Source organism: Fistularia commersonii, chromosome 1 (genome assembly GCF_037954325.1).
Source record: "Fistularia commersonii isolate RoL2024-O1a breed Wild chromosome 1, RoL_Fcom_v1.0, whole genome shotgun sequence".
NCBI classification, from domain to species: Eukaryota; Metazoa; Chordata; class Actinopteri; order Syngnathiformes; family Fistulariidae; genus Fistularia; species Fistularia commersonii.
In genome coordinates this window covers 8,020,178-8,268,541 of record NC_141284.1, presented here as the reverse complement: position 1 = coordinate 8,268,541, position 248,364 = coordinate 8,020,178, and the positions used below count along the sequence as shown (strand labels likewise).

The 248,364-nt window shown below is 42.0% G+C and overlaps 3 protein-coding genes and 1 pseudogene across 13 annotated transcripts; 3 read left to right on the top strand and 1 right to left on the bottom strand.

The window, feature by feature from the left end:
• Positions 1-14,197: 14,197 nt before the first annotated feature.
• Positions 14,198-214,493, bottom strand: mcf2l2 (MCF.2 cell line derived transforming sequence-like 2). Of its 9 annotated transcripts, none has more exons than XM_086146490.1 (34): positions 214,378-214,493; positions 176,208-176,291; positions 162,851-162,965; positions 162,661-162,751; positions 153,868-153,987; positions 150,441-150,557; positions 150,190-150,339; positions 147,960-148,084; positions 147,758-147,872; positions 147,350-147,469; positions 146,717-146,908; positions 136,273-136,464; positions 136,008-136,194; positions 135,778-135,881; positions 134,338-134,426; positions 98,070-98,136; positions 95,614-95,729; positions 84,921-84,990; positions 83,562-83,654; positions 83,052-83,144; positions 81,541-81,663; positions 81,046-81,126; positions 80,005-80,145; positions 78,988-79,080; positions 77,996-78,074; positions 64,014-64,068; positions 63,807-63,904; positions 47,379-47,474; positions 44,718-44,819; positions 39,744-39,815; positions 38,814-38,921; positions 37,448-37,557; positions 36,393-36,508; positions 14,198-18,567 (listed from the first exon to the last, which is right to left on the bottom strand). In XM_086146490.1, coding segments are annotated over exons 1-34 (3,594 nt in total). In that variant the 5' UTR covers positions 214,457-214,493; the 3' UTR covers positions 14,198-18,566. The 9 variants fall into 9 exon arrangements, with proteins under 9 accessions (XP_086002616.1, XP_086002625.1, XP_086002586.1 ...); XM_086146499.1 differs by lacking the exon at positions 214,378-214,493 and adding an exon at positions 196,371-196,491; XM_086146460.1 differs by lacking the exon at positions 214,378-214,493 and adding an exon at positions 192,930-193,116.
• On the top strand, positions 86,766-88,994 carry LOC147237287 (uncharacterized; annotated as a pseudogene).
• b3gnt5a (UDP-GlcNAc:betaGal beta-1,3-N-acetylglucosaminyltransferase 5a) lies at positions 105,765-122,547 on the top strand. 2 transcript variants are annotated; one of them, XM_086146547.1, is made up of 4 exons: positions 105,765-105,930; positions 110,300-110,368; positions 111,085-111,168; positions 120,279-122,547. In XM_086146547.1, exon 4 carries the CDS (start codon positions 120,635-120,637, stop codon positions 121,826-121,828), a length of 1,194 nt encoding a protein of 397 aa, XP_086002673.1. In that variant the 5' UTR covers positions 105,765-105,930; positions 110,300-110,368; positions 111,085-111,168; positions 120,279-120,634; the 3' UTR covers positions 121,829-122,547. The 2 variants fall into 2 exon arrangements, with proteins under 2 accessions (XP_086002673.1, XP_086002684.1); XM_086146558.1 differs by lacking the exon at positions 110,300-110,368.
• A 2,416-nt stretch (positions 214,494-216,909) lies between the features above and the next one.
• Positions 216,910-226,978, top strand: rfc4 (replication factor C (activator 1) 4). Of its 2 annotated transcripts, XM_086146431.1 has the most exons (11): positions 216,910-217,059; positions 217,787-217,923; positions 218,050-218,128; positions 218,975-219,054; positions 219,131-219,250; positions 219,404-219,547; positions 219,636-219,756; positions 224,365-224,490; positions 225,871-225,951; positions 226,039-226,152; positions 226,693-226,978. In XM_086146431.1, the coding sequence occupies exons 2-11, from the start codon at positions 217,808-217,810 to the stop codon at positions 226,786-226,788; spliced, it is 1,077 nt and encodes a 358-aa protein (XP_086002557.1). In that variant the 5' UTR covers positions 216,910-217,059; positions 217,787-217,807; the 3' UTR covers positions 226,789-226,978. The 2 variants fall into 2 exon arrangements, with proteins under 2 accessions (XP_086002557.1, XP_086002564.1); XM_086146438.1 differs by lacking the exon at positions 224,365-224,490.
• Positions 226,979-248,364: the final 21,386 nt, after the last annotated feature.

The window sequence follows — 248,364 nt, the reverse complement described above, 5'->3', positions numbered from 1 at the left end:
ATTTAAACAATTACATAAAGTTGGAGGACATAAAGTCACTATTGATTCTTTGCCTAACCACTTATCAAAACCGGGTTGTGGTGGTAGACTGAAGAGGTCAACCCAGAGATTCATGCTCTACTGTAGTAAGGTGAGCCATGATATACAGTAAGTGGGATCCTTCCAGCATGTATTGGGTTGACCAATAGGTGGACATAGAGGGAATCCTCTAGCAAGGGGCTAAACCATCAAGCAAGGGGGTCATCACTACCAGTTTTGTGAACAAACTCAACTGAATCCTTTCAACACAGAGGAGCATTGGCTATACTTTGAGCTTTCCTCAGATGTCTGTGCTCCTCACCCTATCTCTAGTGATAAGCCATGCCTGCCCACGGAGAAAAGTCTTTCAGCGGCTTGTGTCTGGGACCTTGTTCTTCGGTCATGACTCAGAGTTCATATCCAGCGGTAACGGTTGGGATGTAGATAAACTGGTGAATTGAGAGCTTTGCTTTCTGGCTCAGCTCCTTTATCCCCAAAAACAACGAATGCAGGTCTTGGCATACTGTAGTAACAAAAATAATAGTAATACTAATAATTGTAATAATACATTTTATTTACTGCACCTTATTAAGAACTTAAGGACATCATCGAGACACATACACAAAATACGGATCCAAAGAAATAATAAAAACAATACAAGACAAAAAAATTAATGAGACGATACAGTTAAAAAAAACACATGTACAAACAAATATTAATCCCTGTGGAAATTAATTCTCTCCAATTACCCCATCACAGATGAACCATGAGCAGTAGGCATGCCGCCCATCAGCGCCAGGAGAGCAGATAGGGGTTCAGTGTCTTGCTCAACAGCCCTTCGACACTCTAGGAGGATCCAGGAATCAAACCAGGAATGTTCGGTTTCAAAGGCAATTGCTCTCCCTCCTGCACCACGTCACCCCCAAATACAATATAGATACATATATATCTAAAAGTGACAGCAGCTGGCATTAGGTGGAAAAGGCAGCTTTAAAACGATGGGTTTTGAGTAGTCATTAGAAGGGGGGAAATGAATGGGTGTTCCGAAGTATGGGCGGTACTAAATTCCAGAAACGGGGAGCAGAGTGGCTGAATGGAGGAGGTCGGACAGATATGGGAGGGGCAAGGTTGTGGATGGCCTTGAACGTTAGCAAGAGATTTTTGAATTGAATATGGAACTGAACCAGGAGCCAGCAGAGCTGTTGGAGGACAGGAGTAATGTGGTGGAGGGAGGGTGTTGGAATAATGATACGGGCAGCTAAGTTCTGGATTAGCTGAAGTTTATGGGGGGATTTGTGAGAGAGGCCAAAGAGGAGAGCATTGCAGTAGTCCAGATGACAAGGTTTTGGTTAAGGATCGCAGTAGTGTGGGGGGTGAGAGAGGGGCGGAGACGATTAATTTTTCGTAGCTGGAAGTCAGCAGACTGGTTGATGTTATTGATGTGGAACTGAAAGGATAGTGTACTGTCAAGAATGGGGGATTGTTAGACAGAGGAGTTGTCAGTGGTCAGAGAGAAGCTGTTGGTTTTGGATAAGGTGAATTAAGTGCCAATTAGGAGAAGCTTGGTTTTATTACTGTTTTGTGGTGAGACAGAGTTGAGTGTCATTTGCGTAGCAGTGGAATTGAATGTTGAATTTGTGGAAGATGTTGATGACAGGAAGGAGGTAGATGATGAAGAGGATGGGCCCCAGGACAGAGCCTGGGGAACACATGTAGTGCTGAGGGAAGGGATGAATTTGAAGGACATAAGTTGAGTCTGTGTTCTGAAGAATCCTTTCTTCAGTTCTGAAGAAGCCTCTCGGATGAGGGGTGAAACATCTTCAAGTGAAGAAACTCAAGTACAGCTGTCAAGACAAGAAGATTTTGAGAAGAATTCATCATGCCCTGGATGACTGAGACCTTTACAGACGATATGAGGCGTGGTGTCTTAGAAATGGAGTGAGTTTCACTGAAAATGAGAGGAGGAAGTGATCTGTTATGGGGAGTTCATCTGCTGTAAGGTCGAGAGTTGAGCAGTATATCAAGTCCAGAATGTGTCCTTTGGAGTGTATGGGAATGGTTGTGTGCTTTCGACATCCACAGCTCTCCTGACAGGACATGAAGTCTTTGTTGAGAGGCAGGGTGATGTTATCCATGTTGATACTGAAATTGCCCAGCATTATTATGTGTGGTGAGAGAGAGGATAGTTGGGTGAGAAAAGCAGCAAAGCAATTTAAAAAAATCAGTTAGGAGTTAGGTGGTTGATGGTTGGAATGGGTCCAGACAGCTTGCAGACAGTGGATTTGAAGGAGCTGGAGATGGGCACAGATGGGTGATGGGTGAGACTTTCTACTTGTCTCAGCAGATTATCGTGAGACCACTTCTTCATCCGGAGCCGAGGGCTATGTAAATAAACCCAGGAGGTAAGGTTGCATTAGGGATACCCGGTCACCAGGGAGGTGTCCAGGAGCCATCTTAACCAGATGCCTGAGCCTCCTCAACTGACTCCTCTCCACTTGGAGGAGCAGCGACTATTATCATGGAAATTTCCAATAGGCTGGAAATTCTTAGAAATACAAGAGTCAGGACCCCCGGGTTCACTTAAGAGAAATTTAATTTTGTACACAAGAGGGGAGAAGCATGATACAGGGTCTCAAAACGCCTGTACCCTTGTCCTGTCAGTGGGACAAGTCGGGTGATGCATGAAGAAGTTCTTTTCCAACCAGTCAGATGTATTTTGTCCAAGTATGGTGTTGTTTTCTATTGCCAGACACGGTTGGTCTTGTGTTAGCAAACAAAGGGGGTACTGAAACCTGGATGCAACCTGAGAGGGGTAGATGTTGCTCCTCTTCAAGTTGTGCCCCCCCCCCCCCCCCCCCCCCGTGACCTCTTGTTTTTTTAGGACTGACCCCGCTCATCATGTACAGCATCGTAATTTTCTCATAACTCCCATAACTAGATAGAATGCGGCACTAATGGATCGGCAAGGGTCGCCACCAGGGACTGCACCAAGTTTTTTAGCGTCAGGATCAATGGATTGGGATTGCCGTCTCCTGAAACTCCCTCCCTGACCTTGAGACCTTGTCTTTTACACATATCACATTACGTTTACATTGTTTCAGTTCCCACCTGTTCCCGGAACATATGAAAATCCAGTTCCATGTTGGGCACCACCTGTGCGCATTCATACTCACACACAGATACACATCATGACCTCGCCAACCTGCTTAATAGTTACCAAAGGTCAAACTGGAAACTGGTGCTCAATCCTTTGGTATAGCTCAGCTGCACTCCATATTTTCTCAGGCAACTGTCAGTCCATGACTTTGAGATTGTGGGTGTGGCTGACGCAGCCCTTCTCAGTCTGTTTTCTTCTCGCAGTCCTTGTCAGGTGTTGTTCAGCTGGGATTTGGTATTTGGCGTCTTTGGAACGAGTGTTTGTGCTGTTGTTATTTTTAGAATTACTGCCCAGTTCTTCGAGATGTGGGTCTGGACAGGTGACAAAGATTATCCATACTACTAAAGTGCTTACTACGGTAATGAAGAGGGTCGTCCCTCACAGTTCACACAGTCCTGGAAGGTGATACGGATGCCATGGTTATATTACATTACATTGCAGTCATTTGGCAGATGCTTTTATCTAAAAGTGACTTACAAAAGTGCAATTCGGTCACCAAAGATCCAAAGTACCAGGAGTCGGAAGTCAGAAGTGACCAGTCAACCAAGTAGCCATCTCAGAACCATATATATATATATATATATATATATATATATATATATATATATATATATATATATATATATATATATATATACACATTATATATATATATATACATATATACATATATATACATTTCATCTTTATCTTTTTTTTTTTTTTTTCCAGGGGGGTTGGGGGCTAAGTGCAATTAGTAGGTTAGTGCTTGGTGAAGAGGTGTGTTTTCATCTCACGGCGAAAGATGGGTAGTGACCCCGCTGTTCTGACCTTTTTGGGAGTTCATTCCACCAGTGAGGAGCCGAGAAGACCGAGAAGACTGAGAAGATTGAGAAGAGCCAATACTGGTTTGATCAGCAGCCAGGGGCTCTGAGTGATGGAGTGGACAGTCACTCAGAGTTGGCAGATCGGAGGGGACGGGTAGGGACATGTGGCTTGACCATATCCTGGAGATAAGACGGGGCTGTCCCATTCACTGCCTGGTTGACAAGCACCAGGGTCTTGAACTTGATGCGGGCAGCTACCGGGAGCCAGTGTAGGGACATGAGAAGGGAAGTTGTGTGGGAGAATTTGGGACGGTGGAACGCCAGGCGGGCTGCCGCTTTCTGAATAAGCTCCAGAGGCCTAATGGTCACCGCTGGGGCAACGGCAAGGAGGGAGTTGCAGTAGTTCAAACAAGGAATCTCGTTTGAATCTGCAGGAATCTGCAGGAACGTGCGACTGCTGTGATGTTCGCTGAGAATGACAGTTGGTTGTCTAGGACCACACCCAGCTTTCTTGCAGTTGTGCTTGCTGTGGATGGTGATGGCCAGGTCTTTGTGCGGACAACCATTCTCCCGTAGAAAGAGCACCTCAGTCTTTTCTGGTTGAGCTTCAGGTGGTTAGTTGCCATCCAATCTGAGATGTCGGACAGGCAAACTGTAACTCGGGTTTCCAACTGTGTGTCTGACAGAGGGAAAGACAGGATCAGCTGTGTGGTGTCGGCATAGCAGTGGTAAGAGAAGCCATGTGAGCGAATGACAGATCCAAGAGATGTTGTGTACAGGGAGAAGAGGACCCCTGAAGGGAAAAGCCGAAAGAAGAAGAAGAAGAAGAAGAAGAAGAAGAAGAAGAAGAAGAAGAAGAAGAAGAAGAAGAAAAAGAAGCTGTCCTTATGTTCAGCCTGTTATGTCTTTCCCTTTGAAATGAGCTCAGGTTTTATCTCGATAGGGCCTTTTGATTTGTGTGCATTTCAACTTACAAGCACACCACAGGTAAGTAAGGTAGGTTGTCCGTCACTCACCCTCTGGCTGGGCAAATAGGTTCAAGATTCAAGATTCAAGATTCAAGATTCAAGATTCAAGATTCAAGATTCAAGATTCAAGATTCAAGATTAACAATGTAGAAACATGTTTCCCTGTACGGTTTAATTCTTACTTTGTTGTCCTCAGTGCATTTGGATATATATTGATGAGAAATAATGAAAGCAAATTTTTTTTATAAATATTATAAATATGAACAGTGTGGCAGTACAAGAAGACATTTGAGTGCCTCCGGCCGGAGGGTAAGACTGTGAACAGTTCAGGTTGAGGGTGGGTGTAATCCTTGGCAATGGAGGAAGTCCTTTGTAGTTCTTTATGGTAACTATACCTATATAGTTAGTCCTTTGGACTATGCGGTGTTAGGTGCTCTGCAGAGAAGGCAGTGTGGTTCTGGTGATTCTCTCTGCAGTCTTTACCACTCACTGCAGGCGGTCCAGAGCAGTGTTGCTGCCGAACCAGACAGTGCTGCAGCTGGTCAGGATGCTCTCAACAACGCAGCTGTAGAAGTTGCTGAGGATCTAAGGTCACATACCAACCTGTTAAGCCAGTTCCTTGAATCTCTGGAATGGGCCAGCACCACTCTCTTGAAGCACAATGATTGGAGTAAGTGCGACTGGTTTGTAATCATTCAGGCAGATGGGTGGGCTCTTTTTGGGGAGGGGGAAGATGGTCATGTTCTTGGACAAGGTGGGGACAGAGCTTCTTTGGCAGAGGGAGAGGTTGAAGATGGCAGTGAGAACATCAGCCAGCTCACTGGCACAAGCTCTGAGGTCAGGTACAGCTGCCTAGCAGGGGTTGATCCTTCTTAGTTCTCAGGGTACCTTGTCTGATGATATTGATGGGATGGAGGAGGAGTGTGTGTGTGTGTGTGGGGGGGGGGGGGGGGGGGGGAGATTGGAGGTCCAATTGTGTGTGTAACTCACCTATCTGTTGTGGCTAGGGTTCTCAAAGTGGGTGCAGAAGATGTTGAGGTCATCTGGCAGGCTGTCTGCAAGTGATGCTGTTGCTGGTGGTGGACTTGTAATCCATGATGTGGATGTGCAGGCCTTGCTACATCTGCCCAGGGTAAGCAGGGGAGTAGAAGAAGTAGAAGGGGAGTAGAAGCCATTCAGCTCCTCTTAGAACTTCCTCTTGGCTGTTCTGATGGCCTTCTTCAGTCTGTACTTAGCAGCTTTGCACTCCGTCTCATTCTCCATCAAATGGTTCACTGGATTCGCCATCAGGAACCTGCCCTTTGGCTGTCCGCTGATGGTCTCCTCTCTTCCCTGGTGTCGATGTCCTCTCCAAGCATAAATACCACCGACTCATTTCCAGCAAAACGGACTTTAATGAAGATAAGTTTGTCCTTTGCAGATACTACAAAGGAAGCGCTATATTAACTATCAGCTTATCAACTTTGCATCAAGACAAATGCAGCTTTTACTCTGCACCTTTTATTACACCTTTTATCTAAAAAACACACAACGCAATGCTGAGCAGAAATTGATAATTCAACACTTTGCAATTCGGCAACTCAGCCGACCTAATGTCCTCTTGCTTTTCTTTAAAATAAGATAAGATAAGATAAGATAAGATAAGATAAGATAAGATAAGATAAGATAAGATAAGATAAGATAAGATAAGATAAGATAAGATAAGATAAGATAAGATAAGATAAGATAACATAACATAACATAACATAACATAACATAACATAACATAACATACCATAACATACCATAACATAAGAACAACTTTATTCATCCCGAAGGAAATTGTTGTGCCAGAGTTTCAAGTAAAACATAACAATAATAGATAATAGTAGGGAGGAGGGGGAATAAGAAATACAATAAAATATAAAGTGTCAACGTTAAGGCTATCAAGTGTTTTAAGGTCTTAAAAAGTACAAAGATTTGAATATTCCCTTCGGCTGAAGGAAGAGGAATTAAAAAGTCTGATAGCCTCAGGTAGGAAAGACCTCCTGTGGCGTTCAGTGGAGCTCCTCGGTGGTATCAATCTACGACTGAAAGAGCTCAGACAGGATGTCAGTGTGGCGTGCAGGGGGTGATGGACGTTGTCTATGATGCTGAGGAGTTTCCTCAGCATCCTCCTCTCTGACACCTGCACAACAGACTCAAGCTCCACTACCAGGACAGATCCAGCTCTCCTGATGAGCTTGTTGAGTCTGTTGGTGTCAGCTGTCTTGAGTCTGCTGCCCCAGCACACAACAGCGTAGAAGATGACGCTGGATACCATCAAGTGGTAAAAAATCTGCAGCATGGTCCCCAAAGATGTTGAAAGATCTGAGCCTCCTGTGGAAGAACAGGTGGGTCTGACCCTTCTTGAAGATGGCATTGGTAGTCAACCTCTGAACGACTCTCTATGCAGTGTAATCCCTCTTGGCGCACAGCCAGTCTGTGTGGCCCCTCCTTGTTGGAACTCTCGAATTTGCTCGGCTATTGGGAAAGGTCCCGACACCAAGATGCAGATAACCACTTGTCCTTTCTACTCTTTTAGTTAACTCCATAATTGCCAGCTAAGAAGCCTGGGCAACATGTCCTCTATTTGATTTGCTCTACATGTCATCTGCAAATACAGAGCATTATACATAAGCAAGTAATGCTGATGTATTTGTTTTCTTATGTTGGGCTTACACCATACAATTTTACAGTCGCAGACGTAAAAGGGCAGACGTAAGAAAATTGCAAGGAAACCTTAAGAGTTGTTGGGCCATCTCAGTGGAGTTGCAGCTCAGTTGTTTAGTGTGAGCTGGTAGTCTTAAATCGTAGATCAAGTCTAAGGGCTTGGGACAATGTCAAACATGTTTGATATTATCAAAAGTCTCTGTGTTATGTTACCATAAAGAACTACAAAGGACGTCTCGTCTTTTCAAAATCTTTTCATGTGAGACCCACAATAAATATTTTGGAAAGTTTTCATCATATTCAGAAAATAATTAAATAAGACATTGTTTTCTGTTGGAGGGCACACTGCTTTCTGGTTCATGCTTTAACAGCATCAGTGAAAGTGCATTTGGCTGACACCACTGTATTCTGTGGGGAATACAGGACTGTTTCAGAAAATTAGAATATTGTGATACAGTTCTTTATCTTCTGTAATGCAATTAAAAAAACAAAAATGTCATACATTCTGGATTCATAAAAAATCAGCTGAAATATTGCAAGCCTTTTATTATTTTAATATTGCTAATCTTGGATTACATCTTAAGAAAACTCAAAAATCCTATCTCAAAATATTAGAATATCTTGAAAAAGTAGAGAATCACCAGAACCCCACTGCCTTCTCTGCAGAGCATCTACCACCACAGAGTCCACAGGAGAGCTGCCTCCATCAACAAGGACCATGCCCACCCCAAACATGGACTGTTCACACTCCTACCCTCCAGCTGGAGGTATAGGAGTGTGAACTGTAGAACCATACAATTAAAGAACTTGTTCTACCCGCAGGCCATCAGATTCCTAAACAGCTGACACTCATTTTTCTTGCACAAGTAAGGTCTACTGTCCTCTTAAATTGCACTCATCCTTGCATCTGCACTTTGTGAGTTTTACACCAAGCTGCCCTCAAATGTTTTATTGCACTACTACTGTTCTAGTGCATGGTCAATATTCATATCTATAATCATATATATATACATATATATATGTTTCTCTTCCTATTACCACATATCCAAATGCACTGCACACGCCACAGGGAAACACATGTCTGCACTGTACATGTGACGATAAACACTTTGAATCTTGAATCCTGGATTAGACCAATGATAGTGGTAATATGTCCTCACCACAAACTTAGAGGTTTTTAATTTCTGCCTCTATGCGGAGATGAGATGAAGCAGACAGTGATCAGTAACACCCAAAGCTGTGTGGGGTGAGTGTGGTAAGTGTCCTTTGAGGTTGTGTAGCAGTGGTTCAGATATGTTGGCTGTTTTTGTGGAATTTGTAGGTTATCTGTGATCTGGTTGGCCAGTTGGTGTAACGATTAAGTTACACAACACTGGGGTGGGATGTAAACTCTGACCAGAACAAACGAGGAAATGAAGAGTGCCTTTCGGTGAGTACTGCACAACATTTTCAACCCTGTGACATCTGTCCACCAACGTTCATGAAGAAGCAGATTCCACTTCATTTTTTTTCCCCAGCAGCTCTGGGATGCGGTCTGCTTGGAACAGTTGGAGAACCGGCAGCCATAGTGTGCTATTTGGATGTGTCCACTGAGCCATCTTTCAGTGAACCACAGGTTGGCAGATCAGCTAAGGTCCCCGTTTTTGGAGCTGAAAAGTAGCAACTTGTTCTGATTTTATTGATAAGATATCAAAAATATACAGTTATAGTGTTTAAAAAAAAACAAGTTTGTAGAATTGCAAAATTCTCAGATGCAGTCCCTCATGTTGGGATCTTGACATGAGTAGAGATACTATATTGAACCCAAAAGAAATTGAGGTGTCTAGCAGCATACATATAATATACAATGCACATTTCAAACATATTGTACACATCTGCATACATAGAACCGGTCCCTTAGCATGAAAAAAAAATAATACTAATAATCCAATGAGGTAGGAAAAGTGTCCTGATAAGGTGCCTTGCAATAATCCAAGAAGGGAGAAGGGGGTGTTTCATGCAGTCCAGTCCATTAGGCTTAACTTCTTCTGTGTCATTGAACAACTGTATGCCTCTGGGGACAAAGGACCTCAGCAGCCTGTTTTTTCTGCAGGAAGGGGAGTCTGTAGCTGTACAAACTCCTCTGATTTGTGAAGATGGTGTCATTGTCCAGTATAGAAAGCAGCCTGCTCAGGGTCCTCCTCTCGGCTATTGTAGTGAGTCTCCAGGTCTATGCCCGCCACGGACCATGCCTATCACACCAGTCTGTCAAGACGTCCAGTGTCTCCCTTCCTAGTGCTACCACCCCAGCATACCATGGCATAGAAGAGCACACTGGCCATAACAAACTGGTAGAACATCAGCAGGAGTTTGTTGCAGACATTGAAGGACCTCAGCCTCTGGAGGAAGTAGAGCCTGCTCTGCCCTCTCTAAAGATAAGATAAGATAAATTTTATTGAACCCCATTGGGGAAATAATAATTTATATTGATAAAAAAAAGGAAATAGATATGAAAATAAATATAAGTAGAAAGGCAGAGGCCAGAAGATAGCAAGACAAAAAAAAAAAAAACACGAATAGACAGACAGCAGATAAATAGATAGCAGCAGACAACAACAATAACATCAGGGATGACAATGGGCAACAATAAGGAACAGTGAGGGTGAAAAATACACAACTGAAGCTAAACAACAATATCAATAGAGTGACAACAATAAATAGCAATTAATAGAATAAATAAACAAGAGAGACAGCAGAGTTAGGACATGACATGAATGGGTGAGGTAGTGAATGGGGTAGGGTAGTGAGATTGTGTAATTGTTGAAGCAGTGCAGGTGCACTCAAGCTGGTCACAGTTGTGTGCTGTCCAGTTGTTGGACAGTCTGATGGTAGTGGGAACAAAGGACCTTGTAGAGCAGTTCTGAATTAGCAGACATGCCCAGCTTATTGTTAAGGTGTACACCCAGGTACTTGTAAGTGCATGCTGTCTCCACATTCTCCCCATCAATAGTGACAAGCAACAGTGGTGGTGAGGTCCTCCAAAAGTCCACTACCATTTCCTTGGTTTTCTTGGTGTTTAGCTGCAGCTGGATGGCCCAGCACCACCCAATAAAGTCCTCCACAAGGCACCTGTACCCCCCCCCCCCCCCCCCCCCCCCCCGTCCATCCTTGATACACCACACAACTGCAGTGTCGTCAGAGAACTTCTGCATGTGGCAAGTTGTTTATTCAAGGTGAAATTCGTGATATACAGGGTAAACAGTACTAGGGAGAGCACAGCTCTTTGTGGTGCACCTGTGCTGCTGACCACAGCATATGATGTAAGGTTCTGCAGTCTGACAAACTGGGGCTGTTCAGTGAGGTAGTCCATGATCAAGGCCACTATCAACTCCTATCCACAGCAATTTGTCTCTCAACAGGAGTGGCTGGATGGTGCTGAAAACACTGGACAAATCAAAAAACATGGGTCTCACAGCACTGCCTCCTTTGTCCAAGAGAATGCCCCCTGTGTAGAAGATACATAATAGCATCCTCAACTCCTACATTGTCTTGGTAGGCAAACTGCAGGGGGTCCAGTGCATGGCGAACCTGGGTTTTGAGTAGGTTAAGTAACAGCACACATTAAAAGGTCTTCATTAAGTGAGAGGTGAGAGCAACCGGTCTAAAATCAGTGAGTTCTTTTGGGTATGCCTTCTTGGGGGATGGTATCATACATGAGGTTTTCCACAGTGGTGGGACCTTGCATATCTGCAGACTCCTGTTGAAGAAGTGTTGAAGAGGATCAGCTAATTCCACTGCACAGGTCTTTAGCAGACTAGCACAGACGCCGTCAGGGCCTGCCGCCTTGGACTTCAGTCTTTTCAGGACTCCTCTCACCTGGTTAGAAGTGACTGTGGGTGGTGGGTACAGGGGTTTGTAGGCAGAGGTGGGAATGATGTTGCGTGGGGGATCCGTAAGCAGAGGTGTGATGTGGGGAGGTGTGATGACACATGTTGTGCAGTCAATGTCAGGGTCGTTGTCAGAGACAGGTAGGGGAGGTGCTCTGGAGGTGACAGTGGGAGTATCAATGGCTCAATATATAATAACTTATTACATAATGCGGCAAAATTTACTACAAAATGCGCTGGGGCAGTTTATTTCAAAATGTGGCAGTTTATTACAAAATGCTGCTTTATTACAAAATGAAATGAAAAAGTTATTGCATTTTGGACGTTTATTACAAAATGCACTGTTATTACAAAATGCGGCTCAACATGGCATCAAAGGGTTAAAAATCGCTGGAAAAAAAATTTACATTTACCGTTCAAATTGGAAGAAGAGACGTGCGGTGACACAGCAACCAGGTGAGTCCACTGTGGATTGCTCGATGATTATGCTAACTGTGCTGGCATGCTATGCACTGAGACACTGTGTGTGTCACTATTAAAAAACAATTTTAATATATGAACTCAATTTTCATTGTTTAGCTGATGTGTATAATGTTTTTCGTCAACAACTGTTACGTGTTTCTTGTGCTGAGCGATCATAAAACGACTGCAAAGGGACATTAAGTGAGGCACGCAGTAAAGGTGCCTCATGGTAGAGGGCATTGGTGATCCCAGGGATCCTTCTTACAACTCGGCTACAGAATAATAGAATTAGCAATAGCAAGCTACAGTAAACAGTTAGCAAGTCAAGTGCAGCCATCCAGTTATTTTTTCACAAACGGTGAGGGATTGAATGTAAGTCTCCTGGGCAGCTTGACAACTTTTTGGCCCAGAAGGATCTCATTCAAACTGTTCCTGAGGCGACAAAGTTGCTCTGGCTGGTGGTCACTGTGGTCACACGACAGCATCGGTGGAGCGCTTATTCTCACAGTGAAAAAACTCAAAACATACAGTTGGAACAGGACTGATCAACAACAACTGTCTTCACTGGCAGCGATTTCCATGGAGACAGAGAGACTTTTAAAACTGAAGAAAGATAAGGAAGACTTTATAAGCAAGTTATCAATGCTTTTCTTCAGAAGGAGCGGCACATGGACTTCATTTATAAGTAAAGGTAAGAGATAAGTTATTTTTTTTAAATGTGCTTTTTTCTATGCATATGTATATGTAAAGAATGCTGATATGATATTTTAAACAAAACATGTTAGCTGCTGCCACTAAAATGGTGAATAAGCTACTCTGTAGAGTTCATATGTTTGTAAATCTGACTGTGATGATGTCAGTGCCTCACCAGCCATGAACCTCACCGCACGTCACTGCTCCTTATAGATAGGGCGAAAAGTTCAGTCATCCGGGAGGAGTTCAGAGTAAAGTGGCTAGTCCTACGCATAGAGAGGAGTCGGATGAGGTGGCTCAGGCATCTGGTCAGGATGCTTCCTGGATGCCTCCCAGGGGAGGTATCCCAGGCTTGTCCATCTGTGAGGATACCGCGGGGAAGACCCGGGAAGACACGTTGGAGAGACTATCTCTCCAGGCTGGATTGGGAATGCCTTGGGCTCCCCCCACAGGAGCTGGACCATGGAGCGGGGGAGAAGGAGGTCTGGACCTCACAGCTCTGGCTGCTGCCCCTGCAACCTGACTCTGGATAAGTGGGGGAAGATGGATGGATGGATGGTTAAAGGTTTCTCAAACTTAATTTACATGGAATTTATTTGTTTGAATTATAATAATGTGCATCTACTGTACCCATCCATTTTGCATCCCCAGAAGGCCATTTAAACTTAACTTTTGGTACTCACCTGATCACCTTATTGTTTGCGTGGGACATGAACTTCTTTGATGGAGCACAGGTTGGCATGACAAAAAAGTGGAAAGACATGAGCTGATTGTCCTGGCTGTTTATATCTTATTTTTATGAATTAGCATAGCTGTCTCACAGAAATACATGTAGAAATACATGTTCAATATATGTTCACTCGGCCAGGTAGAGCTCTGGAAGAAAACTGACGTTTCATCACTTTGGATTTCTGGGCAGGCATTGAAGTAACTCGCTGAGGAAGAGTAATGTTCATATTGCAAATCTAATATCAGTTTGCCTGAGCATGTGCAGTTTCACTCGTTTTTAATGAATAGAACAATGGCGTGGCTTCTGAGACTCTATATGTACAAATATCTGCACATTTCATGGAGTATTAAATGAACTGATCATTCTATTCAGTTTTATTTTGTTGAGCTCCATAACAGTTTCAGTTTTTTTATTGTGACCTCATAACATTAACTGCAACTCCTTGCCAATTAAGTACTGTCTTTGTTTACAGCGTATTTAATTTACTTTGGCCTTGACAAATATTTACAACACAAATAAAGTATACAAGTAGTGGTATTGAGTGCTGCAGATCCTTAAAAAGTTTTATATTCAGTTTTATGAGATCTTAGAAAATGTGTTTGGTGGAGCTGCTAAAGATTAAAGTGCCAGAAATATATGACCTCCCTAAGTCGAGCCAAACACAAAAGTTTACCTATAGGCTGTTGCAAAGTAGTGGCAACATCCCCTTCCCTGTCCCCCTTCTCATCTTAAGAAATCAGAAATTATTACTGCAATGACACATCAATATATATATATATATATATATATAATAAGAACACAAAGCAGGGCATTTCTTTATACAGATACATTTTGCATAAACACATTCCAATACATTGTTTTAATGTAATCCAACCATCGAAATGCAGCAGGAAACAATTAGATACAAATAATCTCTTTTCAAAGATACAATATCATTCTCATATGAAACACAGAGTTGTACAGTACGTCCAGACAGGTGTTTTTCATTTTTTTAGGCGGCCACATATCAAGATGTTAGTTATTTCTGCATTACAAGGCCCATCAATACATGGACTGAATGTATGGGTATTTTGTTCTTCATGTTCCATGAAAATATTAAGTCTTTCTAATAAGTATTGGAGAAAGTGTAAATCAAAGGATCTGCAAAATTGGAGATCTCCTTCATATCCTAATAATCTGGCATCCTTCTGTAAATATAGTGATGCACTTATGTGACAGTACAGAGAATTCAATCTGACAGTAGAAATGTATTAAAATGCCAAAAAATAAGCCTTTCAGGGAAAACTGTTTGTAGCAACATAGCACTCATAAAGAAAATCCATGAAATTTTCAAGACACTGCAATATTAGAATGCCACAGGTACTTATAAATCCTAAATCCTCTGCCAGAAGCATGGCTCATGGCTTTCCACTCTCGAAGGGTCAAACCTATAGCGCTGAGATTGGTTCTGCACTGTTTGATAAATAAAACAAGGAAGGAAAACTTTAGCTTTAAAAGCTTTAAAAGTGCAATTTGTCAAGGAAGTACTTCATGGCGTGTCTGACATGTGCCAGTGAGGCTCACAAACTGGAAACATTTAGAAAATACTAGTACAGGGGCTTTGGCCTGGATTTCAGGAGACTCTCAAGAACTAGATAACAGATAAAACCACTTGGTTTTGTGATCTATATGGATGATGCAGATGAATCATGACACAGAGTAGGATCTTTGAGCGAGAATCAATGAAATATTGATTTAGCTTCTTTCTTCCTAAATGTTTATATTTTTATGTTTCTTTTCATGAACAAAGATTTGACACGGTGTTGGAATATCTCCTGTCCTACACTGACAGCTGGTGAGTTGCAAGTGAAAAATGGTCTCAGAAATCTTACTGTAGAAAATCCTGTCATGTAGAGCTGGATCCAAGTAGCAGACAGAAAAAACACATCTCCTGAAACCTAATTTACTTCCCTGTTCATCTAAAGAGATCCCCCATTTCCATCATAATCCATTTTGGCTGACTGTCTGCTCTTCCCTCTGCAAGGTGAGAAAATGATAATCTGCTGCAAAGTCATTAAATAGGAATCAGCTGGAATAAGGGGTTGCAGCCCTGACTAGGAACCTTAATTTTGTGATTATGACCACTTAAAGTCTAGGCTCAGTCCAGACTAATACAATGCCCCTTCTTTCCACTTTGCATGCAAAAGGTTGAGTTGATTAAAAATGTTTTAAGTTTCTGAAAGGTTTTGAACACTGAAGGTTTAAAGGTTTTTTTCTTTTTTTTTAAAAAAAAGGCAATTCTTTGTAAACCAAGTTTGCATACTTTACAGATTTGTTGTTACAGTATATTTGATGATGATTACTACTGATTGACCTTTTCCCAGTGATTTTGTGTCCTAAGCATTACTAATCAGTGTCTCATTAATTGGTGATTTAGCACCGGATTAACTGTCTTGCAATAAATTTCTATGGAAAGGATTACTATGCTTATAAAAATGTTGTCCTTGTCTTAATCACTTAGTGCCCCTGGACATAACTTGAAGATAACTTGAAGGATAGTTTGACCACGGTTGTGTATTTCCTATGTTTCTGACTGTAGATTATTTGTTTGCAACAATCAGGTAAGCAAAAAATATTTTTAAATAATTTTTACTTTGGTCAATCTTCATAAAATGCAACCATTCTGTATATTTTTGAAATAATTTTTACTGTCGTCAATCTTCATAAAAGGCAAACATTCTGTATATTTTTATGGTAAAAACACAATTTTTCAGACTGAACCTCAATAAGGAACCAATATTTTTCAAAACATATTGCTGAACATTTTTTGCCAGCTCAGATTCATTTTTAGTAATGCCAGGGTACATGGCATTACATGGCATTAAATTTTACATGTTCCTGTAATTATGCTCCTATTGAATGACAATTACTTTGTAATGGGTAATCTTAAGACCACTGTAATGTAAAAAATATCTTGCTGCATGTGACTCATCTCATCTTGTAGCTGCATATTTGTCCAAGTTTTGTAATTTGTAAAAAAAGACATAAGTGTGAACTTAAAATCCAGCCGCTATAAAAGTCCCTATGATTCATTCAAAGGAAGCCCCTGAAGTCTCCTGAAAAACTGGAGTGATTGGGATCTGAGATGACAGTTTCCACGTAGGACAAGAGGAGTGCCATTTCTTTTGGTGCAGCTTAGGTTGAAAGGTGTCTAGTCATTGGATATTACTGGTTGCAATTGATTTTGAGTCAGACCCATGGCATCTTGACACTTGGGGATATACGGATTCCTAAAAGTTATATTCAACCACATTTAATGTTTCAGACTTAAAATTTTTGACACCTCATCCAATTTTTAAATTAAACTGCCATGGAATATACAGGATTCCTTTATAAACGCAGCATTGAGAGTTTTTTGTATCCTTGAATGCATTTGACTGTATTTCTGTCTATGAACCAGGTTCAGATTTGATATCATTAGTCAAGGAACACCTTCAAATCTGAGTGAAAGTTTGATTGCATTTTTGTCGAAATTACTGGGCCATTAGTGTTTAAAAGCCTTTCAAAATCCTCTCCACCTATAAAATCTGAAACAGCATCAAAGCTGGTAAAATATATTTATTTTTTGGAATAAGTCTTTTGTATTTTTCCATCTTTTAGAAAGTTTTTGTACATCTATAATTTCAATAAACTCTCCAAAAAAAGATATGAAAAATATGAAAAGAAAACAATATAAAAAAATAATAATATAAAAAATATTAAACCAAGTCTTTCAGATAAGTAAAGAAAAGTACAATGACAAGTTGTATTAGTAATCTAGTGACTGGCATATTTTCAAAGGTCAGATCAGAGATAGAGGCTCAGATTTCATTCATGTTGGTCAAAAACAACACTGATCAAAAATAACAGGGTCAACGCTCAGCAATACCCTTCAAGGGTAAGGTTGAGCTGTGGTTTCAAAACCTTAAAAGTAATCCCAACTGGTTGATTAACAAAGATTCAGCTAACAGATCAATCATTATATGAGCTAGTTTCTAGTGAAAACAATGAAACAAAACAAAACTAAAACAAATTAAAAGAGGACAAAATACAGCTTTAAAACAAATATTCTAAGACAATTTTTCCATATCCGACTCCCAACAAAAGAAATAAACAGCTTTTAGTGATATTCCTGCGATTAAGGGGTTGCATCACCACCTTGGAAAACAAAAAAAGAATCAGTTACCCATATTATTCCATATTCTATGATTAAATCTAACAGATGTTGCTTTTTCAGTACATCTGTCAGATTTATGGAAAACAGACTTTTACTATCAGGTCAGGTGACTGCCTTTGTACAACTCACAGTGAACAATTATCAAGGCCTTACTAACAAGTAATAAGTGATAAACATTTTCAGCAACTTTTGTTCACCCATCATTTCCGCACTTAGAGCATATTCTCAAAGTCATTTGTTCTCTTCCAGAGCACAGGTTTACAAAATCCAATACATTGGTGATATATTTATCAGTCTTTTGGAGTTATTTATACAGATCCTTTGCAAGTGCGCAGGTTGTGTGAACAGGTACTCTCTGTATATTATGTGATGTTGTAATTAGAAAGGTCCTCTACCAGAGCTCAGAAGGCAAGCAAGAAAGCTTTCTAGTCAAAACTACAAAGAGCCAACGGCTGCAGAAGTCTTGCACAAGCATGGCGTAGCAGCAAAAACAGAGCAACTTGCAAGGCCTGTTTCACAGCTAGCACATAACTTTTCCCTAAGGTTGTCCAAGCTTTCAGGAATCCACGGTTGCATTTGTGGCTCCGCACAAAGAGAAGGAGATGACAGCTGCTACTTCCTTGAACTTATCAGTAAGTCTCATATGGCTTTCCTGCTGTGATTTCTAGGCATACTGAAGTTTCAGATTTTTTTCTGAGGCTCTACTGATCATGTTCAGTCAGTCAGATGTAAAAAATTACAGTTGAAAAAAAAAGTAGTCTGATATGTGTAAGTACATTTAGAAAAATCAAAATAATCAATGTCTTTCCAAAGGTAAAATTGCCTGCCATGCATGAACTCAGACAAAGGGTAAAAAAGGTTTGTCCCATGAGATAATTTGCTTTTGGATTTCGGTGCTTCCAATAGACACACGTCCCCAGGTACTGCTATCATTTTTATCCAGGTTTGAGAGTGCTGAAGTGCACATATCACTGAAGATATCTGTGGGGGAGGGGAAGGGGGGTAGAAAAAGAAAGAAAAAAGATTCCAGTCAGATTGGATCAATACAGTTTGACCTCAGAGTATAAAACAAGTCTTCAATTTATCTATATCGGGGGATGCACAGCCTGTGAAATTCTAACAAAACAGTATGCGCAGCAAACTGCAAAGAGTAACATAAAGGGAAATGATAGTGAGGCATTCATTTTCTGCAACAATATCCACCAGGAGCGTAAACCAGTAGCACTAGAGAAGGCAGGGAATGGATATCAAGATAGGTTTAAGGGATCCCATCCAGATGGGATACACTAGAAATTCAGTAGAAATACTCAAGGTCAATTGCTAAAGTGGAGGGTCCTCTTGTTTTTAAGTGTATTTGAAAAAAAATCCTAATTGAAGGGAAGAATGAGATAACAATGAGAAAGAAAAGAAGTGAGAAAAGTTGCAAAACAATAGGAGCGAGAAGGGATATTTTGCTGAGGGGAAGAAGATAGAGCTCTGTGGCAAATCAAACAAGGATCAAGGATCACCCTTCAAGCCAGTGTGAAAGGGAGGGAATGGTGGAGGGAAGGATTATGGACAGAGGGAGCATTCAAGGATGACATGGGTAATATGGAGAGGAAATGTCTGGAGTGTGGGAGGGGCCTGGTTTATAGGGAAAAAAAGTAAACTTTTTGGTGTCAGACCATGTATGGAATTATGATTCAACTGATACAAAATCTTTTTTGTATCAGCTTTTTTTGGCTTATGATACAATGTTTTCATTTGTATATTGATTTAAATGCTTGTTTAAGCTGCTGACATGGAATATATTTCTTGAGACTACAAGTACCTGGGTGTCCACTTGGACAATAAACTGAACTGGACTTTGAACACCAACGGCATCTTTCAGAAGGGTCAGAGCTGCCTGTTCTTCAGAAGCTCAGATCTATCAACGTCTGCAGGACCATGCTGCAGATGTTTTACCACTTGGTTGTGTCCAGCATCATATTCTACGCTGCTGTGTGCTGGGGCAGCAGACTCAAGACAGCTGACACCAACAGACTCAACATGCTCATCAGGAGAGCTGGATCTGTCCTGGGGGTGGAGCTGGAGTCTGTTGTGCAGGTGTCAGAGAGGAGGATGCTGAGGAAACTCCTCAGCATCATGGCCAATGTCCATCACCCCTTGTATACCACACTGACATCCTGTCAGAGCTCTTTCAGTCATAGATTGATACCACCAAGGAGCTCCACTGAACGCCACAGGAGGTCTTTCCTACCTGAGGCTATCAGACTTTTTAATTCCTCTTCCTTCAGCCGCAGGGAATCTCAAAATCTTTGTACTTAAGATCATAAAACACTTTATAGCCTTGACTTTGACACTATAGTTTTATTTGTATTTCTTATTCTCCCCCCTTTTTTTACTGTTTATACAATTTCCTACTATTATTTATCATTGTTATGTTTTACTTGAAACTCTGGCACAGCAATTCCCTCGGGATAAATAAAGTTGTTCTTATTCTTATTCTTATTCTTATTCTTATTCTTATTCTTATTCTTATTCTTATTCTTATTCTTATTCTTATTCTTATTCTTATTCTTAGATACTCTCTCTAGAAATTGATCAAAAATCATTATTTCTTTCAGTTTGGACACAAGACAAGAAATGAAGATTCCAACAAATGTCAACTGTCCATCCATCCATCCATCCATCCATCCATCCATCCATCCATCCATCCATCCATCCATCCATCCACCCATCCATCCATCCATTTTCTACTGCTTATTCTGTATATGAATTCTCTCAAGATCTGCGTGCAGATTTATCTAATGTGGAACTGTGCTTATGCTTTATAAGTAGGACAATATATGATGTTTCCTTGAACATAGAAGAACAGATCTCACATCAACATATCAGAATATGGTGGTGATGTAATGACGTAGAACGAACACATGCACACACGGACTATAGTGCAATCTCTGTGACTCACGTTCCTTAACTGGGTTTGACAAGGAAAACGATATTGGTGCTCTTATGACATCAAGACAAAAAAGGCAGAAAAACACATAATTCTTTTACTGTCACTCTTGTTGTAAGTGCGGATGAGAAACAGGATCTGAAAATAGCATAGCCAGACATACTGAATAACATCACGAGCTGAGGTGGAGAGACACCTTTTTGTGAGGTGCATGATGCAGAAAAACACGGTTGAACTGGGAGATGTGTCATTTAAAAGACAGGCTAGAATTCTTGCAGGGAAACATCAGCAGCTGACAGTCTAACATTATTTTTAAAGTTGTTTGAAGTCATTAAACGTGCACAGATATTGATTTACGAGGATGTCTTTAACTATCAAAGATGAAAGGAAATACTTTGGATACGTAAAATTAAACCAGGTTTAAAAAAAATGGAGCTTAACTTTCTGATCATACCTAAAAAAGTATGATCCAAAGAGCAAAAGTGCTTTAGAGGGAAGCTGAAGGGTCGGGAGTTAGCCGAAAGTCACCAAAAAATGATACAGTATTTGCTGCAGCTCTTCAACCTGAATTAAGTAATTAATGAATGACTGAATGAATGAATAAGTTCATAAATTAATAAGGAAAACAATTAGATATCAGTCATTGTGATAGCATAAATAATTAATTACACCTGATGGAAAAGCAGCCATTGAGTCTATAAAAGTGCCCTAAGTTTCGCTAACATGATTAACAAGAAAAAAAAAGAAAGAAAAACATCAAAATCCCTTGTAAGCTTCCAAGTATCAAACATTTTGATATGAACTGCACCAACAAAGACATACTCAGTTTATTTACATTTGTATGTTCTGGTTTAAGCTACAAAATCAATACCAACAAAAAAATCCAAATATCAAATTAATAAATGCATTGATTAGAACAAACAAAATAAAATGAATGTAAATAATGGTTTGACAAAGACAGAAAAATAATAATGGGTTGACAAACATTGAAAAATGATCTTCACAGTGACTGAAAATCATTGTTATTCACATTGATACTGCAAACAACAGTCTCACATGTTGGTGCTTCAATCAATAATTGTATATATGTATAATGTGTTGTACTGCAAAAAGTAAATAAAAGACAGAACAGACTGGAATAATTCAAGATCTTATTTACTGTTTTTGACATTACAAGCCTAACACTTGTTAAACATTTACTGCAGATGGAACTAAGCCTGACAACCTTTTTTTTAATCAAAAGTAGCTCCCAGATCAACATTTTCCCAAGTTGCAGCACAAGTTTCCAAATGGCAATTCACATTTGTTTTGGTTTGTTCTCTATGTACAGTATATGGAAGCAAATTCATAATTTTCTAAGCACTGCCGAAATTTACCTAAACCCAATCCCGGCTTTGCTCAATGATGCAGAAACAGGAGGTATCTAACCATTTTCTGAAGTCCCTGATGCAAGCTGTTGGATATCGAGAAATGGAAACCCTTTTTTACTCATACTGGTTTACTGGTTCTCCTGCAGGTGTTACTCCTTAACATGAGCTTTCAAGATGTAGCACTGACCTATTACCACAATTCACACACCCAGTACTAAGACTCATTAAGTTCAGCCAAACTGAAGGAGATTAAACACATTTTGTTGTTTTGAAACAGTTTTAATGACTTTGATGGTACAAAACAAGAAACGAGCATTAAGAATGAATATTAACAAAAATAAACAATCAATGTTAAACTGTTGCGTTGAAACTTAAGAAATTATATTTCTGTGACACTGTCATGCCAATATTGTCATTATGTGTCTTGATTGGACTGAAAGAAATAGATCAGAAATTGAAATGAAAAAAAAATAAAAATAACTATCTCTACCTCTAGTCTGATATTTGGTTTCTCTTATTCTAACTATGCTTTTGACCTTACAATGTACCATGTAAATGTACCATTAAAACCATGTATTAATTAGTTTGTATTAGTCTGCATACATTTAAAACCACATTTACATATTTTTAGTCAATACATTATTATGTTTCCAAAAGGCTCAGGCCCATTGTGGTCAGAGATGATATACTTCCCTGCGGTATTTCCTCTCCTTTCCGTGAATTAATTTCACCATTAAAATTCACTGTATGTTTTCTTGTCCATAAATGAGGGTAAGTGATCAGCCTAAGGAGTTTCAAATTATGACCATCGTCCCTATATTGGACTACACTATAAGAAAAAACGGGTTAAATAAATAGATGCTATCTGTGCCACTTCTCAAGGTATACCCACAGTTTACTGAATCCTTTGATGCTAACGTGGGATTTAGGTGTCATTAAGAAAAATCAGTAACTGTGGCTGACACTAGGGTTGGTGCCTCTCACCTGAAAGGACATTTAACTGGGGGATGTGGTCTATGTCCCTGGTTTTTACTGGTATAATGTGCTCCTTTGTCAGTCTGGTTAAGGAGTTGAGGAATAAGTTCAAACCCACCTTCATCTCCGTTATCTTTCCTCATCCTGCCACATAGGTGATCCCGAATTGAAAATGTCAGACTCAGAAGATGTGTCTGACCTCACTTTGGCCACATTGCCCCAACTCCCACAGCCAGCTATTCTCACCTTGGTTGTGAAGCTTCCTGAGTTCTGGCAGAGCAAACCAGCCTCATGGTTCCAGCATGTTGAAGCACTTTTTCACCTGTGTGGAATTGTCACGGACACTTTTTGGTCATTGCAGCACTGGACTAGCGGCCCACATGGTGCATCATGCAGCCGTTGCGCGACCTCCTCCAACACCGTACATACATTGCCCTCAAACAACTCCCTCTCCAAGGTTCAGTCCATCTACCACAGAGAAGGCACATAGACTCCTCTACCTGCCCGATTTGGCTGACAGGACAGCCATGAACCTCATGGATGACACACTATTGCTGCTAGGATTGGCTGAGGGTGGTTTCCTTTTCCCATGTCCTTCACTAGGTCCGCCTCCAGACTGGCCTCTGCTATTTCAAGCAGTGGTTTGGTGGTGAGGCAAGGCGCTGCATCGCTCCAGGCTTGTTTGAAGCACAAGAAACTCCAAGGCCAGTGTTTGAGTAGCAGCTGTGGACAGTAGCTGATAAACAGAGCTGCTCTTCATTAAAGACTTAAGATCAGAATGTTGCAGAAGCTTGCTCCCTCTGAGTAGCATGGACATACAGGCCGGCTGCGGCAGCCCTCAACCAAGCACAGCTAACAGTTTGTCCAGTGCCACATTTGGCACAAAATCCGTGTCTGTTCGTTTCCACAGAGGCCCATATCGAGTAGGAATTTGTAATTGCTTCCAATAATGTTCCTATTATTGACGCAGATATTCTGTCTGCTCGTGGTTTGCTCATGACTGTCATGAATTGCTGTTTAATTGATGCTGCGTCTTTCACCACCTTCCTGTGTTGAATCTTCAACTTTTTTCTCTCCATCTCTCATCCTGGAGTTTGGGCATCAGTAAAGTTGGTTGGTTCCAAGTTTTTCTGGCCAGGCCTCCGCATGCAACATGTGTGGGTGCCAGCATGGTAAGGTTCACCAGCAAACTAGGTCGCCCCTCAAACCATTTCCAATTTCTACCATGTGCATGTTGACCTGGTGTGCGCTCTACCTCCTTTGCAGGGTTTTACACACCTACTCACAATGTTGGATTGCATCCCCAGGTGGTCAGAGGCTATCCCATCATCCTCCAGGACATCCCCAGACATTGCAGATGCATTTCTTTCTACCTGGGTTGCTTGTTTTGAAACCCTGTTGGATATCACCTTGGCAGGGGTCCGCAGTTTGTGTCAGAGCTCTGGTTGGCACTTGCAAGATTGTTGGATGAGAAGGTGCAGTGTAATACTGCATACTACCCGCAAGCTAATGGCTTGTGTGAGCAATTCCCCTGATCACTCAAGGCAGAACCACATGCTGCGTTCTCGGATGGTGACTGGATGAACTGTTTACCTTTGGTAGTATTCGTCTCCGAAGGAGGACCATGACAAGCTGTTTTTTTCTTTCTTGAGAGAAGGGGACCAGAGCACAAGGTCATGCCTCTGAGTTGGGATGTCAATTTTGGGAGGAAATAATAGCTAGGGACCAATGTCTTACCTCAATTCCCAACCACAGGCCTGGCCCAACTGGCCTTGTTTGGTTGGATTAGAGCCGATGACAGTCAACTTGGTTCCTTTACGTACGAAGGTTATATAGTTTTAGATGTAGCTTGGGAAGGGATTTGATGGTTGCTTGCTTCTCTTCCAGGGTGGCTGTCAAAGACCTTGAGGACTTGTTTGTGATGCCACATGTAGCATCCTTGGGTGAGGCTGGTTTTGCACCCTTGGAGAATATGCCTGAGGGAGACTGCCATGGAGCAAAGGGAACACATTGGATGTTCAACAAAACACTGAGGAGATGAAGATGGGAGAGCGCTGTATGTGGACCTGGTGGTAATGTGTAGTTGTGTCATTTCCATGGTCCAGAGGTCCTTCAAGCTGATCCGCCTCTTCTCTATACTGTCCCGTCGTATCAAATTTTCCCGTTTATCAAGGGACACTGCCTTGGCCCACCGTGCAGACTCCTCCTGAAGGCAAAGTCCTCCGTGAGACTCGACAGTGGCAACTTGAGGACCCCATCTCCATGGAAGCCTATGGTAGTAAGGCATCGTGGCACTCAGAGGCACTTCTTGATGTAAAATGTGACTCACCAGGGACCTGGTAAACTGCAATAGGCCACAATATCCCATGTAGGAGGCCAAACTGCAGGCACCGTACGTTCAGCTTTCCAAGATGCTGAGTTTTGTCAATGTTCTGCAAGCCCCTTGTGATGTAACGGTGCAGCTGGTGTATCTGGTCTTTGTACTTCAGGTTTGCATGGTACCATCTCCCAAGACTTTTTACTGACTGGTCATACACTGTTGGAATTGGAACCAATGGAGAATCTCTGGTCACTGACCATCCCTTTCACAACTGAGATGCAGCATGATTTTGATGGCTTGATTCTCATTGGGGCCCAGCTGATGTTTTCCAGTTTTCTGAGCAGTCTCCTGGTACATGTGACAGTGATGGACAGAGTTGTATTATCATCCGTGTACGCACTAAGTAGAGGGAGACACAGACTAGAGTTGTCTCTGTCCACCAACAACCCACTTTGAGTCTTGGATAATGACCTCCATAGCCATGGTAAAGGCTAGTGATGAAATAGTGCATCCCCCCATAATCCCTACTTCCTGACTCTGCCAGAAGGTGGAGAACTCAGGGAGTTGGGACGTAAGAGTTCATGTGGCATCAAACCAAATACATTACTGAGGTGGAGGGGGACTACATGGAGATCCCTTTCTCCACCTTTGCCATTTGGATCTGGTGCCAGATCATACTGGAATGTTCCAGGCACCCTGAAAACCCTAGTATTCCTGTTTACTGTGCAGGGGTATCGATATACTAATTATTTTTTTTTTGCCAGTATTCAGCCATCCCAATGCAGCCTCAGGGCGGCACTGGTCCGTGTCTCTCCAAGCCTGCCTTGGGGGGGCACGGAGCAGTGTCTCCCTGTGCTGGTCCCAAGCCCGGATAAATGCAGAGGGTTGCGTCAGGAAGGGCATCCAGCGTAAAACTTTTGCCAAAACCAAATATGCGAGTCAACCAAAACTATACCATACCGGATTGGTCGTGGACCGGGTTAACAACGACCGCCATTGGTACTGATGACCTACAGGGTACTAATGGAAATTGGGCTACTGTGGGTCGAAGAACAAGCACAAGAAGAAGAGGAGGAGTGCGTGTTCAGAAGCAGAGAGAGAGGAGGAAAGGAAAGAGTCTTGGACTGAGAGTAGGGACTTTGAATATTGGGACTATGACAGGAAAAGGTAGAGAGTTGGTCGACATGATGCAGAGAAGGAAGGTGGATATACTGTGTGTCCAGGAGACCAGGTGGAAAGGTAGTAAGGCTAGAAGCTTAGGAGCAGGCTTCAAGTTGTACTATTATGGTACCGACAAGAAGAGAAATGGAGTAGGAGTTATCTTGAAGGAGGAGTTTGTTAGGAACGTCCTAGAGGTGAAAAGAATGTCAGATAGACTTATGAGTCTGAAACTGGAAATTGAAGGTGTGATGCTCAATGTTGTTAGCGGCTATGCCCCACAGGTGGGATGCGAATCTGAAGAGAAGGAGAAGTTCTGGAATGAGTTAGATGAAGTGATGCAGAATATTCCCAGAAATGAGAGAGTGGTCATTGGTGCAGACTTCAATGGACATGTTAGTGAAGGTAATAGAGGGGATGAAGAAGTAATGGGCAGATTTGACATCCAGGATAGGAATGCAGAGGGACAGATGGTGGTAGATTTTGCAAAAAGGATGGAAATGGCTGTAGTGAACACCTTTTTCCAGAAAAAAACAGGAACATAGGGTAACTTATAAGAGCGGAGGTAGGAGCACGCAGGTAGACTACATCTTGTATAGACTAGGTAACCTGAAAGAGATCAGTGACTGCAAAGTAGTTGTAGGTGAGAGTGTAGCCAGACAGCATAGGATGGTGGTTTGTAGGATGACTCTGGTGACAAGGAAGAAGAAGAAGACAAAGGCAGAGCAGAGGACAAAATGATGGAAGCTGAAAAGGGAGGAGTGTTGCATGGTTTTCAGGGAGGAGTTGAGAAAGGGTCTGGGTGGTCAGGGTGAGCTTCCAGATGATTGGACAACAACAGCTAGTGTTATCAGGGAGACAGGTAGAAGAGTACTTGGTGTGTCATCTGGAAGGAAAGTAGATAAGGAGACTTGGTGGTGGAATGAGGAAGTGCAGGAGTGTATGCTTAGAAAGCGGTTAGCGAAGAAGAAGTGGGATACTGAGAGGACTGAAGAGAACAGACAGGAGTTCAGGGAGATGCGGCGAAAGGTAAAGATAGAGGTAGCAAAGGCAAAACAAAGGGCTTATGATGACTTGTATGCTCATTGGATAGTAAGGAGGGTGAGAATGATCTATACAGGTTGGCGAAACAGAGAGATAAAGATGGAGAGGATGTACAACAGGTCCGGGTGATTAAGGACAGAGAGGGGAATGTATTGACAGATGCTAGAAGAGTGATGGGAAGATGGAAAGAGTACTTTGAAGAGCTGATGAATGTGGAAAATGAAAGAGAGGCAAGGGTAGAAGAGGTGACTATTGTAGACCACAAAGTAGCACAAATTAGTAAAAGTGAAGTGTGGAAGGCATTGAAGAGGATGAAGAGTGGAAAAGCAGTTGGTCCTGATGATATACCTGTGGAGGTGTGGAAGTGTCTAGGAGAGGCAGCGGTAGATTTTCTGACTAGATTATTCAACAGGATCTTAGAGAGTGAGAAGATGCCTGAAGAATGGAGACAAAGTGTGATGGTGCCTATTTTTAAGAATAAAGGGGATGTGCAGAATTGTGGCAACTATAGAGGGATTAAGTTGATGAGCCATACAATGAAGTTATGGGAAAGAGTAGTGGAAACTCGACTGAGAGCAGAAGTCAACATTTGTGAACAGCAGTATGGCTTCATGCCTAGGAAGAGTACTACAGATGCAGTATTTGCGTTGAGAATGCTAATAGAAAAGTACAGAGAAGGCCAGAGGGTGCTGCATTGGGTTTTTGTAGACCTAGAAAAAGTATATGACAGGGTGCCTTGAGAGGAGCTCTGGTATTGTATGAGGAAGTCTGGAGTGGCAGAGAAGTATGTTAGACTGGTGCAGGACATGTATGCGAGCTGTGAGACACTGGTACGGTGTGCTGTAGGGGTAACCGAGAAGTTCAAGGTGGAGGTGGGACTCCATCAGGGATCAGCTCTGAGCCCCTTCTTGTTCGCAATGGTGATGGATAGGCTGACAGATGAGGTTAGACAGGAATCCCCATGGACCATGATGTTTGCGGATGAAATTGTGATCTGTAGTGAGAGCAGAAAACAGGTGAAGGAAAATCTAGAGAGGTGGAGGTATGCTCTGGAAAGGAGAGGAATGAAAGTTAGTCGCAGCAAGACAGAATATATGTGTGTGAACGAGAGGAACTTGGTTGGAGCATTGAGGCTACAGGGAGTGGAGATCAAGAAGCTGGAGGATTTCAGGTACTTCGGGTCAACAGTCCAGAGCAATGGAGAGTGCGGAAAAGAGGTGAAGAGACGGGTCCAAGCAGGTTGGAATGGGTGGAGAAAAGTGTCAGGGGTACTATGTGATAGAAGACTTTCAGCCAGAATAAAAGGAAAGGTGTACAAGACAGTGGTGAGACCAGCAATGATGTATGGACTAGAAACTGTTACAATGACCAAAAGACAGCAGGCAGAACTGGAGGTTGCAGAGATGAAGATGTTGAGGTTCTCTTTGGGAGTGACCAGGATGGATAGGATCAGGAATGAGTCTTTCAGAGGGAAGGCACATGTTTGATGTTTTGGAGAGAAGGTCAGAGAAGCCAGACTGAGATATTTCGGTCATGTACAGAGAAGAGATAGTGAATGTATTGGTAGACGGATGCTGGAATTGGAGCTGCCAGGCAAGAGGTCTCGAGGAAGACCAAAGAGAAGATTTATGGATGTAGTGAGAGAGGATATGAAGGTAGTTGGTGTGAGAGAGGAAGATACAGAGAATAGGGTTAGATGGAGAAAGTTGACTCGCTGTGGCGACCCCTGACGGGAAAAGCCGAAAGAAGACGAAGAAGAAGTATTCAGCCATTCCACATTCAGTAGGGAGATTAGGCATAATTTAGTGATGTTGACTACATCCTTTTCCTTTGGTATAAGCCCCTGTCCTGCCCTACGCCACACTTTAGGCACAATCTCTACCATGCGGTTCTCATAAGACTCCATAGGATCTTTAGGACACCTGGTGCGTACTTGTAGATCTTGTACAGGACTCAATTTGGTCTTGGAGCCAATGCTTTCCTTGCTTGCTGGACAGTCTTTGTACCCTCCTTCCATGTTGGAGCACTGAATTCCATATTACGTTCTTGGCGTGCTGTCAGGGTATCACACCTGATCCTAATTTGTAATCGGCGCCAGCTGCAGCAGATGCCGCTAATCGAGATCCCTATAAAGGGCAGCGGCACGCTCCCCCTGGTGCTGGGGGATTGTGGACCACAGACCACTGCGGAGCCCTGCCATGACCGGACCTGGCCGGTGTAACGTTGGACCCTGACGTGACCCTTCCTTACCCCGTTACGACCGGACCCAGCCGGCCGGTGTAACATTGGACCCTGCTGTAACCCTTCCTTACCCCGTTACGACCGGACCCAGCTGGCTGGTGTAACATTGGACCCTGACCCTGCCGTGACCCTTCCTGAGATCCTGCTGTGACCCTTCTTGCCTTCACCCCCCCTGCCTGGGGGCCCGTCCTGCTTTCACCCTGCCTGGGGCCCGTCCTGCCTGCAACCCGTCCTGCCACCCTGCCTGGGGCCTGTCCTGCCTGCAACCAGTCCTGGTGAGACCCAGCCCTGTGCAACTCTGTCTAGGGGCCAGGGACTTACCAGCGACACCCTACCTGCCGTTCCACAAAATAAAGCGCTTTAAACCCAGATTCTGCTCTGAGGTGTGGTTCCCTGCCCGAGTCCGCCCCCTGTGACCTGTGACACATGCAATTGGTAGAATGTCTGACAGGATGGCTTAGGGTTATAGGTATAAAAAACAAACCGACAATAAATGATAAGCATATTACTGCATAAAAATGTAAACCGTGCAGAGGAATGCAAACATTGCAAGGGAATGTAAACAGTATTAACAAGATGTGCAAGTTAAAACAGGGCATGCAAATTGAAATTTAAACAGTTGTGTTCATTCGGTTGTGCAAGTTAAGATGATGCAGATTGACACCTTAAAATTTGACTGTAGCTTAAGTGTGCAAACTCACAAAGTGCAGGCTGGATGCAGACATAAATAAACATAAGTTAAATGAACAGTTGAGTACAGCATCTACGCTGGATGTAAAGTGCAGAGAATCATGTGAATTTGCAAGAAGTTTCAAAACTGTTATTATCCAAGGAGCTCCCCCCAGTTCAGTTTATTCCGATGCCGACTGCCCTACTACATCATATATGCCCCCCTGATCTTCCTCATATGGAAACAAGCAAACTATGAAAATTTAAAAGCTGTAACAACATGATGCAATTTCAGCTGGAACACTGAGAGGCCTATTTTTCTCTTAACTTAGTTGAAGCCACAGTAGCAGAAAATGACCTGACTTTGACTGTCTGATCACTTCTGGTCCCCAGTCACAAGTATAATGTGGGACTAAGTATCTGAGCCACTGGCCTCCAAGTACATCAAAGCTCAATATGAAGACTTACAGGTTGCTAAAAGCTTCTGGCATTAGAAATTGGTGTGAAGTAATTCTTGCTTTATTCTACTCAAACACTGACAGTCTTGGCAGTATGTTTGGAGATGCCAATGTGCTCTCAGTTCTCACACATACAATGCCAACAACAAGCCCAGAGGGTCTGGGACAAGAACATTGTGTGTGCATGCCTTTTCAGTTTGAAGCCATCACCCAAATCTGGAATGGTCCAACAGGCTCTTGGGAGGTACATTTGTAGGTGTTTGTGTTCAAAAAAAGTGACTGTTTGCACATGCTTGTCCCTAAAGTTGGTCTTACAAACAGCCCATTTTCTCCTACAGAAACACAAATGGATGTACATACACTCCTGCATAAATGAAAATGGGACCCTATAGCTCATCCTGACCATTGGTTTGATTGTGTAATATCCTATACTGTTTCATGTTGACTTTGATCCAACAAAAAGACAATGGAAAAAAAAGAAGCCCTATGAATTCTTAATTTTTCCTGAAGTGAGGAGGCCGGAGATCAATGACATATTTTAAGGTCTGAAATATGCATGAGATGATTAAAAATGAGCATATTCCAAGGGAGCATTGCTTTTTTAACAGATTATTAGTCACATTTAAATGCAGAGAGCCAAAAACACTCCTTTGAAATTAGCTGCCAGAGGCGCTTTCACAGATAGACAGTAGCTGCAGTTTTGTGATCAAGCTAAAATGATAGATGCATCAAAAAAATGCGGTGGTGAAAGTTATTCATTACTCATCTGAAGCCATTGTGTTTGGCAATTGGCCATGAGTTACACATTTTGTTTTTTGTTATAGTATTTCCTAGTGCTTAGGATAATGTTACAGTGGATGAAACTTTAATTTATGACCAGCTGCACAGAGGCTTTAATTGTCGCAGAAAGAGACAACAGGCCGACAGAGCACCATTTATTGCACAAGTCACATATCTATTCTTTGGTGGAGTTGATTAAGGCAGATAAAGCAGATAATGCAGGTAAAATGCAAAAAACATTTCGTGCACTTAAAGGTATACTAAACAGTAAATGATCACACACATTTTTGATTATGCTCCGATATTGACAAAAGTAAATACTCTGTTTAGCAGCACATTGAAAGATTGTTCAATGTTAAAAAAAAGTTTTATTTCTGATATTGGGTTTCTGCCATGGAATGTGTAGCACTAATTCACTTGCCTGGCTGTCACTGACTTTCTCAAGATGTATCACATTTGTCAAACATTTGTTTAACTGACTGGTGTCATGTGAGATGATCAGGATGTACAGCAGCCCTGTGAAGTTTCTTAGCTGTCATACCAGATCACCAGCACAACAGGAAAATGGTATGGGTCAAAAATGAACACAAATTAAACCAAGTTATGCCAAGAAATTGAACTATTACCCAAATTTCCTGGCAGTACAATAGAATCTAATATCTGTGATTACATGTTGGCCTTAATTATTCAATGGTCTGAGACAAGTCACGATTTATAGATATAGTTTATACTGTTGGTGTGTTCCCATGCATTAAGCTAGAATGTTGTCATCAATCTTCTGTTTCTATGTGTCCTATTCAGGCTCATAAAATGGATACTAACATGTATTAAGCCAAGGCAGGTTAAACCTATGCACATATGGGGCAATCATGCATCTCCACAAAGAAGGGCTCCCAGTCTGAGTCGAACCAGTAATGATAATTGTTACACAACCCACAAATAAAAAAGAACACAGTATAATGGATGCTATGATAAATTATCCTCTGCCAGTTGTCTAGTATTTAGAGATGTCGAGGTGGGATGAAGGCAGGACCTGGCATCACATGTGCAGGCACTGCCGGGAGGTTTAACATTCATGGAAATCATTTAAAATGTGTTTTAAGAAAAACATGCTTTCACATTCAACGGGGGAAGCTCGTATTCATACAGTTCATACTCCCCAGTGTGTCAGCAAAATCCTTGAAGTCAACATAACTTTAGCAAAGGATGAACAGATGAAAAATCAGCGACTGAAATGGAGATCTTACTGATTTTTGAAGATGCTCTGATCAAAACAAAGGCCTGAATATTTCCATAGATGGACAGTGAGCAAAAATGGATTTAATTACTATCCCAGTCTAAGATGAAGTTATAGAAACCCATCAATTGAGATTTTGTAATTCATGTTGTCTGCAAGCGGTTGGTTAGAAAGAATGGATTTTAAGGACATGAATGATTTGTAAGTCTCTCAAAGTTTTACTTTGCCAACAGTTATTCAAAATATAATATATTTGGTTGGAGGAGGGGAATGAACATGCTGAGTACAAATCGCATATTTCAGACTTCAACTCAGCACACGTGCCCCTGTCAACAGCACACCTTAGGCTACAGTTCGATGATAGGCTTTGTGGTTGTATCACTGGACTTGAGATTGTATGTTCTGGACACTTGGGTGAGGAGCGGGGCAGAGCTATCAGCTGATCACCACCTGGTGATGGCTCTGATGGTGGGGGAGGACGGTAATCAGACCTGGCAGACCCAACCGCATTTTAAGGGTCTGTTCGGAACGTCTGACAGAGTCCCCTGACAGAAAGAGCTTTAACTCCCACCTCCAGCAGAGCTTCAACCACATCCTGGGGGAGGGGGAGACATTGAGTCTGGGTCATGTTCTGTGTCTCCTTTGTCGAGGCGGGCAGACCAGAGCTGTGGCTGTTAGTTGATCTTTGCCCCAAACCCAAACCCATTGGTGGACCAAAGCAGTGAGGGATGCCGTCAAGCCAAGGAAGGAGTACTACCAAGCCTTTTTGGCTTGTGGGGCTCTGGAGGCAGCTGACAGATACCAGGAGGCCACGCAGCATGCAGCTGTGTTGATTTCTGAGGCATGGGGTTTGGTGAGGCCATGGAGAATGACTTTCAGAAGGCGGTAAGATAATTCTGGTCTGCCATCTGGCAGCTCGGGAGGGGGAAGCAGTATGCCGTAAACAATGTACAGTGGAGATGATGTGTTGCTGTCCTCGACTTGTGAAGCTGTGGATCAGTGGATGGAATACTTCCAACGTCACTTTAATCACGGCAACATGCCTTCCAATGGGGAAGTAGAGTTGAAGGACTCTGGTGTGGAATCTCCTATTTAGGGGCCTGGAGTTGCCAAGATAGTCATAAAGCTCCTTGATGGTGGGGCCCTGAGGATGGATGAGATCTGCCCTGGGTTCCTTAAGATTCTGGATGTTGTAGGGCTGTCTTGGCTGACACACCTATGTAGCATTGTGTGGAAGGCGGGGGCAGTGTTGCTAGATTAGCAGACTGCGGTAGTAATCCCCCACTTTAAAAAGGGGTATTGGAGGGGGTGCTCCAAGTGTAGGAGATCACACTCCTCAGTCTGCTTGGAAAAGTCTACTCAGAGGTGCTGGAAAGGAGGGTCCAAAGGGGTATTGAACCTCGGATCCAGCAGGAGCATTGTGGTTTTTGTCCTGGTCTTGGAACAGTGGAGCAGCTCTATACTCTCAGAATGGTCCTTCAGGGCACATGGTATTTTACCCAAACCATTCCACATGTGTTTGTGGACCTGGAGAAAACATTTGACCGTGTTCTGCGGAGAAACCTGTGGCAGTGCTCCGGCAGAATGGACTACCGAACTCTGTAACACCGACTGTTCTTTGTATGATGAGCGCCAGAGCATTGTCCAATTGGCCGGTTTCACTCTCCCAGGGCTGTCCTTTGTCATCGTTTCTGTTCATAGCTTTTACAGAAAGAATTTCTTGATGCAGCCAGGGTGTTAAGGGTATCCAATTTGGTTGCCTCAGGACAAGGTTTTTGCGGATGATGTGGTTCTGCTGGTTTCATTAGACCGTGATCGCACCATGATCGAAGCCAAATGTGAAGCAGTCAGGATGACAATCAGCACCTCCAAACCCAAGACCTTGGTTCTTTTGGTGCAGTGCCTGATCCAGGTCGGGGGGAGGAGGTCCTGCTTCAAATGGAGAAGTTCAGTTATCTCACAGTCTTGTTCACCAGTGAGGGAAGGATGGCACAGGAGATTGACAGGTGGATCAGTACAGCATTAGCAGTGATGCAGACGCTCTACTGGTCTGTCCTGGTGAAGAAGGAGCTGAGCCAAAAGATGAAGCTCTAAATTAACCAGTCAATCTACATTCCTACCCTCATCAATGGTCACGAGCTGTTGGCCACTGACAGAACAAGGGTGCAGATCAAAATGGCTGAATTGGGTGACTCAGCTCTCCCTTTGAGATATGCCGAGGAGCTCAGCCATCTGGGAGGGGTTCAGCGTAGAGTCTCTGCACTGATATTGTGGTTCGGGCATCTGGTTAGGATGCTCTTTGATGCCTTCTTTGTGAGAAGTTAAGGGTATGTCTGACTGGGAGAGGGCCTCGTGGAAGACTCAGGACATGCTGGAACTATATCTCTAGTCTGGCCTGGGAATGCTGAGAAATTCCCTTGGAAGATCTTGATCAAGTGACCAGGGAGAGGGAAGTCTGGGCCTGTCTCCTTTGGCTGCCACCCCAGTGACCAGATCCTGGCTAAGCAGAAGAAGATGGATGGACAGATCATTGGATCTTATGATACAGATAAGAATTATTGAAGGTGATATTTTGGCTCTTTCCATGAAAAGCCAATGGATTCTCTTGGGCATACATGTCCTATGTTGTGTCAGTGGTGGATGAAAAATACTGCTGAGTATGGGAAGGGCCTCCATGTCCCTTTGTGTTGTGTTCATCGATTGTTGCTGTAACCTTTTCAATTAAATCTTGGCTCTGTGGGAGACTGTTGATGCACTGTTGTAATCTAGCTGCTCAAGTGGTTGCAAATGATGAATGAATGATAGAAGGGCCACAAGGGTGCAATTTCTCAATGAGCTGAAAGAGGGATGATAAGTGCATTCTAATTAGAAGAATAAGTACTGCTCCATACATTTGAGCAGGTTTGTGGTGAAAGATTGAGACCAAAATTGCTCACTGAACTCTCCCAGAGAACGATAAGGTGGCAACACAGCCACAGGTGGTTAACAGAATGTTGATAAATGCCCTTGAAACAATGACCTGCCCTCTGGTTTTCTTATAGATTTTGGTGAAGACTTTGGAGTAACAGCTCAACCACCAGCAGGTTGCCTTCCCAACATGCAAATAGCCATTTAACACTGTTGCTTTAGCAGACTATCTACTGAATTAGTGGCTCAACAAAAGATTATTATGCTGCAAGCTAGGGACAAGCAAGCGCCCCCATTTATAACATCTTTTCTTCACACATGGAGGTGCAACTGTTTCAGAGTGCTAAGAGATGCAACATGATGAGCTGCAAACTGTTTTGGCTTTGGTTGATGAACATTTAAACACATCCAGCTCTGCGCTTGCTGTTCTAATTCTAACACAGCAACTCTGCATCTGTTTCTCAACCTTCTAATTCAACTTTTGCAAACCCAACTCACCAAAACTCTAATCCATCCAGAGGTAGGTAGTAAGATAGTAGTGACATTAGAAATTAATGTCTGGTCATACAGGACTTATTCGCAGCGCTCTAAGAATATTAAAACTAGGTTACAAAACATGCAAGACTCTTTGTAGACAGAGCCCCCAAAGAACCATTAATTAGACCCTGTTCTAGTGAAACTGGTTCCTATAGTAAAAAATTGAACTTACCAGTATCCATTTTCAGCTTCCTCTAAAAACTGGCCCAGGTCACCTGTCTCCAGAGACAGACGCCTTGCTTCAGGGGTCTCGTAGGTCAGTTGCACCCGGAAAGGTCTAGTATCACCCTACAGAGATGAAAGCCAGAGTATAACTGACTAGTCCCAATATGAAGAAAATTCAATGGTAACTGACAAACAAACTATAGGTCAGTCATGTTCGTTAACTTGCAAGAAAGCCATTGTGAATGGCGATTTAATTTTTTTGGTCCTTACACAGGTCCTTAACCTGTTTTACACTATTTCTGAGAAAAACAAATCACTCTATATCAACTCACCAATTGGTATGCAATAACACACCCCTAATATGAAGCAGTTACTTAGGATACCTGCCTTGTAAAATCTTGTACACAACTGTAGGATGAAAGTTGTGGCTATTGTTATGGTGAAATACTTTTTCTTTATTATATAAACCAGATATATTTATCTGTTATCCTTGATTGTTTGTACGGGAAAATCAAACAGGTAACAAGCATTTACGCCTTATTTATCTTGTTTCGTAAACCACATATCTATACTGTATTTGGAGTGACAAAGCAGTTAATTTTCTCATTCTCCACTGTCTTCTGTTGTTTCTTAAATGTCAAGTTGTCAGTGAACTGCATCTAACAAGACATGAGAAGTAATAAGGCAGGTATGTTCAAAACTAAGGGGAGGTGAAAGACGTGCTCATTTGAAAGCTGCAGGACAAGGAGCAGGCCAGATCTCATGATTAATGCCAAAAGCTTATGGGAACCAGCATGTTCGGACCAGACCAGGTCAAGGAATATTTTTTACTTGGGCCAACGTCTGACTGAGTTGAGTGGGACTTAATGCATGTCTATTATAAAGTCATGACTAAATTATTCAAAACTCTGGCTTTTATTGGGTTTCACTATTTAAAATTTCCTGTTCACTCTCACAGGATAAAAATACTGGAAATATCCTTCAGATAGGTCAATATCTTAACCAGTACTCATCGATATGATATGTCACAGATCACTTTGCTACATTATGATTATTACCAACATTTTTATTGCTACCCTCCTCTTCGGAGGAGTTGGAGGAATCCTCTGCGCTTGAAGGAATTGTCTCAAAATCCTCTGTGTCCATTGAAGGGAGATGCCGCTGGGTCCAGCCTGCAATGAATCAAAAAAGATAATTACACATTGAAGTGCTACTTACAGAAAATGAGAATGTTTTTCGTTCATTGGAAAAGTGATTGTTTCTGACAAATAAATTAATTTTCTTTAAAGTAAAGTAATGTTTCTAACACAATCATGGAAGTCTGTATGTTTGTGAGTTGGTCGGTATTAATCAGTTTATAAGTACTTTTAATGTAATTTTATTTTAAAGCATTGTCCATACTTTGGTCAGAGGTAGCCTGTTTTTCAGGCTAAGTTGACTTTTAACTCAATCTTCCAGTCTTGTGTTTTATTGTGTTCATATACTGTAGCTCTCTAAGCCATATGTTAACAAAGTACAGTACTGATGAAGCACTCAAGCAGTGATATGATCTTCGACTGTAAGCAGTCAATGAATACATTCTAGGGGTTATTCTTTCATTAATAGTGCGCAGAACTGGTAAGAATAGTAAACAGCATTTCAATCTTACCTGCAAACTTTTTGTAAGTGTCAAATACTGAGCTTGTCTCTTATTCTTAGCTTTTAACTTGTCATTAGTAATAGTTTCAGAATATGTATGCCTGTTATTATGCAGGCCAAACAGTTTGGGAGATTAACTGTTAACATGCTGACCACCAAAGGAAGTACAATGAATATCTAATACAGTGAGCTGAATCCAAAGAGATAAACACAAAGCCAAAACAAAGAAATACTCAACTACAATGGAATTCCCAAGCATGCAATGAGAGATGTTACATATCAAAAAAGTTCTATCGAATCAGGTCATCTTAATGAGAAGAAGGTAAGCGTTTTGGTGGAAAATGTTCTCTGACTTTAGAGAGGTCTGAGACTTTTGGACCCTTTTTCATCCATTAAGATTTCCACTGTATGCCAACAAATGCAACTTGCTGTGATTTATCTACCTTGACCACAGGGGTACATTGATGTTAACAAACTGGAGTCATTATAGCATTACTACGTTTCAGGTCTAATGACTTTTAAACAATTTATCTGGATGTTGCTATGGTAAAAATCTACCTTTTTATGACTGTAAGGCTGGACATTGTTTTCCTACTGAATTCAACATGCTCTGTATAAATCGAAGAAATTAACACCAGAAATCCTGCTTTGGCAGAATATAAAGGTGACACATATAAAAAAAGACCCAACACCTCAAGCCAAATATAAAAAAGAAAGAAAAACATCAGCTAGGGAGTGTCAAATTAGGCACAATAGTGTTTCCAAAACAGTTTTTCTCTACAGTTGTTACCTTGTTGTGAGGTGGACCTCGGGACAGCTGAGGTGACCCCAGCAGCAGTAGCATTGCTGCATGTCATACTTTGATTCCCAACAGTAGCCATTGCACCACGCAAAGTATCTAAAGGAGAGCCAGAATTTTTATACCAATATATATTCATATATAATCAGGATGATAGACACATAAAAGTGACCATCCTCCATATTCAAAAAGCATATGTCCAGTGTAGTTCAAATAACACAAAACAGCAGTGCAGCTGGTTTACTCATGCAAAATTAAAATTCATGCCAAGTAGAACCAACAAAGCCTAAAGAACAGCAAAATACTTTACTTGCTAAAAATGTATTCATCCCAATACATTTTCACTCAAAACTCATCAAACACATTGGCACTGTGATGCAAGGTTTACAGCTTGGTTCTTGGTGCTCCATTAATCAATCATAGTGAATATTTTTATTGTAAGTATGATACCTGTCACTTTCCATAGACTGCTATGTGATCTTTAAGGTGTTAATCAAGACATCCCTTAGAGGCCACATCAGAGTTTCCAAAATACTTCCACAGTAGAGAACTCGACTATACAAAATGTCAAAATCTGAAACACTTGCAGACAGGATTTTTGTAAGGCCATGAAATACAGGTTACATTCTCTGTTTTAGCCAGTGTAAACTTCCAGACAAAGTCCATGGAAATGGACAGAATAAAGCATACAAATGACGAGGTCCCTAAATCACCATAGTCCTATCTCAGCTTCAGTGTTTGATGAGTTCTGGTGAGAGTGGATCACATTTCAAATGCCACACCTCTTTGTTAATCCCAGCCAAAATGACAGAGGATGGAATGACAAATTCCATCAAGTGTCCACAGCATTGAATGACTCATTAATATGCTAAAAGGCTCAGCATGCTTGGAGATTTTAAATCAAATATATCTCCTATGTACCTTCATAGCCAAATGGAGTTGGATCGCTTTTAATCTCATGTCTCTTGCTCTTTATGCTAGCAGAGAGGGTACCTGGCCAGGGGAATACATTCAAAAAAGTTCAGGATACTGACATTAGTAAAACAGCTTTTATCCACCCCCCACCCCCTAATGGTGCTATTTAAGCTAAAGGCTCCTCAAACCCATTATTCATAAATAAGAGTGACTGATGATGCTTACCTTTGGAGTTTAAGCACATTTTTTTTTTTTTTTACAAGAAGGGTCAAATATTGATCCATTTAAAATTTTTAAGCAATTCGAGAATACAACAGAGAAAATTAGACATGATAAAACTGAGGTTCCACAGAACAGATTGAGTTGGATGGATCTATTTGACTTACCCTTCAAAATTTTTCCTGACAATAGGAAAGATTGAGATCTTGTCGGTTATAAGCTATGTCCTTAGCTATTTGAAAATTGTATTTTTGATGTCAATCAGTGCACCATGGGATTACAGAGATGGATCTTATGGTACAGCAAAGAGACCTGAACTTTATTCTCATACTTTTTTTCTTTTTCGAGTACTTGTACAAAATTTGGGACAAATTGCCTGCCAATAAGGTATAGCACCTTCACTAATGCCATTTATGCTCTTCATTTGCAATCATTTTCCTGTAAAAAGAGACTGCATGTCATTTGTATTCATTATGCCATGTCTGCAGATATGGATGTAACTCATGACAAGATGGAAAACTTGGATTATGAAAGGTAATAAAGAGCCAGCAGAAAAACAATCCAGTTCTATTTGACTTTGACCTATGATCCAAAAGTGACAAAATTCTGTATGTGCCAAATATCAGCTTTCTGCTTGATATACAATCACAAGTTGATTTACACCAAAAGCTGCATCCAAAACTCCCAGCACTTTAAAACCCTGCAGCAATTTAAAACTGACATGTCCTGCTATGCTCCCACCCATTGTACATTATTCAAATAATTTGGACTGCTGACGGGGAAAAAAAAAGCAAAATAAAGGCAAAAAAACAAACTGAGTAGAGATAAAACTTGTGGTGGTTTTGATGTGTCTACCTGACTCTGCCAGGCTGTAATGAACTTCCCATTTGTATTCCACCAGCAAATTGCACTTGTATGGACACTTTGAATGTCACCCTATGTTCCAAATGTCACCTTATCAAAATTCTTATTTCCTTACTCCGGTAGCTTTTTAGAAAGAATATGTATTTTCACTTGTTGCCGCTTTTTCTCCTCTCACATTGTTTTGATTCCAAGCCACAGCTTGACTTTTTCCATGCATCTCATAAATTTAAAGAGAGAAGTGAACAGGGGAAGGGTAATAAGAACACAGTCACTCTATGAATTCAGTCACAGACAAACCTTTTCACCACAAATTCAAATCCAGTGTGTACTTTAGTCAATATGTATACTGTTGAAAGTAGTGAAATAGCATGTTGGGAAGGGTATGAAATGAAAGTGGCTGTGCTGACAGCATGAAACCTGAATGTGTCCAACTTAATATTCAAGTCACCCTGCAGTTTTAGTTGATGGTTCTTTATAGAAAGATAAGGGGACAGAAAATATGCTACCCTTATTCAAGAGTAAATCTGATGGGATCACCAGGCTCAACCATTTATAAGCAGACCTTAATTTTCCCGGATGACATTTAGAGTGTGGCTTATCAGAGTGTTATTACTCAGAAGCCAGCACAATGGTGATACAGAAAGAGATAAAATTGGCAGAACCTTTAAACACTGTGTTATTTGGTGGTGGTGCAACATCTGTTTAAAGCAGTGGCGGGTCGTGCATTTTACACCTAGGCCTTCACTAGTGCTCTGAATCAATCCACCCCCCAATAATTAGTTTATGGCTATAAAAAAACATCTTATTATAGAGAAATGCAGTATAAAGAGAGGTGCATTGTGAATATATAACTCGTGTAGTGTTACAATTCGCCCGCGGGAACGCATCACGTGATGACAAAAGGATGCCATACTCTGAACTCTTCCACTGACACCCCCCGCGCTTAATCGATCAAGCACCTCACAGCTTTGTCCGGGGTGCGGCCCTACACAAGTGCCCAAATTCCAAGAGTGTGTAAAACAAATCCTTATTAGGAAGTAAACCCGACTGTTGAGCCGATGGAATAAAATGACCGTGCCCCCTTGGCTCGGGGACAGAACTTCCTCATCTGCACATCTGCTGGGCGCATCTCAGCGGATGTCCAGAGAGGGTGAACAATCTGCTGTCATTCTCAGCGAACGTCGCAGCAGTCGCACGTTCCTGCAGATCCCTCCTCTACGACACCAGGAAGATCTGCAGATTCCTCAAGGAGGATACAGCGCAGATACTCATCCAGGCCCTAGTCATATCTTGTTTGGACTAGTGCAACTCCCTCCTTGCCGGTGCCCCAGTGGTGACCATCAGGCCTCTGAAGCTTATTCAGAAAGCGGCAGCCCACCTGGTGTTCAACTGTCCCAACTGTCTTCCACACAACTCCCCTTCTTATGTCCCTACACTGGCTCCCGATAGCCGCCCACATCAAGTTTAAGTCCCTGGTGCTTGCCTACCGGGCAGTGAATGGGACAGCCCTGTCTTATCTCCAGGTTATGGTCAAGCCACATGTCCCTACCCGTCCCCTCCGATCTGCCACCTCTAGGTGACTGTCCACCCCATCACTCAGAGCCCCTGGCTGCCAATCAAACCGGTCACGGCTCTTGTCAGTCTTTGCTCCTCAGTGGTGGAACAAACTCCCGAAAAAGGTCAGAACAGTGGTGTCGCTGCCCATCTTTCGCCGTGAGCTGAAAACATACCTCTTCACCAAGCACTACCCTAATAATCGCACTTAGCCCCCAACCCCCCCACAAAATAAATTAAAAAAAAGGTTGAAATGAATGTATGTGTGTATATAGTGCTGTGATGGCTATTTGGTTGACTGGTCACTTCTGACTTCCGACTCCTGGTACTTTGGATCTTCAGTGACTGAATTGCACTTCTTTTAAGTCGCTTTGGATAGAAGCATCTTCCAATGTAATGCAACGATCCTCTCAGGGAGACATTAATTTCTGGCCCAGGATATCTCTGGCCCGGGATATCTCGTAAGTTTATTTCCAGGTTTGAATAAACCATTCTTGCTTGCTCAGTTCCTGACCATTGTGAGGTTTTTCCCTGAATGACATCTGAACACACCGGGACAACAAAGTCAAGTCCCGTGGCCGCAAAAACGGACAGTTGCCACAATTATTGCCTTTATAGCTAACAGCTGCGACACATGAAACGCACCAATAATAACTTTATAAACTTGCAGTATTATTTAGGAAAATAGCAGCATTTTACTTACCAAAAATTCTGATCATTTGTGGACAAAATCCATCCTCCTTTCTTCCCTCAAAAAGAGTTCAATTATTCTGTCGCACAGATCATCTGTGCACTTTAGCTCCAAGCACTTCCAGCAATACAATTTGCAGTGTACCTGTGCAGTACCCCTGTGAACCAGGGGTACCGGTCATAGTTCGTAGCTTGAAAATGTCAGACAAATCCTTTTCCTGGTTGTGATAGGTTTGTTAGCTTAGAAGTTGCCTGACCTTTCTCTACTATGTCCAGCTGTTCTTCGAAACCCCATCTAGAAAATGGCTTTAACAATATATTAGTAACTGAATCCGTTTCTTCTCCTCCTGCAGCCATTGTGGATTGACAAAACCAATATTAAACAAACACAACTATATTTTTGTTTGTAGCTCACTAGTACGCTTATCCTCGCTAATACACTAGTCCACTCTCTGACTCTCCAATCAGAAGGTGTGAATAGACTGTACACTGTGAGTACACATTGGATTCACGTTTATTATTATAGTCGCAATATAAAAAATCTACGTGTACCCCCCAGTCCGCGGAAAATTTGTCAAGTGTTGACCAGTCGGTGGTGATAAAAAGGTTGGGGACCACTGCAATAATAGTATTCAAAGCATTACTCTTTTCTCTTTCCAAGCATCTTAAACAATGGTTGCCCTAACCAATCATGACGTTTGCTAAAACTCATGAGTAGATTGCAGTAATTTGTATTTTTGCACTTACCACCTGTCAATCTGGGGCTAGATGAATTCAAGCATCACCCATGTGTCACAGGTATGGCTGAATTCCTCTTTGTGTCAAAAGCTATATATTGTAAAACATTTGAGGGGAGAAAAAGGCGACACAGAATTACAAATTTGGAGAAAAAAAACTGTCTTGGAAAATGGTCTATTTCCCCTTTCTAAGTTACCAAAATGAGAAAAGAGAACAGCCGATACGCAGGAAGTTGTTACACTATGGAATTGGTTTCACCAACTTGAGCCAATGGAATGACACTTGCTTTGTTTCCATGAGGCTATCTTGTAATTCTGACACATTTGCAACCACCACATAAAAGGGCTAAACCATTGGTACGAATTTCCCACCTGTCACTGTTGGACAAACAACCCATAATTTCTGTTACACGTAGATTGTTTGTATTGCGACTACAATAATAATAATCACAATTATAATCGTGAATCCACTGTGTATTCGTATGCAACTTTATTAGCAGCATCCTCTTAACATTGCGCCAACAACATAACATGAGTATAATGCTGCATATTATGCAGAGTGGCTTGGTCTGTGGGGATCACTTGTTACAATAAATCCATATTTCAAGTAGAACTCCTGGCATTGTCTTTCAAAATCTTTCTTTTTCTTGGAAGTTGTAGGCTCGTCTTCTGTCTCTTCTCTAGACCTTTTCCCCTTAGACAGATTAATCTTGGGCAGACCAGTACCGGTACTGGTCTACGACCTGGGGGTTGGGAACCACTGCTGTAAGTGAAAAACATGTTGATAGCATTTGGGTACAACCTGTCTCTGTAGATCAGTTCCCCTCAAGGAAATGAGAAATGCCAAAAAATTCTATAAATATATAAAAAAAACAGAAAATAGCAGAGAAGAGACCCCTGAGAGCTAGCAGTGTACCTTTTGTTCGTCGAATGGCAAAGGTGGAGGAGCAGGAGGAGGAAGCAAGAGAAGAGGTGAGAGAGAAGCGGCGGGGGACCTCTGCCTCCTTAGCAGAAGGTTCTTTAGCCAGGCAGGGGTCGGGGGGAACAGAGAGATTGGGGAGGCAGTGGGCAAAGAGACAAAAGGTTGTGGGTTCCGGACAGAGTGAGACAAACAAAAAAAGGAGGATATAGGTTAGACTGATTGGATCTGCTGAACTTAGAAAATCTGAGACACTTGAGAATGCAGCTGAAAAAAAACACATTATAAAACACTACAACATTACTAGAAGGATGGCTGGAGATGAATGAAAATAATACTTTGAAAAGAAAAAGTTTTGTTATACAACCCCTGTATGGGTTAGGAACATGAGAATAGTTTGTTTCAATTATAAAGGAAACAAATCTGTTCCCGAAAAGGGAAATGGATCAGCACTACATTGTAACACAAACATTTCTTACTTTAACATTTAGTCCTATGCTTTAACTAGAGATAATTGTGTAATTGAAAAATTAAAACACTTGATATTTTCAAATTGACCAAAACATGAAGTTATGAATTGTCATAATGTGTCTTGTTAAATATTTTACTCAAACTTTCTTTTGTTCAGTATTTTACATTTTAAGTATTTTCTGATTGAAAAAAGGCAAGACTGTTCAAATTCCCTAAAAGTCATAGTATTTCATTTTCACTATAAGCTTTAACTTTGTTGTGTTTATAAGGTCAAATCATTGTGTATCAAGAAAGAACCACACAACATTTTTACTTAAAAAAAAGAAATATATATATATATATATATATATATATATATATATATTCATATATACATATATAAATAATAAATATGAGAAAATAATAATATCAAAATTAAATTATTCAGTAGTCAGATGAGATTAAGACAGCACAGTCACGAAATAGAAGGCTCCAGATTTGTCAGCTATCGCTCATTGAAGGACCTTTTATCTTGTATAACTTATTCACCATGATGCAACAGAGCTACAACACAACAGGGGAGTAAAAAGACCTTCCCCCCCAGTGGACCTGCCTGCTACTTGGAGTTAAACAACCTTGAAACTCTGCAGGTCTAACTGATACTTCTTGAAGATTCACCATAAAGACACAATTGTGGTATGTCAAGAGTGAAAAGACAAAAAAGCCTTGTGTCCTGATTTTACCCTGGGACCGTAATTTGTATGACTTTTAAATCCAAGTTTAGATGACAACATTTTAGAACAATGAAATATTTCCAAGCCACCACAGCAGTGATGTTTGTTTGTGCTTACTTGCACTGCCACTCCTATTGAAGTTCTGCTCCACCAATTTCCCGTCTTGAAGTTGATAGCTAATCTGATCTGGTCATAAGTTTAAGCGATCCAAACACATACAAATGGTATTTACTAATTTGTAATACACTCACAATCATTTTAAACCTGGACCTGGGATCACAGAGGTTTAAAATGGTATGGTCTCCAGTATATTGCAGGATCACATATCGAGATATTTAAGATCATATATTTAAAAATTCCCTCATTCATTCCTACACCCTAAATTAGGAGACTACTTTTAACTGACTGCGTATACTTGAACTGTAGGAGGAAACCTGAGAATCAATGCAGGTTCAGGGGAAAAATGCAGACTCCTCACCAAAAGACCCCAGTTACCGAATTTTCATGCTGAGAGGTAGGAATGCTAATGACTGCATCGCTGTTCTTGAAAAACACTACGATAACATAATTTCTTCTTTCTGGTCCTAATGATCCAAGATGTGCAGGGGCCCAACAGGTTGTGTTTAAATTGACTAATGGAACCCACTAAGACCTTCCTCCCTCAGCCGCAGGGAATCTTCATATCTTTGTACTTAAGACCTTAAAAACACTTGATAGCCTTAACCTTGGCAATTCATATTTTATTGTATTTCTTATTCTCCTTCCTTCCTACTATTATCTATTATTGTTATGTTTTTGCTTGAAACTCTGGCACAACAATTTCCTTCAGGATAAATAAAGTTGTTCTCATCTCATCTCTCATCTCATCTTCTCAGGATCACCCAGGTCTTGTGTGAGTCAGAGAACTGGGAATATAGACCAGTCCTTCCCAAAAAATAAAAAAATAATATGCCTCCAAATGTCAAGAGGGCTAAGAAATTATTGTGTGACATTTAGTATGGAGCTTCACTGCAGAATTTAGCTTTGCTGCAGTGCACAATGCAGCTGAACTTCCTTGCTCTGTCTGTCTGTTTCCTTTGTGTGTCCCCTCTGTACTCCATCTCTATCTTTCCTAAATTATACTATCCCCATCACCATGTAAGACAATACTGATATGGATGGGTAGTACTGGAAAAGTGTAGGCTGTGGAAGATTTGGCCCTTATAATTCAGCATCATTTAAGGTGTTGGGAAATGAGATGGTGAAACATTGGAAGAGAAAGGCATGTATTTGAGGAGGCCATGTGACGTGTGTGAAAAAAAACATAACAGACTGATACCTTTATCAGAGAATGACGATGGAGATGGGGCAAAAACAAAACAATACAAATAAATAAATAAAGAAAGAATGTGGGCACACACACACCCACACACATGCACACAAATACACACACACTCAGGATAAGTTCATACAGGATCACACAGCAAGCCGTTACCTGCAGGAAGTGACCTCCTGTTCGAAAGTCCCTGCAGAGTGAAGCGTTTCCTAGCATTAGCAGCTGTGTGGCCTGTTTGTCCTGATGAAGCATCAGCTAAGTGTGGAGGCAAGATGGTATCAGTTAGTACAGCAGGGAGGGGCACGCGACAAGAGGAGTGTTAATATTGATGGGAGAACCAGAACACCTCAGGCAGAAGGAAAATTACAGCGTTGTCCCGAACCCCCCAAAAATTATCTTCATTGCTCTCCCGACACCGCTCTTAGAAGACTGGTATCTCTCCACTCTATAGATGCTACGCAGACATGATGCTTCCTCCCCCACTCACACCCCCACCCATCCCTCTCGTCCCGCAACCTTTGTCTCTGTATCAGATCTTTTTGAGGTTTTCTCCATGGCAACGGCTGTATCTTCATCATCAGAGACTATTGGGTGGGACTGAATGGAGATTGAGGTCCGCAGGCTCACACATACACACACGAAGACACATAATGCACACAACCGCTCAACTCAACTCTTTCTTGGCTCCCACCCCCTCTCCTTCCCTTCGTTCAAAGTGGCATACAGAGGCCAGTGCGAACGCCTCCGTTGGGCAGCATGCATGGCCTCCAGTGTCTGTACTGCGACATTTTCCCACCTCAACACCCTCCCACATGTGGAAGTCTTCAAGTACTGTTGTAATGTCTTTATCATGTAATGTCTTATCATGTTGCCTATGTGCTGAGGTGTTTTTTCCTAATCCCAAACTGTGCCCACCTACAGGAGCCTAGTTTGGAGTGGCTTTTTTCCCCTCTCTTACCCCTTGTTCTCCTGTTCTCCTTGTTTTTCTTCTTGAAATTACTCCACCGTGGGATGATTTAAGCTCAATTCAATTCTATTGAATATGGTGGACACAGTTCAGATACACAGACAAAAGAACCCTCATTTTGTGATGAGGTTTTTTTTCAGAAATATGTCCAAAATTGTACAACTTTGATCAGCTGATATGAGCTGTGTATTACAGACAGTAATAACAGCTAAATATCTTCTTTTCAGCAAGGAAAAGTAATCAACATTAGAAAGAAATCACCAAATGATCCCATTTAGCATGGCACAAGATTAAGGATTATATCCTCTCCACAGTGAAAATATTTTTTTAGTAGCTTATACCCTTTTAACCAGAAAAATAATTAATTATAATTGGATATACTAACAAAGAAAATGTATTCTATGGAATTTCCAGCATTTGGTCTCTTATATGAAATCACCCTAACATGATTTGTCTTGGACAAGAACCAATCTCAACCTTTAATTTTTCAAATAGTACAAAACCACTGTGTTGTTTAACTTAACATGTACTATTACTACGACCATTACTACTAATAACAGTTATAATATAATATAATAATAATAATAATAACAATAATAATAATGCTATAATTATAATAGTAATAATGTATAAATAAATATAATAGCAGTAATAATATGTTTATCTTAAAAATAAAAAAGGCTTGTATTATATTCACTTTTTGCAACAAAACAAAAATGTCCAGGATAAATCGATACCATGTCCTCATATCAATTAAAACAACAATGTGGAAAAATAGATAAAATAAAAATAAATAAAATAAGGTATGCGTAAAAATACGTGCTGAAAACATTTAAGTTAAAATAAATATACCATCAAAACAATTATATTTATATGTATATATATATATATACAATTTGGAGGTTAATATTTTTCTGTCTGATAAAAAAGATAAATGAGCACATTCAACATATACCAAAGTATAAACTATCTTCTTGACAATCTTATTTTAGCCTTTATAGTAGGATTCAGGTTTGAAAAATAAACTTAAAGCTAAAGTTGTAGCTCTAATGCAGGCCTGGCCAACCTGTGGCTCCCAAGCCACATGCGGCTGTTACGTTCATGTCGAATTTTGTGTTTGTGTGTTGTTTTTTCCTGTGTGCAAAGAGTGCCGGAGCGGCACGTGATTGCACAAGTAAAAAACACACAAACACAAAATTCAACATGAACTTAAGAGCCGCAGGCGGCTCAAGAGCCACAGGTTGGCCAGGCCTGCTCTAATGCTTCCTTGACTACAGTGCTTGTTTAATTCTAAATCAAGCATCTTCCCAGGAAAAATCGAGCTGTTAACTCAGGTTCCATATCTCAACTGTCAATTCATCATTTGATATAGCACAGTGGCATATCACATCCATCACAGCAAAAAAAAAAATATACAATTTATAAGCTGCAAGGGATGTTTGTTGACATTATTCCATCTCTGAACAAAGCAACTGCAACACCAGTTCCAGGAGTACAACGTATAGTTTAGTCATTAGTTCCTCTTCCAGGTGCAAATTCACAGAAATGGCAGTATTATGTTATAGTGCCAGAGCGGATTGAATCAGCTCAAACAAAGAGGAGAGAAAAGAGGGCTGGACCAGGGAAGCCAATGCCAATGCTACCAAACAAATTTCCTTCATGATGACTTTGATTGTGTCTGTATAAAGAGTAATTCCACCACTCCAGGGGAATTTGACAATTGTAGCTGAACTACCCTTCAACATGGCAGGCAGCATTAAGCTACTGAGTAAGTGGGAGAGAACAAGTCAGCATACACCTGTAAAAACACAAGACTTAAGCCAAAGAGAAAAAGTCCAAAGTTAACTTCAGTCACCTATCTATCAAGCCACATACAGAAAAATATAAAAAGGACTGGGCCACTCACTAGTGGTCAGGTATATAATTTCACCTCTAATGTATTAAAATGAGAAATATCAATTAAATGTTAATTAACAATGCTTTTTACTTTAATATGGTTAAAGTGAAAATAACAACATACATCACAACTTTCTATTAATGGATTTTCATTTATTTTGTTACCAAAAGGGTAAATGTAATCTGCAGTGAATTACAGTTACTCTGAAAATCAGCAGACTGGGAGACATGAAATCGCTCACAGCAACATCAATCTCTGCAATATTCAAAACAGAACATGAAAAATGTACAACATAATAATACATTGTAAAGAGATTAACAGCCAAAGTAAAACGGGCCATGTTTAATTTCTAACATTTCTATCTTCTTCTACTTTCGGCTTTTCACTTCAGGGGTCGCCACAGCGAATCGGCCTTCTCCTTCTAACCCTATTCTTTGTATCCTCCTCTCTCACACCAACTACCTTCATATCCTCTCTCACTATGTCCATAAATCTTCTCTTTGGTCTTCCTCGAGAACTACATCCTGGGACCTCGAATTCCAGCATCCTTCTACCAATACATTCACTATCCCTCCTCTGTACATGACCGAACAATCTCAGTCTGGCTTCTCTGACCTTCTCTCCAAAACACCTAACATGTGCTGTTTCTCTGATAGACTCATCCCTGATCCTATCCATCTTGGTCCTCCCAAAGAGAACCTCAACATCTTCATCTCTGTAACCTCTAGCTCTGCCTCCTGTCTTTTCATCACTGCTAACTATTTCTAGGCCATACAGCATCCCTAGTCTCACCACTATCTTGTACACCTTTCCTTTCATTCTGGGTGATTGTCTTCTTTTGCATAGTACCCCTGACATTTTTCTCCGCCCATTCCAACCTGCTTGGACCTGTCTTTTCCACTCTCCGTTGCTCCGGACTGTTGACCCCAAGTGCCTGAAATCCTCCAGCTTCTTGATCTCCACTCCCTGTCACCACACCATTCCACCCGAGTTCCTCTCATTCACACACATATATTCTGTCTTGCTGCAACTAACTTTCATTCCTCTCCTTTCCAGGGCATACCTCTACCACTCTAGATCTTCCTCTACCTGTTGTCTGCTCTCACTACAGATCACAATGCCATTCGCAAACATCATGGTCCATGGGTATTCCTGTCTAACCTCATCTGTCAGCCTGTCCATCACCATTGCGAACAAGAAGGGGCTCAGAGCTGATCCCTGATGGAGTCCCACCTCCACCTTGAACTTCTCTGTTACCCCTACAGCACACCGAACCAATGTCTCACAGCTAGCGTACATGTCCTGCACCAGTTTAACATACTTGTCTGCCACTCCAGACTTCCTCATACAATACCAGAGCTCCTCTCTTGGCACCCTGTCATATGCTTTTTCTAGGTCAACAAAAACACAATGCAGCTCCCTCTGGCCTTCTCTGTACTTTTCTATTAGCATTCTCAACGCAAATACTGCATCTGTGGTACTCTTCCTTGGCATGAAGCCATACTGCTGTTCACAAACGCTAACTTCTGCTCTCAGTCTAGTTTCCACTACTCTTTTCCATAACTTCATCATATGGCTCATCAACTTTATCCCTCTATAGTTGCCACAATTCTGCACATCCCCTTTATTCTTAAAAATAGGCACTACTACTGCATCACTTCATTTAACTCGTTCCAGAACTTCTCCTTCTCTTTAGATTCATATCCCACCTGCGGGGCATAGCCACTAACAACATTGAGCATCACACCTTCAATTTCCAGTTTCAGACTCATAAGTCTATCTGACATTCTTTTCACCTGTAGGACATTCCAAACAAACTCCTCCTTCAAGATAACTCCTACTCCGTTTCTCTTCTTGTCAGTACCATAATAGCACAATTAAAGCCTGCTCCTAAGCTTCTAGCCTTACTACCATTCCACCTAGTCACCTGGTCTCCTGGACACACAGTATACCTTCCTTCTCTGCATCATGTCGACCAACTCTCTACCTTTTCCTGTCATAGTCCCGATATTCAAAGTCCCTACTCTCAGTCCCAGGCTCTTTCCTTTCCTCCTCTCTCTCTGCTTCTGAAAATGCACTCCTCCTCTTCTTCTTGTTCTTGTTCTTCGACCCACAGTAGCTCAATTTCCATTAGCACCCTGTAGGTCATCAGTACCAATGGCGGTCGTTGTCAACCCATGACCGATCCGGTATGATATGGTTATGGTTGACTCACATGTTTGGTTTTTGCAAAAGTTTTACGCCGGATGCCCTTCCTGACGCAATCCTCTGCATCTATCCGGGCTTGGGACCGGCACAGGGAGACACTGCTCCGTGCCCCACCAAGGCAGGCTTGGGGAGACATGGGCCAGTGCCGCCCTGAGGCTGCATTTGCAGCCCTGAGGCTGCATTACCATCGGTAATAACTCAATATAGCTTTTCCATTGAAGTCCAATCTTGTCCACAGAAACTGACACAGCTTCAAAAATGTCCTTTCCAGTTGTGCCTTTTAGACTCCTGAGATCAAGCAGCTCCTCCGGAATGCAAAAATTACCATCAACTCCTCGCAAAAAAATTAACAGCTGTGCGCTGTCTGTGGCATCTGTGCGCTCATCACATGCGATCGAATGAAAATCAAAAGCACAAGCTTTGTCTGACACTTGAAATTTTATGTTGGCTGACAAGTCTTTGATGCGCCTCACAACTGTGTTTCTGGGCTTGCTAATGTTGTTGAAGTCCTGCAGTTTTTCCGGGCCCATTATTCTCACGACCTTAGTGAGACACTTTTATAAATTCACCATCTGAGAAAGTTTTTCTGTATTGGGCAATGACTTGAGCTACTTCATAACTTGCCTGTGTGGCATTTTCTTGTATTTTCTAAGCACAAAAAATACTGTTGTTGACTTTGCAGGCTTGCTGACATTTTCTTAACTTTATCTTCTCTTTCAGCACCAGTGTAAGAAGTGTAGATCGGATGTTTTGTTTCGTAGTGTCATCAGACATTATACTGTCATCACTGCAAAAGTTTTGTTCCAAATTAAACAAATAAACTCCCCATTGACTTCTGTAAAGAAAGATTCATTTTCCCATGTATCTGAAATTTCCTGCACTCGCAATTTTCAACTTCTTTTGTTCAGCCATCTTTGGTTGCCATTGATATTTTTTATTTGAATTCTCTTGGCAGGGAACTGCCTTGTTCAAGACAGTATTGCCACCCAGTACTGAAACTAAGAAGTGCAATGCAGTCAAGTGCAAGAGTCATGCGTGGGACATATGAAATCATATTTTTAGAATCTGCTGCGGGCCAATTAAAAATGGACCATGGGTCGCAGTTGGCCTGCGGGCCGTAATTTGGACACCCCTGATCTAAACTTTATCCATTTGAAGGTTATTTATAAGTGTGTTGAAAAAGACAAAACAAAAACAAAAAACTCCAAGTGTTCTTCTCCGTACATTAGAGCCACTTGTCTATTCCTGTTCCATTCTTCTATGTGTCTGTTCATATGGGTAGCTCCGACCTTGAAGTTGGAGAATCTGGCGGCTTGATCATGATTGTGGACAAAGCTAACAGAGGGAGTATAAGCTTTAATGTGCTCAGCCAATATAAACACACAGACAGCTATAGAAATATGCCAAGACATGTTGAATTGAAATGTATGGAGTGGAGATCAAGAAATTGGAGTATTTTCATTACTTAGGGTCAACAGTTCAGAGCAACGGAGAGTGTGGAAAAGAGGTAAAGAAACAGGTTTCAGACAGGTTGGAATGGTTGGAGAAAAATTTCAGGGGTACTATGCAATAGAAGACTATTAGCCAGAATGAAAGGAAAGGTGTACAAGACATTGGTGAGACCAGCTGTATGGCCTAGAAAAAGTGACAATGACAAAAAGACAGGAGGCAGAGCAAGAGGTCACAGAGATGAAGATGCTATGGTTATTTTTGGACGTGACAAGGAACAGCACAGATTTTTTTGACAGAAGGTTAGAGAAGCCAGACTGAGATGGTTCGGTAATGTACAGAGGATAGTCAATAGATTGGTAGACGGATGCTGCCAGGAGTTCTAGAGGAAAGAGAAGATTTCTGGAAATAGTATTCCTCTAGAATAGAGAGGATATGAAGTCAGTTGGTGTGAGAGAGGAGGATGCAAAGAATAGGGTTAGACGTATGAGGTTTATTCACTGTGGTGACCCCTGAAGGGAAAAGTTGAAATAAGAAGAAGATGAGGTTGAATTGAAATGTCCTTGTGAAGAGCCCTCCATATTCAGTCAAATTATTCTACATAACAATGAGTTTAATATAGACCTTGTCATAATGTCTATGATGGAATAGGATCAAAATGCTGAACGTTATAAAGAAGGCAGGCCAGTGGAGACATCTATCCATCTTCTACCACTTATCCTGCACTCTGGGTTATGGAGGCTGGAGCCTATTCCAGCTGTCATTGGGCAAGAGGCAGGGTACACATACAAAGACAGACAACATTCACAAACGGCAATTTGTCAGATTTTTTCAAATTAACCTGGTGAATGTTTTTGGACTGTGAGAGGAAACCCATGCAAACACAGGGAGAAAATGCAAACTCCACACAGAAAGGTCCCCTTGTCAGAATCCAACCAAAATCCTTCATGCTGTGAAGCACATAAGGTGGAGACTAAGGAGGTGCTAACCACTGCGCCACCATGCTGCCCAGTGGAGACATGTTACAGTAAATACAAACTGGGAATTCAGTCATTGCTTGTATATTTTTCCTTGCTGCTATTCAAATTCTCAACATTGAAGGGCAAAAAATATATAAAAGCTCTGTTTATACAACCCCTTGGCCAAAAACTGGTATAAACAATGATGTGGCTAATTTGTGGATTATTTCTGGCTAACGAGCTTCATGCCATCAAAACATTCTTCATTCTTATCATATCCCTCATATCCGCTGATTTCTCTTCTGGTGTCATCTTCTGGACAATGTGTAGGTGAGTTCAGTGAACGTAACACTGCTCAATATTTATCTGCTTCAACTCACAAACAATCAGCTTGGATATCTACCTATTACCCGCCAATTAGCCATTTCAATTAGCCTAATACAGATAAAGGCCTTGATCCTTTCACACTGTAATAAAACTAATCCTACATGAAATGAGTCACTGTACGGCTGTTATATTGTCATTTGGTAGAGACCACAGTGCCTAGTGTACTTGGCACATGGCTTCACAAATCACGCATACAATGTATGACTCCCAGTTGATATTCCTGCATACAGATGTTGATTCACTATTGAGCTGATCCAGAAAGCTGATAAGAATCATATTTTTAGTTAACAACTCATGTTGTGTCAGGAAGGACACAACACTCTGCATTTATCCGGGCTTGGGACTGGTTAAGGGAGACACTGGCCCATGTAAAAGTTGTGTTTATGAAAAATAAAGGTGATCTGTTGCATTAATATTGAAAATGCCAGTTGATCACTACGCCATATTCATAGACTGTTCATAAAACAGTCATTCAGATATATGGACAGTCTCCAATTAACCTACTGCATATTTCTGGTATGCTGGAGGAAAACCAATCATGTTATGGATTTATCGTAACAGGTGATTACTACAGACCAAGCCACTCTGCATAATATGCGCCAATGAGGCAATGACGCCTTCATTATACTTGTATTATGTTGTTGCCGCAATGTTACAAGGACGCTGCTAATAAAGTGCATACGAGTACACGCATATTATTATAGTAATATAGCAATATAGACAATGCACGTGTCAGGGATGTGCATGTACTCAGGGCATTGGTCTCTTAAGTTCTCCACCTGCTGAGGAAGATGATATGAACATATTTTCATCTCAATTTGATTTTTCTATGTAGCTAATATCAGAGCAGCAATGTGGCCCACATCAAGTTCCATAGTCAGCTCACACAATTGAAATTGGATTTCTTACTTCTTTACAACAAAGTCATAGATCTACTTTCTGGCCATGTGCTATAATCTCCAGTGATTTTTTCTCTGCAATTAATCCATTATGGATGAACCATAAGCAGTCGGCTGCTGTTCATCAGCGCCAGGGGAGCAGTTAGGAGTTCAGTGTCTTGCTCAACAACACTTCTACACACTAGGAGGACCCAGGAATTGAACCAAGAATGTTCAGTTCCAAAGATGATTGCTCTACCGATCTTTGATTTGTGGAAAAAAATACCCCAAATTGTAATATGTTGACTGGTTTCATGAAGAATATCACAACCAATTTTACTCCTAAGTGACAAAGATAAATGAAGTTCTCACCTCAAAAGGTCTTCTTCAGCATGCCTTTATTCATGTGAAGAGTTAAAAAACATGCACCACAAACAGCAACGTCTAAGTACGAAAAGGTACAGGGGACGAATAAAAATAAACTACTCCTGATGTCCTTTCTTGTCCTTTACTTGTGGTATGCTGTGCAGACCTGAGCAATGAAATACGTCTAGAAATGACAAAAAGGGCATTGTGATTCCCAGCTCCTCTTCACATGTTTTTTTATCGTAAGGAGCAGGATAGGGAAATGGAATAACATCCATGTAAAACGTCTATTTCTGGGGAAATCGAGATTCAAAACTTAAATACAAGCTACCATATAATCAAAAAGATTTTTGAACATTTATTTCAGGCCAAATATTACAAAGAAATTGAATTGAAGGCACAGTCTTAATTTGAATCATAATTTTTCTTGCGTCCATGTCTTAAGTCTATTCACTTTTAGATCAATCTCTTAAAGAGTTTGACACGACTAGAGTTGTTTACACAGTGCATAATCTTTTTCTTAGGGTATAATGAAAAGCATGCAGATGAATAACATGCTTTCTAAATTAGATATGCATACCTCTGTTATGATACAGGTAAATTATTTCCCCTTTCTCATTAGTTACTATCCCTCTGAGCTTTGTCCCCCTCCTGCCTTATTGCTCACTGTGGCACTGTGATAATGATGGCAGAAGTTAGGTGAGCTGATCAAGAGCTAAATCCGCCACAGGGCAGAGAACTATCCTTGAATTGCAAATCTTTCATAAAAATGCAGTACGTCATCCTGCCTAAACCAGAAACATTTTGGTGCATTATGCAGTTGCTATTTTGCTGAAGGGACAGGGTTTACGATGCCCTATGATGCCCATGATAAAACACCCCCGTAAGTTCCATGAGCTTCGTAAAGGAAGCGAGAACCGGCAAAAGAAAAACAGCTGTTTTTTCCACAGCTGTGTTTTTGAAGATAATAGCTGCAGTGTTATATTTGAGTCCTAACCATTCTGGGCATTAACTCATCACTGGTTTCTTTTATATGTTGGCTGGTTTGGATTGAATTGGACCTAGTTTTCCCCTGCCCGAACATGGGTCACTGGTGACCCCCTTGGAGCCAGGCTTGGAGGCCTGTGGCTCAGTGGCAACCGCCTGGTAGCCGAGTCTTCACCCACAGGGCTCAACTGCGCACAGGCAGAAGGAACAACATGGGTCCCTCCTCCTCTGGGCTCACCACCCACAGGAAGGGCCAAGGGAGTCAGGTGCAGTGTGAGGCGAGCGGTAGCCAAAGCGGGGTACTTTGGGACTTTGGTCCGATCCTTGGCTGCAGAAGCTGGCTCTTGGAACATGGAATGTCACCTCTCTAGCGGGGAAGGAGCCCAAGCTGGTGTGCAAAGCTGAGTGTGTTGAGGTCTGGAACCAGGCCTCTCGAGAGGGGCTGGACTCTTTTTTTATTTTGGAGTTGCCCCTAACGAGAGGCGCCGGGCAGGTGTGGGCATATTGATTGTCCCCCATCTCGGCGCCTGCACGTTGGAGTTCAACCTGGTGGATGAGAGGGTAGCCTCCGTCCACCTTGAGTTTGGGGGGATGGGTTCTGACTGTTGTTCGTGGCTCTGCACTCAACAACAGTTCAGTTTACCCACACTTCTTGGGGTCCCTAGAGGGGCTGCTAGAGAGCACTCCTACCAGGGACTCCCTTGTTCTACTGGGAGACTTCAATGCTCACATGGGCAACAACAGTGCGACTTGGAAGGGCAGGATTGGGAGGAACAGCCCCCCTGATCTGAACCTGAGCAGTTTGTTTTGTTATTGCACTTCTGTGCTTGTCACGGATTGTCCATTAAAAAAAACAAGTTCAGGCAAGGTGGCCATATGTGCAATTGGCACCAACACACCTCAGGCCACTGTTCTTTGATCGATCTTGTGGTCCTATCGTCGGACTTGTGGCCGCATGTTCTGGATACTCGGGTGAAGAGAGGGGTTGAGCCGGCACACACAAACATAAACATAACCCAAGGGTCTACTGGAATGTCTGGCAGAGTCCTCTGTCAGAGGGAGTTTCAATTCCCACCTCAGGCAGAACTACAACCACATTACAAGGGAGGTGGTGTACATTGAATCTGAATGGGCCATGTTCCGTGCTTCCATTGGTGAGGCGGCAGACTGGAACTATGGCCATATAGCAGTTGGCACCTGTTTGGTTTGCAACCCTCAAACCCGCTGGTGGACTCCAGTGGTGAGGGATGCCATCAAACAGCAGAAGGAGTCCTATCAGGCCTTTATGGCAAGTGGGGCTCTGGAGACAGCTAACAGGTACCGGCAGCCCAAGCAGAATGCGGTTGGTTTCCGAGGCAAAAACACGGGTGTGGGAGGAGTTCGGGCCATGGAGAATGACGGTGGGCTTTGAGGAGATTCTGGTCCACCATCAAGCGGCTCAAGAGGAGGAAGCAGTGCTCCATCAACACTGTCTACAGTGGGAGCTGGGCACTGCTGACCTCAACTCAAGAAATATAGATCAGTGGCAAGAATACTTCTGAGACCTCCTCAACCCAGTTGAAACGCCTTCCAATGAGGAAACAGAGCCGGGGGACTGTGGAGTAGACACACCTATTTCTGGGGCTGAAGTTGCTGAAGCAGTCAAAAAGCTCTTCAGTAGCAGGGGCCCGGGGGTCGATGAGGTCTGCCATGGGTTCCTCAAGGCTCTGGATGCTGTGGGGCTGTCCTGTTTGACATGCCTCTGCTGCATTGCGTGGATGTTGGGGACAGTATCACTGGATTGGCAGACCAGGGTGGTGATCCCCCATTTCAAAAAGAGATCACACTCCTCAGCCTCCCTCTTAAGGTCTATTCAGCTGTGCTGGAGAAGAGGGGCACCAGATAATGGAATCTCGGATCTGGGAATAGCAGTGTGGTTTTTGTCCTGGGTGTGGAACGGTGGACGAGCTATATACCCTCAGCAGGGTCCTTGAGGGGGCATGGGAGTTTGCCAAACAAGTCTACATTATTTTGTGGATTTTGAGAAGGCATTCGACAGTGTCCCACGGGCAATCTTCTGGGGTTTGCTCTGGGAGTATGGGGTACAGAACCTCGTCATACCGGCTGTTCAGTCCCTGTGCGATCAGTGTGGGAGCTTCGTCCACATTGTCGGTTGTAATTCAGACCTATTTTCAGTAAGAGTTGGACTCTGACAGGGCTGCCCTTTGTCTCTAATTCTGTTCATAAGTTTTATGGGCAGAATCTCTAGGCGCAGCCATGCGGTGGAATGGGTGGAATGCCCAATCCGGCTCGGGGAGGAGGTCCTGCCCCAAGTGAGGAGTTCAAGTATCTCGGGGTCTTGTTCAAAAGTGAGAGAAGCGGAAGATTGACAGGCAGGTCAGATACAAGCGGCCGAAATGAGTTTCCTCCAGAGGGTGGCTGGACTCTCCCTAAGAGATACGGTGAGAAATTTGGTCATCCGGGAGGAGCTCAGAGTAGAGCAGCTGCCATTGAGAGGAGTCAGATGAGGTGGCATCTGGTCAGGATGCCTCCTGCATGCCTCCCAGGGGAGGTATTCTGGGCATGTCCATCTGGGAGGATACCACAGGGAAGAACCAAGACATACTGGAGAGTCTATGTTTCCAGGTTGGTCTGTGTACGCCTTTGAGTTCCCTCCTGAGGAGCTGGAGCATGTGGTAGGGGAGGGGGAGGTCTCGGCCTCACTTCTTCGACTGCTGACCCCCCCCCACCCGACTCCGGATAAATGGGTGAAGATGGATAGATAGATGGTTTGGATTGCTGTTCCCCTGCAATGCTTTATTATTAAAATATCGTATCTCACAAAACATGCATGTTGGACAAAACAAGAATCTTATCTGGACATTGCAATGTCTTAGGATGATTTTATCATTTTTCTAACCAATTAAGGTACGTAGAAAACAAAGGTAATAAAAAAAATAATTTTACAGAAGGCTTTGAGTCTTGTCATAAGTGTAATTCACATTGGATTGCTCCGAATCTTAAAAGATCCCGTAATATATTTCAACCATGTCAGGCTTTGTACTTCTTTCTGTAAGATGTAAATCAGGGCAATCTTTTTTCTCATCATGATGTTTTGATGGTATCAACTTGGTTCAATATTGATGTATGATAATATTGGAGGGAACACTGACTAAAGAACAACCGATGAGTGCTTGCTCTAGACCAGGGGTGTCAAACTTATTTCTCATCGCAGGCCACATACAGCCTAGGTAGATGTCAAGTGGGCCAGACCATTAAAATAATAGCATACTCAGCAATAAATAACCAAAATATCATGTCTTTCCTCTGTTTTGGTGGAAAGAAGAACAAGGACATAAGGAAAATTTTGGAATTTAATGAACAATCCTTTTACAAAACATTTCATGAAACACCTCATATTTCCCTAGACAAAAGTGCAATTTACTTTTATCATTCACATGTTTGCATTGCAATCGTGTGATCATGCAATCCCACTGATCTTACAAAGGCACAAAACTTTAACAAGTAATTGGTATTGAAAAATATAGTAATGCACTTTAAGATTAAATGAGACATATAAAGAAAGGGATTTTTAAACTATTTACACATGTGCATATAAAATCTAAATTGAATCCCTGCCTACACCCTCCAAACTAAAAAGAGTGCCATTAAGTGTGTAAGGAAGAAAGTATTTACCTGTCCTGTAAATGTGTAAACTTCATTCATGAAACATAAATACACATAGAATACATACTGAAAACGCATGGAGTTGCATGAACAGTAGAATTCCACCATACTCTTTAGTAGTGAAGCTGGTGACTAAAATTAAATTGCACATTTTCGCTAGCAATTAGCTAGCTGGCTTTTACCGCTGCATCACTGATTTCTCGGCTATGGGTGAAAGTGGACCGCTGTGTCCTCAGACCCGACAGTAATTCGTTTATCTTATCTCTTCTCAGTTGTCTTTGCAAGCTGTCATATTTTTCACTGTGATGAGTCTCGTAGTGGCGCCGTATATTATATTCCTTAAATATCGAAAATTGTTGCAATTGTTGTCTTTGAAAATTCGACACTCTTTAACTACTTTTCTCTGTTTTGATAACGGCATTTTGGTTAATGAGGGCGTAGGGGGGAGGTAGAGAACAGGGTAGAAAAAACGTCATAACAAGCAGCAGGTGGTACATTGATAACGTCTGCTGATTGGTCCGTCTCAGTGATGCGGATTGTCGTCTACTCTGACCAAAATAGTGCGCCCCCTAGCGGAAAATTCTCGAATTGCATTTAATCAAAAAAATTAAATCCTTGTCTTTTATGCATTTTTTCACTTTCAAATTATCCTGCGGGCCTGGTCGAACCCCCTTGCGGGCCGGTTCCGGCCCACGGGCCATATGTTTGACACCCCTGCTCTAGACCCATCTAGAAAAATACAATTGTATATTTCAGTCTGATCTTGAGATGTACAGTATCCTCTATTGTTTTCTGACTTAGCAGTAGTATTTGTTGTTTTAGGTATTTGCTCCTTGAGTTGACCTTTCTGGATTGCTTACCATCCTCTGTTATATTCTACTGCACTGCATTTCGTTACTCTGTATCCTTACATGTGTAATGACAATAAAGTTGAATCTAATCTAGTCTGATCTAATATGGCTGTGGTAGTATGACATAATGCTATACTTCTATACCATATTTTTCCTCTTTACTTTTCATCTCCTCCCTTTTAGGAGTCACCATAACAAATCAGCTGCCTCCATCTAACCCAAATTTCTGCATCCTCTTCTCTTACACCAACTAACTTTATGGCAGTATTTCCATAAAACTAATTATTGGTCTTCCTCTGTGTCTCTTGCCTTGCAGTTAGAAATTGAGCATCCTTCTGGTGATATATTCACTATCCCTCCTCTGTATATGACCAAACAATCTCAATCAGCCTTGTCTAACTTTATCTCCAAAAGATCTTATATGTGCAGTCCCTCTGACATACTCATTAGGATCCCAACATAACATACAGCTAAGGGGTGGTGTAATTTTGGACCAATACAGCATCATCATGTGAGACAACAGTGAGAAGATGTGATGCACACAGTGGGCTGGGGCTGGGGGTGGAGGTGCGCTAAGGCAGGAGGAGGAGGACCAAAAAATTATATAGGACACAGTGGGCAGGGGAAAGAAAAATGGCAGGAGAGAGGTGAGATAAAAGTAAAAGACCGGAGAGGAACTGAACAACAAATGGCGGAAAATTCTGAACTACAGCTAAGTTAATTAGAACACATAACCCCCCCGCTGCCATCAGTGTTGTGAATCGGTATGATCTGATTATTAGGTTTGATTCACGTGTTTGGTTTTGGCAAAAGTTCAAGTTGAATGCCCTACCTGATGCAACCCTCTGCATTTATGCAGGTTTGGGACCGGCTCAGGGAGACGCCGGCTCCCCCGAGGCTGGCTCAGGGAGACACCTGGCCGTGCTGCCATGAGGCTGCATTTTCTGTGACCTTATGTCTCTTTGGTTTAAATTAAAAGTAGAAATCCTGAGATGGTTTCCATCTTGCATTGATAAAATATGAAATACACCTGCCCCTGCACATTCAGACACATATTAAGGCAGGGTAACACACACACACACTCACACACACACTGTATATATACACAGGCGTATGAAAACGTTTGGGCACCCGTGATCATTTTCAAGATTTTCCTGTATAAATCATTGGTTGTTCGGAGCAGCAATTCAGTTAAATATATCATAAAACAGACCAAAACAGTGATATTTGAGAAGTGAAATGAAGTTTATAAGATTTACAGAAAGTTTGCAATGATTCTACTTAGGCAGTCATGCAGAGGAACAAGTACAACATTCTGGAATGGCTATCTCAGTCCCCAGACCTGAATATTATTGAAAATATGTGGTGTGATTTAAAGCGGGCTGTCCATGCTCAGAAACCATCAAACCTGACTGAACTGAAGATGTTTTGTAAAGAAGAATGGTCAAAAATACCTTCAACCAGAATCCAGACCCTCATTGGAAGCTATAGGAAGTGTTTAGAGGCTGTTATTTCTTCAAAAGGAGCATCTACTAAATATTGATGTGATTTTTCTGTTGGGGTACCCAAATTTATGCACCTGCCTACTTTTGTTTAAGTAATTATTGCTCACTTTATGTAAATCCTATAACCTTCATATCACTTCTCAAATATCACTATGTTTGTCTGCTATATGATATATTTAACTGAAATTGCTGATCTGAACAACCAATGATTCATAAAGGAAAATCTTGAAAATGATCAGGGGTGCCCAAACTTTTTCATACTTTTTCCACACACACACATATATATATATATATATGTATATATATATATATATACACAGAGAGGGAGAGAGAGAGAGAGAGAGAGAGAGAGAGAGAGAGAGAGAGAGAGAGAGAGAGGGGAAGGGGGGGGGGAGAGGGAGAGAGAGAGATGTACGGTATGTGCATATATATAATAAGCGTGTATGTGTAAATCAGGAAACTTTCACCTCTCTTTTGCCTGATATTTGGGCTGGGGTTAGTCCTCCTGAAACCTGTCTCTGGACTGGATGAATCTGACTTTCTGAGTGCAATCTTGCGTACGTTCCTGTCAGAGTAGAGGGAAATCCGTGAGAGACCATAGTGAGAGAGCCTTTTTTTAATCATACTTTCTTTGATACCATAATTTCGTAAAACATATTCTCTTAATTCCGTACCTTATTGGGGCCCCGTAGATATGGTCAGGGATCTTTTGGTGGAGCTGGCTTGCTTCTGTAAAAACAAGAGAGATGCTGTGCCTTTTCAAGCAAAAATACATTTCTCTTTGAATACTGCGTGACTTGACAGTTACAATTTTTCATCAGATCTTAAGTTGCTGCTTCATATAAACAAAGGTCAGTAGGTATTAAGGAAGACAGTGCAGGACATGCATGTTGCAGCGCCTCTCGGCTTGTGTAATTGTTCAGTAGAACCCGAACGATAGAGTGTTGAAGTCAGGGTTCTCAAAAAGTGAGTTCAGTGTCGAAAAATTTTGAGTTTTCTTTTTCTTTCAAACCTGAGATCCTCAAACATTCCAGGTTGCAAACCCAAAATTAAATTAAGGTGTCTGACACTCTCGATCCCGAAACTATCAGGAAATAGTACATAAAAGACTCACATGCTTCTATGAACATGATTGCTGTCATTTTGTCAAAAATCTATATTCATGTTAATTAAAATTAAGGCAATGATTTCCAATAAAGTTCTGCTCAATGTCATTAAATCAATGGTGTTAACTAATTAACCATTTAATGGAAAAATATATAATTTTAATACTTAATAATTCATTTTAATATTTAATAAAATAAAGCAATACAAGGAAAACCTGTTATTTTTGCTATTAAATTGATGAATTAGATATAGAAATAACAATTTGCAAATCAGATAATTATAATAAATAAGCTAATTTTTGGCCAATATTTTGATTTGAATATAATCCCATGAATTTATTATCTTGCCAATTCTTTTTAATTTGTTTCCTGACGTGTATGATCTCTATCTTTGCTACTTTCTTCTCCCCATTTTTATATTGCTGTATTTGACTTTGTTTTGGAAAATGACAGAAGAATATGAAGTAACAATTGTTTTTCATTAGGTATGTGACAGTAAACCCCTGAGACATTCTAATCAGCTGACATCGGATCACATCTCAGTGTGTGACCTCCATGACAGTTATAGCATTGCATATTGTGCCAACATAATTCATTATCTTAATTTCACTGCCAAAAAGCTAGTGCTGCACTAACTCTCTGGATTGCTTTTTCTGTCCCGATTTCACTCTGTTGCTCCTCAAAGAGAATGAGACACATTGAAGGATTACAGTTAAAATATCTAAACAAGAGGCCTCATAAAAGCAGTGTTAGCAAATCTTGCCTGCTCCAGAACTCTGCTGCATGAGCCAAATTCTCTCAAAAAGAATCTAGCAAAATAATGGAAGACAGTGAGAAGCAGTCTTGGCCAAATGCATCCTGTAGCTCTCATATCTGGAACAGCGAGGTGTGTTAATGATCTGAGTTGTCACCACCTGTTCTGAGCGACCAATGAAACTGTCACAGAAATGCAGACTCAGCGGGGATCCATTCCATATGCTCCTGATATTGTAGACAGTGCTAGGAATGTCTGTTTCATCATGGATGGGGCAATGTTTTATTCATATAGGTTGATCACAACAAGGAGGCCATACTCCATCCTAGATACTCAGCATACACATAAGTCTCTTCCAAAATGATCAGAGCCACCCATTTTACAACCTTCTATAATTCCAAGAAATTTACATCCTGAATGATCATATGGTTATGCTATCTTGCTAGATACAATCCTTGCCTGCTTGTCTGCCTGCCTGCCTGCCTCCCCACCTGACCTATTAGGCCACTTGCATCAGGCTAAAAATAGAATCCTGACAGTTTTATTGTCTTTGGCATGAATCACTATGTGAGGTCATACTACTTTGCATTTCTTCCAAGATTTCTAGTTGACATCTACACTCACCAGTCACTTTATTAGGTACACCTGTCCAACTGCTTGTTAACACTTAATTTCTAATCAGCCAATCACATGGCGGGAACTCAGTGCATTTAGGCATGTAGACATGGTCAAGACAATCTCCTGCAGTTCAAACCGAGCATCAGTATGGGGAAGAAAGGTGATTTGAGTGACTTTGAACGTGGCATGGTTGTTGGTGCCAGAAGGGCTGGTCTGAGTATTTCAGAAACTGCTGATCTACTGGGATTTTCACGCACAACCATCTCTAGGGTTTACAGAGAATGGTCCAAAAAAGAAAAAATATCCAGTGAGCGGCAGTTCTGTGGGCAGAATTGCCTTGTCAATGCCAGAGGTCAGAGGAGAATGGCCAGACTGGTTCGAGCTGATAGAAAGGCAACAGTGACTCAAATAACCACCCGTTACAACCAAGGCAGGCAGAAGAGCATCTCTGAACGCACAGTACGTCGAACTTTGAGACAGATGGGCTACAGCAGCAGAAGACCACACCGGGTGCCACTCCTTTCAGCTAAGAACAGGAAACTGAGGCTACAATTTGCCCAAGCTCATCGAAATTGGACATTAGAAGATTGGAAAAACGTTGCCTGGTCTGATGAGTCTTGATTTCTGCTGTGACATTCAGATGGTAAGGTCAGAATTTGGCGTCAACAACATGAAAGCATGGATCCATCCTGCCTTGTATCAACGGTTCAGGCTGGTGGTGGTGGTGTAAGGGTGTGGGGAATATTTTCTTGGCACTCTTTGGGCCCCTTGGTACCAATGCAACGCCACAGCCTACTTGAGTATTGTTGCTGGCCATGTCCATCCTTTTATGACCACAATGTACCCAACTTCTGATGGCTACTTTCAGCAGGATAATGCACCATGTCATAAAGCTGGAATTATCTCAGACTGGTTTCTTGAACATGAAAATGAGTTCACTGTACTCAAATGGCCTCCACAGTCACCAGATCTCAATCCAATAGAGCATCTTTGGGATGTGGTGGAAAGGGAGATTCGCATCATGGATGTGCAGCCAACAAATCTGCGCCAACTGTGTGATGCCATCATGTCAATATGGACCAAACTCTCCGAGGAATGCTTCCAGCACCTTGTTGAATCTATGACACAAAGAATTGAGGCAGTTCTGAAGACAAAAGGGGGTCCAACCCGTTACTAGCATGATGTACCTAATAAAGTGGCCGGTGAGTGTAGTTGTTTACGTCCAGGGATCATTTTGGCTAATACCAACAGAAACAAAAAACATGGAGAAGGACAACCAAAAGCTTCATTTAGTTGTACTAAAAAAGGCATGTTACAGTCAAGGATTTTTAGCAGAATGAATAATCTCATAATTTGCAAGCAGCTGTATTCTGTCTTCAGATTAGGAAAATAACTCCTTCCCTTGGGAGCCAATTCTTCATCTTCAGCAGTTATCTGATTGAAATAAGTCTATTTGACATTAGAAACTGACAAATGTAGAAAAGGCCATAGTAGGATCTTGTGGGACAGCCTTTTTTGATATTTGTTGTTTGTTCTTTTTTTTATCTCCTCTGCTTGAAGAAAGCATAAGCAGGACCAGAACATTCTAATGTTTATTTTTTTTCTCTTTCCCCTCAACAACAATGGCAAGAATGATACTTAAAGAAATCATTGTCCCCATGATATTACCTCACTTATAAACATAATAATGTGGTTGAAACCACATGTACAGCAATGTCAGTGGTGCGTACAGAGCCCCGCACCACTGAATACAGTCAGACCACATCTCTCTGTTTCTGTACCCCGTGTACGGACAGAGACTGAAACAGAGCAAAGCCATGACCAGCGAAATCAAACTCTGGACTCTGGATACAGGGGGCATCCTGCAGGACTGTTTTGCTATAACCGACTGGGATGTGTTCAAGACCGCAGCCACACAGGAGGATAACTTGAGGATAACAGAACTTGTGCAAATGAGCTGGCTGATGTTCTCCCTGCCATCTTCAACCTCTCCCTCAGCCAGAGCCCTGTCCCCACCTGCTTCAGGAACACAACCAGCGTCTCCCTCCCCAAGAAGTGCACATCCACCTGCTTGAGTGACGACAGGCCAGTAGCATTCACTCCTGTCATCATGAAGTGCTTCGAGAGAGTGGCGCTGGCCCACATTCAGAACGACATTCTGTAATTTCTATACTAGCCAAACGGGTCAGCCTCAGACGCCATAGCCGACACCCACTACGACGCCCTCTCCCACCTAGAAAACAAAGACTACTACATCAGGTGGCTCTTTGTGGACTCCGCATTCAACACCGTTCTCTGTATTCCTCCCACTGTTCAAAAAATATAACAGGTTATTTAAATACTGATATGAATAGTAATGGATATGAATGCTATGAATACAGTACCTGTATTCATAGCATGTACTGTATGTACTGTGTTTGTATTAAAACCTATGATTGATGATAGGTAATCCAAATCAAGCCCTACCCTTTTTTCGGCCAAACTGTGACTCTTTAAGCAGGTTGCTGAATGAATACTAAACTGGGGTGAATTTGGTATTTAGAAATAGATTGTGGCACTGAAATGTTGAACAGGTTCAGTGAGCACATACACTTCTAAAACAAGTTGATTTTTCCTTCTTTTTTAAGAGCTGGTAGGTTTAAGTCATGTCACCATGGACCTGGCTGCTTGTTTGTCATACATGATATGAATGGCAATTATTTACCTATTAATTTATCCATTTACTTATACTTTCTATACCAAACTGTAAAATGAGAGTTATCCAAAACAAGGACTTTCACTGTAACACTGAATGTGATTCCTTTTTTGACAGTGTTTTCTCAGTCATGTTTGTTAATATTTATTCAAATGGGAAGATACAGGGTGCATCAACAATCATCATGCAGCTTTGAGTAAAGTGTATGTTTGCTGCAAGAATAAAAAGGATTTGTCGAAAATTGGCAAGTTTTAACTGTTCAGGAGAGTCGTTACAGGATTTTGCATCTTACTGTTAATACTTACCTGTGAGACAATTTCGAAATATAGGCAAATGCTAAGGGCACCATGGCCTCCAGAGGGAGCAACAAAAATTAGGGAAATATTCACCTTCAATATGATTATATAAAAACTGGATATTACTATTAACTCTTAAAATGGAATAGCTCACAATGATTCAAATGTAAACCAATCCCAATAAATGTTACCATAAACCAATCCCAATAAATGTCACCATAAACAATGATACCAAATAAGTCTCCCCACTTGCAATGATTACTGAATGCAGCCTCAGAGGTGCAAGCCAGTGTCTTTTTGAGCTGGTTCCAAGCTCAGATAATAACAGATGGTTGCATCACGAAGGGCATATAGCATAAAACCTGTTTCAAAACCAATATGCGAATCAAGCGTGCGGCTATCATTCCCAATCATTACAGGCCCGAGTTAATAACGATCACCATTGGTGCAAATAACCTGCAGGTACCAGAGGATATTGGGCTACTTTGGGTCAAAGAAGAAGGGCTGTTCAGAAGCAGAGAGAAGAGAAATCAAGAGTTTGGGACTGAGAGTAGGGACAACTGTCAAAAGTGTTGCTGACCAAGACCATGAACCCCTAACTGCTCCCCCTGGCACTGATGGACGGATGGCTACTGCTCATGGTTCATCCATGATGGGTTAATTGCAGAGAATGAATTTCCCCATGAGGGATTGATAAAGTATAAATGAGATTACGTGTCCAGGAGACCAGGTGGAAAGTTAGTTAGGCTAGAGGCTTAGGTGCAGATTTTAAGTTACAGCATCATGGTATTGACAAGAAGAGGAATGGAGTCGGACTTATCTTGGAGGAGGACTATGATAGGAAAGTTCAGGAGGTGAAGAGTGTCAGATAGACTGATGAGTCTAAAGCTTGAAAACTGAAGGTGAGATGCTCAATGCTGTTAGTGGCTATATCCCATAGGTGGGATATGAGTTAGAGGAGAAGGAAAAAATGAGGAGTAAGTGAAATTAAGTGCTGTAGAATATCCCCAGAGGGGAGACAATAATAATTGGTGCAGAGTTCAATGGACATGTGGGTGCGGGCAATCGAGGTAATGAAGAACTGATAGGTAGGTTTGGTATCCAGGATAGGAACACAGAGGGACTGTTGACGTTAAATCTTGCAAAAAGGATGGAAAGGGCTGTGGTGAATACTTTTTTTTCCCAGAAGAGGCAGGAACATAGGGTAACTTCTGAGAGTGGCAGTAGGAACACACAGGCAGACAGCATCTTGTACAGACAATTTAATCTGAAGGAGATCAGCAACTACAAAGTAGTGGTGTGGGAGAGAGTAGCCAAATAGCATTGGATGGTGTTTTGTAGGATGAATCTGGTGACAAAGAAGATGAAGGGTCAAAGGCATAACAGAGGAGGTGGAAGCTGAAAAGTTAGGAGTGTTGTATGACTTTCAGGGAGGAGTTGAGATAGGTTCTCGGTGGTCAGGGAGAGCTTCCAGATGATTGGACAATTACAGCTAACCAGGGAGACAGGCAGGAGAGTACTTAGTGTGTCTTTTAGATGAAAGTAGATAAGGGGACCTGGTTGAAAAATGTGAAGAAGTGCAGGAGTATATACAGATAAGTAGGTTAGGTTAGAGTGTCACGTTCATGCCTGGAAAGAGTATGACAGATACAGTATTTTCTTCAAGAATGTCGGTAGAGAAGTAAAGTAAGGGTCAGCAGGAACTGCATTGCACCTTTGTAGACCGAGAAATGAGCTGAGATACTGTATGAGAAAGTCTGGACTTACAGACAGGTATTTTAGACAATTGCAAGACATTTATGCAAGGTTTGAGACTCTGGTGAGGTGTGCTGTAGGTGTGACAGAGGAGTTCAAGGTGGAGGTGGTATTACATCAGGGGTCAGCTCTAAGCCTCTTTTTGTAGTGATCGACAAGCAGAGAGCAGGGAGCAGGTGGAGGAAAATCTGGCGAGGTTCAACAATGCCCTTGAAAGAACAGGAAGGAAGGTAAGACCAAAGCAATTGAGAGTGGGAAAAAGAGGTGATTAAATGAATCCAAGCAGGCTGGAATGGATGGAAAACATGTCAGTGTAAATGTGGGATAAAAGTATCAGCCAAAAGGAAAGGAAAGACGTAGTGGTGACACCAGCATTGAAGTGGCATTGAAGTAAAGACAGGACGAAGAGCTGGAGGTAGCAGAGATAAAGATGTTGAGATGTTCTTTGGGGATGACAAGGATGGATTAGATCAAGTATAAGTCTATCAGAGGGACAGCACATAAGATGATTTGGAGAGAAGGTCAGAGAGGCCAGACTGAGATGGTTCGGTCATGTATAGAAGAGGGATAGTGAATATTTTGGTAGAAGGATGCTGGAATTAGACCTCCTGGCAGGAGGTCTAGAGGAAGACCTAAAATAATATTTATGGATGTAGTGAAAGAGGACATTAAGTTAGTTGGCGTGAAAGAGGATACAGAGAGCTGGTGATTGGAGAAAGTTGATTCACTGTGGCGACCCCTGAAGAGAAAAGCGGAAAGGAAAAGAAGAGGTAGTCAGAGGGAGCCAGGGTGTGATGGTTTGGTCATGTGAAGAGGAGGCATAGTGAGTGTATTGATAGAAGGATGCTAAGGATGGAACTACCAGCCATAGGCCTTGAGTAAGACCAAAGACAAGATTTATGGCTGTAGTGTCAGAAGACATGAAATTAGTTGGTGTTACAGAAGAAGACACAGAGAATAGGGTTAGATGGAGGAGTTTGATTTGTTGTGGCGACCCCTGAAGGGAGTAGCCAAAAAGAAAAGAAGACTTGCATTGATCACCATTCAATCACAGGGATGTCGGAACATCCCAGCATTCGCTTTCTTACCAATATACCAATATAGACAATTTCTGAGTTATCAGTGAAGCTGACCCATGTTTTCTGACTATGGGAAGAAACTGGAGAACTAACCGACAACAAACACACACCACCAGAGAAAATGTAAACTTCATGCAAAAAAGCCCCAGTCAGCCATGTAATACAAACCAGGAGATTTGTTCTTGTAACATAGGAATGCTAAACACTGCATCAAGCTTCACATGAAATCGGAAGTGTAAATCACATGCACAAACACATCCACATTGCACCAGACCTTAAGAGGTTCCTACATCATCTTTCCTCCAAACTTCATGACAGGGCTGTTGCAGTGTCATTAGTCAGTCAGCTCACACCATACACATATACACACACACATGTTGTCAATCAAGGCGTGTGGGGCTCACGGAGGGTGGTTTTCCTGTCAATCAGGACCACAGAGTGGAACTGAAGACAGCTGATGCTCAGCAGCACAGAGGGAATGTGAAAGAGAGAAACAAACCAGGAGGAAGCAATGCATCTCACTGTGTATGTGTGTGTGCATTTAATTTGCGTAAGCCCATGAGCATGTGGTTTCATGTAGACCCTAGGTTTAAACTATTGACAATTACCTTATTTATAATTAATTAAAGTTTTGACCCTCAATTTATGAAGACATTGTGCTCTTAAATTATTACCAACCATACATTCAAATGTGATATAAGAGAATGACTTGGCTTGAAAAGCAATATTCTGTCATTTGGACAATTAGCCAGAACTAGAAAGATGTATAAGTAATTTAAGTAAAGAATAATTTTGCTTGGTTTTTCCCAAATTCTCAGTTATCTAGATGGGAGTAGCTTGACTTTTCATGCACTTTCTTTGTTCCTCATTTAATGTATTTCTCATAAGCCCACCATGAAAAATATCAAGTCTTTCTTTTTTTTGTACGTTCAAAATCTAATTTAACAATTCAGACAATTTTATCTGAATTGTAAGGTAATCTTGGATAGAGAGGAAAAAAGATAGCTGAACACACGGAAAATCTCTTTCAATCCTTTGATAAGAATATCATTAATGCAGAGTAAAAACGGTATAAGTGGTGACTATATTGTATCTCTGAACTTGTAGTGACCTCTGAGAAAAGAAAGAGGGATTATTGTCTCATTTAAATTGAAGAAATTAAAATTTTTCTTTGTTTTTAGGTCTTTCTGTTATGACTGTATGTGTCAGGCTACGAAATACAGAGCTGACAAAATGAGTAGGAGAAAGTTGACTCGCTGTGGCGACCCCTAACGGGAAAAGCCGAAAGAAGAAGAAGAAGAAGAAGAAGAAGTCCAGTTCTCATATAGAACCTGGCAGTAAAGCAACATTTTTTCTGATGTATAGAAAGTTGATCAGTGTAAGACCGGAAAAAGACCGGATGACAAAAATGAACTGAGTGTCGACACGTGGAGAGGCAGCACACAGCTAGAGAGACAGCAAATGGGAGGAGGGCTAGCACCCGAACTTGCAGCTCCCATGAGGGAGAACCGAAAAGCAACCTATGGAAACCAATAGTTATACCCCGGGTGCACGAGAGGGAAGAGGAGCGGAGGATGAGCGCAACAACAGGATGGATCTACAGACATTGACCCTACCAGCATGAGCGCAGTTTGTTTATTTGGCGATGTCTGCAACGACCCAGGAGGTCTCAAGATCCACCAGACAAAGATTGCTTAATTGGGGAGCCAAGTGGTGCAATGCATAGGACCATTGCTTGGTGAGACGTAGGTGGAGCCCGGCCCAGAGTCTGCCAAAAGGGCCCAGACCCTCCACACTCAACAAGCCCAACCCCAAGAACGGCATTTAGAAAACGATCAGGTGTAGTGGCCTTCAGCCAACAAGATAAGTGAGTGGTGCCAGTTTGACGAGGATCCTAAGGTTATCGAAGCCACAGCCAGAGGAATATCAGTCAGCTGTGGCAAGAGCTTCAACAGCTAGGACAACATTATAGGTAGGCAAGGGATGCTCCATCAAGTGGAATGTCACAGAAAGAGGGGAAGGGAGCGAGCCAAGAAGCATGCTTCATTGCAAGCCTTTTAAGCTCCACCAAGAAGATCCTTGGGCTGAAGGGAGGTGGGCCTGTGCTCAAGGAGAGGTTGATGAGTATCTCAGGGCAACTTACAGTGACAGCGCAAGGGAGCAGGATCTTGGTCCTCTGCAGTACTCTGATGACCCTGAACTCTCTGGGAGCCAACCCTGAGAGGGGTCTAGGAAATTGTCTGAGCAACTAGATTCAAGATAGCACCAGGTCCCAGTGGAGTATCATACTTGGTCTACAGGAGGTGCTCAAGGCTTTTGCAGCAACTGTGGAAGATCCTCAAGGTTATCTGGAAGAGGGGACAGCTGGAGGCATACAGAGGGCTATAGATTCAGAAGGAGGAGAACTCACGCACCATCGAACAGTTTAGAAACATCTCACTTCTGAGTGGGGAGGGCAAGATGTTCTTCAGCATTGTTGCTCAAACCATGATGCCGTTCTTCTTGAAGAATGCATACATCGAAACCTCGGTGCAGAAGGGGGATCCCAAAGGTGCCTGGATGCACTGAGCACACAGGAGAAGTCACCCAGCACACCAGAAAGGCCCGGAGAAGCAGGGGGACCTGGCAGTTTTGTGGCTCAACCTGTTCAATGCCTATGGATCAATTTACAAGCTGATAAGATACCCAGCTTGACCGGCACCATGTTCTAGGCAAAATCATACTGAGACCTCATACTGGACTATTACAGCTACTTAAAGGGTCAGTTAAAGGGTCACCTCTAGAACAGTAACATCAGCATCATATCAGCTGGAGAAGGGTATAATCACTGGATGCACCATGTCATTGATATTCTTTGCTTTAGCCATTAAAATGGTTAAGTCAAGTCTACTGAGGTGAGGTGCAGAGGACACAGGTGTATGGCAGCCTCTATGGAGGCCTCTATGGATGACCTGATGTATACCACAACATTGATGCCCGGCTGTAGATGGATTCAGCAAGGCCTTGAGCGGCTCATCAACTGGATGCATATGGGCTTTAAGCTTGCTAGGTCCCATTCCCTGGTGGTGAAGAAGGGGAGGGTGACAAGCAAATTCTTTGTCTCACTGGCAGAGTGTCCAGATTCCACCAGTCTTGGAGAAGCCAGTCACGAGCCTGGGAAAGATCTTTGATGGCACCCTGAGGGACACAGCAGTGCCCAAAGCAACCAGCAGAGATATAGGAACCTGGCTAGTGGCAGTAGACATGTCAAGGCTACCATTTAAGCTTAAAGCGTGAATATATCAGCATGGCATTCTCCTACGCCTCCTCAGGCCACTGTTGGTCTAGAGTAGATGGGAGCAGGCACTGGACTGGAAGATCTCTTAGTCTGAGCTTTGTGAAGGCGGAGCTAAAGGATGAAGTTTTTGATCCTGTCACTCTACAATATCCTTCCTAGCCCATTCAACCTCTTCTCTTGGGGTCTGGCAGAGACACCTGCTTGCCATCATTGCCAGAGGAGAGGATCACTGGAGCATATCCTAAGCTGTTGCCCAAAAGCCCTGGTTGAGGGGCACAATCAGTGGCACTGTGATCAGGTGCTGAAAGCAATGACAGATACAGTAGGCTCTGGGTTCTCATTCGGCATGAAGCAACATGCATGCATTTGCAATTGTTATAGGCCACAGGATTGCCCAAGCAAAGCAGGGGGGCTACTGAAAACAGCTAGGAACTGGCAGCTGAAAGCGGATAGGGGTAGGCAGCTTAGATTCCCAGATGCCATTGCAGTGACCACACTCAGGCTGGACATTGTTTTCATGGCAGAATCAACAGGGCAGGTGGTACTGTTGGAATTGACTATGCCCCCACTCTGAAGGGCTCTTAGGATGTTGGGAATAAGGGGACCAAACAAGAAGAAAGCCATCAGAAAACATCAGGGACACCGCTGAGAAGGCATCAAGATGACTGTTGATCAAGAGGCAGGGATCCATTGGCTGCACAAACTAAGTAGAAACAAGCTGAGGACTGAAACCCCCCAGCTGGGTCACCTGGGTAAGGGTGTCTGATGCAGAAAGACCCAAAACATCCGGCGACCCCAGGTTCAATCACTGATGATTTGTGTAGGTTGCATCGGTAGGTGAATATTGAACCAAATTTGAGGACTTTGCATAACTAATGATAGAACTTATAGAAATCTATAATTGCCAATGATAATTAGCAATAAGTACTAAAATTGTTCATCCAAACCAGAAAAGGAAAGAGGGAGCTGCATTGTGTTTTTCTAGACCTAGGAAAAGCATATGACAGGGTGCCAAGATAGGAATTCTGGTACTGTATGAGGAAATAAGGAGTGGCTGAGAAGTATGATTGACTGGTGCAGGACACGTATGCTCGCTGTGAGACAATGGTGAGGTGTGCAGTAGGGGTAATAGAGAAGTTCAAGGTGGAGGTAGGACTCCACTAGAGATCAGCTCTGAGCCCCTTCTTGTTTGCAGTAGCGATGGACAGATGGACCATGATGTTTGCAAATGACATCTGTAGTGATCTGTAGTGAGAGCAGAGAACAGGTTGAGGAAAATCTAGAGAAGTGGAGGTATGCTCTGGAGAGGAAAGGAATGACAGTTAGTCAAAGCGAAACAGAGTATGTGTGTAAATGAGAGGAACTGGGGTGGAACAATAAGGTTACAGGGAGTGGAGATCAAGAAGTTGGAGGATTTTAGGTACTTGGGGTTAACAGTCCAGAGCGACGGAGAATGTGGAAAAGAGGTGAAGAGACAGGTTCAAGCAGGTTAGAATGGGTGGAGAAAAGTGTCGGAGGTACTATGCGATATAAGACTATCAGCAAGAATGAAAGGAAAGGTGTACAAGGTAGTGGTGAGACCAGCGATGCTATATGGCCTAGAAACAGTTACAATGATGACAGGAGGCAGAGCTAGAGGTTTCAGAGATGAAGATGCTAATGTTCTCTTTGGAAGTGACCAGGATGGATAGGATCAGGAATGCGTCTATCAGCGGAGCACCACATGCTAGATGTTTTGGAGAGAAGGTCAGAGAAGCCAGACTGAGATGGTTCGGTCATGTGCAGAGGAGGGATAGTGAATATATTGGTAGGAGGATGCTGGAATTGGAGCTACCATGCAGGAGGTCTTGAGGAAGACCAAGAGAAGATTTAGGGACGTAGTGAGAGAGGATATGTAGGTAGTTGGTGTGAGAGAGGAGGATGCAGAGAACAGGGTTAGATGGAGAAGGTTAATCCGCCGTGGCGACCCCTGAGGGGAAAAGCCAAAAGGAGAAGAAGAAGAACTGATCAAATATGCAAACATAGGCTACATAGCCATTGTTGTTGCATTTATTAATGTATGATTCAATTAAGGCTTGCAGCAAAGAGACTTAACTTATAGCGAAAGCCCAACCTTATTACTATCAACATTGGACAGAACTGATGACAATCAAATATTTATTTTGACCTTTGTTGGACAACTTGTTTAGTAAATTTGCTCTCACCATATTTTCTAAAACTGCCATGTTTATTCTAAAGCAGCACAAATCTCATTTTTCCCCACCCTTTTTTGTGGTACCTGCTCTATTCGGCATTACTGATGGCCATGGCCAGAAAGTGCTTTGCTCTTATTCTCATAGCCCTGGGAGCGACCCAGGGCTTTGACTTCTCACGTAATATGAAGCGGCCTTTAACCATTTAACCATTAGAGTAACCCCCTGCTGGACTTGACAGAATGCAAGTCCCAATTTATTGAAAATTATTTTCATTTTTCCAACATGAGGCAACAAAAAAGCTTAACGATGCTTAACAGCTTCATATGCCGTTAAGTACATTTTCCTCTTGTGCCCACCACAGAATGTTAGAAAGAGGATATTACTCTGCAGGTGGTTTGGATTGCTGGAAAGGATGTCTCTAAGATGTGCTGATAGATAACAGTGCTCATGAAAGCATTTCCATGATAACAGAATGTGGGATGATGCAGCAGTAGATAATGCCAGAACATAACTAGGGAATTTTGAAAATCAAACTGAATTTGAGTAAGAATTTGAAAATTATACAATTCAGTGAGCACATGTTAAACACATGTTTAGAAAGATGTTTCCAGTGAAATACACAATATGGAGAACGGGCTGTATAGATTTGAGCAATAAGAAAAAAAATGTAGGATTAGAAATGTAAGGGATTGTTGTCAATACAATGAATGTGCAAGCAGCTGTGATATACCAAGCATAAAGATATGTGAATTGCAAACTAGAAATGGAGTTTGTTCCTATGAAAATATAGAAATAAACTGGAGTGTTGGTATTCTCAAGTGAATAGGTGTGTGCGTGTGTCTGTGTTGTGTTGGTGTGTGTGTGTGAGAGAGAGAACATACCTCTACAAGCTTCAAGCTGGCCTGTAAGAACTTTTCGAATTTCTGACACCCACATATTTTTCACATCCATTGAAGGAGCCTGAGGAAGAATGCAGATGCACACATGCACACACACAAAAACGTACAGACGCATGCATATTCAAACACACACAAACACGCACAGGCAAACACATGCATACACACACACACACAAACACACACACACACACACACACACACACACACACACACACACATACACATACACGCACACACACACACACACACACACACACACACACACATACACACACACACACCAGAATCAACCAACATATACAACAAAAAACTGAACAGTGTGCTATAGTTCAGAACCGCATTAGTGAAAACTGTGGTTCAACATTGCCACCAAGTGGATACATGAAAGACTTTTTTCATTACAAAATGTAGATTTTGAAAAAAAAAGAAAAAATATTTTTTTAAACAATTACATTACCAGTTTAAATATTCTAATTACTTCAATTAACGAAGTGCATGAAGTGAGTTACAATGGAAACGGGGAGAGGGACTGAGAATGTGTAGCCATGCCTGAACATGTGCACTTTCCCGCAGTTACATGTAACTACTCCCAAGCCCAGAAGCATTGGAAACCCCTTTCTCATCGTCTTTCGACACACCTGGAGCATTTTGTATCAACAAATCTGGGGAAGCAGCGTGTGCTGCAGTGTCAATGAATGAACGCAATTTCTCATCACATTTCTCATTTTGAGCAGAGAGATGTAGAAAAAACAAACTCTGCTTTGACTTTGGATAGATATAGATACCAATGTCGATGTAGACATCACGCTCCATGTTTCATCAAAAAACGACAAGAAAGGGGTTCTATTATGTCGGTAGGTGAATTTCATGGAAAACAGTGCAGTGGGATGGATCATGTACCCCACAGTCATATTCACCTGCAAAAAAATTACACAGTATCCTGGATAGATGAATAACATGCAAAATTGACATACCTGGATAATGTAGACCTCCTCTCTACCATTGTACCAAACTTCAAACTTCTTACTGTCCCCCTTGACATTCTCAGTTATTCCAACAGAGCTCATCTGTAAGACAGAGATTAGTGTGACAAAGAGCAGCACGGTAGCGCTGTTCCAGGAGAAAACATGTGAAATGTCTCCATAGAACTGTACAGCAGATATTTAAGTAACATTGAGTATTTTAATATACCATTTCCAAAACATTTCAGCTCAAAAATGAATCCAAAAACATGACTGAGACTTGTGACACCTGTAGCTTCATCAGTAATTAAAACTGTTGAATGCACATGCAATGATATGAGCAAACACACCAGAAACACCATCCAAGCATTTAAAAGGTATTTTGCATGTGACTGATGCTTACATCTTAGTTAACGGTTGATTGAAATATATTCTATTCTACTCTCTCTCTCTCTCTCTCTGTATATATATATTTGTGCATCCATACCTGCGCATCCATTCACACATGCACAAACACACAAACAATGTGTTTTTTTGTGTTTTATTAAACTTATTTTAATCAATACCATTCTGGTGTTTGTGTCAATCCAAAGGGCCCACACAAAATCTCAAAATTAAACTGAACTTTTATTTTTTAGCTTTTTCTGAATGTTATTCTACAGAAACGCAAGCTGCCTCATTCATTTTTCTTTTTCTTTTCTATTGCACTTTTTTACATTGTTTGGTCATAAAAATAAGGAAATTGCAACAACCTTATATAGATCTTGGATTTTTGTTCTAATTAATTGTCCTCAATGTCAGTACGGATCAGACATATGGGGTCTGTTATAGTAAAGAGACATCAAGAAGTCATATTAACATAGAAGGTCTAATTAAAAAAATGTCCACTTCATTTATGAAAACCTGCAAGAGAAGTTGCTATGAATTTAACTGAATTGAAAGGCAGTCTTTTGGCTAGAAAGAAGCTCCCCGTCTCATTGTCTGTCAGTCACTCACTCACTCATTGAAACACGCACACATGTTTTCGACCTTTAGGGAATGCTTGAAGCCGTAGGATGGGGTCTTCTCATGTCCATCTGTCATCTCTTCCCGCTTCTTGCAGAATAACAGCATCTTGTCATACAGGAACAGATGCCTTTGCATGGGCTTGAACCTGGCCAGGTCCTTTACCTAGAATCAATTGCAAAAAAATGGCAAAAAATTTGGTCCCATTTCCAGTACAGTAGATCATATCACATCCTGTTTGCTGTCATGTCTCTGTAACAGAAAACCAGAGGTTCTTGACATAACTGATTCTAGATTATGAGCTATCATATTCATCCTAGATCTTTTCTGATGTGTATTAGAAACTAAAAAAAAAAAATCAGTTTTGAGAGTGCCAGGTTCTAAATCAAGAGGAGTACCCCTCCACCCCTCCAGTTAAAATCCAGTCAAACGTTTTTTTTGAAAAAGCCCAGTACATGCTACCCTAGTGGCCATAGCCTTCAACAAATAAAGGATTTTTTTATCTTGTTTTTTTTTCTTAATTTTTTTAGATAAGTGAGGCATACGTAATCATATTACTTTGCAATGTGACATTATGTAGAAAGGTCAAACAAATTCAAGTTCAGATATCATCAATTTGCTGAAAATAAATACCGATAATATATATTCTTATATTGCAACATTAATTGTTCTTATTGGGGGTTATGGTCTGGTAGAGTCATATATTTGTAAACTTAAATTTCCAAAATTAATGCAACAACCACACACATACAGACATAAGCATGCACACATGTACACACACATGCATAGACACGAAAAGACATGAATCATTCGAGAACATACATCTTAATTGCAATTCAGAACTGGTAAGCTTGAGTCATACTACTAGGGTCATACTACTGGGAAATGTTTGGGATGCCTGGAAAGGCGGGTCAGCAAAAATTTTAGGCATACATGATTTGTATTAAAAGTGAAGGAACCAGTGCACAGGCCAGAGGACTTCTTTGAACTAATGTTACAATGGAGGACAGGACACCCTGAAGACTGGGCCTATTGTGCAGAGAAAAGAGCTGAAGAAAGCTGTACCTTGCTGTGTCCTTTTTTGTGGTCTGTCCACACATTGAAGGAACCCTGCATCAGCAACTTCCCCAGCTCACTCATGTTTCCCTGTTGATGTCAATACACAAGCACATTATAATGACACAATGTCTAACAACCAATACTAGTGTGCCAGCAGACTCATTGAAAAAAAATGTAATTTCAACATACTATAAATTAGATGGTGCATTTAAATTCTACTCACTTCACTCATTGGTTTACAGCAAACACTTTTCATTTTTCTACTTGACTCACAAAATGTTCATGACAGTCCATGACAAGCACAAGTGTCTAGTAACAAAACACTGTCAAATTCAAACCCAGCGACAAAAATGTTCATTCCAGACTGTGGAATATTGATAATGGTGAAATTCAGAAAAATACCAAGTCAAGATATAGTACAGATACACTTCTGTTCATTAAAATTACAAAGATGGGCAATATCACTGAAAATAGGCTACCAAACATCAAACACATTCTCACCTCAAAGCCTGTGATTGCTATCTGGTGCATGGAGTCATTGACAGACTTGATTATGTCCAGCATTGTGGCCAAAGCCTCTTCCAGCTCAGTTGTGCCCTCACCCTTACTGCACTTCAACATCTCCTGCAAAACAGAAGGGGGTTATGGGCCGTCAGAACTCATCATTACACCTGGCAGTCTGAGGGATGGGGACAAACATATATGTTGCAATTCCATAAAAGGTGAAATTTGGACAATGGCTTCCAAATCTATTGTAAGCGTTATTGCAGCTGTAAAAGTATTCATCAGGTACATGCAACTAAAAGATTCAAATGCTTAGAACAGACATTAATTGCCCGAGTAAGAACTATAGCTAAAGTGAACAGAATAGAAATCAGAAATATTTCATTGATCCAAGAAAAAAATGCGTGATTTCAGCAAAATTTGCAATTTTGAAGGCCGTGGTCATCCCGTTAGTGAATTGCCCCAAAAAAGGATGTTGTTGTACCAGGATGATTCTGATAACCTTTTGCACCGCTATGAAAAGGTATGAATGTTCCTTAATTTTGCTGTTGACAAATACAGAGTCCAAAAATAAAAATTTTGTTGCCATATAGCATGGGATACCACAGTCTGAACCTTCACAGTTGGTTCAACTGAATATGTTTGAATCTTAAGCTTGCTTGTTTGTGCTACTAAGAGCTCTTGGTTACCTATCAGCTCATTCAGTGTGTCCAGTAAATCACTTCCTTGCTTACAAACTATAAGTCCCACAAAGTGGCTTTGGTAATGCTATTTTGTTTTTTTTTTACAGCAAAATCCAATGGATTTCTCAAAGTCAATTTGTCACATTCTAACAAAGATAACTTCACTACACATCATGTAGTTGTAATTATAAATTCACATAGTTGATATCAGACGAGTGCATTAACTGAGATTAAGTTGTCATGCATATCTGATGCCGCATTCTGACAAGAAAGATTTTTTTTCCAACTAGTATCAGAACAACTTGACTTTCAATGTTAGCGATATGGACTGTGAATTTGAAGCAAAGGCAAGAAAGTAGTCTCTTGAACCCTTTTGAAGATAATTGTTAGCATGTTATCAACATAAAATCTGACACATTTCTTTACTTCTTTAACTTTAGTGGCTGATTCCAGATGTCTTTGTTTGAGACTAATGGTAATTCTTAAAACTCCTTATTTTTTCTCTATGAAAATTAAGTGGTTGAGATTTGTGAGCACTTAGGTCCTTACACTTTGTGTACAGACATCAAGTTGATTTTAAATCTACAGAAAGCTGTGATTCTTGGAGAGGAACAGAAACAGCTAAAAGGGACTGGGATTTTGACAGAAGCCCAGTGATGGAATGTTTAATATTTACACCAAATAATATCCTATTATGATAGGCCTACAAGTAAAATACAAAAGCCTCAAATCAAACTGAAAATTCTACCTTCCCCTTACCACCTGTATTTGAGTGTGTGTGCGTGTGTGCATGCATGCATGGGATGTAGCCTGCAAAGTAGTTGCCTTGAGCATGAGTTGATACTTGGTAATCCTTTGCACTGGCTTCAGTAGGTAGGCATCCAGGGACAGTTTGTGATCCAGTTTCTTCTGACATTCCTGTCAGTAATAAACATTCTCAGTCACTCAGATTCCAGATAAAAATAATACTTAGTGCTTTGTTAACATGTTGAGTAAAAGAGTTTTAAACATTTAATTTAATAAATAAAAACATTTGAATATATGTATCCAGATAGATATATCCAGCTGAAAAGGGGGCAGTAATGATTAAAGATCTTTTATAGATCTTTTATATTCAAAGTATAACTTTGAATTTGTGGTTTAATTTGTGGTTTTCATCAACATTGATAAGACAGGGGTCTCTTTAGATGGCATTGCTACAATGCAACACATTTTGTCTCCTAATTGTGCATAATAAAGCCTTTATTGATCTGGTTTGATTGGATGCTCATTTAATCAATATTAAGATCAAAATGTCAATCCATCCTTGCCATTCATCAACTGTGTGGATCTTACCTGGAAGAAAAGGCTATCTCCACATTGCCTCCACACGACTTCAGAGCGAGGTTTATTCTGGCAGTACTTCTCATACACCTGAAGCTCCTCTTTCTGTACGGAAAAGCCATTGGGCCATTTTATTTGTTTTTTTTCTTAATAATGCACTATTTTTTTAATATGCGTAACGAATGGAAAGAAATAAAACATTTGAAATTAAAAAAGCAAAGTTTACTTTTGTATGTATGTCTGTGTCACATATAATTTGTACACCTTTCAGTGAGGTGAAGTGTGATTTTGCAGTGTATTGTCCATACCCAACTTTAGTTGTATTTTTTTCAATGTTGGACATGACCCTAATCAATCACTTAAGAATCTCATAATTTTCTATATGCTAGTTTCACTGCAGACAAATTTAGAAAACATACTCTAGACTGGGAAGGTGGTATCCCTAGGTCAGATAAAAGGCTTTAAATGTGAAAGTATCTTCCTCTTTTCATTTTCGCTGTTTCCATCGTGAGCTGCCAAAGCGAATCAGCCTCCTCCATCTTACCCTATTCTTTGTATCCTCTTCTCTCACATCAACTAACTCCATCAATCTTCTCTTTGTTCTTCCTCTAAACCTCCTGCCTGACAGCTCCAACCCCAGCATCTTTCAATCAATAGATTCACTATCTCTCCTTTGTACATGAGGGAACCATCTCAGTCTGAAAAATATGTATAAAAAAACGGGGTCCCAATCAAAACTGCATATGACTGCATAGTTTTTAAAGTTGTCACCGTTCACAATTAAAGGACTGTTAAAGCCACACTGAGCTGTTTTTTTTTTTTTTTTTGTCATTTACAACCCAAAATGGTGGCATCATTTAAAAACTGAATTTATATAAATTATGCAATTAATTACTTATCGGTATTCTGAAGATTTCAATAACAGTATTTTTTTTTTTTTTTACAATGTAAGAAGATTTATGGACGTAGTGAGAGAGGATATGAAGGTATTTGGTGTGAGAGAGGAGGATACAGAGAATACGATTAGATGGAGAAGGTTGATACGCTGTGGTGACCCATAAAGGGAAAATCCGAAAGGAGAATAAGATTTTTTCTTTTTTTATAATGTAATGTAAATGAGTAAAAGCAACATCATTTCATTTACTGTAAAAAATGTTTTGTCACTACATTGCTTTGTTCAAATTACTGAAATTAGATTATTTTTATGATTCACTCGCAAATTAATTAATATTCAAAAGTAGAAGAATTATGTCACATGAGCTCTAGTTCATATAGTCTTTAAATTGGAGGACACAAAAAAATTGTAAGACTTTAATACAGACCCTGAGAAAGTCTGGTTTGCTTTTGGTGTGCAGGCTGTCAGTTACTTACCCTCTGCAGGAAACAGGTGCCGACAAGCTCAGGTTTCTCAGCACAGTTTTCCAGCTCTCTCAGGAATGTCCTGCAGATTAATTAAATGCAAACACAAGTCATTACCATTATAAGACTCAGGTTTCAACATCATTTCCTGGCATCAGCAGAATTGAAGTAGATAAAATAGGTGAGTGACTCCTTAAAAAACTATGTTGTCATGTATTTGAAAAACTTGGAAAAAAAGCCAACTGACTGATTGATTTTTTTCATAGTGACCTTGTTGAACAAGGGTCACAGTCTCAATAAAGAAACAGGTTACTAGAGGCGCTTTTAAAGACTCTTGATTACATCTCTGTACATTTTCTGGCTTTAAGTCAATGGGCCACATATGATTTTGATACTGTCTTCCTTGGAAAAACCTTATCAATAAGGTGGTAGATGATAGTTAGTCTGCATCAGCAGATCTAACTATTTTTGGTCATTAATTTATTTATTAATTTATTGAATTGTCCGTGTCCAGTGTCAGCCTGCTCTGGAAGCTACCACCTTTCCATGGTGGAGGGGTTTGCGCATCCCAGGGATGCTGGGAGCTATGTTGTCGGGGGCTTTATGCCCCTAGAAGGGTCACCCAAGGCAAACAGGTCCCAGGTGAGGGAACCAGACCAGACTTCTGTGTGGCTCAGAAGACACCCATGAAGAAGAAAATAATTGGACCCAGTTTTCCCTTCCCTGGAAGCGTGTCTCTAGCGTGTCAGTCTGGCTTCTCTGACCTTCTCACATCTAAAAATGTGTTGTTCCTCTGATAGACTCATTCCTGATGCTATCTATCCTCATCACTCCCAAAGAGAACCTCAGCATCTTCATCTCTGGGGGAAGATAGATGGATAGATTTATTTAATTGTATTCCCTGAAACTAAAATAGTCAGCAACATTGTTTGGTAAGCATTGGTATGCTGTGGTCAGTAATTTAAATCATGTGATTCAAGGGGTTTTGCCCTTTTTTTGTCATGCAAAGCAAATATTATGCATTGACTTTGTGCATTCATTAATTTTTTGAAGTCCGTCAAGATCTGCAACGCTTTCTATCTCTCCTGAGATATCAGTACTTAAGTGTGCAAATGTAGATTAAATTTATTCATTGCTGTGATATATGTATTATAACAGCTTGTAAACTAGAAAATTCAACTTCAATAAAGATAAATGAAAAACACCTTGAAGGCAAGCATGTCCAAGTTTGGGTTAGCTATTAGACCACCACATGACCGCTCAATTCCAAGCTGCCCCTGATGGTGATAGTGGTTGATAGTGATCCAGTTAAGAGGTTGAAATTTGCATGACCCGAATACACTTACTGACCATCATAACTTCAGAGAATGCTGCCCTATAGGCCCCTGAAAATGTATTGAATTTTATCATGTAGTCATCTGTGGTGTCAAAGGAGAGTATATGTTGGCATTTGGAGTTGTGATACCTCTTATGCAAGGTGGACATTAAAGGGGATGTGGATCAGTCATCCTCTAGGATACAGAAGTACTGTTGTTAAAAGCCTGTTTAGTTTAAGAGACCTGTAGGTAAATCCTCTTCAGTTACCACAAAGACTCTGCCTCAAAAAGAACCCTGCAAAGCCCTCTTGTAGTCACACATTATTATCTGCTAAAGTGGGGCAAAACAGTATTTAGTCAGCCATGAATTGTGCAAGTTCTCGCACTTAAAAAGATGAGAGAAGCCTGTAATTTTCATCAAAGGTACACCTCAACTATGAAAGGCAGAATGCGAAAAAAAATCCAGAAAATGATATGTCTGATTTTTAAAGAATTTATTTGCAAATTGTGGTGGAAAATAAATATTTGGTGACCGACAAACATGGAAGATTTCTGGCTCTCCCAGACCTGTAATGTTTTTTTTAAGAGGCTCCTTAGTCCTCCACAGGTTACCTGTTTTAATGGCACTTGTTTGAACTGGTTATCAGTATAAAAGTACACAACCTCAAACAGTCACACTCCAAACTCCACTATGGCCAGGGCCAAGGAGCTGTCAAAGGCAACCAGAAACAAAATTGTAGATCTGCACCAGGTTGGGAAGACTGAAACTACAATAGGTAGCAGCTTGGTGTAATGAAATCAACTGTGGGAGCAATTATTAGAAAATTGAAGACATACCAGACCACTGATAATCACCCTCGATCTGGGGCTCCATGCAAGATCTCACCCCGTGGGGGCAAAATTATCACAAGAATGGTGAGTAAAAATCCCTGAACCACACGGGGCGACCTAGTGAATGACCTGCAGAGAGCTGGGACCAAAGTAACAAAAGCTACCATCAGTAACACACTACGCCGCCAGGTACTCAAATTCTGCAGTGCCAGACGTGTCCCTGTGCTTAAGCTAGTACATGTCCACACCCGTCTGAAGTTTTCTAGAGAGCATTTGGACTATCCAGTGGAGGATTTGGAGAATTTCCTATGGTCAGATGAAACTAAACTAGAACTTTTTGGTATAAACTCAAATTGTCATGTTTGGAGAAGGAATGCTGAGTTGCATCCAAATAACACCATAACTACTGTGAAGCATCAAGGTGGAAACATCATGCTTTAGGGCTGTTTGTCTACTAAAGGGACCAAAACGACTGATCCATGTACAGGAAAGAATGAATGGGGCCATGTATTGTGAGATTTTGAGGGAAAACCTCCTTCCATCAGCAAGGACACTGAAGATGAAACGTGGCTGGGTCTTTCAGCATGACATTGATCCCAAACTCAACGCCTGGGCAACTTGAGGAAAAGGCTGAAAAGTTAAAAAGCTCCCGGAGCATACTTGTTAGAAAAAAGTAGAGCTTCACATCACCAAACCACAGGACCACAAGCTACACCCCACCCTGTTGATTGAATTGTGTAACCAAAAACATAGTGCTGTCAGTCGCAAACAAACTACCTTGTTTTAAGCCAGTTGCCACTCCTGACCTTTGTGGATGTAAGGCATGAAAGTGAGATCTCATCTATGACACAATAGGCTCAAAGATTTCTTGGTATATTGTGCGAGAGTATATTTGATTCAGGAGGACATTCCTGGATCAAGTTTTGTTGCAGAGAGGGTTGCAACAGATGACTGCATACATGGTATAGGATTTTCTTTGGAGGTTCTCACCATCCAAGTCATGGTAAATTCTTGTCAAAATCTTCTTGTTGTGGCAACTCGACTAACCTGAAGCTGAGAGGCTACTTCAGTTCTAATTCAGCTCTAAACTCTCCACTCTCTGTGGAGAGTTTCTGAATATAACTGCCAGGGTTGTGGCCGAGTCCAGGATACGGTAGCTGTTATGCAAATGAGAGAGTTGATCAGTAGAGAGTAGGCTAAACACATATGAACTAGGCTCAATCTGCACTCTCCAAACAACCCGGAAAGATCCACCACCAGAACCAGCCCCCGGTAACTTCCACCTGAGCCTCAGTCCATGTGATCCAGCAGGTTTCAATCCTTTCAATCCTTTGTCTTACATTCTGAGAAGTTTGGTATCACCTCCTTTTAGATCATAATCCAGGTAAATACCCAAAAGTTATACCTTTGTTCCCATCTTCAACCTCCTACAACCTAGTGCCGATCAACTCTGCCATTTGCATGATAAGCCATCATAACCTAGATCCACCCACAACCCTGGCAACTATATATGGACACTCCCCACAGGACATTAGAACTGAAGAAGCCTCTTGAATGAGGGGAGTAATGTCTTCAAGTTCAGTTCCCATGACAAGATTTTGACAAAAATTCACCATGACTACACAGACAGAATACACTAAACGGGACCCCGTCCAACACAACCCTTACATGGAACAGAAATGACAATACCTGCAACAGCGATAACAAGAACAGGGCTGGGAACTTATCCAGCCACCAACTAAGCCCTTCCAAGGTTGGCGTCCTGTCAAAAAGTCTTAACTTTGCAGTCACGCCAGATTGGATCCCAACAGTAGACCCCGTCAAGGCAACAAAAACGGCCATATGCAACAACCACATCTCCAATACAGAAGCTGAGCAATTCCGACTCAAGGTGTCTGCTGCACTCTTCAGGGCCAAACCACCCCTGTCCACCCAATGAGAAGACAACACTTTTCTCACTTCAGAAGGATGAGAACATCACCATCCTCCAAGCCAACAAACGTAGACACACAGTGGTTGTGAATAGAAAAGATTACCAAGTAAAGGTGATGACTATACAGGGTTGCAATTAGCATATAGCCTCTTCAAAGACATTGTCATTGCACTAAATGTCAAGGCTTATGGCTGGACTATATACATTTGGGGGCAGCTGGAAATCTAAAGGATTTGACAGCAACAGATGTCATTGTTTGGTTACTTGCTTGAAACTGTAGTGATCACTATTTGATTGTATCTAGAATTGTGCATCATCATTACTATTCACAAATGTAGTTGAAAGATACAAAACCTAAATAGAGCATAACAGGAACCCTGAGGAAGGGTATATCTTCTTAGTACTTAAACAGTTTGGAAAATGGCTAAAATGATCTGTATCTCATTAATTAATGTGAGTTATAGCAGATTTTGTAATTTTACCAAACTTCTCATGGAATCAAAAAGCATCTAAATCAGAAGTTCAAAGTAAATCATATTTTGGGGGGATAGTGAAATATATTTTCTAAATATTTATATCCATATCTATATCTATATCTATATCTATATCTATATCTATATCTATATCTATATCTGGTGGCACAGTGGTGCAGTGGTTAGCACTTCGGCCTCACAGCACAAAGGACCCTGGTTCCTGATACCAGTGCGCTTTGTGATACAAGGGGACCTTTCTGTGTGGAGTTTGCATGATTTCCCCATGTCTGCATGGGTTTTCTCCGGGCTCTCTGGTTTCCTCCCACAGTCCAAAAACATGCAGGTTAATTGGAAAAAATTGGGAAAAATTGCCCCGAATGAATGAGTGAGTGAATGGTTGTTTGACTATATGTGTGGCCCTGTGATTGACTGGCGACCTGTCCAGGGTGTACCCCGCCACTTGCCCGATGACAGCTGGGAGTGCAGGATAAGCGGAAGAAGATGAATAGATGGTTGGATATATCTATATCTACTGTATATCTGGATCATCTATATCTGGGTCTGTCTGGATCTAGATCTACATGTTTATTTTGTCCATTGTCATGCTTATATGTACATACTAATATGTGGGTACCTTTAGCAGTGACGAAAAGTTGTTCCTCTGTAGTTATAGGCTCTAGCCGAAATTTATCCTTAACACTATCAGCAGCTCCATAGTTTTAAATGACCTAGTTTTAAATCGAACTAGGTCATGCATAAATCTACCTTCCTATTGTGCATCAATACTGAGGTGTTAAAATAATGCCCATGTTCATATACAAATGCTTTATTTTAATCACGTGTAATGTACATTGAGTAGGGTGGCTGTGCCAGTGCTATTTATAAAAATAGATTCTCAAATTATACCAATGCCAATATCAACATTGGTGATGCTGATGATGATGATAATCACGCATGTAAGCTATCCAAATTTTTATCTTTTTAAAACATATGTTTTAAAAACATATGTGTTGTTGAACACCTGCATTTCTTACTGAAAGATCCAATTTTCTGCCTTCATTTATCCATCTGTTATAACATTTTGGATTTATGTTTATCTGTATTTGAAGACATCTTCATTTGTGAAGGAAAAAAAGAATCTGTGGAAAAAATGTAAAAAAAAAAGTTACAGTCAGCAGTATCTCTGCAGACCACCTCATGATCGTGGCCCCCCAGTTGAAGATCTCTGAAATTTGTTAAAGCCACATTTAAAACAAAGTCTGGGTCCTTTTAACTATAACTTACACCACATCTGATATGGAAAGTAAAATCCAAACTGTGGAGATTCCTTAACATCTTATTTTTGTATTCTGTTATATACTTTTTACACAGGGGGGACTAAATAGGACATAAATGAAAAAACAAATGAACCAGTTTTTACCGAAGTGAAGGTGCATTGATAGATAAAATGCATTCTAAGATAATGGAATGAACTTGTCAGCTGTTGATGAAACAGTCACTAACAGCTGACACATGCCACTTAGCTCCAGTGCCTCCCTTGCATGTTTTGTTCTATGAAAAAATAAATAAATGAAAAAAGGAAAAGAGTTATTGTCTAATTTACTATCAATTTACCATTTACCATCTGTTGACGTATGCTTAACTTTGACTGACATTCATTGTCTCACTGTTAAAACCTGACAATAATCAACTTGCCTTGCACAGGCAACTACTCTGAAACTGATTGCTGCTGAACCTACTGTGTATAGACCAGGTGGATATGTAAAGGGAGACAGAAAAGTTGAATGTCAGATTTGTAGGGGCAGACTGAAAATGTAGTAGAATAAAACTCTAAGATGTGATCGATTAAGCAAAGTTAACACATCAAAAAGGATGGGTTAAACAATGTGCAAGTAATGCACATGTGATGTAAATAATGTTGAGCAGACCATATCTGTGTAACACAATGTTATCAGAGTACTTGCTGAAGGTGTAGTTCCAAACTAAAATGGAATATCAAATTCAACAAATATTAAGTTACCTAACTGGTTTGCACGCTGGTCCTCCCCACTGTTCAAATATAATACATTAGTTCAAACATTTGATTTTAAGGAATCGAACAGTGGTTAAATACAGCAGATGGTGAATAATATTGTCTATGTACAGTATGACTGCTTTAAGCAAACAGAAGCAGGACTCAGGGTTTAAAACAGTTGGCCGCATGCAGCGACATAGGCTGCGATCACTCTCCTATTCATGCCTGTGGGACACTTTGATGTCATAGATTGACCTACAGGAGTTGTCTGAGTGCTTTTGTTTGTTATTTGTTTGGTTTTGTGTTTTTTTTTTTTTTTTGTTGCACTATGGAACACAACTAGAGAACCGAGTGAGAAACCCTAATAAGCCTGAGGAGAAGAGACAAATGGATCAACTTGTGTTAAGCCAGAGCGCAAAGCACTGAAGTAACATGCTGTATCGTATAGTGTCATATACAACTAAAAAATAAATTTGTGCTGGATTTTGCCTTTCTATATTGTATCTTGTCAATAAAAACTGAACAGAGATAGGGAGCAGAGGAAAATTGCTCACATTTGTTTACAATTATCAGACATGTGTTTCCAGGAGATCAGGTGGAAAGGTAGTAAGGCTAGAAGCTTAGGAAGAGGCTTTAAGTTGCACTATCATGGTACCGACAAGAAGTGAAAAGAGAAATGGAGTGTGATTCATCTTGAAGGAGGAGTTTGTTAGGAATGTTCTGGAGGTGAAAAGAATGTCAGATAGACTTATGAGTCTGAAACTGGAAATTGAAGGTGTGATGCTCAAAGTTGTTAATGGCTATGCCCCGCAGGTGGGATGTGAATTTGAAGAGAAGGAAAAGTTCTGAAATGAGTTAGATGACGTGATGCAGAATATTTCCAGAAATGAGACAGTGGTAATTGGTCCAGACTTTAATGGACATGTTGGTGAAGGCAATTGAGGGGATGAAGAAGTGATTTGATATACAGAATAGGAATGCAGAGGGACAGATGGTGGTAGATTTTGCAAAAAGGATGGAAATGGCTGTGGTGAACACCTTTTAACAGAAAAAAAAGGAACATAGGGTCACTTATAAGAAGGGAGGTAGGAGCACACAGGTAGACTACATCTTGTATAGGCGAGGTAACCTGAAAGACATCAGTGACCGCAAAGTTGTCGTAGATGAGAGTGTAGCCAGACAGTATAGCATGGTGGTTTGCAGGATGACAAGGAAGATCAAGAGGGCAAAGGCAGAGCAGAGGACAAAGTGGTTGAAGCTGAAAAGGGAGGAGTGTTATATGGTTTTCAGGGAGGAGTTGAGAAAGGGTCTAGGACCTAGACCTCCCTGACCACCTAGACTCTAGGTGGTCAGGGAGAGCTTCCAGATGCTTGACAACGACAGCTTTCCGTAGATGCAAGACCTCTTGTGGCTCAATATTGATCCATATATAAGGCGCACCAGGTTATAAGGCGCACTGTCGGTTTTTGAGAAGATTAAAGGCTTCTAGCTGCCCCTTATAGTGCGGTAAATACGGTAGTTGAGAAAGGCTTTGGGTGGTCAGGGTGAGCTTCTAGATGATTGGACAACTACAGCTAGTGTTATCAGGGAGACAGGTAGGAGAGTACTTGGTGTGTCATCTGGAAGGAAAGTAGATAAGGAGACCTAATGGTGGACTGAGGAAGTGCAGGACTATATACAGAGAAAGCGGTTAGCAAAGAAGAAGTGGGATACTGAGAGGACTGAAGAGAACAGACAGGAGTACAGGGAGATACAATGTAAGGTAAAGATAGAGGTAGCAAAAGCAAAACAAAGGGAATACAATTACTTGTAAGCTCGGTTGGATAGTAAGAAGGGAGATAATGATCTATACAGGTTGGCGAAACAGAGAAATATGGATTGAAAGGATGTACAACAGGTCCGGGTGATTAAGAAAAGAGAGGGAAATGTATTGACAGATGCTAGAAGAGTGATAGGAAGATGGAAAGAGTACTTTGAAGAGCTGATGAATGGTGAAAATGAAAGAGAGGCAAGGGTAGAAGAGGTGACTATTGTAGACCACAAGGTAGCAGAGATTAATAAAAGTGAAGTGAGGAAGGTATTGAAGAGGATGATGAGTGGAAAGGCAGTGGGCCCTGGTGATATACCTGTGGAGGTATGGAAGTGTCTAGGAGAGGCAGCAGTAGATTTTCTGACTCTATTATGCAACAGGATCTTAGAGAGTGAGAAGATGCCAGAAGAATGGAGATGAAGTGTGATGGTGCCTATTTTTAAGAATAAGGGGGATCTGCAGAAATGCGGCAACTATTGAGGGATAAAGTTGATGAGCCATACAATGAAATTATGGGAAAGAGTAGTGGAAACTAGACTGAGAGCAGAAGTCAGCATTTGTGAACAGCAGTATGGCTTCATGTCTAGAAAGAGTACTGCAGATGTAGTATTTGCTTTGAGAATGCTATACGGAAATACAGAGAAATACAGCCAGAGGGAGCTGCATTGTGTTTTTGTAGACCTAGAAAAAGCATTGACAGGGTGCCAAGGAGGAGCTCTGGTATTGTATGAGGAAGTATGGAGTGGCTGAGAAGTATATTAGACTGGGTTAGGACATTTCGCTAGCTGTGAGACAGTAGTGCTGTGTGCTGTCAGGGTCATGGAGAAGTTCAAGGTGGAGGTGGGACTCCATCAGGGATCAGCTCTGAGCCCCTTCTTGTTCGCAGTTGTGATGGACAGGCTGACAGATGAGGTTAGATAGGAATTGCCATGGACCATGATGTTTGCAGATGACATTGTGATCTGAGAGCAGAAAACACGTAGAGGAAAATCTAGAGAGGTGGAGGTATGCTCTGGAAAGTAGAGGAATGAAAGTTAGTCGTAGCAAGACAGAATATATGTGTGTGAATGAGAGGAGCCCAATTAGAACTGTAAGGCTACAGGGGGTGGAGATCAGGTTCATGCAGCTTGGAATAGGTGGAGAAAAGTCTCAGGGGGGACAATGTGATAAGACTATCAGCCAGAATGAAAGGAAATGTGTACATGACAGTGGTGAGACCAGCGATGCTGTATGGACCAATTACAATGACGAAAAGACAGGATTGCAGAGCCAGAGGTCGCAGAGATCATTCTGAAGATGTTGAGGTTCTCTTTGGGAGTGACCAGGATGGATAGGATCAGGAATGAGTCTATCAGAGGAACAGCACGTTACATGTTTTGGAGAGAAGGTCAGATGCCAGACTGAGATGGTTTGGTCATGTACAGAGGAGGGATAGTGAATATGTTGGTAGACTGGTGCTGGAATTGGAGCTGCCTGGCAAGAGGTCTTGAGGAAGACCAAAGAGAAGATTTATGGATGTAGTGAGAGAGGATATGAAGTCAGGTGCTGTGAGAGAGGAGGATACAGCGAATAGGGTTAGATGGAGAAGCTTGATTCGCTGACCCCTGGAGGGAAAGCTGAAAGGAGAGAAGGAAGATTTTTTTTTTGTTGTGCTGCTGTGACAAAAGAATTTCCCCTATGGGGATCAATAAAGCCATACTGTATATACCCCAAGTAGTGCACATGTAATGTACTCTAGACACATGCAGAAGCTTAAGGTTAAGGTTAAGGTTAAGGTTAAGGTTAAGGTTAAGGTTAACTAGAAAAAAATTGACGTGTGAATGAGAGAGTGAATGGCTGTTTCTTCCTACATGTGGCCCTGTAATCGATTGGCCAGTGGTCCAGGTATTTATATATACACATATATATGTATATATACACACACACACACACACACACACACATATATATAAATATGGATGGATGGATGGATGGATAGATAGATAGATAGATAGATAGATAGATAGATAGATAGATAGATAGATAGATAGATAGATAGATAGATAGATAGATAGATAGATAGATAGATAGATAGATAGATAGATAGAAATTGTATATACTGAATATACTATACATAAAATCAACATTTTGGACATTGTAAATCTGTGAAACATTATAAGCAAATTGAAAGTGTTTTTTAAACATAGCTAAGATTCTTACATCTTTGCTTTATGGAAATAAGAGGAATAATTTCCTGTGTGGGAAGGTTGTCCCTCATAAATCACATAGATTTGCAATCAGCCATGTTTGTTACTTGTCTTTTCCAGAGTGAAAATGTGTCCCGCCTACCTGTCGTGAAATTCAAATATCTCTGGCAGGTTTCCGAACAGCACATCCCTTTTGTTCTCAAGGGATGGGGGGATGAGGTGGCTTAGCTCTGAGTTATCCAGCTCTGCAAAGTAACCCTGGTGAGACAGAAGGGTGGTGGTAGTACCAAATTGGCTATGATTAAAATAAACAATGGATGAAACTACATGAACAGACAACTATCACTACTGACTACCAAACAATCTGGTGGCAAGTGATACATAATGTTAATTGTTATTGGTTTCTAGTAAAAACTCTAGCAACAAAATATGACCTACGCTTCATTTCTTTTGTCTCAGGGTGGGTTTGAAAGCAATAAAAGTCTAGAAGTAGTCAAAACCTGTCACTAAATGGACAGACATTTGACTAGAGCATGCAATGTGATTGTAAATGTAAAAGTATATAAATGCTAACAGGAAAGCAAAAATCTATGTGAATATCAACACATGTTCCTATATACAATTACACTCATTCATGGCATGTTTTGTTGATGATTGTGTTTTTTAAATGGCATTTTAATGCACCAAAAGAGTTCACACTGATTTTAACAATTCGATTTTACTATACAGCAGAGACACTCGAATAATCTCTTTGGCAAATCATTATGTTTACATGGAGGCGGCACGGTGGCACACTGGTTAGCGCTTCGGCCTGGGTCTGTGTCGGTTTTCTCCTCCCACAGTCCGAGAACAGGTTAATAGGTTAATTGGAAAAAAAAAAGGGGGAAAATTGCCCCGCATGAGCGAGTGAGTGAATGATTGCCTGTAAGTATATGTGTCCCTGTGATTGACTGTATCCCACCTCTCACCTGATGACAGCTGGGATAGGTTACAGTGACCCTGAGTACAGGATAAGCAGCAGAAGATGGATGGATGAATGTTAACATGGAATAAGGTGACCATAGTGAGATCTTATTGTCAAACTCCATTTCAGCATCTTCAAACAAATGATAGTGTGGTTCAGTTTTTTCTTTTTTTTCTTTAATTTATTTATTTATTTATTAAATCCTTTCTAGAATTAAAGAACTGTCCTATGCCATTTAGTTGTTTTTTTTTTTAGTTTTGTTTTGTTTTGTTCAAATTAGTAGCAGTTATAGTAAAATAAACCTGAGTGTGATCAGTATCATATTTAGCAGTATAGTGCAATCATACCATTTGGTGTTTTCTGTTTGTTTTTTAGCAAGTGCTGATTATATTTATGAAAGATTAAGAAGAAAGAAAAACCTTATTGTCACATTCAGTTATACATACAGCACAACATTAATGAAATTCAACCACTGCATTTTGCCCATTATGGATGAACCATGAGCAGCTACTGGGGTTTGGCGTCTTTTTCAACAACACTTCAGGAGGCTTGGAGGAACATGGGGAAACAAACCAGGAATGTTTGGTTCCAAGGATAACCGTTCTAACCCCCTAAGCCTGTCACCCTACTTTTTCTTTGTTTAATAAAAAAAGGACCTATAATGTCATGACTGAAGGCTGTATTGGTAATGTAAAATTTTGTGAAAAAACACCCTGGTAGAACTTGTTTCCCCATGCACCTCATTTGACATATGGGGTGTATTGGGCAACATCAATAAAATGGAAAATGTGATTCATGCAATAGAAAAAAAATTACATTTTCCTGAATGTGCCAGTTGTGCCATTATGCTTCCACCATGTAATTAAACATAAAAATTAAAATTAAGGGAAGAGTACAAGAGTCCACTTGGCATAACTTTTGCGTTTGTAGACATACCACCACATCACTCTACCTGACAAAGTTTTGAAACAGTGATGCAAAGCCCGTTTCCTTAAATAGGCTGTAATTGAATTACGTTTCATCACAAAATAAAATCAAAGGGAGCAAAGATCAAAGATCAAAGCTGTTCAGGTCCTTTACTATAGGCCCTGAAATATTTTCTATATTCCTTGAACCTTTTCATTCTGCTCTGGAAACAGTAGGGTAAGAAGTGGAGAAAAAAGTGGAGAATCAAACTGTTATGCGTTATGCTATAGAATTATTCTGTGATGAGACATGTAGGGTTTCATCAGCTATGTTTTGAGAAATCAGACCAATACATTTTCAACAGCAGTTTCCAGTTAGAAGCCATAACCTTTGACTTCGCTTTGTTTATCAATTCACCATCCAAATTTAGCTTTCTTACCTTTGATGTTAGCACTTATGACAAGCACTTGTATTATTAGTTTTTACAACTCTTGACTTCCATTCAGATATTGATAATATTTTAGTATTTGTGAAGTTTGGAAGTTTTTTTGTTTTGTTTTGTTTTGTTTTCAAGTTTCCTCAGTGTACCTCCAGAGGGAGATTATGCAGTTTGAGGAATAATACACATATAGCAATACATCAGTTAACAAAACTCTGTACCATTGTTATGCATACATGACACATTGGGAAATGGATGATGAAACCTGTTTAATGTGAATGTAAAATACCTCCATGATGCTTTGCAGTTCCTCCACATACAGCCTCTCGGTTTCAATCAGTTCTGTCATGATGTGTCTGCAGAGATGGGGGGTGTTAATGCTGAACAAATCAAAATAAAAGCCTTCTACCAAACTTTTCCATCGAACAATATTGTGTTCATCCATTTAGTCATGTCATTTAGTTTTTAGGTTGGTCATCTTTTAAGAAGAGATCCTCTAAAAAAACACCAATTGACGAAGATGTCATGACATTGCGCTCTTAGCCCATAAGACCAGTATTTTGCATAAAAACCCCCTTAAGAAAAGAAAAGATCATAATACTTTGTTGATCTTTGTTGAGCAGCGCAACCAAAATAATCTTCGTCTTCTTCTCCTTTCATCACTACGTCAATAAATCTTCTCTTTGGTCTGTCTGTCTGTCTGTCTGTCTGTCTGTCTGTCTGTCTGTCTGTCTGTCTGTCTATCTATCTATCTATCTATCTATCTATCTATCTATGCGTATATATATACACACAGACACACAGACACACACACATATATATATATATATATATATTTATATATATACTCATATATACTCATTCCATATATATATATATATATATGTGTGTGTGTCTGTATATATATGTGGGTGTATATATGTGTGTGTATATATATGTGTGTATATAAATACCGGGACCAGTGGCCAATTGATTACAGAGCCACATGTAAGAACAAACAGCCATTCACTCTCTCGTTCACACGTCCATTTTTTTCTAGTTAACCTTAACCTTAACCTTAACCTTAACCTTAACCTTAACCTTAACCTTCTACATGTGTCTAGAGTACATTACATGTGCACTACTTGGGGTATATACAATATGGCTTTATTGATCCCCATAGGGAAAATTCTTTTGTCACAGCAGCGCAACAAAAAAAAATCTTCTTCTTCTTCTTTCAGCTTTCCCTTCAGGAGTCATCGAATCAAGCTCCTCCATCCAACCCTATTCTCTGTATCCTCCTCTCTCACTACTTCTCATTACTTCATTGTATGGCTCTTCAACTTTATCCCTCTATAGTTGCTGCAATTCTGCCCCCCCCCCCCCCCATATTCTTAAGAATGGGTTACCCATTCTAACCCAACATCACACTTCGTCTCAAAATCTTCAGGCCTCTTCTCACTCTCTAAGATCCTGTTGAATAATCTAGTCAGACACTCTACTGCTGCCTCTCCTAGACACTTCCACACCTCCACAGGTATATCATCAGGACCAACTGCCTTTCCACTCTTCATCGTCTTCCCTCTCTCTTAATCACCCACACCTGTCGTACATCCTTTATGTCTGTTTCACCAACCTGTATAGATCATTCCCTCCCTTCTTACTGTCCAACCAAGCTTACAAGTAATTGTATGCCCTATGTTTTGCCTTTGCTACCTCTATCGTTACCTTACGTTGTATCTCCCTGAACTCCTGTCTGTTCTCTTCAGTCCTCTCAGTATCCGACTTCTTCTTTGCTACCCGCTTTCTCTATATATAGTCCTGCACTGCCTCATTCCACCACTTGGTCTCCTTATCTACTTTGCTTTCAGAGTACTCTCCTACCTGTTTCCCAGATAACACTAGCTGTAGTTGTCCAATCATCTGGAAGCTCTCCCTGACTACCCAACTCCTCCCTGAAAACCATACAACACTCCTCCCTTTCCAGCTTCCACCACTTTTTCCTCTGCTCCGCCTTTGTCTTCTTCTTCCTTGTCACCAGAGCCATCCTACAAACCAGCATGCTATACTGTCTGGCTACACTCTCACCTACAACGACTTTGCAATCACTGACGTCTTTCAGGTTACCTCGTCTATACAAGATGCAGTCTACCTGCGTGCTCATACCTCAGCTCTAATAAGGTACCCTATGTTCAATTTCTTTTCTATTAAAAGGTGTTCACTACAGCCATTTCCATCATTTTTGCAAAATCTACCACCATCTGTCCCTCTGCCTTCCTATCCAACCCAAATCACTTCTTCATCCCCTCTATTGCCTTCACCAACATGACCATTGAAGTCTGCACTAATTACCACTCTCTCATCACTGGGGATATTCTTCATCACTTCATCTAGTTCATTCCAGTACTTCTTCTCCTCAAACTCACATCCTACCTGCGGGGCATAGCCACTAACAACTTTGAGCATCACACCTTTCCTGTTTCAGACTCATAAGTCTATCTGACATTCTTTTCACCTCCAGAACATTCCTAACAAACTCCTCCTTCAAGATAACTCCTGCTCCATTTCTCTTTCCTCTTCTTGTCGGTACCATGAGAGTGCAACTTAAAGCCTGTTCCTAAGCTAGCCTTACTACCTTTCCACCTGGTCTCCTGGACACACAGTATATCAACCCTCCTTCTCTGCATCATGTTGACCAACTCTCTACCTTTTCCTGTCATAGTCCCGATATTCAAGGTCCCTACTCTCAGCCCCAGACTCTTGCCTTTCCTCTTCTCTCTATGCTTCCGAACACACCTTCTTCCTTTCCCTCGTTTACCATAAATGTAATATAAACAACAACAACAAGGATAGTGGGAGGGTAGAGGGATAGGTAGAGGGAGATGCACCTCCGGCCGGTCAGAGTTGTGTGCTGTGACAACATAAAAACACAAATAATGGACTTTCAGGCTGAGTGAGTCTATAATTGAGAAAAGTCATTAGGAAGAGTGTCCTCTTCTAGCCTCTAGAACAATGAGATCAGACTATCACAGTGTCCCAGTAGACAGACCATTACAGAGCAATGGAAACATGCTTACATTAAACAGATGTAGTTGTTAGAGTTTCCACTGCTCTGTGTTAGTCTGACTGTGTATTTGTGTGTGTGTTTCATGTATTTGTGTGTTCTAGACATCAACCAAAGCAATCCCCACAAACTGTTTTATGACTAAAAATGTGCATAAGACCAGACACACAAAGGACAAGCTTGTGAACCAACGCTACATTGCTGTTTCACACTATAAATGCTGGCGCCATTTTATACAATATTTCACACGTTTTTGTGGACCAACACACACTTATCCTACTAATAAGATCCACCATACATTTACTGCAAATCTATACAATGAGTCAAGGCGGGCTTGGTTTCTGAAATTGAAAACATTTCAGACAGAATGTCACTTTGTGGTCGAGTGTGTCTATATAGTTTTCTGTAGTTATCTATTTCTAATTCAATAACTTTACATTCAAACTAAACATACTTGAATCAAACCAGACAATGAATAAATTATACAAACTGAAACAACCTAAGCACCCTAAACAAACTAAAAGTGAGTACCAAATCCAACAAATACAAAGTGTCCTAACTGGTTTGTATGCTGGTCCTCCCAGTTGTCAAATATAATATATTAGTTCAAACATTTGATTTCAAGGAATAGGACAGTGGTTAAATACAGCGGTTGGTGATTAATATTGTCTATGTACAGTACAACTGCTTTAAGCAAACAAAAGCAGGACTCAGAATTTAAAACAGTTGATTAAATGGCCACATGAAGCGTAATATGCAGCGTTGACTCTCCTATTCACACCTGTGGGCACTATGATGTCAAGGGTTGACCTACGGAGTTGTCTTGGTGTTTTCTTTCGTTTTTGTTTTGTGATTGTTTTTTTGCACTGTGGAAGGCAACTAGACAACCCAGTGAGAAACCCCAATGAGCTTTAAAAGAGCACAGAAAAGGCTCAACTCGTGTTAAGCCAGAGTGCAAAGCCCTGAAGAAGCATGCTGTGTCAATCCATGCACTGGATTTTGCCTTTCTAGACTGTATCTTATCAATAAAAACTGAACAGTTAGATTATGGGGCAATAGGGAGCAGGGGGAAATTGCTCACATTTGTTGCAATTATTAGACAAATACACAAACATATTGTACTGTATCTACTCCAAGTAATGCATATGCAATGTACTTTAAACACATGCAGAAGGTTAAGGTTAACTAGAAAAAATGCCCAGATGTGTGAATGAGAGAGTGAATGGTTGTGCGATAGGCAATGAGTCCAGGATATACCCTGCCTCTCGCTCCTGACAGTTGAGATAGGCTCAATTGTGTCCATATAATTTACTGCAGTCATTGCTTTCTAATTCAATAAGTTTACATTCAAGCTAAACGTACTTGAGTCAAACCAGATGATGAAAAAATTATACAAACTGATTTTTTTCTTTATCTTTTTTAATGACACTTCAATCCTTCAGGATAAAGTCTGATGCAATGTGTTCAGAAGATCAGTGAAGAATCATGGAATAAAAATATTTCTGTGTTTTTCATGTACGGAATCATGACTTTAACTGAAGTAAGTTCCTCTCACAGTACCAAACTACATTATCATCTTGCAATCCTAATCTTTTTTTAATTTCGCTTTTATTGATCCCTTGCAGGAAATTATTTATCTGCATATAACCCATCATGGATGAACTATGAGCAGTTGAATGCCACTTAATAGCACTACAGAAGCAGTTAGGGGTTCAAAGTCTTGCTCAACAAGAAACCTGACAGTCACGGAGGACCACAGGAATCAAACCAGGAATATTTGGTTCAAAGGATAACAATCTAACCCGCTGAGCCACAATGTCTCCAACTTTTATCTAACTTCTCAAGACCATAATAAACAGCAGGGTATAAGTGCCAGGGCTGTGGGTGGGTCTAGGTTATGATGGCTTGTTATGCAAATGAACAGTTGATTGGCAGAAACTAGGTCAGCGGGGGTTGTTAATGTTAATGTTAATGTTAATGTTAATGTTAATGTTAATGTTAATGTTAATGGGTGTGTCCTTAGGTGGGGACAAAGGAGCAGCTTTTGGGCATCTTGAATGAGGGTTGGAACATCTTCAATTGCAAGAAATCACCATGAGCTGGATGCCTGAGACATACAGTATAATAAACATGCTCGTTCCAGCAAGTGAACAACATGTAACTCTGGGACGTAAGTTGACCTTAATGGTAAAATTGCACTGAGTAACAAATGCATGTCTGTCTGTGTGGTATAGCTGAAATTATTTCATTTTTGATTCAAAAAATACATTTATCAAACATAATTCCAATGCAATAATGTTTAACCAAAACACGTTTTTGGAGTGCACAAACAGGAGCACAAAAACCTTCCATAACCAGCACATTCCATTTTAAAGTTTTGACCTGGAGAGTGAAATCTGGTCTAAAGAATTTTGGTTTACTGTTATGATCAAGTACTAACTCTGTCTTTAGAGATGTCCTTTTCTATTCTGGAACATACTTAATGTTTTCCCCCTGTGTTTATCATTCCTAGTTTGTCTTTCCTGTTTCTTCTGTTTCAAAGTCAATTTGTTGTCTACTTGCTGACTATTTTTTTAACTGTAGTTTGCTTTTATGGATGTTTTTTTGATTATACAAATGGTCAAATAATTTCTTTTTCATCCTGTTTTTGTATCCTTTTTTGATCAAGGGTTTGAAATAAAAGTAATTTTATTTTATTATCAACACTTGTCACTGTACCATATCTTTCAAGATAAAAAAAAGAAGTGTATTTAGTTACTTTGTCAGATAATTATAAAAAATTAAATACATTAGCAGAGCCCTACCCTGTCGCTTTTACATTATGCATGAGTTCTTTAAATAACCTGAATAGAGGAACAACATGGTGATGATAGAAATGTTTGTCATGGAAACTTTTGGCACTTATAGTTGGGCCTGAACAGATTTATCCTCTTTGACTGACACTTTGAAAACAGTAACTGTAAAACAGTGGATTTTTGAATAGGATTTTTCGGGGTAGTATTTTTATTTATGTAGTTCCTTCCTGTTGTTTTTTTTTCGTTTTTTTGGACAACCTCAACATGAGCATACATTTCTCGGAAACATTCATTGTGAATTCTCAATGTAGCATAGTATACTTAGTAAGCCACACCTGATAAGTTACTCCTCACTGAAGTGAATCAGCAAAGTACCTGCTGAATAGCAGCAGGAAACTGTGTGCAGCAGAGCTGTAGTTGAAATAGGACTGTGAGCAGAGGAAACACAATTGTATTAGAACGGTAGCTGTGTGTACCAGTAATGTTGCCATCATTTGTGCTATCACACTAGTGATCCCAATAATTTTTTAGCTATAGGGTTTAACTCATGGCTTTCAAGAAACACAGTGGAATGATGGGTAAATCATAACATTTTCGGACAATTATATCAGAGGTAAATCAATAAAAATGACAATTAATACGATGTTGAATTTTCAATGTAAGCAATTTTCAGAAAAAAGTATGCAGAATATTTCCAACTCAACCTTGCAGTTAGAGCTTATAGAAGCTTTAAAACAAAATTCTATCACCTTCTCTTTATCAGGCATTTATTGGAATCGCAAGACCAAACAATTCTAATAATTTTCCATATTAACAACCATGGAAGCTTATTAAATTTAAATAATGCAGATTATTGGGTTGGAATGAAGCTGTTGCTTTTACTGAGGTTTCTATCTGTGACAGTGGGGGAAGGATTAAGTGAGTGTCTGAGTAGAAGTAACAGTATCTGTACTATGTTCGTGTGCCCAACCAGATTGGCAGGCAGTTAGAAATTTTGGGCATCTATTATTTATGCATGAGTATCTTGGTGTTCTGTTAGTGGCCTAAGATCAGAAAATCAGGAAAAACATCTTGGAAACATTACACTGTATTATTATTAATATTGAGTTACATTTTCATTCCCACAGGCCCTCATAAAAAAAAAGAAATGGGTGAGGGGTCACATCGAAAACAAAATCTTGTATCTAATTGTATCTTGTATCTAAAAAGTAAAATACATCAAAGTATAAAAGTATGTGTTTGGGGGTGCCTGTTTCTATTCTATTTATCATTTCTTACATTTGCTGACCGCTGTTAAAATGTATCGTTTTTTTTTGTTTCTGTTTCAAGTTCTTTTCTTACTGTCTTTGAGTAAATCACTAACCATTTATACAGGCTCAGTAATATGCATAATGTTGAATCGGTGGAGTGACTTTATGTGCCCATGACTGCTGTTTCCCTTTCCTGTATCAAACTGAAAACACAGCATTAAAAGAAAGCACAGTGCTTCAAGTTAAAATATTCCAAATTCAGTAGAAATGACTAAGGAAAAACTGTTCCTCTTAAAACTCATTTGAAATTCCTCAAATATTTCTAAGATATGGACTGAAATGTACTTTGGCGCTGGCTAAAAAATATACCTGAAATTACTTCCAAATTTTAAGTGACTTACCAAAGTTATACTATTGGTTCGGTGATCAATTATATAGTTATACTTTTGGTCAATCCAAATGAGATATGAAAATGGACTTTATGAATATCATGTCATGTTTTTCCCATTTACCCATGTCCTGACATCTAAAGAAAAAAATCATTAAAAAAAAAAACTAATTTGTGAAACTGAATAGAAAAAGGCAATACTTTCAAAATAATGCCAAAACCATCGAAGTCGTTTAATAATGAATCCCTGTTTTGTGACAAACACACACTACGTGAAGAAGAAAAGTCTTGAGAGTGATTTTGAGTGCAGGTACCAATTTTCTTAAAGATAATATATGCTGTTTGTTCACATGCGCATATTTACGCGGCTGTTTTTATCATTGTGCACAAGCAACTTGGAGCAGACCCAACAATACTTTCAGGAAGGAAGTTCATATTCAGGGAGATCAGTATGTTCCTCCCCCTTCTCAGAGCCTGCCCTCTCCACTCACATGCTCACAGTGTGACCTTGAGAGCGATCAAAAGCTATCTACTGCTCCAAGGTACTGAAGTCTCAAGGTACTGACAAGGAGGAGACGAGGGGAAATTCTTACAAAGTGACAAAGTGAAGCAGAGGATGAGGTAGAAAATCTAGAAGTGTTGACTTCACACATTACCTGGACTGACAAACTGCGGTAGGCTGGAAACAACATTTTTGTGTGTGTGCGTCTGTGTTTGTGTCAAATTAAGTACTTTATTAAGTACAACACTAAATACTTTGCAGCATTTAGTGTTGAAAGTGTCAAGCTTGCAGTCAGAGACCTCAAGGCTGCATGGTGAGCGTGTGTGTGTGTGTATGACTGTGTAAAGTAAAGACTGTGAAAGTTAGAATACTGCTGAGCAGGGGAAATTTAAGGGATGTTGCAATTTTGTCTGTGTGTATGCAGGGTAGTATGTCGTGTAATAAACGTCATTCAACCTGAGTGTGTGTGTTTGTGTGTGTGTGTGTCTGTATCTGTGTCTGTGTATGTTTATACACATACACATACACATACACATACACATACACATACACATACACATACACATACACATACACATACACATACACATAGATGCCACAAACAAACAGGAACACTTCTTTAAAAACAAAAAACATAAATATATTAATCTCCATGACAGTAATATAGATTACTTTGTTTCCTTTATACTGTATACACAGTTTTAGGGCGTCAAAACCCTAAATCACCGAGGCATGTGGATGCGAGGGTGAATAGCTGTACGTCTCTATATGTGAGCCCTATGTTAAACTAACAACCAACCCAGGGTGTAACCCGCCTCTCAGGCAGTGAAAGTTTGGATGGCTCAGGCCCCACAGTGAACCTGAGTGCAGGTTAAGTAGTACGGGCACTGCTTTAATAATATCTTATTTAATAATAGAAAAAAATCCCCTCTGATTATCTTACTTCAAGAATTCTCATGATACACATTTTCTTCACATTGGCAGTTTATTTTACTAATTATAAGCAAAGACCTAACTTTTTGTGATCAATTTGTGGATTGCCTTGTCAATTAATATAAATGTGTTATTAATTGAATTTAGCAATTGATAGCCTTATTTAAATATGTACAATTATCAATTAAAAACTTAAATTTCAAAAAGGAATAAAAGTTAAAAGTTTAACTGTTATGGCGAAAATATAATAACTTTAGCAATTAAGCATTCTTCTTCTTCTTTCGGCTTTTCCCGTCAGGGGTAGCCACTGTGAATCAACTTTCTCCATCTAACCCTATTCTCCGTATCCTCCTCTCTCACACCAACTACCTTCATATCCTCTCTTACTACGTCCATTAATCTTCTCTTTGGTCTTCCTCGAGACCTCTTGCCTGGCAGCTTCAATTCCAGCATCTGTCTACCAATATATTCTCTATCCCTCCTCCGTACATGACAGAACCATCTCAGTCTAGCTTCTCTGACCTTCTCTCCAAAACATCTAACATGTGCTGTTCCTCTGATAGACTCATTCCTGTTCCTATCCATCCTGGTCACTCCCAAAGAGAACCTCAACATCTTCATTTCTGCAACCTCTAGTTCTGCCTGCTGTCTTTTGGTCATTGTAACAGTTTCTAGTCCATACATCATCACTGGTCCCACCACTGTCTTGTACAGCTTTCCTTTTATTCTGGCCGATAGTCTTCTATCAGATAGTACCCCTGACACTTTTCTCCACCCATTCCAACCTGCTTGGACCCGTCTCTTCACCTCTTTTCCACACTCTCCGTTGCTCTGGACTGTTGACCCTAAGCACCTGAAATCCTCCGGCTTCTTGATCTCCACTCCCTGTAGCCTCACCGTTCCACCCGAGTTCCTTTCATTCACACACATATATTCTGTCTTGCTGCGACTAACTTTAATTCCTCTCCTTTCCAGAGCATACCTCCACCTCTCTAGATTTCCTCTAGATTTCCTCTCTACCTGTTGTCTGCTCTCACGACAGATCACAATGTCATCCGCAAACATCATGGTCCATGGGGATTCCTGTCTAACCTTATCTGTCAGCCTGTCCATCACCATTGCGAACAAGAAGGGGCTCAGAGCTGATCCCTGATGGAGTCCCACCTCCAACTTGAACTTCTCTGTTACCCCTACAGCACACCGTACCAGTGTCTCACAGCTAGCATACGTGTCCTGCACCAGTCTAACATACTTCTCTGCCACTCCAGACTTCCTCATACAATACCAGAGCTCCTCTCTTGGCACCCTGTCATATACTTTTTCTAGGTCTACAAAAACGCAATGCAACTCCCTCTGGCCTTCTCTGTACTTTTCTATTAGCATTCTCAATGCAAATACTGCATCTGTAGTACTCTTCCTAGGCATGAAGCCATACTGCTGTTCACAAATGCTGACTTCTGCTCTCAGTCTAGTTTCCACTACTCTTTCCCATAACTTCATTGTATAGCTCATCAACTTAATCCCTCTATAGTTGCCACAATTCTGCACATCCCCTTTATTCTTAAAAATAGGCACCATCACACTTTGTCTCCATTCTTCAGGCATCTTCTCACTCTCTAAGATCCTGTTGAATAATCTAGTCAGAAAATCTACCGCTGCCTCTCCTAGACACTTCCACACCTCCACAGGTATATCATCAGGACCAACTGCTTTTCCACTCTTCATCCTCTTCAATGCCTTCCTCACTTCACTTTGACTGATTTTTGCTACTTTATGGTCTACAAAAATCACCTCTTCTACCCTTGCCTCTCTTTCATTTTCCACATTCATCAGCTTTTCAAAGTACTCTTTCCATCTTCCCATCACTCTTCTAGCATCTGTCAATACATTCCCCTCTCTGTCCTTAATCACCCAGACCTGTTGTACATCCTTTCCATCTTTATCTCTCTGTTTCGCCAACCTGTATAGATCATTCTCACCCTCCTTACTATCCAACTGAGCATACAAGTCATCATAAGCCCTTTGTTTTGCCTTTGCTACCTCTATCTTTACCTTTCGCCGCATCTCCCTGAACTCCTGTCTGTTCTCTTCAGTCCTCTCAGTATCCCACTTCTTCTTCGCTAACCGCTTTCTCTGTATACACTCCTGCACTTCTTCATTCCACCACCAAGTCTCCTTATCTACTTTCCTTCCAGATGACACACCAAGTACTCTTCTACCTGTCTCCCTGATAACACTAGCTTCTTCTCTGCCACTCCAGACTTCCTCCTACAATACCAGAGCTCCTCTCTTGGCACCCTGTCATATGCTTTTTCTATGTCTATTATTTATTATTATAAATTTAGCAATTAAGCATTATATTTTTGAAATGTAATCTGATTTTGATTTACTGTGTGTTTTAATGAGGTTGAAATTACACTACTCTTTATTTCACTGGACTAGACAGCTATTTGTAATTCCAGTTCCAAGTCAAAGGTCTGTTGTGTATTTCCACTGTAACGGAATGTTTACTCACAAAAGGCCGATAAATAGAATCTGTTAAAGGAATAAATTCTGACCACTGTAAAGTCTTGACGTCAGCTATTAATATAGACAAGGCATTGTTATATATTACTCTAAATAGTAATTCAAGGAAAAAAATAAATAAAAGCTGAAATTTAAGTTCACATAATTTCTATTCAAACTTAATGGTAAAAATGCACCAAGCCCCCTTTTCTGATAAATAAGCCTACATTTTCACATCAAGCTATGTTAAGTCATTAGTCAATAGCACTTACAAAGGGACTTTTAGTATTTCTAATTTGCACTTATATCTATATATTTCATATGAACCTAAAATGGACAGATAAATTAATGTTTATTTAAATGGACGAGTTTTGTTCAACTAATCTCTTCAACTTAGGTAAATTGTCTTTTTTACAGAAATCAGAATCTAAAACACAATATTCAATAATCAATTTATCATTTATTATATATAAACTTCATGCATCACTTCATCTAGAGTTGCCTATTAATTATTTTGAGTTTGCAGGGCCACATAAAAATGAACAACAATTGTCATTACCGCGTCTCGGCAACATCAGATCTCCAATCAACCTACTGCAGGAGGGAACCAGTTAAACCGGAGGAAACCCATATCAACACAGGGAGAACATGCAAAACCCCATGCAGATAGAGCCCCAGTAAGAATCGATGGATCAACTGTGAGGCAGAGGAGCTTATTACTGCACTATCGCGCCACCCTGACTTAAACTTTCAGAAATTATTAGCTGCTAACAGATGTTGGATTAATGTCTAAAACGTAGTTTTCCTCATTTTGATTAATACACTGGTATAGATGAGAAGTAAGGGACAATTTATCAGATTTGTCAGAGAAGAGAAGGAACGTGTAATCACATCCTGAATATTGCAGATATTCTTGATTCCTATAATATAGACAGTAACCTATGATCATCAAGAGGCTAGTGCACACACATGAAAGCATGCATTCCCAAGTTCACCCACAGTTATCTTGGGAGCACTTTCACACCTGCGTCACACCTGAGTTTTTCAAGGAAATTCAAATATTCAAATATCAAAACCTGACACCAATGATTTGTCCTCCACAGGAACTCAGAATGCCACCAGTATGTACTGTATATGATCACCACCAGACAAGCAACTGCAAGGAATATGAAGTATATACATACCTCCATATAAATAACCGAATATTATGAAATAATGCCAAAAATTAAACATATTCTGTGAATGTGCAAAAACATGCATGAAAATTGGTCAAAGACATTAGTATCAGTAAGCATTACTTTAATCAGCTTAAATACTTTAAGAGATAGCTATTAAAGAAACATCTGGAAATAATCAAGAGCTATCTAACTGAAAGAAAAGAAAAGAAAAGAAAAGAAAAGAAAAGAAAAGAAAAGAAAAGAAAAGAAAAGAAAAGAAAAGAAAACTTTAGAAAGATAGAAAAAGCTCAGGGATTTCTACATTAACATACCTGTGAAAAGGGATACTTATGAAGACCTTCACAATACTATGCAAAAAAAAGTGAAATATGCTCATCAAGTAGGTGAAACATTCAGTCTTGAGTATGAGATTGATCTCAGCAGCAAAACTAAAGATATGAAATATATAAATACTGAACTGTCTTCCTGATACTGTGATTTTCAGTTTTTTTCATAATGCATACTTCTTGTTGAGGATCTATATGAAGAAAAAAATGGAGACATTACAGCTAACTTTTACAAAATTATAAATAATATACAGTCTCCCTGATGAAATTTGTGTTGCACATAATATTAATATGATCCATTATTGTCATAAATTTCTTTTCATCTTAACTTCATGTCTTATGTCTTGTCATTGTAACTTTCTATTTGTTTTTGCCGAATTTCAGGTACTATAACCGATGGACTGATGGTGGATTAAATAAAAACGATTCATTGTGGATTCCAAAGCGACATTGGAAGAAAAGCAGCAGGTGTGTGTCTAACATGCCATTTTAAACTATCTTTTTTATTTTTGTGTTTTATTTTGTTTGTTTGTTTATTTCTTTTTACTTTGTACTCTAACCCAGTACATCAGTCTGAAGTTTAATTATGTTTTTCTTCACTCCTGTGGAAAAAGTAGAAAATTAAAATCTCTTACTATTGTATTAAAACATTTATTAAATTACTGTCTTCTAATTTTTAGCCAAAATGTTTTATTTATGTAGTTATTTATTTATTCATTATAATTGTTTCCAGATACTTATATGTATAATTTAAAGTGGATACCTGGAGACTGAGAGAAGATTATGTTCCAGTCATTATTATTAATTCAAATTCTTTTACCGGATACTTAGCAGAGAAGAAAGAACAGAACAGATAATTTTTTGGTTGGTGCAAAAGTAAATAGAAGAGCAGAAACAATAGAGATTAGTTTTACAGATCATATCTCTAGTGTTTGAATGGAAATTTCCTCACAACTTGATCAGTGCCTTTTCAAACATGGTGTGGTGTCTTGAAAAAAGTTCCTGGTTCAGTTCCTGGCCTCCCTCCGAGTCTGTTGTTGAGCATAACACTGAACCTCACTGCTTGTCACCCGCTTCTCAAGTGGTTTCACACTACTCATGGTTCAACTTCTTCCTTACCGTTTGGCTTTTCACCTCAGAGGTTGCCACAGTGAAATCAACCTACTCCATCGTCTCTCACATCAACTAACTTGTCCTCTTTAATTACATCCATAAATCTTCTCTTTGGTCTTCCTCTACACCTCCTGCTCGGCAGCTCTGACCCTAGCATCCTTCTACCAATATATTCACTATCCTGCCACTATCACTATCCTGAACATGACTGAACGATCTCAGTCTTGCTTCTCTGATCTTATCTCCAAAACATCTAACATGCGCTGTCCCTCTGAAAGACTAATTTCTGATCCTATCCATCCTCATCACTCCCTAAGAGAACCTCAACATCTTCATCACTGCTACCTCCAGCTGTGCTTCCTGTCTTCTCTTCAATGTCACTGTCTCCAAACCATAAAGCATTGCTGGTCTCACAACTGTCTTTTACCCCTTTCCATTTCATTCTGGCTGATATTCTTCGACTGCATAGTACACCTGACACTTTTCTCCACCTATTCCAATTTGCTTGAACCTCTGTCTTCACCTCTTTCCACTCTCCATTGCTCTGGATTGTTGAGTACTTGAGGTGCTTCCTCCACCTTCTTTATCTACACTCCCTGCAACCTCATGTTTAAACTTGGGTACCTCTCATTCACACACACATATTCTATCTTGCTGCTACTAACCTTAGTTTCTTTACTTTCCAGAGCATATCTCCAACTCTCTAGATTTTCCTCAATCTGTTCCCTGCTCTCACTAAAGATCACCATGTCATCTGCAAACATGGTCCATGGAAATTCCTGTTTAACATCCATTACTGTCGATTACCACTGCAAACAAGAAGTGGCTAAGAGCTGATCCCTGATATTGTTCCGACTTGAACTTTTATGTCACACCTGCAAAACACCTCCCCACTGTCTCACAACTCACATAATGTCCTACAGATGTCCAACATACTTCTCTGCCACTCCAGACTTCCCAATACAATACCATAGTTCATCTCTCAGCACCCTGTCATATGCTTCTTTTAGATCTGTTCTACCAGCATTCTGAAAGAGCAATTGTAGTACTCCTTCGAGGCATGGAATTGTACTGCTGCTCAAAAAATTCTGCCTTCCATTCACATGTGAACGAGTGGAGGAGGTAAAGTGCACATGTGAATGAGTGGCGACTGTCCACCCCATCACTCAGAGCCCTGGCTGCCGATTGTACTGGTCTTGGCTCGTCTCGGTCTTGGCTCCTCAGTGGTGGAATGAATTTCAGGAAAAGGTCGGAACAGTGGGGTCGCTGCCCATCTTCTGCCGTGAGCTGAAAACATACCTGTTCACCAAGCGTTACCCCACTAATCGCACTTAGCCCCCCCCCCCCCAAAAAAAAACACAAAGAAACGAATGTATGTATTTATATGGTTTTGAGATGGCTATTTGGTAGAGTGGTGACTTCTGAATAACGACTACAGGTACTTTGGTTATTGAATTGCAATTTTTGTGAGTCGATTTGGATAAAAGCGTCTGCTAAATGACTGTAATGTAAGTAATGTAATGTAATGTGGCTGTCTCCTTGTCTTTCTTTCTGCTCTCATTCTAGTTTCCACTACTCTTCCGCCACTCTTTCCCATAACTGTATTATATGGCTCATCAACCTAATTTCTCTATAGCTACTGCAATTCTGCATATCTCCCTTATTCTTAAAAATGGGCACCATCACACTCCATTCCTTAGGCATCTTCTCACCAGAAACTCAACCGCTACTTCTCCTAGACACTGCCATACTTCCATAGGTATATCAGGACCATCTGCCTTTTCACTCTTCATGATCTTCAATGGCCTCCTCACTTCACCTTTACTAATCTCTACTACTTTTTGGTCCACAATAGTCACCTCTTCTACTCTTCCCTCTCTTTCATTGTTCTCATTCATCGCCTCCTCAAAGTACTCTTTCCATCTTCCATCACTCCTTTAGCATCTGTCAATACATTTCTCTCTATCTCTCCTCTCTATCCTCAACTACCCAAACCTGCTGTATATTATTTATATCTCTATCTCTCTGTTTTGCCAGCATGTATAAATCAGTTCCTCACTTCTTGCTGTCATACCGAGCATATGTGTCATCATATGCCCTTTGTTGGCCTTTGCCACTCCTTCCTAAATATATTCGACAGGTGCAGGACATGTGAGATGTGAGGCAGTGGTGAGGTGTGCTGTAGGTGAGTCAGGGAAGTTCATAGTAGAGGTGGGACTACATCAGGGATCTGCTCTGAGCCACTTCTTGCCTGCAGTGGAGATGGACAGGCTGACAAACAAGGTTAAACAGGAATCTCCATGAACCATAGTGTTTGCAGATGATGTGGAGGTCTTCAGTGAGAGAACAGGCTGAGCTGGAGGTATGCTTTTGAAAGGAGAGGAAATAAGGTAAGTCGCAGCAACACAGAACATATGTGTCCTTATGAGAAGGACCCAAGTGGAATGATGAGGCTATAGGGAGTGTCGATAAAGATGATGGAGGATTTTCTGTACTTTGGGTCAACAGACCAGAGAATGGAGAGTGTGGAAAAGAGGTGAAGAATGGGGTTCAAGCAGGTTGGAATGGATGGAGAAAAGTATCAGGGGAACTATCCAATAGAAGCATCTCAGCAAGAATAAAAGGGAAGGTGTACATGACAAATGTGAGACCAGCAATGCACTGGGGTTAGGAGACAGTAGCATTGAAGAGAAGTCAGGAAGCAGAATTGGTGGTTGCAGAGATGAAGATGTTGAGGTTCTCTTTGGGAGTGACGAGGATGGATAGGATCAGAAATGAGTTTATCAGACGAACAGGAAGTTAGATCAGAGAAGCAAGAACAAGATGGTTCGGTCATGTACAGAATACAATCAGCCTTTTTTTAGTGGTAGACACTTTTATCCAAAGCAACTTACAGTGGAGATGACAGGGATTGAACCCGGAACCTCATGTATGCGAAGCATACGCTCTACCATTGAGCTACACATACAGAGGACATAAAGATATAATGGTAGAGTGATATTGTGGGTGGAACTGCCAAGCAGCAGGTCTCAAGAAAGACACAGAAAAGATTTATGGATGTAGTGAAGGAGGACATGAAGTCAGTTGGTGTGAGGGAAGAGGATGGAGCTAGGTGAATGAGGTTGATCTGCTGTGGCGACCGCTAAAGGGAAAAGCTGAATGTAAAAGATGAAGGAACCTGAATTTCACATAAAGCTGTTATGTGTTTTGGGGCAGTAAGGTATATAGCAGCTGTTGGGGGAAGGACTGTGATGTCATACTGTCACCCGGTGAATGTCGATTTTAGCTAAGGAAAGGTAGGGTGAGGCACAGGGAAGGTTTTGTATAATACATTGGCAGAGTGGCTCCCCCTGTATTATTTGTAATGTCTGTGTGCAGGCTTGAAGGTGTGTGTACATGTTCAAGCGTGCTAAGAAAAAGACAAAAGAAAAGTATTGTAACCCCAAGTTGTGCAATAAAAGTGAATAAAAAGAACAAGACCAAGAACTAAACACAATAATCTCTGAAAATGAACAGCACATTTACAAAAACATCACAAGGCAATCACCAGGTAACTGGCATAAAAATTGAACATGTATTTAAAATGACAACACAACTTTTCTACTTCATTAACATCTGATCACAGGTTAGGACAGGGGTCGGCAACCTTTACCACTCAAAGAGCCATTTCGACCCGTTTCCCAACAGTAAAGAAAACACCGGGAACCACACAACCCCCTTTTTCTAACTAAATTTTTATTTCGTTTTTCTCAACATCAATATGACTGGTACATGTACAATATGTAAGGAGATGACATGGTAATAAATAAAATATTAGGAAATAGTAACAGATATATCGGGGGGGGGGGGGCTAAAAATCATAAAAATCCCCTCCACATAGGTACTCTAAAAGGTTAAGATGCATATGTCCGGTGCCAGTCCAAAACTCCTTGAATACAACTTCATTGTATTCGGAAAGACATGACAGGTGCCCAAATAAATATGTAATTTGCTCAATCTGGTATATGCCCCATATTTTTGGGATTCACATATTATGTGTAGGGGGGAACCAGTTTTAACCATCTGATAGTTATGCATTTTCATGGTGCTGTGAGCAGGTGAGCAATATGTTTATTTTGCAGTAGGAGTTGCCCCTGATAATGCAGTTGTAGAGCTTTGTGGAATGCCCTGTTTGAAAAACACCTTAAGGGCGTCAAAGACCTCCTTCCAAAATAGACTTAGTTTAGGACAAAGCCAGAAAATATGTGTGTGGTCGCCAGTATCTTTACCACAATCCCTCCAGCAAGAACTACTGAACAACGTGTCGGCCACATATTAGCTGTTATTTCTGATGTTCTGAAAAGCCTAGTTATTACTTTCCACTTGAATTCCCTCCAGGAGTTTGAGTTTGTGGTCCTGTGTGCCTTAATGCATATCTCCTCCCAAGAACCCATTGGTATGGCAATGATCCCATCTCTGTCTTATCTGTTGGGAGTTATCTGTATTTACAGATAAAATGATATTTTTGATATGATATTTTCTTTTCCCTATTACTTAATAGTGCTTATTAGAACCTTTCTATGTGAACAAGACAGCTGTAGTCTAAAAACAGTGACGATTACGAAAAGACAGGAGGCAGAGTTGGAGGTTGCAGAGATGAAGATGTTGAGGTTCTCTTTGGGAGTGACGAGGATGGACAGGATCAGGAATGAGTCCATCAGAGAGACAACCCATGTTACATGTTTTGGTCAGAGAAGCCAGACTGAGATGGTTCGGTCATGTACAGAGGAGGGATGGTGAATATAATGGTAGATGGATGCTGGAATTGCACCTGTCAGGAAGGAGGTCTACAGGAAGATCAAGGAGAAGATTTATAGACATAGTGAGAGAGGATATGAAGTTAGTTGGTGTGAGAGAGGAGGAAACTGAGTATAGGGTTAGATGGAGAAGGTTGATTCGCTGTGGCGACCCCTGAAGGGAAAAGCTGAAAGGAAAATAACACGAGGAACCTTTCTGTGGCGGTAGGGCTTCTAATTTTTTGCCACTCCTTGTGTGTTGTCTGGAAAGATCTTAACTGTAGGTGTCTAAAAAAAAAGGATGTTTTTGGTCAATCAAATTCATTTTTCAGCTGTTCAATTGTTTTAGGATTGTCATCCTTAGTCAGTGGATACAAATACATTAGACTATAATCTGACCATTTTCCAAAGCCAGTATTGTCTAAGTTGTTAGGGATAAAGGTCTTCATAAGAACACTGTTTGGTAATGATGAGAGAACTTTTGATAGCCGAAAGGCTGACTTCATTTTATTCCAAATTTTTAATCTGTCTCTTGTCCAGGCCATTTCTTTTACAGGGAGGTCAAGAAAGTGTAAAATTTCCAGGGGATCTCTGCACCTGCTTTTCTCAGTGTTAAGCCATTATTTGGATGCATCACTCTGAATCCATGCAATGCTTCATTTGTGCAGCCCAGAAATAATATTTCTGGTTTGGAAATTCAAGACCTTCGAGGCATCATCTGCATGCAATGACATTTTGTGTTCTTCTTTATGTAATAAAATTCATTTTAAGTCATTGTGGTAGGGGTGATAAAGAACAACCTTGTCTGCATCCTCGTTCTATGTAAATCTCTCTGAACTGTATCCATTAACCTAACAGCTGCTAGTGGGAATGAGTAAATGGTTTGAATCCAATTTATGGAATTAGGACCAAATCTAAATCGTTTTAATGTTTGAAGTCGATATTGTCATGATACCCGATCAAATGTTTTTTGTGTATCTATGGATACAATTATTGACTCGGAGTTCATATATTTTGATGAGATATTATATCTAATTGGCCTTTTTCATTATCTCTATGAGACCTTCCAGTGCTAACGCCCGTTTGGTCAGGGTGTATAATTTGGGTAATTACCTTATTGACCCTTCTAGCTAGAATTGCAGTTAGAATACTCAAGTCTGTTTAGGAATGATATTGGCCTACAAGACTGGCATTCAATATGGTCTTTACCCTCTTAATGAATTACCGTAATTTCCGGAGGACAAGCCGCAACTTTTTTCACTTAAACAATTATGCGGCTGATACATGGATTTTTTTGGGGGGGAGGGGGCTTACGAGCTTCACGCCGCTAAAACATTTATTCTCGTCACATCAGACCGATGAAATGACTGGGAAATTCGGAGTCCATTCAACTGTGACACCGAAGAAGTTAGCGCACAGGAGGAAGCCCAAGATAGCAATCAGCTAGCCAGTGCGGCTTATATTGAGGTGCGTTCAATAGTCCCGAAATTACGGTACAACTATTGTTGCCTCCGTCCAAGTCCATAGTTTTCGAATCTAGGTAATATTTGTATGCATTACGAAACAGGGGGGCTAGCAGGTCTTTGAAGATTTTATAAAATTGATTGATATATCCATCTGGACCTGGACTTATGAAGTTTCTATCAAATCAAAGAGCTCTTTACAGTCACAAAGCTTCCAGTGTGTTCGCAAAACTTAACTTTGAAAGACAATTATATCTCATCTCATAATATTTACTGCAAAAATGAGCATAACAAATAATAAGGGGGGTAATTATGGCGATGAGGGGTTTGCGGGGTTGCTGGGAATTGGGGGGTTGGAGGGCTCTGAGGACAGAGGTTGCCCTTCTCTGGGTTTTGAAGGCAACACTGGCGGTGTCGTCAAGGAATATGGCAATCGTGTGTCTGTTGTAGGTCAGTGGGGCTCTGTTCTTGGCTTTCCGCAGTATCTCCATCACATTGCAATTTCACAATGATCCCCGCAGTTTCCCCCAATCTCCTTGGTTCAGGGTAGCAAGCGTGCGGTGTGAACGATCCACCTGTACATCCCAGTCAAGCTGTAGGACTTCTCGGATAACTTTGGCGACCTCTTTAGAAGGGCTGGCGTCCAGTTGCTCTGCTATGCCAGCTATCCTGATTTGCTCCATCTCATCCTTCCCTCCATATCCTCACAGCGCTCTTTGAGGTTGACACCTGAATTTGAAGGCTGGTATCTGTAGCTCGAAGCAAGGTCACGTCATCGGACCATCGCTTTATTGGCGACTTCAAATCTAATCCCTTGCGGTTTCGTTTTAAGTGGCCTGAAGTCCTCAGACAGTGCACTTCTTAAATTCGTCTTATGATTTTAGAGATCTACCCTCTCAAGGAGAATAGGATCTCTGCTTTGATCTCTTCACTTGTCATACTATACCTGGGCTGACAGTCCCGGTAGGAGGGGGCTGGTCCAGACTGTCACATGAAGCGTTACGCTGCCTTGTTGTTCTTGTAGGCCCTGGAGTTTTAGCTTTACTGCTATACTAAGATTTTTGGAGCTTTTCCGCCATTCAAATCGACACTTTGCGCGCAATTTGTTCGTTCATCTCCTTGTATTATCTTTCATCAATTATCGGGCTGGTTTATATATATATATATATATATATATATATATATGCTCTGTATAAACAAAATATAAAATAAAAAATGACATTGCAGCATGTAACAAAACATTTTGAACTCTGAAAAAAAAGCCGTTGGGTTGAAGGTTACAAAATACTAAATGTCTATTTAAGTCCTTCTTGCATTTATGAAAAAAAAATAAATTTAAGTCAAACTTCAATCATCCACGAGCAGCAAACCAAAAATGCCGTGCTCTCTCAGTGTGCTGTCATCCTTTTACTGGTGTGTGCAGAAAGAGCAACAAAAATATTTTAACACATTTTATTTAGATTCTACAAGATCGCCATAATCGTCAAATTTAAAATTACATCTTAAAAATAAACAATGTAAAAAAAAATAATAATAATTAATACATTTTTATTATCAAAAGCCGCAGGGAGCCGCATCAAAGGGATCAAAGAGCCACATGCGGCTCTAGAGCTGCAGGTTGCCAACCCCCTGGGTTAAGATTAGTTATCCTCGTTTTTTATTTTCGTTTTGTTCTTCTTTTTTCCAACTAAGCTATTTCTCATCATTATGTGATTCTCGAGATTGAACAATTAATTAGTAAAAAATATTCTTGGCCCTGGAATTTATTCTACAGTTACAACTTTTTTAGTTAACAGGAAAAGATCAACCATGCCTTGAATTGTGTATTGTGAGATAAAATTACACAATTGACACCTTTAAGCCGAGTAATTTATTTACAGCTTATAAATCAAGCTGATATTTTATTATAGCATTCATGAATTGGAATTTTATGTGTTTTTCAAAGAAAGTTGAATTTAAGAAAGCGACAAATGCTGGGAATTTTTATAAAACTAGCATTGGTTAATCAATGATAACAATGGACCATGTAGATCTGGTTTGCATAGGTTGTTGCTTTGCTATGTGTGTGACAACATAATGCTAGACTGTATATTTTACCTGCAATATAGACAGGGGACAATGAGGAAAGCATCACATATGACAAGTTGCAAACTTTTTTTGTTTTATGTTTTTCTCTTTGTTTAACTATTCATTGTCAGTGAATCTGTCTCTTTAAAATCTTTTACAGGTGGAGAAGCGCCCTTTATTAATTAGTAACCAGAAGGGAGGGGTTTGAAAAAGATGGAACCACCAACCAGCAATCTATGAAGTTTTTTAATTTGATTTTTATTTTTTAAGCGTTACACTGTAATATTTGGCCACTTCATTTCGCTGGGTCATTATGAGGAAGCTCATGAAAGAAACACCTCAACTCTTGGAGAGCTTGACAAAGGCCTACTGGACTTAAAAACATCAGAAGTAATCATTTGGTAGAATAGAATATATGGGAGAGTGAGACATTGCACAAAATAAACAACCACAGGGAATAAGAATAAGAATAAGAATAAGAACACGGATCACAACTGCTCAGGACGTGTACCCAAGATGTTCGTGAACTTCCGCCGTATCCACAAGTGCCAGTGTGTTCAACTCTTGTCCACATGCCTGGTTATATGTGTCGTAATGATCTGCTGGGAGGAACTGGACCACCACATTGTCAGCCATGTGAGGTCCTATATGTACCGCTACTTGGTCAACAACTTCGACTTTGTCAATTCCTCCTTTGCCATAAAGCCAAACCATTATATCGGAAAGGACATATCAAGCAGTGGAGATGAGGGATTGCTGAGTCACTCATACCTCATCAACCATCCAGGGAAATGCAGACGTGGCGGCTGGACAGACTGGAGGGACATTCTGCTGCTCTTGTTCGTAAAATCATCCCCAGAAAACTACAAGCAACGTCAAGCAATCAGGGACACCTGGGGCAATGAGAGCTATATTTGGTTTGAACTTGGGGTGAATGTCAGGGTGGTGTTTGCCCTTGGTGTGCACAAAATTGTTGAGCAGAGAAATATGGTGCAGTGTGGGCTGCTACAGGAGGACCAGACTTATGGAGATCTTATCCAAAAGGACTTTGTGGATACATTCCACAACCTGACCACCAAATTAATCATGCAGTTCCAGTGGTGCCACCAGTTCTGCCCTCAGGCACGCTTTCTTATGTCCACAGATGATGACGTCTTCGTCCATATGCCAAATCTGGTTAAGTACCTGGTCTGGCTCCTAGGTAGCCAATCAGGGGCTAAAGACTTGTGGGTGGGGCATGTACACAAAGGAGCCCCTCCAGTTAGACTGAAGAGCAGTAAATACTATGTTCCCTATGAACTGTACCCTTGGGTCTCTTACCCAGACTACACAGCTGGATCAGGTTACATTGTATCAGCGGATGTGGCCAGTAAAATATTCCAGGCTACTCAGGTGCTGAACCCCTCCATATATATAGATGATGTTTTTATGGGTATTTGTGCCAAAGCCATGGGCATATCTCCCCAGGAGCATGCATACTTTTCCGGTGAAGGCAAGGCCATCTACCATCCATGTATCTATGGTCAAATTATCACATCTCATGGCCACCGCAAAGATGTCCGCTCACTATGGCATGCAGCAACAGACCCTACAGTACATAATTACTCCAGAGGATTTCTGAAAAATCTTTACTGCAGGGCAGTGAAAATTATGCTGATGTGTTGCCCATTTTACCCCAAAACCTACTCCTGTTTATCTGCTTTGTCATAGAAATTACTGTTACCACTGCTTATTTGTGTTGTGTGCCTGTATTGCATCTGTTTGATACTGTATGTGTAAATAAAGTTTGAAATTGTTCTGTCAAAAACACAAATGTACCGTATTTTCTGCACTATAAGTTACACCTAAAAGTCTTTAATCTTCTAAAAAACCGACAGTTCCCCTTATAATCTGGTGCGCCTTATATAGGGATCAATATTGAGCCGCAAGAGGTCTCGCAACCACGGGAAACAGCCGCCGACTCAATTTTCTCCCGTAGAAGAAGTAGCACACAGCGCATGCTGGGATATATGACTGCGCGAAGAGTGCATTTTCATTTCCATTTGTGTATCTTTGTGTGTAAAGACCCCAAAAACGTCTCCTTTCAAGAGACACACTTACGACAGGCTTAGTTTAAACCCAAGGCTATCAGTCATGTAGTAGAACATGGGAATAGAGCAGCAGCGAGAGAGTTCAATATTAACAAATCAATGGTGCGGAAGTGGAGAGAGCAACAAGATGACCTGGGCCAAGAAAAGACCAAACAGAGTTTCCGAGGGACCAAAGCAAGATGTCTACGGTTAGAGGACAAACACACAAACTTAACATCAATAAATTTAGAGGCAATCCTTCTTGGTGCTTTCGTTTTATTAAACACTTTGAACTGTGACAAATTGAGTTGGATATACAGTCTTTCCACGAAGGCGGCACAAATACCATTAAGAGCTACCGGTACATACGGTACCGTATTGTGAATGCCCTAACTTGTTTTGGGTGTGAACGGAGTTGTCAGAACGTTAATTTGTATTGTATTAATAAAGTTTGACTGACTTATCTGATTGTTTTGTTGACATTCCCTTTAGCGCAGCTCCATTTAGTGGATGCAAAACGAAACCCCAGCCATTACTGTAGCTTCTATTCTATGCGCCTTATAATGCGGCACAAATACCATTAAGAGCTACCGGTACATACGGTACCGTATTGTGAATGCCCTAACTTGTTTTGGGTGTGAACGGAGTTGTCAGAACGTTAATTTGTATTGTATTAATAAAGTTTGACTGACTTATCTGATTGTTTTGTTGACATTCCCTTTAGCGCAGCTCCATTTAGTGGATGCAAAACGAAACCCCAGCCATTACTGTAGCTTCTATTCTATGCGCCTTATAATGCGGTGCGCCTCATATATGAAAAAAAATTAAAATAGGCCATTCATTGAAGGTGCGCTTTATAACCCAGTGCGCCTTATAGTGTGGAAAATACAGTACTTCTCTTATCTGCAACGCTGTGTCGTTCAATCAACAGTTAACCTCTAATTGTTGAAAGCAAGTTGGATTTATAATGTTTAAATCTTTTACCCTTGTTTGCTGGGTTTTGAAGATATTAAGATATCATTTCAATTCCAGCTGTATTGGTATCAATGCCATAGGATACCTGATAGAATTATCCTTTTGCTTGTGAAAGTGCCAAAAAAAAAAAACTGCCCAGCTGAATTGCAATGTTCTTTTTTTTAGTAATTATGGCCTGATGTTTTGAGAAATTTACATTGTGACAAAGCAAGAGAAGAAACTCCACTGCTATTTTGCTTGTTGTTTTAAGGTAAACTGTGACTTAAAAGCAAAACCTGTTTAAAAGAGGCTTGTTAAATACATTGTTTTTATGTGAACACAAGTCTTTTTTTACAGTAGTGCAGCAGATAAAGCTAAATCTGATATCACCGAAGACACAGATAGATATTTCACACATTAAATATCAAACACTCAGGGTTTATTCCTAAAAATCAGATGAGAAATAAAGTAATCTTCTATCAGTCAACGTCTTTGGCTCTGTTAATATTGACTATTTTAAAAGCAGTATTTTTTTTCAAATTTAAGCCATTTAAATGCAAACCTTAAAGTACAAGTATCAATCCAAAATTGTGTTTTTGATGTTGCTGTTTTTCCCCAGTGGCAAACAGCCTTCAAGTAACACTTTAAATTAAATTAGCCCCAATAGGGGATACATCATATGTGAGATAGAATCCAGCTGAAGCTTCAGTCAAAAAAAGCGAACCAAAGTCTACAGCATTGCTTGTAAGAAAAAGCATTCAACCAATCAGCAAAGCATGTAAAGCAATGAACCATGCAGGTAGATATAAATCCCATTATAACATCTTCACATTTGGTTCAATTTCACTTTAAGAATCACTCGTCGGGCTCTGGCAGGCTGACCATGCCCACTTGCCAGCCGCAGCCCAGCTCATGGTCCTCAGCTCATTCAGACTCGCAGTTCAATTGCCCACACCTGTCCTGTGTTTTGCTAATCATGCTGACTTGTCATGCTCACTTTACAAGAACCCATTAGACCAGTGGTCCCCAAACTGTGGCCCGTGGGCCGGTTACGGCCCACCTACACATTTTGCCCAGCCCCTGAGCCCAGTTGTTGAACAATAGTAGAGATGCATTATGATTTTTTTTTTCATTCTGGGCACATAATCGTGATTTGTACATGCATAGAACCTAACATTCTATTCCACCCTTCTGCAGTCTGTGCCTTATCTGAAACCCCTCCCTCAAAAAAAGCATCCTGGGCACACCCTAGTGAAATAACACGGAATAATGGTGAAAAGATTAGGTAAGAGAAAAATAGATTCAGAATCACTGTTCCCTCTAAGTTGCGTGTTTGCGCAATCGCTCACTGCTCCAGCGTTCTATGCGCACAACAAAGCTGAACTGCAAATACATTAAACACATTTATTTCATTAACAGTTCAGCTTTTTCAAATTTTATTTTGTGCGCAGCATAGATTTGTCGTGCGTGGAGAATGCTGGAGCAGGAATTGCGCAAACACGCGGCTTAGAGGAAACAGTGCTCAGAATGTAGGGTATTTAACCTGCAGTGGACAAACGATTACTTTTTGTTCACTTCAAAGAAAAGGCTGTTTGTCTCATCTGTAAAGAGACGGTGGCTGTATTCAAAGAATACTGTCTGCGCCGACACTATGAATCCCGTTACAAAGACAAGTATGATAGCATGCAAGGCCAATTCCGAGCAGACAAACTCTCAAAGCTAAAAAGTGGACTGTTAGCTCAGCAGATCTGTTGTGTAGGACTAGGTCTTGATGTCCCTCGATAAAAGCATACCCAAGGCACCGATGAGACTCTGTGGGGTTCAAGTGAGCGATGGCTTCCTTTGGGTTGTCAAGTGGGTGCCCTCCTTCATGGATGTTTCGCTGATTGGCCCACAACATCTCCAGAGGGTTCAGCAGTGAATCCCAGCATCCCAGGTTCACTCCCTAGATGCCATCAGCTCACTTGAAGCCCCAAACTGGATCCTTTCTCTTCAACCACAACCACTGGCTCACGTTCTCACCTTCTTCCGTTCATAGGCCTCCTCCATGCACTCTCCCAGTGCAACATGCGCTCTATGATGTAGACGAGCCTGAGTGACGATGACCACAGAACGAGGTCTGATTGCAGGTTGGTGGATGCAATCTCAGCTGGAAAGCAGAGTTTCTTGTCCAGGTTCGCCAACAGCTTCCAGTCCGGTGCACTGCCCAGTTGCCCAAGGTCAGCTCTCATGGGGGAGAGGCTGGCTTACCCCTCCCACAGGAATGGAGTTGCATGACAACAGGATGACCGGGGAGGATGGGGATTCATGCCTGTCAGGCGAGTTTCCAGCACCGCTGCAAGACATTTTAGTACCTGGTTGTGCCGCCAGGTATATCGGCCTTGGGTGAGGCTGGTCTTGCATCCCACAAGGATGTGCTTCAGTGTTGCTAGACTTGAGCAAAGACAGCATGTAGAGTCTTCGCCATACCACTGGTTTACATTTGCAGGAGAAGGCAAGACATCATAGGCCGCCCTGATGGTAAAGCTCACCCTGAAGGCCTCCATCTCCCACAGATCTTTCCAAGAGATCTTCCGCTTCTCCACTCCTTTCCATGACATCCACTGCCCTTGCTTTGCCTGTGACACGGCTTGTGCGCACCTTCCTGCTTCCTCTTCCCCCCGAACTTCTTTCACAGCATACTGCATGCACCAGAGCTTTAGCTTGCCCGAAAGCAGGGTTCTGTCAATGTTTTCCAGGCCGCTGGCAACCCCCTCCCTGAGCTGCTCTATTTGCTCTTTATCCGTGAGGGAGGCATCATACCAACGACCTAGGCTCTTCACAGGCTTCTCAGAGACCATAGGAATGGGTACCTCACCAATGTAGAAGCGGTGGTCTGACAGTTTCCTCTTGACAATGGAAATGCTTCTGGACTTGCTCGGCTTGATCTTCATGCGAGTCAGCTCAATGTTATCTTGGAGCTTGCCGAGTAGCCGTACTGCACAAGCCTTGGTCGTGGTGAATGTTTCGAGGTCTTCCATGTAGGCTCTGACAGGTGGCAGCCTCAGTCCAGGTCTTATTCACTGTCCGCCAACCACCCACCGCAAGGCCTGTATGCTGACCTCCATGGCCAGGGTGAAGGCCAGGGGGGTGATGGTGCAGCCGGCCATGATTCCCACCTCTAGCTGTTCCCATGCTGGCACCATGCTGGTATACTCTGTTGAGTACATTTGTACCCCAAGCTCAGCTGAACCAGTCCTCTGCTCAGCTGATAGCAAGCAGAGATAAACCTTTCACTGATGGAGAATTTGTCAAGAAATGTTTGAATGCTGTCACTAAGGAGGCCTGTCCCAAGAAAACAGATGTCCTTTTAATGCCGTGAGTTTGTCGGCGACTACAACCACAAGGCGCATTGAAGAAATTGGGGGTAATTTACATGCCAACCTGCAGCAGAAGATGAAAGAATTTGACTTTTATTCATTAGCACTGGATGGGAGCACGGCTGTGCAGGACACAGCATGGCTGCTAATTTTTATTTGTGGACTTAGCGCAAATTTTGAGATGTCTCAAGGGGACTATGACGGGGAAGAATTTTTTTGGCAAGGTATGCCAAAACCATGGAAAAGTTGAACCTTGACTAGTCAAAGCTTGTTAACGTCATGACTGAATGGAGCTCCTGGAATGGTGGGCGCGTGTTGCCGTCTGATTGGCCTGAATTGGGCTGGTCTAATCAGGATGGACATATATTGGTAAGCTTACTTTTCTGACTTGAATGAGCCATTCTGAGTACCGTATTTTTTGGAAGTCGCAGTTTTTTTCATAGTCTGGCCTGGGGTGCGACTCATACTCTGGAGCGACTTATATGTGAAATTATTGAACTCTCTTGCTCTGATGTGTGTCTGTCTGTGTCTGCGTGTGTGTCTTTAACATAACAGCGATTGTTACACACACATGCCAACCAATCAAAATTCAGAGGGGGCGGATCATGGCAGAATTGCATTGTGAAAAAAAGATGCGACCAGCGACTTCTGTACCCATGAACATTGATCATTTCAACATTCGTGGTAACTTATAAAAACAACTGAGAAGGGCTGAACAAAAATGGCACTGAAAAGAAAATCCTATTCTGCGGGTTACAAGCCAGAAGTAGTGAAATATGCAGCCGAAAATGGCAATCGAGCAGCAGAAAGAAAGTTTGAAGTTAGTGAGAAACTTGTAGGAGACTGGCAAAAAGCAGAGGTTACTCTTACTGGAATGAAGAAAACTAAAAAAGCTAATCGCGGGCTAAAAGCTCGCTGGCCACAGCTAGAGGAACCAGTTCACACATGGGTGCTTGAACAACGTGCTGCCGGGAGAGGCTTGTCAACAGTACAGTTGCATCTGCCAAGGAGAAGAATAAAAATGACTTTGGGGGAGGACCTTCCTGGTGTTACCGCTTCATGCACCACAATCGCCTCACTAGGGCAAGGACACCATCCTGTCGGGATTCAGAAAGGCTGGAGTAATTGGAAATGCAAGTGGCGATGACTTTGACATAAGCGACGTACCAGTAGAAGAGGAAGCGGCGCATTGTCTACCTTCAGAGTTGGGGGAGTTGTTCAAAACTGACACTGAAGAAGAAGATTTCGTTGGATTTAGTGATCAAGAGTGACACCGATTGTTCGTTGTAACATGTGCTACATGCTATAGTTATTTGAATGACTCTTACCGTAATATGTTACGTTAACATAGCCTACCAGGTACGTTCTCAGTTCGTTATTTATGCTTCATATAGGCTATACTAGGCTATACTTATTCAGCCTGTTGTTCTCTATTCTATTTTTATTTTAAATTGCCTTTCAAGATGAAATGTCTTTTCTTGGTGTTGGATTTTATCATATAAATTTACCCCAAAATATGCAACTTATACTCCAGTGCGACTTATATATATGTTTTTTTCGTTCTTTATTATGCCTTTTTGGCTGGTGCGATTTATAATCCGGAGGGACGTATAGTCCGGAAAATAGGGTACAAACAAATATAATCATAATGACATCTACTGGGATAAAATCCGCTCTACAACCATACTGATGTGGAAATGTTCAGTTTCATAGCCTGCTTGCTTTCTGGTTTTCAGAGTGAATTTGATATGAGAGAGCTGCAAACAGTTGTGTCTAAAAGAAAGTTAATGTTCCTAGATCTTTATTTCTGTGAAAAACTTGAAAAGGGTTATTGGTTATTATTTATTTCATAAGTAGTGTTATTTATTTCATTAATCATTTTATTATTTATTTTCAGATTTTTCTTTTGTTGTCAAGATCCCAGAAAGGGTTCATTTTGGTTATGTGTGGCTTTCTGGAAAACAATAAATGTTTACGTTTAGACACCTCAGCGATTGTCACATTTTTTGTTACAAACTAGCCCGGCCCCCCGTCAGAGAAGGGAAAAGTTATTTGATCCTCGCAGGAAAAAGTTTGGGGACCCCTGCATTAGCCTATGCATATGTTTCTAGTCTCATTGACGAAGAGACTCCTGGAATCGCTGTTTTGTGCATCAAGGTACCACTTGCTGTTTAAGGCTCAAGAGGCTGATTTTGTAAAGCAGTCAATAAATGTGAAGAAAGGAACTACTCTAAGTGTCTGGAGGTCTGTAACAGAAGGCCAGACCACTAACAACAATGGCTAGGCATCAAGCTTCCAACCCACACCCAATCAATGAACTGGTGGTGGAACTTCGACGGGCCCAGCTGCAGTCTGCCCACTCTATGAGCCCTGGAAGTCAACCCTGGCCATATTCTGGGCCACCTTCTTCTTGCACTGGGTTACTACTACAGTCTTCTCTGGTGATTGGGATGTAGCATGCAAAGTTTTTGACAGAGCGAGCAAAGATAATGTACATCAGCTCTCTCCTCACAGGAGGGACAATTCAATGGGCAGAGAGCATTTGGCAAGACGGTGGCCCTGTCCTGAGGTCGATGGACTACTTCATCAAACACTTCAAAGAACTCTTTCGGTTTCCCATCGGTGACAACTCTATGCAAAACAAATGTATCATAGCCACCGGGGGTTGTCTAACATCACAGATTAATGATAAGAATAAGAATAAGAATGAGAACAACTTTATTTATCCCGAAGGAAATTGTTGTGCCAGAGTTTCAAGTAAAATATAATAATAATAGATAATAGTAGGAAGGAGGGAGAATAAGACATACAAATAAAATATAAAGTGTCAAAGTTAAAGCTATAAAGTGTTTTAAGGTCTTGAAAAGCACAAAGATTTGAATATTCCCTTCAGCTGAAGGAAGAGGAATTAAAAAGTCTGATAGCCTCAGGTAGGAAAGACCTCCTGTGGCGTTCAGTGGAGCTCCTTGGTGGTATCAATCTACGACTGAAAGAGCTCTGACAGGATGTCAGTGTGGCATGCAGGGGGGGATGGACGTTGTCCATGATGCTGAGGAGCTTCCTCAGCATCCTCCTCTCTGACACCTGCACAACAGACTCCAGCTCCACTCCCAGGACAGATCCAGCTCTCCTAATGAGCTTGTTGAGTCTGTTGGCGTCAGCTGTCTTGAGCCTGCTTCCCCAGCACAATCAAGTTCTGTACTCTTGTGGTTGGAATAAACACGCCCTCTTAACACATCACCAAGGTCTGAATAAGGTGCTTTGTCTGCAACTCAACCTATGAAGGACCCCTTTCCTGGAGAAATTCATCCAGTTTTCCATATGGGTTTTCCATATGGGTCGTCGAGTTATTTTAGCCAAGTGCTCCTCTCTAGCAATAGGTCAGGCTTCAGCCTGGATGACCAGTCCTGAGGCATCCATGCAAGTGAGCTCAAACTCTCACAACAGTGAAGAGGAAATGCTGCATAAGTTCACTGGGGTATGGGCGGTCTTCTCACAGGGCTACTCCAATGGACCCACTCTCCTTCAACCCCCTTGCATACTACTCACAGAAACTGAACAAGGCAAAGCAAAATTACAGTATGGGGACAGCAAGCTGCTGGCCATTAAATTGGCCTTGAGGGAATGATGCCACTGGCTTGAAGAAGCCACCCACCTTCCCGTTCTCATGGATCACAAGAATCTAGAATACCTCAGATCCGCCAAGTGTCTCAACACCCCGCCAAGCCCGGAGGGCATTGTTCTTTGACTTTACCATCCTCTATTGCACTGGGTCCAAGAAGAGCAAAACTGATGCCCTATCCAGCCTGTAAGGTAACCCTGAGAACCCTGCCTGTCCTGACACCATACTATCTCCACATGTGGTTGTTTGTCCCATACAGCAGGCCCTTACGGAAAAACTGATGCAAACTGCTATGGAGGACCCACTTAGGTGTATTCCACCCGAGACACACCGCGTCATTGCCACTGATGGCCAGGAATGCTCCATCGCATGTGGTTTGTGGCATCCTGTATGGATGTATTTCTAGAGCCTGTTGTAATTCTGTTGTTAGCATGCTTTAACACATTGAGTGATACAGATGTAATTCATACTAAATGCAGGGTTTTCAAACATAAGTGTAGTTTATTGGGAGAAATATGGTATAAACTAAAATGATACCCCTTAATAACAGCTCACTTGTGGAATTTTGTTTCGGTCCTATAAGTATAGGGCCAAATTGAGGTTGTCAAAAATGAAGGTGTGATGTAATATTGGTTAAACACATCAAAAGTTCCTGTTTTCCAGAAATTCATGAGATGAACATAAGCTGCGGTTAACAGGAACCCTGCCTGGGAGGACTAATGGCTTTCCACTGGTGTCTGCTCTCACTCAGTATGGTAAAAATGCAACATTGTGCTGCTTTTGGGCGCAATTTCCAGTCCAAGGGAAACAAATGGACTCATTCTAGTCTACACAGCTTTTCAAGGAAAGTAGTGGGAAATTATTTGTGGATGTACACAACTTGCTAAGGATTCATTGCTTTGATCTCACCCCTTCGCCAGCCTAAGCTGCTGAAAGAGCTGACGGGTGGTACTGGTTTTAAAGGGACACTAAAGCAAAAGGCCATGCCTACATTTTCTTTCACAAGCATCCAAAAGGCCTTGCAGAAAGAAGTGAAGCTCACTCTAAGAAATTCTACAGCCTGGAGATGTTGGTTGTTCTCCTGCAAGGATGTCAACAACATGCTCCTGCAGAAGTAGCATCTGATGGCGAAAGACTGGGCACTGGCACAATCAGAGGAAGTGGATGGCGAGTCACCAGGTCAGTCAGCACAGGTGTCTGTAAGTCTACCATGAACATCTGATCACAAAAAGTTGAGCCCCCTACAACAGACGCATTCTCTCTGTTTGCATAGTAATGCAGTGACCACACCCACACCAGCAACTTTTGCCAACTCTTGCCTCTTTTGCTTCTTTGACTCCTCTCGAGCGTCAAAGAAGCAATCTTTGTCAAAACATAAAAAACATCTCTGAGGGGGCGTCAGGCACAACCTTACACTACTGCAAAGTCCTGTCTGCGGATCTATACCAAGATAAACACACATGGACCAGGCCCATCTGGACCCTCCAAACAACCAAAATTAATTAATCATTTATTTTATATCATTATATTTCACTAATTCCTCGCAGGAAATTATTTCTCTGCATTTAACCCATCATTAATGATTCATGAGCAGTTAGCAGCCACATGGAAGCACCACGGGAGTGGTTCTGGGGTTTAGTGTCTTGCTCAAAAACCAGGAATCTTTGGTTCCAAGGACAACTACCATAACCCCCCGAGCAATGCCACCTCTTATTTTTATTATTATGATGATATAATTTATCATATTATATGCTTGTTTTTGGTTTAATCAGTTAACTAATTAATGCTATGAGTGCACTGGCAAGAAATATCAAGTTTAAGAGTCAGCCTGAAAGGACATGGAGCTGTGCAAAAAACACTCAGTGATTAGTAAAATAAACTAAACATTAAACTTGTTGTCCAATTAGCGGTTCATTATACATCAGAAAGAAACATATTTACAGTGGGGAGAACAAGTATTTGATACACTGCTGATTTTTCCGTTTTTCTCACTTACAAAGCATGAAGAGGTAGGCCATTTTATCATAGGTATTCTTCAACTGTGAGTGACGGAATCTGAAACAAAACCCCAGTAAATCATATTGTATGACTTTTCATTTTTATTAATTTGCATCTTATTGCATGATGTAATTATTTGATACATCAGAAAAACATAACTTACTATTTGGTACAGAAACGTTTGTTGGCAATTACAGAGATCAGACATTTCTTGCAGTTCTTGACCAGGTTTACACACACTGCAGCAGGGACTTTGGCCCACCATACAGATCTTCTCCACATCCTTCAGGTTTTGGGGCAGTCACTGGGCAAAATGGATTTTCAGCTCCCTACAAAGATTTTCCATTGGGTTCAGGTCTGGAGACTGGCTAGGCGACTCTAAGACCTTGAGATGCTTCTTACGGAGCCACTCCTTAGTTGCCCTGGCTGTGTGTTTCTGGTCGATGTCATGCAGGAAGACCCAGCCACATCCCATCTTCAAGGTTCTTACAGAAAGAAGGAGGTTGTTGGCCAAGATCTTGCAATGCATTACCAGTCATCCTGTCCCCTTTGCAGAAAAGCATCCCCAAATTATGTTTCCACCTCCATGCTTCACGGTTGGGATTCCTCCAAATAAATCTCTATTTTTGTCTCATCCGACTACATGACCTTCTTCCATTCCTCCTCTGGATCATCCATATGGTCATTGGCAAACTTCAGACGGGCCTGGGCATGTGCTGGCTTGAGCAGGGGAACCTTGCATGCACTGCAGGATTTTAATCGATGATGGCATAGTGTGTTACCAATGGTTTTCTTTGAGACTGTGGTCCCAGCTCGTTTCAGGTCATTGACCAGGTCCAGCCGTGTAGTTCTGGGCTGATCCCTCACCTTTCTCAAGATCATTGATGCACCCCGAGGTGAGAACTTGCATGGAGCCCCAGACCGAGGGAGATTGGCCGTCATCTTGAACTTCTTCCATTTTCTAACAATTGTGCCAACAGTTGTTGCCTTCTCACCAAGCTGCTTGTTTATGGTCCTATAGCACATCCCAGCCTTGACCAGATCTACAATTTTATCCCTGATGTCTTTATACAGCCCTCTGGTCATGGCCATTATGAAGAGGTTGGAGTTTGTTTGATTGAGTGTGTGGACAGGTGTCCTTTATACAGGTAAGGAGTTCAAACTGGTGCAGTTAATACAGGTAATGGGTGGAGAACAGGAGGGCTTCTTAAAGAAGAGCGAATAGGTTTGTGAGAGCTGAAATTCTTGCCCGTACAGTGGGATTTTCTGGATTTTTGTTTAAGATTCCATAAGCGACAGTTGAAGAGTACCCTAATAAAAAATTCAGACTTGTACATGCTTTGCAAGTGGGAAAAGCTGAAAAATCAGCAGTGAATCAAATACTTATTCTACTTATAAAGCTGAATATTGTGATAACATGGTGCATCAATATTTTTTCGCGTTTAACCAACCACCCAGTTTCCTGTTACTCAACTACTGCATCCTCTTTGTCTGTGGCTGCAATTCAAAAAGTCAGTGCAAACTAAATTACAACAGTTGTCTTATATCAGGACCTGTCAGGGAAATGGTCTTCATGCTGAAGAGGGCACGTTTAAGGCTGCACTGATGGAAAACATCAACCACTGAAATATCATCAGGAAACAAGTGAATCAGATGATCAGCAAGTCAAGCTGCTCTTTGTTGTGCTTTTCTTTCAAACTAAAACCAAAAGTTGTCCACATCTGATCACTTAAATGTCTTCTCTTAAATAAGGAAAAGTGCAGGTCATTTATTGTGATCATTATATTGCTACATATGGGTAGAGATGAAATTTGACTGTCAAGGCTGGTTGTTATTTTTTCATGTTCTTTTTTTCAACAGAACTGCTGTCAGAAAATACACACATAAATTTAGATCACTGTTTTTCCTAACACAGCACAAGATACAGAGACAGACCTCTGAATACACACAGATGATCTTCAAGCAAGGAGAGGTGAGGCCATGAGGACCAAATTGGTTACTTCTGACAAGGAGTGTGACACCACTGTTAATGGCTTAAATGATTTCATACGATGATCAAACATAGCGCAATTATTGTACAAGCCTGATAATCCTTGTTCCGTATGTCTGTAATGCTACTATTGTGTGGTATAAATTGATATTTTAACTACATGATCAGCTTGCTTTAGTGTAGTTATGTAAAAGAAAAGGAGTGTGATTCCAAATAGTCATTCTTACCTACGTCTGTTGGACAGACTCTCTTCTGTCTCATTGGAAATGACTACATGGCTGGAGCCCCCTTGGCTTCCTTCATGCATCACCTCAATCTATGAAAAAGACACATGCTGCATTTAGGTCAGTTGTATTTGTTCAAAACCTATAGAAAAATACCAGTGAAGCATGGTCAACCTTTTTTCTTTCAAGGTGTACCGGGTTAAAGGACTTTATTTTATTGGCTATGGTTAGCAGACATTGTGTGACCCTATTGTCTTTACCAAGTGTTTGCATTTGGGTTGTCAAATATTTGCTGTGCCCCCACAGCGAGATTGGACCACTAATCAGATATATATCTGATTTGTACCACAAGGGATGATAAAAAGAATTAGGTCAGTTGAATAATGTTATTCAAACGAAACCATATTTCCACATTCTTTAGTTTAGCAAGGAAACATTTCCAAATTCAAGCTTTCATACAACACTCTTGAATAACCTTCTCATTTTGGACTCTAAGGCCATGAATAACAACATTCAAGAAATGTGCAGATGATTAAACCTGAAACAGGTTAAGGCATGCATTAAGCTACATCTGCCCTGGTTTCACTTGCCCCAAGTTATACTTTCTCGTGCCGTCGCCATGCCATGACCAAGAAGTGTCAAGCCTTAGACTTCTGATGTCATTATATCTGGTTATTCTTCCAAATTGAATGAATGATTGATTCAATGATTTGAACTAAGAAGCAATATAGTTTTAAAATGTTTTATTATCATGATTTTTACCAATTCCAGTTTTAAATTGCTTTGGCTCTAGCTTAAACTTAGCTCAAGTGTGTAGCAAACTACATACCCCTTAAATGGGTGTCTGCATATGAGATAAGAGTTTCAAAAAAGCTGGAAATGCATGTGGTCGATCTGAGTGCAATGAGTAAATTGATATATACAACAGCCAACGTTGCAAGCTTTTGATTCAGACTACCACTTCAGACAGACGGGGGACAACACTGAAACCCGACACATTGCATTCCTTGTATAGTCTGCAACTAGTTTTGCTGCCTGGACCCAGACAAGTATTGAGTTTTTGCTCAAGCTTAACAAAAAACAAAACAGGTCAATAAAAAACATTAAACAAAGTTAGCGATAGATAACAAAAACAGTAAGTGATATGAACTCAGATTAGGAGCTACATTGTCTAATTAGGTTTAAAAAAAGCCTATTTTTTTGCCACAATGTAGTCAACTATTCTAGTTGGGCTCTTGAGATGTTGATTGATGCCTGTTTTCTTACATCATATGGTGCAGATTGGTTCAATGAACGGACAAGGTGGCTGAAAAAATCTCTTAGCAAATCTATACCAATGAATGTGAAGAGGACTAGGGAAATATGATGGCAAAATTGTTGGGAGACAGTGAAAGTAGTTGAACAGTGTTCTTGATTCAGTGAGGTTCTTTGACAGAATTGTACCTTGATGCCGCCTTTGGCTCTGCGTATGTTCTTCCTCTTGTTGGGATCAACCTCAGTTGCCTGCTTGCTGCTGTTGGAGTTATCCGAAGCTCTGTGGGCGAGGGCTGAGAAGAGGAGAGGGCACAGTGGGGATCTAATTGATTATTCGAGCTCCTTGGAACGGTCATAAGAGACAGCTTGAACCAGTAACAGCAGATTCACAATTTATGACATGAGTTGTGACAACTTACGTGGATGACTGCCAGCTGTCCTTGAGGGATTTTTCAATGACGGTCTTTTAGGGGAGGACTCAGGCCTCGGTGCAACAGGCTGAACGGGCCTTGTCTGTTTTGCTGAGAGCCTCTTCAAGCTAACATTACGCTTCTCAAACATCTCCTGGACATCCTCAAGTCTTTTCAGTGCTTTCAGGACACTGGCCTGCAGGCACACAGCTTATTGTCAATGTCTTCCATCAATAATGGCAAGAAAGTGTCAAAATGCTTTGCTGGCTCATACCTTGATATCATCTGACAGTACCACCTCATACTGATTATGAAGGTTCCTCAGCTCATTCAGTTGGTTGTTTTCTGCTGATTCAAGAAAGTGTTCTATGTCACTTAGCGCTGACTCTGCCCCTTCCTGCGACTGGCATTTATCCACAGCCTGGGAGGCCAGCAAGTAGATGCCAGACTCACACCATTTGTTCACCTGAAAACAAAAGAAAAAAATTCACATGAGATTTCACTGTAATAGCTACCTTCTCGTGAACACTGTATTGGGTGAATAAATTTGGATGCAAACAGGGGCCAATGAACGATTTTACCGTCTCCACGCTTTCACTTACAAATGCATTAGTATATTAGTTGCAATTTGGTGTTGATTTGCAAATCCACTGTCAAATAAAACTTAATCACCCCACATCACTGAAAACAGTGTTTCTCTTTTGGACATACCTCTGCCAGACTTTTGGACGATTGAACCATTGGGAGATGTGATTTGTTGCGCTTTACTCCCATTTGATTTTCCAGTATACAACTTCTTCTTTCGGCTTTTCCCCTCAGGGGTTGCCACAGCTAATCAACTTTCTCCATCTAACCCCATTCTCTGTATCCTCCTCTCTCACACCTACTACCTTCATATCATCTCTCACTATGTCCATAAATCTTCTCTTTGGTCTTCCTCGAGTCCTCATGCCTGGCAGCTCCAATTCCAGCATCCATCTACCAATATATTCACTGTCCCTCCTCTGTAAATGACCAAACCATCACTGTCTGGCTTCTCTGACCTTCTCTCCAAAACATGTAACATGTGCTGTTCCTCTAATAGACTCATTCCTGATCCTATCCATCCTGGTCACTCCCAAAGAGTGCCTTTAATGCCTTCCTCACTTCACTTTTACTAATATGTGCTACTTTGTGGTCTGCAATAGTCACATCTTCTACCCTTACCTCTCTTTCATTTTCCACATTCATCAGCTCTTCAAAGTACTTTTTCCATCTTCCTATCACTCTTCTAGCATCTGTCAATACATTTCCCTCTCGATCCTTGATCACCCGGACCTGTTGTACATCCTTTCCATCATTATCTTTCTGTTTCAACAACCTGTATAGATCATTTCCACCCTCCTTACTATCCAACCGAGCATACAGGTCATCATACGCCCTTTGTTTTGCCTTTGCTATCTCTATCTTTACCTTACATTGTATCTCCCTGTACTCCTGTCTGTTCTCTTCAGTCCTCTGAGTACCCCACTACTTCTTTGCTAACCGCTTTCTCTGTATACACTCCTGCGCTTCCTCATTCCACCACCAAGTCTCCTTATCTACTCCTTACGTTGCATCTCCCTGTACTCCTGTCTATTCTCTTTGCTAACCGCTCTCTCTGTATAAACTCCTGTACTTCCTCATTCCACCACAAAGACTCCTTATCTACTTTGCTTCCAGATGACACACCAAGAGTAAACAACTCTACTGTTTAATTATGGTAATTTTGTAAAGTTCCAAGAGACTAGGCTGCGCATTTAAAAACTTCAAATCAATATTTCAAAATCCTTGGTTAATACAAACATTTGTTGGATCATTTGGCTTATATATTAGTACAACAAAGTGGAAAGATTATAGATACGATTAGATACTGTGCGTGCACGTATTTTTTTAATCCTCATTGGGCCTTCAATGTACATAAAAGTAATTATCAATGATTTTCTAGCAGAGCCCTTTTCTTAACTACTAAAGTCATGATTAACCGCTATTCGTAGCAGCTTAATCTGAGGCCACAAATTTTATAAGTAAAGAACTGAAAAAGAATATACGTGCCTTCACTACAAAGGGATCCGAATTTTATGGTATCATTGGTTTGTTTGTTATGTGTGGAGTTTGGAAAAAAAAATCAGTCAAGCTGTCATAAAGAAGTTGATGTAATTTTAGTTTTTCAGAGGCTATACTCTTTGAAAAAGACTACAATTTAGAAGTTACATTACATAACATTACAGTCATTTGGCAGAGCTTTAACCAAAGCGACTTACAAGAGGTGCAATTCAGTCACCGAAGATCTGAAGTACCAGGAGTCACAAGCCAGAAGCGCCCACTCAACCAAATAGCCGTCTCAAAACCATGTACATACATACATTCATTTAATCGTTTTTTGTTGTTTTTTGTTTTTTTTTTGGGGGGGGGTTGCTTTGGGGCAAAGTGCGATTAGTAGGGTAGAGCTTGGTGAAGAGGTACGTTTTCAGCTCACGGGGAAAGATGAGCAGCGACCACGCTGTTCTGACCTTTTCCGGGAGTTTGTTTCACCACTGAGGAGCCAAGATCAAGAAGAGCTGAGACCAGTTTGGTTGGCAGCCAGGGGCTCTGAGTGATGGGATGGAAAGTCGTGGCAGATCGGCTTGACCATAGCCTGGAGATAAGACGGGGCTGTCCCATTCACTGCCCGGTCAAGCACCAAGGACTTGAACCTGATGCGGGCAGCTACCGGGAGCCAGTGTGGGAGAATTTGGGACAGTCGAACCCCAGGCGGGCTGCCACTTTTTGAATAAGCTCCAGAGGTCTAATGGTCACCGCTGGGGCACCAGAAGTGATGGCATATATACAGTTATGAATTGAAAAAAATCAATTTATGATGACATCAAACTGTAAAACCAAAAGGAAAAAAAATTCCAATTCATTCTATGTTTGATCAGATCTGTTTGATGATCCGTTTCTTGAGTTTCTTTGTTATCTTTTTCAGTAATTGACAATCTATGAATCTATAATCTATCAAATTTTAATGCAGATTTATAAAAAGATTTATTTTTGTCAATTTAAGTTACTTTATTATCTGCAAGAACATTTTATATTTCCACCTTATCATAATCTGAATTGTCACTATTTCATTGGGTCTGACACTGCTTTCCTTTATTGCCCATCAGTAAAGACTCCACAAACACCCGTTCCCACTGTGGAGCAGGACATTGCTGAAAACACAGCCGCATCCTCCTTGGAAACAGCAGGAGGTGAGCCCCCAAGTGTTTCTGGATGCATGAATGATACAGCTATTGTAGTTAAAGGCGAGTCTCAGGACACCAGTTAAGTGGGGGCAATAGCATGGAGTGTGGCTCCCAGTCAAACACTGCTTTGCTTTGCAGAAGCAATAAGGAAGTGAACAACCTTTACAACATAGAGGACATAAATGGCTTTTTAGATGACACCTCCCTCAAGATAATGAAGGTAACAAATTACTTTGGTGCAGCACAGTAGCACTTTTGTTAGCACTTCTGCCTCACAGCACAAAGGATCAAGGTGAGATTCTGACAGGGGACCGTCCTGTGTGTTTGTGAGTTTGCATGTTCTCCCTGTGTCTGGTGGGTTTCCTCTGGGTTGTCTGGTTTTCCCCCACAGTCCAAAAATATGCAGCAGGATGGATGGATGGATGGATGGATGGATGGATGGATGGATGGATGGATGGATGGATGGATGGATGGATGGATTACTTCGGCACCACTAACAAATTCATCAGATCAGTAAACACCCTTATCCTTATACTTTGGACAAAAAGAAAAGGTAACATAAAGAAACATATCACACTTCTGTGGAAGTCAACAACAGACAAAACTGTAAGGAAAAGGAAGTAATATGACCATATATCACTTCGGCATTTCATCTGTCCTGCTGTCTGTCAAGGTTTCTCTATGGTGTTTCTCTTTCTCCCCTCCATGCCACTCCTAAGACTGGGCTACTCAAGCCTCAATGGCAGAAGAGACGGGAACAAGAGAGCACTGATATTTGATATCTGCTGCCAGAAAAAGCTGTATGGGCTCTTTTTACAAGAAACATATACAGTTCAGCAGGACGAGGAGGACTGGGGCTTGTGGTGGGATGGATCTTATTTCCTCAGCCATGGAACCACCACCAGTGACACTCCTACCCCAATTACTGAAATGCAACATAACCCCAGTTAGATTTTCAGATCACCAGTTAGTTGCATTTGAGGTAGTCACAACTCATGGCCAACAGATTAAGTTGTATAGGCACTTTAACAATAAACTACTTTAACAATAAAATTTTAACAATAAACTACTACTACAAGACAACAGTTTCTGCCAAGAGTTCAGTGTTTATTGGCAGGAATGGAAAAAGAATCAGAATCTCTTTCACTCTCTGAGTTTATGATGGGAAGTCGGCAAGACGCAGAGCCGAGAGTTCTGTCAGCAGTATGCATCCAGTTCCTCGGCCAAAACAAAGAAGAAAATCTTCCAACTGAAATGAAGAATATTGAGGAAGGGCTGGGTGGGGACACAGACGCCACTGCTGAGTCCTCACTGAAAGAGAGGAGACTTAAACTTGTCCACTCCTCAGGGAGAGGGTAAAAGCAGATCTGGTCCCAGTTTCTCCAACTTAAGTATTATGCCCAAGCTCCTTTCTTTAATCTAGAAAAATCCTCCGTTCAGCAAAAGCAAATGCTTTGTTTGGAAGTATCTGGAGGCAGAATCACCATGGACCCATCAGAAATGAAAGCTTGGTTTCTATACAGACTTATTTGTGACAGTGGGCTGCAACAATGAGAGCTGCAAGTATCTACTAAAGGACCTCCCTCAACTCAGCCCAATGGAAAGGACTCTTCTGGATGAGGAACTTAACTTTGAGCTTACCACTGCCGAAAACCAACTGCCTTTAGAGCATACAACAGGACCAGTGCCGCTCCCATGTAGTTTTTTAAACACTTTTGGAGCACCATTGGCCATGACCTTTACGCGATACTAACGGAGTAAAGTCAGACTGGCTCCCCACCAAACTTGTGCCAAAGGGCATTTCTCACCCTGCTTCCAAGATAGGAGTCTTTTCCTTGCTGAAAAACTGGAGGCCTGTGGCTCGACTGTGTGTGGACAACAAATCCTTTCCAGGGCACTTTCCAACAGACTGAAGAGCTTTCTCTGTAACATTATAAATGCAAATCAATCCTATTGTGTCAGGGACAGGCGATGCCCTTCCACCCTACCTGAAATGCTTTGCGAATGCACACTTCCATGGGAGGACAAAGATGCCCTGCTTCTGACCCCAAAGGCCCCAAGCTTGCAGTAGTTTCAAGCTACAACTAAAAAAGACCACTTTGAAACTTGTGTAAAGGCGCTTAACCTTCAACCCCTATCTTAAGTGAAGGTATCCAAGTGGCTCAACTTCTTTGGACCAGACACCTTTCCAAAGGGCAGATAGCAAGCCCTGTGCAAGCCACCACTCGAAAAACAGGCAGGTGACCTCCAGTGGAGAATTGTGCATGGTGTACACAAATGCAGAGCATATTTCGAATCTGGGGGAAACAGGAGACACTTTTTTTTTGTTCTTTTGTTGTCAAACCCTGAAATGTTGCCTCAATTGTTTACTGAATGCATCAGGTTTCTGCCACTGTTTATTTTCTTGAAGGGGTTGCTTCTTGAACTGAGGCCTACCTTTAGTTTCCATATGTTAATTTTTGGTCCGATTTACTCAAAGAATAACATGAGGGCATCAGTTATGTTAAACCTTTAGTCAGGTTCTGACAAATAAACCTTCTGGCTGACCCAGAAAAAATAGGCTTGTGACCAAAGGGAATGAGAATCCAGTCACAGTTTTAAAAGCATTAATTAAGATTCTCTTGAGAGTGAAATTTCATTTCATTTTATTAATGGACAACCTGGGCCACACTATTTCTCGTTGAGAGGGAGGAGGCGTTTTGTGTACTGTTAACAGCAACCAAGAGCTGATTTTGTGGCAGGCACAAAACTGTGTGGCTGGGGGGCGTGGTTAAGCCGGGTAAATATGGGCGATGCCGGATGTTCAAGTTTGAGTTGTTTGTTGGTGTTTCGAAATTAAGGAGTCAGAATTCTCCAAGCCTCCGCCATTAATTCATCACCAGAACGCCACATTGGTGACAGCCATTGTCGGTTTGTTTTGATGGCCCCCATTATCGGCGTGGACAATAGTCCAACAATGGCCTGTTAACTGACGTTGCAAACCTCCATCTTATTGGCGCAGTGTTTTTTTTGCCACCTATCCCTGCGAGTCAGATGGGCTTGGGCCACATGCATGCGCCAATTTTTCGGTTTCAGGCAATGGTGGGCCGTCAGGGCCTGCAAGGCCTTCTCTGCTGGACTAAAAAAATATCTGAATCACAAACATTAATACACAAACGTTAAATAATTCCAAATGGTCTGTTCACTTCCTTCCATAGTTTTTCTCCTGGTTGTGCCGCTTCCAGACATACATTTTCATATTAACCAATCACATTTCAGCCATAATCTGTTGCCAGGCAGGGTCAAAGTCAAAGGAATCTGCTTGTGGGCAGTCAGTTCTGCAACCCCTTTAAGCAAATAATAAGTGTTGATGACTCTCTTGCTTCAACCAATCAGATTCTGAGTTGGCGACATCAAAACCTTCTAGCAGGCTACAGCAACATCAGCATATTCACACCCTCTGATTGCATAGTCAGAGAGTGGACAAGTGTATTAGTGAGGAGAAGCGTACTAGCGAGCTGTGAACAGAAATATAGTTGTGTTTGTTTAATATCAGTATTGTCAACCCACAATGGCTGTAGGAGGAGAAGAAACAGATTTAGTTGCTAGTATTGTTAGAGCCGTTTTCTTGATGGAGTTTTGAAGAAAAGCTGGACATAGTAAAGAAAGGTCAAAGCTAGCGAAACTGTCACAACCAGGACAAGGATTTGTCCAACATTTTCAAGCCACGAACTATGACCTGTACCCTTGGCTCACAGGCTCCGAGGTACACTGCAAATTGTATTACTGGGAGTGCTTGGAGATGAAGCGCACGGATAATTTGTCCAACAGAATAACAGAACTCTATTTGAGGAAAGGAGAGAGGATGGATTTTGTCTTCAAATGATCAGAATTTTGGTGAACAGAATGCTGCTATTTTCCTTAATAATTCTGAAAGTTTATGAGTTTATTATTGGTGCTTTTTATTTGTTGCAGCTGTTTGCCATAAAGGCATTTATTGTGGCGTCTATCTGTTTTTGTGGCTCCCGCCACGGGACCGGACTTTGTCTCGGTGTGTTCAGATTTCATTCGGGGAAAAACGCCATAATGGTCTTGAACTGATCAAGCAGGAATGGTTTATTCAAAGTCAGGAAATACACTTACGAGATATCCCGTGGTTGTTGGCGGAATTTCTGTTGCTGACGACACCCACATATTCCACCGGGTACATGAGCACGGGGTGGAGCATTTTATCCCCATCATGGGGCTGCCATTTTTTCACACGGGCTAGGCACCTGAACACAGCCAAACAAGCGACTGCTGGGGAGGAGTTCGCTCCCATGGCGCATCTGGGGATTTTGAGGTGATCCAAATGTAAAACACCTGCAAAATTCCAGTTTCAGGCTCATACGTCTATCTGGCATTCTTTCACCTCCAGACAATTCCAAACAAACTCCTCCTTCAAGATAACGCCTACTCTATTTCTCTTCTTGGCACTACTATGACAGTACAATTTAAAGCCTGCTCCAAGGCTTCTGGCTTCACTACCTATCCACCTAGTCTCAATATATCCACCCTCTTTCTCTGCATCATGTCAACCAACTCTCTACCTTTTCCTGCCATAGTCCCGATAGTCAACATCCTTACTCCCAGTCCCAGACTTTTGCCTTTTCTCTTCTCTCTCTGCTTCCGAACACACCTTCCTCCTCACCTTCTTTGACCCACAGTAGCCCAATTTCCACTTGTACCAATGGCGGTCATTGTTAACTCCTGCCTCTCATTAGGTTCAATCGCATATTTGGTTTGGGTAAAAGTTTTATGCCAGATGCCCTTCCAGACGCAAACCTCTGCATTATCCAGGCTTGGGACCAGCTCAGGGAGACCCCGGTCCATACCCCCCCGAGGCTGGTTCAGAGAGACACCAGTCCGTGCTGCCCTGAGGCTGCATTGACATCAGTATCTGATACAACAGAACTTACTATTTGGTACAGAAACCTGGCAATTACAAGGATCAGACATTTCTTGTAGTTCTTGACCAGGTTTGTACACACTGCAGCAGGGATTTTGGCCCACTCCTCCATACAGATCTTCTCCACATCCTTCAGGTTTTGGTCCAGTTGCTTTGCCATATGGACTTTTAGCGCCCTACAAATATTTTCTATTGGGTTCAGGTCTAGAGACTGGCTAGGCCACTCCAGGACCTTGAGATGCTTCTTACGGAGCCACTCCTTAGTTGCCCTGGATGTGTGTTTCGGGTCATTGTCATGCTAGGAGACCCAGCCATGACCCAACTTCAAGGATCTTACTGAGGGAAGGAGGCTGTTGGCCAAGATCTTGCGATACATGCCCCCAGCCATCCTCCCCTCAATACAATGCAGTTGTCCTGACCCCTTTGCATAAAAGCATCCCCAAAGAATGATATTTCCACCTCCATGCCTCACAGTTGGGATGGTGTTCTTGGGATCGTACTCATCCTTCTGCTTCCTCCAAACACAGCAAGTGGAGTTTAGACCAAAAAGCTCTATTTTTGTCTCACCAGACTACATGACCTTCTTCCATTCCTCCTCTGGATCATCCAGATGGTGACTGGCAAATTTCAGACAGGCCTGGACATGTGCTGGCTTGAGCAGGGGGACCTTGCATGCCCTGCAGGATTTTAATCCATGATGGTATGGTGTGTTGCTAATGGTTTTCTTTGAGACTGTGGTCCCAGCTCTCTTCAGGTTATTGACCAGCTCCAGTCGTGTAGTGCTGGGCAGATCCCTCACCTTCCTCATAGTCATTAATGCCCCACAAGGTGAGATCATGCATGGAGCCCCAGATCAAGGGAGATTGACAGTCATCTTGAACTTCTTCCTTCTTCTTCTTCTTTCGGCTTTTCCCGTCAGGGGTCACCACAGCGAGACAACTTTCTCCATCTAACCCTATTCTCTGTATCTTCCTCTCTTACACCAACACTACGTCCATAAATCTTCTCTTTGGTCTTCCTCGAGACCTCTTGCTTGGCAGCTCCAACTCCAGCATCTGTCTACCAATATATTCACTATCCCTCCTCTGCACGTGACCGAACCATCTCAGTCTGGCTTCTCTGACCTTCTCTCCAAAACATGTAACATGTGCTGTTCCTCTGATAGACTCATTACTGATCCTATCCATCCTGGTCACTCCCAAAGAGAACCTCAACATCCTCATCTCTGCAACCTCTAGTTCTGCCTGCTGTCTTTTGGTCATTGTAACAGTTTCTAGTCCATACATCATCGCTGGTCTCACCACTGTCTTGTACACCTTTCCTTTTATTCTGGCTGAAAGTCTTCTATCACATAGTACCCCTGACACTTTTCTCCACCCATTCCAACCTGCTTGGACCCGTCTCTTCACCTCTTTTCCACACTCTCCATTGCTCTGGACTGTTGACCCTAAGTACCTGAAATCCTCCAGCTTCTTGATCTCCACTCCCTGTAGCCTCACCGTTCAACCCGAGTTCCTCTCATTAACACACATATATTCTGTCTTGCTGCGACTAACTTTCATTCCTCTCCTTTCCAGAGCATACCTCCACCTCTCTGGATTTTCCTCTACCTGTTCCCTGCTCTCACTACAGATCACAATGTCATCCGCAAACATCATGGTCCATGGGGATTCCTGTCTAACCTCATCTATCAGCCTATCCATCACCATTGCGAATTAGAAGGGGCTCAGAGCTGATCCCAGATGGAGTCCCACCTCCACCTTGAACATCTCTGTTACCCCTACAGCATACCGTACCAGTGTCTCACAGCGAGCATACATGTCCTGCAGCAGTCTAACATACTTCTCTGCCACTCCAGACTTCCTCATGCAATACCAGAGCTCCTCTCTTGGCACCCTGTCATATGCCTTTTCTAGGTCTACAAAAACACAATGCAGCTCCCTCTGGCCTTCTCACCATTTAAAGGAAAGGTGTACATGACAAATGCGAGACCAATGACGCTCTGTGGTTAGGAGACAGTAGCATTGAAAAGAAGACAGGAAGCAGAGCTGGTGGTTGTAGAGATGAAGATAATGAGGATCTCTTTGGGAGTGATGAGAATGGACAGGATCAGAAAATAATCTATCAGAGGCACAGCACACGTTACAAGTTTTGGCGATATGGCCAGAGAAGCCAGACTGAGATGGTTTGGTTATGTGCAGAGGAGGGATAATGAATATATTGATAGACGGACGCTGGGATAGAGCTGCCAGGTAGGACAACCAGAAATAATATTTACAGTACTTATAGATGTAGTGAAATAGGATATGAAATTAGTTGGTGAGAGAGACGAGGATACAGAGAATAGGGTTAGATGGAGAAGGTTGATTTGCAGAGACAGCCCCTGAAGGGGAAAGCTGAAAAGAAAAGAAGATATAAAAGAAATAAAACATCATTCCATATACAGTTAATGAGCAAGGGATGGATATAGTATCAGTAGCTCCCTTAAAAGTCAAAGAGTCACAGCCATAGGGAATCTAGCTTGTGTATCTATGATACAATGTTACCTTGTCGATGCCCAGGTGTATCTGCAAGGATTTGGATAGGACATCATTCTTTTTCTTGGCTTCATTACTGAAGTCATCACAGACTCGCCGAAGCTCCACACATTTGGGGTGAATAGAGTCGACAGCATAATGGTTGCTCTGGATCAGTTGTTCCCCATGCTGCGCATGAAGCTGTGCCTTTTCTACCATGGGCTAAAATCAGAGAGTAATTTTAGTTTGTTGAGGAACTATCCATAAACTGCTTTATCCAATTCCACAGTATATTTTTAGCAATAACTTACATTATTTTCAAGCTCTAATAAACATTCAGGTTATCCCTTTTAGTTGCACACTTCATATTGTTATTTGCACAATGTTTTTAATATTGCTACTCAGGTCACAGATATTCTTTTTAGTAACTGAAAACTTTCAAGTTAGAACATGTCTTATTCATTTAGAACCACTGTATTTGTTGTGCTCCTTTTTTTTCTTATCTATAACTTAATTATAAGTTTTTTTTTTCTTTAGAGGTCACAGTCGGTCTTACCAGGTGGCAATAAAGGTCAAGTTTGTATTCAAGGGGTATCACTGTAGTTACATTAATAATTGGCACCAGGAACTGCAGTCTATCTCTGAGTGGATAAGCGCCATTACCTTGGCCTTCTCATCCAATACTTTCAGGTCTTTCAGCAGCTGTTCCACCCGGAGAACACAATCCCCGATGTCTGATAGGCTGGCAAGTCCGTCCATCAAACTGTCCAAAGAAACTTTCACCTGAAAAAAATTTGTCACATTATTCATATGTCCTATATATCATACCATGGAGAATACATATTCATACTACTTTTGTTTGATTTCAAAATTGGACAAGTAAAATTATACTCAGGAATACAATCAATATATGATAATGTGTCACATATATGGATCATATATCCCCGACCTCCTATGTTAATTTTTACATAATTCCTATAATATTAAATCTGTTTTTCTTTGTTTGTTTGTTTTTTAATTTTTAACATCTCCAAGAAGTTGCAGGGGGAGGACACAAATGCGCTAAACTACCTCTCTGAAATCCTGCTCAAAGTGACGCAGCTGCAGGCACTGCTCCAGTTTCAGGTAGTGTTTACACCAGAACTGCTCAAAAGCATTCTCGGTTTCATCCAGCTGTGCCAGAAGTCTAAAACACAAAACAAACACACACACAATGTGATTAGTTATTGCAGTCTGAATAACATATAGGGGACAGCGGAAAAAGTGTACCTGCCTTTCCACTGTCGTTTGATTCTCCATTTCATCTGGGTTGAGTTTGTGACTCTCTGATTTGGACACCTGTTCCTTGATGCATCCTAACAAAGTTGTTCCCTGCTTCAAGGCCAGCTTCAGCTCATCCTGAGTTACACACACAGAGGACATTAAAATTGCATCATGGCTATAATATTGCAATTTTACACCCGGTATGTGCAATTATACTATCAAAGTCATAACCTTTGTTATTCTGTTTTTTAATCTTGAAATTAAAAAAAAGTGAGGAAAAAGGGAGATATGTGATGTTGTCAGCATGTATGTCCCAAAGCTAAATATATCTACGCACCACTTTGACCCACATAAAGGCACTAGGCAGGATGCAATATTGTGCATGTTAATGTATCTGTACAAATGAAAAAATCAATCAATGCAAAATTCTAAGTAAACACAATGGACATGCGCTTCAAATATGTAACAAACTGTGTATAATGGCATGCATACTTCAAAAATCTTACATTTTATTCATCTTGTGATTAATTGACAATATTTAGGATCGGCTATATAGTATCAAGGTTAGAGGTATTATAAAAAGGATGCATGGAATATATAAAAGAAATTAACAATTTAAGTTCTTTTTGTCTGGTCTGGCTGAGTCAACATGCACCCCAATACAATTCAATATTACTTTTTTTGTTTGTAATTTTTTAACACATATATTTATAACTTCCCAGTTGTCATTTCTTTCACCTTTGCATTGCCAGATTTCCTGTTGTTGTTGTTTATTTTGCCCAGTGTTTTCCTGCTCTACCTCTACTCTGCGTCTCCATCCAATGAGATAGAGCTTGCCTGAGAGCCATGTCACCACTAAGGTTTTTTAATATACAAACAAATTTGAGCTTGTCTCCAGTTGCAGAAGCCTAGGATGTGAAATGACTCATTCTGGTCAACCAAAACATCAGTCTATAGCTCTCTAAATGACCATGCTGTGATTGTTTTGGTTTTCATAAAGTCTGACATGGTAGTCTGAAACAAAATCCAGAAATCTATGTTTTTACATCACTCATGCGTGCGTACACACAAAAACACACACAAATCAACCAAACAAAAACAGTGCAATGCTGGAAAGACTATAAAAATAATAATCAACAATTATGATGAATGTGAAATTCTTTCTTTGGGCGTGGGGGGGGAACTACATATTTAAGAATAAATTGAATCTAGGAGCACCTAAGCTGCCTCAATGTTCAACAAAACACAAATAAGTTGACCTGAAGTATGTAGTATAAAACACAGTAGATTTTGAGGGCAATGATTTTCTTGTGTACATTTGCATAGCTCTGCATATTAGGTGGTTGATAAAAGGGGTTTTGATTTAAATCTGTCAAAACAATGGGAGTGGGATGGCGATCATCTGTACAATCACAATTCCGAAAACCTCCAAGGACTAAACAAGTGACCTGCCCAGCTCACAGGCAGGATTCAGGTGCAGACTTCCTAAAATAACTGTGTATTATTCTTTTCCCCTCCTGCATAACCTGGAAGGTAAAAATACTGTTGCGCTATTTCTTGGGTATTTCTTGACTGGTTCTGCACCACCTACTGGAGAACCACTTCTATGTCAAGGCCAAGAAATGGGAGTTTCATATTCCCTTAATGCCTTTCTCAGTTACGTCCTAGAGGTCGGACAGTTTTGTACAGGTCCAGCGAAAATTAAAGCTGGACTGGCCAATTCCACAAACATGAAAGCAACTCCAGAGGTTCCCAGGGTTTGCTAATTTCTACTGCCATTTCCTACGGAATTACAGTCCAACTGCCTCTCCATTGACTGCCCTCACCTCCACTAAGCCACCGTCTCGCGGACTTCGGAAGCCAACTCAGCTTTCCTGGACCTTAGAGGAGGTTCTCCCAGGCACCTGTCATCATCCAGCCTGATCCCACAAACCATTTGAGCTTGAGGTGGATGCCTCTGAAACAGGGGTTAGTGCTGTCCTTTCCCAATGCTCGGACTCTGATGGAAAGATTCACCCTTGTGCCTGTTACTGTGTCAGGTTATCCCCAGCCAAGAGGAACTACAATATGGGGAATGGGGAACTTCTTGCCATCAAGCTTGCTTTTGAGGAGCTGAGACATTGGTTTGAGGGTGTGGAGTATCCGGTGCTGACCTGGACATTCATATGTCTGCTACAAACTCAAGGATGTATGCTTGCCACCAATTTTTCTAACCATAAGTTGTTGTGGCTGCAACCTACCTTAAGGTTGCTGTGCTTGTCTGTGTGTGCAACCAGAAGGTCCTTTGTGCACTGGACATCGTTAGGAAGCTCTGTCTCTTCCAGATCCATCCCAAATTTCTGTAACATCTGGGCCGTGCTTTTAACTGTCATGGCGAAGTTCTCTATGGCCTTGAGAACACGACAAAACACCCACACGGACACACACACAGGATTAGATTTGTCATGCGCCAAGCATTCCATGCAAGTTTTGATGTAAGAAATAGGCTCACAGTGCGATGATGGATCCACTGACTATGGATATACTCCAGGTTCCCCCCAAGCTCACGGGTCAGCTGACCTTTGTCCACGTAGTCATGGAGGTCAGACAATGAGTTAAGCATCACAATCTGCAAACAAATCTTGTATCACTGCTTTGAACACAATCCTCCATGTGTAGAAATTATGCTAAATACTAAGATAAGAAAAGATTGGCCTTCAGTGTCAAAGTAACTTTCAAGTAACCTTTTAATTAATTGGACTTGGCTGATATTGTAATTTATTATTGAAAGAGATTCTTGTGAGCATAAAAATTGGAATCAATGAGGCAACTAATATTCTTAAAACACATATTCTATGAGGAAAATGTACTGAAGTCCTAAACCATATTCATGTAACTTAACTCGTGCAAAATGTCTGTTTGTCACTGTTTGTCTTGATGACAGTTTCTCACTATGACAATATTTGAGCAGTACCTGTAATATATGTAACTTTAGTTGAGCTACTTGTAAATTCTGAAACTGATATACAAGAGAGAAATGCCATTTCCCAGAGGAAACCCACACAGAAAGGGGGAGAACGAACACAAGTTATACTAACACTATTAGTATAGCGAACCACCTCTACGTCAAGGCCAAGAAATGGGAGTTTCGTGTTCCCTCAATGCCTTTCTCAGTTACGTCCTTGAGGCCGGACAGCTTTTTGCAGGCCCAGCAAAAATTAAAGATGGATTGGCCAATTCCACAAACATGTAAGCAACTCAAGAGGTTCCTAGAGTTTGCTCATTTCTACTCCCGTTTCATATGGAATTACAGTCAAACTGCTTCTGCTCCACCAACCCACTTTCTCATGGAAGCCAGCTCAGCCTTCCTGGACCTTTAAGTGGAGGTTCTCCCAGGCACCTGTCATTATCCGGCCTGATCCCACAAACCATTTGAGCTTGAGGTGGATGCCTGTAATACAGGGGTTGCTGCAGTCCTTCCCAACGCTTGGACTCTGATGGAAAGATTCACCCTTGTGCCTCTTACTCAGGCAGGTTATCCCCAGCCGAGAGGAACTACAATGTGGGGAATCAGGAACTTCTTGCCATCAAGCTTGCTTTGGAGGAGTTGCAACATTGGTTTGAGGGTTTGGAGTATCCGATGCTAACCTGGACAGCTCACAAAAACCTAGTTTACCTACAATCAGCCTACGCCTTAACGCTTGACAATACCATTGGTTTCTTTTCCCAGTTCAACCTCTCCATCTCATATCGTCCAGGTGCCCAAAAGTTGAAGCCTGCTCACTTCTCCTCGGATGACGCAAAGATCCCTCCTGCCGCCCAACTGCCCCGTTGGGGCTCTCTTGGGCCACTGAGGATGTCCGCAACCAGGCGCTCCACACAGAACGTGGCACTGGTCCTCCCAGCAAGACCCCAGCTCGGTCCGCTCTAGTCTCATAGGAAGACACTCTTCCAGGTTTTCAGCCAAACCATTGCCCTAATAAACCACCGCTTCTGGTGGACGTCAAGCATTTTCGTGTGTCTGGTCTGCGTACGCAACAAGTCTGACCATCCACAGGACTCCTTTAGCCTCTGACTATTCCGAGACCCTGGGCAAATATTGCCATCAATTTCATCACTTGCCCCCCTCCCCCAAGGGGATGACCACCATCATGGACGGGTTCTCCAAGGCATGTCCCCTTGATCCCTTCAGGCAGCTCAACTACTAGTCAAGCATGTTTTCCCCCTCCACAGCATCCCCCAAGAAATTTTATCTGGCCATGGACCTCAGCTCACTTCTCCAGGTGTGGAGGCAGCTTTGCCTTGCACTTGATGCCAGGGTCTCCCTCACTTTAGGTTATTACCCCCAGTCCACTGGTCAGATGGAGTCGATGAATAAAGAATTTGAGGCCACCCTCAGATGCCTCACCAAATGTGCCAAACCCTCCGAATGGAGCCAGTTTTTCCCCTCGGTTGAATATGCTCACAATTCAGACATTGCCACAGGTCTGTCCCCTTTCAAGGGCCCCCCTGGTAAACCAACCACCACTCTTCCCTCTGGATAACATTACATTACATTACAGTCATTTAGCAGACGCTTTTATCCAAGCGACTTATAAAAATTGCAATTCAATAACCGAAGAGCCAAAGTACCAGAAGTCATTATCCAGTCACCACTCTACCAAATAGCCATTTTAAAACCCTATACCTACATACATTCATTTCTTGATTTTTTTTTTTGTGTGAGGGGGTGGGGCGATTAGTGGGGTAGTGCTTCGTGAAGAGGTACGTTTTCAGCTCACGGCGGAAGATGGGCTGCGACCCCACTGTTCTGACCTTTTCCGGGAGTTCATTCCACCACTGAGGAGCCAAAACGGAGAAGGGACGAGACCAGTTCGATCGGCAGCCGGGGGCTCTGAGTGATGGGGTGACAGTCGCCGAGAGGTGGCAGATCGGAGGGGACGGGTAGGGACATGTGGCTTGACCATATCCTGAAGATATGACAGGGCTGTCCCATTCACTACCCGGTAGGCGAGCACCAGGGTCTTGAACTTAATGCGGCAAGCTACCGGGAGCCAGTGAAGGGACATAAGAAGGGGAGTCGTGTCGAATTGGGATGGTTGAACAACAGGCGGGCTGCCACTTTCAGAATAAGCTCCAGAGGCCTAATGGTCACCGCTGGGGCACCAGCAATGAGGGTGTCGCAGTCGTCCAGACGAAAGATGACTCGAGCCTGGATGATTATCTGCGCCGTATCCTCCGTGAGGAATCTGCGAATCTTCCTGATGCTGTGAAGGAGGAATCTGCAGGAATGTGCAACTGCTGCCACATTCACTGAGAATGACAGTTGGTTGTCTAGGACCACACCCAGGTTGGGTGTGGATGACAGTGATCGCTGCTATTTCAATCCAACACCACAGGCATCGCTGCAGTTGTGTCTGGTCCGCTGCCCTGGCCAGGCTGCAGTGCACCTCTGAGCAAAACCACCGTGAATTCCTGTTCCTGTCATTTGCCTGGGCAGTCTGGCTCTCCTCTCGTGACATTCCCTTGAAATGCTCGTCTGGAACTTGGCCCCTGGATTCATCAGGCCATTTGAGGTAAAGTCTCCAATCAGCCCCTCTGCAATTCGCCTCCATATTAACCCAACCTTCCACATGTTCCAGGTCAAGCCTGTCCAGTGCCTTGTGCCCTCCTTCCAAGTCCCCTCCACCCTCCCGGGACAATCTCCATCGGACGGATTGTCGATTCCCATCAGCCGGGGATGGCAATACCTGGTAAATTCCCCTTCCTTACCAATTAACCCCTTAAGACGCCCTACCACCTGAGTGTCCTTTGGGTCAGGCACATCTTCCTAAAACATGACAAAATGAACTCTGAACATGCAAACATTACACTAGAACTGTGACATTGCAGGATGCTGACCTTGAACCTTTTGAAGATAAGTACAGAAACATGCTTACCGGTACCTTCATTTTAAAATCATCTCTGTGTAGCTTGATCCCAATGTCAGCTACAGCCCTCTGGAAGAACCTGGATGGTCGAAGCACCAGCACAAGTTGCAAGTTTCCTGGGAAAGCCCCCTAAGATACAAATACAATATTGTTCTATTACTATAAAACATTATCCATCCATACATACAAACACTTCGGGACTGTATGTTCTGTTATAATTTGTGTAGTGCAAGGCAGACAACAGACAAGGCCATCAGTTCACGTAAATGTGTGATTACCACATTTGGGAAAGACAGGCCTGTCTCTGTCAAAAAAGAGAAAGGGAAGACTTTATCTTGGAAGTGGTGAAAATGGAGGAACACTACTGCAGTATGAGGAAACTTCTGATATAGGGCCTGGCTGAATACTCAGCCCTAACAGATACTATAATCAATGTGGTGCCTGGAGGGGGACGCCAGGCCATCAGCATCCCTTTAAATGTGATCGAAACATATTGGATAATGGTATCTCTTAGGGCAGAGTATGAAGCCCTCTGGGGAGAGGAAATGCAGGCGGGGGAACAAAGCCTCCTCCCAGAGATCTTTAACTAACACGGAAAACAAAACAGCATTAAGCATCTACAACCTCTCCACAAAACACCTCTCCCACCAAGCTATATCTGCCCTCAAAAAAGGTCTTTCGTTTAAACTGACCACACATGTTAATAAGTTCAATATTACTAGAGACATTAAGAAACAAGTAATCTAACAAAAGAACTAGAGGAATTGAAAAATTTAAAACAAGACAATAATGTGGTGATACAGAGTGCAGATAAACACGGAGCTGTAGTAATTCCTGACCGCTCGGACTACGATAAGGAAGTGAGGAGACAACTCTTAAACAATAAATGACGGGGCCATCATGGGCTAGCTACCCGTGGTTGGAGGGACCCAGCACAACGGGTGTATGGGTCCCACCCAAAACTTGCTATGAAAAGTGCTATGAAGAAAATACCCCTTGAGCCTGCGAGAGTGGAGGCGGAAGATGACTCTACGGCAGATAACATGGTAACGAACACAGGAACGGAACAGACTACGAGTTTGATGATCAGCATACCTAGGGCTCCACCAGCTACAGTAGGACACAGGCTCCAGAACTGCGTATGTGGCTGGACAAAGGTTACTTCAACCCTCAGCCTGAAGATACACCAGAGCAAGAAAGGGTGCCTAAAGAAAGGTCAACAGGGATGTCGCATCAACAACTACTTTTTGAGAAGCAGGCCGAGTCAGTCGACTGAAGTCCAGCAGCAGGACACACACAACAGTCTGCAGGACATCAATGCCTCTGTCCCAGAGGAGGAAGAACTAGGCACAAGAGAGGAACCTGAATCCAACACAGCATGTCCAGCAGCAGAGAAGAAGCTCCCAGGGCGAAGGCCATTAGTCATATCAAGGTCCTGCGACAAGTCACTGTGGAAGGAGATCAACACTGATCACCGCAACATCCTTGAGGGGATCAAAAGCACCACTATGACGAAATTGGAGAGAATGGGCGGGCTGATCTATCCCTATGTAGTGGGATGGTTTGGTGTGGTCGAAAGCAAACAATCAAATAGAACAGGTCCTACCAAGTCCAGAAGGCAGACAGAAATAGACCGCCCCCTAGTCAAGGAGAGGAGGCAGCTGAAGAAACAATGGCGGAAGGCCACAGGGGGGAGAAGGAGGGAACAAACCTGCTGCAGGAAGAAATTCAGAGTAGGCTTACAACACTGAGGAGAGCTGAAAACCTCCACAAGAAGCGCAAAAGGAAGAAGCAAACAAGATCACGCTTCTACAAAGACCCCTTCCACTTTGTGAAGATTCTCTTCACAAAGGAAAAGAGTGGAAGTCTCTCAGTGTCAAAGGCTGACCTGGAAAAACATCTGGAAAAAACCTGCACAGATGACTGTCACCATGAAGGGGTTCCCCTCCTAACTGATCTGCCATCAGTCAACCCACCACAGCACGAGCTAGATATTAGCCCACCCAGATGGAGCGAAGTGGACAAAATTGTGCATAGAGCAAGAGCCGCATCGGCTCCAGGTCCCAACAGAATACCATACAGGCTCTATAAAAGCGCACCAGATGTCCTGCGATCTCTCTGGAGGCTGATGAGAGTCATGTGGCAAAAGAAGATGCGCACGTCCTGGTGGAGAGGTGGAGCGATCCTGATCCCCAAGGAAAAGGATTCTTCGGAAATCTGCCAGTTTTGCCAGATCAGCTTTCTAAATGTGGAGGGAAAAATCCTCTTCAGCGTGGTCGCCCACAGACTGGCAGGATTCCTGAATGAAAACAACCTGATCGACACATCCATCCAGAAAGCAGGCATCTCAGGCTTCTCTGGGTGTGTGGAGCATGATAGTGTCATCTGGCATCAGATTCAGGTGAGCAAGAAAGAGGGAGCAGATCTTCATGTGGTGTTCCTGGATCTTGCGAACGCCTTTGTCTCAAACCCTCACAACCTCCTGTGGACAGCCTTCAACTAATTCAGCATCCCACCAGCTCTTACAACCCTTGTAAAGGCGTACTTCCGGGACATTCAGCTCTGTGTGACAACAGCAGAGTACACCACAGCATGGCAACAGCTAGAAGATGGAATCATGGCCGGCTGCACCATCTCCCCCCTGGCCTTCATCTTGGCCATGGAGGTCATCATATGGGCTTCGCGGTGGGTGGTGTGCGGACAGCGAATAAGACCTGGACTGAGGCTGCCACCAGTCAGAGCCTACATGGATGACCTCACAAAACTCACCACAACCAAGGCTTGTACAGTATGGCTACTAGGCAAGCTCCAAGATAACATCGAGCTGGCTCACATGAAGATGAAGCCGAGCAAGTCCAGAAGCATTTCCATTGTGAAGGGGAAACTGTTAGACCACCGCTTCTACATTGGCGAGGAACCCATTCCAACAGTCTCTGAGAAGCCTGTGAAGAGCCTAGGTCGTTGGTATAATGCCTCCCTCAAGGATAAAGAGCAAATAGAGCAGCTCAGGAAGGAGGTTGCCAGCTGCCTTGAGAACATTGACAGAGCCCTGCTTCCGGGCAAGTTAAAGCTCTGGTGCATGCAGTATGGACTACTCTCATGCCTCCTGAGGCCACTAACCCTATGTGAAGTTCCGCTCTCAAAGGTAGAAAAGCTGGAGAGACTGGTCAACTCAAATGCAAGGAAGTGGCTTGGCCTTCCTGGGTCCTTCAGCAGCACTGGGCTCTATAGCAAAGGGATGCTACACCTGCCCATTTCCAGTCTGGCAGAGGAGTGCAAGTGCGCCGAAGTCAGATTGGCAACCCATTCCTAGCCCAAGCGCCCCCCGATCCTGGCAACTGGGAGGAAGTGGACCCTGCTGGCTGCAAGTGAACAGGCAAAGGCAGCCCTCAGACACAAGGACATTGTGGGCTGAGCTTAGGAGGAGAGGAGTGGACTTGGGCTCAAGGCCAGTACACAAGCCTGGAGCAAAGCCAATCCAGCCCAGAGATGCAAGCTGGTGGTTCAGGAAGTTCGCCGGGAAGAGGAAGCAGGAAGGCGCACACAAGCTGTGTCACAGGCAAAGCAAGGGCGGTGGATGACATGGGAGGGAGTCGAGAAGCGGAAGATCTCCTGGAAAGATCTGTGGGAGATGGAGGCCTTCAGGGCAAGCTTTACCATTAGGGCAGCCTATGATGTCCTGCCTTCTCCTGGAAATCTAAACCAGTGGTAAGGCGAAGACCCTACATGCCGTCTTTGCTCAAGTCTAGCAACACTGAAGCACATCCTTGTGGGATGCAAGACCAGCCTCACCCAAGGCCGTTATACCTGACGGCACAACCAGGTACTAAAATGTCTTGCAGCGATGCTGGAAACTCGCCGGACGAGCTTGAACCCCCCTCCTCCCCCGTTATCCTGTTGGCACGCAACTCCATTCGTGCGGGAGGGGCAAGCCAGCCTTGCCCCCATGAGAACTGACCTTGGGCAACTCGGCAGTGCACGGGAATGGAAGCTGCTGGCCGACCTGGACAAGGAACTCTGCTTCCCAGCTGAGATCGCATTAACCAGACCTCGTTCTTTCGTCATTGTAACTCAGGCTCGTCTACATCATAGAGCTCACGGTGCCTTGAGAGGGTGCAGTGGAGGAGGCCTATGAACGGAAGAAGCTGAGATATGCTGAACTCGTTGTAGATGCTCAGCAACAAGAATGGAAAACGAAGGTTCGTCCGGTGGAAGTAGGCTGCAGAGGTTTCATAGCTCCCTCAACATCTAGGCTACTCAAAGAGATGGGAGTATAAGGACACGACCACAGACAGGCAGTCAAGGACCTCTCCAGGGCTGCTGAGAACGGGAGCCAGTGGCTGTCATTGAAGAGATAAGATCCAACTTGGGCCATCAAGTGAGCTGATAGGATCTAAGGAGTGAACCTGGGACGCTGGGATCCACTGCTGAACCCTCTGGAGATGTGGGCCAATCAGCGAAACATTTATGAAGGAGGGCGCACACTTAACCAGAAGGAAGCCATCGCTCACTTGAAACTCTCAGAGTCTCATCAGTGCATTTGGTATGCTTTTATCAACATAAGGAATATCAACAGCTAGTCCTACACAACAAATCTACAGACAACTGTCCCACAACCCCACAGGGAAATTTAAAGAACATAAATGACATGGAAATGTCGAAATGGATGGTCTACACACAGACCAATACCGCAAACCCACCAACAGAAACTCTCTTCTGCATGGTAAATCCTACCACCCGACACACCTAAAAAAGAACCTCCCCATCCCCCAATTCCACAGTCAGACATATCTGTAGCTTAGACGAGGATAACAGCAAACAGACTGCAGACCTCAAACTACGATTCCTCAATAGGGGCTATAAGAGTAATTGGTCTCACAATGCGACCTCACGGTTTACTGCAATGTCTCAGGATGACAGCCTTGCCACCACCAGAGGCAAGGAACCCAAGAGGGGGACCGTATGTGCCATTCAATACTCACCACTATCAAAACCCAATGAAAGGATGATTAATAAACACTGGCACATCATCAACTCAGACCCTGCACTGAAAGACTATTTTTCAGATCCACCCAGGTCTTAAAAAGACCCCACCAATCCGCGGAACTTACCGGTAAGGGATGACCTCTCCCCAATACCAACCTCTCACTACCTTAGCGCTATCCCCCATGGAAACTATCCCTGTGGACAATGCCAACAATGCTACTTTTCCCACAAAACTACCATTTTCTACCATCCCCATACAGGCAAGAAATGCAATAATAGAGGTGTGATCTCATGCTCCACTATGCATGTCATTTATCTGCTCAAATGTCCCTGTGGGCTGGTATATATAGGAAAAACAAATAGACAACTGAGAACTTGCATTGCTGAACACCGAGGACCATAAGAAATCAGGTGACCTCCAGCCCTGTTACGGTGCATTTCAGTGAAGCAAAATATAATGTGTCCACCTTGAAATACATAGGGATAGAGGGCATAAAGTGTCCATGCAGAAGGGGCGATCTAAACTCCAAACTTTAAAAATGGGAGTTATTCCGGATCTATATGCTCGGCACACTAACCCCACAAGGATTGGATGAGGACTTTGATATTGAACCTTGTTTATAGGTATGTCCGCAGGTCTGTCCATCTGTTAATCTGTTACTGTCCGCAATGCTATGTCAATACAGTAATCAACAACAGTGCCATAGCTAACCTCTTCCCAAAACCGAACAGCAATTCTCTGTCCTTCATTTTGAGGTCATGAAACAAATTTGTAATGTCTTTAGAGGTTCTCAGTCATCCAGGTCATGGTAAATTCTTGTTGAGGATGGGTTGGGATGGGACTGTTATGCTCATGGGGATGTCTTTGGGTGGGTGACATCCTCCCTTGTGAATTTGATGTGGGTGCCGATCACGTTAAGATGAGTGGTGAATACTTCCACCTCATTCTTTTTGATCTTGACCCATGTGTCATCTACATACCTGAATCAATGGCTTGGCGGTGTGCTACTGAGTGAAGCAAGGGCCTTGCTCTCAACCTCCTCCTTTGATAAGTTCACCACCATGGGGGATACAGGTTGACCCCATGGCGCATCCATGGTTTTGACAATAGAAGCCACTGTTGTATTTAAAATAGGTTGTCTGTAGAAAGAGGTCCAATAGGGTGCAGATCGGATTCATGGTTTGATGTTCCAAGTTTTGTTGTTCTATTTACCAAGGTGTCCTTTATGAGGTGTTCCCTCACTGCTGTGACTCCATCAGATGTGAACAGTGAGGTTACATCATACGACACCTTGGTTTCATCTGAGGCCAGCCTGATCTGCTTGACCTTGCTGGCAAAATCCTGTGAATTCTGGATATAGCGTGTGGTGTGGTCAACCAAGGGTGCAAAAATCTTTACCACATTTTTGGTGATGTTGTAGGTGACCGAGTTCATGCTGCTGACTATGGGTCTGAGAGGAGGTCCCTCCTTGAGAATCTTGCTCTCCTCCTTCTGAAGTGAGGCGAGTACCACCTTCTTGTCAGGTGTCAGATTGGACAGGATGGTTTGGCACTGAAGAGTGCTGCTGACACCTTGAGTCAGATTTGCTCAGCTTCTGTATTGGAGATGTGGCTATTGCATATTGCGGCTGCTTCTGGTGCCATGATGAGGTCTACTCTTGGGATCCGATCTGGGATGACTGCAAATTTTAGACCCTTAGACAGGATACCAACCTCATCTGGGTTTATTTGGCGGCTGAATAAGTTCCTAACCCAGTTCTTGTTATCGCTGTTGGTGGTATTGTCATTTCTGTTCCATGCAAGGGCTGTGTTGGATTGAGTCCTATTTATTTCATTGCGGAGGGAGCAGAACTTCCGTCTTTGCCTTTCTTTGCGAATGTTGAGCCATCTGTGCCTTCTCTACATACCTGTTGCCTTCATCCATGGCCAAAAGTTGCTTCTTTGTACCCACCTAACAACACCCCAATTAGCATAACAACCCCCTTACACTAACAATCTTTATTTTGAAAAATATTTTTTTTTGAAAAATGACCGGGATCTCTTGGTTACATCTCGGTCACTTGAGCACCAAAAATGTGACCCACAAGCCAACAAAATGCGTAAAAGACAGGCGTCAGACGGAAAATTTCTTTTCGAAGGGGAAAAGGTGGATCCACACAATGGATTAACATTTATTATTATAGTCGCAATGTAAACAATCAATGTGTACCATGTCTTTTTGAGGCAAGGTATCAAAAAGACCACATTCTAGAAATGGAAAGCATTCTGCTAAAGCATTTTTATTTGAATTATGTTACCCATATGCTTCCATACCAAAGGTGTCTTTGTGTCAAGGTTCACACCTGATCCCAATTGTAATCTGCGCCAGCTGCAGCAGATGCTGCTAATCAAGATCCCTATAAAGGGCAGTGGCACACTCTGCCTGGCCCTGGGGGATTGTGGCTCTCAGACCACTGCAGAGCCCTGCCATGACCGGACCCCATCCCTGCCCGACGCCTCTCCCTGGTCGCAGCGTGCCCGACGCCTCTCCCTGGTCGCAGCGTGCCCGACGCCTCTCCCTGGTCGCAGCGTGCCCGACGCCTCTCCCTGGTCGCAGCGTGCCCGACGCCTCTCCCTGGTCGCAGCGTGCCCGACGCCTCTCCCTGGTCGCAGCGTGCCCGACGCCTCTCCCTGGTCGCAGCGTGCCCGACGCCTCTCCCTGGTCGCAGCGTGCCCGACGCCTCTCCCTGGTCGCAGCGTGCCCGACGCCTCTCCCTGGTCGCAGCGTGCCCGACGCCTCTCCCTGGTCGCAGCGTGCCCGACGCCTCTCCCTGGTCGCAGCGTGCCCGACGCCTCTCCCTGGTCGCAGCGTGCCCGACGCCTCTCCCTGGTCGCAGCGTGCCCGACGCCTCTCCCTGGTCGCAGCGTGCCCGACGCCTCTCCCTGGTCGCAGCGTGCCCCCCGCCTCTCCCTGGTCGCAGCGTGCCCCCCGTTCTGCCATTTCAACGCAATAAAGCGCTTTCCACCCATCCCTGCTCTGTAGTGTGGTTCCCTGCTCGAGTCTGCCCCAGCGGCATGAGACACTTTGTATCATGGGGCTCCATTCAAACCTTACAGTTTGAGGGGCAAAGAGGAAGATTCTGGTTTAGCAGAAAGGACAAATTGTGAGTGTACGTGGATCTATGCTGTGGGATGGAATGGGAGCATCATTATCTACCACTTTGAAATGTTCCTGGATCACATTAGTGACAAATCGTTCAAGGGCTCCTGGCTAATGACTGAGCAGCTGGTTCAATGGCACCACTGCAAGTTTCAGGCTAAAAGGCGCACCCCACATTGGGCAAGTTGAAGTTTTGGACATGGTGTGGTACAGGAGGTAGAGCAATCGTCTTTTCTATCGAACATTTCTGGTTCGATTCCCAGTGTGTCAAAGTGTTGTTGAGCAAGACGCTGCTCCCCTGGCACTAGTGGATGGCAGCCTACTGCTCATAGCTCATCCATGATGGCTTACTAACAGAACAGACTTTCCCATGAAGGATTCAAAAAGGATTAATCATAAAAAATGTCCATGATGTTGATGCATGATGCTTTCGCATTGACAGATCACGTAACAGGAATTCATTTTTAGTTAATGACAGTAAACAAAAAGTTGAATAGAAGTTGAGTAGTTTCCTGGATAAAAAAATATAGAAATATACACCTACAAGATCAAGATGAACAATCTTGATCTTGCCCGACTTTTCTGACTTTTCTGACTTTTCCCATGACAGATATTCTGTTCAGTGTCAAGAACATCATGAGAAAAGCTCTAGTTTTCACTAATCTCAAAGAACTTACAGCGATCCTGGATAGTGAGGCTTTCACTGCACTCCATTTATCCTTACGCCGGTCAATGATGATGATGAAGCCAATACTGGCGGAGTCAAGGCTGGAGGAGGAAGAAGACAAAGGGATGTCACTGGACTCTCTCTCTGTTGCTCTCTGTCTCCCTCTTTCTCTCTCTCTCTCCATGTGTGGTTGTGTTTACCTGGGTATGCTGGTCAGGTAGGTTATAACATTGAGAAAGTCTTCCTCTGGCACTTCACTGAAGCCTGAGTACTCTGGGAAGGTGATGATAGGGGCTCCATCATTGCCGCGCCCGCCTAAGGAACATTAAAAAAAAAAAAAGGACGTGTTTTGACTACACTTGACCATTATCATGAAATTGTTTTCAAACATGCTAGAAATAAGGAATTAAGTTTGGAATCGCAGTGAATGCTGAGCATGCAAATGTGTGTTCAAACATGTCCGGTTGCACAAAATGGTCACAAGGTGGCAACCCTCACCTATTGATACTCAAAGAACCGGAACTAAGGCGCTTCTGAACAACAAGATTGATGGGTAATATGTGAATCTTACATGTGATGTTAAAAAATATGATATACATCTATATATATTTACATTTGCACCATCTCTTGCAACAAAGATCAGGCTTTTCAAAAACAAAGCAGAAAAACAAGAATACATCAAATTGTAGATTAAAAATTTTCCAGATATGTGAATGAGAAAGTGAATGGTTGTTGACTGGCAACTGGTCCAGGAGGCACCCCAACTCTTATCCAATGAAAGCTTGGATAAGCTCTAGCATCCTCTTGACCCTAGGTGTTGGATAAACAGCACATAATGGGTAGAGAGGTGGATGAATTTTTGATTGTAACTTGTTTTTTTTTGTTTGTGTTTGTGCAGGTGTGCGTATGTTTATGTTTGTGCGTTCAAGCCGGTTTACTTGTTCGTGTATGTCTGTGTGTCTATTTGTTAAAACACATTCACTGCTAATGTACTTGAAACATTTCTTTTGAACTTTCAGGCATTTGGTTGCAAATCTGGTGTCTTATATGCACATATGCAGTTCAAATGTTTCCAGGGTTTTCCTGGAAAAATCTTTTGGAAAAATTATTAAAACATTAATACAGAAAGATCAAGAGGACAAAAGCAGAGCAGAGGACAAAGGAGGGAGAGAACTATCTATACACCAGTGGTGGGCCGTCAGGGCCTGCAAAGCCTTCTCTGCTGGCCTAAAAAATATCTGAATCACAGATGTTAATAATATTTTGTCCGTGAATACTTATTAAATAATTCCAAATAGTCTGTTCACTTCCTATCACATCCATCACCCCCTGCATGCCACATTGATGTCCTGTCGGAGCTCTTTCAGTCGTAGACTGATACCACCAAGAGCTCCACTGAACGCCACAGGAGGTCTTTCCTACCTGAGGCTATCAGACTTTTTAATTCCTCTTCCCTCAGCCGTAGGGAATCTTCAATCTTTGTAGTTACTGCTAACAGTTAAGACAATTCATATTTCATTGTATTTCTTATTCTTTCTCCTTTCTACTATTATCTATTACTGTTATGTTTTTTATGTGAAACTCTGGCACAACAAGTTCCTTCGGGATTAATAAAGTTGTTCTCATCTCATCTTTCATAGCTTTTCCCCTGGCTGTGCCGCTTCCAGACATGTATTTTCATATTAAAGCATTTAACCAATCACATTTTAGCCATCATCTGTTGCCAGGCAGGGTCAAAGTCAAAGAACTCTGCCTTGGGGGGGGGAGGGGGCTCTGCACAATCGGTTCTGCGAGCCCTTTATGCAAAAAATAAGTGTTGATGACTTTGCTTCAACCAATCAGATTTTGAGTTGGCAACATCAAAGCCTTCATGCAGGCTTCAGCAACGTCAGCGTATGCACACCCTCTGATTTCATAGTCAGAGAGTGGACAAGTGTATTAGCGAGGAGAAGCTTACTAGCGAGCTGCGAACAGAAATATAGTTGTGTTTGTTTAATATCGGTTTTGTCACCCACAATGGCTGCAGGAGGAGAAGAAACAGACTTAGTTGCTAATATATTGTTAAAGCCATTTTCTAGATGGAGTTTTGAAAAAAAAGCTGGACATAGTCAAGAATGGTCGGGCAACTCCTAAGCTAGCGAACCTTGCACAACCAGGAAAAGGATATGTCCGACATTTTCAAGCCATGAACTACGACCGGTACCCCTGGCTTACAGGCTCCGAGGTACACTGCAAATTGTATTGCTGGGAGTGCTTGTTATTTGCCACTGATCGGCATGGTGTTTGGAGCCACACTGGGTTTGCAAATCTGACTTGCCTAAGCAAGTCAGCAACAAGACACTAACGCACTGCCGGACACTTACAAGCAACTGTACCTTCCAAAACTTTTGGGGAAACGAGAGTGGATCTACAGCTGAGCGAACAGGCGCACAGGGAAACGGAGCTCCACAACGAAAAGGTGAAGAAAAATAGGAAAATCCTTAAAAGACTGATAAACTGTGTAATTTTACTGGGCAAGCAGGAACTTTCATTACGGAGACACGATGAAAGCGCTGGATCCAAAAACAGGGGAAATTATGTGGAGCTTCTATCTCTCATTGCTGAGAGCAATACGGATTTACATTACCACCTGTCCACTAATAAAGTGTTTCGTGGGACGTCGGGCAAAATACAGAACGACCTAATCACTGCTATTGCAGAAGTCTCGGGCATACAAGATTTCCCCCAAGCAGCCTTCTCCAGCTTAACACAGAGCCATGGAAGACTTTCCGATCTGTCTCGGCTAAAAACAGCACTGACTGTAATGTATGCCTTGGATAATTTTGCAGGAAAACCTCCTTGTGATCTCCTTGACTTCCTTCAGCAGAAAAATTTGAGTGAGAGCATGGGGCAGCTGTACACATTAGTGTGTTTGGCTGTGACCATCCCTGTGTCCACTGCTTCTGTCGAGCAGACACTTTCAGCCCTAAAACGAATTAAAACTTATGCCAGGAATACGACAGGGCAAGCTCGACTTTCAGCATTAGCTTCAATGGCGATCGAAAAGGACTTCTTGATGGAGCTGAAGCGCACGGATAATCTGTGCGAAAGAATTATTGAACTCTTTTTGAGGAAAGAAAGGAGGATGGGTTTTCTGTACAAATGATCAAATTTTTTCAGAGTTAAATGCTTCTATTTCCCTAAATAATACTGCAAGTTTATAAGGTTATTATTGGTGTTTTTTATGTGTCGCAGCTGATTGATATAAAGGCATTTATTGTGGCTACTGTCTGTTTTGTGTCTAACGCTATGGGACCGGACTTTATTTGTCCCGGTGTGCTCAGATTTCTTTCAGGGAAAAACGACACAATGGTAAGGAACTGATCAAGCAAGAATGGTTTATTCAAAGTCAGGAAATACTCTTAGGAGATATCTCGGGCCAGAGATATCCCGGGCTAAAATGAATGTCACCCCGAGAGGATGGTTCACCCTCTCTGCACACCCACTGAGACGCATGTGCAGGCGGATGTGCAGGTGGGGAGGTTCAGGCCCGAGCCGAGGAGGCGCGGTCATTTTATGCCATCGCCTCAACTGTCAGGTTTATTTCCTAATAAGGACTTGTTTTACACACTCTTGGAATTTGGGCACTTGGGGTGCCGGGCCGCGCCCCGGACAAAGCCACGGGGTGCGTGATCGATTACACACGGGGGTGACAGAGGAAGAGTACAGAGTTGGGCATCCCTTTGTTGTCACGTGATGCGCTCTCGCGGGCCAATTTTATGACTACACGAGTTATCTATCTGCGATGCACCTCTCATTATACTGCATTTCTGCTTTATGAGATATGTTTTTATAACCATAAACTAATTATTGGGGGGGGGGGGTCAACACGTCGCTGGTCTATATAAAGCAGCTTCTCATCAACCAAAAAGCTGCAACGCTCAGGTGGGGGAGGGGGTGTTGATTCGGACCACTACTGAAGGCCTAGGTGTAAAATGCACTGCCCGGCACTGCTATACACATTGGCAAAACAGAGAGAATGAGATGGAAAAGATTTACAGCAGGTCAGGGCCAATACATAGTGTTATATGGTTTTCAGGGAGGGGTTGAAAAAGGTTCTGGGTGGTCAGGGAGAGCTTCCAGATGACTGGACAACTGCAGCAAATGTGATCGATGAGACAGGTAGGATAGTACTTGGTGTATCATCTGGAACGAAAGTACATAAGGAGACTTGTTGATGGAATGAGGAAGTGCAGGTGTATATACAGAGGAAGTGGTTAGCAAAGAAAAAGTTGGACACTGAGAGGACTGAAGCTAGAGGTAGCAAAGGCAAAACAAAGGGCATACAATGACTTGCATGCTCGGTTGGACAGTAAGGTGGGAGAGAATGATCTAGACACGTTGGTAAAACAAAAAATGGAAATGTAAAGGATTTACAGCAGGCCTGGGGGATGAAGGAGGGAGAGGGGAATGTATTGACAGATGCTAGAAGAATGATGGGAAGATGGAAAGAGTACTTTGAAGAGCTGATGAATGACAAAAATTAAAGAGAGCCAAGGGTAGAAGAGGTGACTATTGTGAACCACAAAGTAGCAGAGATTAGCAAAAGTGAAGTAAAGAAAGAATTGAGGAGGATGAAGAGTGGAAAGGCAGTTGGTCCTGATAATATACCTGTGGAGATATGGAAGTGTCTAGGAGAGGGAGTGGTAAAGTTTCTGGCTAGATTATTCAACAGGATCTTAGCGAGTGATAAGATGCCTGAGGAATGGAGAAGTGTGATGGTGCCCATTTTTATGATCTAGAGGAAATCTAGAGAGGTGGAGGTATGCTCTGGAAAGGAGAGGGATGAAAGTTAGTCGCAGCAAGACAGCCTCTGGGAGAAGCAGCGGTAGACTTTCTGACTCTATTATGCAACAGGATCTTAGAGAGTGAGAAGATGCCAGAAGAATGGAGATGAAGTGTGATGGTGCCTATTTTTAAGAATAAGGGGGATCTGCAGAAATGCGGCAACTACAGAGGGATAAAGTTGATGAGCCATACAATGAAATTATGGGAAAGCGCAGACGTCAGCATTTGTGAACAGCAGTATGGCTTCATGTCTAGAAAGAGTACTACAGATGTAGTATTTGCTTTGAGAAGGCTATACGGAAATACAGAGAAGGCCAGAGGGAGCTGCATTGTGTTTTTGTAGACCTAGAAAAAGCATTGACAGGGTGCCAAGGAGGAGCTCTGGTATTGTATGAGGAAGTATGGAGTGGCTGAGAAGTATGTTAGACTGGGTTAGGACATTTCGCTAGCTGTGAGACAGTAGTGCTGTGTGCTGTCAGGGTCATGGAGAAGTTCAAGGTGGAGGTGGGACTCCATCAGGGATCAGCTCTGAGCCCCTTCTTGTTCGCAATGGTGATGGATAGGCTGACAGATGAGGTTAGACAGGAATCCCCATGGACCATGATGTTTGCAGATGACATTGTGATCTGTAGTGAGAGCAGGGAACAGGTTGAGGAAAATCTAGAGGGGTGGGGGTATGTTCTGGAAAGGAGAGGAATGAAGGTTAGTCGCAGCAAGACAGAATACAGTGGGGCAAAAAAGTATTTAGTCAACCAACAATTGAGCAACTTCTCCCACTTACAAAGATGAGAGAGGCCAGTCATTTTCATCATAGGTACACTTCAACTATGAGCGACAAAATGGGGGAAAGAATCCAGGAAATCACATTGTAGGGTTTTTAATGAATTGGTAAATTTCTTGGTAAAATATGTATTTGGTCACCTACAAACAAGCAACATTTCTGGCTCTCACAGATCCGTAGGCTGCTTTATCCTCCACATGTTACTTGTATTAATGGCACCTGTTTGAACTAGCTATCAGTATAAAAGACACCTATCCACAACCTCAGTCACATTCAAAATTCTACGATGGCCGAGACCAAAGAGATGTCAAAGGACACCAGAAACAAAATTGTAGACCTGGCTGGGGAGACTGAATGTGCGATAGGTAAGCAACTTGGTGTGAAGAAATCAACTGTAGGAGCAATTATTAGAAAATGGAAGACATACAAGACCATTGATAATTTCCCTCTATCTGGGGCTCCATGCGAGATCTCACCCGGTGGGGTCAAAATGATCACAAGAACAGTTAGCAAAAGTCCCAGAACCACACAGGGGGACCTAGAGAATGACCTGCAGAGAGCTGGGACCAAAATACAAAGGCTGAACTTTGGCGATGAACTTTTGTTCTTGACCAAATACTTATTTTCCACCATAATTTGCAAATAAATTCTTTAAAAATCAGCCAATGTGATTTTCAGGATTTCTTTCGCATTCTGTCTCTCATAGTTGAAATGTACCAATGTACAATAAATTACAGGTCTCTCTCATTTTTTTAAGGGGCAGAACTTGCACAATTGGTGGCTAACTGAATACTTTTTTGCCCTACTGAATATGTGTGTGAATGAGAGGAACCCAGGTGGACTGGTGAAGTTACATGGAGTGGAGATCAAGAAGTTGGAGGATTTCAGGTACTTGGGGTCAACAGTCAAGAGCAGCAGAGTGTGTGGAAAAGAGGTGAGGAGACAGGTTCAGCAGCTTGGAATGGGAAGAGAAAAGTGTCAGGGGTACAATGCAATAAAAGACTATCAGCCAGAATGAAAGGAAAGGTGTACAAGACAGTGATGAGACCCGCCATGCTGTATGGCCTAGAAACAGTAACAATGACGAAAAGACAGGAGGCAGAGCTAGTGGTTGCAGAGATGAAGATGCTAAGGTTCTCTTTGGGAGTGACAAGGATGGATAGGATCAGGAATGAGTCTACCAGAGGAAAAGCACATGTTAGATGTTTTGGAGAGAAGGTCAGAGAAGCCAGACTGAGATGGTTTAGTCATGTACAGAGGAGGGATAGTGAATATTTTGGTAGATGGATGCTGGAATAGGAGCTGCCAAGCTGGAGGTCCAGAGGAAGACTGTAGAATATTGACTGTGGACACAGTAATATTGAATATGTATCCTATAGTGTCAGGGTTCACAGCTGATCCCCGTCGTAATCTGCGCCAGCTGCAGCAGATGCCGCTAATCGAGATCCCTATAAAGGGCAGCGGCACTCTCTGCCTGGCGCCGGGGGATTGTGGTCTTCATGGATTACTGTGGGACCCTGCCACGACCCGGACCTCACCCCTGCCAACCCGGACCTTACCCCTGCTATGACCGGACCCCAGGTAGGACCTCCTTTCCCTTCCCGAGTCACAGCCGGGCCCAGACGGCCGGCGTGACCTCTGTCCCCTTCCCGAGTCACGGCCGGGCCCAGACGGCCGGCGTGACCTCTGTCCCCTTCCCGAGTCACGGCCGGGCCCAGACGGCCGGCGTGACCTCTGTCCCCTTCCCGAGTCACGGCCGGGCCCAGACGGCCGGCGTGACCTCTGTCCCCTTCCCGAGTCACGGCCGGGCCCAGACGGCCGGCGTGACCTCTGTCCCCTTCCCGAGTCACGGCCGGGCCCAGACGGCCGGCGTGACCTCTGTCCCCTTCCCGAGTCACGGCCGGGCCCAGACGGCCGGCGTGACCTCTGTCCCCTTCCGCAACCCGTACTGTTGAGGCCCAGCCTCTGCCGTTCTGTCTGCAACTCGTCCTGTCTGCATCCCGTACTGTTCAGTCTGCCACCCTGCCTGGGGCCCGCCCCGTCTGCAACCCGTCCAGTCAAGGCCCAGCTTCTGCCGTTCTGTCTGCATCTCGGCCAGTCTGCAACCCGTCCAGTCCAGTCTGCAACTTCAACCGAATAAAAGCGCTTTCCACCCATCTCTGTCCCGAAGTGTGGTTCCCTGCTCGAGTCCGCCCCAGCACATCGTGACACTATAGCAGTGTTTCCCAACCTTTTTTGAGCCACATATTTTACATTAGAAAAATCACACTGCACACCACCAAATAAATATGTCAATTTTTTTTTTTTTAACTAATTAGAATGAAACCGTAGTCTCAATTTACTTAGTGTGAAATCTAATATCTGATTCGTCAAGTTGCAATGCTAATTTCCCACTGATGTGCAACTTTTCCAGAACACGTTTTTGCAATGTCCGAAGATATGTCATCAATATGTCTGAAAATTGTATTATTTGAGAGAACTCGGACTATTTCTTTATCAACGCCAGAGCCGAGCATTTCTTCTACAATGATTTTGCCGGCAGGTAGTCTTCATGTTTTGCTACGGTGTGTGGCTGTTTGGATTTAGAGACGAGTTCAGCAACTTTATAGCAAGCTTTCACTGCTTTCTCACTCGTCTTGGTAGTTTTCAACAATGCTGCCTGTTCATTTACACAGATACAAGTACTTTTTATTTTAAAAATGTATCATGCAAAGTGTCACTAATCACTCTGATACACAGATGCACAGGTTAATTCACTACCCATTGTCATTGAATGGGCACGCTGCCCACATAGACATCGGAAGACACATTATTTGCGTTGGATAAATAATTTTCGGACCAATCAGGTGAAAGTGGGCATTTTTTCACGGCATACTAATGTCCGCGGTACAGTGGTTGGGAAACACTGTCCTATAGGTTTACTGAAAATCTGCACATGCATGGACGGGCTGTTAGCGTGCTCTTTCCTTTGGGTACGAATTGCTACTCTCCCCTGTGCCCGGTTCCTCAATGAAGTAAATAAGTGCTACTGGGATCTCCGGTCATCTTTTACACAACACACAACATGGTGTCAGAAGTCTCGGACGTACATTTTTCACAGGAAACCCGTGTGTTGTAAATGGTTTGTTTTATTTAATCAAGCGGGACCATCGTGCTACCACGCTACATTTTTTTTCCACCAACATGGCGGAGGGTTTCAGAGCAGAAAGGCAACAGAGCAGAAAACTGACGCATATTGGAGTGTGAATATGACATTTTTATTGCTGCAGCACACTCGGAAAAGCCAGCGCGGACTTGAGTCTACATTCTCTTAAATCTAGCCGGACCCGAAGCCATTGAGCGAGAAAGGTCTTTCGTGTACGCGTCGGAGGTGTGTGAAGGGGGCACAAGTTTTACACGCGCAACCAAAAGGCCGGTGAGACTATTGACTCTTATGTAAGTGATTTGAAATTAAAGCTAAGAGCTGCAACTTTGGGAAGCTCTGTGAGGAACGTATCAGAGACAGACTGGTGTGTGGTATAAATAACGACCATCTCAGGAAAAGTCTTTTGCATGACAGGGGTCTAACTTTAGCCAAGGCAATTTCTGTGTCAAATTCATGAAGTGACAGAGGAGCACAACAAAACGTTAATGACCCCAAATAGCTCAGTTGCACATGTTGCCGTGCAAAACAAATACGTGAAGAGAGAGAGCCATAAGAGAGAGTATGACAAGGCAAATTTAAAGCTAAACCAGTTGCTTTTCAGCACATCTCAAACTGCAACAACTGCGGTGGTAATCATATTGCAAAAAGAAGTAAATGCCCAGCTTTTGGCCAACAGTGTAATGCATGCAAGAAAATGAACCATTTCAGAAAGTGCTGTAAATCCAGACCTTAGTTTGAGAGGCATAGACAAAAGAAGACGGTCCACCAGGTGGACATGGACCACAAAGAGGGCAGTGACAGTGATAATTACTATGTAAATGGAATTACATTGGACAGCATAAATTCAGGTTATGCAGAGACATTGGAGAGGGAAGAAGCTCACACCACTCTACAGATTAATGGCAATCCGGTTGAAATGAAAGTGGGCACTGGTGCTAAATGCAATGTTCTCTCATTACAGACTTTCAAAAAGATAAAAAGGAAGGAAAAAAACAACGCCATGCAGTCAACCTATCAACCTCGTTGCATACGGTGGTAGTAAAATACAGACTCTAGGACTTGTTGAAATATGCTGCGGTCTAGGAGCCAAACCTTATACTCTACCTTTCTTCATTATAAATGAGAACGTGCTACCATTGCTAGGACTAAGTGCTTCACTCAAAATGGGCCTGGTGTCTCTCAACAGAGAAGTCTACCCAGTGAATATTTCAACAGTTCAAGATGTTACACAGCAAATCGAAGGTGAATACAGTGACCTTTTTGCTAATGAGCTGGGAAAACTACCAGTTACATATTCGATGACCCTTGACCCAGAGATAAGACCCGTAGTTCGACCAGCACACCACATTCCTGTTGCAATGAAAGACCAAGTCAAAGCTGAACTTGGCAGAATGCAGGAGCTAGGTGTCATCACACCTATCTCAGAGCCCACTGACTGGGAATCCTCCATGGTCGCTACCAACAAAAAGGGGCAAAAAGGAGATTTGGATCTGCATCCATCCAAAGACTTGAACAGTGCTTTGAAAAGACCACATCACCCAATGTGAACAGTAGAAGAGGTTGCATCGAAAATGTCCGACACAACTGTGTTCTCAGTCTTGGATGCAAAGGACTCATTCTGGCAGATATCCCTCTACCACAAATTTTCAATGTTAACCACTTTTAGCACCTGTTTTGGCCATTGCAGGTTCTTGCGGATGCCGTTTGCAATCAGCTCTGCAAGTGAGGTGTTCCAGCGCTCCATGGAGCAGATTTTTGCTGGTTACCCCTGCGCAATCATTGTGGATGATATACTGATTGGGCGCAAGGACATCGAGGAACATGATACAAACCTGAGAAAAGTACTCGACCGAGCTAGAGAGGTAAAATTGAGACTCAACCCCCTAAAATGCCAGTTCAGGCTGAACCAGGTCAGTTACATTGGTCATATTTTCACTGCTCAGGGTCTGAAAGCTGACCCATCTAAGACAAAAGCAATTAGTGACATGCCAGTGCCAACCGATGTCGCAGCCGTGCAACAATTTCTTGGTATGGTAAACTACCTCGGGAAATTTATCCCCAACTTCTGCCAAATCGCCGCTCCACTTCGACAACTCACCCACAAAGACACTGAGTGGTCATGGTATGAACAGCAGCAATGTGCTTTTGACGCTCTCAAGAAACACATGTCTAACCCCCCTGTGCTGTCATATTATGATGTTCATAAACCCGTGACACTGACATGTGACGCTTCGCAATTTGGACTTGGTTCAGTGTGCCTGCAGGAAGGCAAACCTATGGCTTATGCCTTGCGCACCCTCACAGACACAGAAACTCGATATGCACGGATAGCAAAAGAGCTGCAGGCAGTTGAGGTTGCATGCTCAAAATTTCATGATTATATTTATGGCAAACCAGTCACCATAGAAACTGACCATCAACCTCTGGTTACAATCATCAAAAAGCCTATTCATGCAACACCTGCAAGACTACGACGCATGATGTTAAGGCTCCAGAAGCATAACATCAAGCTTGCGTAAAAAAGTGGAAAACATATGCACTTGGCTGATACTTTATCACGGACTCCCAGTAACTCCAAAACTAAGGTGGCGGACGAGGTCGATGATTTCAATGTAATGTCAGTCTGTTACGTATCATCTGCTCGTTTACAGGAACTAAGGGAACACACTGCCACTGATCCGACTCTCCAGATGCTCAGCAATATCATAAGACATGGCTGGCCAAACAAGCTTCACAATCTCCCAGATGCAGTACGCCCCTACTTTACTTTCAGAGATGAACTGATAATTTAGGATGGCATTGTCATGAAAGGACAGAAAGCTGTTATTCCTCTATGCTTACAAAAAACGTACACAAGCATTTTCCATAGGGGGCATCCAGATACAGAGGCCATGAAACATAGAGCAAGAGGAATAGTGTTTTGGTCGACAATGACAAAAGACATTGATGAGGATGTGCAGGCATGATCGGTATGAAACAGCACAAAACCACACCAACAAAAACAGCTGCCTCTTCTCCACCCTGTTCCTTGGTCAACTTCGGCAGCAGACATCTTTGACTGGCACAACCAACAATACTTGGTACTTGTAGATTCATTTTCAGGATGGTTTGAGATTGACCTGCTGCCTAATTTTACATCAACAACAGTCATTGGTAAACTGAACCGTTACTTCTCTGTCTAAGGAGCACCTCACACTCTCATCACTGACAATGGACGACAGTTCACAAGTCAGAGTTCCAAAGACCTTGCAAAGCTATGGGACTTCACTCATGTGACAAGCAGCCCTGAGTATCCCCAATCAAATGGATTAGTGGAGAGAGCTGTCTGTAGTGCTAAAAGCCTCAAGGAGAAATCTCACAGAGACAAAACCGACATCTTTCTCAACCTACTCAATTTAAGAAACATTCCTCGTGACGCTAAGCTTGGGTCTCCTGCACAAAGACTAATGTCACGACAGACGCGCACTACTCTCCCCATCTCCAAAACACTGCTTGAACCCAACATGTGCAAGCCAGAGGAAGTACGTACTCAATAAAAGACTCACACAAAAAATCTACTATGACAACACAAGCCGACCTCTGAAACCTCTGACAGAAGGACAGGTAGTCAGGCTTCAAACACCGAAAGAATATGACCGCAAAAGAGTTGTGAAAGAAACATGCAAAGAGCCCAGATCATACCTGATTCAGTTGGAAGGACAAACATGCAGGAGAAACAGAAAACACATCTTAACTGTTCCTGAACCCGCACCAACTCAGGTCGATCCAAGAGATTCTTATCAGGACACTGGCCCTGATCCAACAAGGCGTACGACAGTCACCGAACATGGATATGCAGAACAGAATGTGGACTCTGAGTGCCCAGCGGCTCGAGGCTCTTTTTCCGAACAGTCTTTAAATGTGGATGTTTATAGAACGCACTCAGGTCGCATCAGTAAACTTAACCCCAAGTAACAAAGATCACTACTGCTAAGAGGGTATTTTGTTAATTTCTGGTTAAGTTACATGATGACTCATTGAATGTTTATCAGTTATTTGTATACTATGTTTCATTGTTTAGATATGTCATATTGCATGCTTCCATCAAACACGTATGGAATAAGTCTAACACTGTATTACTATAAAGATGTTGAAAATGTGTTCGTTGATAGAGGTTCCAACTAAGGAAAGGGGATGTAGAATATTGACTGTGGACACAGTAATATTTAATATGTATCCTATAGGTTTACTGGAAAACTGCACATGCCCGGACGTGCTGTTAGCGTGCTCTTGCTTATGGGTACAAATTGCTACTCTTCCCTGTGCCCAGTTCTTCAATTAAGTAAATAAGTGTTACTGGGATCTCTGGTCGTCTTTTACACAACACACAACAAAGACAAGAACATTTATGGCTGTAGTGAGAGAGGATATGAAGGTAGATGGTGTGAGATAAGGGGATACAGAGAATATGGTTAGATGGAGAAGGTTGATTCGCTGTGGCAACCCTTGAAGGGAAAAGTCAAAAGGAAAAGAAGAAGTCTTGTCAGATGCTTACAATCTTGCGATTTCACAAGTGTCTTACCATGTGTTTGAAATACAAACTGGTGTTCTCATATGTCTGCAATATAAACTGGCCTATTTGTTAAATGAAATTGTAAAAAAAAAAAAATTTCAACTTCTGGTACCCATGCATTTAACTCGGCAGTGAAGTTAAGATCAAGTAGAACTGGTTTATTATCATAACCTGGTGGTTCAACTTTTATTAACTTGTCATCACCTTGTCATCCTGATAGGAGGGACTTGGAGACATTATCTCATGACGTACCTGAGAGCAGGGCAAACTGACGATGTAGCTGCTCAATGATGTCAACAGCCAGCAGGGGCCTAATCTCCTGCTGCATGATCTCATCTGGAAAGAAAGACTCATCAGTCAGACACTTATCAAACAAAATAACACAGTCAGATCAACATTTATTAAAGCATCATCACTGTTAAACATTATACAATCTGAAAAGGGTAGACAGGGAGGACAGATGGAGAAAGAGCTATGAATGATTATCCAGAACTTAAAATAACAGCTCGTAGCATTACAGCAGCTACTGTCATAAAAAAATATATATCCATACAAAGTTCAATTGGATGTTTGCAGCCCATCTCAAACAGAGAAAAAATTCAATATACAGGACTGATTATAAAAGATGATGCTACTCTTGACTTTCAGCAGTGTAAATACTATTATTATTAATTATTATTGTGGTTGTTGTTGTTATTGTTTTTTCAATTATTACCAACAATAATGGTGATGATGTTGATGATTATGATAATGATGATGATGATTGTCGTAATAATAATGCATTTATCTATAACATGCCTTCCATCAATGCACAAAGACAAAAAGAAGCATATTCATTTTCCATCACACTTATCCAGGGGACTCAAATTAACTACCATATTGTCTGGACAATAAGTCACTCCGGAGTATAAGTCCCACCAGCCAAAAAATGTGTAATGAGAAAGAAAAAAAACATATATAAGTTGCACTGGACTACAAGTCACATATTGGGGGAAAATTTATTTGATAAAATCAGAGAACAGTCATTTGCCCTGAAAGGCAAGTTACAGTGTAAAATCCAAAGTGGACGTGCCCAATGATGATGATTTTCTGGTTAAACCTAAACTTTATTAGAACAATTATAGAAATCAAGCAACAGCGGCTCCACTTAATCTTCTCTGTCTCAGCGCTCTCTCATCCCAAGCACATTCACAGCCAGTAGGAAATCACAGAACTCTGAATATTCATCTAAACAGTACCGCAGGGTTGATACATTGGAATAACAATAGAATAGAGAGCAAGAGTCTGAATAGGTGTCTGGTATGTGAACATAACATATTAACAGCTATTCAGATAACTATCAAACATAACTAAACAACAAATCAAAAGAGTTTACCAAACTCTAGATCTCACTCTAAATCACAAAATCCATTGAATTTTTCACTTTTTTCACAGAAGTGACACTGTGTCATACAGGAATGAAATCAGTTACACCTTCAGTTGACCAGTGCCTTTCTCAATTCATTTTCATTTCTAGTTATGTATTTAAAAATATGAGTTTAAGCCAACCCAAGCCTGACAAGATGTAGGGTTTAAGCTGAACTGGACACCAATTGATCACAATGGCTTGCACTGTCCAGAAGCATTAAAGCATTCACTCTCTTTCTCAGACTGACAAACAATTGAGTCTTCAGTTCACCATTGGAAGGTTTTGAACTGTGAGAAGATGCCAAAGGATGGGGTGGGGATATGCAAACTCCACGCAGGCCTGAGCCAGACACAATTATCAAACCCCGAACTTCTGTGTGTTTAGCACTAACTGGGAGACCAACTTGCCACCTTTTAATGCAGTACCCAGACAGCAATTTCTTACAGTGAAAATATGGAGCAACAAATGCTGCTAATGCTGGTAGTTTGCAGCATTACAAACAGATTAGTTTCTCTAAAGTTGTGATACAATGGTGGGATGTTTTCATTCTGTGCTGGATGAATGATAATTCAAATGATGGTAATTCAGATTATGTTTTTAAACCCTTATTTTTTCTCCATTAATTTAGCTAAACAGAGGTTGACTATATAAAAAAAAATAAAAAAAAGATACAACATGGCCTTTTATGTTTCCTGAAACTTAGGCAAGGTACACAGAATATAGGTTTAATAATGATGATAACTTGTACGGATTGTAGAGCCCATATAGCCACACAAGATAAGAATCTTCTCATGGTCCACAAATATCTGCCATTGACGTAGTTGCACAGAGAAGCCCAACAAAACACTAATGAAAATGGCCTACTAAACATAGATTCATAGCTGCTTGAAAGAATTTGATCTGCTGCTCTCAAAACCTCTAAAAATTTGTGTCTTGATATCTTTTAGTGAAGATGATGAGGATATAACTGGCCATAATCAATGTACGGGACATTTCTATCCATGCACCCTCGATGACATGTTCAAATAACAAGCAAGATTAGAAGATGATAAAAAAAAAAGAAGATGTCTAAAAGGCAAAAACATTTGTTGCCAAACAACACAAATTAGTTCACTTGATTTCACCGACTCGTTACTACTGCCATGTGACCGGGGCAGAAATCACAGACCTTTACAGTCACATACCTTGACAGGTGTTTTACATCTCATCTCGAAAACACTCCCCTATGAATCAGGTTCATATACTTCAACTGACCATGTGTTCCATGCATTGAAATGCATACGCATAGTTTTGGGTGTATAACAGGGTTTGTGTGTCTTCACATAATTCCATTTCCCTCCACTAATTGAATGGTCATTATGGTTGCCATGGATGCTGAAGCTGTAAGCACAGCACATGCTGAAACAAACCTTTCTCTGTCACTGAGAATAAAGACTGGCATTAAGACTGACTGGGCTTCATTGCTCTAACACATGCTTGAAAAGGTTTAATGCTGGTGGGGGTGGAAGTCAGACTCTAGGGGAAAAAGCACAATGGCTGGTATTGAGCCTTTACCGCAGAATACAGAAAGAAATTTCCATCTAGGATATTTTTCTACACATTTTCTATTTGGACATTAGATATACAGAGAAGTAAACCAGAAATGACACATATAGCTCTTTTGACATTCACTTTCAACCATACCGGCACATTCCTAAAATGCCATTTATTAAAATCTGTCTGTAGCACTGTTCTCTTGGCCATTGCAAAAGAAACACAATTGAGGACAGACAAAATTTACCATCAGACAAAAAGCAACACAAATGTAGGTTTAATGAAAACAGCTGCACTAAAGAAATAAACTATTTGTGGAGATATTTCATTATTGTGGTCAAATAGTTGAATATTTTATTTAAATGCAAATGCTGTTCTTTTGTGTATAAACGCAGCAACTTTTCATTCCAGTTCATCCAGTTTGAACATAGGTCCTTGTTTTATGAACTCATACTAATTAATGGATGAATGTTGCTTTTAACATGCATGTTTATCCAGTCTCATAAATTAACCTTTTTGGAGTTCAGGCTATGAAAATTTTATTTGAAAAGTGTAATTTGCTGTGTAATGGAAAATTACCTCACTGCGTTTAATAATGACAGCTATAAAAGTGTCCTACTAAAAGTTTGAGGCATACATAAAGGATTTTTCTTTCTCCAAGAGTCACGTAGCATTCAAGATTCAAAGCATTTATTGTCACATGCACAGCCTAGAAATGCAGTTTGGACCCTGTGGATCTATCCAGAGGAATGGAAGTCATACTATTCATCAACAGAGGTTTAGCATTTGTTTACAAAGAGAAACTTCAATCTTCCCTCAACCCAAATTTCAGGGACTAATTTTACCTCTAATTTTTACTCCTAATTTTCACAATGGTTTTATTAGTATTAAAACAAGCTGCTCAATTCAAAACAATAGGTGCCATTCTGGAATTTAATATTTCTTATGAGACTTGTTTTGACTAACTAAGGAGAAAATAGGTAGCTCTATTGTACATTTAAATTACAGATCAAAGCAGAGTTAAGAAAAAGAAAAAAAAAAAACTCTGTTCAAACCGGATGTCAAGGGACGGGGGGCGGACTCGGAACCGAACCACACCACCAAGGCTGGAATCAGGGTTGGAGCGCTTTATTTAGGTAGGCAGGGTGTCTCAGTCAGGGTTGCAGGCAGGGTTGCAGGCAGGCCCCAGGCAGGGATGCAGGGAGGGCCCCGGGCAGGGTGGCAGGAAGGGTCTCTGGAAGGATCTCAGGCAGGGTCCCAGGAAGAATTACAGGAAGGGCCCCGGGCAGGGTGGCAGGAAGGGCCCCAGGCAGGGTTACAGGAAGGGTCAAGGCAGGATCTCAGGCAGGGTCTCCGGAAGGATCTCAGGCAGGGTCCCAGGCTGAATTACAGGAGGGGCTCCAGGCAGGGTTACAGGAAGGGCCCCAGGCAGGGTTACAAGAAGGGCCCCACAATCCTTCAGCCCTGGGACCCCCCCAGTCGATCCTTCCTTCGAGCCTTCTTGATCCCTTGTGAATTCCCCGGCCCCGAGCAGAGCGTACCGCTGCTCTTTATGGGGCCGGGTAATTAGCGGCAGCTGGCGCAGATTGCCAATTTGATCCAGCCGTGTCAGACCCTGACAGTACCCCCCCCCCCCCCAATGGGCGCCTCCTGGCGCCCCACGGAGCCGGCCTGGGTGGGTGTGGTTGCCCGAGTCCATGGTGGCCGGGGAATTCACAAGGGATCAAGAAGGCTCGAAGGAAGGATTGACTGGAAGTCCCAGGGCTGAAGGATTGTGGGGCCCTTCTTGTAACCCTGCCTGGGGCCCTTCCTGTAACCCTGCCTGGGGCCCCTCCTGTAATTCTGCCTGGGACCCTGCCTGAGATCCTTCCAGAGACCCTTCCTGCCACCCTGCCCGGGGCCCTCCCTGCCACCCTGCCCAGGGCCCTCCCTGCGACCCTGCCCGGGGCCCTCCCTGCGACCCTGCCTGGGGCCTGCCTGCAACCCTGCCTGAGACACCCTGCCTACCTAAATAAAGCGCTCTAACCCTGATTCCAGCCTTGGTGGTGTGGTTCCGGTTCCGAGTCCGCCCCCCGTCCTGTGACACCGGAGGCATGCTTATTTGCACCTTAACATTCTCATCCCATCATGTCAAATAATGAAGCTTCCAGCTGGTGAATGGAAACATGCAAAAGTTTGCCTAGAACACTTCTGGACAGAAAACATCTTTTTTAACAGACATTCATAAAATATTGGTATCATGTAGCTTTGACAAAGACACCACTCTTTGTCGAATCAATTGATTCTCGTCACTAAATCAACCATGTACTTCTATGGATTAGATATGTGTCCTAACTCACATCAAGTATTTTGATTTTAATGTTGATTTGACCTTAGAGGTTGTGGTAGCTGACCAATAAATTGGAATCACAGGTGGAAAGATTTCAATATACTTGTCCCTGGCAAAACAATTGAAATGCAGACCAAGGCCTGCATCTGCAGCCCCAGAGCACACTCCAGCTGTCATTGGACAACAGGCTGGGAACACCCTGGACCAGTTTCTAGTCAATTGCAAGGCCACATATAAAGTCAGGAACACAGGGTAACTTATAAGAGTGGAGGTAGGAGCACGCTACATCTTGTATATATGAGGTAACCTGAAAGAGATCAGTGACTGCAAAGTCGTTGTAGGTGAGTGTGGCCAGACAGCAAAGGATGGTGGTTTGTAGGATGACTCTGGTGACAAGGAAGATCAAGAGGATAAAGGTAGAGCAGAGGTCAGAGTGGTGGAGGCTGAAAAGGGAGGAGTGTTGTATGGTTTTCAGGGAGGGGTTGAGAAAGGCTCTGGGTGGTCAGGGAGAGCTTCCAGGTGACTGGACAACTACAGCAAATGTGATCGGTGAGACAGGTAGGATAGTACTTGGTGTATCATCTGGAAGGAAAGTACATAAGGAGACTTGGTGGTGGAATGAGGAAGTGCAGGTGTGTATACAGAGACAGGGGTTAGCAAAGAAGAAGTGGGACACTGAGAGAACTGAAGAGAACAGACAGGATTACAGGGAGATAAAGCATAAGGTAAAGCTAGAGGTAGCAAAAGCAAAACAAAGGGCATACTTGTATGCTCAGTTGGACAGTAAAGTGGGAGAGAATGATCTAGACACATTGGCAAAAACAGAGATAGAGATGGAAAGGATGTACAATAGGTCCTGGTGATTAAGAAGGGAGAGGGGGATGTATTGACAGATACTGGCAGACTGATGGGAAGATGGAAAGAGTACTTTGCAGAGCTGATGAATGTGGAAAATGAAAGAGAAGCAAGGATAGCAGAGGTGACTATTGTAGACCACAAAGTAGCAGAGATTCGTAAAAGTGAAGCGAGGAAGGGACTGAAGAGGATGAAGAGTGGAAAAGCAGTTGGTCCCGATGATATACCTGTGGAGGTGGTGAGGCAGCGGTAGAGTTTTTGACTAGATTATTCAACAGGATCTTCAACAGAATGAGAAGATGCCTGAAGAATGGAGACAAACTGTGATGGTGCCCATTTTTAAGAGGGGGGTGTGCAGAATTGCAGCAACTATAGAGAGATAAAGTTGATGAGCCATGCGATGAAGTTATGGGAAAGAGTAGTGGAAACTAGACTGAGAGCAGAAGTCAGCGTTTGTGAACAGCAGTATGGCTTCATGCCTAGAAAAGAGTACTACAGATGATGAATTTGCTTTGAGAATGCTAACAGAGGTACAAAGAAGGCCAGAGGGAGCTGCATTGTGTTTTTTAAGACCTTGAAAAAGCATATGACAGGGTGCCAAGGGAGGAACTATGGTATTGTATGAGGAGGTCTGGAGTAGCAGAGAAGTAGGTTAGACTGGTGCAGGATATGTATGCTAGCTGTGAGACGTGGTGAGGTGTTTTACAGGGTTAACAGAGAAGTTCAAGGTGGAGGCGGGACGTTATCAGGGATACACTCTGAGTCCTTTCTTGTATGCAGTGGTGACTGACAGGCTGACAGATGAAGTTAGACGGGAATCTCCATGGACCATGATGTTTGCAGATGAAGTTGTGATCTGTAGTGAGAGCAGACAAAAGGTAGAGGGAAATCTAGAGAGGTGAAGGTATGCTCTGGAAAGGAGAGGAATGAAGGTTAGTCGCAACAAGACAGAGTATATTCCAAGTGGAACGGTGGGGCGACTGGGAGTGGAGGTTAAGAAGTTCGAAAATTTCAGGTACTTGGGGTCAACAGTCTAGAGCAGCAGAGTGCGTGGAAAAGAGGTGAAGAGACGGGCTCAGCAGCTTAGAAAGGGAAGAGAAAAGTCTCAGGGGTACAATGTGATACAAGACTATCAGCCAGAATGAAAGGAAAGATGTACAAGACAGTGGTGGGAACAGCGATGCTGTATGGCCTAGAACAGGGGTGGGCAAACTTTTTGGCTCAGGGGCCGCATTGAGTTTTAAAATTTGACAGGCGGGCCGGGTCACCACAAAATACGATACATGTAGAAAAAAAACACATTTGGTCAGACATATCAGACTCTGACATTTGCTTTGAAAATAAAACCAGCTTGGTTTTGAGGGCTTTGACATTATCTTTCATTTGATGTACAAACCAGTTTTTCCCTTGTAGCTTCATAACCAGCTCATTCATGTGTGCCAGTATGTCTACAGTAAAGGCTAAATCACAAAGCCAATGTTTGCCATTCAGCTCAGGAAAATTCTCAAGTGTTTTCAAGTAGCTCCAAAAATGAAATAATCTCCTGTTTGAGCTCCCGCATTCATTGATTCAATCATTCACATCAAGTATGAGTTCTGTACCAATCTTTGGCGGGCCGGATTAAAAAGACCAACAAGGCTGTATGTGGCCCGCAGCCAGTAGTTTGAAAGGAAAGGTGTACAAGACAGTGATGAGACCAGCCATGCTGTATGGCCTAGAAACAGTAACAATGATGAAAATACAGGAGGCAGAGCTAGTGGTCGCAGAAATGAAGATGCTAAGGTTCTCTTTGGGAGTGACAAGGATGGATAGGATCAGGAATGAGTCTACCAGAGGAACAGCACATGTTAGATGTTTTGGAGAGAAGGTCAGAGAAGCCAGACTGAGATGGTTCGGTCATGTACAGAGGAGGGATAGTGAATATATTGGTAGACGAATGCAGGAACTGGAGCTGCCAGGCAGGAGATTTCGAAGAAGACCAAAGAGAAGATTTATAGACGTAGTGAGAGAGGATATAAAGGTAGCTGGTGTGAGAGAGGAGGATACAGAGAATAGGGTCAGATGAAGAAGGTCGATTCGCTGTGGCAACCCCAGAAGGGAAAAGCGGAAAGGAGAAGAGGTTAGATTGACCCCAAGAACTGCCTCTCCTTGGATTAAATTTACCAATATTCAATCCACTCTGACTGCTTTATTTTACCCCAAAGAAAATCTACATATACAGTATGTGAAATATATGAAATATTCTATATTATGTGAGCGAAACCTCTCCCAATATGAAGACCTGACTGATGTATTCTTAAATGTTTTTGAAAAAAAGAAAAAAGAAAAATGTTCATCTCAGAAACCATGGAAACAGTGGTACTTCACAAACCCTCTCACATCCAGTCACACTTCATTTCCCCCTATAATGCCAATGATTCACATTAAGCACAAAATCTGGTCTATCGTTTAACAGCTTCATGCTACTGCATGAAGAAACACATAACATTTGGTTTTATCGCTTGTTAACATTCTTCTAGCAGCAGCTGTTTAACTGATGCAAAATAGAGCTGTGTATCCCAACTGGAATTCTTTTTTTCAATCACTGTCATGTTTCAGTGTGATTTTCTCTGTTCCACGTGTTGTGGATGGAAACTCAAAGAAGGGACAGGCCAAGTCCTTATTCATGGACCTCATGTCCTTTTTTGACAAGAAAAACAACTGGAAACATGGAATCAATGGAAGAGATACAGACACCGATGAGAAATGTCATCTTTTTTCACTGGTTTCATGTGAACTGTTGACTCATCCCAATTTGTGTGGTGGCACTGCATCATTTTGTTGTATTTACTGTCAGAGAATCCACTGTAATATGGACAAAATCAAATGCATTACAGCGTATTCTTATCCATGTTTAACTCTGACAAGCATAAATGAGCTTTTCAGCCATGTTTAATTTCTTTAAGACTTGCAGATCTAAAGATCAATCTAAAGACCGTATGCAATCAGGTCTTCAATCATTTCTTGTAGAACCTTGGTTTCTTGGTTGCTAACATTATTATCACTTTCACAGGAACATCCATTTTGAGTAAACTAAAGTAAAGAGTAGAAGAGGTTAGCATATGAGTAACACATGATCCTCAGTCTATAATACAGAGGCTTAACATCTCTCATGCTGATACATAAGTATTACTGTACTTGAGAGCATTGAAACAAAATTAAATGTCCATGTTCTCACACAAGTTTATGAAAAGGAACATTATGAAGCAATCCATTACAAATTACAAACTCACAATTCACATGATAAAGGGAATATACTGTTGTCCTATTATCAAAGGAACATCAACTTAGCAGTCTGTTATGGAAACCTCAAACAAACTAAAGAGAACTGAAGCTCGCGACAGACATACTAGTATGCGTGCTCATTAATAAACAGTCAAGTATACACAACATGCATATTTACACTGTAAATATATGGCTGTACTTAACTATTGGATTAGTGACAGAGTGGGGCATTACCAATGACATTTTTGACAATCTTCATCTTCGTGGCTGGACAACTTGAACAATGAAACCCTACCGCTGAAGGATTTGTTCCAATACGTGTCGGTGTCCGACTTGAGCAATGACGTTGACTGAGTCCTCACTTTGATCATCCTTTAGTTCATACTTCTCCTCATATCCAGACATACAGAACAGAAGTTCTCGTTTCAATTCTTTTCCGGTTTCGCAGGCGCGCGTTTCAGCGCGCGCGAGCACGCACACACAAACACACACAAACACACACACACGCGCGCGCGCGCGCGCGGGGTCCTGTTCTCAACGTAATATTGTATCAGTTTTTCCAGCTCCAGCTGGAGCAGTTCTGAGCAGCTAGCAGCCAATCAGGAATCAGAAAGAGCGGCACGAACGGTGGTTGTGTGCGCGCGCATGCGCACACATAGTGTGGATAAAGACGATAAAGACAATTAGAAAATAGCAAAAGACATCCACAAATAAATGGACAGCTGAGACAACAACAACACGTCAAGGACCACGTGTGTCTCATCAGTCTGGTCGGTGTACGCAACAAGTCCGACCACCCACAGAACTCCTTCAACCTCTCTGTCCAAGCAGCCTGCTCTCCACCGAGCAGCCTTTCCTCACTAGCTTGTTGAGCCTGTTGACCTCACACAGCCCCACCAGCACACTAGAGTGAAGAAGATTGCGCTGGCTACCATAGACTGGTAGAACGTCTTGAGGAGCCCACTACAGACTCCAAACGACCTTAGTCTCCTCAGGAAGAACACCCTGCTCTAACCCCCTCCTGTAGAGTGCATCAGTGTTTGTTACTAGTCCAGTTTGTAGTTAATGTGGACCCCAAGCTACTTGTAGGAGCCCATTATGTCCACCTCTTCAATGGTGATTGATACCTATATCCTTCGATTCTTCTGGAGGTCCACAACCACCTGGTCTTGGAGATGTTGAGTCGGAGGTGGTTATGGTCGTTCCACTCAACAAAACTTGTGATCAGACCTCTGTTATCCTCCTCCTTCGTTGATCTAATGATGGAAGAGTCATCTGAGAACTTCTGGAGGTGGCAGGAACTGGAGTTGTACCGGAAGTCAAGGGTGAAGAGGAATGGAGACAGAACAGTACCTTGGGGCACTCGTGCGCTGCACGCCACGGCTTCAGAAACATAGCCATGCACCCTAACAAACTGCGACTATCCTGTGAGGTAGTGAGGGATACAGGCAGTGATGTCAGGGTGAAGTTTCGTACTAAGCAGCCTGTCCTTGAGGAGGGTGGTTTGGATGCTGTTGAAGGACGCTGTTGAGAAGTCAAAGGAGGTGACTCACAGTGCTTCCGGGACCCAGATGGGATAGGGCCCTATGAGTGAGGAGGATGATTGCATCCTCCACACCCATGTGCTGCCTGTATGCTAACAACAGAGGGTCCAGGGAAGCCAGTCCGATAGCCGGTCTTTCAGGTGCTGGAGTACAAGCCTCTAAAATAACTTTATGACATATGACATTAGCGCAACGCGCCTGTAGTCATTAAGAGCGCTTGGACACCCTTTCTTAGATACTGGGATAATGCAGGTCTTCTGTTGGTCAGGCACATTCAGCAACCTCAGAGAGAGGTTGTAAAGGTGCTGGAAGACCCTATCAAGCTTTTCCTACAGCCTCTCATCTTCCTCATTTTCCTCCGAACCTCTTCTGTTTTGCTCTGTTCCATCTTGGACTCAACCTTCTGCATATAGTTGAGTTTTACCTTCCTCAGTTTCCTCCTCAGCTCCCTCTCGACTGCCCTGAGGATATGGCAGTCCTTAGTCATGAAGGCTCTCCTCTTCCTGTTAAGAAGGCCTTTGGTGTCATTGTTTCAATAACAACAAGCCATGGGTTAACAACGGACCTTTTTGGGTAGGACTGTGATGTCCTCACAGAATTTGATATTGTCACCGAAATCCTTTTCAAAAAGGCTCCAGTAGGTGACATCAAAGCACTCCTGCAATGCCTCCTCTGTGGCTTTGGACCAGATCTTCACAGACCTGGTGCTGGCTGGCTGTAGTCAGGTCTCTGTGAAGCACAGCCTGCCACATTCCCTGTAGACATGCTTGCTGTCGATGAGGGGCTGTCAGTAAGTCCAATCTGTTGTCAAGCGACCTCACGTTCTGTTGATGGCCAAGGGCAGGAAGGGCTTGCATCTCTTGTTTCTCTCCCCTTCGCACCGGCTTCCCTCCCCTTCCCTCTGGGATGAGCACAGCGGGGAGTCCTGCTCCTTTCCTTACTTGGAAAAGTTCCTTCTGGGTGTATTTTATAATTTTTCTTTGTTTTTGTGGGGAGGTACACTGCGCAAGCAACACAGCTCACCACAGGAAGTCCCACCCGTGAAAGGGGAGTGGATAGGTTAATAAATAAGTCCAGAAAGTAAAGAGATAGCGGTAAAAATAGTCGGAGTTGCTGCAGCAGCCTCATGGTGGATGAATGATAAATCCAATGTAAACACAAAAGCATATTACACGTACGCAATCCAGCAAATATAGGTAAAAACAACATTCTGCACTCACACATCTACCAACATACACAGGTACACATTGTTTTCAATGCAATGGCGATCAAGCTGTCTGACATGCTCCTGATATTGCTTCCTACAAGACAATAAACACATAGCTTATTCCCAGGTGTGTGTGTGTGTGTGTGTGTGTGTGTGTGTGTGTGTGTGTGTGTGTGTGTGTGTGTGTGTGTGTGTGTGTGTGTGTGTGTGTGTGTGTGTGTGTGTGTGTGTGTGTGTGATTGTTTATGATTCATTTCAATTGTATATGTTCAAGGAAGTGAGGGAAATACACTATAAAGAAAGACCATATCAATGAAACTGCTGGGTTTTATAATGGAATGCCCAATTACCACAATATCAAACCTCATTCAAGTCATACAGGTGGTAGTGCCATAACATAAATAGGGTTTTTAGAGTTTTGTACGTCTTCTAATTCATCTGCTAATATTTAAGGAATTCCCTAAAGTCTATATTTTTGTTTTCTTTTTTTTTTGTTTTTTTGTTTTTTTGTTTTTCCTAAGTTTTTCAAATGTTTTACTAAACTGTGTTTAATGTACTGTTGAAGGACCTTAAAGTACCTGAAGGCCTTCAATAGCAAGGTTTCATTAGGGACCGCAAAACCCAACTCAAACAAGAGGAGAGTAGAATGCATTCAGTCTAAAAATGAACATTCAACATCAGATGTAACACACTCAGTGAGCATTAAAAAGTTAACTATAGCCCAGAATTGTGATTGAAATGACAATTTTATAAAGACTGGAAACAGGACTGACAATGAATTACATGTCCCATCCATTCACAAATTATTTTTAAATGTTGGGCCAAAAACTGGCAGAGGCAATAAATGTTGATGGAACAGAAATACATGCAACAGATTTTGTTGAAAAAGATAAGTCAATATTTTTAAGGACCGTGGAAGAAAATTAAATGTATGATATTTTGAATGACTTTCAGAATAAAACCAGTACTGACTATAGTGACATTGAGAGGATAACTATGAAGTGTTGTTGATGCTGTTGTAAAACCACTGATGTATATATTATACTTGTAAAGTAGCAAGAGTGGTTCCAATTTACAAAGGAGGAAATAAACACCCCTTTGCCAAATAAAGGCCAGTATCCATCATTTCACAGTTCTAATAAATGTCAGAAAAAAACTTTTCCTTTGAAAGCTTTGTTGACAAACACAAGTTACTGACAAATGACCAATAATAATATCAAAGTAATAGATTGACAATCCTAGCATTGATTGATTTATTGCAAGAGATAACTGAGTGTGTTGATAAAGAAGAGAATGGTTTTTAACAGAATCTGTTGGAAACCACTGATTAGATATGTTGCAGGGAAGTTGTGACGGAACATTGCTGTCCTGGGTAACATAGGGCACATCCTTATAATAATAATGCATTCCATAATCTATATTTCACTGTATTGATTTTGCCATATTTAAGTTCCCGTGCAGAGAAAGTAATTTACAAAAATAATGCAGAAAAGGGCCATCGAAATAAGTAACAATGGCGGATACAGAGACCATACAAACTAACTCTTTCAAAACACAAACTTTGATATTTAAAGATCTGTTTAAATTTTACTTCCACATAAAATAAATGAACTATTTGTAGAGAGAAGGAGAATATAATTCTAGAAGGGAACTAAATTTCAAACTGCCATGTGTAAGAACATCTTTGAAAAGCTTTGAAAAAAGTAAAATGTAAATTTGGGAAATAACTGAACATGTTTGAAATTAAAAAAAAAAAAACACAGATGGGATAGCCAGTGTTTTAATAACATTGAAATGGGGAGGTGTATGGACCCAATCACAACAACGACTCCGCGCCACAGAGATACAGAGATATGCCACAAAGTCTGTTCATCTATGATTATTTCTGCATTAGATGGCATTTACCATTGTATTGCTTACAATACAGGTATTTCAAGCTGCTTGAAATCAGTTTTCATTTTCAACAAGTTTGTGTTAAGTCATACCTATCCTGGTGACCATTGTCAATGCAAACAAACCTGCGTGGCATTGAAATGCAGCTGATGGTCAGAAGAGGATATTACAAATTATTTTAATCAAACATATATGCAGGTGGCCATGGATGACGGATTGTGGGAATTGTGTGTAAATTGTTAAGCGAGAGATGTAGCTGAATGCTACAAAATTGGTAAAATAGAATAAAGTTCAAGACAAAGTATATTTTTAAACTGTCCCAAAACACAGGCCTACAGATGCATTCATGTAGTGCTTTGAATCCTCAATTCTGAGTTAATAGTAGAGATGGGATATTTCTGGCAGGAAAAGCTAGATTTCTAATTCAGTCTAATGAACCTACACGCGTTCAAACGTTACAAGGTCACTCATACAATCAACTGAAATTAATATTTTGTAGCCTTTGTGTGTAACTACTACCACATTAAATCAGCAGCTCTAACAGTGCTAGCAGTAAAGATAAATCAAGGTAATAGTGGTCACGCTCTGCGCCAGGGTTGTCTTGGAACACAACATACCTTGTTCATATCTCACACTCCTCCTTGCCTGTCAAGATACTAAACCCATAACTGTTACCCTGGTGCTGCTAAGCAGCTACCTACTGCTCATGGCCTACTGCTACTGCCATTCACTCACCCATGATGGATTAAATGCAGTGGGTGAATTTTACTGATGTTGTGCTGTATGTATAACTGAATATGACAAAATAAAGTGCTTTCTTTTTTTAATTTTACTATCAATCTCCATGTTTTCCTACAGGAACATGCTGGGGCACTGTGACTCCTGCTGCTGTCTGACAGAGCAAAGCTGTCATGATATTATTGCTCCATATCATTCTGATGTCACCTTGTTTTGTGAATATGTATATGAAAAGTATATGATTGGCTTCGATTTTTATTTTTTTCCCCCTAATATTTCAGTAAGAAGTTGCATAATACAGGACAGAAAATTATTGACAATGTAGAACAGGCAAATTTCAGTCGTTTTTCGTTGTTTTTATGCTTCAAAAGAGAGTATTATAACACAAAACCCAGGTTCTACACCTAACATTTGGAAAAAGATACAAATCCATATGAGGACTGAGGTCACATGAGAAGAAAATAGTATCCTCAATTATGAAAGTCGTCTTTTAAAAAGACCGCTTCAAGCTCCACTAACGAAACAGCCCCCTCATCACAGTCAACAAAATATCTATTTTGTCTAACATAACATGGTTTTGGAGAATCTTGATAAAAAAGTTGCTCATCACCCACAAACACTATCACACTGTAAACTGTGTTATTTTTGGTTGGTTGTTCCTCAAGGTCAGGGGAGGGACGGGTGGAGGAAGGTGTTCTGACTGGTTTTCAGGAAGAAGACTTCAATGCAAAAGGACAATCAGAGGATGTGTAATGACAGGATCTGCTGGTGAGAGGCTCTCTGGCACATACACACAAATACCAAAAATAAGACCAACACACACACGCACACACACTCAAACACAATGTCCAAATGAATATTTTTAGCACAGCATGAAATTTGCCTGAAACTGCTCATGTGGATGTGATTGTGTGTGGTATCAGATGTAGAATGTGTGTTTGTTGAATGACGTAATTTTTAGAACATTATAATTCTTGAATGTTTATTGATGTGAACCAAAAACACCGAAATTGTCTACATCTCTCCAGCGGCTAGTTCATGATGCAACACAAGCTTTTTTCAATATACTCAACAGAGCTAGGTTCTTTTGAACCTCAATTAGCCCCAAACCTCTACTTTGAAATTAATTTCACTCCAGGGAGCCATCCATCTAAAGATCATTTGAGCTGGCAACAATATGTATTTACATGAGTGGCTTTCAACAGTAACATAAGAACAGTCATGATATTAATCACATCGACTGATCTGACAACATCGTCATCATGTATTCCCCCAAGATGTACAGTTCCCTTCATTCAAGGGGAATGAGTGATTTTCATGGTAAATACAGCAAGCAATGTGTAAGTCAAGAAACACTCATGTCCTTTCCAGATGATTAAAAACTTATAAAATCTTGCACATGAAACTGTTGAAATTTTGACAGTAATTCCTTATATTTTAATGGAAGTATGTATAAAAATGAACTCATAACTTGTTCTAACATGTCCTTGTCTGGCCACTTGTGTTACCACCTACTTTTTGGCAGAAACACTCACAACCTACTGAATTAGTTCAGTGGAACACATGATAAGATGCATAAAAAATGTGGTGAGACAGCCATATTATTTTATCACAGTAGCATTAGGTGCTAGAGTTGAAAGCAAAATCTGTCAAAGCAAAAAATCTTGTAAAAAAATTCACCTTTTTGAATGACAAATTTGAATGTTGTCCCTGTAACATGAGTTTGTAGAAATACTCTTGATTAAAGATCAAACAACCTTAAGGAAGTGATTCGACTAACAGTCAGTTCAACTGGAAAAAAGAGACAAGACAAATAAAAAACGGGCAAAATACAGCTTTTTTTTTGTCTGAAATCTATTTGTAGTAAAATACAGGCTTGCAATTTCCATTTCTGAGGCTGTACAAGAGAAATGGCTAAGTAGATTGACACGTGAGGCTATTTCCAACCTATCTAAATTTATTTAGTACCGTGTAAACAAAATACACCCATGAGAGAGAATGCAAAGGTTGCCCCCTCCTTTTAATTGTTTTTTGATAAATCTCAGTTTTAATACATATCTTTCTATAATAGCTCATAAATACATTAAATGGAGAATTACATTTCTCCTGTCATGATTACTCACCAGACATGGGGCAATCTATGTATCTGTATAGTACACAAACAAGAAGAGGATGGGAGAATGGAGAAATAAGTGTCACATACTTTTGTATGAGGCTTTTTCTGTCTCTTGACAAACCTCCTGAAAGTGAAAGTAAGACTCCATTTCGGCCATAGAGATCCGTATTGTGGAATAGGCCCTTCCATATCTGCCACAGTGTGAGCAGTGGCTGAGAAGAGTCTGTTGTCGCTTCATCTCTCCTTCCTGTTCCATCAAACCATCTATCAAGCTGCCCACACACTATCAATCAGATAATAAGCTATGGTTCCTCCATGTTAGTGCTATGTTACACTCTCCCCTCGGGAATAGTCACTACAATGTCAATGCACCAGCACTGCCTCTTTATCTATCTGCCTCTCTGCCATAATCTCTGCAGGAGAGAGTAAGCCTATTAGAGGATATTAGGATACACCACCTTGCCTTGTGAGACAACAAACGCAAATAACCTCAAAACCAACAGTTCCAACCTTACATCAGTTTATTAAACAGCAAGATTAATAGCATTATCAGTTATCTCAAAGGGCTTTAATTGCAGAGAAGTCCTCTTGAATGAGGGTTCATTGCCATTACGGAACACTGCAATTTCATTTCTAAATAATTTCTATGAAAATTATTGTAGACTTGGGAATAAATTATGCAGGAATTTGAATAAAGAACTAATTATTCTCTTTTTTTCTTATTTTTGTTTTGTCACTTATGAAACTGTTTTGGATGACACAGCAAGAACTTTTTGCTTGAAAAAGGGAAGCGTCCATAGAAGACAAATGACTGCAGAAATTTGCTGCGCTGTCATCTGTGATTGTTAAAATGCAATGAAATGAGTTACAAAAAAATAGACATTCTTAAAATGACTACTCCCGACACCAAAAGTAATCAGTTCAGGTACTCAGAACTTAAGAACAGATACAGCAGAACCATAATGCCAAGTTTAAACACATAGTAAGAGCAATGGTTTGACTCATCCAAACACAGAAGCTTCGATATTCATACAGTTACCCCTTACTTAGACAGAAACATTTGCCACAAGAATGCCCTCACCAAGAATGACAACAATACCCATAGACACACTTACAGGGGTAAAATGAACCATGGAGGAAAGTCCCTTGAAAACTGACAAACATAAAAATGTTTTTTTAATATAATTATTCATTCATCTATAAAATATACTACTTGTCCCAAACATCCAGTAACCAACCCTTGTGTGATTCACAGTGAATGCTCCTCTGGGTCTTATGTCAGACGGTCTGTGGTACAGTAAGTTGCTGAAAAAAATCAGGGCAGTATAATTTGCTTCAGATCGCACTGGCTGTATTAACTGTAACGGTCACTTTCTTTTGTGGTACTGGGAATGTATTTCTCTGCACATTCCAGACATTGTGAAAAGGATTAAAAACGAGCACAATGTAGGTTTTGTAATTTACAAGTGGTTGTTAATTCTTTCCGTCTGGCAACAGGGTGTACATAAAGGACATGTGCGTATACCAATGGCTAATTTTCTCTACACTTCCTTTTCCATTCTGATTCAAGGTATGTTAGCAACAATATAGATGTCCTATTTTGTCCCCATTCCTGCACATAGATTTATGTCCACGTTTCAGTCTATAGATAATATTTTTAGTTGATATATAATGGTGATTCTGTATTTGTTTATTTACCCATTTGTAAACATATAAACCCTCTTTACTGGATAATTAGTGTCACTATTGCCTCATAGAAGTGGTCTCTTTCCATGAAGTAAATTGTTGAGATAAAACCAACACACACTCCTACACTTCCTACATCATAGTCTTTCCAGTGAGAACCAAAGGCTCTCTTAAGAATGTACTGTGGATGACGCTCCTGATGAGGAGGGCCAGATGGAGATGGAATCTTCCAGTGAGGAGGAGCACAGTGAGAATGCTACCAAAGATAATAAGTATCTTAATTTTAATTTATACACGGGAAGGTATCAGCATTAAGCTTCAGCACTGAGCAGATGACAGCAGTAGAGCTCCTTGTACAGTAGGACTCTAAAACAAATATTAAAATAAATATGTACACGTTTTGATTTATTACATTACTGAGATCTTTGTTTACTGGTCATCTTTTGCTGGATTGTTCCATTGACAAACAACAAAAAATCATGTCTTTTAGCTCGTTTCTACAATGCCCAGAATCCTTGAAACAAATCTCTGATGAATAACTGAGAATCAGCTCACTACTGTTTTTCAAGTGTGAACGATATCCAGTATCTCTTTAAGACCATTTGCATAGTATGTGCAATGGTGTGTACTATTATATCTTTTCTTTAATTCTTGAGACATATAGATAAAGTATCAATTACAACTTTGTTTCATCCTTTTATGTCATTTTACCAACAGTTTTGAACAGTTTGCAAATGGGCTTTACTCTCCATGCAGTAGTTTTAATTATGATATTTAATTTCTAGATACTTTATGTGTATTTAATATATAAGTGCACCCTACAGTGAAATATAAAGTACTACAGATGTGCATATTTTGGAAGTATATTAAGTACAGAAGCTCCATCGGTGACTCAATACATTTTTCAACCACAAAATATTGAATGCAATCCAGTAAATCCAGTAAATCCAAGCCATGCTCCAGCCCACAAATGTATCAATAAATAAAATAATTACACAGTAAGTTACCATAAGAGTTAAATTTAAGTTATTGACTTACTTTCTTAATTAATTTATGAAATTACTAAATTCATAACCAAGTATCAAATTAGTATTCACCATGTACAATATTCCAATATATATTTAAAAGATATAACAAGGAACATAAATCATTAGCAAAATAATTTTTAGATTGACTTAATATAAGTCACATAATTCTTTTAAAGGTGGTCCTAGCAGGTTTTGGTTTGCCTTTTTTTCTGAAGATAAATCGGTCCCGTGCAGATATCTGACAAGTACTTTGGTGATTACGCAGATATTTTTATCCAACTTTCAGTGTTGGTTACCAGCTATAAAGGAAGGCAAATTATGATTTTTGGAAACCACAAACTATATACATACATAAATATACCGTATATATATGTATATATGTACAGCTATTGCATTGAAAAAATATATTCATGTATATGTATGTGGAAAGTACAATATACAAGAGTAAACCTTCCCATTAACCTTAACTGTAGAAAACCAGTGATCTGAAAGGAATCACAGATATTGCATTATTACTGATATTACATAAAATCTAACTTTTAATGTAAACATGAGTAGTTCAAGGTGGAGAATGATGTCCAGGATGAGTCCAAAAGCAATATTCACAACAAGTGAATTCTATAAATATGTATAGTAAATCACATGCAGGCTGATTCACATATTATCACCTATGTTATCAAGATAAAACTGAGCTCTACTATCTGCTTGGGACACTAAGCATTTTTAAGGCTCCTTGATCAGTTCTGACTCCCATGGCTCCCATACACACACTAACACAAAAACACACCTGTTACACTGTAAAACTATCACTTACACATCACAGATCCCATGATGTTTTTCTTGGTCTGAAAAATTCCAATGTCAGGGTCCAAGCCACGCTACTAAATGTACAGCAACATAACACTCACTCACACACAGGCACATATAGATACACACAGACACTGGTCTGGAGAAACTGCTGCGCAGTTCCCTCCAGCGTCAGGATGTCGTCAGCTGGACGAGCCCTCCTCTTTTTCTGTAAAAAGAGAAAGAGAGAGAGGCCAGTGGTCTGCTTCTCTGCTGGCAGCCTTGTGACAGACTGGCTTCTTACCACAAATATCCTAAACAATACTCCCATCAGGCAGAGGGAACTTCCCTTCCTCTCTGCATCCTTGTTTACTCCTACCTTTGCTCACACTAATTCCTTTCTTCTTTTTTTTTGCAGCCCTGAAGATTTCAGTTGATAAAGAGTATCTTATTTTTATCCATCCATCCATCTCCTGCCACTTGTCCTACACGCAAGGTTGCGGGGGGTTGCTGGAGCCTATCCCAGCCATCATCAGGTACACTCTGGAACCAAGTCTGTTCCTGTCTGAACTCTCAACTGCTTTTTGGTGATTAAGGATTAAATAGGGTTCGGATGTACAATGATGTATTTAAAGACAAAAAATGAAGTAGCGTGTTATGGGTGTTATGAGCATACTCTACCCATAACAGTTGACCAGGACAAAGACCAACTGGAAACCATGCACTGGCGTGCCGCCTCCTTCCCCCATTTCTTCCTCTGTCTGGCTGCTGGATTGGGGTTGGAGCCCCGAAGATACCTAGCCAAAGCCTTGATAAGGGTGCAAAATTCCCACCAGAATGCCAATGAGAAATAGGGTTGTAATATGTGGTCAGCGCACTTATCTCCCTTGCTATTGGGAGCCTGGGGAGGGGGATGAAGTGGACCATCTTACCGAACTGGTCCACAATGGATAGGATGGCGACATGACCGGCCATGTGACGAAGTCCAAAAAAGATGTGAGATGGGGCACCAGGAGGGGTTGCAAGAGTCTGGCAGGAGCCTGGTGGGAGACCTTGTGCTGGTTGCAGACTGAGCAACCATTGGCACAATCCTAGCTGTTCCTATATTATGGACCTACAGAAACTTTGCCAGAGGACATCCTGGGTTCTCTGAATCCCAAGATGACTGGAGACCATTAACGCATGGGCCCAGAGGCGCATCTCTAGCATCAGATCTGCAGGCATGCACAAGCAGCCTGTTGTGCAGGCACAAGGGTCAGGCTGAACCTATGTGGTGGCTTTCACCCTTTCCTCAATTTCCTTCCAAAGGAAGGCTTGAGGTAGACAGGATGTCAAACTGAGGGGTCACATGATGGTTACCCTAGAAGAGCATGTAAACTGGAGAAGTCTGATAAAGGCCTTGGCAGGGAGAGGAGTGTCCAGCAGGACCCTCTCTCGGTCCATTTGTATGGTCAAGCTCTCTTGGCATCTGCACCTGAGTCTATGAGTGTGGGTCGGGTGTGTGCTCCATCAAGGAGGAGCTTGATTAAGAATTGGGGTCATATATTCAAGAACGGAGATTTAGCTGTCATGTGACTCACCAGGGCCTCCGCATTCACTGGTGAGCCCTCCCCTTTTACGGAGCAGCAGAAAATATAATGACTGACTTGACCACAGTAAATGCAGAGGTTCTCTTTCTAGCAATGTTCTTATTCCGTTGGAGTGAGCTTTTTACAACCTAACTACATGGATGGAACCGGATGGGGAACTTGGCTAATGAGCTGATGTTCTGCCTCTTCTCCTTTCTGCAGAGAAGGCCTGTAATGATGTCCAGGCAGGAGTTTGCTTCTCCCACTCCGTGGTTCCTTTGAGGAGGGCCTAATAGGTTGCACCACTACGTGGTGTTCAAAGATGAGTTCAAGCAGGTGTCTCACCAAGCAGGTGAGCAAGAATAAAGAGAAGGAAAAAGAAAAGAACAATTAAGATTTTTTTTTTTGAAGGACCAAATGCATTTTTTAAAAAGAAGGTAAAACTATTTAACCAGAGATTCCAGAGGACCAAAAGAGTTTTTGTGTTAATGATTTTTACCAAGAACAGATGGCTTTTTTCAGATTGTTCAGGTACAAACTTTGAGTTTTTTCTGGTGACTCAGGTCTCAGCAACAAAATTATGTGATTTGTTGGTTTGCATGTTTGGCTCAAGGAGACAAGTGACTTTTTATGTGTTGACTGCGGTTTGGCTGATTTAGGAGATGAATGTCTAAAACGACTAAACAAGGACTACATTTGTTTTTCAGCCATCGTTGAACATGTCTGACTGTTATTTGTATCTTGATGTGAAACATTTGCAGAACATTCTCCCAGCAGAGAGATAGACCTGGAGCGATGCTGACAACATCTTGCCTTAAGCTGTGTTGGGCTTAAAAACAATTGAATCCAGCACACAAAATATGAGATCAGACTGAGGAGACCAGAAATGCAGACAGACTGCCCTCTTTCAACCTATAATTCAGACCCTCAATTTTTGAGCTTTGTTAAATCTTACTACTTTATTGTGTAAAAAATGTAACGCAACTACTGCATTTGATCATATTTACTCTGAGTGTTGGTGAAGTCTAATTAATTCATTAATTTAAGTATGTATTTATTTGAAATTTTAACCCATAAAGATGTTATTATTAACGTTATAGTGTGTATTACTCTGTGTTTGACCAAGGATCAGTCAAACCAATACCTGCTGAGACTACTACTACTTTTAAAATTGAATAATATTACCTAATTGAATAATATTTCCTAGATGAGCTATTTCGACCTTTTTGAGTTGAAAATGGACTCTGAATCAACTCCTAGACCTACTGTCAATTTTTAGAAGACACTTTCTTCAAGCAATGGTACAGGAAAGTCTGCATCTTTTAAGATGACCTTGATTTATGCATCAAAGTATTCCACTGCGTGGCCGTCTTCTTCACCTGACTTAGACCTTATTGAGAACTTTTGAGCCCTTCTTAAGCAGGAAATTTACAGTGAAGGTATACCGTACACCAGCGACGTGCAGTAAGAAGAGGCAGGGGAGGCCAGGCCTCACCTGTCATCATGGACAGAAAAAAATGTAAAATAAAAAGATAACTTAAATGGTTATATTTATTCAGTGATTTGTACTATAAAGTTATTTTCCACTTAACTTCACTATTTTGAGTTTTTTTTTTCAAAATCACTGAAAAAAAAATCACATTTACCATTCAAATATAAAGAAAAGACGTGCGGTGACACAGTAACTAGCTGAGCCCACTATGGATTTCACAATGATTATGCTAACTGTGCTGGCATGCAATGCACTCAGACAGTATTGCTGTTTCTGTGTATGTCACTATTAAAATTTTCAAACACTTTAATATATGAACTAAATTTCCATAGTTTAGCTGATTTGTATAATATTTTTCGTCAACAACTGTTGACGGAAAAATCAATAAATAAATTAAAAAATAAAATAAAATTATGATTATTATCATAAAACGACTGCTAGAGTCATTAAGTGAGGCACGCTGTAACGGTGCCTCGTGGTAGGGGTCACTGGTGATCCCAATGGCGAGTTACTGTAAACGAGGGAGGGATGGTGAGGGATGAATGTAAATCTCCTGGGCAACTTCTCAAATTTTGCCCCAGAAGGATCTCATTCAAACTGTTCCTGAAGCGAAAAAGTTGCTCCAGCTGGTGGTCACTGTTCCAGCTACAACTGCATCAGTGGAGCGATCATTCTCAGCACTGAAAAGACTCAAAACATACGGTCGGAACAGGACTGATCAAGGACGACTGTCTTCACTGATTTCCATTGAGACAGAGAGACTTTTAAAACTGCAGAAAGATAGGGAAGACTTCTACAAGCAAGTTATCGATGCTTTTCCTCAGAAGGAGCGGCACATGGACTTCATTTATAAGTAAAGGTAAGAGATAGTAAAGTTTTTTTTTAATGTGCTTTTGTTCTGTGCTACAGTTTGTATATGTAAAGAATGCTGACATGATATTTTAAACAAAACACGTTAACTGCTGCCAATAAAATAGTGAATAAGCTACTCTGTAAGGTTCATATGTTTGTAAATCTGACTGTGATGACGTCAGTGCCTCACCAGCCATGAACCTCACTGCAAGTCACTGCCGTACACCTCTTTGAACAGTGTCTGAGCGGCTGTGGTTGCAGCTGCACAAAAAGTTGATTCTGACCAGCTAAAAAACTGACTCCCTGAATGGAAGGCTTGTGACTCTTTTCGAAAAGAAGGGTGGCTATATTGGTTACTGAGGTGTGAGTGAGTGTTTTTTTTTTTTTTTTTTATTTCAGAAATGTTTAAAGTAAGTTTTGAGTTTGTTTATTCTCACTTTAACAAGTGAAAATAAACAAGTGAGGAGGGAAAATCTTTGTTTCTCATTTAGTTGCATAATAATTCTGCACAGTAATAGTTGCCTAATAATGGTATATATATAAATATTCTAGGATAAGAAACATTATTGATCCCCATAGGGGAAATTCCTTTGTCACAGCATCGTAACAGTAATAATGTCAAAAAATAAAGTAAAATAAATATGAATATAAATAGAGAGACAGAAGATTGCAAGACACCAATGAATAATTAAGACAGCAAGAACAGCAGGTATAATAATGGACAACATAAAGGAACAGTAAGGGCAAAAAATACACAACCAAAACTAAACGACAACATAAACAGAGTGACAATAGCAATTACATGAATCAAATAAACAAAAATAGGCAGGATGTGTGTGGCTTGGCAGAGTTGCCATCCAGACTGCTGTTGTATAGTTTGATGGCCAAGGGCACAAAGGAGCATCTGAAGCATTCAGTTCTGCACCGAAGTGGGATGAATCGTTGGCTGAAGGAGCTGCTCATCGGCCACAGCTCGTCATGCAGGGGGTGGGAAGGTTGGTCCAGGATAGCTCCCAGTTTGTCCTTCACCCTCCCTACTGCCACCTATTGAAGATGGTCTAGGTTCAGTCCCACCACCAATTGGGCTTTCCTCACTACCTTGTTGAGTCTGTTGACTTCACCAGTCCTGGCACCACCCCACCAGCACACTATAGTGAAGAATAGTGCATGCGTGTCAGAGCATGAGTGTCCAAGTTTTTTTTAACGCACTCACATTGTGGTGCTGAGATTATGTTGATCATTAATTTACGATTGGAATAAAAACTGTGATAACACCTTGGCAATGCCATTCCGTTCCGTTAACATAAATACCGTTATGCCAAAAATAAATTATGAAAGATATTCCAAATCACATTAACTAAAATTAAACTGCTGTAAAGGATTTCATATTCATTCTTATATATTGCTTGTTCTGAAAACAGAAGGGGATTTGCAGTGGATTATCACTGCAGCTGTGATTGGGCAAGAGGATTTGTTTCACCAAGACAAGTCACCAATCAATCACAGAAGCACATATAGAGAAATTACATGCCACCATTCACTCTCTCATTCTCCCCAACAGACAACACATGAGCAGAGTTTGAAACCAGCCCACTACAAGGATTGCTATGTGGAGAAACACAGAACACCTGCAGAGACGCAACATTGGCCCAACTGGAACATGCAAACTTAAAGAGTGCCTGATCAGCCACTGGAACCCCCATGCTGTGAGACAAAAGTCCTGATCACTGTGGAGCTAAGGATGTAAGGTGACAACGCAATGAAGCAATTTTCTACCCAACCCCTTAATCATACATCAACAATAATGAACAAGCTTTTTAACCACAAACTAATTGAGATCTTTTCTCATTTTGACAGAATGATGGGTCAAATTTCTCCCCCTGTGTGCTCAAGTCTGTTTCAGCATTTTTTTTCAATCCTGTGGTAATTCTGTTTCATTGTGGCCAAAGCTTTCCACACTGTGACTCCAAAATGCTACCCTTTTGTGACTTGCGCTTTCGTATCTGGGTCAAGGACTCTTCGCTCTGCGTCACAAGAGGTTCAGCAATCCAGCATGTCAAATTTCACAGATGCCGGTGTATTTTGACAAATAATATGTGCCTTGCTTCTTGGCCTTAACACACCTTTTCCAGTGAACCATCTCACTAGGTTGTTTTTGAACAACCCAACTGAGATTCCTTCTCAGATGGGTTGAGAATTTAGAAAAGGAGGAGTGGTCGGCGCCTTCTGCTTTAGTGAACTCACTGCACAACACCGCAGTGGGAACAAATGTTTTTCCTAAGGATATAAGGAAGACCCCCACCCTCGCCCCCTCCCAAGAGACAGGAAGAGGAAGCACAGAGAATGTAGTTCTGATGTCATATCAACAAACATGAAGCAGTGGAAAAGGAGGAATGTATTTTGATCCAGTATAGACTACAGTTTTACTGTAAAGGGATAGACTAGTCCTTTAAATCCCAGACCTTCATGGGTCATGTGACTAAGCAGAACATACTGTCAAGATGGCATTCCTCACAAATTCATAGGTGGACTGATTGGTTCACAAGAGATGGGCTCCAAAAAAGGATCTTTAAAGAGGATGTACAAGAAAGACCATTGAATAGAAATGAAGTTTCGGATTTTTTTCCTGAACCATTTGAAATCACATGAGGGTATGGGTTGCCTTGTTTGAGAAGGAAACTAAAACATTTACACAATTTCATGGCATGAGGTCACAGGAGCAAAAGCATCAATTTGTAGTTGACATACACCAACATGTACCATGTACAGACCAAAACAACTAGATCAATACTTTGTTGAAAAAATTGTGAGCAACTCATAATTAATTCATTTGCAATTCAAGAAGAGAAACAAGCTCATCTACAAAGGCAGTGACTCATTCATTCAGTCAGACAGACACCATCCGAACTGGCAATGTCTTCTCCTCCTTTCGGCTTTTCCCTTCAGGGGTTGCCACAGCGAATCAACCTTCTCCATCTAACCCTATTCTCTGTATCCCCCTCTCTCACACCAACTACCATCATATCCTCTCTCACAACGTCCATAAATCTTCTCGAAACCTCCTGCCTGGCAGCTCCAATTCCAGAATCCAACTACCAATACAGTCACTATCTCCTCTGTACAGGACCAAACCATCTCAGTATGGCTTGTCTGACCCTCTCTCCAAAACATCTAACATGTGCTGTTCCTCTGATAGACTCATTCCTGATCCTTTCCATACTGGCCACTCCCAAAGACAACCAAAAAATCTTCATCTCTGCGACCTATAGCTCTGCCTGCTGTCTTTTGGTCAGTGTACCTGTTTCTAGGCCATACAGCATCACTGGTCTCACCACTGTCTTGTATACCTTTCCTTTCATTCTGGCTGATTGTCTTGTATCGCATTGCACCCTTGACACTTTTCTCCACCCATTCCAAGCTGCTTGAACCCGTCTCTTCACCTCTTTTCCACAATCTCCGCTGCTCCAGACTGTTGACCCCAAGTGCCTGAAATTTTCGAACTTCTTAACCTCCACTCCCAATCGCCACACCATTCCACTTGGGTTCCTCTTATTCACACACATATAATCTGTCTTGCTGCGACTAACCTTCATTCCTCTCCTTTCCAGTGCACACTTCCACCTCTCTAGATTTTCCTCAACCTGTTCTTTGCTCTCACTAAAGATCACCATGCCATCTGCATCATGGTCCATGGAGACTCTTATCTAACCTTATCTGTCAGCGAGTCCATCACCTCTGCAAAAAAGAAGGGGCTCTGAGCTGATCCCTGATGGACTCTCACCTCCACATTGAAGTTCTCTGTTACCCCTACAACACACTGCACCACTGTCTCATAGTTAGCATGCATGTCCTGCACCAGTCTAATATACTTCTCTGTCACTCCAGATTTCCTCATACAATACCAGAGTTCCTCTCTTGGCACCCTGTCATATGCTTTTTCTAGGTCTACAAAAATACAACACAGCTCCTGCTGGCCTTCCCTATACTTCTTTATTAGCATTCTCAAAGCAAATACTGCATCTGTAGTACTCTTTTCTAGGCATGAAGCCATACTACTGTTCACAAATGCTGACTTCTGCTCTCAGTCTAGTTTCCACTACTCTTCCCCATAACTTCATTGTATGGCTCATCAACTTTATCCCTCAACAGTTACTGCAATTCTGCGCATCCCCCTTACTCTTAAAAATAGGCACCATCACACTTCGTCTCCATCCTTCAGGCATCTTCTCACTCTCTAAGATCCTGTTGAATAATCTAGTCAGAAACTGTACCACTGCCTCTCCTTCACACTTCCACACCTCCACAGATATATCATCAGGACCGACTGCCTTTCCACTCTTCATCCTCTTCAGTCGCTTCCTCAGTTCACTTTTACTAATCTGTGCTACTTTGTGGTCTACAATAGTCACCTCTTCTACCCTTGCCTTTCTTTCATTTTCCACATTCACCAGCTCTTCAAAGTACTCTTTCCATCTTTCCATCACTCTTCTAGTACCTGTCAATTCATTTCTCTCTCTATCCTTAATCACCCGGACCTGTTGTACATCCTTTCCATCTTTATCTCTTATTTCAATTTGCCAGGGGGCCGCTGGAGCTAGGGTCTGGGTGAGGCTGGGCTGCATCAGGTTTTCCACAAGAAAAGCTCTGATAAAACATTCCACTGTTCTCCGATATATCATTTTTTTTTATTTTCTACGCAAAATAAGAAAATAAATCAAAATACAAAATAAAAAAGATAAAGACAAAGACAAAATAAATAAATAAATCAAGAATTACGAAAATCAATCAATCAATCAATCAGTAATAAATAAATAAAATAATAATAATAATAATACTGCGAATAAGAAAGACTTAAGAAACCACATAGAGTTGGTGAGTAGAGAAATCTATTATTATTCAGATTCAAATTAACAGTATTAACAGTTCTTTAACCTTTAACTTGAACATGAATGGAACTTTGAACATGAACTGTTCTGAACATGGCCTCTCTTTCCAACTTCTTGCTAGAGGTCTGGCAGCGCTTCCTCTCACATAGCTGAGCCAAAATTGGCTTGAAGGAGGAAGCAGTTGTCTAGTTGTGTAATGACGTTTCACATTGTATTCCGTGTGCACCGCAACTTTCTCTGCGCAAATAAGACATGACGAGGTGCCCTGTGCTCCACAAAGAAATATTGAATTTCCCACCTTTCCTGAAATCGTCTGTGCTCATCATCAAAATTTCTCTTCACTGCAGGCTTTGGGACAGATATGTTTGGGACCGTGTAATATAAATAGTTCCACTAGTTGTCACTGTCACGTTGAAGTTTTAATTTCGATGTTTCAGTGCCGCGCGGAGAACGTAATATCCGTTGGTACCAGATCGGCATAGGGTCCTGCGCCTTGCGCCTACACGTGGCGTCGAGCACGGCACTGTTAGCTATTGGTTGAAGGTCAGAAACCATGAAATACATCGTGTTTATGGGGCCCGTTTAACATTCAATAAAATAAATAAAATGTTTAATAAAGTATGTGAAGTTCGACTCATGGCTAGCATGGAGCTAACACTAACACGGGGACACACACATACAACTCGTGTGCGTGTGTGTGTGTGTGTGTGTGTGTGTGTGTGTGTTTGTGTGTGTGTGTGTGTGTGTGTGTGTGTGTGTGTGTGTGTATGTAATAGTGTTAGTTCCGTGTCAGCGTCCTAGCCCTTATTTTCCCCTTTCTCGTGCGTGTATAACGTCAGGTCTGGTGCTTCGGAGCACACGGCTCGGGTGACAGCCACACCGGCGTGTTGTTTATGTGTTGAAATGTGTATTCAGCAGCACTGGTGAAGGCAGCAGCGGCGGGTTGTTTACATCCAAGATTTACATGTGTATTCAGTGCTGCTGCCTTCCCTGGTCCTGCTATAGCGGCGGGTTGTTTACGTCCGTGGTTTACGAGTGCATTCAGGCTGGTGCTGGGCACCGTGGGCACGGTCACGTTGCCAGTATAGTCCTGGTGCTCCCAAGCATGTGGCCCCCAGAATGAGACAGACCTAACTATTTCATCTAGCTCATTCCAAAACTTCTACTTCTCCTAAAACTCACCTCCCACCTGCAGGGCATAGCCTCTAACAACATTGATCATCACACCTTCAATTTCCAGTTTCAGACTCATAAGTCTATCTGACATTCTTTTCACTTCCAGAACATTCCCAACAAACTCCTCCTCCAAGATAACTCCTACTCAATTTCTCTTATTGTCAGTACCATGATAGTACAACCTAAAGCCTGCTCCTAAGCTTCTAGCCTCATGGAGATACTGGCCCATGCCTGCACCCCCCCTAGGCTGGCTCAGGAAGACACCAGTCTGTGCCGCCCTGAGGCTGCGTTACCATCCTAACTGGCACTGTATTCTTATAAAACACACAAAAGTCAACAGTAACCAACCGATTCATCAAAGTATTATGGGAAGATCAAAGAAAGGCAAAGTTTAAATATAAAACATAACATTAGCACACTGAAAAAATGGTGGTTGAAGACCAAATTCCAAAAAACCCACTCAGGGAACACTGAACTCATCAATATAAGAACTTAATAGTCCAGGCCAACAGTTTTACCAACATAAGTATTGGTAGATTGACACATTTAACAGATCAAACATCAGTCTAGGAAGTGAGGGACCTTGTTGATTTCAGGGGCCTCAGTGACCGCGGTGACCTCCCCCGCTACACAAATGAAATGTCAGCCATTTTAAACCTCATGAACTACAAGCTGTCAGGGTTTCCCCTTCTCTGACAATTTTCCATTCACAACTCGGCTGCTGTTGACAAACATTTCCCTCGCCATTACATAACCAATGGTATATTTGCCCTGCTGTATGAGAGCCAGATGCACAGCACTTACCACAACCTCTGATCATTCCATTGTCCACCTTCAAGTGTGCAGGAACAAAGGTTCGTCACCCCTCTTTGTTCTATAGCAGATTGTCTTCATTTCAGTGAGAGAGACAATCCACTTCAGCTACATTTAGCTACCACAGGTCACACATTTACTTCCAGGGATCAGAAAATCTGGGTATATCTACTTCTGCCATTGTTTTCATTGGCCTGTGCTTTCATATGTGGCCTCCTTAATTTCATTCGGGATCAATAAAGTGTCTCTACAATTACTACTACCACTACTACTACAACTTGAACTAACCAAGTTTTCTTTGTCTCCAACAGGGTGATAAAACAAAAGCTTTTCTTTGCTATAGTCCATAAAGGGATTCCTTTAATTCCTAATCCATTTTCATCAATAGCAATCGAACCATACATGCCATACATCCAGCTTTGTTAGAAGAACACAGAACATCACTGAACCACCTTGTGGCCTCAGGAAGAAGTGTGTGTATATATGGTTTGCGAATGTGTGTGTGTTTTAACTTAAAAAATTAACAAAAAAGGTCAGTGGCACTAATATGATTTCCAGGAAGATTTGACAAAATAAATATTTTTTTTCCTGGTTTTCCTTTTGATTGTCTGTGTGTCTGTCTGTGTGTGTGTGTGTCTGTCTGTGTGTCTGTGTCTGTCTGTCTGCGTGTCTGTCTGTTTGTTTGTTTGTTTGTTTGTTTGTTTGTTTGTTTGTAACAATATATGGGCCCCATCAGTAAAAACATGTCAGCATTGATGATTGATGATGGGCAAACCTAAAAGCGTTCCACAAATCAAATGAACATCTCTAAAAATGTACATTTCTGTTGCATTTCATTTCATTTTTGTTAGATGTCAAGGACTAACAAAAGTATTTGATATGTCATATCGGATCGGAATTGTTGCCTATGATATGATATCATGATAAAAGCTCGAAAAATAAGATTTCCTTCATATGTTCATCTACTGACAACCAAACACAACATAAGTTGCATAAAAACGTTTGAGTTTGTTTTTGGTATACATAATTGATATTCATGAGTATATGTATGATATAAAGTAAAATGTTACGTACTAAGTGAAGGGCTCAAGCAAAATATATTCCATACCGATTTTGCAATTGTGTGAGTCTGTTAACCGCATCCATGACAACTTGAGTGCTTATCCAGCCATACAAGAATAAAAATATCTATAATTTTACCAGGTTGGAATTGAAATCCCAAATGAAACTAAGCCAAATGCCTCCATTTTCACAATCTTTGTATTGCCATGACAGCAATCTCTTCACACTCCCTCCCTTCAACCTGACCTCCACCTCTGAGAGGTCAAGCACAGGTCTCTATGTAACACACCCCTCTTTGATTAAACAGTGGGTCTGCCTTAGCAGGGGGCTGGGGAGTTCAAGGAGTTTTTAAATTGAACAAGAGTAAGATTATTTGTCCTTATCTGTGTCCTTGGAGCTAATGGCCCTGACAATAAAACACCAGCCGCCATCTTTCACAAAGCATGAATAATGTATCGCCTGAATGCAGGCATTACGGTGAATGACACATCCTGGTGCAGCTGTGATATCATCAGCTAAAAGGAAAATTTGCCATGACTAATATCGTTCAGATTATACACCGTCAACATGTCATGTGGGACACGTGTCTCATGATAAACGACAGGCTGAGAAATAATGTGAATTTAGGGAAATGTGGGTGAATTTAAGAAGGCTTTTTCAACTATCATTGCTGTCATGATTTCTAGTCTAGTCCCATGGAAAGTCCACTGGCCTATGTTCATCATTATAGGCCTGTGTGATTGTGATCGTGAAAAATGTAATCGGAAACTGTTAATCTGCCAATATTTACCAAAATAGATTTACCGAAATGGACATTAACAAATAATTATACTCAATTTAACAATACTATTCCTGATATTTTTCAGTATTTCAAGCCAATTATGAATCCATATTGAAGAAACAAATAAGAGAATAAGATTGCTCTATTTTCTTCTATAAAATGTTTACGGTAATTTCAATTCAGTGCAAACAAAGGCACTGGTGAAATGTTTACACGATCAATAGCCCAACCGAGTAAAGTAAAGAATAATGGAATAACCAATCAGAGGAACAGACGACAGTACACTGCACACAGAAATAAAGTAAACATAGTTTAACATAGTTGCTGCAAAGGCAAAAGTTAGGACTATGTTTTTGTTCCTTGTTAAATAAACCAAACAGGTCTGAAGCAACAGCAGGCCACCTGTGTTTATTCAAAATAAATGTCTATTATCACTTTGCGATATCTCTTAGTTGGTCCTTAAATCAATCCAGTGCCTCTGGGAGGACAGGTTATGATTGGCCATTATTTGCAAACATGCAATAGATGCAATACAAAGAAAGCATTAACCTGTAAAATTAACAATAAAGTTAAATAAATAACAATAAATAACAAAACAAAAATAACAAAAATAACAAAAAACAATAAAAGTACCTTTTTAGCATCAAGCAGCATTACAACACATGATGAAAAAACAGCTGATAACTAGGTAACAGGGAACATTCAAGCAATGTAAGGTTTCAGTCTAACTCTTGAGATAAGCATCAACTTTATCACATCATAACATTTTTTTTTTTTGCCAACATTATATAATCTGTAATCTTGACAACATCCCCAAACACCCACCTAATTATCATTATATAGCAGTTGAATGTAAACATTCAACATGTGTATCTGTGGTTTGTTTTGTTTTCTTTTTAAACACAGTTGCTGCCAAAAAGCTCAGCGCCCTCTTTCAGAATAAGAACAACTGGAAACATATGTATACATTTCGGTAGTCAATAGTGGGATGCATTGCAAACAAACAACCATTAGGTCAAACTAATGGTCCCTTTATTCCAAACACTGAACGGACAGTCACTGTCTCCGTGTTCACATTCCACTGTCATTGTTCTTTTTTAAGAAAAGCAGCAAAAGCATTCCCATGAGTGCTCTGGCAAATATACCACCATCATTTTAAGTATTTTTAGAGAATATAATGCAGTACTGTGGACAAATTTGACAAACAAATTTCTATTGTGTGGTAATATCTTCTTTCAAATATTTCAAACCCAAATAGTTTAATTTCTTAAACAGAATGTAAACAGCATATCAGAATTGTCACTTACAACCAAGCAAGAGAACATCTTGCCCCCGAATACAAAATCTCTGTTTCATCTTCAAGGCAGAACTGCAACATGGATGCAACAAACAATGTCAACATAATGACTCATATTTACATTAAACTAATCAGTATGTATGTTGAGATGTGTTTATTTAGAGAAGGGTTTGTAGGGTATGGATGTGTATTTACGTGTGCAAATTAGGTGTATCTGGGAGGTGGAAATAAGAATGCACGCCAAGAAATCAAAATTTATAAATTATATAGATACCATATTCACAGTGTATGTTAGTCTGATTTTCATAAAATACTTAATGTGTCCAGAATGACATAATTGCTAGTAAATTTATTCTAGAAAAGAATACAGTCATCTGACAGACACTTTTATCCAAAGCTACTTACAGTGGGGATGCCAGGGATTGAACACAGGACCTCATACATGCGATGCATGCGCTCACCACTGAGCTACACTCACATTTTATTTCATCAATCCCTCAATTCCTACATATCATTGATAGACTCTGATGCACTTATTATTATTAAAATCTGTTATATTATTATATAATATTATATAATAACTATCATAATTACTTTAATATCTTATTGAATTTTGAATGATGAAAAAATCAATCAATCAATCAATCATTCATTCAAACTCCACACACACAAAGGCCCCCCGTGGAAATCAAAACAGGGTCCCTGATTACCCAAAAACACAGCAACACATTGCTTAAAAAATTGACACAAATGTCAACATGGAAAGTTTGCAAATTCAAATTTGGAAAATTACAAGGACCGAGCAGTTGCAAGAAAAGGAATGAGGGGAAAGATTCAAATGGATATCACACATCTGTTCTATTCTTTATAGATTACTGTACTAGAGTTTTCAAAATTTAGATATAGACTTTTATGAATTGTGCAAAGATGTTGAGCTTTTGTTCAAGCTTTTTTTCTCTTTATAGAATTGTTTTATCTGCAATACATGGCCCTGCGCCTCTGAGTAACCAGCACAATCATATTGGAAAATGTTTCACACAATAACAGTTATCATAGTATCAATTGTACTGTTGGAAAAAAAACAAAGGCATACATTGATGTATGTTTGAAAATAAAATGTTAACAGCGGTTAAATAACTTTAATGAATTGTCCCCTATATGTTAATAGCAAAGAGAAAATGTATTGACAACTGCAGGTTGAAAAATTATGCATCATGTTGTTAAAACATGATGTCATGACAACTTTTAAACATTGATGTTTTTGTCACATGACTACTCATCTCCGCTATGTCAGTTTGTTTCTGGATGGGTTTATTGTCATTGTTGTTTGTCTGTTTAATTTGTTGCTCTCCTTTCTCCCCATTTAGGGTTTTGCTTTTGACATCCATTGTTAGTCATCTTTTTCTTTCTAAAAGCCTTGGATACTTTTTCTAACCAAACAAAACCCTCTTGAAAATTTCCTTTATGTACACTCAAGATAATGGTACAACACTGGGTACATCACTGATGGATAATAATTCCAGCATATGTAGATATGTGTTTTAGTTGTAGGTGGTCAAACTAATTTTTATTTATAATTGATCTTTTTAATTACCTCTTTGTGTTCTATAGTCGCAAAGCATGGTTACCATAATCTGAGACTTCAAATCACCAGCCACAAACCAGCACATCCAGATAACTTAAAATATGTAACTTTGATTGATATCCGGAAGATTGCTTGTTAATTAAATTGTAGGTTAACAGTCACAGTTAGAGCATCAAACCACAAATTTCAAACACATAACTTTGCTTTGAGGAAAGTCCATTAATTCTCTTGAACATATGTAATATATTGGCAACTGACTTTTAGATTGAAAATTGTGTAAGATCTGAGGTATCATCCTCAAATAAAACTGTTTTCAAACATACCTTGTGAAATGCTGCTACCGGCAACTTAACATTTATATTGTCGACTAAATGATGTTATTTAAGTGTGGAGATAGAGATCTACAGGAAAACAAATCAATCAAAAAAATCAGACTTTACACTCACGGACTGAATAAATGAGGCACTTTAAGGAGAAAATTTGTTTCACCAAAAAGCTTCAGTAACAGATCTGACAGTTGATGTTCTAAAAATGGATGTAGCAGTAATATAATGAATAGATACATGATTTTGAGAAAAAGCTAGACATGAAAATAAACCCACAGGATTTAGAAAGAAACACTGAGAACACTTTGAGGGGGCAGATTTTCATCAGAATTACTGTTTTCTCTGTCTTTCCAGCTGCTCTCTTCATGAGTTGCAACAGTGAATCATCTGCAACCATCTAACCCTGTTCTCTGCGTCCTCTTCACTCACACTAACTAACTTCACGCCCTCTTTCACTCCATTCATAAATCTCTCCTTTGGTCTTCCTCTGGGCCACTCACGAGCAAATATGATGATCAACCAATATGAGCCTGGAGTCCCTGATTAATCATTTCAGACCCACTCAGCTGTTAACATTTACTTGGTTTCCAAAGCAATCCTTTGCTGAAGCCCCATTGCTCCACCCTCCTCCCTCTTAATTTGCCATTTGCTTCTGATGCAATGCAGGAAGTGCAGCAATGAAGGATGCCATGTGAGCATCTCCAACGTAGCATTTTTACCTACTTCCCTGTTGGCTGACGAAGGGGAAACGGAGCATGGAGAACAGGAGAGACGAGACAAAGATGGGAGATGAAAAAAGATAGTAGAGAGAGGAGAGATGGCATAGCAGAAGAGAGGGAGGGAGGGAAAATGAAAATGGAGTCAGGTGGGATGATGGTGGAAGGGAGAAGCAAAGGGTTGTGTTTGTATATGGTTTAATTACATACTATCCTTCGCAATACATATAAAAATGTATGCATTGTTTTCTCCTAAACAAATAATAAATGTGGAAAAGACTAAAAAAATAATGTTCCAAAACTTGCTTGTAATACAGATGAGTATGACAATATTGATAATGATCACGATAATTGCCCAGGTGTGAAAAATGTTGCATCCACAATGCTCACAGACTATATGACTTCAGAATATCTGTTTTTGAACAACTTTTAACCAAATCTAATAAACCCTATGCAGCATGAATTAATGGAGGCTGGTGTGGTGCAGGGGGTTAGAGCAGACATCCTTGGAACCAAACATTCCTGATTTGATTCCTGGTTCCTCCTAGCCTGTCGAGGTGTTGCTGACCAAGACACTGAACCCCTAACTGCTCTCCTGGTGGTGCTACTTAGCTGTCTTCTGCTCATGATACATCCATGATGCAGTGGTCAAGTTGTGCTCTATGTATAACTGTATGTGAAAATAAAGTAATTTCTTCTTCTTGACCTTGCAATAAAATTAATTTCAGACACTGAATAGCAGCCAAATGGTAACTAATCAAAACATTTAAATCATCTGAGTCTTCATGGAAATTTGTGTTTAGACGTTCTAATTTTGAGTTATTAACCATTAATTTTCTTTTTTTTTTTCAAAATTGTTTTTGGTAGACAGTTTGATTTCAGAATTCAGAAAAAAATGTCCTCTGAAGATGTTGAAACTAATCACAATAAATTCTGAGCAAGAAAAAAAAAAATCATGTTTCAAATTAACAAAACAAATGTTTTTGCTAGAATAGAACCAGTGTGTGGATTTGAAGCAAAATTGTGATAAAATATGAATTTAGGTCTGTTATGATCCTGGCGCAAGACAGGATGTAAGGAAAGAATCTAAATCCTCCAGGCACATAAACAAATTGTTCTCTCATCTTAACACATCGAAAGGTTCTAAAAAAATTATGCAGTGAAATCCTGTAACAGCTGGATAAAAGCATAATTTCACTGTGAACCTGCAAGTACAGACAGGAAAAACTAGCCTTTGTCAAACTCAGCCTGGTGACATACATTCCTTCTGCATTCCTCCTTCCTCAGTGGTCCTGATGAGACGATGGAAGACACCCCTCCCCCCACTACTAGTACACACTGCCTCTCCCTTATGTTTTGTGTTTGTTTTAATACACAGAACAGAATATTGCAAAGCGTAACCATACACTTCTAACTGAGTGTACCCAATCCTTTCAGGTGGCTGAAATATGTGGTGTGGGGTATAAAATGTTTCGACTTACCAACATGAGTGATGACACACTGCACCCTCTGTAGCAGCTCCTGTACCAACATCTCGTCTTCTCTCAGCCAGCACAGCATCTCAGGGTGTGGATGGCATCCACTCACCCTGTCGCGCTTTATCTCTCACAGCTGCCACGCCTCCCCCGTCACGCAGGAAAATATTCCCTCTTTTTCAATTGTCTCCTCTCCTGAGCCCCCCTCTCCACTCCTTTCTTCTTGCCTTTAAAAAGAAACAAAGCCTGAGAATGATGAAAAAGATGATAATTGTATGGTGCTGAGCTTGTTAGAGAAATGCCACGCCTCTTGATAGAATGATCATCCTATAACAGGAAATGACCGAAAACATAAAAATAACCATGAAAAAAAACATACAAAATAGCAGCAAATCCCTCTTACAAAAATAGGTCAGAACGTCATTTTCATGATGCATGAAAATATGAATCCAAAACATGTTTAGTGCCGCAAAATAATACTGACAACCACAAAGACAAAATTATTGTCCAAAAATGTGTGAAAAGAAACAAAAAACAAAGCGCTACAGGAACACAAAGTTTTCTTTATGTTGTAATTTTCTTCACCACACCTCCTGTGGGGGAGTCTCCTCTGGATCCAGGTGGGAAATAAGACTGCCTGTACCCTGATGGTGTCCTCTTTGTCATGATACGGAAGCTGAGTCAAGGGGATGGAAGACGAATCAGAGAACTGCTGTACCTGCCTGAGATGAGGGCATGGGGGTGGGGGGATGGGGGGTTAATAGGTCCATTGCAGAAATCCTGGAATGTCATTGGATTGGAGCATCTGATCCTGCGACTGAATATTATTAGATTTAAAGCAACAGAGATATACAAAGTCCTGTAACATTAAATCAGGCCTTGCAACACTGTTAAGAAATGATGTATCGTCTTCATCATCTCTGATTTCTTCTTTTTAGTTGAAACAAAACAGATCAATTTTCCCCACCTATCACTTGCAATTCACAAAGAGGCCACTCCACTGATCCTGCTCCATGTTTTGATGGAAACACACAAGCCCATCCCTCCATGAAACCCAAACCCCTGGGACCCTCCAAGACAGCCATTAAAAGGAGGACATCTGTGCTCAGCTTCATCTTGCTTTTCACTGCTTCTCCACTGTCGGACACTTACATGCTGGACCAAAGCTCATATGCATACACATGCACAAAAACTATGTCAATGGCAGCCGCTGCAGATGAAGCAATGCTGTCTTTGAATATCACTGACTTAATTACTGTGACATTTTTGTATTCTCTTTGAAAAATTGAGTTGTATGAAAACATTTTCCTTTTAATTATCATTGTAAAGGCAAAAATGGCGAAATACTGCAAGACTTGGTCAAAGTGTTGGCCAAAAAAATAAGAATCAGAATAAGAACAACTTCGTTTATCCCGAGAAGACTGTATTTCTGGTATATAATAAAACCTGAAATCCTAATGTATACTAGACGCTTATGTGGATTTCAATTGTCAATTAATTAATTAAACTTTATTACAGTCCCCGTGTTAGCCTTTGAGAATAAAAACTACAATAGAATACAAGTATTACAGTACATGCTATGAAATTGCAAAAGATTTATAACCAATAACTGACTACACAACTCCAATTAGAAATTTAAGTACTTTTAAACCTGATCTTTGTCAAACATTATTAAATTGCTTGCTTTTTGGCCACTAGCAAGTAAATCTACGAAGCACCTTTCTCATCATTGTAGATATTTAGTTCTCTGGCAACATGCAGGCTGATTAAAATGCCTTAATATTTTCAGAGTGTACCCCGACTGAAAGCAGTTGGGACAGTCCGCAGCATCCACTGGAACCCTGAGTAGGATAAGTGGTAGACAATGGATTGACGATGACACTTAAAAAGTTTTTAAATGCCTGCAAGATAGAATTAAAATGGCAAGTGTGGATATGCACTTTAACTGAGCATCTTAAAGGGAATTTGTAAAGTTTAAAACTACATAATTTATATATTGGCACAAAAACAACAATTACTGTATTTGATTTGAAATAGCATTCTATAAACAGTGTAGTTTAATTGTGCACTATATCATTTAACCACAAAAAAGCAAGCAGGTCTGGGTTCTATCCCGTTTTCACTCGTTGTAGACAATGGCACCTTATTTTGACTCAATTCTAAGAGTCGACACATAATATATTTTGGAAGAATGTTCAAGACGGGAAGTAGATAGTTGGTGTGAGAGAGGATACAGAGAATATGGTAAGCTGGACAAGGTTGATTCACTGTGGCGACCCCTGAAGAGAAAAGCCGAAAGGAGAAGAAGCTTCAAGACGGGAAACAAAACGTTCTGTATGTCCAAGAAAACTTTATTTTTCTCCGGTTAAGCGTAAAGTTGTCCCGTTTTACATTCAGGGAAAACGACAACTAACCGGAAAAGACAAGATAAGGCGAAACAACCGTGAAAGAAAGGGGGGGCGACTTCAGCCTCTGCAACATCTGATTGGATGACATACACGTCGTTATCGGAAGTGACGTCACCACTCAGAGCGCGAAAATGGTCCGCTGAGCTGCAGAGCTTCCATATCACAAGTAAAAACTGGGACTGTTGTCGTCATAAAGAGTATTGATAGTGAATTATTTGCCATATTTGTTTACGGCGGTGAATTTATTGCGCACTGGTTTCCTTCAGCAGTGTCATATACGGTAAGCGATGCGCGTCTATTTGTCAAATTAATAACCAATGTCTCGTACTTTTGGCTAACAAACAGGCTAACGCAGCTATGATTCTTCATCTTTTTTATTGTTTCTTGTCAGAAACTAGACATTTAGGAGAAATCGAAGTATTTATAAATTGAGTATAACTAAGTAACGAAGTCCACATTATCATGTTTTGAAGTTAGTCAGCTAAATTATTCTTATCAAATCACATACAAACTGCTTCAATGTTGTCATCTCGAGCGGGACAGTTCTTGAAACTTCACGTTTTAAAATTATTTGGTCAATACTAATAGGTAATTTGCAATCCAAGTTAACTTGCCTCATGTAGATTATTTCGATTGAATATAAAATACTTGCAACAAAAGTGATAAAGTAATCCTGAAAACAAGGAAACAGATAAAATTGTCCCATGAGTCGCCCTATAATGGTGCCTTAAGGACGTAGTAAAAGTGGCCAACCAGTTAATAAAAAAGGATCCAAAAAACAGTTGAACTGCAATACGCAAAGATTTTGGTAGAAATATAATCACACCAGTCATTGTGTTTGGTACACTATGTCTGTTGTGTAAGTGACATTGTTTTTTTACATGAAAAAGTGACATATAATTATTCTGTTAATATTTTCCTAACTTAGTCCAATCAGGATTTGAGTTAATTCTGTCTGAATTTTCAATTGCTTTCCCCCCATTGTCTCTGGGATGCCTGTGCTGCAGCCACATGACTCAGAGGGCACGATGCAGGCCTTTCTGAAAGGATCGACCAGTCAGACGACCAGGCCTCAGAAAGAGAAAACAACAGCAGCACCCAGCACAGAAAAGAAAGCCAAACCTATTCCCTGGGTCGAAAAATAGTATGTTTTGACTTCTAATATATCATTCAGACTGGAAAATAATAACAATTGAGGCTTTCCAGAAACAAACATGAAAACCCAGTGTACAAAAGTAATATATTTTGTTTGCAAATCTGTAAACTCCAGCAGGCCAAAGTGTGTAGATGAGGTGGCCTTTCAAGAAGAGGTCGTAGCTGTGCTGAAGAAGTCTTTGGAAGGAGCAGATGTAAGTATCAGGCCCCGTTGTGGTGGATTGTTCTGGGGCTGCTGTATTTTTCTCTGGTCCAATACTAGATACAAAATAGATGTTGGAGAAATGTCTTTTGTATTCTCATTAATAGTAAAGAAGTCTGAACTGAAGAAGCCTCTCGGATAAGAGATAAAATGTCTTTAAGGAAGGAAATCCAATACCAGCTGCTACAAGTTTGCTGAGGGAGCAACAGTTCTTTTAAAATGTGATGAGTTAGATCAGTCTAATATTAAAAAAAAATCTAAACTTGCATAAGTGTGTGCATTTTTTATTTTCAAAATGTACTATGCTTTTGTAAATTTTCAAGAAGTTCTGTGTCACTTAATGTTGAAAATGGTCCACATGATTAGTACTCAGTCCTACAATGTATTTTTGTCTATGGGCAAAAAAAGGGAAAACTGGGGATCTAGGGACGTGTGGTAACAATGCATCAGACACACTGTTGTTACATTTTCCGGTATAATCATATTGGTGGTTCAGTCCCAGACAGAAAATTGTGTCTTGAGTATGAAATCTGATTAGGATTTTCTCTCTTTTTTTAAATGCATGTGTTTATTTTTTAAGTAAACTTTTACAGAGAGTGTATATATGAACGTGGTTGATCTCTAAAGGTTTTAAGAATACACTAAGAAGAGGTTTTTAAATTCATTCACAAAATGATTGTGGTTATAGAGTCCACCTAACTGACTGTCAGCAAACCTATCTGTCCAGACAGGTCAACAAACCTGTCAACAAACACATATATCAAACATAAAAGTACAGAAAACCTGGTTAAAGTTCTCACCTCACCATTGTCTTGTATTTGTCTTGTTTGTGTTTCAGCTTCCTAACCTGCTTTTCTATGGACCACCTGGAACAGGGAAGACCTCTACTATCTTGGCTGCTGCCCGAGAACTCTACGGGTAAGTCCCTTCTTTGCAGGATCAAAACAGAAATCACCCTGTCAATTTTTGTTGACGGATTGTGCTCTCTCCTCAGTCCAGACCTGTACAGGCAGAGGGTCCTTGAACTTAATGCGTCAGATGAAAGAGGAATCCAGGTGGTCAGGGAGAAGGTCAAGAAATTTGCTCAGCTTACTGTTGCTGGGACACGCCCTGAGTGAGCCATGTCTCTGTAACTACATTGAAGAACAAAAACCCCCATGTTTTTTTGTTTTGGACTTTCCCATGTTTTTTTCCTTTTATTATTATTATTATTACTATTATTATATATTTTATTTTATTAAACCCTTATTGTGTGCCATTTTCACAGCGGGAAGTCATGTCCTCCTTTTAAAATCATCATCCTGGATGAGGCTGACTCCATGACAGCGCCTGCCCAGGCTGCTCTCAGACGTACCATGGAGAAGGAGTCCCGCACCACCCGCTTCTGTCTTATCTGTAACTACATCAGCAGGTTGGCCAGTGTGTTCGCAAATGATTTCAAACACAGGTGCTCCTGAGCATACCAGTCAGGTGTTTGTATGTGTGCTGGTGTCCTGCAGGATCATAGAGCCCCTGACTTCCAGATGTTCAAAATTTCGCTTCAAATCACTGGCCAATCAGATCCAGGAAGAACAACTACTTGAGATCTGTAAGAAGGAGAACGTCAAGTACACCAAAGAGGTACAAGAGTACTGGTTATTTCTCATTAATTTTTAGGGAAACATCAATATGATTTTTCGTCAATTCTCAAAGATCCTTTTTTTTTAATTAATTTTGACTTGTTTTGCGGAATTTTAAAGTTAACTCACACCATTTACCATGTTTTTTGCAACTAATATCTAAAAACACACATATTTCTAGACAACAGACCCACCTTGATATTGTTAATTATGCAACACAATTTCTGTTTCAGTTTTTGTAGGTTCTTCATCTGTTATCAAAGCCTTATAAAGCACATTGAAAGGCATTTTATTTCCATGTCATTTGCTATTCTTGTCTTCTTCTTCTGCTCTTTTTTGCTTTTCAATTCAGGGGTTGCCACAGTGAATCAACCTTCCCCATCTAACCCTATTCTCTGTATCCTCCTCTCTCCCACCAACTACCTTCATACGTCCATAAATCTTCTCTTGGGTCTTCCTCCAGACCTCCTGCCTGGAAGCTCTAATTACAGCATCTGTCTACCAATATAATCACTATCTCTTGTCTACATGACCAAGCCATCTCAGTTGGGCTTCTTTGACCTTCTCTTCAAAACATCTAATGTGTGCTCTCCCTCTAATGGACTCATTCCTGATCCTGTCCATCCTCGTCGCTCCCAAAGAGGACCGCAACATCTTCATCTCTGCAAACCTGTAACCGCCTCCTGTCTTTTTGTCATTTTAACAGTTTCTTGTCCATATAGCATTGCTGGTCTCACCACTTATACACCTTTCCTTTCATTCTGGTTGATTGTCTTGTATTGCATTGTGCCCCTGACACTTTTCTCCACCCATTCCAACCTGCTTGAACCTGCCTCTGGACTGTTGATCCCAAGTACCTGAAATCCTCCAACTTCTTGATCTTCACTCCCTGTAGCCTCACCGTTCCACCCGAGTTCCTCTTATCCACACACATATACTGTCCGATTTTGTGTCTCTTGCCACGGGACCGGACTTTGTTTTCCCGGTGTTTTCAGATTATCATTCAGGGAAAAACGTCACAACGGCCAGGAACTAATCAAGCAAGAATGGTTTATTCAAAGTCAGGAAAATTCACTTACGAGATATCCCGGGCCAGAATGAATGTCACCCCACGAGGATCGTTCGACTTCTCTAGACACCTGCTGAGACGCGTCCAGTCGAATGTGTAGATGAAGAAGTTCTGGCTCTGATCCAAAGGATCAGGGTCATTTTATACCTCTTGACTAAAGGTTTTACACTCTCTTAGAGTGTGGGCACCTGGGGTGTGGGGCCTCGTAAAACTGTGCTTCGATCAAGGCCGCTGGTCGGAGGAAATCCTTATGAACTTCCCCTGACCCCCTGGTTTTACACTCTTGGAATCTGAGCACTGGGGCTGTGTAAAACCGTGCTTTAAGCAAAGTCGCGGTTCGGAAGAAGTCCTGATAAACTTCCTCCAACCCCCTGGCTCCAGTCGATTACCCGCGGGGGGTGTCATTAGAAAAGCACAGGGTAGTGCATTCCTTGACATCACTTGATGGGGTCTCGCAGTAACATTTCAACACTCTTTGCAATTGATACTGAAATAATGGTGTGAGGTTGGAGATTCTACGATTTGAGATAGGGGATTTTGTAAGTCCCTCTCTTGACGTGAGTGTCCTCACGTCACATAAGGACTACAATCAAAATAAACAGTAAATACAATGAATGCATGTAAACATAGTGCATTACAATTATGACACAAAATCCTAACAATACTCTGCTGCGACTAACCTTTATTGCTCTCCTTTCCAGCGCATACCGCCACCTCTCTAGATTTTCTCTCAAGGATAGAAAATTACAATGCAGCCTCAGGGCGGCATGGCCGGTGTCTCCCTGAGTCAGCCTCGGGGGGGCGGGCATGGGCCAGTGTCTCCCTGAGCCAGTACCAAGCCCGGATAAATGCAGAGGGTTGCGTCAGAAAGGTCGTCCAGCGTAAAACTTTCTCTAGCTTTTCCTCAGCCTGTTCTCTACTCTCACAATAGATCACAACTTCATCTGCAAACATCATGGTCCATAGAGATTCCTGTCTAACCTTATCTGTCAGCCTTTCCATCAACACTGCAAACAAGATGGAGCATAGAGCTGTACCTGATGGAGTCCCACTTCCACCTTGAAGCTCTCTGTTACCCCTACAGCACACTGCACCATTGTCCCACAGTTAGCATACATGTCCTGCACCAGTCTAACATACTTCTCTGCTACTCCAGATTTCCTCATACAATACCAGAGTTCCTCTTAGCACCCTGTCATATGCTTTTTCTAGATCTACAAAAACACAATGCAGCTCCCCCTGGCCTTCCCTATACTTCTCTATTAGCATTCTCAAAGCAAATACTGCATCTGTAGTACTCTTATAGGCATGAAGCCATACTACTGTTCACAAATGCTGACTTCTGCTCACAGTCTAGTTTCCACTACTCTTTCCCATAACTTCATTGTATGGCTCTTCAACTTTAACAACTTTAGTTGCCGCAATTCTGCACATCCCCCTTATTCTTAAAAATGGGCACCATCACACTTCTCCATTCCTCAGGAATCTTATCACACTCTCTAGTCAGAAACTACCGCTGCCTCTCCTAGACACTTCCACACCTCCACGGGTATATCATCAGGACCAACTGCCTTTCCACTCTTCACCGTCTTCAATACCTTCCTCACTTCACTTTTATCAATCTGTGCTACTTTGTGGTCTACAATAGTCACCTTTTCTACCCTTGCCTCTCGTTCATTTTCAACATTAATCAGCTCTTCAAAGTACTCTTTCCATCTTCCCATCACTCCTCGAGCATCTGTCAATACATTTCCCTCTCTCTTCTTAATCACCCGGACCTATTGTACATCCATTCAATCCATATCTCTCTGTTTTACCAACCTGTATAGATCATTCTCTTCCTCCTTACTGTCCAACCGAGTTTACAAATCATTGTATGCCCTTTATTTTGCCTTCTCTAGCGCTATCTTTACCATACATTGTATCTCCCTTCACTCCTGTATGTTCTCCTCACTCCTCTCAGAGTCCCACTTCTTCTTTGCTCACCACTTTTTCTGTATACACTCCTGCACTTCCTTATTCCACTACCATGTCTCTTTATTAACTTTCCTTCCAGATGACACACCAAGTACTCCTACCTATCTCCTTGATAACACTAGCTGTAGTTGTCCAATCATCTGGAAGCTCTTTCTCAACTCCTCTCTGAAAAACATACAACACTCCTCCCTTTTGAGCTTCCACCACTTTGTCTTATGTTCTTCCTTTGTCCTCTTGATCTTCCTTGTAATCAGAGTCATCCTACAAACCACTATCCTTTGCTGTCTGGCTACGTTCTCATCTACAACTCCTTTGCAGTCACTGATCTCTTTCAGGTTACCCTGTCTATACAAGATGTAGTCTACCTGCGTGCCCCTACCTCCGCTCTAATAAGTTACCCTATGTTCCATTTTTTTCTGGAAAAAGGTGTTCACTACAGCCATTTCCATCCTTTTGGAAAAATCTACAACCATCTCCTATCCTGTATACCAAATCCACCCATCACTTCGTCATCCCCTCTATTGCTTGCACCAACATGCCCAATGAAGTCTTCACAGATTACCACTCCCTCATCTCTTGGGATATTCTGCATCCCTTCATCTAGCAGCTAGATGAAGGGATGCAGAATATGAGCTAAATTCTAGCTCATTCCAGAACTTCCCCTCAAACTCAAATCCAACCCATGGGGCATAGCCACTAACAACATTGAGCATCACACCTTCAATTTCCAGTTTCATAACCATAAGTCTATCTGACATTCTTTTCACTTCCAGAACATCCCTAACAAACTTCTCCTTTAAGATAACTCCTACTCCATTTCTCTTCTTGTCAGTACCATGATAGTACAACTTAAAGCCTGCTCCTAAGCTTCTAGCCTTGCAACCTTTCCACCTCGTCCCCTGGACACACAGTATATCCACTTTCCTTCTCTGCATCATGTCGACCAACTCTCTTTCTTTTCCTGTTAATAGTCCCGATATTCAAAGTCCCTACTCTCAGTCTCAGACTCTTGCCTTTCCTCTTCTCTCTCTGCTTCTGAACACACCTTCCTCCTCTCCTTCTTTGACCTACAGTAGCCCAGTTTCCATTGGTTCCCTGTAGGTCGTCGGCACCAATGGTGGTTACTGTTTACCCGGGCCCCACCTGATCCGGTATGATCTGGTTATTAGATTTATATTCATTTTTGATTTTGCAAAAGTTTTACGTCGGATGTCCTTCCTGACGCGACCGTCTGCATTTATCTGGGCTTGGGACCGGCTCAGGGAGACACCGGCCATGCTGCCCTGAGGCTGCATTATAATTTGCTATTCTTGTAATTTTTTCAAACAAATTTCCTAAAAGTCATCACTTTGCCGGTTCACTTGCGAGTAGACAGCTCCTCCATGACATTGAGCAGCTTTCTGCAGGCAAAAACCTTGTGTCATGTGTTATGTATTCAGTCACTTGTTTTTATAAATGCCAGCCTTCAGAGGTGCCATCGTCACAGTGACTCAGTAAACTGTAGTGTGATTTGAATGTCTCAAGCCAGCGGGTGCACTGTTTTGATTTCCTGTGTCATTCCAGAGTATAGCAGCACTTGTGAAAGTGTCTGAGGGTGACCTTCGCAAGGCCATCACTTTTCTCCAGAGTGCCACTCGCCTCAGCGCTGACAAGGAGGTAACAGAGAGTGCCATCATCGAAATAGCAGGGGTGAGATAGTATCTTTACACCTTCTATTGTTCCTAAAGTAAAGGTCATAGATGGTCAGAATGTGATATTACCCATTTGCACTGTATATTTTCAGATCGTTTGAATGGTGAACAGAAAAAAACCTCTTGAAATTTATACATAGCATCTTTTAAAAATTCGACCAGCTTATTTTAAGACTAAAACCTCTTGCCTCAACATCTCTAATCAATTATTTTACTAGGTCCCCCGCTTATCCTGGTTATTCAAATCTTAAATCTGTCATCTCAGAACTACATTTGCATCTAAAAGGGAAACATTATTTACAGACCATATGAATGTTTGAATGACAACTCATTTCAAATTGATGAAAGGGGTTCCCTCTAAAAATTGAAGTAGTTGATTATTAATTATCAAGCCATTTGTAGTAACTTTACACCATATGGCAAGAGTATTTTTGAATGTTGGTTGAGCTTGAGGATCTATTTAAGAGTGACGAGAATGGATAGGATCAGGAATGAGTCCATCAGAGGGACAACACGTTAGATATTTTGGAAGGAAGGTCAGAGAAGCCAGACTGAGATGGTTTGGTCATGTACAGAGGAGGGATAGTGAATATATGGTAGTGAATATATTGGTCGACAGGTGCTCTGGAATATGAGCTGCCAGGCAGGTGGTCTGGATTAAGCCCAAGAGAAAAGTTAAGTTAGTTGGTGGGAGACAGGAGCATACAGAGAATAGGGTCAGATGGAGAAGGTTGATTCGCTGTGGCGACCCCTGAATTGAAAAGCAGAAAAGAGCAGGAGAAGAAGACCATAGCAAATTACATGGAAATAAAATGCATTTCAATGTGCTTTACAAGGCTTTGATGACAGATGAAGAACCTACAAAAACTGAAACAGAAATTGTGTTCCATAATTAACAATGTCAGGGTGGGCCTGTTGGAGATGGAGAAGGTTGATTCACTGTGGCGATGCCTGAAGGGAAAAGCCGAAAGGAGAAGAAAAAGAATTGTTGACTATTGAATTACTTGCGAATCCTTAACTGTCACTCAACCTGCAATCCACTTTAAAGATCAGCCCTTTCTCAACTTGCATATCCAGTGAACACAATATTTTATATTTCAATTTGAACTCTTTCTTTCTATCTGTACATCTTGTTCATACTATTTATATTTCTTTGCACTGTTTACATCTTGTTGCAATAATTGCTTCTTTTTTTTTTAAACTACCAGTCTGGCTTCCCTGTGTATTGCAAAATACTTTTTTTTTTTTGCACAGAAAAACATGTTTCCAGACTTTGGCAATGACAAACACTTTGAATCTTGAATCATGTCCACAATGTCATTACAATGGTCTGAATCCAAACAAAATACATTACCCACCGCTGATGTCTATTTTACAGATCATCCCACCTAACATGATCGACAGCTTACTTCAGATCTGCCTCAGAGGAACATTTGAGAAACTAGAAGTGGCTGTCAGGGTAAGCGCAGAAATTGATGTGTTGTCAAACCAAGTGGGATTAAAGGGGTCAGGAAACTTGTGCATGACACTGACCATACTCTTTCAGAACATGGTGGATGAAGGCTACATGGCCACACAGATCCTCAGCCAGCTACATGAGTCCATTATTGAGCAGGACCTGAGTGACAAGCAGAAGTCAGCCATCACAGCCAAAATGGCAGTAGGTCACCTGACAGACACACTCCTAACATATAATCATGAGGGCTCACATACATCCTGGAAAACCTTGAAAGATGCATAACCCCTCTTTGGAATTGGCTTTGTCCATCCTTCAGACAACATCGAACACCTCACAATCAATTAAATAATAATGGGATAAAACTAATCCATGTTATGCCTGGTAGTGAAGTGATGACAATTAGAACGATCATATCTTAAAATATCATAGTTTTGTATGCTACAATACCAGGAAAGCACCTGATCTGTTTTCCCATTGGCAGAAAAGTATCACAAAAACTAACATTTAGATAATCTTGTGCTGTCTGGGAATATGTATAAACACATTGCTATTTCCAACAGACTCTCCAGAAGCTGACATTCCCATCTCATGTCAAGACAATAATGTTTGGGGCGTCAGCACTTACAGTGCATGGCTGTGATCCTTTTGTTTTTCAACCATATTTGCTCAATGGACCCTGGAAAAGACCCTGAAATTAATCTTACGATGTTGACAGACACCGTTGCCCTTACTGATCCTCAGGTGGTGGATAAATGCCTCTCAGATGGAGCAGACGAGTATCTCCAGATGTTGAGCCTATGTTCTGTCATCATGCAACAAGCTGTCCAGCACAACTAAATACCCCAGCACCAAGAGACTTGGTGCTGGCACTTGGCCGTCACTGATGACCCGCAGTTCACGCTGGCGGCTGCACAATGGCAATGTCATTCATTGTATATCATTTATTATCAAATCTGTGCTCAGATGTTTTCATTCCTTGAAACTTATGTAGCTGTGCTCTGGAAATATTAAATATATTTTCTTCTCAGCTTTTGACTCTATGATGTATTAAATCTGGAAAACAAGGTTTCATTTTTCATATGAAAAAAGGCAGATTATCATGTGTTGTACACTATTATTTGAACCTTAACTTCAAGACACGAAGATAAAATGTATGAAGATATTTAAATGAAATCAGCAAGATTCCCTATATATTACTATGCGGTAGAAGACCATCAGCCAGAATGAAAGGTGTACAAGACGGGTGAGATCAGTGATACTTTATGGTCCAGAAACTGAAAGTGACAAAAAGACAGGAGGCAGTTACAGGTTTGCAGAGATGAAGATGTTGAGGTTCTCTTTGGGAGTGACGGGAATGGATTGGCTCAGGAATGATTCCATCAGAGCGACAGCACATGTTAGGTGTTTTGGAGAGAAGTCAGAGAGGCCAGAGTGAGATGATTCAGCTGGCATTACGACCAGTATAATTTAAAAAAAATCAAGAAAAAGTAGTTAATCTGTTGATGCTCACAGGTTTTTTGTTATAATAATTTATAATAATTTATCCTTTATTAATCCCTGTGGGAAAATTCGATCTCTGCTGTTAATTTACCATGGATGAACAATGGGCAGTCGGCATGCCATCCACCAGCGCCAGGGAGCAGTTAGGAGTTCTGTCAGACAATGGTATTAGTACTGTCCCCCTATTTTGTTGACCAACCATTTAGAAATGTTACAGTGTGGAATAATCATGTATTTAGAATTTGAATACATACCATTTTTATATAATTTTTGTTGTTATTCTTTTTTAATGATTGCATTCTGTTTTATTTACATTATAAAAGTGTAATAACTCTAGAATAAGCGTCATGTAAATCAAATTGCCATCTGCAATATACAAGAATTTTGAACCTTTTGAGACTTGATTTACAAGAGGCTTTTTCAGTTTCTGTTTTTCCTTTTTGTCATTCCATTTCTAACATAAATTTAATAGTAGCAGATTGTAACGCCCCTATGTAGGGTGCCTGTGATGCGTGTTTAGTTTCATTTTCAAAACTGAAGGGAAGACTCACTATCTTATTTCAACTGATGTCCTCCAGACAGCCCAACATTAGCATGTTGGGCTGTCTTTGGTGTTATTATTGGTGGTATTATTGTCAGGAGATCTTTCTTTAAAACAATTGACTGATGTTCTTGTGGTGTTGGAAGCATGGAACATTGTTGGAAAAAGGGATGCATGCCTCTAGCCATGAGGCTCTACAAAATTTTGTGATGCTCCCATAACGACAATAAAAAAACTCTTTGAGTCTAGAGTGTTGGAAGCTGGCTTGGTAGTTCATACGCAACTTCATTGCTTGCCATGCATGCTGATGGTCTACTCAGAAAATTACAGAACCAGGCTCTGACTTACTGTGATTGGGTAATTTCCACAAGTTAGCCCACCATCTGTGGATAAAGCTAATAAAAATACCTCAAATGGTTTCACAGGCACAAAAACACATTCCAGGGATAATGGCAGAATTCCAGGCAAGCAGCTTTGCTAATTTTTTGCACAGGACTTATCTAATCTGGCAGAAAGTGTGAAAAAAAATGTCCATGGATTTTCAAAATGAAAGATTTTTTAACGTGCTGTTGGGCATCACATAACTGCAAAAAAGGGCAAAAATCTTCTGATCAGAGGATTCCTCAGATCCTCTGATCTGATCTGTCTTTCACAGAGAAGTTTATCTTAAAAATAATAAAAGTGGATGCAACTTTTTCTTCGAGAACAATACAATTAGAAATTACACCAATGACCATGAGAATCCTGGTCAGGGGCAGGTTGCCAAGTGAGAGGTGTTGGCTTAAACCAACCAATGGGGAGGAATGGTGTTTGAGACTAGAGCAACTAGCAACAGGGGAACTCTGAGAATGACCCATCAACCACTGAGGCTCAAAGCTATGGCTTTTAAACCCTCACTGAGTGCCGGTAATCAAAGCCAGTTCTACACTCCCAACGCACAGCAATCTACGGCAGGTGTTTGCTTACCAGGCGGATGCTTGTCGGGAGCCCCAAATGTCACAAAACTATGTTGAAATGCTGTAACATCCTGGGCTTATGGGAGCCCAGGTTTCTAAACCATCTTTTTCTGAACACTGTCCAACAATTGAAAGAGTCATCAAAAGCCCCCATTTACCATGCCTCCATTTTCAAGGTGGCAGAACGGAGTTGTGGCCATGGTGGTCGGTGCCTATCTGAGGAGTCCTTCCAGCCCTGTAAGGCCCTGGAGGCAGCTGACCGGTAATGGAAGGCCGAGCAGTTTGCAGCTGTGGTGGTTGTCGAGGCAAAAACTTGGGCATTGGAGGAGTTTGGTGAGGCCATGGAGAATTACTTGGAATGTACCAATGAGATTCTGGTCCACCATTCGGTGACTGAGGAGGGGGAAGCAGTATGGTGTCAACACTGTACAGTGGAGATGGTGGGCTGCTGACCTCGACCTGGGACATTGTGGATAGGTCGAAGGAATACTTTCAAGGTCTCCTCAATCCTGATGACATGCCTTCTAACGAGGAAGCAGAGTTGGGGTACTCTGGGGTGGACTCTCCTATTTCCGGGGTTGAAGTTGCTGAGGTAGTCAGAAAGCTCCTTGATGGTGGGGCCCTGGGATGGATTAGATCCGTCCTTGTTTCCTTAAAGCTCTGGATGTTGTGGGGTTGTTCTGGCTGACAGGCCTCTGGAGCATTGCGTGGAAGATGGGGGCGCCGCTGCTGGATTGGCGGGCTGGGGTGGTGATCCCCTCTTTAAAAAGGGGATCAGAGGGTGTGCTCCAACTAAAGGGATGCGATCCTTGCAGTAGGATCACACTGTTCTTGGAAAAGTACTCAGGGTTGCTGGAGAAGAGGGTCAGATGGATCATTGAATCTTCGATCCAGGATGAGCGATGTGGTTTTTGTCCTGGCCGTGGAACAGTGGACCAGCTCTACACCCTCGGCAGGGTACTTTAGGGTAAATGGGAGTTTACCCAACCAGACCACATGTGTGTTGTGGACCTGGAGATGGTATTCAGCCGTGTCCACCTGGCAATCCTGTGAGGGGTGCTCAGGGAGTATGGGGTACTGAACCCTGTAATACAGTCTGTGTATGATCAGTGCCAGAGCATGGTCCACAATGTTGATTGTAAGCAAGTACCCCAGTGGAGAAGTTCAGGGATCTCGAGGTCTTGTTCACAAGTGAGGGAAGGATGTAATAGGAGGTTGACAAGTAGAGCAGTGCAGAGTCTGCAGTGATGCAGACTATGCACTGGTCTGTCCTGGTGAAAAAAGAGCTGAGCCAAAAGATGAAGCTCTTAATTTACAGCTAAATCTACGTTCCTACCCTCACCTATGGTCACAAGCTGTGGGGCATGACCCGGAAGAACAAGGTTACGAATCAAAGCGGATGAAATGAGCTTTCTCCAGGCTCCCCCTTAGACATAGGGTGAGGAGCTCGGCCATTCGGGGAGCTCAGAGTGGAGTTGCTGCTCCTCCACGTGGAGAGGGGCCAGATGAGGTGGCTTGGGAATCTTGTTAGGATACCTCCTGGATGCCTCCCTGGCGAGGTGTTCCAGGCATGTCCAACCGAGAGGAGGCCAAGAAGAAGACCCAGGACACACTGGAGAGACTGTCTCTAGGCTGGCCTAGAAATGCCTCGGGATTCCCCTGAAAGAGGTGGAGCGATAGAAGATGGCTTTCTCTCAACAGCAAAAGCCACTTTCTATCGCTCCAAAATTCAGTCCTCTGCATCTAATACAAGAAACTCTTCGAAACCTTCACTGCACTTCTCCAACCCCCTCCTCCCCCTCCCACCTCTTCCCTTCTTCCCAACAGTTTCGCAAACTTCTTCGAAAAGAAAGTAAATGACATTAGATCTTCTTTCTCTCACAACTAGCTACACAGCCAACCTCCCCTCCTCTCCCTCCCCACCTACCGCACCAGTCACTACCCCCCCTCCTTCAACCCCTTCTCTTCTTCCCCTCCTAACCCACCTCAGCCTACCCTACCCTGCCCTACTTCACCCCTCTCTCTCCCACCGAGGTCCTCAAACTCATAACATCCACCCGGCTGACCACCTACTCCCTCGACCCAGTCCCCTCCCCCCTCTTACAATCCATTGCACCAGACCATCTCCCCTTCCTATCTCACCTCATCAACAGTGCATTTGGATATGTGCTGATAGAAAGAATGTTAACATTATTATAAATATGATTATAGATATTGTTTGTCACTGTGGTAGCATCAATCATTTTTTTTGGAGTAGTCTGCTGGAGCAGCAGCTCATCAACGACAGGAAGAGACCAGACTAACTTATAAAGAAGGCCATCTCTGTCCTGGGAGGTACCATGGACTCATGGTTGTGGGAGAGGAGAATCACAGCAAAACTCTCAGATCTAATGGATAATGTCTCCTACCCCATGCAGAACACCATTCCAACACTGAGCAGCTCCTGCAGTGATAGACTACATGAAATAGAAAGATTGGTGAAAGAAAAGAGAACTGAGAAAGCAGTGGATGGCCAGAGACAGAAAAGTTGGGCTTTCTTCAGGCTGAAATTAAAAAGTAGCTGACCAAATTCCAAAGAGCAGAACACCTCAGGTGGCAAAGCAAGAGAAATGAATGGACAAGGACCCTCTTCTACAGCCATCTGTACAACGTTGTCAATGGCATTTTGCCCAAGATTGGGAGCCTCAAAGTAGGCGTAAAAGACCTTGAGCATGCCAATGTCATCTGGCACCAGATTCAGACTTCCAAGAAGTAATGGAGAGACCATGTAATGCAGCCTCAGGGCGGCACTGGCCTGTGTCTCCCCAAGCCTGCCCTGAGGGAGCAAGGAGCAGTGTCTCCCTGTGCCGGTCCCAAGCCCGGATAAATGCAGAGGGTTACGTCAGGAAGGGCAACCAGCATGAAACTTTTGCCAAAACCAACCATGCAAGTCAACCATAACCATATCATACCGGATCGGTCGTGGACCGGGTTAACAACGACCGCCATTGGTACTGATGACCTACAGGGTACTAGTGGAAATTGGGCTACTACTATGGTACTGACAAGAGGAGAAATGGAGTAGGAGTTATCTTGAGGGAGGAGTTTGTTAGGAATGTCCTCGAGGTCAAAAGAATGTCAGATAGACTTATGAGTCTGAAACTGGAAATCGAAGGTGTGATGCTCAATGTTGTTAGTGGCTATCCCCCGCTGGTGGGATGTGAATTTGAAGAGAAGGAGAAGTTCTGGAATGAGTTAGATGAAGTGATGCAGAGTAAACCCAGAAATGACAGAGTGGTAATTGGTGCAGACTTCAATGGACATGTAGGTGAAGGCAATAGAGTGATGGGCGGATTTGGTATACAGGATAGGAATGCAGAGGGACAGATAGTGGTAGTGTCATGACTCCCAAGGCCAGAGGCAAGGTGATCAAGAACTATCCTCCGCACCTGGTGACCACGCCGCACCTGGGAACAATCCCAGTAATTAAGCGGAAGCACATAAAGCGCACCCGGATGTTCAGTCGTGGTCCGGTCTTGTTTGCAAGAGCTTGAATAAACCACCCAGCAATCCTACGCCACTGTGTCTGTCCTCCCTGGGGTGCCAAGCGTAACAGGTAGATTTTTCCAAAAGGATGGAAATGGCTGTAGTGAACACCTTCTTTCAGAAAAAACAGGAACATAGGGTAATTTATAAGAGCGGAGGTAGGAGCACGCAGGGAGACCACATCTTGTATAGATGAGGTAAGCTGAAAGAGATCAGAGACAGCAAAGTAGTTGTAGGTGAGAGTGTAGCCAGACAGCAAAGGATGGTGGTTTGTAGGATGACTGGTTACAAGGAAGATCAAGAGGAGAAAGGCAGAGCAGAGGACAAAGTGGTGGAAGCTCAAAAGGGAGGAGTGTTGCATGGTTTTCAGGGAGGAGTTGAGAAAGGGTCTGGGTGGTCAGTGTGAGCTTCCAAATGATTGGACAACAACAGCTAATGTTATCAGGGAGACAGGTAGGAGAGTACTTGGTGTGTCATATGGAAGGAAAGTAGATAAAGAGATGTGGTAGTGGAATGAGGAAGTGCAGGAGTGTATACAGAGAAAGTGGTGAGCAAAGAAGAAGTGGGATACTGAAGAGAACAGACAGGAGTTCAGGGGGATGCGGCGAAAGGTAAAGATAGAGGTAGCAAAGGCAAAATAAAGTGTATACAATGACTTGTAGCCCCCCCCATGTGTCGCTTCCTTGTCATGGTGGGGGGGGGGGCCTGCGTGCCTCCGTGACTCTGAAGGCTTTACCGGCGGGGGCTCATACCCCCAGCAGGTTCAACCAAGCCGGGCAGGTTTTGGAGGAGAGGCCAGATGAAAAGCAGCTCCTGGCCCTCCGGGTTGGGGATTGGGCGTGGGGCTAACGACCCCACCCCATAAAAACAAAACCTGTTACAGAAACTACGACAACTGCTTCAAACGTAGGGCCTACAGCAGACTCTAGCCAAACCGTCAGAATGACCACCTCTGATGAAAGCCCTCGACAGGAAGTCAGGAGTGCGAAGGAGAGTCTGCTCGGGCCCAAACAAAGATCCGCCTAGGAGCATGGAATGTACGCACCATGTACAAAACATCCAAAGTTGCCCAGGTTGTCAATGAAATGGTACAGGCTTGATATTTTAGGAATCAGCAAGTGTCGATGGACTGGATCTGGGCGCCAAACAAAGAATGACGGGTCAGTTATACTCCCCTCAGGGCATGAAGACAAGCACATACATGGCGTAGCTTTAATAATCTCCAAAGCAAAGGCAAAAACCTTGTTAGAATGGGAACCTATTAGTGACAGAATGATCAGAGCTCACTTCAATTCACTTCACTGTGAACTGACCATCATACAGTGTTATGCTCCTACAAATGAAGCTGAGACAGAGGACAAGGATGACTGGTACGAGGAGCAACAACAAACAGTCTCCAAGGTCCCTCTGCAAGATATGTTGCTGATCATAGGTGACATGTATTCCAAGGTTGGGGCCGATAATGACAACTGTGACAGAGCTATCGGGAGTCACGGCTGTGGTGCGCGGAACAACAATGGTGAGCGTCTTGTTGACTTCTGCCTGGAAAATAACTGTATTGTTGGCAGTACAATCTTCCCACATAAGGAAATTCACAAGCTTACTTGGAAGTCACCTGACATTCTAACAACCAACCAGATCTGCGCTCTTGGCTGCTTGGCCGACTCAACTGATGAGGACCCTGATATTCATACCAAATGGGAAACCATTAAGAACACCTATTTTGAGACTGCCCCCAAAGTCCTGGGATACAGAGAGAAAAACAACAAGGAGTGGCTGACACCTGGGACTTGGCAGAAAATTGAGCAAAGGAAACAGCTATAAGATGCTGAATACAAAGTCATTGAGGCTCCAGAAACAGCCAAAGATGCCTATAAAACAAGGACAAGGAGGTCAAAAAGAGCGCAAGTAGTGACAAAAGGGCCTTTGTTAAGATGTTAGCTCGCAAAGCAGAATGGGCAGCTGCAAGAGGTGAAATGAGTGTTGTATACAAAATCACTTAACTCTGTGGTAAGAAAACCGGCCAATCTGCTCCTGTGAAAGACAGGGAAGGGAACAACCTCTTAACAGAGAGTGAACAGGCAGCAAGACGGTTACAGCACAGTTGGACAGTAAGGAGGAAGGGAATGATCTATACAGGTTGGTGAAACAGAGAGATATGGATTGAATAGATGTACAACAGGTCAGGGTGATTAAGAAAAGAGAGGGAAATGTATTGACAGATGCTCGAGGAGTGATGGGAAGATGGACAGAGTACTTTGAAGAGCTGATGAATGTGGAAAATGAAAGAGAAGCAAGGGTAGAAGAGGTGACTATTGTAGACCACAAAGTTGCAAAAATTAGTAAAAGTGAAGTGAGGAAGGCATTGAAGAGGATGAAGAGTGGAAAGGCAGTTGGTCCTGATGATATACCTGTGGAAGTGTCTAGGAGAGGCAGCGGTAGATTTTCTGACTAGATTATTCAACAGGATCTTAGAGAATGAGAAGATGCCTGAAGAATGGAGACAAAGTGTGATGGTGCCTGTTTTTAAGAATAAAGGGGATGTGCAAAATTGCGGCAACTATAGAGGGATATGTCACAGTCTGCTCTCCCCTGCTCTGTTGCTCAGCCACACCCCTGATCAGCTTCACTGCTTTCACCTGCTGTTGTCACCTGCTCACCATCTCCAATCAAGCCAGCTTATATGCAACCTCACTCTTTGCCAGATTGTCTTTGCTCTCATGCCTGACTCTCCAGCGTTTATTTCCGGATTGCTTCCCTGGTATCGACCCGACTCGCCTCCGACCTCTGCTTCTCGTCTCATCCCCGACAGCTCCTCACCGCTGGTACCGTCAGCCGACCCGATCCAACTGCAGTCTTGTGGTACCGTTCCTGCCTGCCACACGGGAGACCTGGGTTCAAATCCAGCCATACCCACTGACGCTTCTGTGTGCCCGCTGAAATAAAACTGCTTCTCTGCAGACCTGATTCATTTGTGCTGCAATTGGGTCCATCCTACACCCGTTACGGTACAATCTGGCCAGCTATGGACCCAGCACGCAATTCCACACCACTTAGTCACCTTGAGACTATTGAGGGCGTCCTGCAGCAACATGAAGCCATGATGACTGCATCTGCTGCTGAGGCCAGGCAGGTTGCTGAGGTGCAGGGACAGGGGCTAGCAGCTTTAGCTGGACAGATGCAACAGCTAGCAGCTCAACTTTCCCAGCTCTCCTTTTCCACTGGATCTGCCTCCTCCTCTGAAGCATCAGCTCCTGCACCTGTGATCCAATGATGATCGAGAGACTTGTGGGCCCTCCATCACCAACTGTTCTCTTCTGTTCGCCCTGCAACCCCGCACTTTCGCCACTGAACAAGCGAAGGTTGCTTTTGTCATCAACCACCTGATGGGCAGAGCTCAGCTATGGGGAACAGCTGAGTGGGAGAGGCAGTCTGCAGCTTGTGCTTCCTCCAACCTGTTTGCAGCTGAGCTTCGCAAGGTTTTCAGCTTTGAGAAGTGTGGTTCTGAGTCTGCAAGGAGACTGATGGGACTGAGACAAGGGGAGAGAACAGTAGCAGATTACTCCATCGAGTTCCGCACGAGGGCCAGCCATAGCAGTTGGAACAGCTGAGCCCTCTGTGATGCCTTCCTCCATGGCTTGGCTGACTACATTAAAGATGAACTGGTTTCGCATGACAACCCCATCACCTTGGACGGGGTGATTGATTTACCCATCCGAATCGATCTTCAAATCCAGGCTCGTCAACGAGAGAAACGTCAAGGGGGAACCCAACGTTATCTTCCACCCCGCTCCCATGGGGATGCTTCTACAAGCAACTCCACCTCAATGGGTCAGCAGCCTGGGGATCCCGAACCCATGCAGCTGGGTCGCACCTCCCTCTCACTGGAAGAGAAGGCGTGCCGCCGTAAGTCCAACCTCTGCCTCTACTGTGGGGTAGCTGGACACTATATCTCCAGCTGTCCAGCAAAAAGCCAGAGCTCACCAGTAGCCGGGGAGACCCTGGTGAGCTCAACTGCCCTGCCACCTCCCCAAAGCTTGAGACCTTTGTTCCAAGGCCGCCGCCTCCTTCCAGATGGGCCGTACACCTTGGCCATCTTCATTGACTCTGGGGCTGATGCCTGCATCATTGATGAGGAGATGGTCCTGCAGCTGGGGCTCGAGCAGGTTCCTTTGCCTCACCCGGTTCCCGCTAGAGCCTTAGATGGACACATCTTGGCACCGTCACACATCAGACCTCCCCTGTTCACCTGCTGCTCTCTGGTAATCATCACGAAACAGTCCAGTTTCACATTCTGACCTCCTCCTGTCAGCCTCTAATCCTGGGATATCCATGGCTCCGTCTTCACAACCCTCACATTGACTGGGCCACTGGGGCCATTCTGGAATGGAGCTCCTCCTGTCATCAGAGGTGCCTGCAGCAAGCCTCAGCTCCGCTTCGCTCTAGCCTTTCGCCTGACCTCATCGGGATGCCACCAGTGTACCATGATTCCGCAAGGTCTTCAGCAAGGCCAGAGCTACGTCTCTTCCCCCACACCGCCCCTACGACTGCGCCATAGATCTCCTGCCTGGTACGTCACCTCCCAAGGGGCGCCTGTACTCCCTGTCAGAGCCCGAGAGAAGAGCCATGGAGACGTACATCAATGACTCTCTGGCCGCAGGTATCATTCGTCCGTCTTCGTCTCCTGCAGGAGCAGGGTTTTTCTTTGAGAAGAAGGACAAGACATTGAGGCCCTGCATAGACTACCGAGGACTGAATGAGATCACAGTAAAGAACCGTTACCCACTGCCACTCATCTCCTCTGCCTTCGAACTGCTCCAGGGGGCCACCATTTTCTCCAAGCTTGACCTGCGCAATGCCTACCACCTCGTCTGAATCAGAGAAGGCGACGAGTGGAAGATGGTAGTCGCCACCCCTACCGGACATTATGAGTATCTCGTAATGCCATTTGGCCTAACCAATGCCCCTGCTGTCTTCAAGGCATTGGTAAACGAAGTGCTCCGCGACATGCTCAACAGATATGTCTTTGTGTATCTAGATGATATACTCATCTTCTCCCGGTCCAAAGAGCAACACATCCACCATGTACAGTCTGTCCTCCAGCGCCTCCAAGAGAACTCCCTATATGTAAAAGCTGAAAAGTGCGAGTTTCATGTCCTTTCAGTGTCTTTTCTGGGTAACATTGTGGCACAAGGCAACATCCAGATGGACCCAGCCAAGGTCGCAGCTGTCACCTCCTGGCCCGTTCCTGAAAACCACAAACATCTTCAGCGTTTCTTGGGGTTTGCCAATTTCTACCGGCGCTTCATCCGTAATTACAGTTCTGTGGCAGCCCCTCTCACCGCCCTGACCTCCTCCAAGGTGCCTTTCCAGTGGTCACCTCCGGCTACAGTGGCCTTCCAGACCCTCAAGGGTCAATTCACCTCGTCACCCATCCTCCAGGTGCCTGACTCTGAACGACAGTTTGTGGTCGAGGTGGATGCCTCAGATGTTGGGGTAGGGACCGTTTTGTCTCAGCGCTCTGGCACTGACCAAAAACTCCATCCCTGTGCCTTCTTCTCTCAACACCTGTCCTCTGCTGAGAAGAATTACGACATTGGTAACAGAACTGTTGGCAGTCAAAATGGGCCAATAAGAGTGGCGCCATTAGTTGGAGGGCACCAAGGAGCCTTTTCTTGTGTGGACTGACCACAAGAATTTGGAGTATATACGCTCCGCAAAGAGACTGAACTCTCGCCAGGCCCGCTGGTCCCTATTCTTTGCCCGTTTTAACTTTGTCCTCTCTTACCGTCCTGGATCCCTCAATGCTAAGCCTGACGCCCTTTCCCGTCAGTTCCTGAGGAGAGGATTCTGGTTACAGACCTGAGCCCATCCTCCCCACATCCTGCCTTGTTGCCACGTTGACCTGGGAAATAGAGGAAAGGGTGAGAGCAGCCACAGAAGGACAGCCGGGTCCCAGCTCCTGCCCGTCGAACTGCCTTTCTATCCCTCCAGCCTTGAGATCGGAGGTGCTACAATGGGCCCACTCCTCCAAGCTCTCCTGCCACCCAGGTGTGCTACGGACACGGCAATCCCTCCTTCAACGTTTCTGGTGGCCCACTTTGCAGGAGGATGTCCAAGAATTCATCAAGGCCTGTCCTACTTGCAGTCAACACAAGACCGGCCGCCTGCTAGGCTACTTCAACCTCTTCCTGTTCCTCACCACCCATGGTCTCACGTATCCTTGGACTTTGTCACTGGTCTTCCCGCCTCTGACGGCCACTCAGTCATCCTGACCATCGTGGACCGCTTTAGTAAGATGGCCCACTTTGTGCCTCTGCCCAAGCTCCCTACCGCAAAAGAGACTGCTCAGTTGCTCCTGCTCCATGTCTTCCGCCTGCACGGCCTCCCTGTTGATGTCGTATCGGACCGTGGGCCCCAGTTTTCTTCTGTGTTCTGGAGGGAGTTCTGCAGTCTGCTGGGTGCCACTGCCAGTCTGTCCTCTGGATTCCACCCCCAGACCAATGGACAAACTGAGCGCATGAATCAAGAACTGGAAACAGCCCTGCGGTGCATGGCCTCCCAAAACCCCTCCCCCTGGTCGTCACTACTAGTGTGGGTTGAGTATGCTCATAACTCCCTCGTCTGCTCTGCCACTGGCCTCTCTCCATTCCAGTGCGCATACGGCTATCAACCCCCACTATTCCCCGCCAAAGAGAAGGAGATTTCCTGCCCATCTGTCCAAACCTTCATCTGTCGCTGCCGCAGAACGTGGCTCCAAGCTCGCTCCACCCTCCTTCGTTCTGTGGGTCGCTATGTTGCCACTGCCAACCGCCGCCGTACTGCTGCACCTACCTACCGAGCTGGTCAATAAGTGTGGAGTCCAACAAGATGGCACCCAAGTTCATCGGGCCTTTCGCCATCCAGAAGGTCATCAATCCAGTGGCTGTCCGTTTGAAGCTCCCGCGTTCCATGAGAGTTCACCCTACCTTCCATGTGTCCAAGATTAAGCCGGTCCACAACAGTCCCTTGGTTCCTGCGGCACCACCACCTTCTTCTTCTTTCGGCTTTTCCCGTTAGGGGTCGCCACAGCGAGACAACTTTCTCCATCTAACACTATTCTCTGTATCTTCCTCTCTCACTCCAACTACCTTCATATCCTCTCTCCCTACGTCCATAAATCTTCTCTTTGGTCTTCCTTGAGACCTCTTGCCTGGCAGCTCCAGTTCCAGCATCCGTCTACCAATATATTCACTATCTCTTCTCTGTACATGACCGAACCATCTCAGTCTGGCTTCTCTGACCTTCTCTCCAAAATATCTAACATGTGCCGTCCCTCTGATAGACTCATTCCTGATCCTATCCATCCTGGTCACTCCCAAAGAGAACCTCAACATCTTCATCTCTGCAAGCTCTAGTTCTGCCTGCTGTCTTTTGGTCATTGTAACAGTTTCTAGTCCATACATCATCGCTGGTCTCACCACTGTCTTGTACACCTTTCCTTTTATTCTGGCCGATAGTCTTCTATCACATAGTACCCCTGACACTTTTCTCCACCCATTCCAACCTGCTTGGACCCGTCTCTTCACCTCTTTTCCGCACTCTCCGTTGCTCTGGACTGTTGACCCTAAGTATCTGAAATCCTCCAGCTTCTTGATCTCCACTCCCTGTAGCCTCACCGCTCCACCCGAGTTCCTCTCATTCACACACATATATTCTGTCTTGCTGCGACTAACTTTCATTCCTCTCCTTTCCAGAGCATACCTCCACCTCTCTAGATTTTCCTCTACCTGTTGTCTGCTCTCACTACAGATCACAATGTCATCCGCAAACATCATGGTCCATGGGGATTCCTGTTTAACCTCATCTGTCAGCCTATCCATCACCATTGCGAACAAGAAGGGGCTCAGAGCTGATCCCTGCTAGAGTCCCACCTCCAACTTGAACTTCTCTGTTACCCCTACAGCATACCGTACCAGTGTCTCACAGCTAGCATACATGTCCTGCACCAGTCTAACATACTTCTCTGCCACTCCAGACTTCCTCATACAATACCAGAGCTCCTCTCTTGGCACCCTGTCATATGCTTTTTCTAGGTCTACAAAAACGCAATGCAACTCCCTCTGGCCTTCTCTGTACTTTTCTATTAGCATTCTCAACGCAAATACTGCATCTGTAGTACTCTTCCTAGGCATGAAGCCATACTGCTGTTCACAAATGCTGACTTCTGCTCTCAGTCGAGTTTCCACTACTCTTTCCCATAACTTCATTGTATGGCTCATCAACTTTATCCCTCTGTAGTTGCCACAATTCTGCACATCCCCTTTATTCTTGAAAATAGGCACCATCACACTTTGTCTCCATTCTTCAGGCATCTTCTCACTCTCTAAGATCCTGTTGAATAATCTAGTCAGAAAATCTACCGCTGCCTCTCCTAGACACTTCCACACCTCCACAGGTATATCATCAGGACCAACTGCTTTTCCACTCTTCATCCTCTTCAATGCCTTCCTCACTTCACTTTTACTAATTTTTGCTACTTTGTGGTCTACAATAGTCACCTCTTCTACCCTTGCTTCTCTTTCATTTTCCACATTCATCAGTTCTCCAAAGTACTCTTTCCATCTTCCCATCACTCTTCTAGCATCTGTCAATACATTTCCCTCTCTGTCCTTTATCACCCGGACCTGTTGTACATCCTTTCCATCTTTATCTCTCTGTTTCGCCAACCTGTATAGATCATTCTCACCCTCCTTACTATCCAACCGAGCATACAAGTCATCATAAGCCCTTTGTTTTGCCTTTGCTACCTCTATCTTTACCTTTCGCCGCATCTCCCTGAACTCCTGTCTGTTCTCTTCAGTCCTCTCAGTATCCCACTTCTTTTTCGCTAACCGCTTTCTCTGTATACACTCCCGCACTTCCTCATTCCACCACCAAGTCTCCTTATCTACTTTCCTTCCAGATGACACACCAAGTACTCTTCTACCTGTCTCCCTGATAACACTAGCTGTTGTTGTCCAATCATCTGGAAGCTCACCCTGACCACCCAGACCCTTTCTCAATTCCTCCCTGAAAACCATGCAACACTCCTCCCTTTTCAGCTTCCACCATTTCGTCCTCTGCTCTGCCTTTCTCCTCTTCATCTTCCTTGTCACCAGAGTCATCCTACAAACCACCATCCTATGCTGTCTGGCTACACTCTCACCTACAACTACTTTGCAGTCACTGATCTCTTTCAGGTTACCTCGTCTATACAAGATCTAGTCTACCTGCGTGCTCCTACCTCTGCTCTTATAAGTTACCCTATGTTCCTGTTTTTTCTGGAAAAAGGTGTTCACTACAGCCATTTCCATCCTTTTTGCAAAATCTACCACCATCTGTCCCTCGGCATTCCTATCCTGGATACCAAATCTGCCCATCACTTCTTCATCCCCTCTATTGCCTTCACCGACATGTCCATTGAAGTCTGCACCAATGACCACTCTCTCATTTCTGGGAATATTCTGCATCACTTCATCCAACTCATCCCAGAACTTCTCCTTCTCTTCAGATTCACATCCCACCTGCGGGGCATAGCCACTAACAACATTGAGCATCACACCTTCAATTTCCAGTTTCAGACTCATAAGTCTATCTGACATTCTTTTCACCTCTAGGACGTTCCTAACAAACTCCTCCTTCAAGATAACTCCAACTCCATTTCTCTTCTTGTCAGTACCATAATAGTACAACTTAAAGCCTGCTCCTAAGCTTCTAGCCTTACTACCTTTCCACCTGGTCTCCTGGACACACAGTATATCCACCTTCCTTCTCTGCATCATGTCCACCAACTCTACCTTTTCCTGTCATAGTCCCAACATTCAAAGTCCCTACTCTCAGTCCCATACTCTTTCCTTTCCTCCTCTCTCTCTGTTTCCGAACACGCACTCCTCCTCTTCTTCTTGTTCTTGTTCTTTGACCCACAGTAGCCCAATTTCCATTAGTACCCTGTAGGTCATCAGTACCAATGGCGGTCGTTGTTAACCCGGTCCGCGACCGATCCGGTATGGTATAGTTTTGGTTGTCTCGCATATTTGGTTTTGGCAAAAGTTTTACGCCGGATGCCCTTCCTGACGCAACCCTCTGCATTTATCCGGGCTTGGGACCGGCACAGGGAGACACTGCTCCGTGTCCCCCCAAGACAGGCTTGGAGAGACACAGGCCAGTGCCGCCCTGAGGCTGCATTGCGGCACCACCACCTCCCCCTCCACAAATGGTCGATGGTGGGCCAGTGTATAGAGTGCGTTGTCTGATTCGCTCCCGTTGGCGGGGTAGAGGTGTCCAGTACCTTGTGGATTGGGAGGGGTACGGTCCTGAAGAGAGGCCCTGGGTTCCTACTCGCCATATTTTGGACCCCAGTCTCGTGGCCGAATTTCATCTGCAACACCCCGACCAGCCAGCCAATGGGTCTGGTCGTCGGGGACCACGCATTTTGCCCCCGCTTGTCCAGGATGATGAGGCCCATTCCGTGGGGGAGATGTTGGACGTCGGGGAAGCCCTCCTCCGGACCACCTCCGCCCACCCAGCTGAGGGGATGGAATGGTCTTCCTCCCACCCGGCTTGATGGTTTTGGGGATGTCGGGAGCCATCCCTTGAGGGGGGGCTCTGTCACAGTCTGCTCTCCCTCTCCCCTGCTCTGTTGCTCAGCCACACCCCTCATCAGCTTCACTGCTTTCACCTGCTCACCATCTCCAATCAAGCCAGCTTATATGCAACCTCACTCCACACACTCTTTGCCAGATTGTCTTCGCTCTCATGCCTGACTCTCCAGCGTTTATTTCCGGATTGCTTCCCTGGTATCGACCCGACTCACCTCTGACCTCTGCTTCTCTTCTCATCCCTGACCTACTGCGTCAGCTTCACCCCATCAGCTCCTCACCGCTGGTACCGTCAGCCGGCCTGATCCAACTGCAGTCTTGTGGTACCGTTCCTGCCTGCCACACGGGAGACCTGGGTTCAAATCCAGCCATACCCACTGACGCTTATGTGTGCCCGCTGAAATAAAACTCCTTCACTGCAGACCTGATTCATTTGTGCTGCAATTGAGTCCATCCTACACCCGTTACAGGATAAAGTTGATGAGCCATACAATGAAGTAATGGGAAAGAGTAGTGGAAACTAGACTGAGAGCAGAAGTCAGCATTTGTGAACAGCAGTATGGCTTCATGCCTAGAAAAGAGTACTACAGATGTAGTATTTGCACTGAGAATGCTAATAAGAATAAGAACAACTTTATTAATCCCGAAGGAAATTGCAGTGCCAGAGTTACAGAAAATATAACAGTAATAAATAATAAAAGAAAGGCAGAATTAGAAATAAAAATAAACTATAAAGTGTTTCAGTGAAACTATAAAGTGTCTTAGTAAGCAGTGATAAAACTATAAGTGTCTTAGTAACAAGTGAGGTAAGGAGTGCACAATAGTATGATAGAAGGGAACATTATAGTGTAGCAGTTATGAGATGAGATGAAATATTGCACAGTGTAGCTGTTATGAGATGAAATATTGCACAGTTTCTGAATATTGCACAGAAATGAGATATTGCACATTTTTGTTTGCTTTTAAGTTAAAGATAGGTTGTTATGGTTGCCGGCGGCTGAATGGAGAGGAATTAAAAAGTCTGATCGCCTCGGGGAGGAAAGACCTCCTGTGGCGTTCAGTGGAGCTCCTCGGTGGTATCAGTAAAGAAGTGCAGAGAAGGCTAGAAGGGGGCTGCATTGTGTTTTTGTAGACCTAGAAAAAGTATATGACAGGGTGCCAAGAGAGGAGCTCTGGTATTGTATGAGGAATTCTGGAGTGGCAGAGAAGTATGTTAAATTGGTGCAGGACATGTATGCTAGCTGTGAGACAGTGGTGCGGTGTGCTGTAGGGGTAACAGAGAAGTTCAAGGTGGAGGTGGGACTCTAGCAGGGATCAGCTCTGAGACCATTCTTGTTCGCAATGGTGATGGATAGGCTGACAGATGAGGTTAGACAGGAATCCCCATGGACCATGATGTTTGCAGATGACATTGTGATCTGTAGTGAGACCAGAAAACAGGTAGAGGAAAATCTAGAGTAGTGGAGGTATGCTCTGGAAAGGAGAGGAATGAAAGTTAGTCGCAGCAAGACAGAATATATGTGCGTAATGAGAAGAACTCTGGTGGAACGGTGAGGCTACAGGGAGTGGAGATCAAGAAGCTGGAGGATTTCAGGTACTTGGGGTCAACAGTCCAGAGCAACAGAGAGTGTGGAAAAGAGGTGAAGAGACGGGTCCAAGCAGGCTGGTATGGGTGGAGAAAAGTGTCAGGGGTACTATGTGATAGAAGACTATCGGCCAGAATAAAAGGAAAGGTGTACAAGACAGTGGTAAGATCAGCGATGCTGTATGGCCTAGAAACAGTTACACTGACCAAAAGACAGCAGGCAGAACTGGAGGTTGCAAAAATGAAGATGTTGAGGTTTTCTTTGGGAGAGACCCGGATGGATAGGATCAGGAATGAGCCTATCAGAGGAACAGCACATGTTAGATGTTTTGAAAAGAAGGTCAGAGAAGCCTGACTGAGATGGTTCGGTCATGTAAAGAGGAGGGATAGTGAATATATTGGTAGACGAATGCTGGAACTGGAGCTGCCAGGCAGGAGGTCTCGAGGAAGACCAAAGAGAAGATTTATGGACATAGTGAGAGAGGATATGAAGGTAGTTGGTGTGGGAGAGGAGGATACGGAGAATAGGGTTAGATGGAGAAAGTTGATTCGCTGTGGCGACCCCTGAAGGGAAAAGCCAAAAGAAGAAGAAGAAGAATGGAGAGACCATGTAGTTTTGTTTGACCTTGCCAATATCTTTGGATGGGTCCCCCATGTGATCTTGTGGATTTCAACAACAGTATGTCAGCATACCGAACAATGCCCCGGATCTGGTCAAGAGCTATTTTCAGGATCTCCAGTGTTAGATAATATGAAATATAAATGAAAGACAATAAAAAGGATGAAAACAACAATAAGGACAAAAATCGATAACAGAAAGGATACAACAAGGATAAAAATAGGTAACAGTGTTGCTTAACAGTAGCACCTGGACAATGGTATCACGGCAGGTTGTACCATTTCCGCCTTGGCATTCGTCTAAGCAATGGAGATGATGATATGAGCATCTTGCTTGGTTATGGGAGGCAAGATAATCTGGAGTGGCCTCTTGTCTTCCTCCCATTAGAGCCTTTATGGATGACATGACCGTCATCACAACAACAAAACAATGCACTAGACGCTGACTACAGAAACTCAAAAAAAAAACACCCAGTGGGAAAGATTGGATGATGATGTGTCCTGCCAGTTAAGCTGCACAGCATTCATCCCAGAGATCCCGTCAATTCATCCGTACCCCTACTCTGGAGCACATCTGATCACGGGTTATGAATCTTTGTAAACATATGTGGGGGAAAATTCTTTTAGGTCTGTCCTGTGGAAATGAAGAATTTGTCTTTCAATCAGTTTTCTTACATAGCTTCTGGCTTTCTGTTGCCTGCTACTTCTCGTGAGAGAGTGAGTAGCAGAGCCCCGATAGCAGTTACAACAGTGTATTTATAAATGTACGAGAACATTCCCCCCATTCACTTCAAAGCTTGATCCACGTCAAAGCTTGATTAAAGCTTGATACCCTCTTAAAGAAAAAAAAAAACAGCTCCTTACATGGTCATGGAATTGTGGCATTTGAATGACATAAGAAAGAAAGCAGGAAATTCTATGAAACAAGAAAACATTATTGTCAATTATCTGTCTGATCTATAATCTATCTCTATAATCTACATATATAGTAAGAAGCAATTTTACACTACACACGTAAAGGATGTAAAGTTTGTCGTGTAAACTGCTTTCCATTAATAAAAGAAATAAAGAGGGGTGTGATGAGGTTAGACTGGTGAGCCTTGCTACCAAACATTCCTGGTTCGATTCCTAACTTCTCGTAGCCTGTTAAAGTGCGGTTGAGCAAGACACTGAACCACTAGCTCCTTCCCTGGCAGCTGTTCAGTAGCTGCAATCTGCTTATGGCTCATCCATGATGGGTTAAATGCAGTGGTTGGATTTTGGGCTTGCATGTTTAACTGAATGTGAGAATAAATGTGTTTCTTATAGCAGTTCATATTCTCCTGTGGGCTCTCTGTTCTCCATGTTCTCCTGCCTGGATCTTTACTGCTCTCTATGTGTCCTCTTGCATGGATTGCTCTGGTCTCCTGCTTGAACTTTGTTTTCTCTCCATGTTCTCCTCTACAGACTCTTCATGTTTTCTCCAAGCTTACCTACCTGGGTTCTCTCCTTCACTCTACATGTCCCCTAGCGCTGGTTCCCCTGTCTAGCACCCATACCTCAAGGCCTCCCCATTAGTAGTCATGCAAATGCAAGGGATTGTAACACATAGTCTTTACATTGAATCTGATTCATCCCAAGTGTGTGACGGAATGATGTTATTGGTCCTTCCTTCCAGCTGCTGTTGGGCTGTTTAACATCCAGCTCTACTCTCATATATTGTTTATTTCTATTTCTTTTTTTTTAACTTTAATATTCTATTTTTCTGATATCTATATATCTAAGTGATTGCACATTACTCTACTTCACTCTACTTCACTCTACTTTACTCTACTTCACAAGTACCTCTATTTTACCTCACTTCGACAGGCGAGGGGGAGTGCAGGACTCATGGGAATCCAACCATGAATGTGGAGTTCCAAGATGGCCAGTCTGACCTCCCGAGCCACGACGCTGTGCCTCATCAACTCTGTTGTTCTGGTAGATCTATTGACTAGACATTCTCACAGTTTGCAGGGTGAAAATGTATATTTCCCAAATGCTGACTGCCATCTGTTAATTCTGTCTGTATAATGGCCATATGTACCTAATGTTTAGTCAGGAAAATAGTTAGCCAGGGAAAAATCGATCTTTAAAACTCAGAAAAGACTTTTCCTGTCTCTCTGGCACAAGGGAAGAGTTTTTCTTCCATCATGAGTGTGACATCAAAGCTTCCACAACCCCTTGCCCTCAAATGCTCCTCCTTTTTTCACATCATTGTTTTTTCCTGTACAGCGACTCCCAGCCCCCAACCACATGCTTTCCGAAGGGGCTGATGTCAGATTGCCAGTGACATGACAGTTTACATCTCCTGTATTATATCACACCTTTCATGTTCACAATGGCTGCGCTTGTCAGTGTGTTACCACTATGTAACATCTATGTTTCATAGTGAAAAGGGGGCATAACCATGACTCTGCCTTCACAGCCTCCTCTTGTGACATCATAGTTTCCACTTTTACAGTATGGGCTAGCCAGGTTTCGAATCATACATATATCTGGCCTTGCATTCTGTATGTACTATTGCTAATGTCTACTCAATTGTGAACTGCTACCCTCAAAACGACATTTTATAGGATACCCATTGGCCAACTTGTTGGCCTAAAATGCCAAGGGTCAAAATGGTAAACCGGGGGCAGCTGCTTCGAGTCTGGAACCCAACATTCCTGGCCCTCCTCTTTCTCTTCTCTATTTCTACATCCTGTCTCTACTTTATTTATGTGGCTCCTGGAATAGGTAAGTTAGTAGACACCTATGCTTAACAAGGTGACTATGTTGTGTTGAAGGCATCTGTCTTAAAAACAACACTGATCACTTGTGATTAGATCTCTATAATCAGTGTGTTCAAAGCTCCTAATGTTGTCGAAGCCTGAATATATTGTTGCTTTCTCTATCCATAACAATTTGTTTACTCCATTCTATACAAAGCATACCACTGACCTTCTCATTGGTTTAAGGAAATGTCATCATTTTTAAATGATCACATCTGCCTGAATGATTTGATAGGGGGAGTATGTAGAGTGACTTGTTTAGCTATACAGTACTTTGAAA

What these genes read in the sequence shown, in the direction of transcription:
- mcf2l2 (XM_086146460.1), bottom strand. Translation starts at nt 193,098, where the DNA reads ATGGAACAGGAAGGAGAGATGAAGCGACAACAGACTCTTCTCAGCCAC. An exon ending in TCAGTTTGCCCTGCTCTCAG is followed by an intron (nt 162,966 to 176,207) that starts GTACGTCATGAG and finishes AATGTTCCTTAG; the next exon opens with GCGGGCGCGGCAATGATGGA. An exon ending in AGGAGGGTAGCAATAAAAAT is followed by an intron (nt 36,509 to 37,447) that starts GTTGGTAATAAT and finishes TCATCTCTGTAG; the next exon opens with GGTGATACTAGACCTTTCCG.
- b3gnt5a (XM_086146558.1), top strand. Translation starts at nt 120,635, where the DNA reads ATGTTCGTGAACTTCCGCCGTATCCACAAGTGCCAGTGTGTTCAACTC.
- rfc4 (XM_086146431.1), top strand. Translation starts at nt 217,808, where the DNA reads ATGCAGGCCTTTCTGAAAGGATCGACCAGTCAGACGACCAGGCCTCAG. An exon ending in GTTGCTGGGACACGCCCTGA is followed by an intron (nt 219,251 to 219,403) that starts GTGAGCCATGTC and finishes CCATTTTCACAG; the next exon opens with CGGGAAGTCATGTCCTCCTT. An exon ending in ATCTGTAACTACATCAGCAG is followed by an intron (nt 219,548 to 219,635) that starts GTTGGCCAGTGT and finishes GGTGTCCTGCAG; the next exon opens with GATCATAGAGCCCCTGACTT.